This window comes from Haliotis rufescens, unplaced genomic scaffold (genome assembly GCF_023055435.1).
Source record: "Haliotis rufescens isolate VD_foot unplaced genomic scaffold, xgHalRufe1.0.p SCAF_3, whole genome shotgun sequence".
NCBI lineage: Eukaryota > Metazoa > Mollusca > Gastropoda > Lepetellida > Haliotidae > Haliotis > Haliotis rufescens.
The window spans coordinates 30,653,567-30,856,987 of NW_025964001.1; the positions used below are offsets into that span (position 1 = coordinate 30,653,567).

The 203,421-nt window shown below is 38.7% G+C and overlaps 4 protein-coding genes across 15 annotated transcripts; 3 read left to right on the forward strand and 1 right to left on the reverse strand.

The window, feature by feature from the left end:
• The first annotated feature begins 3,933 nt into the window (after positions 1-3,933).
• LOC124145757 (tubulin-folding cofactor B-like) lies at positions 3,934-14,215 on the forward strand. The gene is made up of 7 exons (XM_046515662.2): positions 3,934-4,180; positions 5,528-5,671; positions 6,052-6,145; positions 7,260-7,395; positions 9,068-9,123; positions 11,632-11,704; positions 12,887-14,215. The coding sequence occupies exons 1-7, from the start codon at positions 4,058-4,060 to the stop codon at positions 13,005-13,007; spliced, it is 747 nt and encodes a 248-aa protein (XP_046371618.2). The 5' UTR covers positions 3,934-4,057; the 3' UTR covers positions 13,008-14,215.
• Positions 14,216-18,819: 4,604 nt separating this feature from the next.
• LOC124145762 (F-box only protein 6-like) lies at positions 18,820-31,705 on the forward strand. 3 transcript variants are annotated; one of them, XM_046515676.2, is made up of 6 exons: positions 18,820-18,942; positions 23,425-23,731; positions 25,545-25,649; positions 27,388-27,526; positions 29,746-29,878; positions 31,065-31,705. In XM_046515676.2, the coding sequence occupies exons 2-6, from the start codon at positions 23,437-23,439 to the stop codon at positions 31,215-31,217; spliced, it is 825 nt and encodes a 274-aa protein (XP_046371632.2). In that variant the 5' UTR covers positions 18,820-18,942; positions 23,425-23,436; the 3' UTR covers positions 31,218-31,705. The 3 variants fall into 3 exon arrangements, with proteins under 3 accessions (XP_046371632.2, XP_046371647.2, XP_046371638.2); XM_046515691.2 differs by having other exon boundaries at positions 18,867-19,018; XM_046515682.2 differs by having other exon boundaries at positions 18,868-19,014.
• A 4,609-nt stretch (positions 31,706-36,314) lies between these two features.
• Positions 36,315-66,583, reverse strand: LOC124145783 (zinc finger protein 106-like). Of its 4 annotated transcripts, XR_007223076.1 has the most exons (20): positions 66,456-66,583; positions 64,042-64,138; positions 63,205-63,263; positions 62,494-62,667; positions 58,795-61,114; positions 57,480-57,564; positions 56,651-56,844; positions 55,959-56,010; positions 51,656-53,861; positions 49,412-49,595; positions 48,515-48,649; positions 47,225-47,341; positions 46,243-46,431; positions 45,464-45,526; positions 43,365-43,484; positions 42,920-42,994; positions 42,614-42,682; positions 41,722-41,865; positions 37,432-40,538; positions 36,315-37,239 (listed from the first exon to the last, which is right to left on the reverse strand). XR_007223076.1 is itself a non-coding variant. In XM_046515730.2 (19 exons), exons 2-19 carry the CDS (start codon positions 64,129-64,131, stop codon positions 40,482-40,484), a joined length of 4,401 nt encoding a protein of 1,466 aa, XP_046371686.2. In that variant the 5' UTR covers positions 64,132-64,138; positions 66,456-66,583; the 3' UTR covers positions 36,315-40,481. The 4 variants fall into 4 exon arrangements, 3 of the variants coding, with proteins under 3 accessions (XP_046371686.2, XP_046371658.2, XP_046371677.2); XM_046515730.2 differs by having other exon boundaries at positions 36,315-40,538; positions 53,588-53,861; XM_046515702.2 differs by having other exon boundaries at positions 36,315-40,538.
• A 151-nt stretch (positions 66,584-66,734) lies between these two features.
• On the forward strand, positions 66,735-194,777 carry LOC124145810 (synaptosomal-associated protein 25-like). 7 transcript variants are annotated; one of them, XM_046515782.2, is made up of 8 exons: positions 66,735-66,801; positions 84,877-85,021; positions 130,245-130,286; positions 131,263-131,311; positions 157,536-157,653; positions 171,543-171,677; positions 188,638-188,782; positions 191,511-194,777. In XM_046515782.2, exons 2-8 carry the CDS (start codon positions 84,947-84,949, stop codon positions 191,577-191,579), a joined length of 633 nt encoding a protein of 210 aa, XP_046371738.1. In that variant the 5' UTR covers positions 66,735-66,801; positions 84,877-84,946; the 3' UTR covers positions 191,580-194,777. The 7 variants fall into 7 exon arrangements, with proteins under 7 accessions (XP_046371738.1, XP_046371747.1, XP_046371733.1 ...); XM_046515791.2 differs by lacking the exon at positions 131,263-131,311 and adding an exon at positions 131,948-131,996; XM_046515777.2 differs by lacking the exon at positions 131,263-131,311 and adding an exon at positions 137,014-137,062.
• The last annotated feature ends 8,644 nt before the right edge of the window (positions 194,778-203,421 follow it).

The following is a 203,421-nucleotide window of genomic DNA, read 5'->3' on the forward strand; positions in this document are numbered from 1 at the left end:
GCGAGTCTAACCACCCGATCCCGTTAGTCGCCTCTTTCGACAAGCATAGTCGTTACAAGCATGGGTTTTGGGCGGGTTTTTTTCAAGAACCGAGAAATAAATTATTGAGATCCAAAAATCAATTTTTAGAATTCAACAAATACCAGCATCCAAATACATTTCAAATTTGTGATATCTAAAGGGCCGGTCATTAATTATCCCCCGCCCAACAATGTTGGCGGAGGATATAGAAACGGGCTCCGTCCCCCGTCCGTCCGTCCGTCCGTCCGTCCCTCACGTTTCGTTTCCGGAGCATAACTCAGAAACCGTTCAATATATTTTCATTAAACTAAGCAGGTCTGTCAATTACATGCTGAACTGGTGCCTTTTGCTATTTAGAATTTTTAGAGATTTTTTATTTTTTACGTTTCCATGGCAACAAGATGGACTTAGTTTCCAAACTCTTCTTTTTTTACAATTTCCATGACAAGTTCCACCTCGGTTAAAAAAGGTTAAGGTTTGTTTAGATTTAATTATGTCATAAATTCTGCAACAGGGGCGGGGGATATAGCCACGTTAGTGGCAAACTCTTGTTATTATTGGGGTGGATGGATCAGTGGGAATCAGGGGAGGGTCACCAAAATGATGTCTGTCTCTACGGGAGAAACATTTTATAATAAATCGTAAAATGCTTTTGTACAAGGACATAGCTAGGGAGAGTTATCCAAACATGACAAGCATCACGGGCTTAGTGTTTGGTGCATCTGAAACCTCTGAAACCTCGGCTTCATCGTTCCTCGGTCTTACCAGAGACCATGAAATAGATCTATTTTATGGTCTGTGGTCTTACCAATATCGAGCTGATAACAGTTTCTGCGTGTTAACTGGGAGCACGATATACTGAAACTTAGACGAGGAAATGTGTTTCTTAACCCAGACACTTTGTTACGGCCGTCTGTCAACTTAGACTGGTACCCTGTCCTAGTTTCGCTGCGCAAGCTACACTTAGACTGGTTCGCTGTCCTCCATTCCACACACCATCTGAACGGTGTCCACCCGATCCGTCGAATTTCTGAAATTAAGGTAGGTAAAATAATTCTACGGATCGGGAAAATATATTCGTGTTTACTTAACGTGTCTGCAGTTAGAGTATTCCATTATTTTTTCTCATGGGGGTGATAGGGAACTTGACGCTGTTAGGGACAGTATATGACACCGGACACGAGGACTTGGTTATTTCATATTCTTTATTCTGTCGTAACAAGGATATAACAATAAATTTTCATATACATACAGCAATAACAGCATAATAAATAATCAATATATATATTATCAAACATTTAGTTTACCTTGATGATTCTAACAATGTTCATGATCTTTATTCATAAAAACGTTTACAATATCCACGTTAACATACATACACAAACATAATAAGTAATCATAAATGTAAATATTTATCAAGTAATCTTCATTCATCAATGATCTTTATTCATAAAAACGTTAACAATAGTCATGTTAACATCCATACACCAACATAAATATTTATCAAGTGATCTTCGTTCATCAATGATCATTATTAATTAAAACACTCGTTCTTCATGTTCAATAAATACATCATAGTTTCAGTCGCAAATTTCATTCACAAATGTCACCACACACCAAGAAGGTATGCCACATGATCAACATAGTCCACAGGACTCTCTCACCACGTCTCAGTCTGTCCTTTTCCCGTCGAATCTGCTCGTCGATCTCAATGTACCTTCGTCGGCGGCGTGGTTCACGGGGATGACCGGCAAGTTGTGCAATCTTTACCTGACTGACTGTTCTCTCTTGATGAGTGTGATTAAGCTGAATGTTATTAAACCAAATTGTTCAATTATAAAAACACATGAACATAAAACAAAATGATTTCTACATTATAACAAACAAAATAGAACATCAAATTAAAATATTCAGTTAACATAGAAAACGATATAAAATAATACTACTAATGTTACCTTTGCAACTGCGATCAACACATCGCCAGTATTTTGTGCAGTTGCTACCATCCGTTCACCCCTTAATTAGTGAAAGTAGATGCGCCCAGAGAGTAGTCATGGTTGAGTGGTAGCAAATATTCGACCGATCGGGAAAAACCCAGACACTTTTTTTTCTACAAATTGAAACATTTTAATTTCAGAAATTCGACGGATCGGGTGGTCACCATTTGAACCATTGGTGACATTCCGGGGCCTTCTTGTAACGGTTACGGAAAGATGCGAGTGGTGACGAATGCATCTGAACGCGTTCGGCTCATTCGTCACCACTCGCCCCCTTTCCTTCACGGATTGGTCACGAATGACGATCGGCTACCTACAAAAAGGTCCCGGAAAGTCACGAGGTGGTACGAAAACGCGCCAGTGCGCGAGGAGCGCAAGCGGTCTATGACAGACTAACCAGTATAACTACACTTTGCAGCTGCACCAGTTTACCCCTTGCAAGCTCGACACAGCGATAAGCTGGTTCCCGGCTCCCTATACGCGTTGTCAACTTGCGCCATAAGGCCCCCCATACCACCTTTCCAAGGATCTTGAAAATACTCAACACATTACAATCACTTAACCAGACTGTTAACATAAGTTTGATTGATGTAAATAGTTACTCAAAACCATTCACGTTTCAAATTTAATGGATTTCCCCATTTGACCGCACTGATGTGCAATATTAGACTTCATTACTACCATACATATTTGTGACACTTTGAAAAGGAATGTCCCCGTCATACTGCTGTCACTCAGCTACAATGTTGTACAGATTTAGAAGTTTGTTTGTTTGTTTGTTTGTTGTATGGAGAAATATTCCAGCTATTTGACGGCGGTCTGTAAATAATCGAGTCTGGATCAGACAATCCAGTGATTGACATCATGAGCATCGATCTATACAACTGGGATACGATATGACATACATGAACCAAGTCAGCGAGCCTGACCACCCGATCCCGTTAGTCGCCTCTTACGCCAGCATAAATTTAGAAGTGATGACTGGCTGAATAAATACAAAACCATCCATATAGGGCCTTTTGTTGCGTAAGGGACATTGATTTATTTCGTTGGACCAATGGTTTTAATAATTGTGTTGTATTTGAATGTATTTTAATAAAATATAGCTAGAAAATATCAACACCGGCCATGATTTATTGCTATTCTATTCCATTAAATGTTTTAAACATAGGTAATAATTTATACCACATACAGCACACTATTTTGTTAGCAGAGTTACATCATATATCTTACGAGTTGTTCCTGTTTTTGTGCCAATGTTGGCACAACTTTCCACTTCTAAATATAAACACTTTTGCATCATGGAGTGGAAAGAACAAGTTCTGAATATTTTCAGTGGGACATTTTTATTGTATTCGTGGCTCGACATGTGTCGACACATATAAATTCCCTAAATGCGCATGTCAAGTGTATAATAAAAATCTTTCTCGCATAGCACAATTAGAGAATGTATTCGAAAATCAGCGAAATGTTTACGCAAAGAATACGTTAGACTGTGTTTACTATTATTTCTCTACATACAGATATCATGTACGTTAAATGTATGAAGGTAATATTTTTGCAAATTTAATTTCCTGCAATCAGTTACAATAAAAAATTTGAATGTCTTCCCTGCTCCTGATGGCGGCACATTTAACAAAATGACTAAAAGTAGTTTGTGACGCTTCTCAGTGGAGGCTTTTGTCGAAGGGTAATGCTTCGTCTAAAAATAGCGACCAATATTATTTTTTTATAACATAGTGTATGTCTAATATTTCGAAGGCGTTGACAGACATCGTTTCTTTGGCCTTCGTCGACTCTTATATGTGATATGAGAGACGGGGCCCAGCTAAACCACTGCGATAGTCCGTTCGGATGTTACCGAGAGTGTAACGAAGGTGGCACGCGCTGGGAGGGAGCTTTGTCTTGTGTTGTGTAGCGCAACTGGGACATGATACCAGTCTGTCTGTCAGCTCTGAACGACAACACACGTGCAAATGTGACTGGACTTGTAATTTTTGTGTAGTTTATTATTATCATTGTCAATAATATTCGCCAAGATGTCAGAGGGCGGCTTTCAGGTTATAACACAGAGTGTTGTTAACGTCAGAGTGACAAGCAACGTAAATACTTTTGGAAGTGAAAGACGTTTCCAGAAAGATCTGACAATCGCAGACTTGAAGGTGTGTTTCGGTTGGTTATATACATTTAGATCTACGTGTTTAACCTGGGCACATTCCACAGGAACTCGTTATTGGTCAGTGAAAAAAAATGTATACCCCTATATGTAAGTAGAGAATAACGAGTTCCCGTGCAACATTCATAGTAACAGTAATTGGTCAGAACAGTAACTGAGTAAGGTCCACGATGGCGGTTCAACTCTTGGTACAATCACTTCGTGCACACACCATTTTTTTCCAAATCATGGATCCTCCTGTGTTGACGCACAAAATAATTTTGTTTTCTTCCGTTCAATCTCTCACAACAACATTCATCGTGTGTATACTTTTGATAAGCACCCCATTTGTCAATTTTCGTAGTCCAGTTTAATTTCTATAGCTAATCGGTAAATTTAATAGAACTGATTATATATTTGTGATACAAGATAAATATATATTATGAGCATAAAATAACAAGTATCATTGCAAAAGTGAATGTGTACAAATGTATGTATACATGTGTGACTACAAAAGTTTATTCATGATTGTGTACAAAATTCATGTATTTGTCATGTGTCAAAGTAAGTACTTTAGTGAAAAAGGATATGGATATACAGTAAACATAGATATACACTGAACCGATGCCCTTTTCTGCTCCAGATTCATTCTTGAAGCATTACTCCATAACACTGTGAAACATCAGACAAATGGTGCACTGATGCCACCCTGCTTGATAATGGTGTCAGTATGTACACTGAAACATTGCATTCATTGTAATGAAGAAGTTGTATAAGTTTATCAAGAAACATCTTTTATGCCATAGCCACAAAAAGTAATGTTGGAAAATGTACATAAGTCAATCAGTTAGCAAAACAAATGACAGAAAGTTTGAATTAGATTATCCCCCTGCTAAGCTAGTGTCGACTGCAATATGTAAGGTGTAGCCTTTCTACATGAGGCTGTGATGCTCCGCCGCTTCTATCGAATGTAAGGGCAAGCACGTTTGCTGGGCAGACCTCCATTTTTGATACCATGTTTGTGACAACTGGTGCCGTACAGGAGGAAACAATGTTGTTTGCACCAGTTAAACCGTTACTTATCACCCGATATGATACCTACGTGCGCACCAGGAACACGCTTGTAAAACTGCAGTGTTTAATGGCAGACGTTACAGAGGACGGGCAAGGGAGATAACTCTGATGACTTGCCATTATAATAACCACAAACAATAATGTTAGCTTTGAATGTCTTGTGTTGGAAGCCGCACCACATTTCTAGGGTCAGTAAGGTAATGAGAACTATAGATTTTAGTTTGTTTTGCCTTTGTCCTGAAGGGAGTGTTCATGGGAGTTTACTTTTTACTGATAACAGAACAAGATTGAGCTGTTGACAGGGGCGTCATCTGGAACCATGAAGCTGTCACTAAATGACAAGGACAACAAGAGGGTATGCCAGCTTGACAATGATGCTGCACTCCTTGGCTCCTACCCTATAGAAGATAACATGATTGTACATGTAAGTTACAGCTGTTAAAGGAGTACTTGGTTGTGGTTTCACTGTTCAGTTTTTGTTCATGTTTTTGACAGATCCTTTAAGGCTATTGAACAATGAACTGAAACGTGACATGGGTGATCCAACCAGCAGTGTCTCTCAAGTTTGTTCAAAGTTAATTTTAGGATGTTATAAAGAAAAGTCTTGTCAATGTTAAAGATGTGAAAGGATGCTATGCTGTGTGACAATGATTTACAGATGATACCTTTGACAAATATGGATTTCAAACCGTAGACACCATTTATCATGTGTTAAGCCTGATAAGTCAGAAATTAGATGGATTTTCACTGTGCATTGCTGTACCATCATTTTGAGACTGAAATAATTTCTTTGCAACTTTACAGGTAGAAGATAACTCTCTAATAATTGGAGAATATGAAGATGTTTCAAGAGTGGAAAAGTATGAAATGGCTGAGGAAGACTATTCAAAGCGAACAGGTGACATATTGGTTCAGAAATATCATCTTTCATCATTTTCAGTTTTATAACGTGATCCGTTCCAGAAACATGGACTGAGTATTCTATGAATACACAATGCCATTTAGAAAGTGGTCAAATGTAACAAATGTTATATTTGGGATAACACTTATTATGAGTATTCTATGTTGATGAAAATGGACTAATGGCTACATTTCAGCCACCCAGGACTTGAAAAAAGGGCGGCCCCATGGCCCTCTGAACCTCCAAAATGTGGGCCATTCAGGAAATCTGATGGGCCATTGCTAATAATATTGCTGAAAGTGCCTTCTGTATTGCATAGTCAAGACTTTGTATTTGATTCTCTGTCGATTTGTGAGTGAGTGAGTGAGTAGGGTTTAACATCGCTTTTAACATTATTCCAGTTATATCGCGGCATGTCAGTTTAATGTGGGAGGAAAGCCCGAAGTGATGCAGGTCTCAGACGTTTACCACCGGTGAAACCCACGAGCACGGGTATGGTGCTGACAAACCTAGAAACATAATGGGGGCGAACCGGGATTCGAACCCACAATCATAGGTTTCTGGCATGCCCAAGGGACGCAACTCTGCACAGCGAATTGCGGCACCTTAGAGGACTGGGCTACCCGTCCCCCCTTGTCGATTTGTGATCTCAACGTTTCAATGTACATGTACAGTAATTGTCAAATTTTTAAACTTATCCTATCTCACACTTTGCATTTCTCCCTTCTTCTTCGATCCTATGTGGGAACGTGCTTGAATCATGTTTCCAGCTTCCGAAAATAAAAATAGCCACCCAAGCCCCCCTGCATCTCCATGGTTATTCAAAAGCTAGGTCAATTACGTGCCTCTCGTGCACACAGTGCCTGCTTGAACTGACCTCATGTGTGCCTATACCGTTTCATTCTCTTTTGCAGAGCTTTATAAGGCTAGAGTAATGAGATGCGGGGATGGTGAATACATTGCTTTTTTCATTGGTTACACAACATACAATTTTATAGCCGCAGGTTAAGTTCAAGCCCATTCCTTTGAAACATGGAAGGTCCATACTTAGTGTCAGGGTCTTCAAATGACAGGATAACTTGCAAAGTATCAACTTGTTTAAATGTTTCAGACAGTGTCAGGTCATTTAAAGAAAGAAATAAGCTTGGACGTTTTGATCCAGAAGAACAAGCTCGTAGACAAAAAGATGCACAGCAGAAAGAGGAAGAAGAGAAGAAAAGACTTGAAGGAATGAAGATAGGTGATCGGTGAGTGAATAGAATATGAAACTACCCAGTCCCTTGTCTAGGGTCTCTGCATTATGTGGATATCCATACATACTATCACCAACCCTTTCAACCCAGCACCGGGGGCACGGGTGGCCCAGTCGCCTAAGGCAGAGTTGCGACCCTTGGGCACGCCAGAAACTATGATTGTGGGTTCGAATCCCGGTTCGCCCCGATTATGTTTCTAGGTTTATCAGCACCATACCCGTGCTCGTGGGTTTCACCGAAGTGGTAAACGTCTGAGACCTGCATCAAGCTTCAAGCTTTCCTCCCACATTAAGCTGACACACCGTGATATAACTGGAATACTGTTAAAAGCAGCGTTAAACTCAACTCACTCACTCAACCCAGCACCATCCACCTTAGCAACATTGTATGCTGAACAAAAATAGTAAGGGATCATGAATATTGTTTTGGATAGTGAAGACTGTGCACACAATTTCATGTAAATATCCCCCAAAATAGATCCCTAATGTTTTCAGTTCATGATATAAACCTGCGTAGATTAGAAATATCTAGTTAAACAAACTTCACAAAGAAAACTGCATAGAACATCGGAGTGAATAAGGAAATGGGAAGCTGAACTCGTGGAAATGGCTGCCTTTCGTGAGCCCACATAAATGAGGATGCTTTAAGATTTGACCTCGCTTTCCTTTTGGCTCACCTGACTTGAAAGTTTTACGTAAAGTTTCACCGTTGTGTATTGTACAGCTTCCCACATTAGGGGAGTGGATGACTGGTTTGTTCAATCTTTATTAGAACTTATGATGACTTTTTCAATATAATTACAACGTTTTCCATCTTATATTATTGAACATCCGCAAGTACCGGCACAGTCTTGCAGTCGACTTTGTGGTGTGTTTTGCCTTTCACTTCCTGGTTCGGCTTATCTGCGGGTTATATCATTTTCTTTCATATTTCAATGGTCAAGTTAATACCTCGGCTTATCTACGGAGTCGGCTTATCTGCGGTCATATACGGTAACAATGATCTGCAACAGTACATGCATTCTTGCAGGTTTGGAAACTTTGTGAATAGTTAGTTGTTTGTTTCATATTTGTTGATGTTCCCTACTTTGCAAGCACCCATGTTTTCAACTTGAAATACCATATAAGCCTTAATAAGCGCTCAGGGTGCATGGAAATTTGACCAAGTGGGGCGCTGATTACAACAACTTATTATCAGAGATGGAGTGGCAGTGAAAAACTCCAATTTAACCCAAAAAAAGTTTTTCGAGAATGGTTAAAAAGCAATTACATGCCCCTTTTAAGATTCTGTGTTCTGAAAAACACCCATATATTACACAAGAAATTATGTACTGTCATGTCAATTTTCAGTCTTTGTTAGGGGCGCTTAGAAAGATTTTTTAAAGATTGGTGCAGAAGTGGAATGGGTGGAGCAATCTCAAAAACCATGAGAGATATGTTAACCAAACTAGCCACATAGATAGGTTTAGTGGAGAACTGGTGCCTTTTGACTGTTTAGGACTTTTGAAAACTTTATTTTTTTGCGTTCCCGTGGCAACGACTTTGACTTCGACTGAAAATGGCGGTTGTGCTCCTTTCCAGAGCAGATCTGGAATATTTGCGGTGGGTATGAGTATTTCATGCTTGTTTATTTTTGATGCCGCCAAATGTCTCATTGCATGTTGCAGTTGTGAAGTCCAGATCACTGGTCAGCCCAAACGAAGAGGAACAGTCATGTATTTTGGTAAAGTATTTTGTATTATTGGCCTTAATAGGTGTTTGGGATGGCAGTGGAAGTTTGGAATGTGTACTGATCATGTCTCACTCTTTTGTGTCTTTTTCCTAACAAGATTTGAGAACTTTGCTGGCAAACACAGCCTGAAACACGTTGAAACACCTTACCCAACACAGCGCACCCATGAAGCATGAGGCGGCCCAAGGTGTCATTCTTGTCTCTTTTGCCAAGTGATCAAGACTTGTGTTTTTTGCTCAATACTACACTTCATCAAAGAAGTAGAGTAGAATGTGGTTTTACACCACACTACACTTCACCAACTTTAATTGAAGTGGATCCACATATTACCTAGACCTTCATGGTTGTTGTGCCACGCCTCATTTCATCAACTTTGCTTCATGCCATCCTCGACGGAGCCTGCAATCCTCAAGGCGTGGTGCATCCAGGGGTCCAGGGATTTCATAGCTAAAAATACTTGAATGTTTACCGAGCTAATGCTATCATCAGCAGACCAGCGGATATTGACAATCCATTCAGGACTCCATGAGTTTATATCAGCAGTACGAAGAGCGTTGTTGTAATTGGAAGTGTCTGTTGATTCCACTGTCACCACCGACACATACAGAGGTCACATGCTCTACAGTCACCGATTTGATTCGTTCCACCATTCCCCAGGCTTCTGCTGCTGAGCAATTACCTCCCAGTACCATTAAGGCGCACAAGACTTGTGGGCTCACCTCTAGTCTTTTCTAGTCACTAAGCTGAAGACATTGTTGGCCCTCACCAGTTTGGCCTCTTGGTAATTGCACCGCGAGGGATGACATCCTGTTGACGAAGATGAATTTTCCTCCCTGAGGTTGTACCTGTACACTGAAGAATCCACATTGCCATCTTGATTGTCACGCCTGGTTTATTATTGTGTACATGGTTATTCTCAACTGAGAATTGTTGTAGTCATTAGCGCGGTTGCCTGTTGAGGTTACACCGGTTATTTGATGTTAATCAAGTTGTGTGATTGGAGAGTTTTATGTGACCGCTATGAAATGTTAGATGATGGATCGACCTCCCTCATGTCTCACAGCATAAACTGACTGCCCCTTTTACCCCTCTAGAATCGACTCGTCTTACCATTCTTCAGCTTCTTCCAGGTGAGGTGTTTCAAGTTTCAGACTGTTGCATTTGGAACAAAGTTTCTTATGCCGATAAAGAGACGAAAGGCATAGTGTGAGTCAGGATAAGTAATAGATTTTAAATGTAAAAAATTAGCAGTGTTTTTTTTTTTCCCCTACCTCAAGGTGTTTTTTTTCATTTCATGTACAGGATAAAACATGCCACCTAGGTTTTGGTTGAAAATGTAAGCATGAGGGGGAGAGAATAGCCTGCAGCTCAAGGGCTGTTCCTGTGCATTTACATTTTCAACCGAAGTTGAGAAGTGTTTTGTCCAACAATAAACTGTCAAAATAAATGCAAAAATAAGAAAACATTCAGATTTCTTATTGTGAAACAAGAGTGCAGTCATAGTATTAAAAGAAATCGATGGCAGCACCCGGGAGGAAGACCATGTGCAGCATGCAAACATTTGAAGTCATGACATGGAAGATTGAACACCTTTTATCGCCTTCCCTGATGGCTCAGTGGAAAAACTGTGGGTTACATAAAGTAATACATATATAATACAATAAACAATACATATATAATACAATACTAAACATATGTGAGGTTGTAGGTTGTTTTATATGTATGGAAGTTTCAGCTGAAAAAATAGATGCTTATTAAAAGCAAGTAGGTCTTACAATTCCAATGTAAAACCTCAGCAGGTCTTACTTGACAGTAGTACCTCTCACAAGGTTGCTTTGATACCCAGCAAGATACCTACAATACCATAGGTAAAAGTATCAGTTGGTGGATATGCCTTGGGAAACCTCTAAATGTCAGACCAGTGTCCACTGGACCGTGACTTAATGGTAAATACACAGAAACTATAGTCAAGATTGAGGAGACATATTTTGAAAGAAAACATGCTAACAGTTGGATAAGCTGATTATGTCATTTATGATTGACATGATAAGTTATCTCAGAATACCATAATTCCTGTGAATATCCTACCTCTCTTACGTCATTGCCATAAAATCCTGTAACATCACATTATTCAACAGAAGTCCTCTTCGCTGTCAACTATCCATAATCAGTTGTGCAAGTAACAGTATCTTGCTGCCCAAGGCAAGGCTATAATTAGTAGTTTGATTGCTAAGGATTTATACACCTGCTGGATGTGCAGAGATTTGTGGAAGCCAGGTGCTCTCAGTGCACATCCCTCTCCATTGAGATTGTCTCCGTAGAGGTAGAGGTAGTATTCTTAGAATTAACAATAACTATTGTTTTGATGTCTGTTTAGATCGAGATTTGTCCTTGCACAGGTTCATTGCAAAACTCTGTCCATCAGTCTTTCGGAACCTGTTAGACTTGTCTTTCATGTGATCTTGTCAACACTGAGTCAAGCATCTAATGTAATTTCAGGTGACACTGAGTTCAAGCCAGGCCTGTGGGTGGGAGTGAAGTATGACGAACCACATGGCAAAAACGATGGCAGGTCAGTTGAATCAATAACAAGAAGAATGTTTCCACTTGTCTTTGTTCTGATATTCTGCTGAAAGAATCATTATTGGTTCGTCTGAAACTTTGATATTATCACACTTGCTCAAAGGTTTATGCATCTTTCAGTTTAATTTCTTTGTTTCTTTGGAAGTATTTGTGATGGTCTTCCGGCAGTTTGATTCATATAACAATATATATATAAATCTTGGAAAATTTCTGATGTCCATAATTTATTTGGGGGTCTTATGATTATTATGTAGTATGCTGGATTAAAACAAAATATTGACAGACTAGGGATAATAACCCAACTCAACTAGCTTTGAAAATGACAGTTGAAAACCTTGCAAAGGCCTTGAATATTAGTTTTCAATATCTGTATGAACCTTGAATTATCGTTGGAATAGGTATTGCCTGGTTCAGACTCCATTGGGGGCACGGGTGGCCCAGTCGTCTGAGGCAGAGATGCGTCACTTGAGCACGCCAGAAACCTATGATTGTGGGTTCGAATCCCGGTTCGCCCCGATTATGTTTCTAGGTTTGTCAGCACAATGCCCGTGCTCGTGGGTTTCACGAAGTGGTAAACGTCTGAGACCTGCATCACTTCGAGCTTTCCTCCCACATTAAGCTGACACGCCGCGATATAACTGGAATATTGTTAAAAGCAGCGTTAAACCCAACTCACTCACTCACTCAGACTCCATTATTTACAGGCCACCATCATGTTTCAGTCAAGATAGGTTAAGGTGAGCACGTTGTAAGGCATTGTGAGTTTCTACAGCATGGTTAGCTCGACAGGCATGGAACTATATTTACATGTTTGTTCAGAAAACGTTTCACGTATTGCTTGTGAAAATGGTTATTGAGATTAGAGGATATGCTACAGTGGTCTTTTTTCACTAATTTAACGAAAGGCATCAAAATTGAAAGTTTTGGCAATGATATTAGGACAATGTCTGTTGATGGCTTCACGTTGTGTGTTGCCCCATTGTTGCAGAATAAGAAACTATGTTGAAATGCGTTTACTTCTTTCATGTTTGATAGGAAATCCTCAATAGTTATGCAGAAAATATTTGAATATCTTTGTTGACATTTTATATTGTTCACTACATATCCAGGTGAGCTACAGTGTCATGACACTATTGATTAACTATTAATGTAGTAAATGTGTTATTTTCAGTGTTAATGGCAAGCAGTATTTTACTTGTCAAGCCAAGTATGGAGGATTTGTGAAACCCCTGAATGTGGAAGTAGGGGACTTCCCAGAAGAAGACTTTGGCTTAAGTGATGAGGAAATGTGAAGAGACAGCAGACACATTCAGCACGCTCGATCCAGTGGTCATTCCAGGAACTTATAAATGTAACCTTCAGAGCTGAGCTGCTGTCAGGTGGATGATTGGTCTTGGTTAGAAAATGGCAATAAAAGTGAAATTGAGAAAGATTCTTTCAATCTGAGATGAGCAAACCTAAAGATGGAAAGGACATTGTTCTCTCAAAACAGTGTCCCAAGTCCTGACGTAAGCCTCTCCTGCATTGTTGAACAGTAACTATAATGTATGTGCATGTGGTCAGTCCTGGGTGCTGTTGTACAAAACACCCTTAGCACTACGATTGTCGTAAGTCTATGTTAAGGTATGGGAGTTATGATCACCTTAACGCTGAGATCGCTTTGTACAATGGCACCCATATGTGTCGCACAGAAGCAAGCCACCAGGAAAGGAGATCACTGCGCTGCTTCCCACGAACGTCCTGTCGAATGGTGATCACATCATGTTGTAAGAAATACATTTACGTGCAGCAGCTATTTCTTCTTCTGCTTGTTTGTGAGTGAAGATCTAACAGTTGCTCTTCATCCGCTTCATGACAACACGATATCTGATATTCAAGCTGTGCTGACTACTGGGTCACAGAACTGAGTGTGAAGCATTGTTGTTGATTTATTTCATGTCCTTTGTTTTGGAGGCCATAATGCCAGACTGTGGAACAATGTGTACTGTCATACTGCTTTTCTTGTATTGCCTACCTGCCGTATCTCTTCTGTTTGCTTACAGACACTCATAGTAATACATTCACACTGTGCAGTGTTGTATACAGGTTCAAGTCTCATTGACATTCCTTTCAATGTTCTAAGTTCATATTGAAGTGAAGGGATCCTTTTCCTCATGTTCATTACCCCTATACTGTTGCCTAGATTCTAATCTAAAGGATGACCCTTAATCTCTACTGCTGCCTGCATTATGGGTTCTCATCAATGTGGTGGTTCCGGAGGTTTCAAAATATTACAATAAAGATTGTATAGATGTTTTCTCCTAAATATTTACATCTTGTGAATATATGTCTGTCCAATGATTCGAACAATTTCACTAACCTAAAAAAATACCATGCTATTGTTACATGTCCTGTCATGTATTCTTGTAATTCTTTTGTTTTATAAATTTTGTTACTGTGGATATATTCTATGACTGTTGTTGCCATGTGCTTTTAATAAATGATACATTTATGAGAACAATGATTTTGGATATGTCCTCTTTAAGAAGTAGGATGGTGTAGCATCTTGGATCAGTCCACCTGATGGTGTAGCACCTTGGATCAGTCCACCTGATGGTGTAGCACCTTGGATCAGTCCACCTGATGTCGTAGCACCTTGGATCAGTCCACCTGATGGTGTAGCACCTTGGATCACCTTGGAGGCTCCTAACATGATACCTACCATACGGAGACGCGCTCGGCTAATAATCGCTATTTCAAATTTCCTCAAATACAGAGCACTTCATTCCAGAACAAGTGCTATGAAAATAATTGATTAGCTGACTTGGTTGATGCATGTCCTCGATCCCGATTGCGTGGATCGATGCTCATGATATGAATCACTGGATTGTCTGGTCCAGGTCCAGACTCGATTATATACAGACCACCGTCATATACCTGGAATATTGCTGAGTGTGTTGTTAAACAAACCAACCAACCAACCAACCTTTTCTGGATGAATGAAAGCTGACATCAAAGGGTTTGCTGGGGACAAATGTGAAACCCACCAAATACAATTGAGGGTTACTGTAGGCATCTTTGAACAAATCGAGTCATTCCCATTTAGTCACCAGGTTGCCTGGATTTTGAATAATGAACCCACTTCATTCCCTGTTACACTGTTTAGTGGACCAAAGACTTCAAGAACAAAGCCACTGGGTTGTGTGAGTTAACTGAATGTAAAAGCACCCGCCCGCCAACACAGTTTTATTATCACAGATGTTTCCCACACACCCTGGAACGTTTTAACACACGCTTCCGCCAGCACCTTGGTTGGTGTGTTCGTCAGCGAGACACTTGTTTTGTCGTTCCAGATGAGATGTGGCTTGTCCACACACGGATCCTTCACAAGTTTATCACGTTTATCAAAATATGTTGTTGTCTCAGAGGGATTGAGCATTCTTGCCTTGACTGTGGGCAAGGAGCCGGGAGATGTATGTCGGGGTGGCGCTTTAAAAATCGAGCAGTGCAACCCTTAATGGACACGCGATTCTTGAAGGGGTGTTTAAGATTTACGGGCAACCTCAAAATAAGTTGGCGTCGGGTTATGCCAAATCCTGTCAGTGCAGCCGCCTTAATTCTGTGAAAAATCTCATCCTCAATTGCTTTGGTGGGCGCCCAAGACAACTCTCTCATATTTCCCCCGAATATGATCACTAACTGTCATGGCAGGTAAATACTTTTGATGCTGACATGAATGACAGACCCTGCCCCGTAACAACCGCAACTACACTTTTCGGGCCTGCTTTGAGTATTAGCGTATTTTCACCATCACAAAACTAAGTCTATCAATTTAATACTGCCCAATTTGAATGAATACAGAACCTGTTCGAGAATGTTGTCTTTATGAAGTCCATTTTTATGGAAATATTCGAGAACACGTCTTGCCCAAAAAATGTTGCAGACATGGTGTCGTTTACTTTTTCGGATATGCCAGAATACGACAAACAAGTTTAAGTGACGTTTAGAAGTTTGTATGATGAAAAATAGAGATAGTTCGTCCTTTAGACCAGTCGTACCTCGTCCCTGGCCATGGTATGAGTAAGCTTATACCTCCAGACCAGTAGTTCATCGTCTGCAATCCCCCACGTTATCAACGCAGTGACCCTCGGGATATCTCCTTTTTAGTCAAGTAGTTCCAAGAATACCCCGGAGTTGTAGGGATATACCTGACTTTACTCACTCACTCTTTTGGACATCCCTGTGTGTGTGTGTGTGTGTGGGGGGGGGGGGGGGGGGGGGGGGTCGGTCACGTGACAGGACGTTTCTCTTTTTTATGAACAAACGCGCTTAGTTTGAAATAAGAACAGACTGGTTAAATGTAAGCCTTTCGGTGCGCTTTACATATAGTTTTGCATAATTCAAATTATGCTACAACTGCGACAGTGAGGTGCATGACAATTTATCTTGACACATCCAAGCAACCGTTTCGCACATTTTAGGATATTTTCTCAATGATTTGGTTGGTTTGTTGTTTAACGCCGCACTCAGCAATATTCCAGCTATATGACGGCGGTCTGTAAATAATCGAGTCTGGACCAGACAATCCAATGATTTACATCATGAACATCAATCCACGCAATTGGGATCGATGACATGCATCAACCAAGTCAGCGAGCCTGACCGCCCGATCCCGTTAGTCGCCTTTTACGACAAGCATAGTCGCCTTTTACGGCAAGCATGGGTTGCTGAAGACCTATTCTACCCCGGATCTTCACGGTACTTTTCTCAATGAAGGATAACCATTCATTCTATGACATTTATCTAAATGTGTAAACTCGTGAAAAATATAAGATGAAAAACATATGCAATATATTGAATGGACAGTTTTAGATGTTACAAATCGTCACATGGCGCTGGCCTGTGGCAGCACTCGTAACCAACTTGTGTTATTCCGGGACAAGCCGAATAGCGCAGATTACGGAATGGGGCGAGTGGTGACGAATGCTGTGGAAGAGGTACTATGCCATTCGTCGACACTGCAGGAAACCTGCAAGAAGATTTCCCGGAATAACACGAATTGGTCACGAACGAGGAACTCTGGGTGGGAGAGTGACCCCATATGAGCCCGTTTACCGTCAGTAAAAATCCAAGGTGGTTGTTACTGACCTATTGTGAAACCGTATACCGTCAGTAACTTTTGGTATTTCTTAGAATTTTCTCAGACTTAAGACCTCTTTAGCACTCTAAGAATGTATATGAATACCGCCCCTGATTTTAATGAGATTGAGAAAGTCGTTCTTCGACTCTGTTTTATGTTTTAATATCATTAATTGTGATGTGCCTCGCGTGAGAAAATCTGCCATGAAGCGCTCCGCTAGGCCCTTAATTTCGGTGACCTGACATATAATCATCTGTCTGGCTTCGAAGCCTGCATCATTCATAGGCTGAATCGCATGATGATACCCATCTTCCCTAGGCAAGAGAGTTAACTGACTTTAAAAGTCCACTTTCCACTCTTGCCGAACTATGCTGGGATTCCTGGGCTCGACCGTAGCACCACCAGTGGCTATTACGAGTAATGTCCCTTCTATGCCTCTCCTATGGACCAATCAGATTCCACCTCACGTATCACTTGCATTTGCTTTAAACAAAACGCATGTGCCCAGTCAAGACGATCTGATCGATAATCAAGATCTATATATTGTGATAAAACGAGTCTTACTGATCGCGAAGTGCACCAAATCACGTGAGCACCTTGATTACAAACATGAAAAGATTTAGAAAATATCTGTTGACAACGAGTTAGCGGTGCACATGTTTTGCAAATCCTGCAGTCGACCGAAATCTGCATTACAGTTTACGAACCGGATAACGATTTCGGAGCGCGATTTTGATTGGACTATGCATAGACTCGTTAGTCCAGCCAAAATGTAACTCCATAATACCAGCCTAGTTCGGCAAGAGTGGAAACTGGACTTTCAGTTAACTCACTTGCCTCGGGAAGATGGATGATACCGTCCCGAGTTGACGTTATTTTTAGACATTTAGGAATTCCCCTAAAGTAGTTCTGTGTCTCCGCTCGTTTGACAGTAAATCACGCGATATACTGACGTTCATGGGGAAATATTGATAGTAGCGTGTGACCTCGCCAAGGTGAACACTACCAAGCTGACTGTCGTTCATTTCCCGATGAACGTCAGTATGTCACGTGATTACGTTGTCAATCGAGCGGAGACAGCCAGAACTACTTTAGGGGAATTCCATAATGTCTAAAAATTACCTCAAATAGGGACTGGTATCATCATATGACAATTTCTTTGATTGTGCACAGTTCACGAAAACTAAATGCCATAATAAAGAATGAATTTTGATCTTTTATAACATAATTGTTGTCACTAACGTCTGCTGGTATCGAACGCGTCGCGTGCTTTGAGCGTACTTCACTTGCCCACAGTTTGAGTAACGAAAAATGGGGTGATGGACTTTTTACAGGAAAAGCTAACTTGAATAAAAAATGTATACACACCCACACACCCACACACCCGTCAAAAAAGTTAACTACGGCCTTGCTTGTAGGGCCCTAAATCATCAGGGAAAACTACTGTAGTTTCAAAGGTTTCATAACTGATGTTACCAAATATTCAAAGTGTATTGCAAAACGGTGTACGGCCCACTGTCCGAGAGCGACATCGATTCAGGCTATGAATGATATGCAGGCTTTGAAGCCCGACAGATCAGGTATATATGCCGGGTCACCGAAATGAAGCGTCCATTCGAAGCTATAACAGAGAATGCTCGACTTACTAAAATTCGCGCATCATGGAATTTGCTCACGTGAAGCACTCTCTTCTTCAGCTGATGAACGTCAACAAATACAACCTCAATCCTGAAATTGATCACCTCTGATCCCAATCAAAATCGAGTATTTTCCAAATTCACGGTAGAATTTTCAATATTATATGTTAATGGCAGCTGAAATACATTTTTTTTAATGTTTGCGTACCACTCGTGCTTTTTCAATTTCCCGCAATAAATACTGAGCTCTCACGTGGAGAGTCCCGGATCGTGACCATGACGTCATCCCAGCAGGAAAAGACGCGAGCACTTGGCGATAACCAATCATATCTCGTAAGAGAAAGCACATCACAAATTCACGTGATCGCTAAAAATAGAGTTGGGGATTACCTCATTTCAACCCATGAAAGTTGTTTGACGCAGCATGAAAGAGCACTCCATTGACAGCGAGGAAGCGACTGCGTATGTGAGGTGAGCGATAAGCTTCCGGGTACCGTTGACAAAAAAATCTCAGCCCAACTGTGATCGCAAGCCTGTGTTAAAGTATGTGAGTGTAACCGGGTTTTTTTAGAAAATATCACACAAACGCAGGTTGATGGTCGGATGTCAGCCTGTATTAAAGTATGGGAGTGTAACCGGGGAGGTTTTGAGAAGATATCACACAAACGCAGGTTGATGGTCAGATGTCAGCCTGTGTTAAAGTATGGGAGTGTAACTGGGGTGGTTTTGAGAAGATATCACACAAACGCAGGTTGATGGTCGGATGTCAGCCTGTATTAAAGTATGGGAGTGTAACCGGGGAGGTTTTGAGAAGATATCACACAAACGAAGGTTGATGGTCAGATGTCAGCCTGTGTTAAAGTATGGGAGTGTAACTGGGGTGGTTTTGAGAAGATATCACACAAACGCAGGTTGATGATCGGATGTCAGCCTGTGTTAAAGTATGGGAGTGTAACTGGGGTGGTTTTGAGAAGATATCACACAAACACAGGTTGATGGTCGGATGTCAGCCTGTATTAAAGTATGGGAGTGTAGCCGGGGAGGTTTTGAGAAGATATCACACAAACGCAGGTTGATGTTCGGATGTCAGCCTGTATTAAAGTATGGGAGTGTAACCGGGGTGGTTTTGAGAAGATATCACAAAAACGCAGGTTGATGGTCGGATGTCATTTGTTTTATACTCTTGGAGAAATGAACGAAGGCCGTGTAGAATTAAATACACAGACTTATAATATGCAAAATACCTACACATACAATTAAAACATTACAAATATAACTTATTAACAAATATTAATACTTAAACTTCCATCCGTATCCAGCCTCCAAAAGTTATTGCCGCTGAATCCTTTTAATTATATGTATATTTTATTGGGGAGGGGAAGGAAGCGTGTCTTACCCACATTATAAGTACCTAGTTACACCATAAGTTAAGTAAAATCCACATGAAAATGTCATTTAAAATTAGCTATAATAAACTTGCTTACATACACAAAGTAATTAAGCAAAATATTGATTTTCACATGCACAATGAACGTTATATGTGATTTCACTGTGAATTTGAGTAATTTGTGCTATAGTTGTCATGTGCTAATGTTTCGGCCCAATACGGGAATTTAGAATAAAAACGTGTTAAAACATCTTTGTTAATTAGAAATATTAGTTCACATATAAAAGTGGACTTAATCTAAAACTGTTAAAATAGAAAATAGTGTAGTGTAATGAGATACATTAAAAAATTTGAACTGGTTTCAAGAGTGTATTGTTTTGATTTATCTTCGCTTCAATACACTCGATCATATATATACTTAACAACAAAAGTTCCTGTGACACCAATATTTTAGTGTATTTTTAAAAACAAGTAAAGTTTGGTTTTCTATATTGTTGTACATGTATGGAATCAAGTCTCAAAAAAATGCTACAGAAATGCATGCATTCCATGCAAAAGTTGACTTTTATGCAAGCCCCATGCATTTCACTACCCAAGAATGGGTATAAAAACATTAGCGTTAAAGGGATTCCATATGCATTGTTTAGCATCAGGCTGACAACAACCACTCAGAAAAACAACAAAATTACGCAATTATTCAACATTACGTAATGCCATGCCTGTCCGAAAATGAGCATCTGCGAGACCCATTGGTATGCTTGAAGCAGGATGGAGTCAACGGGATGTTACAAGACAATTTAACGTCCACAGAAACACCATTTGGTGTTTATGGCAACGTTGGCAACAGACGAATGTATTCAGAGACCATCCTCGGAGTGGCAGGCCACGCGTAACCAATAATCGACAAGACAACTGGATTCGAAAAACAAACCTACAAAATCGATTCCAGCCAGCAACAGTGACTGCAAGAAGCATCCCTGGCCTTCGACGAAGATCTTCACAAACCGTACGTCGTCGACTCAGATGTGCAGAGATTGTTGCCAGAAGACACGCCAGACATCCCATTTTGACAGGAAACCACCTTCAAGCACGTCTACAGTGGTGCAGACAGCATCTGCGCTGGACGGCCATGCAGTGGGGACAAGTTCTATTCACTGATGAGTCTCATTTTCACCTCAGCCACAGCGATGGACGGTTTCTAGTGTACCGACGTCGAGGTGAACGTTACGTCAATCATTGTGTCATGGAAGAAGATTGGTTCGGGGGCGGCAGCGTGATGGTATGGGTGGGATTACAGCAAGACAGAGGACCCGTTTGATAGTGGTGGAGGGAAATCTCAATGGACAGCGCTACAGCGACGAGACCATCGGCCCTGTTGTTCTACCTTTTTTGCGTCGTCATGGCCCAGGCATTACCTTTCCACATGACAACGCCCGGCCTCATATTGCTCGACTTGTTCAGCCCTGGCCGGCTCGCTCCCCTGATCTCACACCAATCGAGCACATGTGGGATGAGATGGATCGGCACCATCGATGTCAACCACGTGTTCCACAGACACTCTGGGAACTTCGAAACATGCTCCAGCTGATATGGACAGATATCCCACAGGACTTTGTATGACCCCTGGTCCATTTCATGAGACGAAGATGTGTTGCTTGCATCGCAACCAGAGTTGGACACACACGCTATTGATTTGTAAATTGACATTTTGGCATGTTCATGTTTTTTATGAAATCACACATGTTGTCAGTCCAAATCTTCACTCCAACATGGGAAAACTGCAGGGCTCACGAAATTAGAGCTCTGGCAACAATTCCACTTCCTTAGAACACAATATACAAGTGGTGGCGAGCTGTGAATGAAAATCCCACACTAAGTTTTCATACTTCTACTTACTTGATGTTCAAACCTATCCGTGAAGATATGGGGTAGAGAGGGTCTTCAGCAACCCATGCTTGCCGTAAGAGGCGACTAATGGGATCAGATGGTCAGGCTTGCTGACTTGGTTGATGCATGTCATCATATCCCAATTGCGTGGATCGATGCTCATTACATCAATCAACAGATTGTCTGGTCAAGACTTGATTATTTACAGACCGCCGTCATATAGCTGGAATACTGCTGAGTGCAGCGTCAAACAACAAACAAACAAAATTAGTTCAAACTGATCTGGAAGGACTATAATCATGCTGTAGTCCCCGGGACCCATGGTGGCAGCCCAGGTTAAAGTCTCCAAGTATTCCTGCCACCCTCTTCTTTCAGGAACTTGGGGGAGGGGCAGGGGGTCAAGGGTTTCAGTAGTATCTCAAGGTAATTTGCCTCAGTGAGTGGGCAGATTGCTGGCTAACAGTAACACTGGAATCAGAGGTCGAGTGAGTGAGTTGGGTTTAATGCCTGTTTTAACAGTATTCCAGTTATATCACGGCGTGTCAGCTTAATTTGGAGGAAAGCCCCAAGTGATGCAGGTCTCAGACGTTTACCACTTCGGTGAAACCCACGAGCACGGGTATGGTGCTGACATTCCTAGAAACATAATCGGGGCGAACCGGGATTCGAACCCACAATCATAGGTTTCTGGCATGCCCAAGGGACGCAACTCTGCACAGCGAATCGCAGCGCCTTAGACAACTGGGCCACCCGTGCCCCCAATCAGAGGTCAAGGGGATATAAAGTGATATACAAGATATCTACATGATAGTCTGGTATGTGTCATTGTACAGGAAGTGATGTCATAGGAGATCTCAGTACTGGGATAACTTTAACTATAGGTTAAATATAGTAAAATACATCAAATAAGAAATGATGTAATAGAGGTAGTATTATAAGAATTAAGCACAATAATAACTATTGTTTGAATTTGGTGCTAATATGATTTTACCTCCCATTTTTTAGCAAAGATTTAAGATTGTTATGGCACTCTGATCACTTAGTGGAGCTTTGCTTGTGGGGTTATTACCTCTTTGGTCACGTGGACAAGGTGTCTGTCATCAGATCAGAATGTCTGTGGTTCGAATCCCATGGCCACTACACTGTCAAATATTTGTAAGGGTGTATGGAATCAACATAAATCTAATTGAATGTTTCAGCATGCTGTAAAGGTTTGTATTCATCTGCAGGTTTAACAAATGTTATATTTGGGATAACACTAACTTTCTTAGTAAAGTACACATTCTAGTACTTTTTTGGGTTGAGTCCCATCAGGGAATAGAACCCATACTGCCAGAGCGAGGCACCTAATTGCCAGCACACAAAGTCAGGGATCTTACACACAAAATGAAAGTCCCAACAACTGGTAGTCAAGATCACATACTTTGTGTACCCCTCTGACAAGTGTAAATTGGCACGGCTCCCATGGCGCAAGCTATGAATTCACAATGCCATTTTGTGTGTGGTCAAATGTAACAAATGTTATATTTGGGATAACTCTTTCTTAGTAAAGTACAGATTCTAGTTCTTATGGCAATTTAACATTTGTTACATTAGACCACTTTCTAAATGGCATTTTGTATTCAACTCTGTATGTTGTTGTTTGGCCAAGTCACTACATGATTTTTCACTTTTTCCAGGTTTTGAGAAACATGGGGTCCAAGCACAGTTCTGGGACACTGAAAAACACAAGTTGCTTGTTGTATGAGATCCCAGATGACCTGATTATAGAAATACTCATACAAGTTCCAGCCAGAGATATTGTGAAGAACTGCGTGCGTGTGTGTCATCAGTTGAGAGATATCATCGCCAGCCCCACACTGTGGAAGAGGAAGTGTGAACTGGGAGGGAAATATATTCCTCGTTTTGTGAAGCCAGAAGATTTCAAAAAGATTTTTTTCTTTAACCCCTATACGAGAAATTTGATCAAGAATCCATGTGCACAGGGTAGGATAATTTTTATGCACAATGATTTAATGTCAAACGTTTCACTTTTTGTTTGTTTGTTGTTTAACTCAACACTCAGAAATATCCAGCTATATGACGGCGGTCTGTAAATAATCGAGCCTGGACCAGACAATCCAGTGATTGACATCATGAGCATCGATCAGCAATGACATGCATCAACCATGTCAGTGAGTCGCCTCTTACGACAAGCATAGTCGCCTTTTACGGCAAGCATGGGTTGCTGAAGACTCTACTCTACCCCGATCTTCATGGGTCAAAATGTTTCACTAACATGGGCTAATTTGAGTCGCAAAGGACTGGCCATTAATTATAGGGGGAGTAGTTAAGAGGGAATCTGGGGAGGGTCACAAAAAGATATGACAGTCTTTAGGGTAAGGCATGGTCACAGCATTCACATAAGACAATAAGCAAACACATATGACTCTAAATAAAGAAATCTGATACCTTCGGATATTAAGAGGAGCTAAGTTTGAATCACAAACATTGTATTCCCTTGAAAAATTTACAATCTGGTCAAATTTGACAGGGCCCACAAGCATAAAGCGATCTCAGCGCATCAACTATCGTAAGCCTATGTAAAAGTATGGGAGTAATGATCATTATAGGTCTAAGATCGTTATGTGATGGACAATGGCGGGCACTGCTGTCATCAGGACAGGACTAGGTGGTGGACGGGCTGAGGCAGAGGTATTAGATTACTTGATTTTCTCATCTTTTCTGTGATTTTCATTCAAGTATCTTGAGTGATTCTGACTGATGAATTATGAACATGTCTTAGTGGTTTGTTGTGTCCAAATGTTTCACTGACATGGGCTGCAGCAGACGTCATGACCCTGCTTGGATTCCACAGAGGAGATATGTCTCAATCACCCCATGCTGCATGTAGGAGCTAACACTCGTGAAGATTTCATGGTTAGAAAATGGAAGCAGTGTAGATTGTTGGTCATAATATCAACCACTGGTTTGTCTCATCCAGACATGACTATTTACAAGGTCCTGTAGAATAGGTCTTCAGCAAACCATTCTTGCTATAAAAGGCGACTGTACTTGTTGTAAGAGGCCACAGATGGCAATGGGTGGTCATGCACTTGGTTGATGCATGTCATCTTATTGCAAGGATCGATGCTCACGATGTCAATCACTGAATTATTAGGTCCAGACTCAATTATTTACAGACCCCGTCATTTATGGGCGGGCCATTCGGTAAAAAAATACAAAGTTGAAAAAAGTAAACAAGTAAGCAATTAAGGTCAAATATTACGAATAAAGAACTAAATGATACTATTAAAGGTCAAAATAATTGTCAACGTCCTTTCGTGCTCACTGACGTTTTTTCGTACACATTGTTCTGTCTTTTCTTATGACGTCTTTTCGTAACATTTGACTATTAATATTGCATACTTTTGACATTTATTTCAACTTTGTATGTTTAACCCTCGTCTGTTTGTTTTGTATTTTGACCTTTAGTAGTAACATTTAGTTCTTTATTCGTAATATTTGACCTTAATTGCGTACTTTTGTCCTTTTTTTCAACTTTGTATTTTTTGACCGAATGGCCGCCCATAGTCATACAGCTGAAATATTACTGAGTGTGGCGTTAAACAACAAACAAACAAACAAACAAACAAGGTCCTGTAATATGGCTGGAATATTGCATCACATTCACTTACTCACTCCACCTACTGTCTGTCACGTCTGTTTTTTTGTTTTTATTGTTTTCATTGTTTTTACTGTTTTGTAATTTCAAATTTAAACATGTTACAAGATATTTTTTCATTTTCTTTTACAATAGAGGGATTACAGCACTGGAAAGTCATGCAAAATGGAGGCAGCAGATTCAAAGTGCAGACAGAGAGTCATGGATCTCAAGATGTAGCTCTTACAAATATGAATCAAGGTAAACTCTCTTCAACGAGTGAGTGATTTGACTGTATTCGGCTTTAAACTGTATGTCAGTGATGTCACAGTTTTATCGACAGGACGTGGAATGAAAGTGGTGTTGGAATATTTCAGTGAAAGAAATTTCAAAGATGGGCCCTTATAACCACACATAAGTTAAATTCAGAGATCAAGCGGTGGGAACAAACTTCGTTAAAACGATAATCAAGCTAAAACTTCTTTGATACTTGTTACTTGGCAATTATTTTCCCTTTCTACACTGCTGTTTTCTCTGTAAAAATATCTGTAACAAATGCATCAAAATAAGGTTTTGTATAAATTGTCTTGCTTAGTACATTGCATTTATATATATTACTTACAGACTGCTCTAGATCAGGGCTGCTTTATACAGCAAATTTGTATAATTCATTACAAACCTGCTTTAACACATCTTTGCATTTTGTTATCATCAAAAGTGCTATACACAAGTGCATATCCATATGCTCCTGTAATAAAGTCTTTCAGTCCTCTTCTGTGTGTCATTTGTCTGATCTTGGAGACCACACAGAGTAACCTCCTCTCCGCTAGGTGGAGTTGGCATTATTGTTGGATTCCAATGTGCCATCACCTATCCAACTACCCGCACACGATCAAGGCGGACAGGAAGGGCATACACCATTGTGTTTTAAGGGGTATACATTACAATATTCTTCAGACCCATTCGCCCAAATCTAATGTGCAGAGGGGAATCTGGAGCCACTAGGCAGGCTATAGAAATGGTCTCTTTCAACCAAGAGGCAATAGTCTGCATCTAGGATGTAGATGTGGAAAAGAAGTGATGTATGCTGACTACACATGCACAGAATCCTGTTGAAAATTTGAAGATTTGGTTGTGTTATGACAGACAAAATACAATATTATTGGCACTGAAATACTAGAAAGAATATGAAAACATCAGGATACCTTATAGTGAGACAATACAGTCTGCTGCAGTTTAAAGGAAATTTTATAAAATTGTGCAAGAATAAGATCATCTGCTGCATGCACGCAAGTGAAGTTATGACATATAAGATTGAACACTCTTTTCTCATCTGCCCTTGGGGCTCAGTGGGAAAACAGTGGGTTACAAAACTTAACACTATATATTTGAGGTTGCAGGTTCAATTCATATCATGGAATTTCCATGTGAAATATTCTTTTACTTTTAACCAGTCAAAATCAAATTTGGTTTTATAATTAAATTGATAAACCTTACTTGAAAGAAGTAGCTCTCACAAGGTAACTATGAGATTGGAAGATACATTCACTACAAATGGCAAAAGTGGCAGTAGGTTTATAGTGATTATTGTTCAACTCTCAACAATATTTCAGCTGTATGGTGGAGGTCACTTATCAAGCTTTGACCAGTCAATCCGCCTATGCAATTGCGGTATAATGACCATCAACCAAGTCAGCGAGTCTGACCACCTGATTCCGTTAGTTGCCTATTATGACAAGCATTGTTTGATAAATACTGGTTCTATCCAGGTTTTTTAGGGGGGAGGGGGGTTGATTTATTTAAGGACAAACGTAACCGAAAGGTGGCTATGGAGGGATACCCATCACTGATTGTCCAGCAGTCATCATTTGAAAGGATCCTATCGACATATGGATATGCGTTGTGGATATCAATTTTGATGATAACAAAAGTCAAATTCATGTTTAAGGTAAAGTGTACATTAAGTATATCTGTTCTATTCTTTCACTAAATATTACAGAGTGGTCCGGCCCGATTATAAAGAAGTGGGCCACGTCGTACGGGGCTTGTGAGAAGGTGCAGACAATTGATCTCTGGGACGAGGGTGTGGTTGCTGAAGTGTTGGACCAGATCAAACCACCTATCTACATTTCTGAGTGGTAGGTTGAGAGTAAAGCGAAAATGTTTTGTTTTGTTTTGTTTATGGATTAACAGACCAGAGCCAAAACACATGCAATCAATAAGTACAATATAAAAAAATTGTCTGCAGGACCTTTTTTTAACCCACTGGATATCCAGTATTAAAGTATTTTTATGAAGGTGATCAGAATTTCATCTACTTGACATTGATATTTGTTGCCTTGATGATATTTCATTTTACAGTGTTCTTAACTTTACATTGTCAAAATAAGATACATAATTTTAAAAAGTTTTTTTTAATTTAATTTTAAAAAATATTTTTGTCTGCTCGCTCTCTTGCATTTTGAGGTTGGAGATGAAAAACAAAACAAAAATATGGATGGCCTTACCATGATTAAAGTGATATCTTACTGACCTTCACATCAGACAAACCACATTACAAAGCCAATTTACAGCCTTGGTTTCACAATGCATAGCATCCTACCTATGTGGATTCCAGGATAGAATGTAGGTCCTCAGCAACCCATGCTGGTCGTAAGAGGTAGGATCGGTGGTTAGGCTCTCTGACTTGGTTGATGCATGATACTTTATCCCAATTGCTTGGATCGATCCTCATGATATCAATCACTGGATTGTCTGGTCTAAACTCCATTACTTACAGACTGCCATCAAATTGGAAAATTACTGAGTGCATCATTGTAATGTGTGTGTGTGAGTGTATATATGTATATATGTACAGTGGCACATTAAGAAATTCACAAAATAATCACATGACACATTCTCGTTAGATATCATTTTTACGAAACGAGTGGACTTTCTATGGTATCTGACTGAGCAATCGCTTGGTCAGATACAATAGAAAGTTGTAAAGTATTGTCCAGAGTTGTCTCCCTTGGTAGACAAGCTGGCAGACGACAAACAAGACCAGTGTGGAAATGACAGCTTTGGAAAAAAGAAAGATTATTTCTGAAGTATACAATCATTGAATCCGATAATCACAGGTCATTACAGAGAGGACAGACTTTCCACTATCAACTGTGTTCCGTGTTTTGAAAAATATTGAGAGTGGAGATTGAATTGAGCACAAAAAGGGAGCAGGCCGGCCAAAGATATTGACTGTTGGTGACAGAAGGCGACTTGGTATATTGATGTCTAGAAACAGATACATGAGCATAGAAAATATTAGGCATGAAGTGATTAATAGAGGAAATTTAAAGAGACAGTAAGAATGCATTTGCATGGAAATGATTGGCAGAAATAACGAGGAATTGGATCACCACTCCTAAAACCTGGATAGCAAGAACGACGTTTGACCTGATGTTTGGAGCATAGGAATTTCAATTGGGACAATGTTATGTTATCAGATAGAAGTTCAGTGTGGCTGTATCTAAACTGCATGAAAATGTGGACCAAAGGTACAGAAAAAACAATTTGGAGTGTCTGTTGGGTGCCACACCATAATGTGTATTTGTAGGTAACATAACTTGGGCAATATAAACTGATATTCTACAGGGACATCTCCTCCCTAAGCATTCTCAGGATTGGAAATCACTAAGCACAATATCAATCAAACAAATCACAAAAATATATGTGACATGAAAGCAGAGGTGATGAGATATTGGGACAGCATGACTCATGATTTTCTAGCTTCCTGATAGGTTGGTTGGTTGGTTGGATGGTTGGTTTGTTGTTTAACGCCCCACTCAGCAATATTCCAGCTATATGACGGCGGTCTGTAAATAATCGAGTCTGGACCAGACAATCCAGTGATTGATATCATGAGCATCGATCCACGCAATTGGGATCAATGACATGCATCAACCAAGTCAGCGAGCCTGACCACCCGATCCCGTTAGTCGCCTTTTACAACAAGCAAAGTCGCCTTTTACGGCAAGCATGGGTTACTGAAGACCTATTCTACCCCGGAATCTTCACGGGGCTCCTGATATGCAGAATGCATCGCTGCATTCAGGCATGTATTAGGAAAAGAGGTGGTCTGACAAAATATTTAACTGTTTGCTGCTTTGTAACTTTAGGCAAGCATTGTTTCTTGGTCAAACTTAACTCTTGGTCAGTGACTAAAAATCTATAATTTACAATGTTTTCATTCGCATGAATATCTTGTCAAAATATATATGTATATATAGTATATGACACCCAAGTTTTGTTTATATAACAGTATTAACATTAATCTGATTAATATGACTGGAAATATGCCTTGGCTATCTCTTTATTTAAGGTACACTGCCCGAACCGACTGTGCTTGCCATTATGAGCTGGAGGTGAATCTGTTGTCTGGTGATAGGAAACAGCTGGACAAATTTACCTTTGAGGATGATATCCCACAGTGGACTGCAGGAGAGTGGACAAAGGTAGTTCCCATGGCAACATAGCTGTGCAGAGTTGCCTCCCTTGGGCACACCAGGATTCTATGTTTTGGGGTTCAAATATCAATTTCAACAGGTTCTTGGTTTGTCAGCACCAATCTGTGCATGTTGGTGCATCAAAGTGAGACATGTCCAAGAACAGGATATATTTGGACTTGATTCCCAGGTGATGCTTTCATGATGTGTAACTGAAACACTGTTAAAATAGATCTGTTCAGAGTGTGGACGTTTCTCACTTTGGTGAAACTCATATTATTACAGACATTAAATTTTTTGATTTATTAGAGTAAAACGTTCACCATAGCAACATATACTGAAAATTGCAACCTAATATTTATGTCTACATGCACCTTGTGCGTAAAAAACCCATCAAGTTTGTGTGTGACTAACCCTTCCTTGTCCACATAACAGTGATCTTTGAACACACTCAATACCTCTATGATTTACTTGCAATACTACATCACTAACTGCTGAGCTGTGTGTAATCATCAAAGATCTGAGATTGTACTTATTTGGAGTAGTTTATTCATCTATGCTTCATCTTTGATGAACTTATTGGACGAGGGTGCAAGCTGGTTTGGTCTGGTGCAACTAGCTTTTCATGTCAACATGCTCCTGGTGCAAGTTAAAACAAGTTCCTTGAATCGAGGCCTGTATTATGACAGACAAAGAGCACATTCCAGATGATCTTGGATTTGACTTCACATTCAGTGCAGTCAGAGCTGGGGGTCAGCACTGCATGTTTCAGTGCCTTGTCCACAGAGCCATGCTCTCCATAGGAGAAATAAGGAAAACATTTAAATCCAATTCCATTATCCAAATCTACAGTATTTTCTTAAGTATAATGCACACATTTTTTCCCAAAAGTACTGCTCTCTAAATAGGAGAGCACATTATACACAGAGAAAATGAATTTGTTTCCAAAGCATAAACATACTTCTCAGCATGTAACATCATTGATGTCAACAAATCAACAAAGTTAACAAAGTAGGCCAGTTATTTTGTAACAAATAAGGTTCAGTGTATTCTTTAAGTTTTTAATCCTTTCAAACAATTATAAATTTCAATCCATCTTGTACAGGTTAATTTTGTCAAAATAACAATTTTGAAAAAGGAAATGGTGGTGGAAATAATGAATGTTTAAATCGGTGATCTCTGTTTTGTGTTTCAGGTGGAGCATGTCTTTCCAGACTATAAGGCTGGCGTTAGGTTTATTAAATTCCGCCATCTTGGTGTTGACAAGCAGTTTTGGGCTGGACATTATGGACCAAAGTTTACTCTCTCAACTGTGAAATTTACATTTGAAGCCAATACCGGTAGTTAGTGTCAGACTCTGTAATGTTCAGACTGTTCCAGGGACTTCACCAGAGAGAGCCAAGTCGATTGGTAGACCTTTAGTTACCATGGTAACAGCAAGCATGTGATATTTTGTGCTGGAGTAGAATATGTAACTGATATCTCTAAATATTGTACCAGGCGTATTAGCAAAATATCTGTGAATGAATGAGATTTAAGGATGGGATTTTGTTTTATGGAAGATTGCCTGTTATGTGTGGTTAAAGAAATTTTATATGCTGTGAAAGTGGAATCATTTTGATGTGTTACTGCCAGTATTTTTTATCCCCCGCCATGAAGTGGAAGGGGGATATAGGAATGGGTTCCATCCGTCCGTCCTACCGTCCGTCCATCACATTTCGTTTCCGGAGCAAATCTTGAAAACCGTACCATATTTCTTCACCAAACTAGACACATAGATAGGTCTAGTGGTGAACTGGTTCCTTTTGATAGTTTTGGGATTTTAATTTTATTTTTTGAGTTTCCATAGCAACGACTTTGACTTAGACTGAAAATGGCGGTAGTCCTTGTTTCCGGAGCAGATCTTGAAAACCATACCATATTTCTTCACCAAACTTGGCACATAATGTCATCTACCAGTATTGAATACATTTCCATTCTTGTTGTTATTGGCGGGGGATATGAGTATTTCATGCCTGTTAAGTTTAGTAGAATTGGTGTCAAAAACCCTCTTGTGATAATCTCTGTTATGTTTTAGGTCTTTGAAACGCATTTAGAAGTGATACACATAAGGAAAAGGGGTAAGCATATACTCCGAAACGTTGTGTTCCTCATAATAAAGAAGTTGACATCCATATATTCTCTTCCTTCTGTTATGTTTGTATTTCATTAGGCTTTAATTTGATATATATTTCCCTTATGTCATGCATGTCATCGTATCCCAATTGCGTGAATCGATGCTCATGCTGCCAATCACTGGATGGTCTTGTCCAGACTCGATTATTTTACAGACCACCGTCATATAACTGGAATATTGCTGAGTGACGTGTTAACTACAAACCAACCAACCAAATCCCTTATGTCACAGAGTGTCACTATAAGTAGTCTGAGTAATGTTGGGCTATTGTTGCTTTTCAACACAAGAGAAAGTTCTCTGCAGACCCCACCACCATCTCTGGGATAAGCTTTGCAATGCAACCCATGCTTGCCGTAAAAGGCGACTATGCTTGTAGTAAGAGGCGACGAACGGGATCGGGTGGTCAGCCTTGCTGGCTTGGTTCATGCATGTCATCGATCCCAATGTCCTGGATCGATGCTCATGATATCAATCACTGGATTGTCTGGTCCAGACTCGCTTATTTACCGACCACCAGCATATAACTGGAATATTGCCGAGTGCAGTGTTAAACAACAAACAAACAAACAAACATTAAGGGTTGGTACAGGGACATAAGGTCTGCTGGGGAATATAACCATGTCTTTCATGACACATGCCTTGAAAGTCTAAGTCACAGGGTGCATTGTAAAACAAGGATCTGTCTATTGTCTTTTATATCTTGATATTAATGTCATGTTTTGAGTATTCATTGTGTGTTTATGATATACCATAACAGTTGTTTCTTGCTGGTTATTATCAATAAAGGTGTAGTGAGTCGTGTATCGTAAACCTATAGAAAATGTGTTCTGTGTTGTGATTGGCTAATTTGGGTCACATGACCAAATGTCAAAGGGTGAAAATATGATTTGCATTCCCTGAAGCAAGCAATAGGTTTATAATATCGATAATTACTATGTGTGTGTCTATTTCTGGGATTTTATCGAGTATTTGCATCTTGGAAATTTTCATTCGAGCCCCTCAAGCTAACGCTTTCGGGTCTCGAGATGAATTTCCAAGATGCAAATACTCGATAAAATCCCGGAAATAGACACACACATAGTATTTATCTTCTAAATATGCCTCTGTGACCATAATGTCACTCATGTTGAGGTGTGTCCCAGTAATGTGGGAGGAAAGCCTGTGATGATGCTGGTCTTAGAGGGCAAGTAAACTGAACATGGCAACTTTGCACATTTTAATACTTTGCTTTTCCCTCTGATGTTTTAATCGCATGACTGAGCTTTGCTCTCTGCTCATCCATTAGATTAGCGTGTCCAGAATGCCCCAAAATAGTAAAAAGACAGAAGATACCTTTGATTTGTCTACTCAGGGGATTAATCCCTGACAGGCAATCATTGTGTTGAATAGGGCCTTGGCCAGCAGGTGGTTTATCACACATTCAGCAATGTATGCAATGTTATTTTTGTAGGATTAACAGACATAGCCGTATCTCTAGATTTGCTCTTAATTGGCGTTTGCATTGTGGCTGACTGTTTCCTGACATATCCGTATAGCTGCTGAGCATCCCAAGATAGATGATATAGCAGATAGATTCTGCCACCAAGTATACCTACCAGCCAATGTTTAGCACTGGTAGTTCTAGGCTTGATATGGTAGATAGACCCTGCCACCAAGTATACCTACCAGCCAATGTTTAGCACTGGTAGCTCTAGGCTTGATATTGTAGATAGATCCTGCCACCAAGTATACCTACCAGCCAATGTTTAGCACTGGTAGTTCTAGGCGTGATATGGTAGATAGACTCTGCAACCAAGTATACCTACCAGCCAATGTTTAGCACTGGTAGTTCTAGGCTTGATATGGTAGATAGACCCTGCCACCAAGTATACCTACCAGCCAATGTTTAGCACTGGTAGCTCTAGGCTTGATATGGTAGATAGACTCTGCAACCAAGTATACCTACCAGCCAATGTTTAGCACTGGTAGTTCTAGGCTTGATATGGTAGATAGACCCTGCCACCAAGTATACCTATCAGCCAATGTTTAGCACTGGTAGTTCTAGGCTTGATATGGTAGATAGACTCTGCAACCAAGTATACCTACCAGCCAATGTTTAGCACTGGTAGTTCTAGGCTTGATATGGTAGATAGACTCTGCAACCAAGTATACCTACCAGCCAATGTTTAGCACTGGTAGTTCTAGGCTTGATATGGTAGATAGACCCTGCCACCAAGTATACCTACCAGCCAATGTTTAGCACTGGTAGCTCTAGGCTTGATATGGTAGATAGACTCTGCAACCAAGTATACCTACCAGCCAATGTTTAGCACTGGTAGTTCTAGGCTTGATATGGTAGATAGACCCTGCCACCAAGTATACCTACCAGCCAATGTTTAGCACTGGTAGCTCTAGGCCTCGCCCCCAAATAGTTTTGTTTTGGAAGCCAATTACAGAGTTGTATTTTCAACACTTTCACTTTGACATTTAAATACTTTCTTGGAATGTTGTGTTTAGTTTTCGCTCAGAAGTTGACTGTCCAGGTTAATTGATATTCGAAACAAAGTCGCAATAATTGTTTTTCACTTTACTTGCCCTTTACCACTTTGTAACTTTACACTGCAAATCCAGCTGTATTTGTTTCCTTGTAATTCAGTTGCTATTACACGTGTATACTAGTAAGTATATCGATAAGACAATTTAAATCTTCTTATTTTTTGTCTGACATAAATATCTCAATTCAATCATCATCCATTACCATCTCTCTGTGCATTTGTTATTTTTTAATATCTGCTAGTTTTTTTGGAGAGCATATAACGTCTCCTCCAACGAAGGCAGAGTCAGTTTCATCAGGTGATGGCTTGTGTTTTCTTGGATTCCAAAGGAGTCCTACTGGTGGACTACCTCCTGAAAGATCAGACCAGTAATGGCCAATATGATGTACCTGAATGAGATTAGCATGGCCAAATGTCCAAGAGAACTCACAGAAGGTGTTTTGTACCACCAGGACAAGGCAGAAGTGCACAAGCCTGTGGTTTTCAACTCATGGAACATCCTCCATACTCATCAGATTTCAACCTCTCCCCAAAGTTAAAAGAAAGAACAGTCTTGCAAGCATTATACAAATGATATTGACATCACATCTGCTGTGGAGGAACTCCAGCATCATTGGCAGAAGTGTGTTGCCCTTGGAGGGGATTATCTTGAAAATAATCAGCATCAACCCAGTCCATCATTGTCTCAGGACTTTACGGCCACCCTTCTGACTTTAAATAAACTAATTTGTACCCATCTTCCAGAGACAAGGGAGTTAACTGACCATAAAAGTCCAGTTTCCACCCTTGCTGAACTAGGCTGGAATTATGGAGTTATATTTTGGCTGGACTAATAAGTCTATACTCTAAGCCAGTAGCTGCAGGCCAAGCCCCCAAGTAGGTTTGTTTTGGAAGCTGATGATGGAGTGTGTGATTTCAGCACTTTGACATTTAAATACTTACTACGAAATTGATGTGGATCTAGGAAAATTGATGTTTGCAATAAAATTGCTATCAATTCATTCACTAAACTTGTCAGATTCCAATGCTATTCGAGCAAACGTCAATGTCACAATGCTGACATTGAGGTTTGCTCCAATAGCAACGGAATCTGGGGAACTTCTAGGTCACCCACCAGCATTTTGACTTGTGAAGAGAGTATTATATTGAGAATATGATCAAAAGCTAACAACCAGTGTGAGTGGCATCAGTACAAGGTGCGATCGTTTACTCAGACAGTGTTGATTTCAGACTCATATTACTTGAAGACTGAAGTGTTCCTGGAAATAAAAATTACAAATTTTGTGAATTGAATTCTGAGGTTCAGCAAACTACCCTTTCCAGTATGTATTTCTACAATCTCATTAAAATCAGATCTTAGTTCTCGCTACCGCTAAACAAAGTTAGCGGTAGCGAGAACTAAGATCTGATTTTAATGAGATTGGTATTTCTATTACTACTAAGCAACTAACTGACTAGGGCAAGGGGAAGTCACTCTAATTTCTAATTGAACCTAATTTCTACCTCAGTGGAAGTTTGGGAACACTAAACTATTTCCCTTACCACATCAGTTTCTTAGTTATTTTTACTCTGGAAGAACAGTCTGGTACCATTTCAAACATAATATTGAACAACATGCACAGCATACACAGGTGGTGGTGAAACGATTGAGGACACCTCTAATTGTGACATGCTCTTGTTAACAATACAAAATAAAAGTACTGTCACCTACTCAAAAATAATCACAAAACACATATGTGTATCATGTTTTATTGTCATATTTACAACTGTATATACATCATGAGATACAAAAGGAGCTACTTTGATCATGAGGATGTTTACTTCCATCTGTCATGTGTCCAGGCATAAAACAGACTACAGTATAGACCAAACTGTAAATATTCACAGTTACAACACTGGACAAGTCTAAAATTTGGAACAAAAGTAATATGTGCAAATTAACATTGAACCTCATAACTGCAACACTTAGGGATGAAGGTAAAAGAGTTGTCAGCTGAGCTGATTACACACATTGTGATATGTGGCTCTCATAATGAAATGGGAAAACCCATGTTATAAAACCATCTGCAGGGTTCAAAATGAACATGTCTATGAGTCGATCTCAAAACCCTGGTTAGTAGCTGATGGTGTCATGACAAATGATTTCCTGTACATTGACACCTGTTTAGTCTTTGTCCAAGGACCGTCAAACATGTGAGATAACTGTAGTTCAAGACAAGGAGAGTGCCAATTTTACAACATCGTGCCAATAAGCATTCCACTGGACCATAAGGTAACTGACTTAAAACAATATGCCAGTTGCAGGAGTTTCTGAGGTTTAATGGTATTTTGAGATGGAATGTCCTATTTCACAGACAGAAAGAAAAGTTCTTGTCACAAATAAAACCTGCAGTGTTCAACAAATTATATTGAAAAGCACCTTCTTTTGATTGTCTAACAGATTGCTTAAACAGATAAAATATTCACATGAACACAACACTACCGTAGCACTACTTCTACATAAAACTATCACAGTCTTGATAAAAATGCAAAGTTTTAAATGCAAAACAAACTATGAGACACTTTATGTACCAAGACACAAAAAATAACAAACCAGCTGAATTGTTGCTGGATTAATTAACATTTGTTGCTGATCCTCAAGCATGAACAAATACAGTGACCTCTGTACACAATGTGGAACAAGGACTGTGACATCTGTACACAATGTGGAACAAGGACTGTGACCTCTGTACACAATGTGGAACGAGGACAGTGACCTCTGTACACAATGTGGAACGAGGTCAGTGACCTCAGTACACAATGTGGAACGAGGACAGTGACCTCAGTACACAATGTGGAACAAGGACAGTGACCTCTGTACACAATGTGGAACAAGGACAGTGACCTCAGTACACAATGTGGAACAAGGACAGTGACCTCAGTACACAATGTGGAACAAGGACAGTGACCTCTGTACACAATGTGGAACAAGGACAGTGACCTCTGTACACAATGTGGAACAAGGACAGTGACCTCTGTACACAATGTGGAACAATGTGGACAGTGCACATAACCTTACAGGACTACTAAGGGTACTGGGCAACAGGTCAATAAACTGACTAAGGTGTTTCAGGCTCTATTTTGATTCTCTATTCAGACAAATGGGCTGACTTGAGGTCAATCACTTGGTTTATTATCCCTTGGAGCACACAACATTTGAGGCATTTTTTCCAGGAATCAAAGGTCATGTAAATAGAGTACCTTAATGGACATTCAATACCAAGATTCAAATCAATTTATTTCAACTTCATCAATATTCTACATGACGCCGTAACCTTGATATTCCAGGGACTGTCAAATTTCATTATCTGAAGAGTGGAAGAGAATTGACTCCTTGTTTTAGCTGCTTCAATTGACAGTTGCTACGTCTGTCCTGTTATCTGAACAAAACACTACGATGTTTATTATTGTATTTTCTATATGAAATAGAAAATAATTGCAGGTTCACTCAGAAATAGTTTACTGGTATTTCCCGTACTGTTAACTAAGTATCAGTTAATATATTGTGATTTGGGTGTAACTTTTCATCCCTTAGGCACATCCTTAAAAAATGTGAAATACAAATTAAAATAGTGCCACTGCAATGTAGCTCACCAGGATATGAGGTCAAAGTTTAAAATGTCAAAAAAAGGACTGCATCTAAAAAATACATTGCGGTCAAAACTGCTATTCAAATATCTTCTACATAAATACTCTACATGTATAGACAAACATGAAACAAGTAAATAAATTTTCATAATATTTCTAATTCCCTAAAGGAATGAATGTATCATTGTATAACATTTTTGCAAAGTAATAATGTACTACAGTTAAATATACTTCACATAAAGTCTCAACAGTGAGCTTTGTATACCTTCTAAGGAGAAATATATTTCTAATGCCATACAATTGTTTCCCTCCAAAACCGACCCAAAAATCCTAATGATTTGAACGTGCCAGCTTCCGATTAGAAGATCTTTACAGAGCCAAAAATGCATTCTGAGATAATTTAAGAGCATTACAGTACATTTTGAGCAGTGGATATAAGTAGGTTTTTATCATAAAGCTGTAGTGATGACCATATTGAAAATCTTGAGCAAATTCAGGCATCAAGACTGGTGGGAACAAGCCTGTGAAGTGTCGGCCTCATTTGTCGAGTTGATCCCGACAAGAAGACGTTTACAGATGCTGATGGACAAGCAGGCCATGACATAAGCTCACTTGACTTTCAGTAAGGTGAGCTAAACATTCATTTGCTCCCAGACAGTATTCTAGCACAAGTCTTGTCTATGGTTGATGACTTATATTTGTAAGTTCATCAGAAGACATCACAACGCTTCATCTTTCAGGAGTTACATCAGGCCCACATTTATTGACATGTTTCATGCAATACTGAGGTGAAGTATCTATACAATGAAAGTACACATTTTCTTCAAATCTGTACTTTTAATCACAAGAGACATCTTGGTCAAAGCAATTCAAAATGGATCTTCAATATTCGATATCACAGGAGCTTTTAGACACGGGCTGTAAGTTCAATGGTTCACTGTACAGTTGAATGTTAAAAGTCATAAATGGAATTCAACTTTCATCAGTCAATGTCCTGCACAATAATTTCACAAGACTGAAAGCCCTGAAGTATTGAGTCTTTCAGTGGTACTGGAGTTGTGTTATTGTACTTTGAGAGTGACAGAATACAGAATCTTTAGCAACCACAACTAAGGACAAATTAACTCAGTCCTTCTGCATGAGACCTCACTCAACTAATAACAAGCATTGTGTGTTAGGAGGTCCTGCAGTTTTTGAAATAAGGGAGGTGTCTTTGGGTCATTTAGGTTTGCTCTTTCAGGCCTACCAATGCAAACCAGCAGAGAGCAACCAACTCTGGAATATGTATATGTAACAGCCACACAATTACAAACAAGACACAGACCTCATTTAGTGTGCATTGTTTTGATTAAAACCCGCCACTTTTTCACCAGAACTATTAAAGAAGTGTGTACATAACTAAGAGCTTGGTTGCTCTCTGCTGGTTTAACTGGAAGGGCTGTCTTTACATAATTGAATCCAAACACCCTCTAAATCTTTCAACATTTAAGCTATATATAACAAGGATATCTTGACCTGATTTTGACTTGATTTTGAATACTGTTAGTGTACAGATTGTGACATGGTGAAATAATTAACTGATTAACCAAAAGCAGGTGCATGGTGCTCTGACCTAGGATAGGAAAATGATTACCTTTATTTCAAAAGCAAACACAGTGAAGTAACAATCCCAAAGTATAACAAATTATTCCTTCTCAGGCATTTTTTGCACAAGGGTATTTTTTCACACATCCGTATCAGTATTGTAGAATCTCTCACACCCAGGTAGCACACAGCTTTGTATTACTGGTACCCATCAAAAGAAAATGAAATCATACTTGTAGGACAGTTTTGTTCATTTGAGCTTCATTCAATTATGCAAATCACAAATGCATAACATCAAGAAATTTCTAATGTAACTGGAGCAGATACAAAATAGTCAAGCTCCTGTAACTTTAAACAAGCTAACTGTAAACTCCAATATTACCCCACACAATATAGTCCTGTATTTAAACAATGTACCCACATTTCAATTTGATATCCCCCGACATTTAGGACTTCACTTAAGATATCTGTACAGAAGATGGCCTTCACAGTCAGTAACTCAGAATTTCGGCAGAACTTCCCTTGGATGTTGACGGTACCTTTTCTTCCTGAATGAGTACATCACAACATGCATGTTCATATCACTGATATCAATTCATCTTCAGCTACTCTACCCACAGTTTCATGGCCAAAGACAAAACATTCTCCATGTTGAAAGACTGATGTTAGATCACATTCATCTTCATCACACTCAGACTGTGATTCCATTGAGACTGTCCAAATGTTTCCTCATGTGAGATTCCACTGACTGAAACAGAAATGTAGATGGTTGGTTACAACATTAACAAACAAATTTGCTTCGCTATACAAAAATAGACCACTCATTCCCCTGCCAATGGTGTGTTGACTAAGTGAAAGACTTAAGCCACTGACCACAAAGCCACTTAGGGCTTGTTCTGAAGAGTCAATGACACTGAATCAAATCCTGATGAATATGCTGCTAGCTGACTGGTGCCTTTAGTCATCTCAGTGGGGTGGTGTTTCTATTAGTTCACTGGTAGCAGTGGCAGTCAGAGGAAACACTGGGCTTTTCCATTTTAGTTTCAATGGAATTAGACTAAATATAAAAGAAAAAAATAAAGAGTATAAATAATCCAAAAACAAAAGCAATTGACCACATGATTGACAAGTGAGCACATAGCAATGATTCATGACGTCTGCTCTTAAAATTAGTGAGTGAGTGAGTTGGGTTTAACGCTGCTTTTAACATTATTCCAGTTATATCACGGCGTGTCAGCTTAATGTGGATGGAACGCCCGAAGTGATGCAGGTCTCAGACGTTTACCACTTCGGTGAAACCCACAAGCACGGGTATGGTGCTGACAAACCTAGAAACATAATCAGGGCGAACCGGGATTCGAACCCACAATCATGTTTCTGGCGTGCCCAAGGGACGCAACTCTGCACAGCGAATCGCGGCGCCTTAGACGACTGGGCCACCTGTGCCCCCTGCTCTTAAAATTAAACTGTAATTGATTTGAAGAGCAGCAAAAGGCACCAGTTAATGGCTTCACTGACATCTGCAAAGTTTGGTCCAGAAATATCAAATGGTCTAAGTTATGCCCTAGGAACAAACCCTACCCTCATTTGAACCTTGATTCAATTTGTTTTCATGAACGAAAAAAAGAAAGAAAACAAATCCTAAATAGCCAAAGGTGCCAGAAATACGGAACTGTCCTTGAGCTATGCTCTGGAAACAAAATGTGACAGAAAGGGCCCATTCCTGCATCCCCATCCTGCTTTGTGTTGGGGGACAAAAGAGTGAGTCATAGTTGACAACCTACAGTCACATATAAACTGTAAGTAATCTAGTCTGGACTAGATTGTGAATGAAAGAAAACTGTTCAATGCCAGTCAGCTATGTTACAGCTCTCTGGGAAACTGAATCATCTCATTAAGAGTTCCGTAACATTTCATTCCAAGAAGCTCACCCTATCATCTCTCTGCTGTGTGAGCCAATCAGTGCAGTCCTTCCACATGCAGCGCGCCAGCTTGTTGTTGGGCAGAACATGGTCTGTGAGGAGGTGATGCAGCAGGTGCTCCCTCACACCAAACACATACTGGCAGCTGTCAATCTGTCAACACATGGGTAAAGGAGATGTGCAGTAGAAATATGGGATAGAGTCGTTTATAAAGCATATTAAAACAACAATATTGAAGAAAACGAAGTCTAAAGTCAATACAATGTATTAGTAGACAAGAAAATGTTAAAAACTGACTCATATACTGGAAACTACTGAGAGTTAATAAGCAGTGCTGTTGTCAGTGGGTGTGTGTGAGCACTCGATTTGTACTAGTCCTGACTAATGCCAATTTTATAGTTAGCCCACTGAGATACCATGCTGCAGACCATGCTGCAGTTAAACATGAATACCTCACTCAGGGCTAAAACAAGAACTGGTCTTCTCCGAGTCAGTATACTGTGTCTGAGTGAGCTGTTCATGTTAAACTGCAGCATGGTCTGCAGCATGGTATCTCAGTGGGCTAACTAATATATATATATATATATATATAGGTCAGGGGATCAATCCCCGGCAATGTCATACCAAAAGACGTCAAAAGATGGTACTCGTTGTTATCTTGCCTGGTGCTTGGCATTAATTTATATATCAGTCAGTATACTGTGTCTGAGTGAGGTATTCATGTTAAACCGCAGCATGGTCTGCAGCATGGTATCTCAGTGGGCTAACTAATATCACTAATATCCACGGTCCAAAATGGAATGGAGTTGAATTTAAGGTAGGGTAGGATTTTAACATTTTCGTATGCCACCAAACTGGTGCAGCAGTTGATAAGAGCAGGTTGACTGGCACCAGTGCTCACCTTGCAGGGCCAACTTTCTGCCTTCATCTGAATGCACTCAACATGGCCCTCACGGCTGCCTGTGAACAGCTGAAAGTAAAACACCATACTGAATGTTTCTTACGTTTCAAAATGTGTTGCTTCAGTTTTTACCATGTGAATAAAACCACAAATTCTAAATGAAAAAGATAGTACAGATCCTTGAGACATCTAGAGAAACAAGGGTTTGTAAATGATTCGGACACAAGCAAACATGACACCAATCAATAAGGTCATTATCTCCCCTTACTACTTCTTAGGTTTGAGATGCATGAATCCAATACCTACCTCATCACCATGTACAGCAATACTCATTATCACACCCTTGCCAGCTCCATAGTACATTTTTCTCAAAGTGTGGCTCTGAAAACATCAATTGCCATACACTAATGAACTAGGCGACTAAGAATAAATTTATATCTAATTTGCATGAAAAGAATCAACAGATCTTAACATAGTTTGGTTTAATGAATATCATAACATTAGGAGACTCATGAGTGTGGAAGTGCTTGATGCTTCCCTGATAGGATGTACATACCAAGACCTTGGTATGGCAAACTCCTTCAACTTAATATGTAGCTTGAGATGACAAAAAGCAACATAAAATTACAGTTACACCACAGATAACATTGTCCATATTGTTCCATGTACATATCATGAGGATTTGGTTAAGAGAATACCTGACATGTGAATCCTTTCTAACGAACTGAGATGACAGCAAACCTGCACACACCTTAATGTCAAAGCACCTGACCAATCTGTCATAACCAGCTGAGTAGAGGGTGTTTCCTTCAACCCACACACTCGTCACAATGCCACCATGTTCTTTGAATGTCCACTCCAGCTTGCCAGTCTGTCAACAAAACAAGTTCATCATTATAAAACATGTTAACATGATAAATAGTACAACTTTCAAGTAACAAATAACATCAATCAAATAAAGGTGAACAAGTATTTCTCACGTAATTGCTGTTATTACTGTGGAAACATAATTTCCTTGGGTGAAAAGAATGACAGGAAGATGTAAGATTCGGAGATTAAAAAATACATTGTCAGTAGTGCCCTGGCTGAAGTATGAACAACAATACCCCAAATAGTTTTATGTGGGGTATGAGCAAACTTCTTTCTAGAATACAATTGCCCAATGTCAAGGTGACTTCAAAAGCATAAACATTTTTGAGTGTGGTACATGAGTGGGTTCTGAGTGGGAATGTGCGGCAAATCATGGTATCTTTACAGGATAGCACCACGTCTGTGGTGAACTGACTACAGCGGGGTAGTAAGCTGGAAACCTGTCAGCACTGCACAAGGTCTCAGGATAGCCATTTGCAGCAAGTCTGGTTAGAGCAGGAAGCTGGAAAAGCCGTCAGGAGTGTGGAAGGCCTCTGCATGGTCATCAGGACCAGGATAGATACATGTGCAAGGCATCTGCATGGTCATCAGATCCAGGATAGATACAGTTGCAAGGCCTCTGCATGGTCATCAAGACCAGGAAAGATACAGTTACAAGGCCTCTGCATGGTCATCAGAACCAGGATAGATACAGGTTCAAGGCCTCTGCATGGTCATCAGATCCAGGATAGATACATTTGCAAGGCCTCTGCATGGTCATCAGATCCAGGATAGATACATTTGCAAGGCCTCTGCATGGTCATCAAGACCAGGATAGATACAGTTGCAAGGCCTCTGCATGGTCATCAGGACCAGGATAGACACAGGTTCAAGGCCTCTGCATGGTCATCAGATCCAGGAGGGATACCAGTGCAAGGCCTCTGCATGGTCATCAGGACCAGGATAGATACAGTTGCAAAACCTCTGCATGGTCATCAGATCCAGGAGGGATACCAGTGCAAGGCCTCTGCATGGTCATCAGGACCAGGATAGATACAGTTGCAAAACCTCTGCATGGTCATCAAGACCAGGATAGATACAGTTGCAAGCCCTCTGCATGGTCATCAGGACCAGGATAGATACAGTTGCAAAACCTCTGCATGGTCATCAGATCCAGGATAGATACCAATGCAAGGCCTCTGCATGGTCATCAAGACCAGGATAGATACAGGTGCAAGGCCTCTGCATGGTCATCAGATCCAGGCGTTATACCGGTGCAAGGCTCTCAGGACATGCCTTATCACCGCCAGCCTACACTCCACTATGTTCTGCCTAACACAGCTCACATCTTGAATCAAGACCACAGGTAATGTCTACACTTCAAGGCAAGATGAGGATCCTTGATAGACAGGTAAGAGAGATACACAGCACATCTCTTATCATGTCTTGGTGTAGTAGCCATACTCAAGCATCAAACAACTTTATATCTTGACAATTACATGATATAAGTCATATAGGGATGAAAACTGAAGTCTACATCTGGAAGTAATGTGGAAACTATAGAAACAAAAACTGAATGATAATAAAGAATAAAACTGTAAATTTGGGGAGGCTTCCAAAACTTTTCTAGCCATGTTAGGAAATAAAGAAGATTCAAAATGGTTTCCCAAGCAATAGCGCAAAGGGAAGTAATTCAATAAAACAGACTCATGTACCACACACAAAAGTTAACTCTTGTGAAGTCTACTTAACAGGAGAATAAGGCTATTGTACTCTAGTAGTGGAGCTTACATTAACATTATCTTTTTCACTGCATCCGGTATATCATGCTTATATTTAACAAGTCATACAGAAGTTTAAGTTTTATTGAACCTAAATCACAAAAATCATCAAATCCTGTTCTTTTGGCAGTGGATCCCTCACATCAATTTTAGACTTTACCAAGTAATAAGACACTAAGACATTCACAGATTTATTCTTCAAACACTGACAGTTACTTACATGTAGGTTATGCATCATGACTGTCCTGTCTCCAGACCCACTGAACACAAAGTGATCAGATGACTGAAACAACAAGAAGAGAAATATTGATGCTACTTATTTTGGTTTGTTTGTTTGTTTGTTTAACTCAACAATATTCCAGCTATATGATGGCAGTATGCAAACAATCCAGTCTGGACCAGTGATTCACATCATGAACATCGATCTACGCAATTGGGATTGATGACATGCATCAACCGAGTCGGCTAGCCTGACCACCAATCCCGTTAGTCGCCTCTTACGACAGGAAAAGTCACCTCTTACAACAAGCATAGGTTGCTGAAGATCTGGTCTTACAAGAATCTTTATGGGTGTGGTGCTACTTATAACTAATGGGATGTGGCTCACTCAAACAGACATGTATACTCATATGTTATAGTTAAGTTTTCCAGCAAGAATATGTCACTACCCATGAACTGTACAAGATTAAGGGCAACAATAAAAGGGTGTGCAAATAGAATTTCTTATGTGAGTCAGCATACACAAATCTTGGAACACCCTGGGGTAATTTGCAGAAGCTAAGAAATAGACTGGAAATGTTTCTGACTCACTTCTGAAAGTGAATGTTGTGTGAGAATTGCACTCGTGTGGCACTGGGGCTACCTCCGACTATATAAACTTACGCAAGGACGTAGAATATTACTTTCCCAGTGTCACACAAATATGTCAGCATATCAACTTTTGCATGACACACAACTGTGTAACCTGTCACAGCACATAACCAGGCAGATGATGCTCACCATAACAGAGAAGGAGGTCTTTTTGTGTCCCCCGAGTATTCTGACAGGCAGCCCGCTGCGAGCATCACACACGGAGATTGTGGTGTCCTGGGCAGACACGCAGATGAGTTTACTGCCTCCCTCTCGGGCCGAGGAGATACAGTGTATAGCCTGGTAGGCACACTGGAATGAGTCTTTGTGGCGTTGGTTCTGGCAAAGAGCATTACATTTCGAGCAATTAGGAACAATAATCCCTAAATCAGTGTTAGCGAGTGAGAGAGAAAATGTTGTTTATGACGCAGTCAGCAATATCCCAGCTACATCCCAACTGTGTGGGCCAGGCAAACCAGTGGTTATAGCAAGAGCAGCCACCAATTCCATCAAGGCATGGATCCCCAGATTCATGGTCTTACAACAAGGATGGAGTGCTCTGAGTCTGCAAATTGTTATTCAGCATTAGAAATTTACATGACACCTTCAGTAGCCCCTAAGGACATGTACTTTTCCCTGTTGAACATTAGTTTTCCGTTTTTAGTATTTGAGAAGTATTCAAAATATACCGTGCTTACAGTCAGATGCAAATCACAAAAACTGAATTAGACAGTTGAAAATAGCCCCAAATTATGATCGACAGTCACATTTCTAACTTCTTTAAAGGGCATTTAGAAGTTGGTATTATTCAATAAAATCAATACTGTGATAGATATGGACAAGTTGATTGGAAGCCAGTATTAAGATGAGAAGGATTAAGATAGATATAAAATGGACAATGGAAATGAGATTAAAATTGTTCAGTGATGAGCTCATGGTAGGCTGTTATTACATCACTTGCTTGATAACGGTGTTAGTATCTTCACCGAAACGTCGCATTCATTGTAATAAAGAAGTTGTATATCCATAAAACTGTCTACTTTGTTAGTCAGATTACTTCATCATTTCTTGATTTAAACATATTATCCCCTATAATAGCCTTATCCATGAAGAAGTGTCCTACAGGCCTCACCTTGACCTCGAACACCTCCACAGAACCTGACATCAGTCCCACATACAGTGTCCCTGCATCGTAGTGCATACATTTGATCTCCTCAGACAACTCAAATGTCTGGACAATGTGGGGAGTCTGTCAATCAAGCAAAATAATCATCAATATTTGATCATTTCAGATATCAACAATACTGCCACAATTTTTTCTATACTGAATATGTTTTCGTAGTAAAGACTGAGCACACAATTTCACAAAAATATCCCCAAATTATTCTTGATCCCTAATTTCTTTGTTCTGTATAGAATGTGTACAATATCATGATGGACCTTAATTTATGTGTAAAGTGCTCCTACAATACAGACAATTAATATATGATAACTATCACAGTATGATGGTCGTGATTGGGTGTGGTCATAATCTGCTATAATATACTGATGACATGTGCATGTTTAGATTCAGTTGCACAGTACACTGATCAAGTAAAAAATACAAAAGAGTGTGCCTGTTTCACCTGACACATAGCTTATGTTTAAGAACAAAGAAAGGGCAGACACAGCTAATAATTGCATTTAACAATGATGTCTTGATGTGGAGAATCACATATCGTGTATCGTATATTAAGCCAAGTATTGTGAGGGTCCACACATGGAGATGACATGTTCCCGTTCAGTATAGGGAACACAGCCCTAAACTCTTCTCTCTTTTGTAGTTTATGGCTCCTAATTATTGTCCGACTTGTTCTGCCATAACAAGTGACTGTCAAACCCTCAAATGACCTTTCCTCCGTCTCCCTTTCCCACTCCACACATATTGACATCCTTGTAAATAACCACAGGGACATATAAATTCCAAATGGGAGGACTGCCAATTGAAAATGACATCTCTGTTGATAAAAGCAAAGATACCTCCTGTCCCACAGGTGGATGGGTATATGGAAGATAGTCATCCTGAAGACAATGCTGATAAAAAAATACCCTGGATCAATCAAAGTCCGGAGCAATGACAATGAAATCATCTTGAACTAAAGTAACCTCCTGAGAAAGTGATGACTGAAGGCAGCCATGTTGTGAATTAACCACAATTTCGAAGTGCTCTGCTTGGGGAAGAAGAATACGGGGGATGAACCTGGAAGAACTTTTCTGCTCTGGTGCAGTAGGCCATCGTACATCCCCCCCTCGAAAGCTCAACATATCGCTATCCGAATCTGAATCTGTCGAGCGCTCAACATTAGCAGTTCTCTGATCATTATTCCCTGTATTGTATTATTGTTATTTCAGTGCAAGCACCTAGACCTGTCAGTGAACTGACCTTTACATTGAAGAGCAGCACATGGAACGAAAGCCCACCAGCATAGATACAGTCCTCCTTTCCTGGTACGGCGACCACAGCCATGCACTGTACGGAGTGATAGCTGCAGTTGTACTGCATGTCCATCTCGCCTGTCTGGAAGAGAATAAAGGAGTTAATTGATGCCACTTGGAGCACATTCCTGGTACAGCGACCACGGCCATGCACTGTACGGAGTGATAGCTGCAGTTGTACTGCATGTCCATCTTGCCTGTCTGGAAGAGAATAAAGGAGTTAGTTGATGCCACTTGGAGCAGTATTGCAGGTGTATCAACACAGTGTCCATTGAAACTATGCAAATAAATGTCCCAATTGTGTCAGTGATGATGGAAGTTATTTCGTCTGTCATAAATAATGTTAACAACATTGTCATTTTGCCTGTTATAAAAAATAACTTACACTGCGTTATTGAATATTATCTAGGAATAAACAGCATAGATAGACATTAGTAACATATAAAACAGGACTAAAACTCCATGTGTAGCACAGAAATGTTTCTGTTTATATCCAAGACATCATTCTTTGGACACTGATGACCCCTAACAATATACCGTTGACCTCCTTCAAACAGAAAAGGAGTTTTTATGACCCCAAGATTTGGGAATATAGCTCGGAAAACCCTGTACATACAGACCTCCAGAAAAGTTGCAGACTGCATTAAATACGCAAAACAAATCACTATAACCTGATCATGAAATTAATACGAGCATAACATTAATGAAAAAAAAAAATGCAAGTGTCCCTTGCTTGCAACAATACAGTGATGCATTTGTATCTGGAGTATATTGTCATGTCAGGTTCACTGTACCTGGTCGGAAACAATGACGATTTTGAGGATCCAGGTACACAAACACCTACCACAAGGTGATATCTGTGAATATCTTTTCCCTGGTAGCACACATACAGATGGTTGTTGAAGACCTGCAGACAGGTGACAGGGTCAGAAGGGCCAGCGTAGGCCACACTTGATGGGCAACCAGCTTTAGCTGCATGTGATGGTGATTTGGGCGCTTTACCTGCATCCTCAGCCTGCATCCTCAGTCTGTAAACATACAGACCAGTCAGTCAGTTGCATCAAACAGTCAAATAGAAATACATACATACATACATACATACATATATATATATATCATTGCATCCAGTAATGTCAATTACCACTACACTTGCAGAATAATTAAATACAAGGAAATTTCAAGGCCTTGCTTAACATTATGTTAATACCTATATTTTGTGAAATGTAAGTGACAAATGGTGCACATACAATGCTATATGCAACGGATAACAAAAAATAAGAACATAACAAATTTCAAGGATTTGTTTCTTTCAAAGAATATGATTATCAGACACTGGCATGGTTCTTAACTGCCTAGTTTTTAGATTACATGGAAGAGTGAGTGAGCGAGTCGTGTTTAAAGCCGCTTTTAACAGTATTCCAGTCATATCACGGCGTGTCAGCTTAATGTGGGAGGAAAGCCCCAAGTGATGTAGAGGTCTAAGACGTTTACCACTTCAGTGAAACCCACCAGCACGGGTATGGTGCTGAAACACCTAGAAACATAATCGGGGTGAACTGGGATTCGAACCCACAATCATAGGTTCCTGGCGTGCCCAAGGGACGCAACTCTGCACAGCGATTTGCATCGCCTCAGACGACTTGGCCACCCGTGCCCCCGATTACACAGAAGAAAGGCAAGATTTTGATGCATGCTGACCTTTCAAAGTATGTGTTAATAATAGAAAGAGTTCTTTGTAAGATACATATACATGTATCAACAAACATAGGCTAAAATTTCAAATTGTTTTGGGGTGGTGGTGTAGCCTGTGGTTAAAGCGTTCGCTCAGGTTCCAGACCCAGGTTCGATTCCCCACATGGGTACAATGTATGAAGCCCATTCCTGGTGTTCCCTGCTGTGATATTGCTAAAATTGGTGTACTCACTCACTAACTCAAATTGTTTTGAACACGTATGGGTCATTTGACACATAATCTTTGAAAAGGATGGGTGATTTCAGAAATTTATATGCCTCGGGCACCCACATTGCAATAAATGTGGAGCCATTCATTTTTCTTAGTGGACAAAAACACATGGGCTGCAATTATATTTGAGCAAAGTTAGTTGAGAATTTACTCCTTAAAAGAAAACAGGCTACATAGTGATTGGTTCATTTTTTATCACTGCTCTGTTGCTATGCAGACACTGCAAGTCTGCTTGTAAGGCTGTGGATAGCATGCATCTACACATCATGCTAAAAAAGAAGATCAAATTTAGTCTGGAAGGTAATTTAAGGTACCGACGTTTACTACAATATCTGAAAAACTATCGGACCTACTCCAGTCAAAGTTGGTATGAGATTATTAAACAGTCGTACATAACTGGATATTACATTTAAAGACAATCGGTGCATGAATAAAAAATCTGACTATTTAGCTATCACCATATTTCATCAACAACCAGACCTGTTCGTCACGGGTGGAACGAGCATTCATTGTAACAGCCATCTGCATAATGCTACCCCTGCGTCACAGGGCCATATGACACAGTTGAACCAATCAACTCAACTTGAAAGGGTGCACGGTTCAACTGTGTCATATGGCCCTGTGACGCAGGGGTAGCATTATGCAGATGGCACTGATATTCATGCACCGATTGTCTTTAAATGTAATATCCAGTTATGTTTGCACGTTTAATAATCTCATACCAACTTTGACTGGAGTAGGTCCGATAGTTTTTCAGATATTGTAGTAAACGTCGGTACCTTAAATTACCTTCCAGACTATAGTCTTTCTCTCGGGCATTCACGAAAGGTTTGTTGGTATCCTGGACAAGACAGACATGCTACAAACAATAATAAACATAAATGCTTGATTAATTACTCCTCATAAATACTCCTCGTTACTAAGAGGGAAAATAGCAAGAAATGAATGATCTTTCTTTTAATACATTTCAGGGTAAACTGTTTTAATTGAAACTAACAAATCTAACTCTCAAACTAGAACTACAAACAAAAACACTAACTGCAAACTCAAAAATCCAACACATAAAAAGCAGAGCTAAAACAGTTAATAGAGGCCTTATTATATCACAATTCATTGTTGACTTACGAGAGTGGGTCATCATTAGGATTCCCCATCACATCCACCTTGTTCTGAGGAACTTCTGCTTGAACTTGATCTTCAAATTGTTCAATCTCCCTCTTGATATCAGCAATATTGTTATCCAAAGAGCCTTGTTCTAGATCGGAGTTATTATTATCTTTCTGACTAAATACAAGCTGTTGTTTAAGAGTTGACAGCTTGGGCACAGTTTCTTCTTCCTGAGAGTTATTATCAGAACTGGAATCAAACCAGTATTTCCTTCTGTTGGCCAAAATATCTCTCTCTTTCTTAGTTTTTCTCTTTTTCCTCCCTGGAGATGGTGGCCCATTTGTATCTACTTTTGTAGCCTCATCAATTGGAGCTGCCTGCGGCTGTTCCTTGTCCTGCACCATCACCTCCTGCTGCTGAACCTCCTGAACCAGAACATCATGATCAGCCATCTCCTGCACTTCATCATTCTCATTCAATCCATTGGCTGCCTGTCTCTCTAGCTCCAATTTCTGCAAAACAACTGAGCACTGTTTAAGTATTCTTCCTGGTGTGTTGTCAGATCCCGGACTCTCAGGTCTTGCAAAGTCTTCTTCCCTCAAAGTCCGATCCCCATCTGATGCTTCTCCTTCAATAGTTTCCAGGGACGTCCTTCTGTTGACTGTCTGACAATACCGCCTGATCTTCTCCCCCAGGGAGCTGTTGCTGACGATGCTCCCATTCTGGTCAGACTCGTCTCTAGGAGTCGAGTCCTTCCCACTGTTATCACCTTTCAGGTCCAGTTCCATCAAATGGAAATCTGTTGCAACTTGGTTTGATGACTTTTGACTATTTTCAGAGTTCCTTCTTGTTCGCGATGATACAGATTGAAATTTATCAGAAATATCTTGTCTGTCAAGCATAACACAAGACATGTTGTTCAAACTGCCCAGGTTACCCAAGTCTGCTGCAAGCTTTTTTAAAACTGCAGCTGTTTCGACACCTCCACTAATACTACCAAGATAGGTCATTGGAACCGACTGTGACCGTTTACCCGCATCACCATCACTGGATTCAGACACTGTTCTTGTTCTGCCAGAGGTAACACTCATCAAAGACATTGACTCCTTACTGGGTGACATTTCAGATTCTGAGATCCTTCTTTGGGCTGATGCCACAGACACAAATCCTGAACTTGTTGAGTCCTTAGCATCTTTATCAAAGGGAGATTTAGAGCAGACGTCAGCTACTGGGGGACTTGCCAAAATGTGCCTGATAGTTGAATTAGATGAGTCACATAAATTTGGTGTGTTTGGAGTTGATCCAGTGGCAGTGTTTTTACCACTGACACTTGTCACTGCATCCACGGAATGTGTTCTCCTGAGGGAAGACCCTGATACTGAGGTCAGACGGTCTGCCAGTGGAGACCAGGTTGAAAAGGAGGCCAAACGATCTGTATCAGTTTGAGTTTCTGCACAAGGAGTAGATGTGTGATAACAATTTGTCATATTTATGATTGTGTGAGAAGAATCCACTGTAGGTCTGATGACCGCCGCTACATCAGTCAGAGAAGAAAAATCCACATTTGTTCCAGCTTTCCCAGAAGTAAATGAGGAGATCAAATGAGCTTCAGAAGCAGTAGGATCAGAACTGGACTCAAAACTGTCCAACAAGGGTTGGGTATTTAACAAAACTGTTCCAGGTTGGGTGGACTTTGTAACAGATGAGTTAGGCACAAAACTATCAACAACTGTAGCACTCTCACCACCACCGGTCTCGGTCAAACTGGGGGATGTGACACATGGGGTTATATCAGGTGGCGGGCTGTTCTGCTCTTGCTTAACTGAAACACAACTTAGTGAGAGAGAACTAGTGGGCTTGTCCCGGGATTGAGAGGAGTGTGCAAGGTTAGTGTCAACCTCCTTAGTAACTGAGGAGGAGGGAGCAGAAACAGTAGACATGGATACTGGCCTTGTAGCTGTGTCTGCTGGGGATGGGGCCTCTGTTCGATGATCTGGGAGTCTTGAAGAAAGGAAATCTGGGTGGGGAAGATCGATCCTGACGTTAGAGTCTGGCTTAGCCTGACTTGTAGATGATACACAGTCTGTGACAAAGTCAATGTCCATGGATTCGGATGACAAGTGGCTCCGTGTTGGAGTCATGACGTTCTCGGAGACTGCATGGAGTGGAGAGGAAAGCTGAGTGGTGTGCAGAGGAGATTCTAATGATTGATGTCCCATCAGTTCTGTACAAACAAAATCAATAACAATCATTTCAAACAATGTTAAGTATATGGCTGCCATATAATATAAAGTATTAGCCTTGGTTAAGACCAAGTAAGAATCAGTAGAAAAGGAACGTGCCTATGTACCTTGTCAACCTTCATTAAAACTATGAATTCTTGTGGTATTGATGTTTCAGTGTAGATGTTATTCTCATGTCATAATAAACAATAGGGACGTGGCAATAACCATGAAACTATAACAGTTTGTTTATTTGTTTTTTGTTGTTTAATCCTGCACTCAGCAATATTCAAGCTATATGACAGTGGTCTGTAAATAATCGAGTCTGGAACAGACAATCCAGTGATTGACATCATGAGCATCGATCCACGCAGTTGGGATACAATGACATACATCAACCAAGTCAGCGAGCCTGACCACTAACAGAAACCAAAGGGGTTTGCAGTAACTTGCAAAAACAGAAGCAGCGGCTTCATTGCCATTTCCACAATTTCATACTGTGTACTTTCAGACATTGACCTTAATCAGGCAACTTGATAAGATCCAACAATTACCCAGGTTTCAGTATCGTACAATTAAATATGCAGCAGTAACTGGCAATGAATAATACAACCTTGCTTCACAATATCTGCAAAGATTACATTGCCCTTTACTAGCCATGTCACTTAAAGATACATACCTAAAAGAACAGCCAATGATATAACTATCAAAACCTGAATGCTGACCATAACCTTTAATGAAAACTGTTCAAATCAGGGCCCCATCCTAAATAAGTTATTTAATAAGTCTAATGATAAATGCATGAATACTTTGAAAAAGTCTAACCACACATTTGTGACACTTCTCTCATGGCCTTGACCTTTGACCTTATCAAAGCCTTTGACAAAAGAAATCTCTGGGTCCATGTGGAACAAATCAATTGTAAGATATCCTCCAATGTCAATAATCTTTGTTCCAAAGAGAAAGCATGAAACAAGCACTTTTCACAATTACCTCAAAGGTGACATTGACTTTTGTCAAAAATACACTTGACATTTGATGTGTTGGAATTGGCTAAGAAATACATAAATATATATTTCCATGACTGTAGAGGTAACCATGTGTTACAAAAACCTAATTGTTGACCTTGACCTGTCACTTACTTTCACCAAAACCTATACAAAGCAGGGCCTCATCCAAGAAAAGGTAAATACCAAGTTTAATGAAAAATGTAAGAATGCTTGAAGAGAAAGTGTAATCACAAACATTTTGTGAGTTTTTTAAATTTTGTGAGTTTTTTAAATCTTGTGAGTTTTTTTAATCTTGTGACTTTGACTGTTGCCCCTAACATATCATGTGCCACAAATGGGCTATTAAGAAGAGGTCCATGGAAGAATAATCTCTTATGTCAATAATCTTTGTGCATTAAATGTTAGAATCATCACAGGCAATGGCAGTCAAATTCCAACAAAACCTTGAAACAGTCCCATTACACGGGAATGCTAATCATGGGTTCATGTGGTTATTATTGCACTTTTATAAAGCAGAAGAAGTTCGCAACACTGGTATCAGAATTTATGCTTCATCTCAAAGTAAAAATGAAAGGCTCAGAAATGCTCAGAAATTTGTCAATCGGTTTTAGCAAGGACTGTTCTTTTTATCAGTGTACAAATAAGCATGTACATAATCATGCAAGATAAGACCTAAACTGCCGTTTGGTCGAAATTTTCACACAACCAATCTTAATTTCTAGGGTAGCTAATAGTTTAAAATAGTTCAAGTGCTTCATCTGAACTTGCAATTATCTTATCGCCCATGGGGATCCAGGTATTTAACACTGCGCTGCTCGACATGAGTGAGTGAGTGAGTGAGTGAGTGAGTGAGTGAGTGAGTGAGTATGGTTTTACGCCTCTTTTAGCAATATTCCAGCAATATCACGGCAGGGGACACCAGAAATGGACTTCACACATTGTACCCATGTCGGGATCTGCTCGACATGAAGAGTTAACACACATTGGACCGGGTGGTCAGGTCCAGTGACCTCCACGTTCTAGTAGCCCAATGGCGTGGGATGTTGCTCATAACTAGATGGATGTACTGCCCTTGACAACACATTTTACCTCTCAACACTTTCAGTTTTCTCTCCCTGATCTTCTTGTTATCATTAAGGAGCTGGAATGGAAATATGAAACATTGGTGTCAAAACAAACAAAACAAAACAAACTGCTAAACATCAACTGAATTTATATTCTGAAAAGAATTTTGAAAGAATAGAACTGAATAGAAAGAATCTCAAGAAATTTCACTTATACTAAATGAATATCAGTGACTATATGAGTTAGTGTCAATAAAACCATTAAGTTATCATAAATGATAAACGGGTGGCCCAGTCGTCTAAGGCGCCGCGATTCGCTGTGCAGAGTTGTGTCCCTATGATTGTGGGTTCGAATCCCGGTTCGCCCTGATTATGTTTCTAGGTTTGTCAGCACCATACCCGTGCTCGTGGGTTTCACCGAAGTGGTAAATGTCTGAGACCTGCATCACTTGGGGCTTCCCTCCCACATTAAGCTGACACGCCGAGATATAACTGGAATACTGTTAAAAGCGGCGTTAAACCCAACTCACCCACTCTATCTTTAATGACTTTTCAAACTTTCCCTTGCCATTCCTTCTTGTAAAACAGTTAACATATCAAGGCAGTTCTAGGCAGTTCTACATCAAGCAGAACTAAGTTAAGCTAAGCTATCTATTAGGATTCAAGGCTTTAGAAGCACAAGCTGTCAAGTTATAATAATGATGATGTTATAAGTACCTCCTTCCTACGCTGCTCGCTGTTCTCAAGATGGTCCAAAGTCCTCCTGAGCATCTGCCGCATCACATCAATCTTCCGTTCCAGCTCATCAATATCTTTCTGTTTCTCTTCCTCCTTCAAGGAGAGCTCCAGCACTGCACTCATCAGATACTGACTTTGAGGTGGGTTCACACTTGGGACCAAACTCTGTGGACCTGTACGAATAAATTGCACCACAAAATGTATTAAAAGGGTGTTCAAAGGATTGAAACATCTTTATTTTCATTTCATAATTTCTACTTTGGTATAACATTCTAATCTAATCTCATCTAATTTCATGTGCCCAGGGTTAGACATGGCAACTTGTCTGTTGGTAGGAGACCAGTGAAAATCTAGAAGGACTTATTTTTTCTAAGAATACTACATCTATTACGTCCACGAATCAGTGACGTCTGGCATCCTCTTCACACTAAATTATAGCATGACAACAAAGTAATGTGTTACGTCAAAACAATTTCAGTGTTGACACCACAAAAAAGGAGCGAGATTTCCCATCTTGTGAATGCAAAAGAGCCTTGGACATCAAGATACTTTTACTTTCACAACTGATTATGGATAGCTGACAGTAGAGACGACTTCTTCTGAACATTCTGAAGATTTTATTGTGTGATGACATGTATATTCTCAGGAATTATAAGGAAAAGAATTTATGACTGTCAACTTCTTTGTTATGTGAGGAATTAAGTAGTTATTTTTCATACACTACTAGTCCAGAATGAGCTGTGGAATAGTTGGAATGGTATTTACCATAGTACAGTGTTATGAATGAAAAGAACTTGTGGGCACATACTTGGTGTAGCCACAGATGTACAACTGTGACTGAGGCTCAGCCTGTCCTCAAGGCCACTCATCTGTAAAGCTCTTCTGCCCAGATCCTACAAACAGAACAGATGCATAACATATATGTTGGAGAACAAGATCACTAAAATCAGGGGATGAAACAATAGGTGCAAGACAAGGAGTCCTTGTCATTGGTCCCAGCAAGCCACGCTTATCGTTAAATGGATTGGGCCGTCAGGGTGATTGACCTGGCTGATTGCGTGTCATCGTATCCCGACAAAGGGGGACATTGCTAACAATATCATTCACTGGTTTGTCCGGTCAAGACATAGCAGGAGTTCCGCTGAGTGAAACAAGAAAAGTAACCAAAGCATGGCAGCTATCAGAATCTACCGGCATACATATTACAGTGATGAGTAAAAGTCGTTTGGAACATACTGATTCAAAAGAAACAAGGCAAAAAGTGAGAAAGGCACACTAATACCCCCAACTTCAACATATTTCTAAGTTCAAAGGAGGTGGCCCAGTCGTCTAAGGCGCCGCGATTCGCTGTGCAGAATTGTGTCCCTTGGGCACACCGGAAACCTATGATTGTGGGTTCGAATCCCGGTTAGCCCCGATTATGTTTCTAGGTTTGTCAGCACCATACCTGTGCTTGGGGATTCACCGAAGTGGTAAATGTCTGACACCTGCATCACTTTGGGCTTTCCTCCCACATTAAGCTGACACGCCGCAATATAACTGGAATACTGTTAAAAGCGGCGTTAAACCCAACTCACTCACTCTAAGTTCAAAACATGAAAAAAGCGGAATCAAACTTTGCATTGCACCTCTCCTATTAGTATAGAAACTGTACTCACAATAGGAAAAGAATCCATGAAGAAGTTTTAGTTATAGGACGAATAAATGTTGAAGTTAAAAATATTCTAATCTAAGCATGCTAAGTTCAAAACATGAAAAAGTCATCATGGTCATATTAATTCAGAAACACACATATCAAAATCTTTGATAGGAAAACTTTGCACTGCACCTCTCCAATTAGTATAGAAAGTGTTCCTTAAATTTGTAAAAAATCCATGAAGTAGTTCTCAAGTTATAGGACACACAACTGTTGAAGTAAAATAAACATTCTAAGTTCAAAACATATAAAAATTAATATTTTCTTAAAATATCAACATATCAAAATCAAAGTTTGCACTTCACCTCTTCTATTAGTATGGAAATCTGAATTTGAAAAGAATCCATGCCATAGTTTTTAAGTAATAGGTTGCACAAATGTTTAAGTAAAGAAAATGAACAAATGTGATGAGAAAGCAGTACAGTACCACAGCACTGGAAACAGCCGATGACATGTGTTTCGGAACACCATCCCCACAGGAAGTAGCACTGGGCACACTTGTAGGAACTGGGCTTGATAATGTCAGTGGACTAAAGTTGGAGCTGACAGTTGGCTCTGACACTTGCAATTGAGGAATGCCATCAATCGATGTCACAGTAATGGAAGACTCTCTGAACTGCATGGTCTCCAGTGACTCAACATTCAGAACAGCCTGGTGTGTGGAACTTTCACGCAGAGGTCTGTGGGGTGGGCTATTCAGATCGGCAATGGACAATGCAGCATCTGATTGAATCGTGTTTGCCATCGTTCCATAACCAGCTGCTGCTTCCATAGCCTCTAATCTGCTGATGCTGGACGGCTTGCTGAGGTTAACCTTGGCTTCAATACCAGGAGAACTTGGAGTATCCGGCTCACTGTTAATTAAGTCTATATTTACATCATCCTCAATCAGCTGAGCAATCTGTAGCTTGACTTCTGGTGACAGGTCTTCCAGAGATATAGCAGGGATGTCCTCTTCATCAAATTCATAGTTGTCATACAGTCCATTCAGCTGAACATTCAATCTTGAAGGGGCTAATTTGTTCTGTGTTCTGGCACGGGTTCTCAACATTCTCGCTAAATGCAGCCTCTCATTTCTGGACCTCGGTGAGTTCACCATCTTCAACAAAGAATCTTTGCTCAATGGCTTCCTGTTTTTTGAGCTGTTAACAGGAGATTCACTAGAAGATGACGTTGGTTTTGCTGGGCTTGACAAAGATCTTCTGACACTGTTTTCAATACTGTGCCTTATCCTCTCAATATCATTTCTAGGAGTTGAGGTTTGATCTTCACTTTGAGAAACCAAAGTCTGTGAACTGGAAGCAAGTGAGCTTCTGCTGGCAGTTAGATCTGCAGATGTCTGCGAAGATGAGAACGATGCAATACCACTTTCCTGAAGAGAAGACACAGCAGAGTCTTTCTCAACAGATGCCAAATGACCCTTGATTCTAGATTTATTTGCATCACTTAAAGTCTTGATTTGCTTGTTCAACACATCCCTCATTTCATTTTTCTTGGACTTCATTATCCTCTCTTTGTCTGATTTAGCTTTCTGCCTCTTTTCCCTAAGTTCTTTACACAGCTTCTCAGCTTTTTCTAAAACACCAGACTCTGCATTTGTGTCATCACTTTGCAGTTCACTTCTAACTACCTTACTGTCCCGATTTACTTTAGGGGACACACGAATACTCTTTGGTGAGACTCGACTATTCTGAAGTTTCCTTGCACTAAGGCTCTTCAGTCTTAACGAGGGGCTACTACTGCTACTCCTGCTTTTTGCTGAAGACTTGGACTTGTTGGAAGATGTTGACCTCACCGAGTGAGAAAGTGTCTCTGCATCATGGTCACTACTAAACACTTTATCAAACTGGAATGTGAAACCATCCATCACTGCCTTTGCCTCAGCACATATGCTGTTCACATCTCCCAATCGAGAAGTTTTGGGGTCTGTTTTCACAGGATCAGACTTTCGACACCGTTTCCTTGCATTTGCAGTATTAGGACTTTCACCATTTGTAGGGTTAACCTTTCCTTTGTGTCTCTCCCCTTGTGTCTTTGTCTTTCCCTTCCACTTTCCTTTCTTCTTTTTCTTACTCTTTGTCCCAACTGCCCTTTCTTCATTGTTCTGTTCAAACTCCACTTCCCCAACACTGCCTCTCTGACTACTGTTATTCCATGAACCATGCCACGGTGGAGGTGGATGCCCATTAGGCTGATAATCGTTCCAGTACTGGCCTTGATAGGAAGGAAACTCCTTATTATGCACACTCACACCTTCCTCCTCCCCACTTTCCCCCTCCATGTCCATATCATCATCCATTCTCACATTCTCATGACTATCAAAGTCCACATATCTTGGTCCTTGCACCGCCCCTCTTGGGGGCCCATTAAAGCCAACAAAACCGCCTCTTGGGGGAAACCAACCATAGCCGTTGCCATATCGATTTTGAAAATCTTGATGGCCATATCCACTATGATAGCCATTTTGGTAATAGTCATTGTGGCACATATTGTTGAAGCGGTAGTTGTAGCCTTGGTCCCATGGGTTGCCATATCTATCATAGTCTCCATCATTGTAAGGGTCAGGCTGATCCCATCTTGAATGTTGCTGGTTAATGTCTTTTTGTTGTTTTTCGGACTGGGCTTTTTTCTTCCTCTTGTAGAAAATAGGGTCTCTCCTGAACCCTTCACTCTGTTCCTCCTGTTCTTGATCGTCATCACCAGACAAAGTTTGCCTGTCCTTCATGTTACTGTGCTTATCTGGCACCCTGCAAGGAAGATGACAGTTTAAATGAGTGATTTAATGAGAATTAATACACTATTTTTTTCAATTTATTAATGTTTCACAGTTGTCTGAAAGTGTTGACACCATGGATAAATTCTAAGATGTTAAAACAAAATATCGACTACTGGTTGACTTAATGTGAAATATAACTATCTATTTTTGTAACATTAATTGTCCTTAATCCGCAGTGCTACAGGCTGAATGGCAGGGTTAGAAATTGGCACTAGTCCTGTAGTCCTGGCCAAACTACCCAATAGTAAAGGTATCATAAGGACCAGTAGAAATTTGCCCTTTTTAAGGGTTTTGCTATATGTTATCATTATAAGGACTAGTGGACTGAAACTGTTAGTTTCTACCGCTGAATGGGCTAACATTCTCTGATGTATGATCCATGAATGAAGTATCTGGAAATAAGATTGCAAAATACTATTTCATGCTTGCATCTACAAGATATCTCAAGCCACTGGTATTCTTATTGACTCAATTCTACAAAATGTGTTTTAGCTTGGCTTCTATTCATTTCCTTTAATGATTTAAATGTTACCATAACATGTCACATGTCAAATGTTTTATAACAGACTTCCTTTTAAGATACGTATCATATTATAACAAACACTGTTGTCACAGCCTTAGGAGTTTTGAAACCATTGTCAACATTACCACATTTTAACTAATATCCCAGCAGGTTGATTGATTGTTTGTTGTTTAACGCCACACTCAGCAATGTTCCAGCTATATGACGGTGGTATGTAAATAATCGAGTCTGGTCCAGACATTCCAATGATTGACATCATGAGCATCGATCCATGCAATTGGGATTGATGACATGCATCACCCAAGTTGGCTAGCCTGACCACCAATCCCGTTAGTAGCCTCTTACGACAAGCATAGTCACCTTTTAAGGCAAGCATGGGTTGATGAAGACCAATTTTACCTCAGATCTTCACAGGTCAATGCCAGCAGAATGTAAGCATGTACCACCACAGAACGACACGGCAAACAGTGCTAGATGGTACAGGCAATGACCATTACTGTCACAGTGAGTGAGTGAGTATGGACACCAGAAATGGGCTCCACACATTGTACCCATGCCGGGAATCGAAACCGGGTCTTCGGCATGACGAGCTAACGCTTTAACCATGAGGCTACCCGACCGCCCCATCATACTGTCACAGAAAGTGACACATATTCACCAAGATAATAGTTCTTCTGGTATTCCAGTAACACATGTACACATTAAGAAATGTTTACGGCTGTTCCACATAGAAGCAGTCACATCATACACTGTACCCACGGATCCCCATTTCACAAAAATGGCAGACATGTCAGTTGAAGTTTTATGGAATAACATTCTTATATTACCTTGCCACAGATTTTTTATGTTGAGCTTCCCTTGCCTCTGCTGCCTCCTTTTCATCCTCAGCATTACGATTTTCTTCTGCAGCCTTCTTATGTTTCTCACCACTCAGATGTTTCCGATATTCCGCAATACTTCCACAGGTAGTAAAACAGAGAGTGCAGTTGTGCTGACTGTTCCTGAAAGATCCATAGAGGTGTAATTAACACCACACTAGCATGACCACACACAAGATAACTTGCATTACAGAATCATTAGTATGGGTTGTTTTACTAAGGAATACCACTTCCTTTAAAAGATCAGTCCTATGGACATAATATGACTTGGATGAAGCTTTTTTACTCCTAATAGTTGAAGCATGGTGGATTACATAAAAAGCAGATCGATCAGTGGATTATGAGTTAAAGAGACGAAACATTGACAAAACAAATCACAGGGAATACCAATATTAAGGAGTGAATGTTGTCTTAAGATCCTGTTTACAACATTCCAGCTTTATTATGATGGCACATCAATAACAGGTCTTGGCCAGGTCAACAATCATTCAAAACTACTTCTAGTACTGTAGAAATTGTAAAAACTCTAACAATGAGTATGAAGTACTTAGAAAGAGGCCTATCCTTGATTGTAATCCCCAAATGGTTGTTCCTTTGAAACATATGTCACTGTCATCCAGACAGTCTGACATACTCATGACTATACTTAACACAACTTACTTTTTCTTGCATTCTATGTTTGTGTGATGCATCAGAGACCAAAAGTGTTCTCGCAAATCCTGAAAGAAACAATGAAGAAACATGTAGATAGTTGCTCAGTAAGACTATTCACGGTTCAATTATTAATTGAATAAACATGATAAACAAACAACTTTTAAACTAAAATGGACTGTTTTCAGCCATACTCAGGATAATTCATTGCTCCAAAGGGCTTCTGAGCAGCTATAATCAACAGAAAATATGTGCTTCATAAATGTATAACTATGGCACAATTAACCTCTCATAGACATATAAAAAAAATAAGCAGTGATGCAATAAATCCTCATACATAACATAAAATGCCTAATTTTAACTTAACTCTGTGGTATACACTGTTGGTGACATTCATTGTTCGTGACAACAAAAGAGCACACATGAAACTCTATACCAAACACAGTATGTGTTGACTGAAGTTGTTCTCCAACACAGTTGCAGTTTTAAATTGTACCAGAAATAGAAACAAAAGTGAACCCTACCTACCTTCTCAGGTAAACAACACTATTTGTTTTACAACTTCCTCAATATCTTTCGCTTTTGCTTCTATGCATGCAACATGTACTAATTTTATCTCAACTTAACATTCACCCCCAGCTAGAAATAGTTAGGCTAGAAACAGACCCTTATATTTTCCATATTTTCTAAACTTATTTTTAACTACCTCACAAAATATAACTCAAAATTGTAATCCAGGGCAATTAATAGACATATTGATACAATTTCATACATAAGTTACAAATGACATTTATGTATAAATCCCTCGACATACAATGTACATCTGGTATACAATCTGTCACCTACTCTTTCAGATGCATATGACAGGGTGCACAAATTACATTTGTGCATGTTCTTGTCTTTAGCCACAGTTTTCTTAGCCTCGTCATCAGACATGATGCCCCTGCAACAAGAAGGGAATGTATACAATGCTGGTGGTAGGAGTACATCACGACAGAACACTCATCACATACTGCACATCATCAGGAATCCCATACAAGCAGTGAACAACCAATCTTACTGGAAAACTAGATGACTTCCCCAGGATGATGTATAAGGCAAGCTTCAGAAACAGAGGTCTCTATTTGGAATTCACAATGAAAATTCACAAGAGGATTGGGAAAAGATGAAAGCACTGTTGTCAATTGTTGCATACATTGGCACAATATGCATGGGTATAGTTTATCAGCAAGAAAAAGGGTGTCAAAAATAAATACATTCAATAACTTGGTAAATTCGAGAGAAATTGTCAAAGTTTCTGTTTAGCATAAATATGTACACAATGGTAGAAAGAATTTGTTCAAATGTTTTTGGTCGTTTCATTGTGTGTGTCACACTAAACAAGGGCCAGGCAATCCAGTGATTGATACTGTGACCACCTGATCCATTAGGTTGCTTTATCCGACCAGCATAGAAAGCTGGTATCCAATTTGATACATAATTATGTCTTTCAGATATTAGGCAATTTTTTGTTTCGCTTCGTTTACATAAAACTGTCGAAAAAAAATCTTTTCATCAGATGAACTGTTTAATTTACATATGCATTATTTACTGGTTTTTTTTAAGGACAACCAAATTTTAGACGACACTTCACTGTCTGTTCAAACCAGTCATTTCCAGTGGTTTCAGAGAAGAGATTGATGTGAAGGCTGTTTTACTTTTATAAATGTTGCAGCGGCCATTTTTAATTTTCAAAATGAAAGATTTCCTTTCTTGAAGCTTAGGACATGTAGAAGATGTCACATCAAAATGACCAAGTCAAATAAGCTAAATATCAATACCAGTATACATGGTAGAAGAATACAAATCTGAAAATATTCGCATCATGTATTGAATAGTTAATGCTCTTTGATTGTAGAACTGTTTTTCATGATTCACACCAAAGGAACCTAAATGATAATGCTACAGTACTTCTTGCAGAGTTGGGTGAAAACAGCCAAGCAAGCTTGGGGCATTATCAAGTATTGTTTGCAAACAATGCGGGAGTAGTGCACTTTACCGGGTGCACTTTTTCAGATCCAATTAGCGCTGTGGGGACTCGAACGCGCTTTGCGGGGTCACTGGCTTGGCTAATTGATGTGTTAATTAGCCAACGCTCTACCACTGGACCACGAGCACTATCACATGTAAACAATGCTTGTTTAATGGGTTATTAGCAGCCCCTTAACAGGCAGGCGTAATTCAGTAAACAATGAATTGCGCATGCGTGTGACGTCATGGTCGCTCACCCATTTATCTTTTCTTGAAACCACACCCGCCATTGTTTATGTCAACATGACCGACCAATTGGATTAACCGGATTAATGCTTCAAAAGGTAAGAATTTATGGCTAACCCTTGCCCAAAGCAAGCTAACCCTTAGGCCCTAAAAGGGGTGTTGGATGGTAAAGACATATAAGTTTCCTAAGACCTAAAAGGGGGTGTTGGATTGTAAAGACATGTTAGTTTCCCTAAGACTGAAAAGGGGTGTTGGATTGTAAAGATGTGTAAGTTTCCCTTAGACCGAAAAAGGGTGTTGGATCGTAAAGATATGTAAGTTTCCCTAAGATCAAAAAGGAGTGTTGGATCGTGAAGCGAGAGTCACTGGAGCGTCAGGCACGGTAACGGTATAGCTTGATAACTGACTGGAGGGTAGAGCTCAGGCTGCGCACGGTAAATAGCATTATTGCCAACAATGCTTTAAAATGGTCGAAGTTCTGGCCCCTTAAGCGTTTGATTCCAAATCAATTATATACATACTCAAAAATTGAGAATACAGTTATTTAATGAGTGGGTCTAACTGCTAATTCACATCTCCAAGATGTGCCATGCATCTCATATGTGTCATGTAGACCCTATTTGCTTGACAAAGGTACTAGCATCTGTCCCAAAACGTCACATTGATAGAATATAGAAGTTATTTCCAAAAGACATAAGTCAACTCCTGTTTTTATTGTATTGCATCTCATTTTCCTTTCACCAATTCATCATATTCATTATCCCATATGATAGGTCATGCAAATAATTTTGCAAATAAATGAAATGTCATTTGTTTATGCACAAGCTAAATGGAATATTCGACGAATTTCATATTATCAGAGGAGAGTCGCGGGCACCTGTCAAATATTCGAGCACTTGTCTGCGCATGTTTTCATATAAGCGAAAGTGACAGCGTTATTTTGACACAGCGTATAACTTCAAAGAAACTATAACAATAACTGAAATTCAAATAAATATAACAACCTTATCGTTTACGATGGGTGTCTTCTTTAGCAATACATGTGCAAAAGGTAAACATGCACTATCAAGAAAACATTAGGAATCGCCCTGTCGATTCCAGGATCGGATGAAAGCCGCCATGTTTGTATGGCGCTGCGCAGTATGGGAAATGTGACTTTTGTGTAAAAGATTGAACTTTTTTTTGTTTTCGAATGCTAGTTGTTACGATTATTTCATAAAACATAAACATTTGAGTGATATATTAACTTTTATACACGCATCATTTTACGAGAACTCACGTGACGTCATAGGGACGGCCATATTGTGCGATTTGTCATATATCAGTGAGAATTTGTGATTTCTCTACTCGGTGAGTGAAAATCCACCCCAATACATACAAACAAACCTAGATGAATACCAGAGTGATCTAGGATCGTGTATTTTCTATGTTGCCATGTGATTACATTTCTTGTATTTTATTTCAACTTAAATAACACAAAATTATCCCATTTGTTTATGTTTTCTTGTAGGGAGCGGATATGTCAAATCATCAAGTGACTTCGTCAAATAACAGTTGTTTTCTTAAATGTTGAATTACAATTTCTTTCGAGACTGAATTTTAATTTCTTACTAATATGTTGACCAAAGTAGATTTAGAAGAGCTTTAATCAGTTGATGATTTGGGTTGCGACACGCAAAAATGTCGTGCAGACGACGTAAGCTAAATATAGTGGAAACGCATGGTTGATTGGGCTTGGGATTTGGGGGCGTTGATTTTATGTCTGGCTGGTATTACTTCACGGTCAGTTTTGATTTACAAAATATACTCTCGATGAAGAATCTCATTTGAAATATGTTGCATGATTTGTTTTACAAATCTTGTAGGCTATCAGCTGGTGAAAGTATGTTTACTTTATCAAGTTGCAAGTTACATGCCTTGCCCAAAAAAATGGAGAGGTCCAAATCGTATTTACATAGGTTTCATAATACACAGTAGGCCTAATGTGTTAATGCACAATATTGGTGCTATAACAGTGTACGTACCAGCTTAATGCCATGTATGCAGTTTGTAAACACACATTCATGATGACCCTAATTCTTTTCTTTGCTTTACCATATTAATCTTGTCCAAGTTTGTGAAAGATCATGTAAACAGCATATTTAGGGGTCCAGAGATAAATGCTACAGAGTAAACATCAAGAATCCGAGCACACCCTTGACTGATTATTGATGTTATTGTGGGAAAAACCCTTTAATTTAATTCTTTTGGCTGCCTGAACAAAGTGAATTTTGGGGAGACTGGTGCATGTTTCTATAACTGGAAGATGCATATTTTACAATGGCATGTGATACTTACATTTGAAAATAAGATATTCCAGTTTATTGATAGTTGAAACAGTTGAAATAGTTCACCCACAATTTTGCCAAAAATTAGATTCGCTCCATTGAATTAAATATTGAATAATGCATTTGTGGGGCCTACTTTTAGAATATAGTATCACAAACACATGTATTTATAAACACATCATAATATCCTATGGTATAATTTGTGATATTATGTTGCCAGATACATTATTTATACTAAAGCATAGGTACGCTGTTCACCAATTATTGTAGTCATGGGACAAATTGGTGTTGCTCACTATGGCATTTTATTAGCGGTATTCACCTGAATACAAGTCATTGTGGGGAAACAGCCCAAGCTTGTGTTTGTGTGTACAATGATGTTGTATTGAACCAGTGATACTTAGTTTCAACATGTTCACGTTTTTCTCATATCAAACGCCAAGGTCAATGTTAAGCCTAGAGGCCTTTTATCTTGTGTAGGTCATTATTTTAGTCCCATTTTGTGCTTGCAAAACATACAGAGAACTTACGATAGCAACTCATTATCATAGATAAATTGTTGGTGAAAGGAACATAAAGCATGAGGTTGTAGTGTGTTCTCAACAACTTATTTCCCCAAAAGCTACATATTTAATTTTCTGATGTTTGGATTAAGCACCAAAGTGAGAGAATGAAGACTTTGAATTATTTGTCCATATGGACATTATAGCCGTGATGGAGTAACAGATCAGTATTACAAATTTACATTCAAGAGGAATATGACTGAAGCAAAATACATGTACATTGATTTTACTTGTAAACACTGTAATTGATTTCCTTGCCTTTTGACCAGGTGCAAACACCTGAAAACTCGCTGCGTGAGGTCACATAATGCTGGCTATGTTAATTGGTTAATGACCAGTGGGCCAGTTCATTCAACATGTTCAAGGTTCATACAGGCTTTAAAAGGCCTTGAATTTTAAGGTATCTTTTGAAAAATGTTGAAAAGCTTGATTTTTAGTGTCAACCTTGCAGAAACCTGAAAATATCTTTAAAAGCCTTGAATTTGCAGTGTGTAGTATGCTTGATTTAAAATAAATATAAGACTAAGGCTAATAACCCAAATAAAAAGCTTTGAAAATGACATTTGAATACCTTGAAAAGGCCTTGAATTTTAGTGTTGCATGTTTTATTAATCTTTTCATTATACAACCAAATATCATAAATGGTTTGATCATCCCCCGACTCTACCTTCCCCCGGTTGTGTTTAGTGGCTGCATGTCTGTTCAGTATACAACCAGGAAAATACATTTGTCCTATCATGATTATGCAAGTAGTTTAACTGTATATTCCGGAAATTATACAACTGTTGATATTATCTACCTCACCTTTTCAGACAGCCTAGTTAACCCACAGTGCATCTTAAAGTTTGTGAAAGGTTTCTCGTCTTTTCTTGACCTTAAATGGAGGTGTGTTCTTCCTTAAACCTTCACCTTCACCAAAATTGATATGTGAATACCAAAAGAATTTTTAACAGATATTTTATCAATTGTTTTAAAATGTGGAAATGGGTTATTAATAACTTGTTCTTTCAAGACTGAAATACATGTTGCTAGATTCTGTCTTTGTAGCTTGTCTGAATTGTAAATGATGTTACTTTAGTAGTCATGAAGTTTTCTTTCTACAATAATTCTCTGTATACTTTGGCATGTTTAGTCAGAATATATAATAGCTACCCTTACAAGACTAATAAATGTTAATAGATTCTGGTTTAGGAGTACAGTGGCTTAGGTCTCTAATGTCTGTACAGCAGATAAAATCAAATGTGTCAACATCAGGTGTGTCACAATAACCTGTATTCAAAACTACATGTGTGTTATAGCTGGCATGAGCATGATGAGTAATATTCAAATGAAGTATTCCACAGGAAAGCAGGAAGAATATTTTATTGTTTCATATGGTCTTTCCAACACTATAAGCAGTGGATTGATGTGTCACATATCTTCCCCTGGTATTGTTATGTGTGTCTAGAAAATAATACGGTAAACATCATGGGAGAAAATACTTTTTTTCAAATAAACATAGAAATACTATGAGTTTGTCTCAGAATCCTCCCTTAGTGACCTGAATATTAAATGGTTGATTGATAAGTTCTTGTAGTCAGGTTTTGTATGAATAACATTGATTCAGTGTAACATGTGATCATGTTGATTACTAGTGACCAATTGCAATCTTATAAAAGTGTATGGTTTCTAAATTTATTTGCAGTTCTACCTGAATAGTCAGAGCACCATTCCTATTGTTGACACAGAACTGTAATCTATCATTGTCTACTGTAACCGATAACCAACAAGAAACATGAGAAATGTCTTTAAAGGCAGCATTAATCACTGGGTTCAGGTGTGTATATGATGGTTTTGAATCAGCAACGGAAATACCCCCTACACTGCTCCGTCTGAATATAACAATATTTTCTCTCTGGTGCAAAAAGAAAAACACATGATGAACAATTCATTGAAAAGTTCTCTCATAATCAGGTTAATTCCTTGCTAGCTGTTCTCTGCCAGCGCCACATACACAGCTTGTGGTATGTATGGTATTAAATGTGATCGTGGGGAATGTGCACTTCATGATGGACTTCATTTGTGAAGGAAAATCAATACTTCGTAAACTAGAATTTGACCGTCAACATTGCATTGATATGGTATTTGATTTCTTTACATTTTCATCAGGGTTGGATTGTTTCCAGTATTCCCAATGGGCTTAAAACTGGCAATGATTCAATCTATTCTGATAGGAATCAAAGTATTTGGATTCATGCCTGAAAATAGAATTCACAGTGCATAATTGTTATTTTGTATTTCAATTTGAGATTCCTTGATTGGTCACGTGTATTGTAATTGTTCTGGTGATTGGAGATAAATGGTAGATATAAAATGTTTAGAAAATATATATCATTAATTAATATTTCTTATCCTGACACAACCCAATTTCCTTCTTCATTTCGATCACACCACACGGAACCCAAAAATTGCCTCTTCTACCAATCAGATACTGTAAATCTTGAAATTAACGCGAGCGTGAATTAAATGCAAAAAATGCGAGTGGTCTTTGCTCGCATTATTAAACATCGCATTTATATCAACAATAAGACATTTTGGATAGCAGAAATACCAACTTAGACATACGCTGAAAACAAACAACTACGAGGACTGGCTGAAAAGTTCTAAGCCTAAGTGGGACATCTCAATCGGATTGAAACAAACTTTTGCCACCAACTAGTACATTCATTTGATGAATCATAGACATAAGAACTGCAACTGTAGAGTTATTATTGTCTTTGTACCAGACCATCTTGTGAACCTACCCATTGAAATCACCAGAAATGGACAAAACTGGCTATAGCGCAGTCATCAAGTACCTGCAACTCCAAAACAAATACATGCTGACATGGTCTCCACTTTAGGGGATGAAGCCCCTTCCTTTTCCACTGGGCTTTGGAATTCAAGTGTGGCAGAGAGACCCTTGATGATGACCTGCATCCAGGAAGGCCTTCAACAGCAACCATTCCGGAAAACATTACCCGGGTGCATGACATGGTGATGGCTGATCGACGATTGACCACTCGACATATTGCCAGTGTTGTGGGCATCTCTCATGAGAGGGTTGAGCACATTATCACCAACGAGTTGGGATGGTTGCCAAAGCTCTTGACAGCGGATCAGAAACGTGTCAGATTCCTGACGTCCCGTGACAATTCATACCGTTTTGAAGCAGATCATGATGATTTTTTGGCCCGATTTGTAACCATGGATGAGACCTGGATTCATCACTTTCAACCCGAAACCAAAATTCAGTCTAAAGAATGGAAGCATCCGGAATCACCAGCCCCCCAAAAAGCCAAGTCGGTTCCTTCTGCTGGAAAGGTGATGGCTTCAGTCTTTTGGGATTCCAAGGGTATTCCGCTGATTGACTGTCTTGAAAAAGGCCAGACTATCAATGGAAGATATTATGCTGACCTACTGAGACAGTTGCGTGAAGCTATCAAAGCTACGCGACGGGGAATGCTCACTAAAGGAGTCCTGTTCAACCAAGCCAATGCTCCTGTTCAGAAATCGGTGGTTGCCATGTCAGCAATCCATGATTGTGGCTTCAAACTCATTGACCATCCCCCTTATTCACCCGATTTGGCCGTCAGACCTCTACCTGTTTCCCAAAATGAAAAAGGAACTAGCCGGTCGCCATTGATGACGTCATTTCCACTGTGAATGACTTTTTTAGGGTGGCTGAAGAAAATTTCTTCTTGACCGGCATCCAGGCCTTGCAGCATCGCTGGCAAAAGTATGTAAACCTGGAAGGGGACTATGTGGAGAAATAAATGAAAACCATCTACTTTGGTCTTTCACAGTTAGGCTTAGAACTTTTCAGCCAGCCCTCGTATGTATTCCACATCACTGTTTATTGAGCAGCACTTGTAACAAGTATATAGACAATGTCATTCAAACACTAATTACATCCTGTGAATTGTCACTGCTGGGATCAAGACAAGCGTTCTACTCACTTATATCATCACTGATCACACCTGCAAGTCCAGACAGACGCCACCCAACACGGTGTCTTTGCTCTTTGCGACTGCATCAAAGGCCGACACGAGCCAGCTCGCACATATTGTTTTAGCTGAAGTACTCTACTCAGCGCTAATAAGCGGTGCTATTTGGTGTGTGATTGGATTAATGTAAGGTTGGATTAAAGTGAGGATTCTCCTGTAAACCTGACAGAGGACATTTTGTTTAGATATAAATCCACTGATGCTTGAGAGGAGGGGGTGTCGCATTCATATTGAGTCGCATTTTTGGCTTGGGGCCAGCGGTCGCATTCTTTTGGAGACGCATTAATTTCACGTTTTACAGTATATCTGTCCTTGATCCCTCTCTGTCCTTCTCATTGAACAGGGAGATAGATACATTTGTGTTTGCTATTATGAATTGATGCCCTTGTTTTTTGTGTTTATTTTTCATTATACAGATTTCTTTCTAGGACGTTACAACATTATATCATTTGGGATTGCTTCTTATAGCATTTGTGAAACATTCTCATGTGGTGGAGAGAAAAACATTTTCCCTGATAAAATGTCTTCTTTTTACATAGCCTATTGTTTCAGCACCGTAGGGGCACTTACCCTGGGGCTGGTGCACAGTTTAACCTTTTACAGGCCATGGGTGCTGGTGCAAGATCTAGTGTTCATAAAAATCAACTCCATCCTTGGATGGGGGCCATGGCAGTATCAACCTTCACCCTTTTTTAAGAATCAGGGCTAAAGGTGTTCTTTCAAACAGTCACACCTTCTATCCCAGTACCTGATGTGCCTCCCAGTTTCCCTGTTGGGCCTGTCTCAGAGGACGAATCTCATGTGAAAGAGATAAGGGAGATTGAACTTCTTGATTAGGTGGATCATCTTATATAAGATCGATACTGTGTGAACAAGTAAGGGTTGGTCAGAAATTTGAATGTTTTGGTAGATGTAGACCTATATTAAAGTTGCATTTTTCTGTAATTGATTGCATTGGTGCATGTTTTATACAGCTAAATCAAACCCTGCAACTTTTGTGACTTTGATAAGTTTGTCACCTCTCACAGTTTCTACGCCAATGATGTCTGCACAACATTCCAGAGGCAACATCAGGCACTGAGGACACGGTCACCTGCCATTTACATTCAGAGAAAAGAGACAAAAAAAATGTTTCAACAACGAGGCAAAGACATTTAATCATTAGTAACTTGTTGCCAGTACAGGACAATTGGGGTCTGCCATCACCGATTGTCACAGAAATATTGTCTCCTGTCTGTGGCAGATTAAAGACTGGATATCGGCTCAGCAGAAATTAGCATCTTCCATCAACAACAGTAGTCTAGAGGTTCCGTATGATCAGCTCATGCCAGAAAGCACTGAGTAGATTTGACTTGGAGCCGACCCTATCTTGTTGCAACTTATGCAGATTTCTTTAAGTTGATGATATAATCTTCTTCATTCAATGCAGTAGTCAAAGTACGAGGGGAGAGCACACCAAGAGACTAGTGTGGCCTGGCCATAGCTGGTTTTTTTTTAGAAACACTTCAAAAGGGAGATAATAAATAATGTCTCTCCAACCAAAATACTTATTACTGGAATGCCATTCATATTTCGTGCATGTGAAACTGGTGATAGATGAGGCGAGAAGTTGGGACCTGGCCCCATTTTGGCTAGTTCAGCTCATAAGAGACCTGTTTGACACCGCAAGGACCTCCTAAGGGTCAGAGGACTAAGATACAATAATCAAATTCTGCAGGTTTTCAGTCAGGTCATGTTGGTCCACAGCTGGCATTGTCTTCTGGGATTGTTGAAGTCTGTACATACAACATCGAGAAGATGAGGTGAACATGCTCCAGTCACACGTTTGGCAGAACATTCCATGTCTACAGGTTGGTCTGTACATACAACATCGAGAAGATGGGGTGAACATGCTCCAGTCACACGTTTGGCAGAACATTCCATGTCTACAGGTTGGTCTGTACATACAACATCGAGAAGATGGGGTGAACATGCTCCAGTCACACGTTTGGCAGAACATTCCATGTCTACAGGTTGGTCTGTACATACAACATCGAGAAGATGAGGTGAACATGCTCCAGTCACACGTTTGGCAGACAATTCCATGTCTACAGGTTGGTCTGTACATACAACATCGAGAAGATGAGGTGAACATGCTCCAGTCACACGTTTGGCAGAACACTCCATGTCTACAGGTTGATAGACACTTGAGGCCAGAGCTCACCACATCCCTGGCATTACTTATGTTATCGCCGACATCCTGTCAAGGTGACACAAGTCCATTCCAACAGAATGGCAACTTCATCCAAGTTTGCTTTGGCTGATGTGTCAACAGCTGGACATCTTTGATCTGGGAGCTACAAGGTACAACCACCAGCTTTCTGTGTTTGTGTCTCCAATCCCAGATCCACTGGCCCTGAGTCATGTTTTGCACACCATGTTTTGGGAAAAATATTCACATCAACATCTTTCCACTGCAGCACTACAACCTTGTGTACTGCTAAATTTGAGGAAGCGTCTCTTTGGCCCAGGACACTTTGCTTCCTGGAATAAAAAGATGACAGGAAAGATCGTACCATAGGAATCTAAGCTGCAGCATCATCCAAGTCCTAACAGCTCCAAGGTTCAGCACACATGCTGTGGAGGTTCAGACTTGATAGAAGAAGCGCTCCAGAACTCTGGCCTGAGGCCTAGAAGTGGTCCTACATCATCTAGTATTGCAGCTGTAAGAACTGATAGGGCAGAAAGTTTAGCCTTTAACCTAATACCAAGTATTCTCAGTGCACAAGCTGGACATAATGATGTGTGTGTCAGCTGTTTCATTTTGCTCCCCCAATATTGATGACAGCAGTAATTCCATGAAACTTTGATAAATGCAACCAGGACTATGAGAAAAACAGTCAAGTGTCAAGGTCTACCAGGAGGCAGTGGAAGTGGCTGTTCTTTCCATTGGTGACTTGGAGCCAAGCTGAGGCAACAATCCAGCAAACATACCAACATGCAGGATTGGATCCTACTCATGCATGTAATCCATACAGCCCTGGCATTCACGATCAGGGGTCCACTGTCAAAGTGGGAGATGTCATTGACATGTTTTTGGCAAACAGAAAGCACCTTTGCCAACTATTATCTGAAGGATAACTTGGAGGAGGATGTACCAGTTTGGACCACTTGGATTACAGCAGTAGTTGACTGTTCTGCATTGTGTATCGAAATGTGCTCAATCTCAGACTACATGTCATTGGGTAGGTAAGGATGTCTGAAAAAACACTTATGACAGATTATCAAGTTCTGGTCCATATGAGCTGCTACTTGAGACTGCCACCACAACACTCGTTAATGTGTTGGCATGCAAGTATTCAAAGAGTCATTGCAAGTTACCACTGAGGGTTTACCAGATATATCCCTTGTGTCTCATAGTGTCACTTAATTATTCTTAGGTATTGATGGAGGCGTTGCTATTCGCTACTACTTCAATTTCCGATCCTCCAGGCGTCACGTTTCAAGAGGTGCAGAGGTACTCAAATCTTAGACTGCATGTCTTTGGGCAGGTTAATATGTCTCAACAGAAATCTGGTCGTATTTCCAGGCTCTTGTTCCTATACTATGTACTATATACTGCCTTGTGTCTCAATGTGTCACAATAAATATTCTGAGGGATTTTTAGGTACTTCTTGCTATTCGCAACAACTTGAAGTTACGCGGGCGGGGTTTTGAATCCCAGATTATATACTCCGATAATGGGGATTTCTTTTCAGGACTACAATCTGCAACGTGGATTGCTTTGAGAACTTCCTGAAATGCCATGATTTAACTGAAATACTGTTAAAGCAATGTTACGTTCAACTCACCCTGTGAGGATTCTGGGTTAGAATTGGTCCCCAGCAACCTATGATGATCATAAGAGGCAACCAAGTGGATGGAGTTGTGAGACTCTGTTACTTGGTTGACAGCGTGTCCTTTTGTCCTGGCGATGTGGATTGTTGCTCACAATATTGATCACTGGAGTGTCTCAATTATTTACAGGCAACCATCATAAAGCTGGAATATAGCTGAGTGTGGCGTTAAACAACAAACAAGCCCACTTAAACATCAATCCAACAGAATATGGTATGAATAAAATTAGTGTCTTTAAAAAAAGCCAAATGTATCACAGAATGAGTGAATAATAAAGAAAATGCTTTGATGTGGCAGAGTATGGAGCACATATAGATTGATAAGACATATTGATCTTACCATGCTGACACTTACAGAAAACAGCAAGCTATTTAAAGCTAAGTGAAAAGACAGAAACTGTGTCAGCAAAATTGTGTGTGTTTTGGACACATTGTGTTGTAATAAGACAACATTCTAGTATATTGAATAATTGATATACTCCTGCTGAATTGTTGCTTGCAATCAAAGATATATTGTGCTGGAGTTTATTGAGAAATGTCACAGACTGGTGCCACTTACCTATTGATTTTTGAGACATATAAAACTGCAGGGGCAATAGAGCGCAGAAGATTGATAAATGTTTAATGTGGTCAGCTCAGTTTATACTTTGTTGTCATGCTTGTACATATCGTGAGATAATGTGAGGAATTTGTAAACGAATTTCCTCATATTTTCATAAGCTTTTCCTTCGTTTTTAACCATGTTTTGTGATGTTGCTAGTCGCATTGGTCAAAGCAGCATTAAGCCAAACTCACTAATAATGATCTTAATGTGTTAATTTCAGAGTGAAACTGCTCATTTGATCTTACTATTAAGTGTTATAATAATTGATTTCCACAAATACACAAAATGGCAAGTCATTTTCAGCATTGTCAAAACAAGAAAGGAGAACTGTGAAATTTATGTGATGAAAGAACTTCTTAAATGCAGTGTGGAATTTGCTAGGAAACTGTTTGATGATTAATGAGATCATACACACGTCATTATTTTTGATAATATCATCCACGATTGAGGAACATATTTCTATTAGGAATTTAGGACTAAGGCTAGGTTGTAAAAGCGATTAAAAAAATAAACAATTCAAGTATGATATGAATTCTGATCTTTTTGTTTAACCCAAATCAACATGTTAAAAGGTTTTACAATTTGCTTGCACCAATTTAGAATTATGACTGAGGTATCTTTATTTGAATATTGTATCATATGAGCCCACCTAATATACAGCTATTTAGGATAACATTTTATTTAATTTATCTTCGTTTGTCTTGGGTCAAAGTCAATGCTCTATGTTGGCCAATTTCAACATGAAAACTTGCTGACACACGAGATACCGCAGATCATTTTTTTATGCAGCAAGTGAAATCATCATACAAGTTGCATGGCCATTACAAAGTTTGTGGCATTAGGTTGAAGATGCAGTGTTTCCCCTCTGGGTGGTTCAAAGCTAGTTATTATCTCGTTCAGTCCTACTTGGAGCATATGGAATCTTCTCTTGCTGAATTGCTGATCAATGATTTAACACATACCTTTGATGTGGAGACTTAATACATTTATTTATAGTCCCTAACACTCCCTACTTATGGTAGGTGTCACTTCCTGATCAATCCTTACCTCCAGCTTACTTTCTGAACTGCCTACATGAATCTGGGATGCATTTAGTTTACAGAGAACTGCATCCAGAATTCAGACAAGGAGTTAACTTGAATTTTGGGGGCTAAGTTGATGATTTCTGTGTTTCAAAAATTGAGTACGGTTCATGGGGATATTTGTTCCCATGTTTATCATATTTGAATATATAGACCCAATAACAAATAAACAAATTTAACATCAGGATTTTGACTTTCAATGTTTCATCCTTTATTGTAGTTTTGATTCCCGTGTTAATTCTGGGTGAGAAAGAAGTGAGATTTTCCTACCTAATGCATGTGCAAGAGCTGACAGTGAAGAGAAGGGGTCCTCCTGTTATGACTACTGTTTCAATACACATACATGGTTCTTTGACTGCTGACTACTAGTACTACCTATCAAAACTATATACTGTCAAGTCCCATTAATCCGACATGGTTGGTTGCATATGATTATGTTGGATTAACGAGTATGTTGGATAACGGAAATTAAGTAGTATCAACGTTCGTGATAGAAAATTAGACGAAAGATAATGATATAAACATGTTGTGATAAAAAAATTAAAAATGAAATGTTCATCATGTTCATATTGTTATGTTACATTGTTTGCAGATTGCGTTTTCTAATCATGCAACCTCTAAAGCTTGACTACAAAACTATTGTTATGGGCTGTTTGACTGATTCAAAATACTTTGAAAAGCATAGTCTAGAATGGAAGTCGCAAGTTTGGAACTAGTGCCGCAAAGCTCATGAAAGCTGCTTAGTGGCTAATGTTGACTTCCTGTTAGTCATTTCATTGGTCGGTCAAAGTTCATGAAATGGGATATCCACAGTAGTATCGAGAACTTGTATCTGATTTTAATGAGATTGAGGTAATCTAATCATGTGATAAATCCTGCTTTGTTTATTCAACGCATTAATTGTTTATTATCTCTGCAGCCATTGTAACATGCTGCTTGCTACTAGCCGACTCATCTCACATCAAAACACAGGGCTGTGTACATGTGGGCTGATGACCATGGAGTACGCTGATCACTGTGTTGGATTAATGAGACTGATTAATGAGTGATTTCAGTTATTCGTTGCAAATTAGGTGTGTTAGAGTCGGAGTACGAGACTGTCGGATTAACGGGTCTAAATAGCACTGATTTAATCGGTTCCTATCATTAGTGTTGGATTAACAAGTACCGGATTAACGAGTGTTGGATTAACAAGACTTGACTGAAGATGTTTCTGGGAGTTCCAGTAGTCAAAACGGGAAAAAGACAACACAGATTCCTTGTAGTATTCATTTGATTTATTCATTTGTTTATTCATGACTTCACCAGTCTCAAGATACAAGTGTCATTCAGCAAAATGGGCAAGTAATGGATTGTTCTGGATGGATTTAAGAAAAGGGTAATAAACAATTTTGGGTGAGAAAAGAATCTTTTCTTTGTTGTGCAAACTCTTTGAACTTAACATAATAGAGCTGCACAGGCTTAGCAGTTATTGATCTTTATATATTTCTTCCACCTTTGAGGCCAGCCATCAGACAATTCAGTAAGTCCACAATCATAAAGTAATTATTTCACAAAACAAATCCATGGGAGTGTATCAGCAATATGAAGTGATTAAGAGTGAACAAAAATGGAATAAAATGTTCGTTATTTTTGGATTTCCAATTTTATGCCAAAATATGATATTGTGTTAATACGTTTGAATATACATGTAGCGGTTCTCTTCCAAATAGGGGGCCGTCGGGTAGCCTAGTGGTTAAAGCTTTCACTTGTCACGCCGAAGACCCGGGTTCGATTCCCGACATGGGTACAATGTGTGAAGCCCATTTCTGGTGTTACATTTTCTTCTCACATTTTTATTGATGTTGTGAAAACCTAAACTCTTCCTGGGTAAAGTGAAGCATATGAGAACAAATAATACATTGAAAATAATATCAAAGTAAACACAATTTATGGATAATAACTTCCGTATTTACTGTAAAGGTGATGTTTCGGTATAGATTCTTATACTGAGTGAGTGAGTTGAGTTTAACGCCGCTTTTAACATTATCATGATTATTCCAGTTCTTTCCCAGCGTGTCAGCTTAATGTGGGAGGAAAGCCTGAAGTGATGCAGGTCTCAGACATTTACCGGGTATGGTGTTGACAAACCTAGAAACATAATCGGGGCGAATCGCAGCGCCTTGGACGATTGGGCCACCAGTGCCCCAAATCCTTATACTGTTGTCAAGCATTAGCATGATGAGACATTGTTCATGAATATCTGGGCAGAGTACAGATGACGACTTGAGTCATCAATTATTGTATAGGTAGGCTCCCTTAACCCCCTTCTTTTTTAGTAGTAATTATGGGAATAGTCATCTTGGGAGTGAACCAAAGAGGATTTCAGTTGAAAATCTAAATATTTTATGGTGTGATGACAAGCCAAGATACAAGATTATGGCAATTATGTAATAGAGGTAGTATTCTTTGAATTTAGAACAATAATAACTTTTGTTTGATTTTACCATACATGGACATACTGTTCAAGGAAGAAGTGCTCCAATTGACTTTTTCTTCCGTTCTTAGAGTTTGATGTTTAACAATTTGGAGTTATGTGTAGGATTAATCAATCAATTCCATACCAGTAGTTTGCTGTGTAAATGCTTAAATTACAGATAATTGAAGCAAAGTGAATGTATCAATATTGATTGAGAATGCTAACTTGCTTCAACTTGTCATTATCTGTGAGTTGTTGCCTGTGTGTGTAATGGGCACTGTGGCCTAGTGATCTAAGGTGCTGCAACCCGCTTCCTAATACATTCTGAAGTTGAATCTTTATATTGGGTTGAATGTACAGAAAATATGTGATTGTGTTATTTTAACATTCATAGCCATCTACACACTTTATGGAAAGGGGTGCTGGGGTCACAGAGTGGTTACAGCATTTGCTGAAAGAACTAGAATTTCTCGTGCCCCTCACCGTGGTATTGCTGGGATATTTCCAAAAGCAGCGTAAAACTATACTCACTCCTCTCTTTGATGGTATTTTCAAATAGGATGTGTAATTCTTGCGAATATTAAACCTCTATTAGACTATATCATCAGTGCCATTAATCTTGTATTTTGGCTGTCATCACACTATGAAATCTTTTGATTTTAAACATGTCCTCTTCACTGTGTGCTATCCATAACTATTTGAGTTGTCATTCCGGACTTGTTTACTCCTCTGGATTTTCTGTACCCAAAAAGATCACTACCGATATGCGAATGATAGGGGACAAACATTCAAGAAAGAGTGATTAGCAAGATAGAGGATTAAGACTGCACGATCAGCCTGGCCATGGTTTCCCAAACTGTTCTGGTTGCTCCTGGAGGAACCTTCACGATTACTGGAGCACAGAGACCTGCTTCTACAACACAGATACATTCAAACTTGAAAGTTGTCGCTGGGAAAATGCAGGCCTGAGGCTACTCTGAATCTGCTTTAGACGCGGTTACTTGGTCTTGGAGACCATCCTCTTCCACCGTCTACGACAACAGATGAGACAAGTTCTGCCAGTGGAACAGAAGAGGAGGATGTGGGACCTGTAACAATACACATGGTTGCAGACTTCTTTCCTCATCTTTGCAAGGGTTCCAAACAGCATAAATAAAGATATCATTCGCCCCCCTACATCAGTTCTACAGCATGATTGTCTATCTATTTTCAAGATCATCCTATATTCAAATGGCTCATGAGGATGTTAGAACCCCTCTCACATTTCGAAAGTGGAACCTCTCTTATTGTTTTGTCTGCTGTCCTGGAGGATTTCTTTTAACCCTTGAGATCAGCCAGCCTTCTATTGGTCGTCGCTACAGGAGCCACAGTATCAGAATCACATGCACCTGACTTTTCTGAACTCACACATGCAGAGAACTTGAGCTTTATTACCATCAGAACCCTACCAGCCTGTGGACAACAGGGTAGTAGACATTACACGATTCCCGCCTTAACCAGGGTTTGGTTGCACCTGATCAGCATGTTTGCACTGTCTGAGCTCTCCTGTTATTCCTCAGAACAAAACAGAGACAGAGAATACTTCTGTTTTTATCTTTAAGCGTCAGACAAAGACATTACCAAGCACCTGTCTCAGGATGGCTGAAGATGACCATATCGGACAAGTAGTGGCACATACAATTCTATGTGCCACTACTTGTCAGATATGGTCATCTTCAGCCATCCTGAGACAGAATTGTCATAGGAGACACAGTCTGAAGGATAACATGAGCTGTAAAGGCAACTTATATATATTTTGATGTCACAAGTGGGAAATTGGATGCAAACATAATGGAAGTTTACCACATAATTGCAGAGGTACTTGGCATTATTCCGGGTTTGTACCCTTAGAGGTGATTTCATGTTTAGATGCACCTAATATTGGGAAAGCATCTGGAATGATGGTTTGGAGCAATTAGGTAACCCAAAGTGATGAATTTTGGGGAAGAGACCCAATTTGGATGGAAATCAGGAAGTTTGTGTTATCTTCCTTTCCTGTTAATTATCCAAGGTCTTGCTAGATGTCAGAACCCACTGATTACTCAGGTATATTCAGGCACTGATGTAATAGAGTTTTTTTTTGCAAGAATTATCAAACAATAGTTATCATTGTTAATAATTCAAAGAATACTGCCTCTATTACACCAGGAGGAATCCCACCCACCTCCCCAAAATCTAGGATGTAGATATTGGAAAGAATTGATGTATGCTGACTACACATGCACAGGATTCAGGTGGGAAGACACTGTTAGAAAAGAGGACTTCTGTTGAAAATTTGAAGATTTTATTGTGTGATGACAGACAAAAGACAAGATTATTGGCACTGACGTTATAGAAGTAGTATCGTTTGAACTAATAACAGTGTTAACTATTGTAAGATTTTGCTGTCTAGTAACCTGGCATCTATAATTAGAATAATTGATTAACAGCAATATTCTGTCTATATGGAGGCACCTTGTAAATGATCAATTTGAAATAGACAAATCAGTGAGCTAAACATATTAAGAGAGTGTCCTCTTACAAATCATTTTAGCCTGATAATTAATAATTTGGCAACGGCTGTGGTATATATATTGACCACAATATTTATGTTGCCATAATATCGGGTAAGTTTTATCATGGGCTATTTGTGAAAATAACAAGTCACTTGATTTTTGTGTTGTTATGATTCTGTAGCAGTGTTTAGTCTGTGATATTTATCACACAGAAAAGAACAAGCACTGCTTTGTTTTAAATAGAATGGTATTACTCATGTATCCTGTGAATGACCTCTGGCTCAACATCTGTTGTCCTGGGAATTCTAGGTCTACAATGAAACCTACAGAACAGCTCTCAGACATTTGTGTTAACCTGATCTGGCATCCAAATGAATGCATCAGACGATATTGATCTCATCACTAGATCCGGTTTCTGTCTGACACCATATGTTCGAAGCATAATATATCATGAATATACCAACACAACCGTAGTGTCGCAGGTGTAGGCTAATGCAAAAAATCCCAACAAGTCAACTTTATGTGGTGCCCTGTACTTCGGTCACATAATGCGTACACCCATCCCGTTTTATGAAATGGCTATCCCAAGGCTGTCTTTATGTATGTTTTGTAAATGTCCTTCAAACTGTGTCTTTCATAATGGTCAAATACAAAGGAGGAGGTCCTTTTTGGCTTACTGAAAATGTCAAATGTTAAGTTGGTGAAAACTTTGAAATATTGGTATGAAAATTATCATACATGTTTGAATGACTGACGACTTGCTGTTTATCTTCTTGCGCTTGTTTTGGACTTCTGACAGGATCAAATACATCATGTATATGAATAAGGCTTAAATGAAAGTATTAGCAAGTCTTTGACCCAAGATAAATTGTTTGCCATGTTTTTTTATTGGTTTTATGTACTTCTCAAAGAAATTCATCCCGTGTCAAAGCCTTGCTTGTGTTCGAATATTAGAAAAAAGCTCAGAGAAAACCTCTGAAATCTGCCTTCTTTACACATATCAGCCTTACCTGTGCAGTTAGTGTTATAAGTCCCAAATGTGCAATTGTTGAAATGAACAAAATCTAACTTCCATTCATACAAACACATCTGATCACTTTCATAATGATGCAAAACGCCTAAAGGGTATCTTCATTTCTTAAATAATACATATCCAATCGTCCAAAAAAGAGCCCTTTTCATACCTTGCCCTACCTGGAAATATGCTTGAAGAAATTGCAAATGTTTTCCAGGAGACAGAATTAAAGCAGTGACAAGCAAAACAAATCATTTAAAAGACATTCAACCTTGTGTCTTACAGCATTCGACAAGCCCTAACGTTGTAGTTGCCATGGTTTCAGGGGTGTGAAATTGAAACTATCAAAAGTAAACTGTCATTTATTCTTACATAGCTGCTGTGGCCTTCCTTACCTTAGGTAATATCTGGTACTGCTCTGTCTGTGCTCATCTACAAATACGATATGTTTTTTCACAACCAGAACAAAAGGCAGAATTGTTTCGATCACATGCGGCCGGATACAATGAACATAATTGTTTTACAAATACACACATGTGTACTTCGACTTGGAATTAAATCTCATCAGTTTATTGGAAACTTTATTTACTTTTTTAACACACTTTTGGGGGGAAATTCTTCATGCATTTTTGGGAGCTTGTACATCGACAAATGTTGAATTTCAAGTGTTAGACTGTGTTACATTTATTACGGTCATGTTTTTGTTCTGCCAATACATACTTCATAATCATAGTGATGGCACTGAAGGATCACCAGCCAAAGTAAAGCATCCTCATTTAATCAGTGTATTATAATTCCTGCCTGCACCATTGCTATTCAAAGTGCTATTGTTTTCCCCAAATGTTTGAGAAATCGTTCTTAATTATGATGATGTGTAGAAATGCTTTTAGCTTTGCAGTAAGTCAACATAACCCCCGCTAAAACTAGTGGCAATCATTTCAGAGTTGTCTCAGCACCGACCGGAGCTTGATCACCCATTTGTGGCACCCTGTGATCAGCCAGACCAGCAAAGATGGCGACAACCGACGATGATATGCGCAGTGAGTTGCAGGACCTCCAGATGCAGGCCAACATGGCCACAGATGAGGTGAGACATTACTCAGTCAGCATGAACAAAAGAATCATTAGGAACCCCTTCCAATGGAATGCAGTTCACAATTCTCATCCAGTTTGCCGAAAAATAATGTTCCTTTTTACATTTACCCTGTAATGTGGTTTGTCATGAAGAATGAATTGTTGATATGTTTGGCAAGGGCAAACATGATAAATTATTTTTGGCTCCAATATAAAAGGAGCTCCTTTGCAGAATGCTGTTAGTAAACTTTAATCTCACAGGAACATGCTTTAACTTAAGTACATCTAATACAGATATGCCTCCTCTTTCAAGGTAAAGGTAGAGTGCCAGACAAGGAGTAATAGTTTCTGGATTGGTAATGCATTTGAGATCATGGGTTATACACACCATTGACACCTGGTGCTTTTGGCAACTCCTTTTACAAATAACAGAATGCATGATATTGATTCCTGAAGGTCATTGATTGTTTTCACACATCTCCTTCTGAATAAACCATGATATTGTTCATGGCACTTGCATTTTCCATATGCCAGATATCAAGGAGGGGTGCATTATCTCGTACATTTTGAGTTGTGTCCCTTACCTATGTCAGGATGTGGGAGTTCATGATTGCACTGAAAACAAATGAAATAAAAATAATAATGGGTAGAAAACCAAAATTCACCCCTGTTATGATCCTTGGTCGGTCATTTGTCTCATTACCATATATCTATCTACCTGTTTGTTTCATAAAAGTGCCGAGTTTTTCTGACCTACATTACTTTGGGCATTTCTTCCACATGCACCTGACACAACATTAACTTTACTAAAATGCCTTTGAAAGTGGCTCTAAATCCAACTGACTCCTACACTGTAATAATGAGTTGTTTCTAAACTGCAACATATTGGAGAGAATAAGGATACAATTATGTATATGTTCTTGTTTTCATAATGATAAATCCTGTAAAATGCAGTTCTGCTGGTGATACTTGTATGGAGTCTTGATTCTTATCCATATTTGCTTACCGGGGTATGAAGAAAGCAATGTATTTTTGGTTTGTGAAGTGCATTGGTTAATAAAGAATTATTTAAGATCAGTTGATATTGAATTCTGAAATAGCACTAGATAAACCATTGGCTTTTCGCACATCAATACTTTATGACACATACACCATGATAGCTATGGCCTATGGCGCACCTGGTACAAACCCTTTGTCTCCATGCATGTAGTCCAGACTTCATCTCCTGTGAGAACAGTTTTGCATACATACACATATACAGTAAAGTACGGTTATAACGAACGCAAAGGGACTACTAATTTTAGTTCGTTATAACCGTAGTTCGTTATAAGCATATATATACAGCATAACTACAGCAAATAGTCGCGACCAAAAAGTAGGTTCGTTATATCCGTCAGTTCGTTATAAGCGTGTTCGTTATAACCGTAGTTTACTGTACAATGTATGCTTTGAAATCAGTTCTCAAGGGGGCGGTCGGGTAGCCTTGTGGTTAAAGCGTTAGCTCGTCACGCCGAAGACCCGGGTTCGATTCCCGACATGGGTACAATGTGTGAAGCCAATTTCTGGTGTCCCCCACTGTGATATTGCTGGAATATTGCTAAAAGCGGTGTAAAACGATACTCACTCACTCACTCACTCACTCACTCAGTTCGCAAGGCCACATTTCTTTCTTTATCAATTTTTTTTTCCAGATGGTAGCAACCTTTTTTTCTTTTTCTTTTTTTTGACAAATTTGTAATGAAAATGGAATTAGAAGTCATGTCTACTCCCCGTTAATGTATACATCGTGTTGTCTCAGACACTATTGAACAGTGCATTTCTAATGAAGAGGCATTAGGAGTTCACAGATTTGCTTCTTCTTCTAAATATTTTTTTTCTCTTTAGTTGGTGGGGTGTTTTATCAGGAGGTAGTCTTGTAGCCTAATATGGTTGTATGTACCCAATCAAAAAGAAATTGAAGAAACAGTGCTTCCACCAAAAAGAGTATCAATCTGTATGTCAATCAATGAGGTCTGCTTGTACAGATTGGATTTTAGATCTGATCTATCGTGATCTATTATTAAGCTTAATAAGAAAAATGTTCTTTTCCAGCCAAACATAGCACCATTTGTAGACTTGGACCTATGTGATGATTTTGGTGGCAGTCAATTGCTTGAACTTGATTATTATGGACAGTCTAAACACCTCTAGTAATGACTGTATCAATGTTTTAACTGCCTCAATTTTGCCTTGATGACATAGTTCGGAATAGAAACTTATGCCCTGAAGAACTATCTTTGGACAGTTCATACTGATACAGCTGGGGGGTTTCTGTATTTAGCCTTGGCACCAATGAGTATTTGTACAAAAAAAATGTGATGAAATCCTCCAGCAAGGTTTTTGGTTTTGCAAGTCATCTGGGTCTCTGCCCCACCCCCGCCACCAACAACAACAACTTTTGGCAGCAAGCTTGAAATTGTAGAATTCATATTGTTGGTAAGCAATGCAGTGGTAGAAACTAATTGTTTTACTCTACTAGTCCTTATCATAATTTTATAAATGACAAAACAAAGAAATAGCAACAAAAATTTATTAATGTTTGGCAGGGGGATTCTCATTGTAATACTGACCCAGTCAGGCATACTGCAATATGCATACCATAATTAAGCCTGACTGGGTAAAAAATGATGTGCATATACTCGCGGCCGAGTATAAATGCACCGGTTAGAATGGCTGCCAGCCTACCTGTGACCAGGTAGTCTGGTCAGCCTACCTGCGACCAGGTAGTCCAGTGAAGCTACAAGCATGGTTCCCAGAACTCGAGCTTGCCCTGATGGTAGGGGCGCTTCACTGGTTGCTAGAGGATAAGTTGCAATTTGCAAAATGGTGGTTTGAATTACTTATGGAAGGGGGGAAGAAGATCCACTTGTGTGGATGCTAGCCTTATTACAATGAGAACCCAGGTGGAAATACATGACATATAAAAGCACAATTGCTAAATGTAACCACTTGTAAAGTTGGTAGTGACTATACAAGCAGTGGACATGATGGATGCAAGTTAAATACATGACAAGTAAAAAGAATGAAATTGAGTACTTGGTGGTTGGACGGAGCAATGAATAAGCAATGAAGTTTGATATGAATATCTAGACAATTATTAGTACAAATTGTAGAGCTTGGCACAGGGTAAGATAGATACTATAATGTAAATGTACATTTGCTGGAATTGTAATATAGCAAGAAGCATGTAAGAAATAAATACATATAATGTGATTTGGCACATGATAAAACTAGATATTGAAATAATATTTATGTTAACAAGAATTGTTATTTCCAGCAATGGTGGCGATTGGGGATGTTGGTGGGTACGTCGTGAGAAAAAAGCTGCTAACAATGGCGCGCAAAACAAACTGATGCGCATGCGTGGAATATAGACATCCTGACAATAGAGATTACTGAGCATGCGCGGATGCCAATACTGACAGAGAAATACTACGCATGTGCAAATGATAAAAACATCCGGACATGATGCACCAGATCAATAAATTATGTATTATGTAGCAATACAAAAATACAATGACAGAAATGCTAAATTTTGAAATATAGATTGTGAGGTAACAATGGTTGAAATATGTAGAAACGAAATAATGTCTGCCTTTATAAACTATGCTTAACGACTTAAGCAGCAAGATAACATACAGCAAACCCCTTTAAAATGGCAAAATTTCTACTAGTCCTTATCATACCTTAACTATTGGGCAGATTGGCAAGGACAATGGGACTAGTGCCAATTTCTAACGCAGCATTATTACAACTTGCATATAATCAACTCAGTGTGTATTCATCTAAAAATAAATATAAAATACTGTTAAAACAATTAATGAGAATTAAATCTTTCTTTTTAAGCCAAACAAGGCTACCCAGGTGCCTGGGATCATATTCTAAATAAACCTAAAGATATATCTGTTCAAATCCAAGCCTGATCTGTGAATGGCAAATGAAGTGCAGGGAGTATTATTATATAATCTTCTAGTTGCACTTAACAATTTTTGCTTTAAAACTGAACATTGCTAAAGACAAACAAAATTGTTTTTTAAATTCTTTTAATTTCCTTTGGCTGTCCACTGGGTACACCTGGATAATACTTGCAGAACGGATTTGCAGATATTTTCCCTGCTAATCATGCCTCCCAATAAGATTTTAGAATTCAAATACTTGTGCACAAATTGATTTTATTCTTATTTCAAGCTACCCAAGATTAGTTGTCAACTTGATAAAAAATCAGTAAAACATGTCTTACAAAACATTTGACCTAAGCTCAAGCATCAGTGAAAGACTGATCTTCTTTTAATTTCCTTTCTGTCACTACAAAGACAAGTATATAAGTAAATGTAATGTTGTTATATGAAGATGTCCATAGAGAATGGCAAGACAAAAGTGATGAGCTCCAGAGTGTGTTAATGTCCTTAACATAGTGAACCACAACAGAAGTAAAGAGTGGCCTACTTCATCAGGATCCAAGACCTTAATAAGACAGATATCGTGGATATATTACCGATTCCCTACCTTCAGGCACTGACTGGTCCATTCAGGAGTAGAATTGTGGGATACTTAATCATGATTAATTCAACATTAGTGACAAAGTGCAGCATAATGCACTTACAAACAGAGGCACTCCAGATCCAAGGATTTCACCAATATCTATTGATCACAATATTACTGTTCCTCTTCAACAAATTACGAAAAATGTAGATACTGATTCTTAAAGTGATAAGACATTTATCGCTATTATCTAGGAGCAGTTATGTTAAAGAATTTATAATGCAAAATGTTTTCTTAGAATCAAGTCTTTATAAAATCAGTTTGTAATAAGGAGTGAGTGAGTGAATATGGTTTTACGCCACTTTTAGTAATATTCGAGCAATATCATGACTGGGGACACTAGAAATGGGCTTTGTACATTGTACACACGTCGGGAATCGAACCCAGGTCTGCGTTGTGACGAGCAAACGCTTTAACCACAAGGCTACCCGACCGCCCCTTGTAATAAGGAAAATGATACGTCACAAAGGCTCTTATACAAGACTTGTGCTTGTCTATTATTAGATGATAAACAATGCTAATTGAGTTTGGCTAATCCTCCAGTGCGTGTTAGGAGACAGTTTGTCGTCCAGGCCATCATGTTGATACCATAACAAGGTTTTGTCTTGAGGTCATAGATATTTATTACCTTTATTGGTAGGGACATTTTTTAATGATGAGTGAGTTATACCAATGCATGCAATTGAGTTTTTATGGGAGTATCTTTATTGTGAGTCAATGTCTTTGATCTGCAGAGTACTATATATAGCCTGCACCTGTACAGGTCTAATTGAAGATGTGGTTAATAAATAGATGCCAAGTCCCGGTACCAATTGCATCTGCATCTGTATCAAAAATGATAAGTGGGCCGCAGTTGACTATGGAATTGCTTTGAAATAAGATGAAGAAATTCCCCTGAGTGTTCTGCATGTGGCTATTTTGCTTCAGAAAAAAATTCAGCCAATCTTCTCCCACCAATAAAAGGGAATTTGTGGTGGAACTATTGATTGCGTAGCACCATGTGTAGAGTAGAAAGATGAGGGAGACATGTTAGGAAGTCATCACATTAAGCTCATATATAGAGATGCTAATTACAAAATGATGAATAATTTATGTCGTCTTCCTTGCCTGCCCAACAGCAACTTGTGATGTCACTGGGTTCATAACAGTCAAGCTTACTGTGCTGAGGTCATCTTACTGCCATTACAGACATTAATCCTATTTCTTACTGCATATTTAAAATGTTCCCTAAGTTTGCATTGCACATTAAGTTTTTTCAATATTTAGTTTTGTCAGGATCAGATTTTCAGAGTATCAGATTATTTGCAGTTTAGTGGGTTTTTTCATATTTTTGTACCAATTCAATTCATGAACCAAAGTATGAGCACTGTTTTGAACCAAATCTAAGATAAGAAAACTACTTTGGTGCTCATAACCCAACCAACCAAATTTGGTCTCTACTAGGATTAAGACCCACCTTAGTAGTCCAGTGTGCTAAGTGTTACAGCAGGGATAGTTCCAGGAATTTTGAAAGGGGGCTTGCTTTCCATCTTTGTGTTTTTGCAATGTATTAATATTGTGTGCGAAATTCATTGACAGATAAAAATCTTCAAAAGTGGGGGTGGAGGTTTTGGAGCTTTGAGCCTCCCTCTGATACCACCTGTAAGGGACAGTCAATATTTTAGCTATTGAACCGAAGTTGCTTTCCTTATTTACCTTGGTTGAATGTCATAGTTAAATTAAATTATCAATGAACTTAACCTACGATGACAATTTCATTGATTTTATTACGTGTTGATTCCCAAGTTGAAACGTGAAGGTTGACCCTGAAATTGGTATGTACGGAACTAAATTGTGAAATCAGTAAATAACCACATAAGATCAATGAACAATCAACAAATTATATTGAAAGACACAGAATAAGGTTTACAATCATAAAAAGCAATACAATGGATCAAATATGTAGCAGCAACAATAGTTAACAGGCCCTATAACATAAGTCTGTACACTCACAAATGTCTAGAACTTGTCACAGTCAAATGTCTCAAATGAGGAACATACTCCATTCTTGAATCCAGGAAACACTATTGGAAGCAGGCAGAAATGTCAGGGATTTCCAATAGGTATTACGTCTGCATTGGTTGACTATATAAGACACATGTCAGGTCCTGAAGAAGGATTTCGCCTTTGGTATATCCAGCTTTCTAGAAACATCTCAAACCATGTAGTCAAACCCAATGTCTATAACGTAGGTGTCAAGCGCTGGGACGAAGTTTGGACTACAAGCAGTTAAGGGAGGTCACTGTATTATTTTAGAAGCTCCCCAGAGCATGCTAGCAACAATCATCCGCAAAACAGATACAATATATACTGTCACAATTCTGGATGGTTTTCTGGAAGAAGATGTTGCTTTCCTACAAACTCTAAATATACAGTCTAATGAAACTGTTAGCAATACAAGGCGCACCATTTGTCTTGTTGTCTAAGACATCGCAATTTGCTGTGATGAGTTGTGTCCCTTGGACACGCAAGAAACCTATAATTCTTGCGAATACTCCACATCAGGCATTATGACCAGAAGTGCCATTAGAATTGGAATGACGACATATTGAAGCAAAATATGTAATAGAGGTAGTATTCTTAGAATTATAAACAATATGTTTGTTGTTCGTTTGATTGTGGGTTCGAATCCTGGTTCTCCCCGATTATGTTTCTAGGCTTGTTAGCACCATACCCTTGTTCGGGGGTTTCACGAAAGTGGTGAACATCAGAGACCTGCATCACTTTGGGCTTTCTTCCCACATTAAGCTGACAAGCTGTGATATGACTGGAATACTGTTCACTCACTCATTGTTATCCCCCGCCGCGCGAAAGCGCGAAGCGGGGGATATAGTATTCACGACCGTCCGTACGTACGTCCGTACGTCCGTCCGTACGTCCCACCTGTTTATTGCCGCGATATCTCAAGAACTAAACACTGGATTGTCTTCATATTTGGAACTATGGTGTATATACAGACTCCGCAGACACCAGTCGGTTTTGGTGACCTTGATCCCATTTTCAAGGTCACAGCAGACAAATCTGCTTTTAGTGTTGGAAAACGGTGTTGCCGCGATATCTCAAGAACTAAACACTGGATTGTCTTCATATTTGGAATTATGGTGTATATACAGACTCCGCAGACACCAGTCGGTTTTGGTGACCTTGATCCCATTTTCAAGGTCACAGCAGACAAATCTGCTTTTAGAGTTGGAAAACGGTGTTGCCGCGATATCTCAAGAACTAAACACTGGATTGTCTTCATATTTGGAACTATGGTGTATATACAGACTCCGCAGACACCAGTCGGTTTTGGTGACCTTGATCCCATTTTAAAGGTCACAGCAGGCAAATCTGCTTTTGGAGTTGGAAAACGGTGTTGCCGCGATATCTCAAGAACTAAACACTGGATTGTCTTCATATTTGGAACTATGGTGTATATACAGACACCGCAGACACCAGTCGGTTTTGGTGACCTTGACCCCATTGTCAAGGTCACAGCAGGCAAATCTGCTTTTGGAGTTAGAAAACGGTGTTGCCGCGATATCTCAAGAACTAATCGCTGGATTGTCTTCATATTTGGAACTATAGTGTATATACAGACACCGCATACACCTGACAGATTTGGTGACCTTGACCCCATTTTCAAGGTCACAGCAGGCAAATCTGTTTTTGGAGTTGGAAAACGGTGTTGCCACAATATCTCAAGAACTAATCGCTGGATTGTCTTCATATTTGGTACTATGGTGTACAGGCGGGGGATATTTCGTCACTCTGTGACAAATACTTGTTAAAAATTCAGTTTCCCTCGCTTTTGAAACCTTCGATATACCGATAACAAATGGCTACCAAAATTTATGGGAATTTTAAAAAAAAACTCAAGTTTTACAATGACACTATTGTACTGTTGTTTTGTTCATGACACGAAGACATTATCGTGACTACTGGGATCTGCAATAGCTTATGTCACCAGAAGATAAGCTAGCACTCAACTGTATGATGTGTAACTTCAATGGAAAGGAATGCTATGTTTAATGTTTATCCATTCCGCAAGTTAACGATACATGGCATGTATGATCAATGTCAACGTGAAGTGCCAATGAGACAGATCTACTTCGTGAAGTAGGAAATGGTATTGATCAACCTATATATTTGGTAAGGTGTCAAATCAATTTATGGCTTGATTGCTCTGTTGCAAGCTTGTCCAGACTCAGGATTGGGATAGATGGAGGATTGATCCATGTCGTCACAAAGGTATCTGAGTAACAAGTAAGGCAGAAACGACTAGCCGACCAGTCAATTATAAGAGATAAAACACATAGTGGCATCGTGTCATGAGATGGTTTCAAATTTTTTGTGCATTATTTCTTGTATAATATATATTGTATAAAATAGTTAGTTGGTGCGATCTGCCGATCACTTCACCCCCGATTTTGACAAAATTAGTGTAAACAATATTGATTGAAATCTTGAGTAAAATTAATATAACAGATTACAAACATGAGTGCAGATAGTGTAATAACAGGCCTAAATTGCGTACTTCAGTAGAGATTTGTTAACATGTCATTTCTGGTGTTACATGCTCATAGTAATATCTTTGCCTTGAAAAATATACAAACTTATTGTATGAGTGTATTATACGCACCCCCCGGGATGTTGTTTTTGCGGACAAAGTGTGCACTATACACAAGAAAATATGGTATATAGTAGTCAGATAAACCTATGAGAAAGCGTGCTCTAATGTGTGGCCGATATCAGAACAAGGATTGTTTGTTTGTTGTTTAACCCCACACTCAGCAATATTCCACCTATATGACGGCTGTCTGTAAATAATCGAGTCTGGACTAGACAATCCAGTAATTGATATCATGAGCATCGATCCACACAAATGGGATACGATAACATGCATCAACCAAGTCAACAAGCCATCCACCCAATCCTGTTAGTCACCACTTACAGCAGGCATGGGTTGCTGAAGACCTATTCTAACCCAGATCTTCACGGGTCAGAACAAGGCAGTCAACAATACACTATTGTCATACTCTCGATGTTTACACTTTTTCAGCTGTTTTTATATATGAAAATTGACTAAGGGTCTTCTAAATTTGACGGTTGTCTGTTGGCAACTAAAGCTAATTTGCTTGTCTGTGATCTCATGTAACAAGTCAGACAAGTTGGGCATTTATTTTCCACACCACTGAATTGAATGAAACTGCTGTAAAATGTCCATTAGGGGCTGAAACTACAATAATAATGCTTCATTAATGTGTCCACATCTTAAATTGCAAACTCCATGCAAGGCAACGACTGTAATAGATACCTAGCCACAATCTGATGGTTTGGCACCAACATAATGGAAAGGAAAATCATTTTAATTATCAGCTGTCAATTCCATGTATAATACAGTGTTAGAACCTAACACTAGCCCGCTAGCCCAGGGCTACTACAAATTCCTGTGAGTTAGTAAAGATTTCCTAATTCCCCCATTGTTTTAACATTACAAGGGACATTTTTTCTTTACCCTGGCTAGTAAAGCTTTTGAGTTCAGTTGTAACCCTGTACTCATCACCACTGTCTCCAGCATGTGTCATGCCTAAATCTGTGTAATGTTATTTTCTATTAGGGCTGCAACGAATACACTATGAGGCAAGTACGATTCGTATCACGAATGTAGGGTAACGAATACGAATATTAATTCACAAATCAGCAGTGGAAGCATTATTTGTTATATTCAGTGAAACATTAACAACATAAATTAGTTGACATGGTTTGTTAATTATTAATATATCATACATTTATATACTGCACTTATCCAGGTACTAGTATCTGCTCAAATGTGACAATGACCAGTGACCACAATACTGTCAAATTATAAGAGTGTTGTCTTTGAAGAAATCTATGCATATAACATGTTCTTATAGATATTTTTAGGTACAGGGTATGTAAATGCACATGCACATAATCATAAATACCAGTATTCGATTCTAGTGGCCATGAATAACAAATTCAATTCATGAATGGATACAGTTCAATTCACTGAATATGCGAGTGAATCATAACAGCCCTAATTTCTATGTTATTTATTTTGGGAAAACATGCTGTTTCTCTGAAAAAACTCTTTCCTCCTGGAAGCTATGATGTAAATGTCTACCCTCAGCTAAGCTATACCTGTATCCACAAAGATAACAATAAGATCAGCCAAATCTACCATAAGGTGAACTTAGAAGTCACCATTCTGTCCTTTGTAGGCACAACAATATCTGGAAACACAGATGAAATGTATGATTAGATAAAATATTATGTGAAGATATCATGCTATGATTTGGGGATGTCCCCAAACTAAAGGAATTAAGTCTTTATGTGACACCTTACTTTTTGACTGCTCCTAAAGCATGCTATAATCTTGTAGTAGGATTAGTTTGCAACTTTCTATTATCTGTCAGTTGGTGTAACATAATCAAACACCAAAAAAATACATATTTGTATTCATCTTCAATTGACAGATATGTGCAGTCTGTGACTTTAGCCACTTTAAACCTGATTCTAGTAAAATTTCTTTCAAGTAAGCATTGCTTATAAAAGTCCATACCTTACCACTGAGATCTACTGAAAATAATGTTAAATGACAGGTTTAGGTTTCAAAACATTGACTGTTCGAGTGTACCTAACTTTGACCAAGGGAGATAACTCTAATGCCTTTCAGGAAAGTTTCAGTGTCCATACTGTGTTAATGGGGAAGTAGTCATATAATCTTCTTTATGTGTCTGTGATGGTACAGGTATAATGCAATGCACACAGTAGAAAATCTGATTATGCCTCATTCTAATCGTAACTGAACTTTTCAGGGATTTATCTTGGATTCTAAACTAAGTTCCCTTACCAGACAAACTGAAAACCTCATAATGTGTTTCATCATTGGGCTTTTTGTTGGTTTTCTCAAATTAGGAGGTATTTTGACATCGCATTCAATGCGATTGTGTAAAACTAAACCCTAAAGTCTTTTCAGACATCTTTATAGGTCCTGTTATAAATGAAATACAAGTCACCTTTACACTGGTGATCAGGGGCGGTCGGGTAGCCTAGTGGTTAAAGCGTTCGCTCGTCACGCCAAAGATCCGGGTTCGATTCCCGACATGGGTACAATGTGTGAAGCCCATTTCTGGTGTCCCCCACCGTGATATTGCTGGAATATTGCTAAAAGCGGCGTAAAACCATACACACTCACTCACTCACTCACTGGTGATCATTGGTTATAACAATGACTACATGAATTGGGTACTTTGTATTTCTAATTTGAGATTTTTGAAGCATGATCAGCCTTGGAAATACCAGTCAGGTTTATCAATGTTATGGGTTCAATTTGACGCCATTCAGAGCAGTCATCATGAACCTTGCAGTCCTAATTTGGGCATTTATGATTTTATTTTCAGAAAATTTGTATTTTTATGAAGCAAGCTGCCAAACAACTGGGTAATTTAGTTCCTGGTGGCGTGCATTGTGTGAAGCCTAGTTAGGTATTTGTGTAGTGAGACAAAACAGCTTTTGTTTGGAATGTATTCAGGTGCATTATTGATCAGAGACTTGGAGTGAGTCCATCACTTCCAGGTGGAAAATCATGCTCTGTGGAAATAAATGTATTAACAGGTTTCAGAGCTGCAGAATCCTTCTAATTTGACAGCTTGCTGAATTGATTCTAGGAATCAGTTACAGTGAAACTGTCTGAAGTTAACTTTATTGTCTTTCTGAATATTTTTCTGTTCTATGGCATATTATCATCACTCTGCTTGTCGTGAAGTTGAACTATTGTTAACTCACTATATATTTTCAAGGGTCCCCTGGGTTTGGAATTCATGAGTGTAAGGATCCAGTGATCAGATGTTCTAGTCCCCGATTTGCCTTGATTATAATCCTTTGTATGGCAGCACTATATCATGTGCTCAGGGGATTCCCCAAATGTCCACTTCACGTTCATGACACATTTACTTCCATGATATAACTTAAATACTTAACATGAAAACTAACTCCCACACACTCAAGTTTAGGGTTGACATATTGGTATGAAAGTCATTTTGCAGTATATTGCGATACATATTGCAATAAATATTGCAGTATGTATTGGGGCCTAAATAATATATATTTGTACTGTTCAAATGGTACTTCTTCATTCAATTATCCAGACTTCAGATTGCGAGATGGGTAGTATGGATAAATGAGACTACCTACTACATCATCAATATGGAAACGTAGAGGGTGTGCTGTTTACATGGTTTAGATAGTACCCAGTCTTATCCAAATCCCTCAAGATAGTAGATATAATTTATGTCGAAAAATATTGATACGCAAGGGTTTGTAATGCGATACGTGTATTGCTGACGGCTGTATAAATATATACTAGTATTCAAGTTATATTGCACACCCCTACTCAAGGTATGTTCTGTATTTCTAAGGAGATTCTTCACCCTGTTCAGCAGAATTTCCTTTTAAGCCATTGTCATCCCTCTAATAAACGTCTTTGAAATTAACCAGTTCACATGATAAAAAGTGATAAATCAGCATTGGTTTTCGTAACATATCTGAAAAAATGCAGTCAAGCCAGAGATGTTGTTATGTGAACAAATGCTGAAAAAGTGGAAAATGTCCTGGAAAGGTTACCTGTCATGTCCTGCCAATCACATTTTTGTTCCAACACTGTTAATTAGTAACAAATATGTTTTTCTATAACATCAATAATAAAATTTTAATCTTTTGTTATTGATAAAAGTTTTTTTGTTTGATATAGTGACAGCATTCATTATTAGTTTGGGTTCAAAAAGACGAGAATGCAAGGATCAGTTGCAAGTCAGTTGTGTTCAAACCTTTAATTGGCCTGTCACATGCAAAAGTTAAATGTAACACTCATTAATTATGGATGCATGATCAACTGATCAGATTTTTTGAACAGCTTTAGAAAGGAATTGTGACATACTAATGAGATTATGTGGCTGAAATAAGGCCTTTTGTGAACTTTAAAACCTGAACTAACAGATTGAAGCCTGTTTTTCATTCTTTTCACTGCTTGTGTGTCCGATGGCTCAACTGACTGAACACTATTTGTCAAACTCTGTCAGTCTGGAATGGGCACAGCTCCTACTGACAAATATGGAGCTAGAACATAATCCAGAGAATAGTTAGAACATTGCATGTACCAGAGACATATTTTCACATGGAAATAGCTCTCATAATGAGGCCTTCTGACTGTCTAACAGTGTGCTGAGAAACTTAACAGCAATTTTGTATCAGATGGAATGTTGTAAACAAAACAATGCTTGGAAAGTGTTCAAAAGGTTTTTTTCAAGTTTTTTTTTTTTAAAGGTACATTTTTGTAGAATGTTAATAAAAGAGGAGGGCCCTTTGAGGTTTTCAAAGTTTGAGTGGGTTGTTTCAGAAATTGACATAGCAGGGATTACATGAACTGATGAAAACAGCTTTTTGAAAAGTCAGCAATATTTGTTGCAACTGCAGCAGAAGCAGCATATGACAGATGGTTCAAATGAAAGGTGATTATATGATCAGTTTTTTAATGAAAAGCATACCACTGATAAAATACTTGCCATGTACCATACTGAAATAGTTTAAGTCGTAGTCGTGGACTATCAGACTTGTGTTTGTGTCCAGAGGTGGATAAATTAGGAGTAGGCAAATTCATTAGAGCATATAGTGACACGTTCGGGTTTCAAAGAAACACACAAAGTCCGCTGGCCTGAAACGTTGTTAGACTAGTGTCAAATTAATAATTATATATGACATGATGTCTACCCTGCATAGTGTGCCAGATTGTTTATGTGTATCGCAGACAAATTATTTTTTGAGTAGAACAAGATCTTGTAGTTGCAACTAATTCAGCTGATTTTGATAAATGATATGATGAGACAATGCTAAGACTTATCAGATCGATTTGTTTTTAGCCTTGTTGCGTTATTCATGAAGGTAATAGCAGGAGATCCCAGAATATAAGATTTATGTTGTAAATATTGGGCATTTATTCTGATGATGAAATCGGTATCACTATCATAAATTTGATCCTCCCTGAAGAACCCCTGCAAGATAGAACATCCGTAAAAGGGTTAATCCCCATCATAATGAAGAGAACACTGAGTACTCCAGAATTACCATGGGTTTAAAAACATTGGCATACAGCCAGGAATTTCAATCCATGACAACTTACACATTCACAGTCACTGTGCACAATTGCCAACTTCAGAACCCAATAGTTGACAAGGGCTTAAATTCAAAGACATAATTTTTCTCCAGATCCCTTGGAAGGTTCAATACCTACTGGATTATTGTCAATAAATTGCCTATGACTGTAGACTAGGCTTCTGTTTGAACAAGTCAGAAATGTCTACATGATGGTTGGACACAATCAATATGCAGACACCTTGAACACTCACACGTGATGGAAGCTTAAAAATTCGCATGAATGCTGGAAGCTTTTATATCCTGGTTTCCCAGTTTGTACATACCAAGTCATTATGGTTAGATAATTGCATTAAGTCTTCCTTTAAGGAATATCCTGTCTGCCATATTGTCTTAGAGTGTTGGAGCATACAAGGGTCTTGATGTTTAAGTTATGCAGTCGTTCCAAGCATTTGTTTTAAAATGTGGACATGTCAAGATGACATTAGATTGTTCAATTATGTTGATATTTTATTCATTATCAACTTGATGAGTATCTGTAGGAATATGTTGATGGTGACGGGTGTGGACTGAGAGTGAGACTCCAATCAAAGACCGCCATGAAACATTCTGAAGGGGTGGAATAGAATTAGTGCCACTGAAATTTTTGCTATGAATATTGCATGTTTTGTCTGGAGACCTGGCAACTGTAGTTAATTACAGACCAGTGCTGTATATCTGTATATTTTCCAGTTATTATGAATAATGTCTGTAATCTTCACATTTGTTTATAAATATCCAATATTTTACAAGATGTTAAAAGTGAAATAGCATGCATAAGGTGGTTATTCCGATCAGTTCATTTTCTAGGAAAGTGTATGATTGTCATCCAAAATGTCCTGAAGATTCAAGAAGAATTTGAAGTGATACAGAAAAATGTCCTAGTATAAATTGAAAAAATCTTGAAAATGTCTTAATGCCTTCTCTCGAGGAAAAAGGTGTTTGTGACATCAGGAAAGGACTTGATCCATATCACAACATATCTAAATTATGAATTCAGGAGACTTTTCTCAGCTTCCACGCTTTGCGCCTTGCTTCTTTTATTCTGATGAGCTTTCCACGTGGAAAGTATGCCCATTGCCATGTTGGGTCCCCAGATCTTTATCTGTTGTGGCACCTGTGAAGTTGATTATGTCCCAATGGCGTGGATCAGTGCTCATGATATCAATCACTGGATTGTCGGGACCAGACTCGATTATTTACAGACTGCCATCATATAGCTGGAATATTGCTGAATGTGGCATTAAACAGCAACCAAACAAACACACCAGTTGTGGTTGCTAGAAATGTGCAAAATTATTTAGATGCACCAAAGGGAGGTCACTAAGAACTATCCACGATCTTCACGAGAAACAAATTACTTATAATTTTATAAGTATGGTAATATTTCAAAGATATTTGACAAGTTTATGACACATTATCAAAAATAATATTTGAATATATATTCAAGTTGATGTTGTGAATAAAAGATTTGCAGACCTGCTGACCAAGCCGTGAAGGTCCGGGGTAGAATAGATCTTCAGCAACCCATGCTTGCCGTAAAACACATAAAAAACATTGCGAGGATCGATGCTCATGATATCAATCACTGGATTGCCTGGTCCAGACTTGATTATTTACAGACCGTTGTCATACAGCTGGAATATTGCGGCATGAAACAACAAGCCTACAACAAACAAGCAGACCTGCTGACCAACCTATTCCAAAACTTAAGGAAGTGATATTTTTATCCGACATTGAACTTACGTTTTCAGCTTTGTCAAAATCTGGTAATGTAAGCTTGAGAGTGGATAGGCAGTTTTTTTCTATATGATGTGAATAATTCTGTTTCTTGTTCCATACAAACTATCTGTGACTTGGTTAATATTCAAATTTGCAAAGTAAATGCCTTATGCTGCATCAGCAATTTTGCAGACTGTTCACTTGGATTAGCAGTGTTATTTGCGCAACAGTCTCTTTCAATCCTTAAAATAACAGGAAAAGTGTTCCTAAGAATTGGTATTTCCCAAGCCTGTAATGTAATACTGGGACGTTGAGGTTGCCTAGTTTTAAAGCATTGGGTTGTCACACCGATAGTCCTGGTTCAATTCCCAAATGGGTACAGTGTGTGAAGTCTATTTTAGGGGTCTCCTTCTGTGTCTATGGCTGGAATTTTATTTTTAGCAGCATAAATCAGTAATACATTTTATCACACGTGTACTTACCAGATGGTACCAAGGTAAAGTCTCCTCTGCTGAATACATCTAATGAGCTGAGGTTCTATGTAATTTTGAAACAAAGTGCATAAATAAAGCATACTGTCACAATATTTACCACAAACCTACAAACATCACCATTCGTATAGAATGACTTGAGGAAACTGAATAATCCTTTAGATTAATGATGCCCCCTTGGAACAAACATTATTTCCAGTATTGGTGGGTAATTTAGTTTTATTGAAGCCATTTGCTTGTACAACGGAACACAGGATTAATGTTCACGTGTTACGTCATATTCTGGTATTGTACACACAAAGGCTGTTAATTACATTGTGAGTTTATTTGCCAGATGTTAAGTAACTTGCTGAGAACAAATGTTGATAATGAGCTCTGTTCCCATTAGTCTGCTCTCAGAAGAGCTGAGTATGAAATATTTAACTGTCCTTGACCTGAACACGGTAATCTGGGGTGTACACTGAGGGACTCATTGAGTTTAAATGCATGTGGACAGAACAAGCTCAGATATGGTGTAATTCCTACAAATTCCAAACCCCTATTACGTCAGTGCCAGAAATTGTGTAAACTTATTATCATACGGCAATGCAGATCATTTTGGTACAGGTAATTAAGCTCTATTTAGGGCAGTCCAACACTATATATGAACCACTAAAATATTTGTGTAAAGACATGTTCATCCAATACATTATGTCCTCTTTCAAACAGGCACGGGAGGCACCTTCATCTCAGGCATCCTAATTCACTGTGCACAGTTGCATCCCTTGGCCATGCCAGGAAGCTATGATTGTGGATTCGAATCCTGGTTCACCCCAGTTCTGTTTCTAGGTTTGTCAGTTCCATAACCATGCTTGTGGGTTTCACCAAAGTGGTAAACATATGAGACCTGCATGACTTCAGGCTTTCCTCCCACCTTAAGCGGACACTCCATGATATGACTGGAATACTGTTAAAAGCGGTGTTAAACCCAGCTCATTCACTCAATCAATCCTCTTTCAAACAACTTTTCAATCACATATTCTCCCCTCTCTCTATTACTTTATCTATAAATATTTCATGTCTCTTCTACTGTGTTGTATGTACTTTTGAAATTTGTAAATACCAGGGAGAGAGCAATCTACATGATCTTAGTTGGTAGAACAAATGTGTTTTGATAAAAAAAAAATCACCAGGGCCACATGCCTCGGAGTCTCTCCTGTACCACCTGTTAGCAAGAATACAGCTAAGAATAAACTTTGTGACTATGGAAACCTAACCAGCTCTTAGTAAATAACCTGTAATTCCTTTTACAATGTGTATTAAAAACATGCAAAGTAAATTGCTGTTGTATCCTATGATAAACCCAAGTGTGCCCCTTTGGCATTTTGCCCTGTCAGATCACACTGTCAAGCCTAGAGTTCTGAGATAGCTAAGATTGTACCTAATGGTTTCCTATGCCAAACCAGTGATTTGATAGAGTTTTGACATATGTAAACCTACCCATCTTCTAATTTTTGCTTCCTCACACTGAATGGTGCTCCAGACAGCATGTTCAGATGGCAGGACAATCAATAAGCAACAAATGCTAGAAACCATTGATTTTTTCAATGGAGATATAACGCATCAACCAGTTTATAATATTGCTTGTTACTTTCTTTTAGAGCAAGGCATAAAATATTTATCACATCCATTGTCTGTCACCCAAGTCAGCAGGGGAATAAGTCCTGCCAGTGCATTGTTGCCCCCTGCTATTGGTCACTTGTCCTGGCATCTGTTGCACATGTGGACTATTAAGGGTTAACGACTCCCTATACAGCGTACACTGTGAATGGACGTGAGCGATACAGGCTGAAGAGTCACGTTGCTGTCTGCTCGTTCAGTCATTGGACTGCTTCTGCATGGTCACTATTGGTGTTTATTTATTGTGAGTGGGAGGATACATACATGAATTAGGAGGTGAGGTAACTAGCAGGATATCTAATCTACTTCTACCTCAAGAAGAAGTTATCGTGAGTGGATACTTACATAGACCAGGTGGAATACTCCCATACTTGATGTTCAAACTCTCCTCTGCGAAGAATTGATTTTTATGGCATCTCTTGTAGTCTTGGTATTTCATTGTCTGCAAGAGGTGAGAAGTAAGGGCTAGTGCTCAATACAACTGGAGCCAGTCGCAGAATCCCTTTGACTACAGTTGAAGGACCCGGTTTAGATATCCAGCCTTCAACAATTGCCACTAAACCCATTGACAGGAAGAGCTCTGTCAGGAGTTAAGACTTGAGTTGAACATTCTCCCATAACCTTTCCATTAGCTTTATCCGTGATCACTTGTGTGGCTAAGATAGATGTCCATCTGCCAGCCTGTTTCTGTAACAGACACAGCTGGAGCAAGCAGCATTCAAGGATTACCATCAACAAGTTAGTCAGGCTCTGAGCAAGACCGAAGGTGTCTTGGTGCTCCATGATAGTGAATACAAGCTTGTGTTGCCAGTTTAATCCATCGGTACACACAATCATCGTGTGTTGGCATCTCCCTTCCAAGACATTGTGTGGAATAGCACAGTGCTATAATCACATATCAACATCCCATGTCAGCTGAAGTCCAATGTGATCAGGAATAGAAATGTGTAGAAATCCATCTGTGTAAAGGAAATAAGCACATAAACTCGCCAATTAGTATTTTAAAGGAAGAGGATATACGGGGTCTTCCCAGTAGCAGTATCAACAGTCCACTGGCAGTGAGTGAAATTACCCAAGAGGTGTGTAGTGTAGCACGTGGTCGTGCTTCACCTGTGGTTGGATTAGGAATCCCACCACTGCTGCATCGTCGGGAGTACCTGAAGCAGGCGTTGGTTGTGTCCCCAGCATCTGCTAGATGAGCCATGCTAATGAACATGCTAATGGGGGTAAACCTGCGGGTGAGGAAGTGGAGGACCCTGACCCGGAGCGCAGTCAGCTGATGACGGCCATCGAAGATCAAACAAATGAAGTAATTTCACGTCTTCTTATGTCATCTCATATCACTTTTAGTATTATACATGAGGAGATTTTCTGATTGTTTTGGCATATCTAAGTGCTTGATATATGTCACATTCATCAAGATTTTCTATTGCCAGTTAACTTATTTCAGGCTTTTCCTACTATATTTGTCATTCATCAAGATTTTCAATTTCATGTTTGCAATTATCTTATCATTTTAACCTGTGCATGTGTCATTTACAAGTTTAGACAGGGCAACATTTTTGATAGTCCTGAACTTGTGAACTTTGAAACTCTAAAATCTAGTTAATATGTTAGAGAAACCATGTAGTCTACCTGTGGTTTGAATTAGGTATGGACAAGTTAGACTCAACTCATGATGACTCCCCCTATTGTTATCAAGATTTTCCTTTTCCAATTTGGAATTAACTTATTTCGAGCTATAACCAATGTAATTGTGGTTATTTTAAAGTTTAGTCCTTTGATGTTAACTTTTCTTTCTTTATTATTCAAGGTTATCATTTTCTTACATTGTCATTCACATGGCATCAGTTTGATGTTCTGTTAAATTCATCAATTCATCATGTTCATGATATGGCATTCATATTAGACTTGTTTATAACTGATATTTTCTTTTGCACTGGCAATATTAGAAAGTAGTTTTCCAATTCATTTTATGTGTACTTTCTTAAAAGGATTACTTTGTTGATTGTTAAGTAAAATATGTTTAGCCAATTGAAACCTAACAATATAGCTCAACTTTCACAAAGGTTTGGCTCAACTTTTTCTTAAAGCATTTGACTTTGAAGATAAGCACTGGTTCACAAATGAAATTTAAGATTTTGTAATCTTCTCCAAGGTTGTGGCCATCTTCTCAAATTGAAAGGATCAGAGAAGAACTAAGGCAGTGAGGTGATAGGATAGGCACCAGGATTCAATTACGGCTCCCTGGCATTACCAAAAAAACGTGTCCCTTGTTTGCGTGCTAGACACTTCTCTTCCAGTAGATATATTTTATACATGGTATTAGCCCATCCTTGCTGTAGTGAAGCACAGGTTCAAGTATCCCCTGTGGCCCTTTCTTTAAGGTGATGGTCCCTCAGACCATCATTAAGAGAAGTTGTGATGGTCTGGAGAGGTGCACACACCAGCTTGACTTATCCCTCATTAAAGCGCTTAATGATAATTCACTGCTGATCAGTGACTGTGCTTTTACATGTTTCGTGGCTGGCTATAAATTAATGATTAGCAAGTAATGCAACACTTGATTCGGATGGTTAGAGAAGCATCCTGGTTAGTGGTTTCTCAGTCAATACCTGCATTTAACATACTGCTAGAAGGCACATTACTAAGAATTGGTTGATGCTATTAAACAAACTCACTCACTTGCTTACACATTGGTTGGACAGAGAGTCTGTGAGTGAGTGAATTTGGCTTAACATTGCTATGAACAGTATTTCAGTTATGGGTATATGACGGCGTATCAACTTGATGTAGGAAGAAAGCCTGAAATGATGCAGGGCTTAGATGTTTAACACTTTGCGGACATAAGGCGACCCCCCCTGTACAAGCCTTCAAAAGTGTATGGCATTCATGATATATTTATGATATATTTATATATATCCATTCTCTATCCACTAAAGTTCGTTACATGATTAGTTTACTAATGTCAGAACAGATTTGTTGACATGGTATTTCCGGTGTTACGTGCTCACTGTAATGTCTTTGTGTTGGGGGGAAAAAACACCAAAACCCTTATGTATAGACGACCCCCCTTGAAAGCCTCCCTAATTCTAGGTACAAAAACTCGCCTTATACACAGCAATATACGGAAACAGAATTTCTGCAATAAGAAAAAAGCATGAAATTTAGGTTATTGTTTTGAGTCATTTTTTAAGAAAACACATCCTGTCAGTAGTGGTATTTAACCATAATTTTGTATACTTGCCTTGTAGAGCTGAGTATCGCCTGGTTTCACGATACTGACTGACGATATGACTGGTATCACAATACACATCAAATAGTATGAAATCACTGAAATACAGCTCTAAAACCTCTTTCTTCATACATTTATTTAATTTTACCTAAAAACTTTTACAAGAAAACCACAAGAACAAAACAGTTTAAGATGAAGGGATGGTTACTAAATGTAACAGTTAGTTGGCACGTCCTCAGGTACCACATCCTTGCGTTCTGCCATACTTGTAGGTGGCGCTATGCTACTTCTGCCAAGGGGGGTAACTCTATTAGTTCCTTTTCTATTTATAGCTTATCACACTCTCACAAACTGACAATTCAAGTATCGTGCGTACCTGAAGTATCGATGATATCGTAGGTATCGGTGAATCATTACAGCCCTAATGCCTTGTCAGGAAATAATTTTAGAGTGGACAGAATTTCAGTGACTCTCCATTCATTATTTGTGTTAAGGGAGTTACTATCAGGTATTGTAAAGGTTGATAGTGCATTTCAGTTTTATGAGTGAATGTTGTTGAACACCACAGTCAGCAATGTTCCAGCTATAGCATGACAAGTTGTGCAATGGAAAAAAAGAAACTCTTGTCATTGTGCCCTAAAATGCTTAGATGACTGCCCTTGATTCACAACAGTTCCCTTGGTTAAGTAATTAATATTTTTAATGAACTAACGTGGACTAAGCCACAGTTCTGAATCTTAAATCATTTCTTTGCAGTTAATCAAACGTTTATCAATGGGTTTCAAGATAATGCAGGATCCATTACAAGTAGTTAAAACCAATGAAAATGGTACTGTGTACTTGATCTTATGAATATGTAAAGATAACTCTCACAAAGAACACACGGCCCGTGAAGATCCGGGGTAGAAGACGTCTTCAACAACCCATGCTTGCCGTAAAAGGCACTATGCTTGTCATAAGAGGCGACTATGCTTGTCATAAGAGGCGACTAACGGGATCAGGTGGTCATGCTCGCTGACTTGGTTGATGCATGTCTTCGTGTCCCAATTGCGTTGTCGATGCTCAATCACTGGATTGTCTGGTCCAGACTTGATTATTTACAGACCGCCATCATATAGCTGGGATATTGCTGAGTGCGGTGTTAAACAACAAACAAACAAACACAAAGAACACCATAGTATTGTTACTTTGAAGCTGAAGAAGAGTGGGAAGAATTAGCCTGGGCTGAATTTGTTCGAATTTGTTATGAATATGGGGACGCCCAAAGTTGCAAGGTTTTCATTCAGGAAAGAGGTCAATCTAGTTGTATGGAATTCTTGGAAACTTACAGGATTTAATGATTGTTATGAGTGTGCATACACAAAACAATGAATATTAAAATTGATGAATAAAAGAATTTTAAATGATTTTAATGCAAATTTTCTTGCAATTATCAAACTGTATAGAGATAGAGGGGAGGTGCATATTAAACATGCACACAGGGAGGTTTTTTTTACGGTTTATTTTCTCCCAATGAAAAACTTTACCGTTAGCAGATAGCACCTGAAATTGCTTTTCAACAAATCCACAGTGAAGAACTTCAGGCAGTCATAGAACATGCACAGTGTATTTCTCTCTTATAATTTTTAATCCATTTCATTAGTTATATTCAAAACTCCATTGCATATTGCATATATTCCTTTGGGCAAAATCATGTGAGTACTAATTGCCAGTTATTTACTCGTTGTTATTTACTGCTGACCACGATCAGATAGCCACTACTGATTCCTTGAAATCAACCTTAGTTGTTATTTGACAAATTCAATTTTTTCCCCCATATTTTTCCTATTTGCTATCAGACAATTCCATTCATAAGAGTTATCCCGTGATATACCAAACTTCTATGCTGAGGATTATTTTCATTTTTCACCAGGGGCTACTGTATGTACAGATTACTGCTATTTTTGGGGTATTTTGCATGAAAGTCACATGTGACAATATTATCAATGTATATACAATTTACAAATGCCTAGCATTGGCGAACAGGATTTATTACATGTCATGGTATCCTGATTGCTTGGATGGATGCTTATAATGTCAATCACTGGATTGTCAGGTCAGACTTGATTCTTTACATACCATCATGATAGAGTTTGACTGTTGCTGAGTGCAAGCAAGCAAACAAACATTGCCATTCTGAAAATGGTCCCTTCTGAACAAGTTACATTGATCCATAACATGGTCATCAAGTCAGCTGGAACCATGTTTCTCTGCAGGAATCAGCAATCAATTACAATCCTAAGCACTTATTGTGTTAAATATTTACACGGAACTTGATGTTATTTACAACACAATGTACAATCATTGTCTCCCAAAAATAACATATTCAATTTGACTGATCACCTAGTAAAATCGGAAATTATTCAGAAAGGACATTTGTATTAAGCTGTCCATAAACACCTTGTAGTTTGTTTTGTGGAATGCTTCAATTATATTTAGTCAGCTATTATTTTTAGGAATATATGATTAACTGATGTAATGTTCTCGTAGTCTTTCCCAGTGTTAAATACAGGAAATATGAAAAACAAAACAAATAAAACATGATTTGTCACTTATTCTTAACAATTATGAATGTACAGGATAGGAAATATTTGAAACTCTCACAGTCTTAATTTTACTGTATGTAAAATATTGTATCGCATACCTAAGTGAGTGAGCGAGTGATAATTGTTTCATGCAACTTCAGCAATCTTGCAGCTTTTCACACAGCAAGACCAACTAAGAAAGGATGCATATAATCCCATTTGATGCAAAACGTATATATTTTAAACTAAACTAAAGTTTAGCATGTTTGTTGAATTTGATTGACTATCCATTTCCAATATTTCACTTAAGTTCTTTTCAAACAGGGAAAGGAGCGGTCGGGTAGCCTAGTGGTTAAAGCGTTCACTCGTCACGCCGAAAGACCCGGATTCGATTCCCGACATGGGTACAATGTGTGAAGCCCATTTCTGGTGTTCCCCGCCGTGATATTGCTGGAATATTGCTTAAAGCGGCGTAAAAACATACTCACTCACTCACTCAAACAGGGAAATAACTGTTTATGATTAACTCAAGGCTTCAGTACATGTGCAGTGCAGTGTTCATTATATTTCTGGAAGTTGTGTGTGTGTCACATGTCCCCCTAAGTCTTATTCCTGGAAACTCTTAGGACTCACAAATAGACCCAGATAGACCCAAGTAAATTCAGTCTGAATGTCACCAGCACCTAGCCAGTTGATTTCATATATGGTTAGCATAAGTACTTATTGGCTCGAAGAATGGCTTCTGTTTCAAGAGGGCACAGGTGGCCCAGTCGTCTCAGGCGCCACAATTTGCAATGCAGTGTTACGTCCCTTCATCATGCCAGGAACCTTTGATTGTGGGTTCGAATTCTGTCTTCCCCCCCAATTAAGTTTTTAAGTTTGTCAGCATAGTTGTCTGAGACCTGCATCGCTTTAGGCTTTCTTCCCATGTTAAGCTGACATGCAACAATATAGCTAAAATGTTGTTCAAGGTGGCATTAAGCCAAACTCACTCACTTACTCATTCTGTTTCAAACCATAGTGTAGGATGTTTAATTTGACACTGTTTAAACTAATGTGAATGTGTGATCCTGGCAAAATCCTCATCAGAACCCATGTCTGATATCCGCAGTCCAGTTATCTCAAGTGAATGTATATCTTAGTATAGTTGTTTGAACTTCAGGACATAGAGTTGATGAGGTTTTACTGTAAATCAGATCATTTTGATTACCTATTAGCAAATATTCATTGATTGAGTTTATTTAGTGAATAGAGATATTTTTAAGAAACTCTGTATCTGTCTGACAACGCAAACCAATAAATGATATTATTCCATTTCCATTATTTTCAAGTATATATGTTGAGTCTTGCTGTTTGAAATTATCTTTGATAACATTGCAGACTCATAATTTATTCATGACCTACACAGTTCCTGATAGCTAGATTTCACAGCCAATACATCTGGAATTGACAAAACTCTGACAATGTTTACTTAGGCATATTGATATAATATTCAAATAAACACTCTGATGCATTAATTTTGATATGTTTGTACTAATCCTGTTATGACATCATGGTTTCATTGATTTTGAGAGACTCTATGTTGATGATACCATTGAGATTTCAAACTACATACAGCACCTGACATTTGTCAACATGGCAGTGTGACACATGTATCTAGGTAACCTTTGTGTGTGCATAAGATTGCAACGCAATCATCAAAGCCCAATTAATTTTGAGTTCCTAGTGTGACAAAATTGTGTGAATATTGTATGTAGCCTCTTGAGGTGGCACACCAGTATTTCAAACTGATATTTGTTCACTGAGTGAGTGCATATGTATTATTGTGCAATAATGCACAAATGTGCTACCTCACATAATGTAATTTAAACATCTATCGCTTTTGCGACCTTGAAGTGCATGTTGCCTGTATTCCTGTTTCGACATTGTCGGGTGTGATAATCACAGTATTTGTTTACATAAAAATAGCAAAACAAAAGAGGCCTTTTTATGCCTGAAACACCAGTCAGTCTGTGACTTTTGCCACATAGCCCCAGTCTAGTCAAATTTATTTCTGTCAAATAAGCTTTGCTAAAGAAATCCATACAAACCTTAACATTAAATCTACTGAAAATGATATCATGAGACACGTTTGGGCCATAGTCCATCAACAATCATTTTGGCACCTGGTTTTTCACAACTATTTTCCATTTAACACACAATCACATGAAAAAAGTTGGTTATTGTTGAATAATAATCATCGACCCAACTAAAAATATTAGCTTTGTCACATTTCATGTCTGAATAAAAAAATTTGTTTTAATTGTTATCTCATAATTTTGTGACTGTCGACATAACCCTTTAGTGGGGGGGAAAGAACATACGATTGAACATCTCACAACAATGACATAATGTGTGTCAAACATGCTTGCTCCATGCATGAGCACCTCTGTACCAACTGAATCGGTTTTGGCAACAAATCTTGTGTGACATGGAGATATGTTGTCAAGAACAGTGGATAGACCACATCATATGATAAGACGTTGAGAGATGGTACTTTATTGTTCTTGTCACTATAAAGCTGAAATAAAGCCGATGCAATGTTAAATTGTAACACTCTCACTTCTTGCTGGCTCTTGGTATTATGGGGCTAAAACAAGGAATTGTCAGCTCGGAGTTAGTATAATATGTCCGAGTGAAATCTATATGTTAAACTGCAGCAAGATATCTCAGTGATCTAACACTTTAAAACCAGCATTAGTCAAGACTAGTACAAGCAGACAAATGCTTGCACACATGCACATTCTTTCATAATTCTATTGGTGCAATTACCTTGAATGTGATGATTAAACCTATTAAAACTTACTTCTCCTATTACCTGCGTCATGCTGGAGTTTCCTCCCACATAAATCTGACATACTGTGATGTAACTTAAGATACTGCCAGTAAATCTGTGAACAGTAAATAATACCTGATAAATAGCTGAAAATTTGAATATTGCATTAAATTATTTCACTCATTGATGTTTGAGTTAGTTCCAAGATCAATATGGTCTCAGTTGAAATCGAAGTCCCTTTATCTTGTTTGGCATGTTGAAACTGACACCAACAAGGCTTAAAACAAGCATTGCCAATCAAGAATCTCCTATCAGTATGATGGTCAATAATGGCATTGTATCCATATCCCTCAACACAGAGGGTGCGACAAGCTCATTTGCAAACTGTGCCATATGTCGGCAGCAGGTTCATGAACTTGCCAAGATGCGTAGGTGATGTCATTGTATTGTTCCAGTGGAGAAATAGATGATAGTTATCACTTTTAAGATGAAAGGGCCGTTTTTGCTACAAGTTGATCGATGGGTAGTAATGAAATTTGAGAAACTAGTGGACCTACAGATCATAATTCAAGCAGCCATATTGGTGCCAGTTTGAAGGAAAATGTCAAAATTAAGTTGTTGCATGCCAGATTCCTGCTGCTGAAATCCTCAGATATGACATAGGAAATGACCACTAATAGGATGATGGATGTCAATCAAAAATATTAATTACATCAGCATGTTTCTTTATGTCACTTGTCCGTAGGTCTTTGTCATATGTATTTTGTTAAGTTATTTGAATAATGACCAAGCTCTGGACGCAAGTCCAATTCCTTGCTAAGCAGCCGGTCTTGATGTTTTCCATACTGTAGCTCCAATAGGGTTGGCCTGAGCCAACATCAATTATGGACTGTCAGAGGCCATCATATTGATGTTTGCTTGGCTAGCTGCTGTGTATTAGTAATGCACAACTGCTTCCGGAACAAGACTGAATTGTGATCGTCCCTTCTGTCTCCTCTCGCATCGTCTCTGCTCGCAATGAGTAGCAACAGTATCTCTTACTGGCCTATTCATGCCCGCACACTTCACCCTTATGCATAGACATAACATTGATGTGCCAGCTCTATTGTCTTTAACCCTTGGACTTCACAGAGACAGGCTTGGATCTTCTGGCACCAGTTGTTAACCCAAGTGTTTCAACATAGGGGCTGGGATAGTATTGTCATCACATGCAGGGCTCTAGTTACAATGGTTCCTGTCCAGTTCATGCTCCTTCCATGTCCCTTGAGGAATTGAGTTAAACCTCGTGTTTAGAACATTTGCTAGACATGAAAAAGCCTTTGTTTCGATTCCCCACGTAGGTGCAAAATGTGATGCCCATTCTTGGTGCCAAACTTCATGAAATGGCAGGACTATTGCTAAAAGAGATGAGACCCCTACTAACTTAATGTGTGGGTGGTCAGTAATTGATAAATATTCCACGCTGAAAACAGAACACAAAAACTGACAGAAGGCCATGGACACGGTGGTTTAGTTATTCTGTCTACAAAAGATAATCATTGATTTGTAGATGTTGTTTTTTTATCTTGCCATAACCTTTGGTATTTGATACTCTGAGACTGATGGGATTGTTGCATTATAATATGCAGGAAGATACTGGTAATGCAAGTTGAGTATGCCAGCACCACTTTCATACTTGACCTGTCCATCAATCAATGAACATTCCATTGTGACATGCCAACCACTCCTGACGTGATCAGACCAATAATACCACCACAACAAAATGCATCCATGCTCAAAACAGATTATGAGACAAAGATTTTGTGTGGAGCTTTTCTGTTAGTGATTGCATAGTTTCAAATAGATGCAATGTGATCCAAACCCTGTGTAGTTGATCGATCACCATGCATGATGACACAGTGGTATGGATTTCACACACTGGTAAATTTCAATCCTCTTTATCTTGTATCAGGTCATTATTTCGTGCTTATTTCATGGCAGATTTCCCTCTTCATGATTCTTGGTATTTTCTGATAAGAAGTTGTCCACCAAGTACTGTCAGTATCTCTTCACACTACTTTCCACATGATTAGCTACAATATTTCACACTCATCCATTGGCAGCCTTGCAGCTGTTCAGTTACACTATGGTAATAAGGAACAATAATGGGAAATGTACATACTTTTTGTTAAACATCCCCAGTGCTTGTCATAAGAGCAAAAAATTAATGAGGATGAGGTGATTACAAAGCAAGTCTTGGTTGATTCCCAACAGCATGGCTCTTTCAAATTAATCACACAGAAATCTGTATGTCATATAGGAAAAATTTAATCAGTGGTTGATTTAATGATCACTTACCTATTTCATTCAATCTACCGGCTTTAAGGGCCACCATCCGATCCCCACATGAGGCTCTACACAAACGTGGGCACTGGAGATCACTGGAGGCTCCATGGGGGATCAGGCTGAAAACATGCTATTTGAGATGAAAGAAGTAACCTTGATGAAAGGTCCAGGGATGGTCATTACTGAGAGATGAGTGGAGGAGGGAATGTGATTAATGTTTTAAGAATTCATGTATAGGACCCTAGGTTGGCATTGGCACCTTAAGGAAAACTATAAATAAACAAATTTTTCTTTTTTTCCCCTGAAAGCCAGCAGTATATACAGTGTGTGGTCATGTATATAGGTTAATGTGATCTCCTCCCGGGAGTCACAGCTCTGACATGACATCTTCAACATGAGATATCGAATTTGCATCCCACACATCAGAGGTTTAGTTTGCATTATCCACAATGTTGAATGAGCCTACATTTAAAAGTTGAAATCATAGGCGCTGCAACCAATTATTGCCTTATGGTTTAATGTTACCCAGTGACAATCTATTTCAAAGATTACCTTTGGTGATATTTTGACACATATTCATCATGTTTGAATACCTGTCAGAGATTGGATGACTAAAGGTCACAGGAAAACAATCACTGTGGAAATGGCAGAAAAGCTATTTGGAATGAATTTATGATGGGTGGGAGTAGAAAGGGAGTGGTGTACTTTCTCTCTTAGTGATTGTATATTACAAATGTACCAATAGACAACAGATGAATGAGAAAGATATATTGTCTGGAGTACAGCTCTAAGTGGCACAACACTTTACTCAATTACTCTTAAGATCCTTGTGTTACAACTGCTTTTACTTTTGCCCTCAATCCACTTGATCATTTTATTTTTCACGTCTAAGGTAAATCTGAAAAATGCTATCAAATATGACTTTTGACATAGCTTTAGGAGTAAAATATTGTGGTGTTAAGGTAGTATTTATATGGATTTTTAATATATGGCAAGATAAACTGTTGTGAGCATTAAATAATTAATCTTGGTCTGGTCTGGTCACATCCACAAATGCTGACAAGATCATATGTAGTAGATGGCCATGGAACATGATGAAAATACCTTTGAAAAGAAACACATAATGTACTGCCAAGCCTCAAGATGCCACAGCAGCAGTCTAATGATATCTACTGCATGATTTGATTAACAAAAAGCATGTTGCTCAGAATACATTAGAGAAATTGGTTTTCAATATTTTATCATTTGGATATATTTTTAGAATGTTTTTTGTTCAACAGAAAAACGTCCTCATTTGGACAGTAAATGTGACATGGTCTAGTTCATGACATGCAGTAGAAGGAGCAGGACCCGCATCTAATGCATGTTGATGTACACATACAGTTCCAGAAGAAATGTGTAATCATCAGTTGATGGAATTAAAGACCGAACAATTGCACCAAGCAATATTGTTTTTCATCAGTAAGTTGCAGAATATGTGTAGAAAATTATTTATGTTCAGATCATAAAGAACTTTGACAAAATTATGAATACTATAGCAGCACACCTCAAGCCCTGCTTCAGGTCCTAAAACAGGAGCTCCAGTTATGTTTCAAGTGTATCTGAGACTTCAATACAACAAATTATTCAATAACACAAAAGAATTTCTCAGTGGTCGGCTTTTGCCCCAGCTGAGTTGAGTTTATGCACAAGGCACCAGTACAGTTCTTATATAACACTGTGTTCAGGCCACAGGTGCCATGGTATTAACTGATGTCTGATGAAATTTCATTATGGGAATACATTCTACATTGCACTGAGGATAGTCTGACAACAAATGGCAAAGGTTATGTCTCATTACTCAACAGACAATATCAGGACATTATGTTTGGCTGGGTTCCAGTTTGATGTTTATGAAATTTTAATGCAGAGTCAAGGTATCATATGATAATTAAAATAATAGGTGATACTTTGGGAATACTTGTAGTGGACGGCTGGACTGTGTGGCAGCAAATTGTCAGTGCCAGGCTGATTATGTCACACAGAAGACCATTCTATTGGCTCGGCTCCAAGATGATTGATCCAAAACTTTTATGTGGTATATCAAACAATTAATGATTGATGTCTTACTATAGATAGCATACATGTGTAGAGTATGCTGAATGACAAAAATAGACAATACATGAAGTGTCACTTGTGTAAAGTCTATGTCTGATTGTTTCATAATAAATGCCAGCGCTTAACATTTTACTATCTAAGATTATGTTGCTATGTCTAGCCATGTCCTGATTGTAGTAAATAGCAATGGATGTCTGCCTGCTCAATACACAATTATGTAATATTGTCCTCAGAGTATTCCATTGATAAAATAGGAATCAATAATTAGAGATTCTGTGTAGGTTACAGTATTATTTGCTTACCAAGCTATGGTGACAGTGAGTATGTTATTTGCCCATGCTGATGGGGGATACCAAGAGCTGGTAGGCATGGCTGTTTGCATGTTAGAAGGCAAAATGTTTGAAAAGTGGCTGGCTAAATATAATCTTTCATATGCAGTGAATTAATCTGTTTCTAGAATAAAAATGATAGGAGTGGTTAATCAAACTGAAAGGTTGTTAACAATCCAATAATAAATTTGGACAGTTATTTCAATGATTTATTGGAACTTGTTTGGGCTTATTGTCCCAGTGTTAGAAACAAAATGAATTCAGGTTTTCTGAATTTTCTGGAATTCTTATGAATTCTCAGAAACATTTGAGATATGAGAAATAATGAATTAAATTGAATTAGGCTGGAATTGTATTTGAGGAATTAATCATTAAATTGGAGTCAGTCTGAACTTTCTCAGTGTAATATTCTGCTGAATTTGCCTTTTCCATGCAATCTCTTTGTTGATGCCAACCCTATGAATTGTGTTGATATAATATTATATCCACAAGAGGATAAATATTATATTTTACTCTGCAGTTTATGTCAATGGAAATGTTTGTTTTTAAAAAATATTTTCAAAATCCATTGCAGTAACCAAAACCATGTCTTGGTTGAAAGTATTACTCAATAATGAGTGGATAATGTATTGCCAGACAAGATGTTTCCCAACACAGAGTCACAACACACTATTGTGTGTGAACTCTGTTTCTAAATTGTAGATGATTTTAGCAGAAGTTGTGAAAATTTGCTTTTTATGGTAAATCGACATACAAACATTTCTGCTATTATCACCAAAGAAAGGTACCCACTATTGAATGAGCAGTGATGCCAGCCATTACACTTTTGGTGTAATAATTCACTGATAGGTTTGTCGCACCTTGTAATGATGTTTTTTCGTGGTTGATGTCCAATATTTTTAATGTTTATGGAATCCTTTGATATTCAAGTTCGAAGTTTAATCACGTTAACTCATTCAAACACAAGAGAGGAAATGTCTTCTGCTTATTTGGAGCTTTTCACCCTATTTTTCAATAGTGACGCTGTCCCGTGTGGCTGTGTCACCAGCATCAATATACATACGTCTAGGCCAAACAAAAATGTTGAAGCGAAAACCTACATTGTGGTACTATTAACATTACGCTTTTTCACATGAAATTCCACTTTTTTTACCCCACTGATTACTCCAGAAGTTCAATTTGGGTTGGCATCTCTGCAACAGATAAAAGAGTGTTGACTTCCTTTGCTTGGGAATAAACTCTTTCTTTATGAAAGTAAATAAGTTGCTTTGCGGTTTGTTGTCTACCAAGTTATTGAAATTAAGCCCATCGGAAATGTTGCTATAAGCGAAAGTTATGTGAAATATCACACCATTTTTATTTCAATCGATGCTTTCTTTTTGTGACAGCCAGATTTAAGAGGCATGCCCCAGGCAACATGTCTGTACCTACCTTGTGTATGAAGTGGAACATTGATCCGTGTACTGTATAGTGTCTTTTCCGCAGACTAACATTTCTTCCAGACACATCTTTAGATTAGAACCACCAACCATGTTTAATATCTCATTGGCAGAAACTATCAACTGGTCGATGGAGAATATTTAAAAAGTAATTAGTTTTCCTTAAGATTTTGGTTTGGTTCTGAAACGTAGTCATTGGGGAACGGGTGCCCCAGTTATCTAAGCAGTCAAATGGTCTGGTTGTTGGTTTGAACACCAGATTTGCCTTGGTTATGATCTTTGGTTTGTCAGTTGCATACCCTTGCTCTTGGGTTTCACCTATGTGGCTAATTGACACGTTACACATCTTTCAACTACGTCACTTTGGGATTTCTTCCCACATGTTATTACTTTCAACATGATCATTTAACCTTTTCTTAAGAACTGAGGTAAACAATTTTCCAAGGACACTTATAAGATTGATAGCCGAAAGTTTCCAGTGTCATCTGTACTTCCTTTACCTTTGTAGATCAGACGAATGATTCTGTTCAACCATTGTCAAGGTGTTTCAATTTCAATTGCTTGAAAGGATGAGATATGAAGTGTACAAATACTAAGACACACAAACACAAGGAATATTCAGTGAATTAACTTGGTGAAAGTTTAATATAAAGATGGTTGATGTCAAATTTCAAAATGCAAATATCCACTGTTAATCGACTGTCTGAACACAGGCTTTAGATGTATAATTCACTGATTGGCCGAAAGTTGGAAGTCCATGGCGTAAACCATATGCAGAGCGATAACCAGAACTGTTATCCATGAGTCATCAATTATATATGTAAGCTTCTGAATCTTACTGGAATGAACATGACATTTTCATAATTTATGGCTAAAGAGATACAAGTTATTAAACTTGTAAAATGGCATACAAGAAAATACACCCGTTCATTTGACAGCAAGAGAAGCTTCATCTAGACAGATGCTGGTTTATCAAGGAACTGGTGATTGCTATTATTGACTATTCATGCCAATCTAAGGTAGTTTCAGACACAGTGTTAGGACTGAACATGATGAGACTTTAGTGTGTTTCTGGCATCTTGTTTGTAACCACCTCAGACATTTTGCACATCACGAATATGTATCTCAACAGACTGAGTTATCTCTTGCTTATTGTATATTTCTTGGAGCAATTTGTTGGTGTGTTATTTGTGGTGGATTTGTGATATCTGTCTGTATAGGTGAAAGATTGTCTGATAGTAGTCTGGTTTTGGTGATTCAAAAATCAATTTGTTTCTGGCAGAAAATGGAACCTACTGATTGGTATAAGATATATTGAGGATATTTCCTGTGTCGAGTGACATATCGAGTGACAGGGGAAAGGAGATATTAATATCAATTGTAGAGTTGGATGAGAAATTTACAGTTTATAACGAAACGTTTTCAAGATAATAACAAGTGACAAGAAGTGATATTAACTCCATAAATTTCCATCTGTCATTATTTTGCCTTGTCAATGTGGAACTACTGTAACAATGAAGTTAACAGTTTGTGTATGGGCCAGGCATTGTCAAAGTGCTATGTTCATTGCAAAGAAAGTACATGTATCACTTTTCTCAACTTCAGAAAACTCAGCCTTTCCCACTGAAGTTTACAATAAATAAGATTATCACTTTATGTCTTGTCAAGAGTGTAAATCTTGGTTTTAAGAAGTGTTAAAGGTCATCACATATTCCTGTTGTGAAACTGCATATTTCAAAACTTCACTTTAAAAAGTATTTGTAAAAGATTCAAATTATCTGTTTATGTCACACCAATTTCCATTAATAAGAAGGGGCAGTGGGATAGCCAAGTGGTTAAAGCATTTGCACTTCACGTCAAGAACCGGGTACAATTCCCTACATGGGTACAATAGGTGAAGCTCATTTCTGGTGTCCCCCACTGTGATATTGCTGTAATATTGCTGTAATATTGCTAAAAGCGGTGTGTAACAATTCTTACTCACTCTTTAAGAAGAAACATATTAGCCGTGGTCCTTGATTTCAGTTGGAATGGTCTTCTGTCCTCATGTGAGAATAAGACATATTGCAATAAAGTATGTATCCGTTCTCAGACTAGGATGCATATTTTGTTGATACAGCCTCATGAAGTTCTTGTGATGGTTTGAAAGAACTGGAAAATGATACCACTTTACGGGTCCATTTTGCGGGGCCATTTTCTCCTTGTTTGTTCAGACCAATCAGTTATGAACACTGACTGACCAGTCATAACATTCACTCAATAACCGCAACAGCCCATGTGTTTAGTGAGCCTGATGTCCATACCTTGCAGCTTGAGTACAATCAAATAAAGCCTGTGGCTAAAGGAGGGCGCTATTATTTACCATTTCAATTTGATTGTTTAAGGTAATATGTCCTGTTTCACATCCTGCTCTGTGCCAGCACTGTAGTCCTGGCTTACAGACAGGGCCAATCATTAATTACACATCATTAGCTAATGGGTGGTCTGGTGTGAGATGCAGCAGCTATTGTCTGGCATTAACTGTGTCCACTGAGACTAATTGGGAAGTGGCTGCAGCTGCTCTTGATGGTGGTGGACAGTGGGATAGAACATTTAACACTGCTTGTTAGAAGTTCAGGACAATGGTGGACAGGCTGGTTGAGTTTGGGTTGTAATCAACACAGGAACGTGCAAGAATTTACTGATAGAAGATGGCTTTGGTTTTGTTTGTAAGACAATAGTGTATGTTTGTAGGGATGTCCTTTATCAGGAATTTAAGTGTTGATATATTGACTCAAAAGTTTTGAGATGTATTGATAACTTGATTATAACCAACCCCCTTGATGCCTCAGGGACATACATGTGTCACTTCTCTTCGGCCCTCGCTTTGAAGTCAAATAAAATAAATTCAAAATACATCACACACACAAATATACTTCACACTTTTTCATTCTGTTGGAAATTCCCTCTTTTATGATCTCATCCATTATCATTTTAAGCAAAGTAAAACTTTACTGAAAATTAGGTACATCATCAATCTCACATTCCGACATATTACTAAATCACCGTTGACAACATTGTTTGGTGTATGTTTTGAAATCTTAATATCGGATGTTTTCTCAGGAAAATTGAATATAAAAATAGCATATTAGTGATCAATAGTATCTGGGTTTTTAATCAAATCACCAATGATCCTCCTGAAACAATATGGCTTTCATTATCATTTGTGAATAAGAAAAAAAAACGCTATTCGTAAATCAAATTGAAATTTTCTTCTTTTCATATAATGTAATAAAACAATTAATGACCATGATTCGGGCAATATCATGTTTTTTATTGTTTTATGAAACAAAGAAACTGGTATTGACCTCGGATGCTGGCCTCGGTCAATATCAATTTCTTGGATCCATAAAACATGATATTGACCGAATTGAATGGTCAATAATTGATCAAGATTGTTATCTAGCTAAGTCTATGTGATTATTATGACCCCTCATGTTTGTTGTGAGGGATTGGAATAGTGTCAGCAGTATCTCGGCTTTGTCACTATGGCCTGCATTGTGTATTTGTTTTACCATTGTTAAAGTTAAGCATAAAAGTCAAGGGGTCTTTGTCATGATCCTAATGTTAAGAATTGGAGTATAAGTGGTGTTCCCAGATTGAAATAATATGACAGCAAAACTCAATATTTGTATGGAATCCCCAACTCATCCAAGTGGAGGAAATATGGATTATAATTTTACAGTGTTAAAAATGAAGCATGAAAGTCAGGGTTCCTTGCCATAAGCTCTAAAACGTGCCTTCAGACAAATAAATATGTGGTTAAGGCTACAGAAATGGAGAAGTGACCCACAATGATAATTGAGAGGCATCATATTACACTCAGCTGTGTCAATATATCACAAATGTCAGCTTTTGGCCTTGATGAGTGTGACCTAATTGGCAGTGTTCAGTCCCCCAATGGTTCACAACAAAGATCTGAATGCAACCTTGTGTATCAGTTGGTCTTTTCTGATAACCAGATGGAGGTGTCCACTGTCAACTGTCAATAAACCTACTTATGACTGATAGTTATCTCATTCTGGATTACTCTTTCATAATGGCCAGTGTTATACTTGCATCAATTATTCATAGGGGATATGCTCATGCTGCAGGCTGTAACCAGCATTATCTACTATCATATTGATGCTTGTCAAAGGACAAAGGTCCTGCTTCCATGAATACATGTCTGTTCCTGCTCTTGATGGCTACTCTTTACTAATTTACGTTATTGATGGTCTGCTCACAGCTTGGATTATAGTTTTGGGATGTGAATATTTTTAAAAGTGGCATAAAACCTATTTCGTATCTACTCATTCAGATTTGATGAATGAAACTTGATCCAATTTGAACTATCATTAATGTAGGTTTGTGGACATTTTGTTACCTTTAGGATCAAAGAAATGGAAAAAGAAAATTGTACTGTCCCCATAACCATCCTTTTAAGTAAACTAGTTATCAAACATAGTCTGTAATGCTTTACTGATGCTGACATTTTGTGTACATGATGTAGGAAGCACTCCATTGAATAGTGTGTTTAATATGTTGAATACAATAACAAGAAAATGACAACAATCTACTCGTCACATGCATTCAGAAGCTTGAATGCACACATGTGAGCTGATCGAAACTGACACACTGTTTTACTATCTAAAATGTTCCATTTATTCCTTGACTTTCAAATGTACAAATGATATGTATGTAGTTTCTTTGCCTTCTATTTTGAAAACTCACGTTTAAACCATGAAGTTGATTCAATTCCTGCCAAGGATTGCTATTGAGAACCATCAGTCACGTAGCATCTAGCCATTTCTGTGATTTATGAAGGTCTTGTGCCCCTGCCTTCTATGCGCATTATCCCAGACTAGCCAGTAACAAGTGGTATATAGGGAGGCTGATTTTAATTCCCCCCTAGACTCCCCAACCTGATTCTAATGTGATGATTGCACCAGAAATTACAGTCTGAACATATCATGTTTCATCTATGTATGCCTCACACAAAACAAAATATATTCCTGTGATGGGATTCAGTTTTATATCTTGAATAAATAGTTTGTTGGCTCTTGTTGCTAAATCCTCCTTAGGAGATGTAAAGACTTGGAAACATATACAGGATAGAAAAGAAGAAGTTTTGGTGTGCCAGCGGAGACTGAAGTGTGCCAACAAGAAAATTGCAGTTGTTTGAAGTTCTGTTCAATAGACATATCCATATATTCATCAGTTTCCATATGTTTTTCCAGTTTACTTTTGCAAATATAGATTTATATCTATTTATCATTATGTTATTACCATGCAAATGTAATTTTATCTTTTCCATTGGCACTCCAAGTACAAGGAATTCCCTGATATACTGTAAATCATGAAATTGATGCATCACCAAATTAATGAGAGTGTCGATCCCAGGCTTAAAATGTGTCAATTAATGCAACCTCAGAAGTTCCTATTAGCACCAAGACTGTAGAATTAGATTTACGTGATGGGGTGATAGCAGTTCCATTGACTAATATCATCACAAACTTAACTTCAAATGCCTGACATGTGATCTAATTGCAATGAAATATAAAGCAGGAAATTCCAAGTAAGGCATATTCAAATGAGATAGATCAGGTTATCAATGAAGATTGTACAGATTCCAAGTGTTGTTACACACATTGCACAATCGTTTGAATGTAATGTGTTATGTATTCACCACAACTGCTGCTGCTGCTAAACTCAACATGTGCACTAGATCGGTCTGTTTTGCTTATAAATATAAGATTACTTGATAAGTAACCAAGAACAAAGACGCTGTCATATACATTGTTGGCGACATCATAACTACGTGATCAACTTCATCAAACAAACTGACCAATCTTGATACTAATCTTGGTGAGAATCACTGTCTAAATGAAGTAGAGTTGAGTATTGCTAGGTGTCTTGCGATATGATTCGTAACACGATACGGACTGACAACAATACTGGTATCACGATACCCCACATCAAATAGAAAGAAATGATGAAATCACTGAACTACAGCTCTGAAACCTTTCTTCATACATTTATTTATTGTTATCTCAAAAACTTTAACAAAGAAAACCACATGAACAAAACCGTTTTAAATGAAGGGATGGTTATTAAATGTAACAGTTAATCGGCGTGTCCTCAGCTACCACATCCCTGTGTTCTGCCATGCTTACAGGTGGTGCAAAGCTACTTCTACCATTTATGTGAGGTAACTCCACCAGTTCCTGTTCTATTAATAGCTCACAAACTGACGATTAAGTATCTTGTGTACCTAAGTATCAATGATATCGTACAGCCCTAAAATCTTGTTTACCTTGTTTATTCTGACTTTGTTATATATGTCATTGTTTCCATCAATGCGCAGTGAACATGACATGACAATTTACTTTAGTATGTCCAAATAAAATTGAGTTACTACATTAATTCAATAAAGGGATACTTGCATCGTTCACATTAATTTCATGCATTAATTCGTAGCTTACAGTATATGCATTATATTTGCACATTCTTATGATTTCCTGTGTTTCAAAATGAGCAACATACTTTGTATATGGTTCATCTTTTCCCATTGGAACACTTCCATATAACTTTACCTAAACATGTTTTCTCCATTGTTTTGAAATTGTTTGGTTAGAAAGGTGATGGTTTATGAATTTAATTGTTTCAAGCACATACCAGTAGGAAGAAGAAATTAGAGTGTACTAGGTTTATGGCATTGGTAATGATGGTGTTCCACTTTCATTAATAATCAATGATTGGTGGCTCATATTGCACTGTTGCAGTTGCATTTATCGTAAGTATCAATAATTATGGAGCAAAATGTTATTCGATACTAACTGTATATTTCAGCTATTTATTAAGATATGCATGATGTTCATACGTTAAAAGGGGGTACAGCTGGCCCAGTCCTCAAAAAGTTTCAGGGGTCCCACATTCTCGCAGAAAATCCCAGAAACTCAAGGGGGGAGAGAGAGAAGGAGGAGGATGGGTTGGGAGGGGGGGGTTGTATTCACCGTCCATTCATCTGTCTGCTCTCCATCCATGCAGGATGTCGCAGATCTTGAAAACCATACAATATTTCTTCACCAAACTTGGCATACAGATAGGTCTGGTGGTGAACCGATGCCTTTGGATATAGTTTGAGATTCCATGACAAGTTTCCTATATTATTTATTCACAACAAGTATATACCATTGCGGTGGATATCGATGTCTTTGTCCTGTTGTAACCCTTCAGTGAGAGGTTGAGGTCATCAAATCACTCTGAGCCATTGGTATTGTTGATTTCATTATCCACAGTAGCACGTAAGCTCTCTTCTCTTGCTTAAATGCATTAGGTATGATTGGGATTGCATCACTTACAACATGAACACCAAACGGATATTGGCATACTTCAAACTTGAAGTAAAGTGTTCAATGTGTCCAAGTCTGTGATTTGCAGACTTTGGAACAGGTTTCTGCAGACACAAAATGTAAATGATCGATGAATAAAAATCCAAACAAGTAAAAATATATCTGCATGCTCAGACACCAAGTCTTGTACCACTGTTAACAAATCGTCGCATTCTAGCCAGACGCCAATGGTGTTTAGTGCGTAGAAACCTGGGGAATTGTCGATGGTCTTGTGTAATGTTCTCAGACGAGTCAGGATTTAGTTTGTCTTTCTGGATAGACATGGACGTGTCTAGAGATGTCGTAACCAATGTGACCGTCAGTGTGAGGCAACATGACAGATTTGGGGGAGGATCTGTAATGATATGCGGTGGGATCACGACACATGTCGTAACGAATATGACCATCAGTGTGAGGCAACATGACAGATTTGGGGGAGGATCTGTAATGATATGCAGTGGGATCACGACACATGTCGTAACGAATGTGACCATCAGTCTGAGGCAACATGACAGATTTGGGGGTGGATCTGTCATGATATGCGGTGGGATCACGACACATGTCGTAACGAATGTGACCATCAGTGTGAGGCAACATGACAGATTTGGGGGAGGATCTGTCATGAAATGCGGTGGGATCACGACACATGTCGTAACGAATGTGACCATCAGTGTGAGGCAACATGACAGATTTGGGGGAAGGATCTGTCATGATATGCGGTGGGATCACGACACATGTCGTAACGAATGTGACCATCAGTGTGAGGCAACATGACAGATTTGGGGGTGGATCTGTAATGATATGCAGTGGGATCACGACACATGTCGTAACGAATGTGACCATCAGTGTGAGGCAACATGACAGATTTGGGGGTGGATCTGTAATGATATGCAGTGGAATCACCAAGACTGCCAGATTGCCACTGCATGTTGTCCCTGGAAGGGGTCACTGGACAGTACTACCAAGACAACATACTGGCGCCAATAGTTGTATTGTTTGCACCTTGTTGGTTCAAGTTTTGTCTTTTACCATACCATTGTAGAAAGTAAGGTAGAATTGACTTTCTAAAATATGTATAATTCTACGCATATGTAAATGTTAAAGAAACAAAGCAGTATCATTTTAGAAAGCTCACATCTGATTGGCTCAAGAACCCACACGTGCTTTGTTTTGATTAACTCATTAACAGTTACTCTGAATTCACTGACACTGACATGACCTCCTCCGCTTAGTTGTTGCCCATTGTTAAATCATAAGAGAAGTTATCTGAGAAGTTAAGTTGTTCCTTATATTATCTGGTTGAAGGAACTTAACTAGCTGAGTGGTGGACGTATTGGTGGGTTTCCAAGATGGCATCATCCCACCTGCATGCGCTAAGTAGTTGCATGCTCCATTGCCAAGTCCACTCCCCTAAGAAACAGCAGAAGGATCCACCAGAGAATTTCGACTGCCCTTTCCCATACCTAGTCCACTTCTCAACTCTCCTTCTTCATGTTGAGAGACTTTTTCAAGGAACAACAAGAAGACACGCGAGCCATGTTCAGCCATCAGTTGGACAGTATCTTTGCGGAGATGGTGGTGTTTAAGGGAGAAAGGGCACCTCCGTACTCCATGGGACAGATTGCCCTACCAAGCTGCGCATGGAGGGGTGAGTCAGGAGCTGGGATGGGTGTTTCGGAACAGGATGATGGGGTCCATCTCACTCAGGACAAGTCACGTACTACCATCAGTGACAGGAGTTGTCACCAGACTACAGGACAGAATGCTCACTTGTGATGTGGATTTCAACATGCCTCAGATATGGTCTGTTTGCAAAGACTCTATGCTCTGCGTTGGTGTGGATTACACCGGTGGAGGGAGTAACGGGCACCTACAGTCAGATCTGCACAAGATGGCCTCCTCACCACTGTCTCAGGGAGCATTAGATCTGCATGAGATTCCTCATCAGATCCACACAGGCCTAGGTCATGAGTTGTTATGGCTATTATGTAATAGGGGCACTATTGTTTGAATTGTGAACAACTCTTGTCTAATAGTTCATCTTATGCCTCAAAGGTCAAGGCCTTTTGACAATTAATCGAGAAGACTTGATGATATGCACTGAATACCACACACTTGATACATAATGTTTGTGTATATATTTTGCAAAATTATGCACCAATTATATGACTAGTTTCTAAGGCTAAGGTCACTGCAGTGGACATTTGTTTCTTCAATACTTAGGAAGATCTTGATCATGTTTCAAACAAACTTTACATACACAAGATGTGTATTTTTTTGGTGGAGCCTTTCAACTTTCAAAGATAATTTTTTTAGAGTGTTTTTAAAAAATCCTGCACAACCACAGACATGGCAATCCTTTTTCATCTTGGCTTTCTTCTTTGATGCTGAAGTGATATTGACCTTCTTGTTAGCCATATCATTCTGAAAAAAACTTGATAGTTGTGATATTTCACCAAAACTTTCTCACAAGTAGGCCAACACTTTACAATGTTCAAATCTCTAAATTGAATGGAAATAAGACAGAGAGATGGCGGTTTTGGTTTTTGTATATAAAGGCTGATACCTTTCTGGTGGAAACTTGTTTGTTAAAATAGATCGTCCAAGGACTTGGTGGAGCATGATCAGAACCCAGACATCGTTTCTAGTTGCTTGCACTTGACAACTGGACCAGTCTGGAAATGTCAAGTTTGACATGTTTATTGCACTATCATGACAATGCCTGTCCATTCCTCTCACAGACACTGAAATTAAGTATCAATTAATTGAACCCCAGAAAGGTTTCATTCTTATTCAACCTAGCAGTTGACTGCTCTTACCTCTGAAGTTCTCAAGCCATTTGTGCTGACGTCTCACACCAGTTATCCAAGTGAACACTGGTCATTCAAGAAAACTGGAACATTCCACAAGTCATGACATGCCATTTAAGTTTTACTTTATCTGTGATTTCTCTCTTTGAGAGAAGGTCAAGGTTACATACCATTAAAAACAAATGGACTATAGTGTCCTTGATACTGTTTTTGCTGTATTACGTGCCTTGGGCACTTAGAAAGTTGACAAACAAGCGAGGGAGCTTATTAAGACCATGCACATCAAAGATCAAGTGAGAGAAAATGAACTTAGTTCAAATATTGTTGAAACTAAAACGTTTTCAAAAATAGTCACAAGATAAGTTGATTACAAATTTCAAAGTTTAATAGTATTTCCCAAGATTTTTTGTGCTGTATTCAATATTGTCCTGTGTGATTTTCTCATTTGGTAACAATTGGAAAATAGCAATCACATTGATGTATGTTTTACCTTTGCTCATGTGCTCCAGTTGCTCCACTACCGGGGATTCAGTAAACACTTCCCCACATCATTACTTTGTGACTATTTCGTGCAAAGAACGAAAACCAATTTATAAATTATCTGCAAACCTTTTTTGTTCAAAAATAAAACACACTGACTTGTTATTCTTGTTGCTTTTTTGCAGCATGTATCAAAAACAGAAATGCATCCCTGATTTATTAATTATCATTTGGCATAATACAGGGATTGAAATGGACACTAGTTCGCTAAGCCAGACCAGCTTTGGTATTGTTAAAGGTATACTAAGGTATACTTGCTATCAACCAGTGGATGAATGCATGATAAGAAATGCCTTTAAACAACAGATGAACATATGATTTCAAAGGACAACAACCATGACTTTTAAATTTCGGCAAATAAGCTATTCATTCTGTGACAGATATAATTTCAATGCACCAATAACCAGAGTCTGGTCAGTGCTGCTCTAAGTAACACTGAGTTGGTGTGATCTGCTGATTGGTTCCCACACGATTTCGCTGATAAGGAAATAAGCTATATTTAATTGAATGTTGAACAATATAACTGCAGTTATGAAATGGATAAATAATACTAAAACACAGATTTGCTTTTCACCATTTGATAAATTGTTAGACTTAATGGAGATGTCTTAACATTATCACATGACCACTGATCCGTGTTAGAATTGGTCTCCAGCAAAGTAAGGGGCAAGTAACGGTAGCGGGGGGTCAGGCACACTGCGTAGATTGATGCCCATAATGTCAGACACTAGATTTTCTGGTCCAGACTTCATTATTTACAGACCGCCGTCATATAGTTAGAAAACTGCTGAGTGTATTAAAATCCTAAGAAATTAAACAGGTTAAATAATATTCCTAAATTCCCTGTCTGTTTTGTACTATTCAAGATGTATCATGTTTGTGCATAAAATGTTGTTATATTAACAAGCAGCTTGTTTGTACAGTGATCCTGCATGATCTTTTTGCTGAGACAATATTCGTAACCATTATGCTTGTTTCTTTCAGTCGCTGGAAAGTACGAGGCGTATGCTTCAGATGTGCGAGGAGGTATGGATAATCACTTAGCAGAGATTCTGAGCTTACAATTATATATTAGAAATACATGGTTATGATTACTTATAAATAAAGTATATCTTGTACTTATTATATGAATTGCTATCCATAATAATTGGCTATGCTGTCTGGGAACCATTACACCTTTTACAAATGGGCGGGGCGGTCGGGTAGCCTAGTGGTTAAAGCGTTCGCTCGTCACGCCGAAGACCCGGGTTCGATTCCCGACATGGGTACAATGTGTGAAGCCCATTTCTGGTGTCCCCCGCCGTGATATTGCTGGAATATTGCTAAAAGCGGCGTAAAACCATACTCACTCACTACAAATGGGCAGTGTGTACCTAAAGCAGCAGAACATTCTCGCTCACCACCTAGGGATGATTGCCCCAAATGAACTGCTACATGCACTACAGACAAATGGTTTGCCTGCTCAAAGCCCGATTACACAGAATACCATAATATTGTTGAGAATCTGTTGTCTTTGGTGGTAAAATCGGAGTGCAATGTGCAGTATATACCTATGTATGAATGCCATATGTTCAAAGTCATTAAATGTGCAGACCGCTTCCGTGGTCTAGTGGTAGAGCGTCTGCCCGGAGAGCCGAAGGTCCGGAGTTAGATCACCGGCCGGACATACCAAAAGACGTTAAAAGATGGTACTTGTTGTTACCCTGTCTGGTGTTTGGCATTAAGGGGCTAAAACAAGGACTGGTCGTCTTGAAGTCTACTGTGTCTGAGTGGGATAGTCATGTTAAACTGCGGCATGGTATCTCAGGGGCTAGCACAAAAATCAGCATCTGTCCGGACATGTACAAGCAGCCACACACACACACGTACATGCAAGTCACTGTGTAAGTGCAATAATCTTGGACATGACGTTAAACCCCATTTCACCTCATCTGACATTAGATGTGCCCGAATGATGTTGACATTAACACCAAGACCTGTTTGTTTGTGCACTCTGTAATAGAGCAAGGAGGCTGGTATCATGACCCTTGTCATGTTGGATGAACAAGGAGGTAGGCATTTACCTTGCATGGAGTAGTACACACAGGACTTTTTTTTATATACTGTTCTTCAGTTTATTTGTGTTTTAGCTTAAACATTTTGATAGCAAGTCACCAATTTCTGTTTAGTTGTGTTATTGGAATAGGAGGGTAGAAGTTCAAATTATGAAAATGTTAAGGAAATTATGTCATTGTTATCAATTATTAACTGAAGGATTGCTAACCATTCAGTCTTCCAACAAGATTTACAAGAAATGTGTCATAGGCCGTAGTTTTAATAATTCTTTTTTGGTAAAACTGTGATTCAAAATTCCTATAACCTCAAATTCTGTCCTGTGACCTGGAAAGTGACTTGTTGCAGGAAGACACCATCATTTTAAAGGAAGGGATAGTGAGAACTGATTTTGTCCCACCTCCCACCTTTTGTAAACAATTTGGAAGAAAATCTAAAATGCCAATTTATTGTGACCTTATTCCCATTTTTAGTTATTGGTTTTTAAACAATGTAAAGTTTGAAATTATTAATTCTGAAGTTGACATAATTTCCTGAATAGTCATCCATGATTTGAACTTTTCACACTGTATTGTCACTTTTGATATATTTTTTAATGTCACAAACTTATTTTTGCTCAATTGCTCAATATATAGAGCAAGGATGCTGGCATCAAGACATTGGTCATGTTGGATGAACAGGGAGGTGAGAGATGCTCGCTCGGTGAAAGTAGTCATGTTGTGGTGGACATGAAAACTGTTGTTGCCCTGTTGCATCATTGTCCTCAACTCATGATTCTGTTTTCAACAGCATTGGTTTATTTGTGAATGTTGTGTTCTCTTATTCACCTCATGGGACATTCATCTATTGACAGCAGGAAAAATTACTTCTTTTTTTACCATTTGCACAAATAATGATAACGTGTAGGTAAACTATAAAATACAAGAAAATAGCAGGATAACATTTGGCAGATTGTTTCGGTTGACTTTGTAATACAGTGATCCCTCACTACAACGCAACCTTCGGGGTCCAAATTATTGATGAGTTTTATAGACGATCAGCCGTTTAACTGAGGTGGAGTTGTAGGGGGTAGATGACCTTCAGCGAATTTAGGTGAAAGAACAGGTAATACAAACATGATCAATAAAAATATGAAATTTGATATAAAACATCGCTAGACATGATGATTTACCATTTAAATTGCATTTCCTGCCCTCCAAGGCATTGTTTTATATGCAGAGATTAAGATTACCATGCAGGCTTTCTCGTAAACTAAGCCGGAAATGGCAATCAGCTGTGCACACGTTTCCTCCCAATCTATCGGGGATTCAGTTAAAAAGTACCCAATAATACAACTTCAAAGAATTTTGATGCAATGGTCAAACGAAATTGTATCTGAATTATTTTATCAGGAATAATATATTCCAATATCGTGTTATTTTAGTTGCAGCTTTCACGATATCTATTTAAAATTATAAGTACCATAAGCATAGCACTTTGGTACATGTGGTATGCAGGATATTTTTACATATGGAACAATTTGACCAGTCATCGTAGGGACATTTATGATATATGTATCATTATCTTGCAACTAAACTTCGTTTCAAGGCGTCAATAGCGGTAATCTGACCGTAATTGCTGTAAATAATGGTGAGCTGTGCAATCTACCGATCACTTCGCACACGATTTCGCCGAAATTAATGTTAACATTATTTAATTAAATTTTGAATAAAGTTAATAAAATATATTACAAACATAAGTCCATGTAAACAATGAACACTTTTTTATGACCAGATATTATAATATTAGGATTAAATTGCCTACTTCAGTTCAGATTTGTTGACTGGTATTTCCGGTTTTACGTGATCGCAGTGATCAGCTGATAATGTTTTTTGAGATGGGGAAAACATCATGTCATTGGAAAACTTGAGTTTATTAAAAATGTAAGTAAATTTTGGGAGCCATGCTTTACCGCGCACTATAACCAAGTTAGCGCTATATTGAAGAGCGAGGGAACACTGCATTCAAATTAGGGTTCTGTTCTCATTTCATGTTTAATTGTTGTAGGGAAAAATATCACTTGGGTTGTATCAGAATATTGGTGCATTGCAGTACCTAGTGGTATAGCACTGGTGTTGTGATGTATTTGAATATTAGTACACTGCAGTACTTAGTGATATAGCACTGAGGTTGTAGAGATGTATCAGAATATTGGTGCATTGCAGTACCTAATGATATAGCGCTGGTGTTGTGATGTATCAGAATATTGGTGCATCGCAATACCTAGTGATATAGTGCTGGTGTTGTCATGTATCAGAATATTGGTGCATTGCAGTACCTAGTGATATGGCACTGGTGTTTTGATGTATCCAGGGTTAGAAATTGGCACTAGTCCTATAGGCCTTGCCAATCTGCCCAATAGTTAAGGTATCATAAGGACTAGTAGATATTTGCCATTTTTAAGGGTTTTGCTATATGTCATCATTATAAGGACTAGTGGACCAAAAAAGTTAGTTTCTACCGCTGTGTATCAGAATATTGGTGCATTGCAGTGTCTAGTGATATAAGCGCTGGTGTTGTGATGTATCAGAATATTGGTACATTGCAGCACCTAGTGATATAGCACTGAGGTTGTAGCGATGTATCAGAATATTGGTGCATTGCAGTGTCTAGTGATATAAGCGCTGGTGCTGTGATGTATCAGAATATTGGTACATTGCAGTACCTAGTGATATAGCGCTGAGGTTGTAGCGATGTATCAGAATATTGGTACATTTCAGTACCTAGTAATATAGCACTGAGGTTGAAGCGATGTATCAGAATATTGGTGCATTGCAGTACCTAATGATATGAGCGCTGGTGTTGTGATGTATCAGAATATTGGTGCATGGCAATACCTAGTGATATGGCACTGGTGTTTTGATGTATCAGAATATTGGTGCATTGCTGTACCTAGTAATATAGCACTGAGGTTGTAGCGATGTATCAGAATATTGGTACATTGCTGTACCTAGTGATATAGTGCTGGTGTTGTCATGTATCAGAATATTGGTACATTGCAGTACCTAGTGATATAGCGCTGAGGTTGTAGCGATGTATCAGAATATTGGTGCATTGCAGTACCTAGTGATATAGCGCTGAGGTTGTAGCGATGTATCAGAATATTGGTGCATTGCAGTACCTAGTGATATAGCGCTGAGGTTGTAGCGATGTATCAGAATATTGGTGCATTGCAGTACCTAGTGATATAGCGCTGAGGTTGTAGCGATGTATCAGAATATTGGTGCATTGCAGTACCTAGTGATATAGCACTGGCATTGTACTGCCTTAAAACAAACCTTAAATGTCAAAGAATGGATACTTATATCATACATGTCATATTTGTTGTTATGTGTCAGCATGTTGTTTTCTGGATTGAAATAATGAGACAAACGTAACAAATATCTGGCAGAATATGAAAGTTCTTTTTCGTAATACTATTGGGTATTTCTAAACAATCACTGGCAGATTTGTAGAAAGTGTGTGAACAACTGATAGCTGTTTCCACTTAGTTTACGTGACAATATACGTAATTTTAATTCCTGCATATGAAACAATGCCTAGCATTACAGGAAATACAACTGAAATGGTAAATCAGCATTTCTAGTGATGTTTTATCGCAAACTTCATTTTTCATTCACCAATTTGTTGTCTACTTTTCTTTGACCGAAAATAATAAATTGTATTTTTACTGCGTGCAATATGTGAAAAAGCAATTTTTCCCAAGACTCGTACTCAAGAATTGGTGTGTGTGCGTGCGTGCCTGCGTGCGTGCCTGCGTGTGTGTGTGTGTGTGCATATCTATACTCAAGTGCACACTATGCACAACAAGAGATTACAGTAGCTCTGTGCTGTGGTAATGGCCCTGGTTGTTTGAAAAGAAGCTTGCACCTCGTGTGTCCAATGAATAAATAGAATACAAGCATATTGTAAAAGAAATAGGTTTTTACGATTGGTAACATAAATTTTTCAGAATGATCTGTCACCAAGTACAGAAGGTTCCACTCATAACGGTTATCTGAAGCATCTTTAATCCTCAACAGCACCAATTACTGACATCTTTATAGGAACACAGTAGTTACTTTTCTTTTCCTGCTTTTCTCAAGTGGTTGGAAAAAGAAAAATAATTTAAAAAAAACAGAACTGTGGAAAAGGTTATTGGCTGCATGTGGCATTTGTAACCCAGTCCATAATCAATACAGATTTTGTACTGGTGAAAACCTGGGTCTTCCACAAACCGTTATGTCAAGATGTCAGATTCCTGAGGCTTGTCTAATTCTTAAGGTCATATGCACGCATAAAGTGCTCAACATCAGCTGCTTAGGATGATGTAATGATTATGAGTTGACATATTCTTGTAGCATAGCCAGGCAGTACATATGATTCATGGTAATATTGTGAATTGTTTTCTATAGCATTTAGTGTCCCTGATACCTGCAACCAGGAAGGGATATCTCTTAGGAGATTATGTAACGGATGGTAAGGAGTGTCATGTGCAAGTAGGATGCTGGCAAATAACCATTATAAGAAATTGTGTTGGAAATTTGATAGTCAAGTCCTGAATGAATTATTTTCAATTTTATTTAAGAGAGGTAAATTGTCAGAAAAAGTTATCAGGGCAGTGACAAAGCAATATATAGAACTATGAAATGAAAACTCCCAATCTTTTATATTTAAGATATAAATGAGTGGGAGTTGTTTATCATTCAATAAAACACTGCAGGGAGAATAAACCATGAGGGGCGCAGCATCAGTAAATCATAGATTGACGATGTTGAACCATTTCATTTATTATTTATTAAATTGGATAATAGCTGACATTAAATCATCTTATTAGTGACCTGTAATTAATCATAGAGGTGATGCCCAGTGATATTTCTCCATCATGAGTATACAAACAAGATGCATTCACTAAGTACATCTTTGGTGTGGTTCAAGCCTTATATAGATATGACCATTCCCTATATATGACCCTTCTGAAGGGTATTTGCCCAAAGGTCACCAATACTTTGCCTACAATTATCCAGCCTGTAAGTCAGTGATGGTGTCCCATCAGGTGTCAATGACGTTTGCTGTTTTCATTTCATTCATTTCACTGTTGTACATTCTGTTTCAGTTATTTTTGACTGATGTTTGTCATGCAGAAGCATCATCAAACACTTGAGAAACAATTTTTCAAATCTCATCGCTTTAAGGTCCCTGCTGAGGGAAATCAACCAAAAAAGGATGATGCTAAGTTGTTGTCACATGAGACGTCACAGAAACCATGTGACCAAGTCATGTCACTCATCACTCATCAAGTGATTTGATGATGCTTCTACCTACTGCAAGGGTGCACAAGAAATGGAAGGATAAATTTCTCTGGTTTCATATTTTGAAACGTTAACTGCACATCCTCACACATAAATGATAATCCATATATATGTCCAGAAATGTCTTGATCTGCCATGTTCTTTGGTTCATTATAGAGAAAAACTTATCCAACTTTGCTCCAGAGAGTTCATTAGACAATTAACTGTACATGAATATGGTTCAATATGTGCAGTTGTTATGTTATTTATAAAATTCTCCACAGTCTGTCAACCATTTCCATTTCTTATGCAAAACATATTTATTGTTTTTTGTTCGGTATTTTTGTTTGTTTGCATGGCTTGTGTTGCACTGTTTGGTTCCTACCTTTCAGAGTCAAGATGTAGGGGTGAAAACTCTAGTAATGTTGGACAGTCAGGGAGGTAGGTTGTGATGAGTGGTGGGACGGTACACCGATGCATTGGTGGATCGCGATTGTTTACTTCTCGATACAAATATCTATCACAGTCTCACACTAAGTAAAATATATCGATTCTGACCTTGAATGTTTGCTTTAATAACTGTTCCACTAAACACTAATCAGTAGTGCAAGTTAATAGTGAAAACATACATATTTTCATTTGTTGTGCCATACTTGACACTGCCAACTGTAAATCGTCAGTGTGCCAGGTCTTTGGCCATCCTGTTTATGAAAAAGATGGCATACACGCCGTAGATAAGAGCACATGCAAGTATCTCGATACATATCGGATCGTGAGTAAGGTATCGTGATACGTATCAGATCTCACAGTTGGTGTATCGTCCCAGCCCTAGTTGTGATGCATGCTGGGACATGCAGTACCTTGCTGACAATACTAACACCACCCATTATAGCAGCTAATCTCATGATGGTGGACATTCTGGGAGATTTAATGTGCAGTTGCACCAATTATGTTGTTAATGCTGAACACAACACCACTACATTGTTTCTCCTGATAACCCTATTGTTCATAACATCTTTTTACGTCTCTGCAACAGTTTTGAAACTGATAAGGCCACATATCTTTGTTTGTGTTGACCTTTACTTGTCACATTATGCATAGATGGTAAAACAAAGTTACACCTTTTCTCATATGTCCTCATTCTTAAGAAAGAGGTTTGTGTGAAGAGAACACATAGAAAGTGTTTGATTGGAAGTTTGGTTTAAAATGATAAGAACAAATCTTTGAAAGGCATTTAGAAGTGATACACATTTGGAAGAGAATTTATGGATGTCAACTTCTTTATTATGAGGAACACTACGTTTCAGAGTACATGCTTTTTACAAAATCAACCGAATGATAATAAGGTACTGAGTTTTTTGGTATTGGCGGTGCTGTGATTTTGTCTGCAGACGGAGATAAGATATATTTTCAGCTTCTGCTGCAAAACCAGATTTATTTTTGATTAAAAAAAATAGTCAGAATATATTTTTTAAGAAAAACACCTGGCAACAATGTAATTTTTGTGGCAGTCAATTTTGTTCCTTTTTTTTTTCAACGATCTGAAGCATACCGTATTTGACGTAATAAGCCCCCAGGGCGCTATCAAAATTAGCAATAGAGGGCTCTTTATAGAATATTATTTTGGTGAAAAAAACCAGTTGAAAGATAAATTTCGTGGTTTATGCTGACAGCCTGAAATGTTTATATACGACAGATATATTTTTCCAGAATTTAATTGCCCATAATTAAGGGTGCATATAACACACGAGTGCGTATTATACACGAATAAATAAGTCTTGTGTACATTGATCAATCGGAAGGGGTGCTAATTGGGATTGTTCACTAGCCAATATATTAACAACTATCGCCGTGGGCGCTTATTAGAGCGGGGCGCTTATTACGTCGAATACGGTATCAATTTTTTTTTCAAGAATTTTCTGGGACAATTTATTTGTTTCGAAATAATCCCAGCATTCTACATTTATATCTCATCTACTGGCAGACAATTATTCATGTTTTTGGTATTTGACGTCAACAGAACCACTCAGTGATCTATCCTTGTCACCAGTCAACAATTTAATCAGCACAACAAAGTTGGCATGAAATTTGCAGCTATTTCTAGAGCATTTTCCATGTGTGATGGTGGGGAAAATGCAGGGCTATGATTTGGCTCGATGTATGCGGAGCAAATAGTTGTAAAATGTGCTCTTATCACTCAGACCACCCATTTCCAGGCGTGTTACCAAGTTGTGTTCTACTTAATCAATTTCTACCAACACTTTTGGGTTTGATTTGCCAATAAAATGTTTTCCGACTGTAGATTAATAATATTTCCTGTCATTTTGTGCTCAATGTTGTGAAAATATGTTTCCACGTCAACAGTGCCCATGGCAGACCAGCTTGGATAGATGTTAGTCCTGCATTAGGATGACATGGGTGGCATCAGATTGGGAGTAAATTACTGATGCTGTGTTCAGGATATGTCAGTCTAGCTACATTTATTTCTATGTGGAAAGGTTCGTTTAAGGACAGATGATAGATTCACACTCAAATCTAATGACAATGATGGTGCAAGACAAGTACTGGCGAGAATTCTGAAAAGTTTTCGGCACAGTCTGTTCATATATAAAGTATGATTTGATATAGAATCTCTCATGGAATTGGTTTGATACCGAGGAGACAATCTTTGTGTCAGTATAGAATTTTATTGCTGAGTTTTGTTGTTTTTTTAAATATATATTTGAAGATTGCAGAATTCTAAACACATCTCCACTTGTCTTTTGAATGATTCACTGATTCCACACTGAATGTCCTCATCATAATGTCCATGGCATGATGGTGGGGGTGGATTTTTCAAATTTGTAGCTGCAAATTCTTTTTACCTTGTCCTTCCTTTCTGTTTTCCCAGGGATACCTTGGGGATTTTAATTTAAAATAACCTTACATTTCAAATGTTGTTTTATCCATTTTTGCTTGGAAAGCATCTCTTCAGCACCTTTGCACAGACAGGATTTATGCCTTAATGAAGACTCCTGCTGAAACATGTAGTTCCTTAATACAGACAAGAAGCTGATATGTTGACTGGTTTAGCAAAGACATAGAAATGTTAAGTATAGGTTAAAGTCCAGGGACAGAATAATACCCTCTAATTACCAGTTACACCACAATGGCAACTTTCGTATTCCGGGCAGTGACAAGACTTTGGATAGAGATAACAAACTTTCTTTGAAAGGTCAACCAAAATTGCAACTGTATCCCCAAGTTTATTTTGCAACTCCTGGGATTTCGTCTGGAATTGAATCAGAGAAATTACATTTTGGAATGGATAATCAAATATAAGATGTGATATTGCCAACATACTCACAATGTTTTTTCTGCGTCTTGTGCCTCGAGTGTGGTGATGTGTCACTATCGTTTCATTGAAAGGAGAAATGTTATTTAGCGTGAAATAATGCATCCATCAGTGCTCTGATAGCTGCTTTAGCTTCATAGAGCCAGGAAATATTAAAGATGGTCAGATTTTGCCTAGTCAGTCTAGTTGATTGGAATATGGCAGCTGAATATGATTACATGTAGTTTTTAACCTGTATTGCAGCTAGTCACACTTTCAGAGGTAGCGAAATAGTGGTGTCACCTTCATCATTCACCAGACGGTTTTGTCTTCACATTGGTGTGGGTTGCATTACCGTCAAAACTGATTTCTGAACTGAAAACGCTTCCCGAAGGACATTTGTCATGGACAGTGTAATAGCTTGGTTTCCTTTGGCACTGATGACATCACTGAAAATAATACTTCCCGTTTCCTTAGCAGATAATAATTTCACCAAGAAAACAAACTGATTGTTTGAAGCAAGGTCAACCACTGGAAATTTGTTGGGTTGTTAATCATGAGTTTTGTGTCTCAAGCTGTGTTGGTGCCCTTAAGTTATTATTTTGAGGTGACAGATCTTCAATTAATTCTTTGAGAAGGAAATAAAACCCTTCGTTAGAAGCTAGGCCAGACAGTAGATATTTATCAATATTGTTGATGATTGGTTTGATGTCAAGCCACGCTGTAATAACTATGTTTATGTTACTTACATGATACTGATTGAGTGAAGAAAACTGCAAGATTTGGTCTAAAGTTAGTTTCTTCTCTTTCAATAACAAGGGCTGTCTTACTGTGATACAGATTGAAGACAGTTGAATGACCTTGTCTCTTATCCAACCTGAAATTAAACTCATGGAAGTGATGTCCTGGGCATTCACGATTTTCAAATCAATACATTAAAAGTTACAGCCACAAGGATTTATGCCAACTCTGAAATTTGTAATACTCTGTTGAAGTATATGATTATCATTAAATTGAATTGAACTTCAGAATTACTGCTTTACTTTTAAGTTCATTACAGATATATCAATTTCGATTATTTGAAAAGGATGCCAAGCATTTCCTGATAGAGGCAGTCGAGATCTAGCACGTTAACTGCGACAATCACCTTCATCCAGCTTGAGCTCAACAACAGGTCTTGCTGACCTTCAAGATAGTATCATTAGTCACACTGTTGGAGTTGTGTTACATTTGAAATTACCTATGCATGCTGGCCTTGTCCAAAGATATGTCAAAATAGTGCCAGTTTTTCTGGTGGTTTTGCCCATGGTGAGGAGTTCTCATGGTGAGGTTTATCTTTCAATTGCTATCTGCGACCTGAGCCACTATGGTCTATATGTTGGGAGGTGTTCCTTGGTCCAGGAGAAACAACCATTACCAAAACTCTTGTCAGAATGTAAAGATCAGACTATAACATGACGCTACGATATGAAAACAGGCTATGAATCCCCAACAACCAAACTTAGAACATCATACTGGGGACCAAGGGAACGAAGGTACATCTGCTTCCTACATTGTTCCTTGCAGGATTGACACCATCTCTTTAGTCACTGGCAGTTGTTGACAATTTTAGCAGAGAGTAAAACAAACAAATATTCTGTGATTAAAAGAGTAAGTGAGTGAGTGAGTTGGGTTTAACACAGCTTTTAACAGTATTCCAGTTATATTGTGGGGTGTCAGCTTAATGTGGGAGGAAAGCCCGAAGTGATGCAGGTCTCAGACGTTTACCACTTCGGTGAAACCCTCGAGTACGGGTATGGGGCTTACAAACCTAGAAACATAATCGGGGTGAACCAGGAATTGAACCCACAATCATAGGTCTCTGGCGTGCCCAAGGGATGCAACTCTGCACAGCGAATTGCGGCACCTGAGACGACTAGGCCAACCTTGCCCCTTGTGATTAAGACAGTGGTAGACATAAGAATGAAAACTTGAGATTAGGTGAAAGGCAAGATACAATTAAGTGCTGTGTATTATAATCCTACTTAAATTTAGTGTTAATTACATTGTTATTATGAGCTTTGTACTGTATATACCGGTAAAATAAAACAGCAAAACCTTTTCCATATTCATAAGAATGGATGTCATTGTGTCCTGACAAGACAATGTACTCGAATATGTCCAGATATAAGATTAATGCAAGGGAAACTCGCATTTTTCGTGTTAATTTCATACTCTCATTAATTTCATGATTTACAATATATTCTAATTTTTATGTAAGAGAGGAAAACATTTTATGGAAAAATCACATTGTAAGTGGATACAGTAAACTACAGTTATAACAAACTGAAAGGGATCATTAAGTTTAGTTCGTAATAACTGTAGTTTGTTATAAACATATATACAGCATACATACAACAAATGGCCCAGACTAAAGAATTACTTCGTTATATCGGTCAGTACGTTACAAGCGTGTTCGTTCTAAACATAGTTTACTGTGTTATGAAATCTTACAATTGACGAAAATGGCCATTTCATTCCCGTTCCGGTTTAATATGGACTTAATGAATGTTACATAACATTTTTCTTAAAACAAACTTAACTAAGATATTAATGCATTGTTTAAATAATGTGGTAGACCTTTCAAATAGTGTGTGACATGTAGCTACAAAGATGTTATACTAGCTGATATTTTCCTTGATAAATGGGGTGATGGGATAGCCTACTGGTTATCGCTTGTCACACCGAAGGCCCGGGTTCGATTTCTATCATGGCTAGAATATGTGAAGCCCATTCCTGGTATTCCTCCTGTGATTGCTAAAAGCGGCAGAAAACCATACTCACTCACTCACTCCTTTGCAACTCTGTGTAATAGCAGTAAAAACTGCTGTTTGACTGGTGGCCAAGATGTAGCCAAAACTCAGCTTTTCCCCTGTAAGATAACATACTTTATTGTTTGCACAAGGTAATAATGTTTGTTCACTGGTCTGAAAGAAATTTGAAACCCAGAAGTCTGATTTCCATTGTTTTATATCATTTTGAACTTGGTTTCTTGTAAAATGGCGTTTTCTTATAAAATATAGCTTTGGCTGCCATGAAAATAGCAGCAAGAGCTTGGTGACTCCCAAGGAAATAGTCAAAGTTTGAGTCAATAGGTGAGGTCATGAATGGAACTGATTCTTGGAGTAGGGAAATTTGAAACAGGGTTCATATGCATGTTTCGTTCGCAGAGGGAAGTTGTTTCTTAGTTGATTTATGGCTTAGTCTGCAGCAGCTGACTTCTTGGAATATGTTTCAATGCATCAATTTCAGCCTGTTATGTCTTTAAGCCAGACAGTGTCAAAAAAACTTGTGAATGATCTCTGAAAGAGGCTGTGTAATCCACACAACTTGAGGCTATTTGTCTGGGCCAAACAGACAAACCTGTTCATCTCAAATTCCAACTTTCATTGATTTCTGATAAAACTTCAGGTATTGGGGAATAGATGCTAATGCATGTACGTTCATGGAATAGAAAGGGATCAATTGCCAGAATACCATAGTTCAGTTGAGAGCCATTCTCTGAAGCAAATAACAAAGCCAAACTGTCATTAACCAACCATTATATTGTCAGATTTGAGTCCGTTTTTATTCATGCAAGGGTTTGCATAACCTGTGCAGACAAGGGCACATATGAGAGTATGGATGGAGCTGGTGTGCCCTGAAGAAAATATATCCCATGTCATCCAGTAAGGTTGCACCAGGCACAACCATTTTCCAATCTTTGTGGCAGGGATATTTGTTACATGGTGTAAATTTGGTTCAGATAGAATCTGAATAGAATTTTTTTATTGTGGGATATGTTAGGTCTTACTTCTAGATTCTAGGCATTCATCTCTACAGGGCTGGTTTGTGTGGTGTTCTTGTATTGATTACGTTGGGTAACTGAGGATAGGTTTCATATTTGGACCGGGTTAGGAACTGAATCAAGAACTTCTGCATGGTTGTATCAAACCCACTTACCTCTTGGCTTTGTGTGATCTTGCCTGAACATGTCCTCCAGCTTCTTCAATAGGTGTTACTTGTTACATATGGGTTGCCATAAGCCACGACTGAACAGATGTTATTACAATTGGGCTTTAGACAAGCAACGAAAGTCACAGGCTGGGCTACTAAATCATCCATCTCAACTCTCCAGCTTTATACCTTTGTAACATCTTGATTTAGACATAAATAATGGAGTTAATGTCTATTGAAAGTTTGTCAAATGTTGATGAGTATCACACATCTACGTGTATCAACATTGTGCATATAAATGCATGATTTACACAAAACGTATCAATTCTTTAGCTGATTCATTGCAAGTTTTCCCTTCAAAGCTACAGTAATTTATTTCTTTTACAAATGTTGAACAAACTTTTCTGCAATTTTGCTCTTCCTGGTCTTTTTGTACTTAGGGGAAACATGTGTTGGTGATAACAGGATTAATCCACATCACATATTACCCATTAGTATATACCCCGGTAATCAAATTGTCAGCTTACTGCAAAGTTTAGAACCGTGATCAATCAGACAGGGCTAGTGTTCCATACATGGAGGTTACACTGAGTTGACGGCATGCAGGAAACAACCTCTTTCCTACAGCAATAGCCTTGCTATTGTAAACCATATTGCAAATTAGGATGCTATTCCAATACTTGCACACAAGAATGTGCTGTGTAAGTAATAATGCAGTTTCACCATGCACATTTTGCGGACTATATTCACCATGATGCTAACTCTTAACTATCATTACAGTTGACTTGGTTCTATAGATTTCTATCAAAATTGTTTGTGTGTAAAGCGAGAAAGCTCTGACTATGTTTTGATTTCTATGAAAATATTTTTTTTAGTTGAAAAAAGAAAAGTAAAGTATCTACTGGAGGTGGTTATAATAGTGCATTTGTCTTTGTTTAACTATGTTTGTTGAAACTATTGATATAGTCGAGCATCTCTACTATTATTGCACCCCTAATACTGACTGGTGCCTTGCAGATAATGCTAGTCAGTGTTAGTTAAACATGTTCTGCTATCATTATTAGAAATTCAAGAAACAGGGTTTTGTTGTTATCCTTTTCGAACATTAAACAAGGAACAATTGAACCAATATTTGGCACGACTATACCTGATAGAAAATACATATCATTAAAATCAAATACCCTGATATTTTCAAACATACACAGGTTAAGACCAAACCGGACATAAGATTTATAAATATTTTTTTAACTCATCAGACTCATCTGACTTACTTCCATGAAAGGTGGAAGGCGTTTCATTTTAGGAAACTGTCATGGTAACTGATTTAAAAAATTACATCTCTGATATCTATCTCTGATGAGTCTAGGTTCATATTTCATTAGTCGGGTAGCCTAGTGGTTAAAGCGTTCGCTTGTCACGCCGAAGACCCGGGTTCGATTCCCGACATGGGTACAATGTGTGAAGCCCATTTCTGGTGTCCCCCGCCGTGATATTGCTGGAATATTGCTAAAAGCGGCGTAAAACCATACTCACTCACTCACTCATATTTCATTATTGAAAGACAGCAATGCAATGGTAAATTATTAACAATTTCTGGAAATTATTAGTCAAAATATAACTGTACTTTTGATTACATGTCAGTTGCTGAAATGAGAATATGAGGTTTGTTCATGTCATGAATAATGCAGGATACAATAAATTACTTATAAATAGTCTACATATCAATTTTCAAGTATTTTGGTTTAACAAATTCCACATTCAAGCAGATTTATCCTGTGTCACAATACTGGCAGGTGTATCAGAATCAACATGGCTCCAACCTCACGTTGCTGTTTTAATAGCAGTAAAGTTTCCATTGCCTTCGTATGTGTTTGTTAGCGAAAGCTGATGATCTCCTAAATTCACAAGTGTTTGTTTTTTTTTCATTTTCCATTTAATATTACCGAATAAAATACCGAAAAGAAAGTTCACACAAGCTCACAGCAACGTTTCCAAAGTGCAAAGGTCACCGGATGTAATGTCATGGACGGGGAGTAATCTTCTGATTTAATCTTTTGTTAATAAAAAAACAAGTTAAGTTTGTAGTATTCATCTTTAACTATTAAATTAAACAGAAAAACACTCTACATGCATATTGTCATTCACAGCGTTAGAAATTGGCACTTGTCCTATAGTCCCCGCCAATAGTTAAGATATAAGGACGAAATGAAATACCCGGTATGCAAATTTTAAGGGTTTTCCTACATGTTATCATTATAAGGACTAGTGGACTAAAACTGTTAGTTTCTATCGCTGATTGACCATCAGTCATATTGAATGACAATGTGGCTTTGCTGATAAAATTTGCATATTGCTGAACCTGTTTGCCTTGCCATGCTCCTGTGACCCGGAAACATTAGTGTTAGGAAAATTGGTCAACACGACTTGGAAGTTTCTCAGTATCATTTATTTGAAGTTTTATTGAGAAAAAGACCACATTTGTAGTAACGATTATCATGGTGAAATTCATGACATTGTAAGGCAAATATTGTACAAAATATTTGATTATGTTGCGCCGGACACAAATACAATTACATGTTTAACGGCAATTACGACCCATGATAACCAGCCTGATAACAGGTGCACGAAAATGGGATTGACTAAATGGCTTACAAAAAATTGATTTCTTTAGTATGTGAATGTAAAATAGAAATCGACACTTCATTGATTATTTTCTTTAAAGCATACTCCATAGATATTTTCAGTGTAAGTTTGATGATGACTTTAGTTTCAACATTTTGCATTCTTCTTCTTGAATCAACAAGGCCTTGAATCAGCAGGATATAAATGTATGGTGTACTGTAATTTTCTGATACTAGTATAACATGAATAACAGCTAATGGGGGTTTGGTTGCTGACTTCTGACCCTAACACAGTTATGAGCTAAATACTTACAGGTGACAAGTTTTAACATTTGAAAGAATAGGAATATACCATTATGCATCCTCTGCTGAAGATAAACATTAAGACGACAGCTGACAATAGACCCAATGTGCCTCGCAATCCTTGAGATCTACCTAAGAGGAGACACAGTGCTTAGGGACGCATTTCTCTTCGTCCCTCTCCTTATTCGTCATGCCCTTTCCCCTCAGACATATTTTTTATGTATGGTACAGTTTGACCTGTCACTCTGGAGGTTTCCTGCAGACAAAAATGACTTTTGATGAATGAAAATATGGCATTTATGATATATGTATCCATTCTCTGTCTCAATAGCGATAATCTGATCGTGGGTGCCACACATAACGGTGAGTTGGTGTGATCTGCCTATCAGTTCACACACACACGATCAGGTGAAATCAACGTGAACATTATTGAATGAAATTTTGAATAAAATATGTACAAAAGCTTGCAAACATGAGTTCAGATGTACATTGAGCAGATAGTGTTATAACAAGAAAAAATTCCATACTGCATTTTGGAGTCGGAACATCCAACCTCACTGTAGGCATGTAGTATGTGCACCCCCCCTTAACACAGCTGTTTTTCTTTGGATAGTGTGTATTATACATATGAAAATTATCATGAAAGAAATAAAAAATACAATGCCTCCCACTTCACTTTTTAAAAATATTTAGCGTGCTTACAAAGCTCACAACAGAACAGACACGTAAAGATCCGGGTTAGAATAGGTCTTCAGCAACCCATGCTTGCTGTAAAAGGCGACTACGCATGTCGTAAGAGGCTACTGAAGGGATTGGTTGATGCATGCCATCGATCCCAATGGAGTGGATTGATGCTCATGATGTCAATCACTGGATTACCTGGTCCAGGCTCGATTATTTAGAAACCGCCGTCATTTAGCAGGAATATTCCTGAGTGCGGCAAAAACAACAAATCAACAAACAAACCAATCGTAACAGAACAAGGCCCTGTTGTTTTAGTTTTCAAATTGGATATATAGGCTCTTTATTCCATGGGGGATATATGATCTATTCTGAGACACCAGCCCAGTTCACCAATTTATGATCGCTAACAATGGTCACTGGTAAATAATCCAATATAGATGGACACTTGGAAGTCTGATCTGTGGTGGAATGGACGTTTTGAAGATGTATATGCAATTAGCTAGACACAGTAGTGTCCTAACCAACATTGACATGTGTCAAACGAAGAATTGGAATAGCACATCAAGTAATGGTAGTTTATATCTTGGGATTGTACAAATAAGTGCAGGGAGTTGAACAGTAAACACTTCCTTATCCATTGTTGTTGTGATGTGATGTTTTTAATAAGATGCTGAGAAACTACCACACCAAATTCACACTTTTACTTCCGACCTGGGGGCACGGGTGGCCTTGTCGTCTAAGGTGCCACAATTCGTTGTGCAGAGTTACGTCCCTTGTTCATGCCAGAAATCGGTTTTGCCTAAAAGTATGATTCAAGTTGAAACAGTATTTCAAACTATGTATGATGTGTCAGTTTAATTTGGGATGAAAGCTCACTTTAGTAACACAGGTTGTAGACATTTACCAGATTGGTAACAGGTATTACATGGTGTTGAATGAACAAGGCTGGGATTTCAGCAGATCTTGGCACTGCTAAGGGATGCAATCCTGTGTAGCAAACTGCAGTGCTTTTGATAACTTGATATCTGAGTTTATCACCAATATGAAGTGGTAAGCAGAGAACCTCATAGTAAAAGTGAAATCGCCCAACATACGTCCTAATACACCACACCAAAAGCAAATTAGGTCCCATTTTATGACAGATCACATACTGCTTATGGCAAAAGTGAATGAGAGTAACTGCACAACATTGTTTAAATTATGACATCACTGCATTGCAAGTTTGTTGCATGATGTCATAACGATGTAAGATGTCATCAATGAAATGTATGGAAATGTGGATGTTTTTATCGATTTGCTAAAACATTTGCACAATAACATAGAGAAATTAAGAATTTTTCTTCCAGATAAACATTTTAACCATATGTTGTGAAACTTTTCTATAATTCAAATACTATTTTTAAAGCAGCATTAAGCCCAACCCACTGAAACTGTGCATGCAGTCTTTCACATAGTTCATTCTGTATCCCAAAGTTACATAACCATGCCTGTAAAGTGGCAAGCAACTTTTGTTGGAGAAAATGAAATTGAGAACTGACACAATCTCCCAATTATAGGAAGATGCATTGTGCCAACAAACTGCGATAAAATACAGGGTCTATCAAGCTCACTATGGAGTCATTCATGACTACTGTTGGTATTGATTTTATTCAAGTGCAATTTACACCTTCTCTTTTTTATTTGCCAGAGCCAAAAATAAACCTTCAAAGATTCAAATCAACTCACTGCAACCTGTGTCATGCAAGAAACAGACAATAATTGAAATTGAAGATTTTGTTTGGAATATAATATTTGCACCAAATAAACAAAATGAGACAATGAGTAAAAAGAGAAAATGTATGTGGTTTTTTTTCTTTGAAACATTATGACGAATCAGATTTATTCCAGCTTGAGATGTTGTTGCAAGGAGAACATGCCCGTTGGGTATGACGTAATTCTTGTTCATTAAGTTGATAATGATTTTATAAAAGTTTTCTGATGACATTGTGCTGTGCAAAGATTCTTTGTTTGAAATGTTTGGATTGTAATTTTCACAGAGGTGACACGGTGCAGCGTTCCTTTCATTCAGAGAGAGCAGTGAACAGCAACCACAGCAATTATGAATCTACATTATTGATCTCCTAGAGAATGACCTATTACTATTGAATATAAAGCAAGCATTGCTTTGTAAAATGGCAACATAGCTGTCTCTACTTCGACTGACAGAAGCAGGCATGTTCACTGCATACACAATGAAGTATGGCTTGCTGGCAGTTGCTCAGCACTGGAGCTGATAATTGGCAGACTATCAGTGTGAAATAAACTACACGTTGAAAAAAATAATACAACAATCATATATATTTTCATAGTTTATGATTATTATTTTTCATTGAGAACAATGTGATTGAAGTGCTTTATGGTAATATTTCATTGCATATTAACTGCACTTAGCAATAGCCCCAATGGTATATGAGGCAGAATGAGACCCCAGTTCCCTCCACATGTCGTAAAGAGCTGACTTGTGAGGATCAGGTGGTTACATATTGTGTGTCACATTAGACCTGTTTCTGATGGGACAGACTTGATTATTTCTGGTCACTTTGATATAGCTGATGATGTCATAATAATAAAAGCATGTTATAAAAATTATGGTTCAATTATGGATTCTTTGGCTTGATATTAATTCATTATTAGTAGCACTGTCCATTTTCTCAATTAGTCTCTACAAGTGTTGACATGGTTTAGATTATTCTGAAAACTGTCTTGCCATGATGCTTTCTTGCTCCATTGAGTGTCTCAACAATAAAATAGTTAGAGGAAGCTAGTCCACATCTTCAAATTCTGTATATATAATACATATAAATAAATCAGTCTGTCATAATACTGAAACTTTGGATCCAAGGGCTATGTCCCTCTATGTCCCTCTATGGATTCAGGGTCTGAAGCGTGGTCCCCAGTTGGTTGGTTACGATGTTGGACCTGGATGATGATGCTCATGCAGTCAACCATTGGATTTCCTGGACCAATTATTGACAGGCCACTGCAGTATAACTGAAATACTGCTGACTGCAGCATTAAATATTCACTGCCTTGCTCCTAGGACTGGTGTGATCTACAGAAGTTCATTTGACAATGGAATTCTGATTACATTAGCCATGTGTTGACTATCTTGCAGTATCGTGTCATTGAGGATTGCTGTTATCATGTACAGCTGACTGCTTTGTACTCTCATCGTCAGCGGCAGCAAATATCAATGTCATGTGTTAATGTTTCCAATAAGTTAGTTATGCATGAGAGCACCGTCCCTGCAGTGAACCTAAAAGTGGAGACAAGGAACTGTGGGTGACATAATGTCACCTAATACAGCAGTAGGTGAAGCTCTTAGTAGGAGATACATGCCCTAACATACACCTGATTGAAATCCAATACTGGCAAAATAAACATTAGGGCTCACATGAAGTCAAATCAGATCTAGTTTTACAGGACTCTTGCGGAATAGTCTTTTCCAATACTGTCTCTGTGCTGTCAAGGTTTCAAAGAAAGGTGGTGGCGGTCAGAAATAGATTGCGCTGGAACCACTTCTGTTGTAACAACCTACCATTGTTCGATTGTATACAAGGTGCAACTGATGTGATTCTATTGGCAGTTATTGCATGCAGTCAGAGCTGATCAAGCAGTAACATCACAGTGTGCGTGCCTGTCCAGACTAGTTATGTCATTGGTAGACATGTTATATGGTACATATTGGCCATATAGATTAGGTAGAACATCAAAGGGTTATAAATGCAGATCAAACACAAGTGTTCTTAATGTCTTTAATGGTAAACGTTGGTAAGAGAGTGTGAGTGAAGGATACCCATGCAACTTTAAGTGTGTGTGTGTGTGCATGGCAGTCTCACAATGGGCTTTCACAATGGGATTTGTGTTCTATGTCAGCTGGGACCTTCTTCCACAACAGGGCATATAGAATAGGGTTTAGTTTCCTTGCACCAAGTACCCATGAATCGATTAAGACATGGCCTCTGAAAGATTGTTTCTGTACTGTGTTTCAGGAGAGTGTAACGGGAACGTGATGAGAGATTATTTTGGAAGTCTTGAGAAAATGTTTATTAAAAATGCTGTGTTAAACTGTCAAGTTTTAGGAAGAAAGTGTGATCTTGAGTTGATAAATAGAAAACAATGATGTACTCTTACAACATGCTATTTAATGAGAGCAACGAAGTGAGTTTAAGGAATGTTCAGCAAGTTGTTAGCTCACCTGAATTGGTGACTGCAGCTTTGTTATTTTCACCATTTGAAGCTTAAAGTTTGAATTGAAGACCCCAGCAATACTGTCATTACCATTTTTGCTTTCAACAGTATCTATTTTGAAAGAATAATTTTGATTTGATAGATTATTGACTTACTGTCTTTCAAGTTACCTGGGAAATGATCAATGAATATTGAAGATGATCAAAAGAAAGTTACACATATATTGTATTTTTTATTCATAAGATATATAAAAGTCTAGATAAACAACATATGTATGTCATCTGCAGAATTCTATAAGATGTCTAGCCAATAAATAATTCAGAAGTCTTGTCTCAGATAAAAACAACTGACACAATAATATGGGTTGGAATTGTTCATGACAGAATGGAGACATGATAATAACATTGTAAAATCAGTGAAAATGTCACTGACTACGTGATGAACATCTGTTGCCAGAGCAACCCACAAGCATCTGTGGGCCTCCCCCGCACAGATCTGTGTCTTCCCCAGGGTTCAATGTTATAATCCCACCAACTCCACAAATATCCATTGTCCCTGGCTATATTACTTCAATATAGCCTAAAAATTAGTTTATGGCATTGTCAACAGCAATAGTGTCAATGATACAAAAGATTCCAGCTTGTCAGTCCAGGGTTTGTCCTGATGACTGACATAGAATGACGTCAGTATCAGCGGGATGAAAGGATAAGCTTGCAGCACAGACTGGAAGAAATACACAACACTATCAGTATGTGTATTGATTTTACAGGCTGGAAATAAAATCTAAGTTTGAAAATTATCACTTGCTGTTTACCTTCTTGCTTTGTTACAAGGTATTTTTGATGTTCATGTCCTGTTTGCTCCAACCCTTTGTGACTTATCTTATTTCTGCATGAGTGGGTATTTTGTGAAATACTCTGAACTCTGGTCAAGGAATGCCTCTTTCAAAAGACCCTTTTCGTAAAAAAGGTTCCATTACAGTACATGTTTTTCAAAGTGATGGAGGTTTAGAGTTGCTTGTTTCTGTTGGATGGATAAGAATTCATGTGTGAAATGTCCTGGTTAAAAAAAAGGTTTTATTTACTTCCACCTCCCAGAAAACAAAGACTGTAGTCCTCAAAGCTTTCGTCTATAAAGTATATCTGATCCTTAATTTGTTGTTCTGTGTCCTTTGAAAAAATGCACACATTACCACAGGTTTCCAGGGTTGATGTGACTGCTGGTCCTTTGGCCTCAGGCCAGGCCAGCTGCAATTTCTAGAGGGTCAGTTCTTTTCAACACTAGCTGTCCCACACTGGTCAGTAGACTGGTTTTTTCTGAGATCTTCCCCTTGTATGCCTTTGAATGGATTTTATGTTGTTCAGTCTTGTAATAGTTCAAATATGTACAGTTGGCATTTCCCTTTGCCCAGTAAACCTCTCATCCCAGTGGGTTATTAGGATAGCCTTGCTATGAAGACATTGGCTCATTACTTAAAAATCCTGGGATTGTTTCTGAAAATGTAAAAAAACTGTGTCTCCTGTCATGATGTCTGCCATATTGCTGAAATCAGTGTGTGACAACTTGATTCTGGGCTCAAATAGGTCCCCAGCAACCTATGCTGGTTGCAAGAGGCAACAGATTCAGTGACTTGTTTTATGGCATGTCAACTCTGAATCCATGGGTCGCTGCTCACAATATCGATCACTGGATTATCTTGTCCAGACTCGATTATTTACAGGTAGCTGTCATATAACTGGAATGTTGCTGAGTAGGGTGTAAAACAACAAACACAAATACAGCTTATAAATTATTGTACATATCATAAACAGTACAATTTGTCCTGCCAGTAATTTTTCATTTAGTTATTGTTGATGGTCTTGTTTCAAAAGTCATCTTTGAGCTAAAATCGTAAAGTGACACTACCCAACATTTGTGTCTACACAATACTCTTTGATTGTTTCAAGACCCAAGATATAAAAGGAGTTTTACTGTTTATTGATCAGAGTTCCAAGACTGCTGTTATGTATGCACCCTGACATATTAGTTGTTTTCTCTATCCTGAACTGTTGACAGTAATTACTGCAAGGAACATGGCCTGATTTATTTCTTGGAGTGTTATAATCTAGAATATTTGAACTGATTTCCTGTTTATGGTCAATGAGCATGAATATAGAATTCTTCAACCAAACACAATTTCTATTTTAAATCATCACACTTTGTTAGTGTGTACAAATAGCTTAGAAATCTTGTCCATCTTAAGTTCTCTCTTTTGAGAGGAACAATAACATGGTTGATCGTACTCCGGAATTGTATGTCCTCATTTAATATTGATAGGGTTACATTTCCATTAGCTGTGTCACGTAGGTTTTGTGTGGCTGTGATTGTAGTTCGAAGGATTTCCTTTCAATAGAAGCGTTGTATTTTCATTTCATTAAACTTGTAGCATCACATCAAGTGCCACTCAACTTTATTGCTTGGACTTGTAAGAAGTTCCAAAATCATGATTTCTGAAAATAGCTTTTGAGAAGTCTTTCTATTTTCATTCTAGCCAAAAAGTGCCAACGTCTTTGGCTTAATAACCAGAGTAAGCCCACTTCTATTGTAGTGGAGGCTGAGGTCTAGACATAGCTATGTATAAGGTAAACAAGGAATGTTTTCTTGTTAGCTAGTCATGAATTCTATTTAGATCAGTCAAAATTGCAGGTCAGTTTTGCATTCAAGCAGGTTGAACACAGTTCAAAGATTTGTGAATCCTTGTTAGTTCTAAAATCCTCCAAAACTACCATGCTGCATTTGAACATAGATACCCAACCCGTGAACATCCGGGATGGAATAGGGCTATAGCAACCCATGCTTGCTGTAAGAGGCGACTAACGGGATCGGGTGGTTAGGCTCGCTGACTTGGTTGATGCATGTCATCGTATCCCAATTGCGTGTATCGATGCGCATGATATCAATCACTGTATTGTCTGGTCCATACTCGATTATTTACAGACCGCTGTCATATAGCTGGAATATTGCCAAGTGCGGCGTTAAACAATAAACAAGCAAAAATGGATGCCCATTACAGACCTGTTATACTGACTCCAGGCTGGCCTGTCTTTCTTTTAACCCCTTATTGCAGAGTACCATTTTTTAACATCTTTTTGTGTGACTCAGCCAGGGGATTGAACCAACAACCTTTTGCTCTCCAGGCAGACTCTCTATCAACTACAACATGGAGGCTGTCATGTATTGACTAACCCGACCTTGGGCCCTGTTGTGTCCATCAAGGCTTCTGAAATGAAATCGACAAAAGTATTTGCAGTGCCACATTAAACATTTTCCCACACACAGAAGCACGATAGACATAACTTTGTGTCGTCTCTCTTTTGTGGAGGTGTTATAGTGTAGGGACTGGGTGTACATTGATGCATGTATTACTGACCGTTTGTGGGCGTTGCCAAAGCAAATACGTCTCTGTTGGGGATTATGGTTGATAATTGTCAGCATCTCGTGCCAGCTTTACTATTGCATAGGTCCTGACACCTTAACGTAATGTCACCATTGACTGAACCAGTGTTTGCTGTGCAACATTTATCGTTCATGTATCTGTGTAAGCATTCCTGGCATAGAAATGAAGTTGTGTGTGTAAACAATGTAGGTTGATGGCTGTGTAAACATGCTAAAACAAGATAATGGCAGTTAATTTGAAATTTACTTGCATTGTCTCTACAGACCAAGATTAAATTGAGATGTTCATGAGTGATTGTTTTCAAAATGCATCGATAAATAGGTTTTTAACAACAATAAAGAAGGGTGATTTAGCTCTGATAAATACCATGTGGAGAAGACTCTTAGTTGGACTCTCACTTACCATTTCAACGATTAGACACCATGGTTCGAGTTCTCTCACTCGTTTTAACCATGTCTGACACTTATAGCACCTCCAATGCTTAAAGAGACATGGTTTTCTTGAAGGTTATTTGAAAGGTATTCAGGAACTTAATGCTTATCTGTGAGAACACTGTGTGAGTTGCCCTGGCGTGATACATGTGAAATATGTTCCCCGAGCCTTCCTCACGTGCACCTCGCACTTTGCCCACTCAAGTTATGAAATACGTGTCCCATACGTGTATACCATTCATTTTGGACCAACTCGAGCACCTTCATCAATCACCCAAACATTACTTGCCCATGTTGATGAGCCCATTATGAGCAAACATACCACTGATGATCTATCTTTCTTTTCTATCTAACATACTGTATAAAAACTGCATAAAACACATATTTCGCTTTGCATAGATGGATAAACAATTAGTCCTGATGTAAGTAAATAATTAGTTATTAATTTTATACAATTTCTCCCATGTCGCTGTGGCAGAAGACTCCATTCGTTAGCCTTCGGTGCAGTTTTCATTGGTTCGAATCCCGCTGGCGACACATGTTTTTTGTGAAATTGTTGTAGCATGAAGGTAAATGATGGGCAAAAAAAGAAGTTCCGTCATTGCCAAGTGTTGTTTTACTTATAATTCAGTTAGTTTATGCACGGTCAAAGACAAAGGCACCATGGTTAAAGTACTTTTAAGTTCACTCTGCAACAATTAAATTTTTAACTGCATTTTATTGTGTGTTCTTGTTTGTTTGTCAACAAACAAAATAAGCAAAATAACTAGATCATCAGTATTCTTCCTAAGAGTATATTGTTTAATAAATGATTGCTTATTTGAATGACAAGTTTGACCTCCGTTTTGTGACCATCTTTCAGACATGAAATCCGGATATATTTTGTCAAGTTGGTTGGTTTGTTTAGTGCCGCACTCAGGAATATTCCAGCTGTGTGATGGCAACATGCTATCAACCAAATTTCTGAGACTGACCACGCAATCCATTTAGTCGCCTCTCACCCAGAATCCCTATGTTGTCATGAAGTGAAATCATGTCTCCTTCAATCAAACAGCTGAAAAAGTATTAGAAACACTGCTTGATATTATTTAATGAACATTGAAAGATTTGAACCGTATCTACTTGGCTGTGTATGTGAAGTTCATACAAAAGTTTGTCATTCCAGTTTAGTGAACATTTCCATGGCCATGATATGATAGAAAAAAAAGGTTTAATTACATCAGTTGATGTAACAGTAAAATCATCCCTCTGACAGAGTAGTAAAGCATGTATGCCAATCCAACATGATGATACAGTGCTGGTCAGTCTGGAGTTGAAGGTATCTCTAATTTGTGATCACTAATGGTACTGAATGCTGAGGGCATGTTGTTTCTGCATCTCAAGTAAGGCATGCATACATGTAATGTGTATTAACAAATGTGCAAGTGTTTGAGTTTCAAGGGGAAAATATGTCTCATGTACCCCATATTTGTCATAAGAGCTGACAAAAATTAAGTTTAGGTATTTATAGTGTGTGATGTAGCTGGTGCTCACGCTATCAACCACTGGTTTGCTTGGCCAAAACTTTTTTCTGTACAGGCCACCTTGACATGTTGCTGAAATAATGCTGACAGCAGCACAAAACAACATTCACTTACTCAATAAATTGTTGCAACATGATGTTGATTGTTTTGCTGTAAATGATAAATGTTTCAATGAATAAGATACTGTTAGTATATATAACTATTTTCTAATTTGATGAGTGCGATTTGAAACTGTTGCAGATTACCTTTACCATATGAACATACACATTTACCGCATCCAACAGCCATCTTTGGTTGTATACAACAAATACTACATTAAATACATAAGTCCTAGGATTGCTTGGAGGAATGGGTTGAGGAAGTGTTTCTGCTGTTCACAAGCTGTTTGTGTGTTTCAGAGCAACTTGATCGTGTTGAGGAGGGCATGGACCAGATCAACCAGGACATGAGGGATGCAGAGAAGAACCTGGAGGGCCTGGAGAAATGCTGTGGACTCTGTGTGCTGCCTTGGAAGAAGTAAGTCTTTTGTTTTGATCTAATGATACAGGTCCCCGCTCCACAAAGCAATCGTAGAGATATGACAGTCCTAAGTCTATATTAAATTATGGGAGTTACGATCACCTTAGAGCTAGAACAAGTTTGTGGAACAGACCACAGCATCCCATAATAGCCGTAAGAGCTGACTGATGAGGATAGTTTGTAGTGTGTGGTCTATCTGATAGTGGGGGCGGTCGGGTAGGCTGGTGGTTGAAAGTGTTCATTCGTCACACCGAAGACCCGGGTTCGATTCCCGACATGGGTACAATGTGTGAAGCCCATTTCTGGTTTTCCCCTGCCATGATATTGCTGGACTATTGCTGAAAGCGGCGTAAAACCATATTCTCTCACTCACTATCTGATGTGTGTGTCATTGTACCCTAATGGGATCATTTTGTCAGAACATATATCATTTGGTAGGAACTACAGATTTGCCTGTTTAAGTGTTGATTATTTAGAGGCTGTTGTAATACAGCTGAAAAACTGCATGCACCATGTAACAACATTCCCCCCTTCCATCAGACTGCAGAGATAACTTGCACTCATGTCATATGATCTCTGACTGTTGTCATACATGTTGTCCTGGAGAAATAGAACCGGAAAATGTTTTTTTTATCTGCACACATTTAGCAATCTGCCCACTATATTATTGAAAGATTGTGTGCTCAATTGTGCAGTTTATGCTTAATGACCTCATTGTTACTGTACTGAAAATAGTCATTTCTTGAGCTTAAAAATCTGTTATGTTTCTAAATGTTTGGAAGAGGACATATTCAGGGAAATATTTAGGCTGCTAGGAAAAAAGTTGTTGGATTATCAAGGATATAGACATGAATACTGATATGTGCTCTATCTGTTATTTTATGTTTCTGTTTTATATACTGTCCACTTAAGGTTTAGAGATGAGAGATAATGGCAGGGTAGGTTATATTTAGTTTTATCCTAAGCTTGCCATTTCATTTGTTGGGTAGACTGACATTTAGTCCCTAAAATAAAGTTATCTTATCTAAATATATATATAAAGTAAAAAATCAAAAGGAAGCCAGAACAGTCCTTAATTTTAGGCTGAGGCAATCTAGACTTGCCAAATCATTCTAGACTTGAGTTGGATTTCTCTAGGGTCTGGGAGAGAGACTATATAGGGGGCTCAGGAAGGAGCATCAAATACATTTAAAGACAGAATAATTGAAAAATTCATTCATTCAAAATGTTATTGATCATGATTGGTTTTCTTTACTGTTAAACGCTGCTATAGTTCCTAAAATAGGATTATGTTTTGGATGCTGGTGTCAATATTATTAAACATGTATCAGGTTCACACACTACGGAGGGGAATAACATTGACGGAGAGGAGAGATGCATGGCTCCAGTGTCATAGTTCCACACATCATTCATTCTTTTCTGTTAGGTGACTGTTGAATGTCAGATGGGGATGTTATTTCAGCTGAGATTGATTGGATCAGAGCTAAAACTCATATAAATTCAGATTAATGATATGGGTGATCTTGATTGTCTGAGCATTATCATCTGAGCATTATCATCCATTGTCACAGAATCACAGATAGCACACAAAAGTACTGAGAGTATAGGCATGTATTGATTTTACTCTCCCTCCTAGTGCAGACATATTGAAATTGAAGGTATTTGACATTTTAATGTTTATATTTTTATGTTCACCATAGAGTTTCAGCATTTCTATTTCATTCAACAGCTGCAATATATAGCTGAAAAGTGGTCCATGAGTCATGACATTTTAAACCCAGTCATCATTGAATAATGTTTTTCTTTTATTGCTACTTGGCCTTGTGATACATTACTGATATTTTGGCTTAAAGTATGTGCGAACTTAGGATACTTTGGTGAATCACTTCAGTCCTGCAATTACTACGCAGGCATACTAGACTGAAACAAAAAAATTTTAGCATTGTACTAGGGGTTAAAGTCTCTGGCTGTTCTCAAGTACCAACTCTCTCATTTCATCCTTTAAGTCCAGATGGGTCAAAATAGATGTTAATAAGAGAATTAATATGGCTCTATGCCAAAACATAGTATGAAATCTAAAGCAAGAAAGAAATAGGTTTCTACCAAAATGAAATGAAGAATCATATTGAAAATATAACGGACCTATCTGTATACAACCCACAGCTATGTAATTGAAGTACATTTTGTCTGTGAAGATCAGGGGTAGAATAGGTCTTCAGCAACCCATGCTTGTCGTACAAGGCGACTATGCTTGTCGTAAGAGGCGACTAACGGGATTGGGTGGTCAGGCTTGCTGACTTGGTTGATGCATGTCATCGATCCCAATTGTGTAGATCAATGCTCATGATATCAGTCACTGGATTGTCTGGTCCAGACTCGAATAGTTACAGACCACCGTCATATAGCTGGAATATTGCTGAGTGGAGCGTTTAACAACAAACCAATCAACCAACCAACATTTGACATTGATGAAGTCCAAAATGCAAGACAGAAATGAGGATCATACCAGGGTCATAACAGGCATTTAATTAAAATTAGAAATTCTGTGATAATTTTAGCTGTGTATAGACCACATGCATGACAAAGGGTTTAATTGGGTTTGTTAATTACAACCAATGTCTGTTTCATGCCAGCTTGTCACCTTAGTGACTGCTATTTACATTCTCTTCTTACACGTCAGCTGGTGCTGTGACATTCATAGTGTGTTTCTGATTTACTCAATTAACTGGCACACAATTGTACTTATCCTCACTGGAATCAATGATATGCTTGTAATGGTATTGTCAATAATGTGGAGATATTGCAACAAGAAGTTCTGAATCTCAATGCCTCTGTTGATTCCTCACACACAAGGTTAGAGTCTGTCATGGTGAAAACCCTCTCTGAATTCTCCACCTGGGCACTGTGTGTGGAGCCTGTATCTCATGCCCCCTGCAGTCATGTGGCTGAGATGCTGCTAACAGCAGGAAAAACTCATTCATGTGGAAACAGTTTTGATTAACTGGATTGTCAAAAATACATTGGATCTCAAAATAATTTGCTTAAATTGTTTTTATAGATCATTTCGGCCTCTTGTACATGTGGCTCTAGATTTTCAAAACGATACAATTGTCATGACTCTCATAGATTAACAGTCACTTACGATTGTCATAGTGCTGAGATCATTTCAAATATCTGGAGCCAGGATATGAGATACCCAAATAAGTCCATCCAGATTCCTTGAAAACTTATGAAAGCTGTGCGGTTCATTGTTTTGTAATCAGTGTACTGTTCTTAAAACTAATGGAATGTTCTCATCAAAAAGATTTCTTCAAAACATCAGCACATGCTGGAAACATTTGTTATTTCTCAATGTTGCATTGACTTGTAAGAAATATGTTTGTGTTGCAATTCTTTGGTAGACTTGCAAAACATTGTTTCAAAGATCAGCAAACAAAGTTCTGAAAGGACTGCTACTTTGTAAGTTGTCTAGAAACATGGTGGCTTGTTTGTTGGTTTTCGGGTTCATGGACAAAGATGGCCCAGTGGCCATCTCACGGTGGCAGAATTGAGTCCTTTATGTGCCACAATGAGTTAGGTCCATGTTAGGTTATTATCCTGATTTGTCAGCACTATATTCCTATGCTTGTGTTATTCTTCTGTGTGAAATTTGGGCATAGGACATTATGTAAGACAGTAAGCATCCCAATGGGCACCAATTGTGTACCCACCTTCCTGATATGTATGCAAGTCGAAATTTCTGCTCAGATTGGCAAAATCAAAACAAGGGAATTTGGCCAAGAAGTTTTAACATAAGCTTAAAGTATATCGATGATCTCGAATTGTTCAATAATGGTCATATAGCCAGTTCACTTCCACGGATTTATCCAACTAAGCTAGAAACCACCTTATCTGTTTAATATTTAGATCTATGCATAAAAATTCAGAGTGACAAAAGTTATCCAAAAGACAAGAGACAAGAGGGATGACTTCAACTTTTGAGGTGCATCTAGCATGCCCTTTCTATAAAGGTTTCAAGGAACATCAAACAACTCTCTCAAAAATCTTTGATCAGGGTTCCACCATTCAAGGCCTTTGTAAAGCTTGCAAAAGCTTTGCTGGTAGAAATATACGGAAGACATTTCCATGTTTGGTTCTCACCTTCTGTACCTCACACTGATACGGTATACAGTATGGACCCTTTCAGACTTTAATTGTTAGCATTCATTGTATTTTCACTCTTCAAAAAATGTCAGTGTAGCATGCACATTCGACATTTATTCAAGGCAGACAGTCATAAGACCCGGCATTTATTCAAGGTTTAACGGTTTGCCATATTTCAAATGACTGAAATGAGCTGTGAAAGAGAACTCTTTTGCTCATTCTTTTTTCAGTATAGGCCTTAAGTACAGTTACGTATAGTTTGGTTTTACAAAGTATATTCCAGGTATATCAATGGAATAATTCCTTAGCATCCAAATGACGACTGAACTTACACATCCTTATAACATTTAAGGTATTAGGTGATCAGTAGTACTGATACACTTGTCTTTTTTTGTATGAATTTCATTTTATTGTTGGAAAAGACAAATGAATCAGTAATTTCCTTTGATATTTCATATAATGGTATGAAATCAAATGTGCAGTTACAATTGTGATGAACACGTTTACCAATAATTACAGTGTAACATATTTGATTGGAAGTTGTTGTCTTCTCCAAGACTGCTGGAATCAGGTCAGATTCCATGAAATAGCAATCAGATGCATACATGTAGCGTTTCTGTAAGCTGAAGTTGATAACAATGGTGATAGACTACAAGCAATTAGAGAAATGTCCAATTTGTCCAAATCACCATTGCTTATCTGATGGTGGTCAGACTTTGACGTCATTTCATGGTTTTCCTAACACCACCAGAACCATACCGTCTTCTTTGATGGCCAAGTAGACTGAAGGGATTACCCAGTTATCAGATGCTGCTGCTGATGATGGCTGTATTTACAATCACTGAATTTCACCAAATGATATCTTGTAAGGCAAGTCGGCTAATTTGTCGGTTAGGCTTGAAGGACTATAAGTTACAGCAGCACTGCGGTGTTAACCTTTGCAGTAAGTCTTTCCAAATCAAAATTGAGTAAAAAGAGAAGGAATTAAGATATGCTCATTTATTTTATTTTTTTAATAAATGGCAAAACTTCAACTTTCTGACGTGACACAATTGGACTCTGGAAGTTTCTGCTCGCAGAATCCTTTTTTTAGTATGAAACTGTGCACTTAATTGTGTATTCATTACATCATAGTTATATACCCTTCAGAGCAGCAATAAATGTAGTGTTTTAGATAATTTTGTGTGTGTCGGGTTTGCTCATCATGCCTGAGTAAGATTATTTTTTTCTCCATTTTTCTCTCTGGCTTATAATCCCAAACTATAAGTTCAGGCAGAAAGTGAAGAAGCCTTTCATTTGAGTCAGGAATGCCAGAATAGATGTTGACATATATAATTCATGACAGAAGCATGAATACTGGTCATGATTGCATCATCCGTCAGATGGAGAATTTTCCCATGAGGCTTTGTTTCACTAACTTGCATGGATTCTGTCTGCAACGAATCACTCCAAAATGATTTTGTTTCAGTGAATGAATAAATTCAAATTACCATTTTTCCATATCAATATCTCATCTGCTGCCGCAATATAATGAGTAGATCAACAATGCTGGTCAGATATAAATGTCAGACTTTTCCATGTCCAACAATCAATGACTTCCATAAAATGTTTTAAGTTGGACAACATGCATTTGTGCATAGCAGCACGTATGTGGAACCCATTCTTGATGTGAGGATGGACAGAGTTGGTGAATGAACAAACATGTTTCAATACATCTGTCAAACAAGCTTTACACATGCACTGTCTGGCTTTTATGGTGTTGTCATTGCTGTTGTCAGAAAATAGATGAGAGTACTTTGAAGTGTTTGTTCCTTCTGTCCCTGTCCCAATCTCAGCTCTATCCTGTTTGATGGTGTGTTAATTGAGACTTACAGACACTTGTACTTGGCTGTCGGTCTGGTGGCATGTGTTCAATGGGACTTACAGAGACTTGTACTTGGCTGAGACTTACAGAAACTTGTACTTGGCTGTCAGTCTGATGGTATGTGTTCAATGGGACTTACAGACACTTGTACTTGGCAGTCAGTCTGATGGCATGTGTTCAATAGGTCTTACAGACACTTGTACTTGGCAGTCAGTCTGATGGCATGTGTTCAATGGGACTTACAGACACTTGTACTTGGTAGTCAGTCTGATGGCATGTGTTCAATAGGACTTACAGACACTTGTACTTGGCTGTCAGTCTGATGGCATGTGTTCACTGAGACTTACAGACACTTGTACTTGGCTGTCAGTCTGATGGCATGTGTTCAATGGGACTTACAGACACTTGTACTTGGTAGTCAGTCTGATGGCATGTGTTCAATAGGACTTACAGACACGTGTACTTGGCTGTAAGTCTGATGGTATGTGTTCACTGAGACTTACAGACACTTGTACTTGGCTGTCAGTCTGATAGTATGTGTTCACTGAGACTTACAGACACTTGTACTTGGCTGTCAGTCTGATGGCATGTGTTCAATGGGACTTACAGACACTTGTACTTGGCTGTCAGTCTGATAGTATGTGTTCACTGAGACTTACAGACACTTGTACTTGGTAGTCAGTCTGATGGCATGTGTTCAATAGGACTTACAGACACTTGTACTTGGCTGTAAGTCTGATGGTATGTGTTCACTGAGACTTACAGACACTTGTACTTGGCTGTCAGTCTGATAGTATGTGTTCACTGAGACTAACAGACACTTGTACTTGGCTGTCAGTCTGATGGTATGTGTTCACTGAGACTTACAGACACTTGTACTTGGCTGTCAGTCTGATGGTATGTGTTCAATGGGATTTACAGACACTTGTACTTGGCAGTCAGTCTGATGGCATGTGTTCACTGAGACTTACAGACACTTGTACTTGGCTGTAAGTCTGATGGTATGTGTTCACTGAGACTTACAGACACTTGTACTTGGCTGTCAGTCTGATGGCATGTGTTCAATGGGACTTACAGACACTTGTACTTGGCTGTCAGTCTGATGGTATGTGTTCAGTGGGACTTACAGACACTTGTACTTGGCTGTCAGTCTGATGGTATGTGTTCAATGGGATTTACAGACACTTGTACTTGGCAATCAGTCTGATGGCATGTGTTCAATGGGACTTACAGACACATGTACTTGGCTGTCAGTCTGATGGCATGTGTTCACTGAGACTTACAGACACTTGTACTTGGCTGTCAGTCTGATGGCATGTGTTCAATGGGACTTACAGACACTTGTACTTGGCTGTCAGTCTGATGGCATGTGTTCACTGAGACTTACAGACACTTGTACTTGGCTGTCAGTCTGATGGTATATGTTCACTGAGACTTATAGAGACTTGTACTGTTGTGTCTTATTTGTATCAATATGAAGTGGGACAAACAGACACTTGTTCTTAGTTTTCTGATGACCTGATAAATGCTTGAGGAACTCCTCTTGAGTTTGCCACACAGGACTTGTGTCTGTCACATTATTATGATTAGAGCCAATGGGAACATGGGACATTGAAACTTAGGCCCCCATTTATCAGCACTACAACTGTCTACATGTTTATGGTATAGTCTGGGTGTTACAACGGTCACTACACAAAGATCGCTTCGTAGTACGAGGCCCATGGGGGAAAATGTGTTGGGAGTGAGTGGAGTATTGTTCTTCTTTACGCAGCATCACCAATGTTACAGCAACATGCAACTTGATCATAGCGCTGGAATATTGCTGAGTGCTGCGTTAAACAACAAATAAACAAACAAACAAATAAACCACTAGTTTGCTTTCTCAAAAAGATTTAAATATGTGTGAATCGCTTTGATAAAAATGTTATTTTTCTGATTACAACAGGACAAAATCCTCTTTCTTATTTGTGGACATAAAATAAATACTGCAACCATGGAAACTGGGATTTAATCCTCATATTCTTGGAGACAGGTTCATGTTTATTGAATTCTACTATTACCGAAAATAGAGCATGTGTCAGTCAAGAGCATCATTAAGAATCATGTACAAGTCTGGGGGTACATATGGGTTCAATTTTGAGGTGTTATATCATTGATGAGCTTATTAGATTTGGATGTGATCAATACAGAAGGATAATGAGTCTATGTCTAGCGAAATACCTGGTATAAACTCTGATGCACCTCATATCTGTGTTAGTTTGGAGTACGAAGGGCATACCATCTTCTATCATCTGTCATCATAAACCATTACATTTTCAACTTCTCCACGACAGCTGGAGCAATTATTGAATATGTTGGACTAATGTGGTCACAGGTTCCCCTGATTCCAGACATCTCTAGCATCTATTCATCTTGATTTCTTCTGCCAGGAATGTTTCCGAGATGGACTTGCTGTCCTCTGTGTCACATTGGATTAACAATGATTAACATTCATGTAGCTTGTACAGAGTTTTTTTCTGCTTCTTGTAATGGTATTCTGTCCTGACACATCAGCAAATCTAGCTATGACCATGATGACAGACATTTACAATCATTATGAAATGGATCAGGAAAATATATTTATTGGGGACCCAGCGCTCCTTGGACACAACTTATTGTGCAGTGTTGTGTCCCCCATTAAAGATAAGAACATTTGTAGATCACGACTCAGAATGTTGGTCTGTGATCACCATACTTTTTATGTGGATTTCACAAATGGGATGAACAATAATGACCTTTTCCAAATTGTGCTTGCTTCCTGTATGAAGCTGACGAGAGCCATGGAGAAATATTATCCAATGTGGCTTTAGTCGAAACTCGCAGTCTTTACACCATCCACCGACTGCAGTCAAATATTATTATAATAACTTGATATTTTGCAATGACTTCAAATATTCTCTGAACAAGACAGCTCCACTGGACAACCTTCTCTTTCCTTTTATCAATTTCTTTTTCACTTCCATCATGTTGTTACAGCAGTCGGAGACATTTTATGTCTTTAATAACTCCTCTCTGATGGATCCAGCACCACAAAAAAAACATTGGATGAATAAAAGAACAATAATTTGTGTCCTAGAAAATGAGCTTTAGAGTAAAAAATACAATTAAAGATGATGAATTGTTCCTTATGGAGACAAATCCTGATGTACTGTAGTGTTTTAACCCTACTAATGCAGGAGTCTCTTACTGTCCATCATATATAACCAGACAATGAAAGCCTTGGCCCTGGTAGAGTCAAATCTACAAGGGAAGAGAATTCTGGGTAATGATATTTGCCAAGCCTAAATCAGGTAATTGTGGCAATCAATCTTAAAGAATATACGGCAGATTGTAGGGCTCTCAATTGGATTCCAGCAGAGACCATTTGAGATCCCAGGCAGGCTACTGCTTGTTTAAGAAGGGACATCATGAAGTAGTTCATCTTCCAAATAGGAAATGAAAATAATTTTTGTTGTTTTAGATACTGTTGCATTTGGATGCAGCCTTTTTTTTATTTCATTTATTTTTTTAAAGCTAGTGTCACTGTCCTAAAGTGAATGGGTGGATGAATGTTGTTTTAGGCCATATGGCCAGCAATGTCCTACTTCTCATGGCAGCCTATACCTTGTTGACAGTGTGTGCAATGATCCATGCCAGGAACACAAACACTTTCAGCCAGGTCCAAATAGTCCCATGTCCAAGTGATATTTGATCGCACTCCTGCATCAAAGTGACATTAGAAATATTCAGTTGACATATTTTCTTCTGTTTTTTTATCTTAGCATTGATGTGTTCTTCTTAGACAATGGTGTAGTAAAGTTACAACAAAGTTGGGAAAGTACAACAAACCAATTTGAGATAGTTCTTTCTACAGGTGCTCTTTCAATGTATTAGTAGCCCCTGTGGGTGTCTGGGGCTAGCATTGTCCCCAGCAACCTATGCTTGTGAGAGGAGACTAAATGAAATGAGTGGTCAGACTGTGTGACTTGATTGATTACATGTCATCGTACTTGGATGTTGTAGGACCATCACAATATCTCTGGACCGCCTCCGTGGTCTAATGGTAGAGCATCCGCCCGGAGAACGGAAGGTCCGGGGTTCGATCCCTAGCCACGTCATACCAAAAGACGTTAAAAGATGGTACTTGTTGTTACCCTGTCTGGCGCTTAGCATTAAGGGGCTAAAACAAGGACTTGTCGGCTCAGAGTCAGTATACTGTGTCTGAGTGGGGTATTCATGTGAAACTGCGGCATGGTATCTCAGTGTGCTAGCACTATAAATCGGCATCAGTCTTGACCAGCACACACACACACACACACACACACACACACACACACACACACACACACACACACACACACACACACACACACACACACACACACACACACACACACACACACACACATGTGCATGCACGTCGATATATAAGTGCAAAAATCTTGGACGCGACGTTAAACCCCATTTCACCTCACCTCACCTCACAATATCTCTGACTGGTTTGTCTGGTCCAAATTGGATTATTTACTGATCACCATCATAACCCAAGTCTGTGACCGTAGGTAAGCCGGATTTTGATGACCAAATAAGAAGACTGTAGAAAGGGGTCAGCCTATGTAAAGGTTACAGTTTCATTAAACTTCTTTTCTGTTAGTAAAAAAACTAGATTGTAACGCTTCAGGTCAAAGAATAACATGATAACAAATTTAGTCAATGAAAATGTAAAATTTACACATTAGTAGACATGAAGATTTACCATTTCAATTGTATTTCTTTTAAGGCTAGGCATTATGTTATATGCTGACATTAAAATTACTGTGTGGATTGTCTTGTAAACTAAGCCAGAAATAAAAATCAGCTGTACACTTGTTTTCTTCCAATGTACTGGTTATTAGGTTAAAACATACCCAATAATATAAAGGAAAAGAATGCAGTGATCGGGAAAAGATAGTAACTGAAACTATTATTTTACCAGGAATAATATTTTCGGATATTGTGTTATTAATTGCAGTTTTAACTATATATATTTAGAATTTTTGAATAATAATCATAACCAGGATTATGCGGTAGCACTTTGGTATGTTGTCGGATACTTTTTACGTCTGGAACAGAAGTCAGTTCAAAGAGTCAGTTGCGGTAATATGATCTTGGTTGCTGTGAAATACGTTGGTGCAATCACAGATGATGTAAAGCAGTCCCTATGAAATGGGGTAAAGAGAAGTTGTAAGTATCTGAAGGACACATGATTTCGCCAAAATTTATGTAAACTTTATTGAATCAAATATTGAATAAACTTAATAAGAAGATGATGTTTATTGTTTAACGCCACGCTCAGCAATATTCCAGCTATATGACGATGGTCTGTAAGTAAACGAGTCTGGACCAGACAACCCAGTGATTGACATCATGAGCATCGATCCACGCAATTGGGATACGATGACATGCTTAAACCAAGTCAGCGAGTCTTATGACAAGGGTAGTCGCCTTTTACGGCAAGTATGGGTTGCTGAAGGAATAAACTTAATATATTATACAATCTATTTAGAATAAACTTAATAGTTTATAAACATAAGTCCAGATAGACAGTGACCACAATGACAATCTGAAGGTCACTGATGATGTCACAAGTGGGAATGGGACGCAAATATAATGGTAGTTCAAGGGAATCTTTTTACATATTTGCATATGTCCCTGACAACTTCAGCATTAGGCCTTTTAAAGTGATTCAGTTTACCTGATCTTTAGTCTATCATCTTTTGAAGAGGTTTTCGATTTGCTAAGTGTCAGAATCCACCTGTCCCTCTGGTAAATACTGGCAGTGATGTAATAGAGGTAGGATATTCGCAGGAGTTATGAAACAATAGTTTGATATCATTGTTAATAATTCTAATAATACTACCTCGATTACATCAGGAGTAATCCCATCCACCCCAATCCTCAATTATTTGCATCTAGAGAGCAGATTGTTGGCAAGAAGTGAGTTTTCCCACTTTGTGCATGCGCAAGAGCCTTTTGACATCAAGATACTATTACTTTCACAACTGATTATGAATAGTTGACTGTGAAGAGGACTTCTGTTGAAAATCTGAAAATGTTATAGTGTGATGACAGCCAAAATGCAAGGTTTATGGCAGTGATCCTATTGTTTGATATAAGTACTGTTTGTGAGAGAATTGAAAAGTGATATTTGAGGTTGACGTGACTATTTTATGGACAGTACTGTTTCTTGTGAGAATTGAATTATGATGTTATGTTGATGGAGCTGTTTTTGAGAGGGAACTATGTAGTGACATTACATAGTGAACTATTTGGGGAATAAAATCTAATTCAAGGACCAAGCTGTTTCAAACTTAATTAATTCTTCTTCTTTTTTCTAATTGGATAAAGTAGACAAGAAAAGGAGAAGAAATTGACAGGTAACATAGTTTTTGACATGAATGAGAAACGTTTTCCATGTGGTGTGTCTAGATATGATTACTGTCAGTTGGAGGCTTTGTTCAGCATGTCTGTGACAGCTTACCATGCATATTAATATATCCTCTCACACAACCAGCCAAGGAAATCTCCCAAGGGGGGCCCAAACTCATCACATTTTTTATGTGTCTATTTGATCTGGCAAACAACACCAGCGTTCAATAAAAATGTGGTCAAACCGAAAATTGGATCAATTTGTTAGTGGAGCCCTGTATAAGGAAACTGCATTTTTTGTAGGAATTTGCAATTCAGCTTCAGACACATCTAGTGGATGTCAGTTTTGATGCAGACAAGTCTGTCACTGATTAATTGGCTAATCTGGGAGGTAGAGAGGTGATTGTGTAAGAGATTTGCTATCTGGCTCTATCAGTCGAGGCAAGGAGTGGTATACATAGACAGTCTGGTGGATAAACTGTCTCTCATCCTTGACTGTTGTCTCCTCTCCCCATCTCATTCCACGGTTTCATTCAAACTTTTATGGCCTTGGACGGTCATAATGTTGTGGGGTTCTAGTTGCTGGGTTCAGTATTCTACTTTAACCCATGTTAAGCTGTTACATATATATTATTATTTTGGTGAAGTATTTTACATTGCAGTTCAGGTGGTTGTAAGACAATTGATTTAAGGCTTGGCTTGTCGGTTCAAGACACTGGTACATTGGTATAATGTACCGTTATTAAGTTCATTCACTGTCATATTGGTGATGGAGCTCAGTCTCAGAGCTTTGTAAATCATTCTCACTCACATTGCATTTCTGTTTATAAAGGTTATGTATATGTGTACAGTTTGCCACAAATCTGAAGCTTGAGTCCAGTAAATTCAAAATCCAAATATCACTTTGGTAGCTTTAGGTCAATAAAGATTTTGACCATTTTCATTTTTGCAAATATTGTATCATTTTATATGTATCCCATCAATAATTATGAGATTTCAATCTTGTTTTTGTAATATTTTGTTTGCTTTTAAAATGTCATTTTGGAAAAAAGGAAAGAGAAGGGAGTTTATGTGGCTTGAGATAATATTTATATGATTTATTCAACCAAAAGGATTGTTCGAGTAGGGACATTGAACTCTGCAGGTGTTTTTTGTTTGTTTGTTTTTTCTTATGAATTTTGGCAAAGAGGAGTTAGAGGGAGACAAAACTTTTAGCTTTGAAAATGTGCCAACTGTAACACTTCCTGTTTTCATGTTTATACAAGAACTATACACGAACACAACCTGCATCAAATTGATTTTTTCTCCTAAATTGGCTGATGGATGTTAGTGTAAATGTAATAAAACATCAATGTACTCTACTCTCCTGTTGGGAACTCACAAAGCTCTCAACTCCATATATGATTCCTGGTGATGATTGACTTTGTTAATAAAACTCTTGTTTTTTTATCAGAGCAAAGAACTTTGAGAAGGGTTCTGACTACAACAAGACATGGAAGGCATCTGAGGATGGCCCCACCAACACAAACGGCCCGAGGCTCATTGTGGACTCTGGTGGTTCAGGACCTACAGGAGGCTACATCACAAAGTGAGTACATGCCAATCATTTAAAGTCTCGTTTCACAAATAGATCTAATTACAACTGTTATAATTCCAGTACTTTCACAAAGACAGTCTACGGTGTGCAGTGCTTATTTGGTGCACCCACAATAATATTTGCGGCAATAATGGAAAGACTTAATGGGCATTTCTGATCCAACATTTGCTAGATCTTACTTGAACTGCTTTAGATTTCTTCAAAAACAAACTCAGTTGCAGAGGAAATATGAATTCCCTGGCTTTATATGTCTAATATCTTGCCATTCAGGGGTTGCTTGACCCATAAGTATTCAAATGTGAACCACTGGGCTCTGCTCAACAAAGCAATCTTTGTACAAGGGCTGTTTTAGAGGGGCGCTCTTGGTATAAAGGGGCTCTGAATGTGACACCCCCAAGTTTTGCTTCAGTCATACGAGAGTGCAGAGCTCCAGGAATTTTCTATATTTAGTTTCCAGTATCTCAGTACCTATCTCATGCCTTGTTACCGTTCTTGGTCACAGAAAAACAAGGGGTTGCTGAAATATTCTGAGCCTAACTATGAAGGATGTACAGTACTCTTTAGAGTTTGCATGTATTAAGTGCAATACTTACAAAGGTTACAGGCTGCATTTGAACCAAATACACAACCAGGCAGCCTATTTCTGCAGACATCAAAGTGACTAGGTATTCTCTGTTGATGAGAATGGACAAAAGTGGCTACTGTGCTGTCATCAAGTGTCTCCGACTGAAAGGGATAATTCCAACAGCTATCCATGCAGATGGTGTCAATTGTTGCAAAGGAAAGAGCATAGAGCAGTGGAATTCAAGAGGGGAATAGAATGACCCAAAGATGATCCAAGATCAGGAAGATCCTCAACTGTGACCACTAAGGAAAATGTTGATAAAATGATATTGACAACTCACCACATGCCACTAGCCAATACAGTAGGCTGTATCAATTGCCAGGAGATGAGAGCAATCTACTACACTCTCGAGGCACGGAAGCTTCTCTTGACCCAATCTTGAAAATAGACCAGCGAGTTTGAAGAACAAGACTACATGTTTGTTTCTGTGGAAGATACAGTCAGCTGCGGGATTGAAGCTCGTCTTATTCACATTACACGTCTTGGCAGACAGTCTTTCTTCGAGAAACAGGTTTGTGGCTTTTCTCTCCATCCAGAGGTCTTCAACATGGATTTGGGACACTCCTTTTCTGACGCATTGTCTATGAACTGGAGGGACATGTTTGCCTACGCTGAAGATATGGTTTATGTAATTATCCTCATTGCTCCCATTTGGCCTAGTCAGTCATGGTTCCGCAGACTGTTTCCGCTTCTATGGAAGAACTGCTCACACTACCGGAGTTTTAACCAGGAGTGATGACACGATCTAAGAGACTTTCATCCACCATCTACAACAGATGGGACAAGTTCTGTCAGTAGAGAAGGTTCCAGTAACGGTAATGTAACTATACCCATGGGGGGAGACTTCTTCCTCAATCTCCATCAGGATAAAAAGTTTCATCATGGCACTGTAGATGGTTTAGCTTTAGCCTCAGTGCATCAACATGTTGGTTTGACTATAAAAAATCACCCTGTTTGAAACAGATTGATGAGATCGTTCTGTCTGGAAGATGTTAGAACTTCGTTAACCTAAAGTGGAATCTATAAGTAGTACTGTCTGATCTTCTGAAGGAAGCGTATAAGCCTTTAGCTCATGGCTCTGCTTTAGAAAATTGGGAATACAGCTTTTCTGCTAGCTGTGACCACAGCAACTAGAGAGTCAGAGATTTATGTGTTACAATTCTCTGGACTCACTCACTCAGTGGATTCAAGTTCTCTCTCTATCAGATCTGTCCAAGACTTTGTAGCCAAGAACCAACTGGCAGCTCTAGTACCAACTGGCAGCTCTAGTACCAATGGCGCACAGACATTATTCCATAACTGTGCAAGGTAAAACTGTGGACCAGGCTGATTGTCTTCTGTGCCCAATGCTGAGTGTTCAGGTTGTATCTGGCAGCAAGAGTAGCCCCACAGGGGACACAGGAAACAGCTCTTAATTCATATCTTGTAAAATTGCCGCTGACAAAAAAAACAACATAACTAAGGCCACAGTCGCGGGATGGTGAAAGCACGATTACACAATGTTACTGTCGTGCAGATCTATCTAATCCAGTATTGGGACTATTCAAAGGACATGAGATCAAAGCTTTATCGACCAGCCTAGTGTCTTGGAACTCAGTCTCCTTAGAACAAGTTGTTTCCATTTGCTCGTTGGTGTTCCCACAGTACTTTTACTGACTTATATTTTGCATGACATTCAGCCTAACTTACACAGGTTGTACTTCCCGGGGTCTATAGTTTGCGGCACCGGCAGTTATCTCCATGTAGTCTCCCTCCTTGTAAAAATGAAAGTAGCACAGATCATAGGTTAACAGCTGGAAACATGGTTTAAGGTCATGGGAATGATGACAGATCCACCAGTAGTGAAGTCATCATAACAACCAGCAATGACGTCATCAGAAACAGATGTTACATCATCAGCAACTGAGGTGACACCACTGCGTATGGCCTGAAAGACAGTCTCAAGGTCACCTGATGAAGTGGGAACAGGATGCAAATTCTACGGTAGTTCAGTGGAAGTTTATCGTGTATCTGCTTATATCCTGACATCTTCTGAATTAGTCCTAAGGTGATTCGGTCCATCACCTTTAAGAAAGGCATTAGATTTATCTGATAATCAGTTCCCACGAACAACTGTAAAGTATCCAAGGGTTACGAGATGTCAAACCCACCAGTCCTTCTGATATATTCTGGCAATTCTGTAATAGAGGTAAAACATTTGCAGGAATCATCAGACAATAGTTATCATTGTGAATAACTCAAAGAAATCTACCTCTATTAAATCAGGAGTAATCCCACCCACCTCCAGAATTATCTGCATCTAGAGAATTGATGTTGGAATGATGTGAGATTTCCTGCCTTGCTCATGCTCAAGAGGCTTGGGAAACAGGTACATAAATGTAATCTTTTAGGACTATAGGGGCGTTTAATTGTTTATTGTAGACATGCTTGTTATCACATATAGACTTGAGTTTGGATACATTGCATTAGATCTTATGTGTTCAAACGAGAATAGTACATTTTCTCTGTACAAAATGTTGAACAAAATTCTCAGAACTGTTATGGCTGGTAAATAATTCCAAATACTTCCTGCTTCTCAAAAAGAAGCAAATTTGCATCATTATCATTTATGCAAAATCTTTATTCAGCTTCATTTATTAACCGTTTTATTTCTTTCATTAAAGCTCTTAAGTATTAAGACATAGATCGTAGCATATAGCATCACTACTTGGCAGCTTGTCTAATACTGGCAGGTGGCCAGTTTGTGTAACCCAGAATTGCCAGTACATTTCACCACAAGAGCTTCAAGACCAATGAAATCATCAAGTATTTATTATTGCAACCTTTTGAGAAGAGTCTGGAAGAAGACCTTTGAAAATTAACTGCAACCTTTGTTTTTTCTGGAACTTGACAGTTCTTGCTTAAGGCTCTTTGCACAGTCCACTTTGGATTTAACTTCAGACAAAGTGCTCTTTGACGTGAACTTCCAATGTTTGATGAAATAACAATATCATACTCCCATACATATAAATGAGTTTTATGCAATGATTCACCAACCAAAACAACTCGTAGCAACTGCGCAATTAGAAGAATCCAGCTGACAGTGCACCTATTTTGAGACAACTCAATCACGACTTTAGCAGTCAAGACAATATCAGAGCCAGAAAGTGATGGCCCTTCACTGGGGAGGTCCACTAGTTGCAGCATCCATTACAAATATCTATTCATGAAAAGATGAGAATCTATTGATTGGAAATCCGAATTTGAAAAAATTACCTAACAACATTATTCCTTTGCTAAGCAAGGCGTTGGAGTCTCATTTTGCCATCATCAATTCTAATTTAATTGTTAATCAATAAACAAGAAGCTGTCATTAGTCAAGAGATATGCGCTTGCAATACATCATCTTTGTACGTCAATATCACGAACCATGTCACCAGATCGTACTCTGATGGCCAGTATACCGAAGCTATATTGCAACATTGACCTTGTACTTCCAGAACATACCTTATCTCTGTGTTGATTGTGAGGCTGTTGACTTTGACGTGACTATTTCTAGTCATTCTCATATTGGTTTATTATCTATGTCTTACCAAGATATGATAGTATATTCTGATTCATAAAGTGTTTTCTTGTACAGATGTAACAATTTTATCTGTAGTTTACATTTTTGCCCACCTGATGATTCTTGCCCAGTATTTCTTTAACAATTTATGTATTTTTGATGGAAACCCATTTTCTTGAAATCCCTATGTTTAGATGCACCAAAAGAAAGGGTAAGAAATAAATTAATATAAATTGTCAGCAAAATTATCTACTATAGATTTGCCATCTACCTAATTGGATACTCAACATGATATGACACGAGTCTATCGTTAATTTCAAACTAGGGAACTTCTCTTAATTTGGGATCGGGTCTGGTCTGGTCCAGACTCAATTATTTACAGACCGCCGTCATATAGCTGGAGTATTGCTGAGGGCGGCATTAAACCACAAACAAACAAATAAACAAAAATCTTAATTTGGAACCCTGGTCTGTTGCCATTATTAAAGGTCAGTCATATTTCATGAAATATTTTGTGCATTCATGTGTGCCGTCCCTGTGTGCTAAAACCCATAGTCCAAATGCTCCATAATTTTAGCCTTTTGGGCTGAATCCTACCATTATTACTAGGTACTGTTTTAAATTTATTGTATTATTCTTACAATTTAACATCGCTTGTGACACATTATTAATTTGCTAAATTTTACGTTTTTTGCTCCATTTTAAGTTGTGTGGGTTTTGGATACTGTTTAGTTGCCGAGAACACTAATTTAATTTTTGGTGACTCTCACATTTTTCATTCATAAGTATGACAATTTATTGTAAATACTATGATTCCTAGCTTTGGAATCTTTATTATCTTCAGGGGCTGTCGGGTAGCCTAGTGGTTAAAGCGTTCGCTCGTCACGCCAAAGACCCGGGTTCGATTCCCAACATGGGTACAATGTGTGAAGCCCATTTCTGGTGTCCCCTGCCGTGATATTGCTGGAATATTGCTAAAAGCGGCGTTAAACCAAACTCACTCACTTACTTTATTATCTTCCTCTTTCTCTTACAAATTTCATGAATGCAGTAATTGCAGTCACGATTACCGTATTTGACGTAATAAGCGCCCAGGGCGCTCTCAAAATTAGAAATAGTGGGCTCTTATTAGAATAGAAGAGTTAAAAGATAAGTTTTGTGGTTCATGTTGACAGCCTGAAATGTTTATATACGAGAGGTATATTTTTCGAGAATTTAATTGCCCATAATTAAGGGTGCATATAGGTTACACACAACCAAATGTTTTCCCATAGACTTCTATAGTAACGTTATATTTTTTTTTAAAATAACTAAGCATTCAACAGCTATTACCTGTACGTGTGTGCACAGTTTGGCCTTAGAGCAGCAATAAAAAAATAAAAAATGACTAGCTTAGTCAGCTCCTTTTCCGAGTACCGGAAGCTAAACACAACACCCCCAGTTTCGCACCAAATGTCACCTACTTGAAAATAGCTGTGGTCACATTCAGCATAAGTCATCATGTTGAAAAAGACAGTACTAAATATGGGAAAACATGGTCAGTTTTACTAACTGGATGGATGTACATTTGAAAGACATAAAAATCTTACAGAATATCCTCCAATCACAGCCTCCAGATATCTCTCAATCTGTACTGAAGGCACCCTACGAAAACTGCACTCTCCAAACTGGTACTGATTTGGTGTAGTAGAACCTGTAACGTATTATACACGAATAAATAAGTCTTGTGTACATTGATCAATTGGAAGGGGTGCTAATTGGGATTGTTCACTAACCAATATCTTAGCAAATAGCGCCGAGGGCGCTTATTAGAGCGGGGCTCTTATTACGTCGAATACGGTACTGCATTTTGGATGGCCATCCTGGCTGTGTGCCCCAGTTGCGATTGCAATTGGGGATCCCGGTATGGTTTTTGTTGTGATTTGTGAGATACAGTGTACGGGAAGGTTGAGAATGCTTGGGCTAAGATCCCGAAGCAGGTTTTTTCCCTTGCTACCCTTTCCTCCCAGTCTCTGCCCAGATGTCTGTATACCAGGCTACCTCGGTCTAGCAGACATCTCCGTGTCTTTGGGGCTGCAAGAAGGTACATGCCTCCAGTAAGTTTCGGAAAGTTGACAAGGACTGTCTTTACATGTTTCATTTTGGTTTCTGGATCCTCCTGGACCGACTTTCTTGCTTTCGGTGTTTTTGGTTCTGCTGTTTGCGGGTCCTGTGAGATGAAGGTTGCCATTATTCCACTGCAGTTGATTATGCTCAACGAAAGGCAAATTTGTGTTTTAAGTGGTAGATATTCAATAATTCTTTTATATTTTGTATCTAAGTTAATTATTTCAAAATTTGAAACTCTTTCTTGATTAGAAGCATAGGCCTAATAATCCAATCTGTTACAAGCTTCAGAAGCCTGTAGACTGTCTTGGGCACCAATATTTGTCCTCACTGATTTGTGGACTTGGTGGTGGTGTTTGGCCAGTCTGATTGTAGGTCATGGAGCCCAAACAGTGTGGTCAGTGTTCCCCAGTCTTGCTGTCAGTCACTGGTTTGCCTGGCCCAGACCTGATTATTTACAGCCAAGAGATAGCTGCAATATTGCCGACTGTGGCATAAAGAGCATTAACTGAATCCTCCCAAGTTTGAGTGCTCTGCCCTTTATGCCAGTTCTGTTTGAAGGTCAATGTGAAATGGTGCATCGCTAAAGCAACAAGAGCATGAGCGACATTATTGACTGATGTTTCCAGCAGTGTTGCCAGTTCAATCAATGTTCATTTCACTTGTTTGGTTTACAATGCTTTGCCACTTTAGTGCCATTAGACTGTTGTCTTTGCTATTGGGTTGGTGTTGATATGGAAATGCATCATATTGTACGGCCATAGGTATATGAAGCCTGAACTCAACAAGCTCATTACGTAAGACAAAGCAAAATCATGTTGATGATTTACTATGTCAGTAGGGACCAACATATACTTATCTTTTGTTTTACAGATTGTACCCTTTTACATAAGCTGTTAATATTTAGTTTACTGGCAAGACTGCAAATGAACAAGATCAGAGCTTTAGGTAACAGAAAGAGATAGAGTCTGTGTTCATTCTAGTTGCCCAAAAGGTAGAGCTCTCAGTGACATTAATGCCAGGTTATTTTCCAAAAGATGCCAAACGAATGAAAGCAAACATTTCGTGGAATAGTCAGCTTCAGAAATTGGTGCCACTTGCTCAGCTCACTGATCTTCAGAATCATAAATGGATGTCTTATATCTGTGACTTGACTGATATTTGACAGGGGTTTGCTTGATTGACATCGCTTTTCGTTTCCTGATATCTCATGTGGGAAAGTAATGAAAGTTTCATGCAATGGAATGGACCTTGCTTTGTTTGTAAGACATCATCAAAATGCTCAAAGATCTGGGTTAGAATAGGTCTTCAGTATCCCATGTTTGCGGTAAAAAGCGTTTACCGGTATACTTTTCGTAAGAGGCGACTAATGGGATCAGGTGGTGAGACTTGCTGACTTGTTTGATGCATGTCATCGTATCTCAACTGCATGGATCGATGCTTAAGACATTAATCACTGGATTGTCTATAGTCTAGAATCAATTATTTACAGACCACCGTCATATAGCTGAAAAATTGCTGAGTGCACTGTTAAACATCAGAGAAAACTTTGTAGGAATGTATCCACACTGCTCTTTTCCAGTGTGAACATATACTAGCAAGTTGAGCATGTTGACGAATATTTATGTTATGATAAGCACTTACTAGGTTTAAAAATATGAGATTCATTTGTATTGAAAACAATGCAACCACGTGGTTCACATAAGTAATAATAAATATTTTTGCACTATATTTGACTGGAACTGCTGTGCCTTACACTGGATTAGTCAAGAATGAACACTGCAATATGTGATCTGTGATCGTCTGATTTACTTCCTATTGGGAAACACATGGGAACCTAAGCACCCCTGGCTTGACTATGATGTGGGTTGGGTGGTCCAATATGCTACTGGCTGATTATATCAGTGTACCCTGATGATGTTGATAATTGGTCATGCAGTCTACCCCTTTCCACAATTAAAGACATTGTGCGCAAACATGTTCCTTTACCTACACTCGTTCTTAAATTTCCATGTTTATGTATGTTGAAACTCAGTGGATGCAAATGTCAAATCAGTTTCCGGTAGCTCTACATGAAGCCATAAACATTAACTGTGTAATGCTGTCTTTGATTTGAGTTTGTCATACAATGTGTACTGGTAAGAGACAAGCATCCAATCAAGTTCTTTAGATAGGTAGTGGCAGCAGCAGCAGCAGCAGCAGCAGCATCACATTGCAGTGCACATGCCCTTGACTGAAGGACATTTCCAGACAGGCATCATTAATTTGTAGCCGTCAGGGGACATATCATGTACATGTTTTATAATGTTTTCATTTTTCATTAACAAGGAAGATGTTTGATTGATTTATTTGCATTAGGCTTCTTCAGCTTTTATGCCATTGAATCAATGGAAAAGGAGCCGCACATGAAAACTGTATTGGATATTCACATGGAGCATGGAAGATTCAAGAGACAAGTGATAATAATGTGTAGAGACATAAACAAACCTTCTCTTAGTTTTTACTTGACAGATTTTCAGAGAAGAGAATATCTTGTATATTAAGGGAGCACAGCTGGCCCAGTTGTCTTAGGTGGAGAGTTTTAAAATTGGCACGAGGCCTGAAGTCCTTGCCAAGCTGCCCAATGGTAAAGGTATCATAAGGACTAGTAGAAATGTGCCCTTTTAAAGGGTTTTTCCATATGTTATCATTATAAGGACTAGTGGACGAAAACTGTTAGTTTCTAACCCTGAGGTGCCATGCCAGGATCATATGATCATGGGTTCTAATCCCAGATTCTCCCAGATGGTGATCCTGGTTGGTCAGCACCATGTTTCATGTGTTACAAAGTCTTCTATCGCTTTAGGATTTCCGCCTACATTAAGCTGACACACCATGTATGGCTGGAACATATTTACAACAGTAATGAACTGACACACTTACTCAGTATTGTATCTTATTACACGGAAATTACATTCGGGAAGCATGGATAGTTTCCAAGAACAGTGTTCAAGGTAAACCTTGCAGTGTTAATAAAGCCATATTAAGATACTATGTATTTATATAGTAGCATTTGTTTTCATGTGAATTTTTTATGACTATTTGTATTTGTCCTTGTGTGTCATTAGTAATGTACCCGTGAAGATCCGGGTTAGAATAGGTCTTCAATGCTTGTCGTAAGAGGCGACTAATGGGATCGGGTGGTCTGGCTCACTGACTTGGTTGATGCACGTTGTTGTATCCCAGTTGCGTAGATTGATGCTCATGATGTCAATCACTGGATTGTCTGGTCCAGACTCGATTATTTACAGACCGCGTCATATAGCTGGAATATTGCTGAGTGCAGCGTTAAACAACAAACAAACATGACTAATGTTACTGCTAATCACATGAGATCATGTAAATGACTTAATTAACTTGTAAGCTAAGCTGACCCACATTATTAATGGTTTTCAATTATATCTGTCTAAACTGGACCAATACAGCCCGTAATTCGTCTTGTACTGTCTAGCTAATGCAGATACCAGATTTGAATGATAAATGACATTCTAGTGTGCACAAAATAGTTTCCTGAAAATTGTTGAGGACTTCACAATTGTATGCCCTGCAGGATCACAACACAGTGCATTTGACGTGTGAAAGATCACTCAAGGATGGACTTTGGTCCAACATGTTCCTCTATTTTTAGATAATTACCAGCTTTCTTCTTTATCACCACTCAGCAGTGCATGCTGACCTGGCCGACTAAGCTTTAATTGAGTATTTCACAGTCACTTAAAATGAGTTAATTCATGCTTACATGTCCCCCAAAATAACTACATTCACCTTAGTTTAACCAACTTTGTTAAAAAAAAATTAAAAAATTCCCTGTCGACCTTTGAGAATAAGATAATTTCAAGTATTGGTGTTGTACAAATGGAACTCTGCGTCACTAGCCAAGTAAACTCCATTTGTTATAGCAGGAAGAAACCACGTGTGGTGTAAAAACATGTCTAACTGTGTTACAGACAGATGAGATGAAAGTGTTTCTGTAGCGAAGTGTAAAATTGACAAACGTACACAGTTCGATCACCTGGGTGTTAAACATGCATTTGTTTTTGTGGACCGTTAAATGTTGGCTGTAAGTGACAATAAAAAATGTTTTATCATATGAGCCATCATTGAAACTGGGAACTGTATGTTTTTCACTTGTTCCATGCACCACTCAAGGAACTGCCACCAACCCTAACTGAAGTGGCTTCACAAATATAGGGAGTTCGGGTCGCCTATTTGCATTTGTGGACCCAAGTTGGATTCAATTTGGTACAGTATGTGAGGCCATTCCTTAGTTTCCCCTACCATGATATTGGTGTGCTATTGTTAAAGTGGAATACGACTTACTCATTCTAATAAATCTCTGACAGTGAAACTGATAACATAGGGATGTTCATCACCAGACTCAGGGAAAACATCTTAAGTTTCTTTGCACCTGCTCAATTAATGATAATGTATGGACAGTTAAACCATCAGGAAAAAGAAATTTGACAGATTCCAGGCTATATTTTCCATGCAGTCTTATGTAATATAAATGTACTTCATCAGAACACAGGTCTCCTGATATTTCCATCAGTAAACATTCATGATTTATATCTTATACATGAGGAAGGTCACCTGCCTGGTTATAACAGCTGAATGCTCACCATTTCTGTATTTTCCAGAACTGTTTCCCCTATGTGTTGTGGAACATATACACAGACACAGTGTGAATGAGTTGGGTTTAATTAATGCCTATTTGTTCAGCATTTCAGTAATATGACTTATTGTATCTGGGAAGCTGAAATTCATGCAGGTCATAGATGTTTACCTTATAAGTGAAACCCCCAAGCATAAGTATTGTGCTTGCAGACATGGGCCATTAGCAGGTTGAACCTGGGATTCAAACTCAGGACCATCAAGTCCTGGCAGGTAATTGCAGGCACTTAGACGACTGGGTCACCTGTGCCCCTGACACATACAGAGCTTTGTATTAGGATACATGTGACCTCCAGGGAATTGTCAATTAATCTCTACATGTATACTTTAATGGGAACATGTTAATGGATCCTGAGTGCCTCATTCTTGTTGTGAATGAAACTGAAATCGTCCATAACCTGACTGTTGATGTGTCGGGGTGTACTATCACCTCGTGGTTTGCATGCCACGTACAGCCATATACACTATTGCTGTTGAATTGGTGATAATGGCATCAACTTCTCAAGTACAGCCCTCTTCCCTGCCCTTTCGAGTCTGGTTACTCTTCAGAGGGAATAGTTATTACTCTTCCATTAATATTTTGAAATTGATTATGTCAAGGGCTGGCTGCTTTTCAAACACATTTCAGACACCCCATTTTCACTTGCTCCCTAATGCTTGTCATGTATAGCAACAGACAATCAATGTTTAGTGCCCCCGGTGTGCTATAGTTTACCATTACCAAGGATATTTGTACTTGCACCTTGTTTCTGGAAATGTTTTTGTGACAACTAGAACACAATATCATCCACTCAAATATATATTGCTTTAAAAACCAAAAACATCCAATCCCCTTGTCCACTCAGATTAAAAAAGAACAGGACATACTTCTTAGTATAAACTCTAGTCTCTGCCAATGTCTTTACCTTCAATCTCTGTTTCAAACTAGTTCATCTTTTTCGGATGTAAAACCTTGCCAATATTTGTTCAGAAGGAACCCAGCTTATACAGCAGGTCAGATTGCCATCTTGTAAGGCTAGATTGGATGGGACATGGGAACAAGCTCCCCTGAATCCAGCCAGATTCGGCTTGCTCCTCCTTCCAGTTGATGATCTATGCAACGCATCCAGCAGTTATCCCAGGGGTATTTCCCAACAGGATCTCAATAGATATATGCTTGGATATCAGTGGAGGAGTTTCCAATGAATATAGCCAATCCTGCTTTGTTTTTAAAAAGATATGTTATTTCACAAAGTCAATTTGAAGAAATTTGAAACTTGCTGTGCAGCAAACTGTTAGCACCGTCAGAACTATCTCAGATTGCTGCATCTCAGTTGGGGATATTTTATTTACAAATATTCATGCTTTTGTATTGGAAACCATATTCAATATAATCAATGGCTTTGATCTTAAATGTCTTGACCCATTTACAGGGGTTTCGATCTTTTTAACATATACATTATCCTGCGTAAAGACCTATTTGAAAACTAGGAATAACTTATGTGCTACAAGAAATAAGATTAGTGTTTTATTTTGCGGTTCCACCACTGTCATCATTTATAAGTGTTGATCGTTGAAAAACTTTTTTCTTTTTTCCCTTATATTTTGGTTGACAGTGGTACTTTGTTCGGTTGTCAGCTTTAAGTTGGTTACTCATCCTGATTCTGAGTCAAAGTATACAGTGAAAAATAAGTCGGAGATGTCCAAGAATGATAACAGATTTGACAAATAATGATCATCACAAGTTCATGTCCAAGAAGGAAACTGATGGTCAAACAGTGTTACCTAGGACCCATTAAACATAGGTAAACCCACCACAATTCAACAGGCATTTGTTGATTCGATTGAGCATGCTCCTGATCAACTCTCCAATGGTTATTTGGGGTAACCTGTCCCATTCTTCTTGAAGCAACAAGGTATAATTCATCTAGCATGGCTCTGGAATGTTGACTAAAGAGACATCATCATGGAAAAATTGGGGATCAGTGTTGGCCGTGATAATGTTGTAATGTTCTGCTGGAAGTCTACAGTGATGAGAGACAAAACTTGTACAAGTGTTGTGTGCACAGTGCAGCGCCCGCATGTTGTCAAGGAGAGTACTGTCCTGCAACCTGCCCATGGACTATGTGTAGAAGCATCCATGGGCCATCAATTAACCACCACCATACCTGACAATGTCAGTGTGACTTTCAGATGCCTGTCTCTAGACAACCAAGTTTAAGTTGAACCTGTTTTCATCTAATTCCACTGCACATGACCACCTACTATTCTTGCAGTGACTGCGTTGTCCAGGCCATGGCTGCAATGTGGTAATCAGTCAAATATGGGATTACATGTGGCAGTCAAGCATGCAGATGAGCTGCATGGAGTCGATTCAAATGGTCTGCCCAGAAACTTTAACATTAATAGCCCTGTGTATGTGGTTTGTGATTTGATTGGCTGTTTGCCCTCAATTCTGTATCTTGGACAAGTGTAGCAGATCTGAAGCATGATGATCGAGACCAGTCGTCAACATTTTGAGTTGATGGGATCTGTTCCACAATCAGACTGTGACACAAAGTGTATTACCGAGCTACAATATGCTGGCTTGTACCAATCTTTTGTTTTTCTTATACACATGTCTTATACAGATGGGTTACTTAACTTTCACTATTCACTTTCAGTGAGCGGGTTAAAACAAGAAATGCACCCTCTAAACATGCAGATGACTAGGCAGTATAGGAGGTGTATGTGGGTGTTGCATGTGGTATTATGTCCAGACTCTTCAGTCCTATCTGCAGAAAATCTTATATGACGTTCAGCATTCCCAACTTCTTATTGAGAGAATAGATCCGAAGTTCCTCATGTTGTAATAAGAGATGAATAAAATGTGGACGGGATGGTCAAGCTCCGTTACTTTACTGAATGTGTTTGATTGTAACCCAAATTAATCATGCTCTCAACTACCTCACCTTAATCTCTTGTTTTTACACACGAAAGCTTTTGTCTGTAAAGTATGAAATTCAGAACAATGTATGAAATTTTGATCCTGTATTGCAAGTTCAGCCAAGGGATGTTATGGACAATGCATCCTTTTTAAACATCCTTGTGATTGTCTGTTATGATGTTGCCTTGTGATGTCATGTTGCTGTTGCTCCCAAATTACTTTGAGATCACTCGAACTATTGATTTGTAACCGTGGAAAATTTTAATTTTGCCCAGAGATAATATAAGCAGCAAGGATGAAAGTATAAACACAAGCTTAATTACAAGCTTAAGAGGCAATGTGGTAAAGCTTATAATTATCGTCTGTGCTAGAAATTATTTCTCCTCTGATGCATTTACGAGGGGATACCAGAAAATGTTGAGTCTGGCACATCTAGTTTGTGGTTTTTGTTGTTATGCTTACGAGAGACAACTCATACTGGTATTGCGGTGCTCGTGGGTTTCACCGAAGTGGTAAACATCTGAGACCTGCATCACTTCGGGCTTTCCTCCGACATTAAGCTGACACGCCGTGATATAACTGGAATAATGTTAAAAGCAGCATTAAACCCAACTCGCTCACTCACTCACTCACTCACTCACTCATCTTCACAATTTGGCATGCTTCAATCCAGTCACATGCTTGTAATTGACTTCAACTCAGTGGTATCAAACTCTTTAGCATTGAAATGGTGAAAAATACAGAGCTGTCATCAAATATTTTATCCTCAAGGGTCAATCACCAGAGAATATTGATGAACAGCTGCATGCTGTTTATGGGGAAGCCAACCCATCATATGCCACTTTGGGTAAAGGAATTTCAGCTTGGAAAATGCCCCACGGTCAGGTTGACCCACACCTAGCACCACAAGAAAACCATTGATGCCATCTACAACCTAGCTGGTACTAAACAAGAGATGCATTACACTCATTCAGACGGAGGAGACAACAGGCTTCTTGTAGGTCAATAGAAAGAATCATACATGAATATCTACATAGTCAAATGTTAGTGCCCTGTGGGCTGACAGACAAGGGTTTGACCTTCTTCTATACAAGAATAACTGACCTGGAATAGAGATTGAACGAGTGCATTGAACTGTAAAGGGACAATGTTGAAAAAATAATGAAAGCTTACAACAGTATTTTAGTTCTATATATACTTGGCTGAATATGTTTGGATACCTCCTCATATTCTATATGGTTTAGACAAGTGTTGCGTATTCCTCTAGCTTCTAGTTTTATGGTATTTGTGCCACGGATTCTGTATATATAATACTGACTGGTCTGTGTGGCTTTGTTGATGATTGAGTAACTCTGTATCATGTATCGGTATGTAGGATTTCTTTCAAAGCTGACAATGTGTGGTTTGTTAGATTGGATTTTCACAACAAAAACAATTTTCAGGAAATTAGTAATTATTGTAAAATAGCTGTTCCAACATAATGCTGACAAATGTGTTGGTTTTCTAAGAGCATTAACAAATATATGATTAAAGCTGTGCACAATGAGGAAATTACTTTGGTTTTGAGACAGACTAATTTCCTTTCTTCATTATTGCATCAAAGACTTAAATTCTTGTGCAATCCAGGACAACAAGGGGCAGAAAAGAGTTGAAGCAGGGGTAGGAATAAAATATTCAAACTTTTCTCAGCAAGAATGCTGTATCATCTATGTGAGGTTTGTATGGTGAAACCATCATGCTTGAGCTTTTTGGCATTGATTTCTGGGCTTAGAGAATTAAGTTGGGCAGGAATGAGAGACCCACAACCTTTCATAATATTCCAACACAGTGACAAACACCTTGTCCTATTTCTTCATAAGGAACTGTAGCTGGACACATGTAAAATGTTGTAACATGTCTAGGAACAGTTTGATTTAACTGAAACCTGACATGACATGGCAAACCATTGAAGTTGACACAACAATATTTTCCCAAGCATGGTATTTCACTTGGCATTATCTTCAACTGTTTTCATATTTCTAATCAGAAACTGAATTTGTTTTCGCTCACCTGACTGAAGGTCAAGTGTGCTTTTGTCATGGCCTGCTTGGTCATCAGCATCTGCATCTTCTGTTCAGGAACTCCTAGACCATTAAAGGTGAAATTCCACTTACTTGTTCCCCCCAATGATAAAAGCTTACTTTGTTCAGATGTTTGAATCCTATTACCAACATAGCTGCCACAGCAACTGCACAGCTGCATCCACGAACGCAAAATGATTCTCAAAATCAATTTACTGTATCATGTTTTAGGTTTTTAGGATGATGAGAGATGCATAAGAAGCAAGAAATTCATTGCACATGTCCAACGCTATATGTATATTTGCTGCTAATGCTTTGAGCATGTCCCTTAGTGATGTGAATTTCAGTGCTATATAAATATCATCATCATCATCATTATTATTAGGGGCGGTCAGGTAGTTAAAGTGGTTCGCTTGTCACGCCGAAGACCCGGGTTCGATTCCCGACATGGGTACAATGTGTGAAGCCCATTTGCTGGAATATTGCTTAAAGCAGGGTAAAACCTCATTCACTCATTATTATTATCATTATTAAATTTTACAGTGTTGAAATTAAAAGTAGTGTTCATTCCAGGTGCAGCTGTTTAACTCCATTATCCCACTATTTTTAGCACTACTCATTTTTTTCTGCCCAAGCTTCTTGTGGAAAGTGATTTTCTAGAACATGACACCTTTGACTTTCTATATCAGATGTTACTTATGGACAGTCAATATTGGATTTGATTGCTTCCTTTAAGTGGACCTTGAAAATTATTCATTTTCAGATACCTAGATTAGAATACTAGAGCAGGAACCATAAAGGACGCCCCCCAACCCTTCCAAAGATCCAACACTAAATGTTGGGATCCCTTGATGAGAATGCTATATAGCAAGAAACATGAGACTTTCCCACCCCCACCCCCCTTCTAAATAAGGCTCATAAGTCATAATCAATGTGAATTATATGTATAACTTTTGAGAATATATATGAAGGATAACATTGTTTGTACATGTATGTTCCAGGATCACAAACGATGCTCGTGAAGATGAGATGGAACAGAATGTGAGCGAGGTCAGCGGAATGATTGGCAACCTCCGTAACATGGCTATTGACATGGGTAGTGAGATCGACTCACAGAACAGACAGGTTGATCGCATCAATCAGAAGGTAACGTTTTTCTCACTGCTCTGCATTGTACAGAACACCTTTCATATACTCAATAAGTTCCACCAGCCCAGTCCTGGAGAGGCAACCAATGGTTGCTTGTGATAGAAGGGGCACTTTAATGTCCCTCACCACCATTGCTAAGGAATACTTTCCTAACCAGATTGCTACTTAAACATTGATCAGATTTAAGCCTGAATGCCATGAATCACAAGATTTTTCAGAGGGTAATCATTACCAAAATGGTTCAAATTATTCAGTTATTTGTCTAGAAAATACTCACAGAGTGCAATAAAACATAAGAGATTCTTTATCACCACTCACAGAATGGAACATAATCATGGTAATTTTTGTTCTTCTTTTTTTTTGGTGAAATTAAATCTATTTTGTTCCATGTGTTAATCCAAGAAAATGTCAGGCTGACCCAGTTCCCAATCAATGATTTCGTCTGCTTGTCCCTTAAGAGGATAATTGATATTCTCTGTCCTGTTGGTGTAATGACAACAGAAGTGGAAAGTTTCAGGTACAAGAATTAAACAGGATCTGCACAATGCCCACATTGGTAGTCATCTTCGTGGTCCTCATGGATAAGCTGAAAAGTCTCCTCAGTAATAAGGCAGCATGAAGTTTGGGGCTTGTTTTGACACAGAATTGCCTGTGAAATACCATATATTAATTAGTTTAGGGTGCGTTTAAAGTAATTGATAGGAACTATCTAGTTACAGGGACCTGAGCTTAGATTGGTACTTGATAAATGAGAAAAGAGGTGGGCGTTCACTGAGCAATGCATCAAAGAGATTCTGTACCTACTGGCTGATTCTCCTTGAAGTTGGGCTTTAGTTTAAGAGCAAAATAATTGAAAAATGCAGTTTGGAGTGTCTTTGCTGTGGAATGTATGATTTTGATTGATTGCAATGCATGTTGTTCAAGATTAGTTATTCAGTCATCTGTGCCCTGGCCAATTCCAGTAATACTGTAAGCTCCTAGTTGTCCTGAAGGCAACGGAACCAAACAGATACTTGAGGTTTCAAGAAAAGTGGATTATGTGAATAGGTCATGCTGTTAAGACTATTGAAAGTCATCCTGCGTTTAATCAGAATCATTTCGATCTTATATCCCCAAATACAAGTAGGAAAATGGTTTTTAATTTCCTCAAATTTACACTAGCCTGCTCACCCAATTAGCATGTCTAATGTTACAGTTTCATAACCTCAGGGCTAGTGGTATTTCAAGTTTCTTAGGGAATTACGACAAGTAATTACAAAAAGCCTAATTATAGCATAAGCAAAGATAGGGAGATAAAAGATTCTGCTATAGGAATATTATTGAAGTAGGCTGTCATGAAAATATTTGGCATTAAAAGCACCTAGGTTCCAGATCATTTGGCAGTCATAGCAAGTTTTAGCCGAGTTGCTCAAAAGCGTTTTTGTCTGCTTTCACAAATTATATTATGTCTATATCAATCTAGCAGTTACCCTAATTATACAGAGATTCTCCCACAGGGAACTTGTTACTAGATGAAATCTGGGCATGAAAACAGGCAGCAGACTGTGGAGCTTACCACTGCATGCCTGACAGGCAGACAGACAGACAGACAGACAGACGTTCTGTTGACTGAACCAACCTGTGTGTCTTAATGAAATTGTTCTGTTTCAGATAAGCAGTCACTAACATTTCCATTAATAACATTGAATAATCTGCCTTGTTTTTGCAGGCTACATCTAATGAGATTCGCATCACTGAAGCTAATAAGAGAGCTACAAAGCTCCTTAAAGAGGCTTAGGTCTCAAAAAGTGTAACTGGCCAGTCGAGTGTGGTTTCAAATCTTACATTTGTTCTCATCTTTGTTTTTCTTCTTCAGTTTGGAGTCCATTAGTGCAAATTTCTTTTTCTACAATATATGAACCACACTTACCATCTAGAGAATCATTTGGCTGAAACTGTTTGCAAAAACACATTTCATAACCATGGGATGAGCTTTTCATCACCCTCATTTTTGAAGAGAAACATATTTGCTTGAAACTAGCCAAGACAATATGTTAGGATTGTATGTGGTAAGATTTGATCTTAGGAAGTAGGAAGTAGGAAGTAATTCATGTTAGCATTATAATCATAATGATTCATTAGGATTGTTTTTCTTGATGGACATTGATGTCAACTTTGTATAGAAATATAATGTATTTCTCTTCTGCTGGTAATGCTATGTTTTAAGCATAATAATGTTGCTAATAGAGTAAAGAAATGTAGTCAAATCATTGTTGATTAGCTGAGACTTCATCATTAGCTCTTAAGGCATTAGTTTAATGATCAAATTATGCCATGTTCATTCTAATTTAGCTGTGTTAAGGATGAACATATTGATGGTATTTTGTAGTAGGTATTTATTTGTCTTGGCTAGAATCTCATTACTATGCATGACTTGGTGTAGTGGAATTATATTTCCTTTATAAACCAACACCAGTTGAGGTCACTTTTCTTGTAAATCAATTCAAATCTTTCAATGCTGCTTCAGTGTGCCTGTTCAGTTTTGAAATGAAAAAATGATGGAATGGTTTGGTTTTGAAAGGGAAATATGGTTGTATTGTTTTGTAGTAATTTAGTAAGGAATGCTCACTCTCTGTTGATTTGTGATTTTTCTGGGTCTTCTTTTCTCTTGATCACTATCGTTTGTTTTATGTTTTGTTGTCTGTTCTCAGTTTCTTTTGTGTTTTCTTCATTTTCAACACTTTAGGCAGGGTCGTTGAATGTCCGAGTTGATAACGCCAATGACCGAGCAACAAAAATACTCCGACATCAGTGATGGGTCCATGTCTCTCACCTGCTCAACGGGCTGCCGTCAACTGGTCAGAGATTCTGCGTTCTGCAAGCAGATTCTCTACTGTATCTCGACCTTCAAGTGCTAAAGGGAGAAACTCCAAGAACAGTCAAGATTATAGATGTGGTGAAAATTGGTTCTCCAGTGGTTTCTTGTGAATAACATTCTTGTTTCTTTTATGTTCATTTGTCGATCAAGGAATATTCAATCAAAATTAAGCAGTTTGGATGATTTACTGACACCTGTGTACATGGCATGTGATGAAATTGTGTATAGGATATATGGAACTGGTCACAAAGTCATGTTTAGGATGAAATATGAACATTTTAAGACTATTTATAGTTTAACGGTCATTAAATATTGTAAATAATATGACATCAACAATTGATTTTCTTTTAACTACAAAATTATGTATATAGTTTTTTATGAAATGCAGGCCAGATTTTCATAATTCAGTCATCTGTCATCAGTGGGAATAAGGGGTAAAGGAAGTCAGGGCAAAAGAGCCAAAATCATAAACGAAAAAGACATCTTGATGGTCAAAGACCTTCTTCCTTTGTTTCAAATCCCATATTAATTGTCATATATGGAAATCTGTCATTGCTCTTGGACTTTCCTTAATTATTGCTACTTCTTAATCAATTTGTTGTTATTTTCTTCCGTACCAAAAAATGTACCAACAAAGTCTTTACCTGGCAAGTATATGCCAATAATGTATTATATCTCTCATCATTTTATTTTGAGCATTTGAGCAAACTGGCTTTTACAAATTATTAGTCAATATATATGTGATTTAAACATGCACCTTGCCCCTTCAGTTTGCAACTTTTAAGGGATTTAGTGATCTAAGGGAAATAACTCTACATTCCAATACTTAATATATTATCTCAGTGTGGCCACAAAGGTTTGATGTCAGCATGCATGGAGTAAAGTACTGATGTGAATGTTGTTTCTGCATGCCGTTAACATCTCTCTTGTATGGAAACCTTCATGTGTCCTTTCTGGATTCAGATAAAAATAACTTTCTTGTGAAAGATTTAATATAAAATTTCTGTATATAATTCTCTCTGCTTTAGATGTCTATATGTTATGGGACATTGGCATCAGAACCTCTGTCCATTACTTCTAGTCAAGAAAAAAATGAAATATCAGTAGATTTTCCTGTGCAGGTGAAACAACAGTTGGAGCATCAATTTTGATCAGCTTTGTGCAATGTGTTGAGGTTTAAGCTTATGTGGAAGGTAAGAATGGGAATTAAGGACCACTAACATATAAATAGCACATTGATTCCATAGAAATAGCAAAGTAATGTAGATAACATGTTGACATGTCCATGCCTAATAACTAATGTTTTATTTTGGTTGATGGTGGTGAATCACCAAGGTGACGTATGACGGACCAGCGTTTATGCCGAATATTTGCACATTATTATCAAGTAATGTTTTGTTTCATCGAATCTATTTCAATACATTATTTATCTTCAGTGTAAATTTTAATGTACCAGTATGGACAAAAACTACAGCAAAAAAGTCTTGCACTTAAACTGTATGTTGCTTTGAGAAAAATGTGTTTTTATGCTGTCAGTGACGAATTTGGCTCAATTCTACTTGTAACAATTACTGCTGATAGTTTATGGCTTAAATAACAAGTAAAGCAGTTTGAATAGATTTTGATACTTTTGAACATTTTAAATATTGTACAATTGATATTGGAATTAAAATTCTGGAGTTGAAAATGAGATATGACACAGTTGTTAGATATCTTCCCCAATAATATGCATGTGGTTGAGTTTATTGAAGTATTATAAACATGCAAATCATATGTCTGTACTATGGAATTTTGTGATTGTTGGTTGCAAACATTGATTTGATGATGAGGGACAACCATGAGATTTGTTACAGTGACTTTGTGAAATTTTGGAGAGATTTTGAAGTTTAAATTACCAATAATATAATGAGTATCTCATGTAAACAACGGTATTGCAGAACATAAACATTCTGATATATTCTCTCGAACATTTCACTTAGTGGAATAAATGAACTGTATGAAATTACTGATATGTGCTCTTTCTTTGTGTTACACATCCTATACATATTATAAATAGAGAATCATTTTCAGAATCATTCATTACAGTTGTTAAGCTTTGTCCGGTATGTATGTCACAATCATGTTGATATTAAAATTGTCCTGTAGACATAGTGTAGAGGTTTCTGTGTCAGTTTCTTTCTCTCAGTGTCAACAACTTCTTCCATGTGATATGCAGTTCATTTGTCATCATCAGGCTGGAAATATAGAACTGACACATGTCAGACATCATACGCTTCTAGTATGTCTACCAAACTCTCACTCTGAACATGGTGGTCAGGTTCTGTAGACAGTGAAGTATTCCTGTCTTTTATGACAATTATGTATTTAATAGTCTTACCTTGATGATTTGTGTATTATGTTATTAATGTTGGAAGGGATGAAAGAGGCTTAGAGATCAAAATTGTTGTGCAGAGTTGCGTCCCTAAGCATTGACAGGATCTGACATTCCCGTTTCACACTTGTTATGATTCTTTGTCTGTCTGCATGCATTCATGCTTGTTTGTAGCATTAAAGGGTAAATGTCTGACCTGCAACGCCTTGTGACTTCCTCCCACTGAGTGGTGACAAACTTTTCTGTGTTTCTGTCCAATCAGCATGACAGCAGTCTTGGTGAAGTTGCAGAGCTGATGGTTTGTTGTGTTCAGTGTGTTGTCTGAATCTTCACTGCTGAATTACATGAACTGCAGTGATGTGCAATCACTCACCAAATTGCTTGTAACAATAACATAATTGAGCCAAGCTGATCTGCAATGTTTTCTGTAATGTTACAATGCAGACAGCTATTAATTAGCAAATCCATGCCAAATTTCATTGATCCATCAGCCGGACTTCTATAATACTTTTTTGTGTGGTCTTTATCACACCTTTATTTGTTTGTTATTTACTGGTATATCACGAGGTTTACATTCTTTGTCTCTTGGTACTGTGATGACAATTTTTACAAAGACAATTTACTGAATCTAACCTGACAGCAAGACTTGATGGAACTGCCATGTTCAGTGTGAGATTTGGGATGGACTAGACAGTAACTTCTCAGATTGCTTAACATCTTTATTCATTTTCACTGTTAAAGATTAAATACTTTCACATCTTCAATGGTGTTTGTCGTTTAGTTTATTCAAATACTGTTTCAAAACAAGTTCAGTGTCTTTATTCAAACAGACAGACATGAAGAGTCACAGTTTTACAATACATACAAACTGAAAATACTGAAATAAGTTTGCACATAATTGAATATCATTAGTCATAACAAGATTTTGTAAGCTGTAACAAAATCTAGTTGAATAAAAAATATATAATGTTTTTTAATCTGTTGAAAAGTTTTGTGAGAGAACAAACATAGAAGTTGACAGAAAAGGGAACCACCTGTCCAACTAGTTAAGGATAAGAATTTATGGATGAACAACTTCTTTATTAAGTAAGGATAATGATTTATGGATGAACAACTTCTTTATTACAATTAAGAGCGACGTTTCGGTGTAGGTTCTAACACTGTTATCACTTGCTTGATAACGGTGTTAGAACCTACACCGAATCGCTCTTAATTGTAATAAAGAAGTTGTGCATCCATAAATCATTATCCTTACTTAGTACTCCAACTTCTAAATGCCTATCAAAGAAGTTAAACTTCTTTATTACAATTAAGAATGACGTTTCGGTGTAGGATTTAACAAGTTACCAAGCAAGTGATATACAGAGTATGGTTGACAAGTATATACACAGGTAGGAATTGATGATACGCCAGGGATATGTAATAGCCTTGGTCACGGTCCAATCTGTCCTCCAAGCACCCAGAGAGGGGAAGGTCGGAGTTTGTTCACCTTGCCATTACACCATATAAAAAGGTGGTACTTGTGCCTGTCTGGCGTTCTGCAGTAAGAGGATAAAACAAAGACTGGGCGACTCAAAGACTGTCTTATATGTCCGAGTATGATGTGTCTGTATCTGTGTTAACCTGTTGCAATGTGTCTCAGTGGACTAGCACTATAACAGGGGCTTAAGGCTAATTACTACAAGCAGCCACGACTACACATGCATACATTCATGTATTAAACAAAGATTGCCTGAGATGTATGGATTGAACAATGAACATAGACTTTGTACAGTTGTTTGAATGACATTCAAATGTTAAACTTTTGCCTTGTTGGAAATTCATAATATTTTCTTGGTATAAATTCTGCCCCGCAGAATCTCGTAACATTTGCATATTAGAATAAGATGGTACCCATCTTCAACATAATTGGATTTACATGCTTTGCAAACTCGTTCCACTCCAGGTTCCATTTTGAGACCACCGAAGAAATTGTGAAAATTGAATGAAATTTACGAATTACACGGTCCATTCTGAAAGAGAAGCCACCTTAGACATAAAAGCATTGGTCGGACGCAAAAATGGGCATTGGAGTTGAAATGTGGCGAGCCCGTATTAGTATTTTTGGTCAACCATGTGCGAAGGGAGGACGCCGCCATTTTCGTGAATACAACCCATACACCTTGCTGAAATAGTGCAATCGTCTTGAATGCAACTTTAAAACACATTTCCTCTCACCCGTTTTTCAGCAGAAATGGCGTGCAAAGGATATTTTACAGCTCTTCATTTAATAATTTTGTAGCTAAATTCAGAGTGAGCACAACACAACTAAATAAAGCAGTATTTGTGCTTGTAAATACAAGTCTCCATTGAGTACTGTCGGAAATGCTTTTGCTCGTTAAAAGGATAGATTTTTCACAGACTGTTGCTATGGAAATATCGAGTAACTACCGATCGACCTACCTGTGGTTTGAAGTATTTCGGTCACAAGGCGTCCTATCGACAATTTTACAGGAGAAAACAGTAAGTTTGGATTTATTCCAAGTCCAATGATGGCAGTCTAAAACGGACTATAGAAATGTGCGCACGTGACTCTGTTCTAATGATAATAATGTAGTCTTCCGAAAAATCTAATCAATACAAAATAAATCACATGGAGAAAATTCTAGATGTGCATCTTCTAAAATAACAAAATGACGCTGCGTTTGTTTTATCAACACTGCTCCCATGGTGCATGTTACATTACACTTGCATGGCCATACCCACGGAACACGACATGGAGTCCGTACTAGGAAATGCATACAAGTTCTTTACACTTAAGAGAGATAGAGGGGGCGATTTATTAGTTTAGATATGGTAAATTACCCATCTGCACAAGCTATGTTTTTTTAAGTCGACGGTTTGATAGATAAAACTGAAAAGGTATAGGGGTGGTCTCGAAAACAAAACCGGGACGTAAAAGGATATTATACAGCTTTCATACAGGATGACTAGGTGCATAGTGTACAAGCTTTATGAGCAGTAGGTACCCCCGATGACCGAGCAGTTTTCAGGGGGAAATATTCTATTCTGTCTATGGGGTAACATTATCTCTCCACACCATTCATAACTATCATAGTCAGGGCTTCCAGATCAGTTACCTTGATGAATCATTCCACTGCCTATGTTGCTATCGGCAGATGAACAAATAGCACTCATGGTACCATCAGGTAAAGCTAATCGTGTCATTGTTTTGCACGCCGCAACCCGTGATCTGAGGCGTATTGATGGATGTGTGCTAGTTTTCGAGGTGAAAACTGGTGATTTCCATAAGGAAATTATAGGAGATGTATTCATTGACTGGTTGGAACATCAGCTGTTACCCGTTTTAAACAACCTCAGTATCATAGTCATGGAGAACGCCAGTTAATACAACGTCCGGGAACCAGATACACTCGCGCCAACCACGAGTAGTCTGAATGCGACCATAAAGGTATATATGACATTGTCGACTTCAGACCATCTTAAACGAAAGTTCATGGAGAAAATTCGGCTGAATATGAAACCAGTAAAGTACAAGATATGTGCTGGCGGCACAACACGGTCACGTTGTCTGACGTACGCCAGTCAGACGTGATCTCAACCCCGTTGAGCCTATCTTGGCTGACTGTACAAGGTTCGTGGCAAGACATAACACAACATTCAAACTCACACATGTCAAAGGGAATATCTACGCAGTTTTTGCTAGCTATCAGCCTTGTTGAACCAGTTGTCATACATTTGGGTAATAGTACAGATTTATATACGTCATCAGCGGAGAAATCATCTGTAGAAAAACAAATACTTCTTGATTCCAAAACAGCAACCATCCAGTACACATCCCGTTTAATAGCTTTTAATTATTCTATCTTTTATCCAAGCAAATATAATCCAGTACATATCCTAATTTGCTACCCCATCAACTAAAGTCAATTAAGTACAATAACAGCAATATTTTGAGACCACCCCCAACTCAGGTGTCATTTGCACCTGTGAGAATGCACGGGTCTCGTCGGGACAGGTGTTAGGTAATTACCTCAGGTTAAAAGGCCGCTTCCTACATGCATGAAAACACGAATATTTGCTAAGTTTATCACCATTTTACCTGTAAAAGTACATTTTAAGGGTTATCACAGTGTCAGTAAGGATAGGCTAGATTAGGTCAATTTGCGTTACTTTGATATATACTATTTTCATAGCCCTTTGACTCGTATTTATTAAATTAAGCCACAACAAAACATTTTTCTAGCATTTCCTACAATACTTTAGCAGGACCCTTGCAGCTAACCACAGGGCCACGCAGTTAACTCAATGTGTTCGCTAGTAGGACCCCCATATAACTTCACACTGACATATACAACTAACGCAATGTCGTCCCTTGTAGTAGGAACGTTGTAGTTTCACAGACTCTGAAATAAAACAATGTCTTCCCTAGCAGGATCCTTGTTGTGTCACACACATAGCCACACAAATAACACAATGTCCTCCCCCACAACTTCCGATAACAGCTTTGGAATGCATCACTGATGTTAAAAAGGCTTACCGGTAGATTTGTTTGCAATGACATCAGACATTTCTGGTGCAAGTCAAACAGACCTCCCAACCTGAGGAAAAGGCTCCATTTTTTCTAACCAAAAGAGTACAACAGACCAAATGCAAAATAAAGACATTTTCTAACTGTCTTCCACAATGTTTGAAATAAAATAAATTGCCAGGCTGCCATTAGAACCAACAGACATTAAGAGGCCATGACGAAACTCTTTCAGAACCTTAATATCTGAGTCAAAGAATACAAAAGAATTTCCTGAACATTTATGTTACTTTCTACATTAAACATGATTTTCAAAATTTCAGTGATTTCTCAATTTCACTGATCGTGTCTGATGGGATGGGGGTCACTCATAGCTGGTGACAGACATTCGAGTGAGTGGGAAGAACAAGCCAAAAACACATTTTAAAAACTTCACCTTATTGTGACAAATAAATCGACGTGTACATTTACTGCAGGTCATAAGGACCCATTCAAATTTGGAACTCCGACACCAATTCTACCTGCCACGTGCTTACGGACAGGCGCTTATTGCGAACACTGGTTCTATACACAGAGACACATGACAAGCAACACCATGTCATCACTATAAGGATCAATGGTTTGTTTCACACAGAGAGACACAACTAAGATTATGTCCTCACTGGTAGGATCCATGTTTCACACAGAGAGACACAACTAAGATTATGTCCTCACTGGTAGGATCCATGTTTCACACAGAGAGACACAACTAAGATTATGTCCTCACTGGTAGGATCCATGTTTCACACAGAGAGACACAGCTAAGATTATGTCCTCACTGGTAGGATCCATGGTTCACACAGAGAGACACAACTAAGATTATGTCCTCACTGGTAGGATCCATGGTTCACACAGAGAGACACAACTAAGATTATGTCCTCACTGGTAGGATCCATGTTTCACACAGAGAGACACAGCTAAGATTATGTCCTCACTGGTAGGATCCATGGTTCACACAGAGAGACACAACTAAGATTATGTCCTCACTGGTAGGATCCATGTTTCACACAGAGAGACACAGCTAAGATTATGTCCTCACTGGTAGGATCCATGTTTCACACAGAGAGACACAGCTAAGATTATGTCCTCACTGGTAGGATCCATGGTTCACACAGAGAGACACAACTAAGATTATGTCCTCACTGGTAGGATCCTTACACTGTGTATGGTACGTCGAGTGAGGCAAACACAATTATGTTTAAATTTTATCTTGTGTCACTTTTCTCTTGAAGTTTAAAAACATCTCCACCCTTTTCACTCATTACATCTGTTCTTAGTCCAGCTGTCGCAAACCGTGCAGGTTTATGAAAGAGAAAAAAGTAGCCCAGCTGTCGCAAACCGTGCAGGTTTATGAAAGAGAAAAAAGTAGCCCAGCTGTCGCAAACCGTGCAGGTTTATGAAAGAGAAAAAAGTAGTCCAGCTGTCGCAAACCGTGCAGGTTTATGAAAGAGAAAAAAGTAGTCCAGCTGTCGCAAACCGTGCAGGTTTATGAAAGAGAAAAAAGTAGTCCAGCTGTCGCAAACCGTGCAGGTTTATGAAAGAGAAAAAAGTAGTGTCCAGCTGTCGCAAACCGTGCAGGTTTATGAAAGAGAAAAAAGTAGTCCAGCTGTCGCAAACCGTGCAGGTTTATGAAAGAGAAAAAAGTAGTCCAGCTGTCGCAAACCGTGCAGGTTTATGAAAGAGAAAAAAGTAGTGTCCAGCTGTCGCAAACCGTGCAGGTTTATGAAAGAGAAAAAAGAACAGCTGGCAACTATTTAAAAAGTCTCATTTTTTTATACCAACGTTTCAAAGGATTCCGCGACTTTCAAATGTGTCCAGTGTGGACCCATATTATCCAACCGTGTCCTTCATTCAGACATTGTATCGCTTATACCCCCATTCCACAGAGAATTCTGGCTCATCGGTCACTCATCGGAAGCAAAGTTTTTTACTTCCGGTAACCCACCGAAGAGTGTCGTATCACACTCTGATGAATCCGATTTGTGTTTGTCAACTATCAGGTCAGTGTCCGACGTGTCGGGCCTGATCCGATGAGGCGAAATCGTCCGATGAAGGAACTAAGCTCAGAGCTTAGTTCGCCATCGGACGCCATTTCCGGTCGCAATTCGAGTCAGTGTCGGGTGAATGTCGAGTCAGTCCGATGTGTGTCAGAATCGTGTTGTGCAACTATCGGACGTGTCTAGCCGACGTCTGACGGCAATCTGATGAGTGTCCGATAATTGACAGTCATCTGACGCTCATCTGATTGCAATCTGCGGTCTGCCCGACGCGCCTGATAGCCGCCCATCACCAATTCGATTCTCATCGGAGGTTAACATGATATTTAGCACCGTCCGATTGCTATCCGTTGTGACATCGGAGGGTAATCGCTCATTAACTCAACTGCCATCCGACATATATAGCACAGCAAGCGGTGACATCTGACGGCCAACGGACTACGAAAGGAGGGTCAGCCGACACTCACTTCGCAGATTTTCATCGGACACTACAGCACCAACTCTCAAGAAATTGAAAAATGCCGTTGTATCCTCCATTCTCAGTTCATTCATGAGACTGGTGTAGTGCCCATATAACAGCCTTCTATCAGCTTGCAGCCATGGTCGAACCCAATAACGACGTGGTCTTCTTCGCTTTTTTCTCAGCCTCCTTCTCGGGACCTCAAGGGTTATTGCATCTTGTTGCATAGTTTGTTGCTGGAGCATAAAAACACAGTCCAGGGCTGCAGCGTTGCGAAGAAGTTGATCCATGTCTAGTACTGTCAGGAGGTTGCAGCCCGCTTGTATACTCGACCGCCGATTTTGGCGACAAATCCGACCAGTATTGGGTCAGTGTCCGATTACCCTACGAATAGTAACCGATGTGTCGGATTGGTGTCGGGAGAGTGTTGGAAGTGTCAGATTAGTGTCAGGTCACCCTCGAATTACAATCCGACCGCAATCGGATCAATCGGACGCCCCCGATGAAAATGGTGGACAGTGTCGGGCCGCTACCAGTCATTCATCCGATTACCACGATCAATGTTTGAATGCTATCGGATTTTACGGAAAACGGAGACCCAAAAAAGAGGTTGTCGGGTGAATTTTCATCGGAACTCATCGGAACACTAAATTTTTTGCAAAATTGGGATCAGATGGGCTTCAGATCAGGTTCCGTTGGTCAGTGGAATGGGGGTATTACTGACAAACCAAAGGGAACGCGAACTGTGTTCTACCATGTGTATTTACTGTTATACAGTGTCAACTTCATCCGACCTTCTAACAACCTAAGCACGAACGCCCCAACACAGGCCGGGGTGGTCATTCAACACTCCAACGTCACAAGTTTTGTTCATTTAAGATTAGTTGACGTAAATGATATTGCAAAATATTCAATCATATCTTGAGTTGTCCTACTGAAGATGTACATGTCAACAAAGCCATGCCACTCGTGATCAATGGCAGCTGAGGGGAGGCCCTTTGCAAAAAATGGGTCGTCCACAATCTGATTAAGTGTTGGTTTAAAGGGGACAAGGATTGAGGCCAGTGGTAGTCACGCTAGAACCTCGGTAGTCCTATGAATACACAATGCTATTTAGAAAGTGGTCAAATGTAACATATGTTATATTTTGGATAACACTTTCTTAGTAAAGTACAGATTCTCGTACTTTTTTGGGTTGAGTCCCGCCAGAGTGAGGCACCTAATCGCCAGCACACAAAGTCAGCGATCTAACCCACTCAGCCACCGAGGCTTCCACTAAAAATGAAAGTCCGACAACTCCCATGGGAGCCCTGCCAATTTAAACTTGTCAGAGGGGTACTCAAAGTGCGTGATCTAGACTACCAGTTGTCGGACTTTCATTTTTAGTGGAAGCCTCGGTGGCTGAGTGAGTTAGATCGCTGACTTTGTGTGCTGGCGATTATAATATATCCCAAATATAACATATGTTACTCGGTAGTCCTAGCATGTTTGATTGAGGTCCCCAGCACCACTTTGTACTAATGACGCAGGGGAATTGTCTCAACATGACGCTAAGTACAACATCCAGACAATAACGTGGGAACGTGGGCACCAGACCTCGTATATTTACGCTATATGTGCTATGGACAAAAGTCACAACTGAAAAGGGCTACACATCTGAGGTGACAGCAATCGCCTTTTCGCCACTTGGCCACCGCCCCATGGACGGGTATAGGGTGTCTCTATGTAGCCTTTATGTGTTGACGTTACAGTTTTACACCCTGTTCGTATTTCTCTAACACAGGCTATAAGCGTCCGTCGGAACTAACTTCCAAACATATAGTCGAAGAGGAAGTTAGTGGAACTGTTGATTATCCGCAGAAATTTTACATATACGAACCGCGCCCTTGTTTGTGAGTCTGACAAGGACAGATTGGAAATCCTCACTCAGAAAGGGGTTGCAACAGACATGCACATGTGGCTGGATGTAAGGGTGTGGCTGGATGTAAGGGTGTGGGTGGATGTAAGGGTGTGGGTGGATGTAGGGGTGTGGGTGGATGTAATTTTAAGGGTGTGGGTGGATGTAAGGGTGTGTGTGGATGTAAGGGTGTGGGTGGATGTAGGGGTGTGGGTGGATGTAGGGGTGTGGCTGGATGTAAGGGTGTGGCTGGTTGTAAGGGTGTGGCTGTATGTAAGGGTGTGGCTGGATGTAAGGGTGTGGCTGGTTGTAAGGGTGTGGCTGGATGTAGGGGTGTGGCTGGATGTAAGGGTGTGGCTGGTTGTAAGGGTGTGGCTGTATGTAAGGGTGTGGCTGGATGTAAGGGTGTGGCTGGTTGTAAGGGTGTGGCTGGATGTAAGGGTGTGGCTGGATGTAGGGGTGTGGCTGGATGTAGGGGTGTGGATGT

Excerpts from the sequence above, each read along its gene's own strand:
- LOC124145762 (XM_046515676.2), top strand. The coding sequence starts at position 23,437 with ATGGGGTCCAAGCACAGTTCTGGGACACTGAAAAACACAAGTTGCTTG. Across the intron at positions 23,732-25,544 it reads CAAGAATCCATGTGCACAGG|AGGGATTACAGCACTGGAAA; the intron begins GTAGGATAATTT and ends CTTTTACAATAG. Across the intron at positions 29,879-31,064 it reads CTGCAGGAGAGTGGACAAAG|GTGGAGCATGTCTTTCCAGA; the intron begins GTAGTTCCCATG and ends TTTGTGTTTCAG.
- LOC124145810 (XM_046515768.2), top strand. The coding sequence starts at position 104,890 with ATGAGCCATGCTAATGAACATGCTAATGGGGGTAAACCTGCGGGTGAG. Across the intron at positions 131,997-157,535 it reads CATGTTGGATGAACAGGGAG|AGCAACTTGATCGTGTTGAG; the intron begins GTGAGAGATGCT and ends TGTGTGTTTCAG. Across the intron at positions 188,783-190,493 it reads TTGATCGCATCAATCAGAAG|GCTACATCTAATGAGATTCG; the intron begins GTAACGTTTTTC and ends TTGTTTTTGCAG.
- LOC124145783 (XM_046515702.2), bottom strand. The coding sequence starts at position 64,131 with ATGTCTGATGACGAGGCTAAGAAAACTGTGGCTAAAGACAAGAACATG. Across the intron at positions 42,995-43,364 it reads TCAGGTGCTTTGACATTAAG|AGCCACACTTTGAGAAAAAT; the intron begins GTGTGTGCAGGT and ends TGATGTTTTCAG. Across the intron at positions 42,683-42,919 it reads TTGCTGTACATGGTGATGAG|CTGTTCACAGGCAGCCGTGA; the intron begins GTAGGTATTGGA and ends TTTTACTTTCAG.
- LOC124145757 (XM_046515662.2), top strand. The coding sequence starts at position 4,058 with ATGTCAGAGGGCGGCTTTCAGGTTATAACACAGAGTGTTGTTAACGTC. Across the intron at positions 4,181-5,527 it reads TGACAATCGCAGACTTGAAG|AACAAGATTGAGCTGTTGAC; the intron begins GTGTGTTTCGGT and ends TACTGATAACAG. Across the intron at positions 6,146-7,259 it reads AGACTATTCAAAGCGAACAG|ACAGTGTCAGGTCATTTAAA; the intron begins GTGACATATTGG and ends TAAATGTTTCAG.